Source organism: Pongo pygmaeus, chromosome 1 (assembly GCF_028885625.2).
Source record: "Pongo pygmaeus isolate AG05252 chromosome 1, NHGRI_mPonPyg2-v2.0_pri, whole genome shotgun sequence".
Classification (NCBI taxonomy): Eukaryota; Metazoa; Chordata; class Mammalia; order Primates; family Hominidae; genus Pongo; species Pongo pygmaeus.
The window spans coordinates 152,815,705-153,059,497 of NC_072373.2; the positions used below are offsets into that span (position 1 = coordinate 152,815,705).

General features: G+C 36.8%; 2 protein-coding genes across 3 annotated transcripts in view; one reads left to right on the plus strand and one right to left on the minus strand.

The window, feature by feature from the left end:
* Positions 1-50,809, minus strand: part of AK5 (adenylate kinase 5) — a 280,448-nt gene extending 229,639 nt beyond the window's left edge. Inside the window, exons 1-5 of one of the 2 annotated variants that reach the window (XM_054480193.2) lie at positions 50,323-50,809; positions 45,574-45,760; positions 38,746-38,913; positions 34,975-35,144; positions 34,757-34,870 (exon numbers count right to left, since the gene is read on the minus strand). In XM_054480193.2, coding sequence (XP_054336168.1) covers positions 34,757-34,870; positions 34,975-35,144; positions 38,746-38,913; positions 45,574-45,760; positions 50,323-50,382 — 699 coding nt within the window. In that variant the 5' untranslated portion in view covers positions 50,383-50,809. The remainder of the gene's footprint in view (positions 1-34,756; positions 34,871-34,974; positions 35,145-38,745; positions 38,914-45,573; positions 45,761-50,322) is intronic. The other variant, XM_054480202.2, reaches the window with a different exon arrangement.
* Positions 50,810-112,168: 61,359 nt separating this feature from the next.
* Positions 112,169-239,559, plus strand: PIGK (phosphatidylinositol glycan anchor biosynthesis class K). Its single transcript, XM_054480412.2, has 11 exons — positions 112,169-112,318; positions 121,146-121,199; positions 124,897-124,988; positions 160,488-160,623; positions 163,058-163,169; positions 165,945-166,041; positions 168,174-168,291; positions 168,481-168,591; positions 175,284-175,456; positions 206,512-206,596; positions 236,068-239,559. Exons 1-11 carry the CDS (start codon positions 112,226-112,228, stop codon positions 236,182-236,184), a joined length of 1,188 nt encoding a protein of 395 aa, XP_054336387.1. The 5' UTR covers positions 112,169-112,225; the 3' UTR covers positions 236,185-239,559.
* Positions 239,560-243,793: the final 4,234 nt, after the last annotated feature.

Sequence of the window (243,793 nt, forward strand, 5' to 3'; positions counted from 1 at the left end):
AAATCATATAATCATCAATGGCTATAGCAGAAATAAGCTCTGCATAAATAACAAAAATAAATAAATACATAAATAAATAATAAAAATATAACTAGAAAATCCCCATGTATAGAAATTAAATGATACACTAATAATATATTTCCTGGGTTGAAAAATCACAATGGCAAAAAATAATATTTTATATTAAATTATAACAAAACTGTGACATTCTAAAACATTTGCAAGGTTGAAATCAGTGATCTATCCATGTCAAAACGGTAAAAAAAAGAAAAATTTACACCTTTTAAGGTCTACTAAAAAGTAGAAAGAAGAAAAGATAAAGTGTAGAAATTAATAAAACGTAAAATAAACATATTACAGCTAAGGGGTTGGTTCTTTGAAAAGACTAATAAAATTGATAATCCCTGGTAAAACTGATGAAGAAAAAGAGAAAAGGCACAAATAATATTGCAAATAAAAATAAATGAATTTCTAAGTAGTCTATAAAGTTTAAGATGCTAAAAGAGGATATTAAGAATAACTTTATGAAAACAATTTGGAAATTTTATACAAAATGAACAGATTTCAGTGGGACATGGTAGTGCATGTCTGTAGTCCTACCTACTCAAGAGGCTAAGGTGGGAGGATCCCCTGAGCCTGGGGAAGTCAAGGCTGCAGTGAGCCATGATGGTGCCACTGCACTCCAGCCTGGGTGACAGAATGAGACCCTGCCTCAAAAAGAAAGAACAGATTTCTAGAAAAACTCAACTTCTCCATACTGACAAAAGAATAAACAGAAAGTCTAAATAGTCCTATATTTATGAAAGATATTAAATCCATAATTCAAAACTCTCACAAAAACAAAACCACAGACCTAGGTGGCTTCGCTGGTGAAATGTACTAGAAACCAATCTAACAAAAGCCTTCTGTAAAATACCAAAAAAAGGGAATATTTTCCAATTCATTTTATGAGGCCACCATAATCCAAAGCCTGAGAACAACATTAGAAGAAAAAAAATTTTAGGCCAATCTCATTCATGAACATAGACACAAAAATTCTAATAATATAGCAAATGAATCTATCAATATATAAAAAGGATTATACATATCATGACCAATTTGGATTTAACCCGTGGATGAAAAATTGATTTACCTTTCAAAAACCAAGCATTGTAGTTTATGAAATGAATAGAATAAAGGGGAAAATCATTTGATAATCTTAATAAATTAATAAATATGGAAAAAGCTTTGGTAATATTTAACATTCATTCATGATACTCTTATCAAACTAGGAATTCAAGAGGTCTTCTTTCATGTGATAAAGAACAAATACACAAAATGAATAGCAAGCATCATACTTAATTGGGAAATGTTGAAACCTTTCCCTTTGAGATCGGGACTGAAACAAAGATGCTCATTATCATCACTTCTAGTTAACATTGTAACAGAGATTTTAGACAGTTCAATAAGACACAAAAAAGAAATCAAACACAAGGTTGGAAAGAAAGAAACACAATTGCTATTATTTGCATACGATATGATTGTATATATAAAAAATGAAAAATTTAAAACTATTAGAATATGCAAATTTAGCATGGTCTGCATATAAGGCTAATATACAAAAATCAACTTTGTTTCTATGTACTAGCAACAAATAACTTAAAATTGAAATAAAAATATTAAATTTTAAAAAGTCATTTCATTACCTAGGGGGAAAATCTAATGAAGGATGGTACAAAAACACTGTACTAATCTTGGCAGACATTAAAGAAGACTTAAAATGAGGCACGTGCCATATTCACGGATGGAACACTTAATATCATAAAATATGTCATTTTTTCCCAAATTGATCTGTAGATTCAATGTAATCCCTAAATTCCAACAGGTTTTCTGGGGAGGGATACAGAAATCGAAAAGCTGATTCAAATTTATTTGGAAATGCAGAAGATCAAGAATAACCAAGGTGATCTTCAAGCCAATCTTGAGAAAAAAGAATAAAGCAATAGATAGTGTGGTATTGCTGTAAGGAAAACTAGTAGAACACTGGAACAGAAGACAGAACCTAGAGACAGATTCACTGCCCAAATATATGGGCATTTGATTTACGGCAAAGGTGGCTCTGCAATGCAGTAGGGAAAGGACAGTCTTTTCAACAAATGGTACTGGGTAAAGTGGATGTCCATATGGAAAACAATGACTCTGGACTCCCTACATTATATGACAGGCAAACAATTCATTCTAGATGGATTTTCAGATCTAAATGTGAAAGACAAAATGATAAATAGTGTAGAAGATAATATATAAGAAAATAGTTTCTATATCTTAGGTTTGGTAAGGATTTGTCAAACAGAATCTAGAAAACTCTAACCATAAAAGAAAAGTTTGATAAAATAAATTGCTTTAAAATAGAGAAAAACACTCTAATTATTAAAATACTCCATTAAGAGTAAGAAAATGTCAGCTACACAGGAGATGTTTGCCACACGTATAACCAACCTCATTCCCTCTCTTCATTTTTGAGGAGAAAATAGTTGTCTACAGTTGGTCAGAACGACTTTTCACTGTGCTACAATACTGAGCAGAGGTATGGTTTGCCTCTCTTTTATCTCCAAGAGGCTGGAGAATATCCATCCTTCTTTCTGTCTGCTGCTCATCTTTATTTTTGAACTTGCTTTTTCTATGCAGCTAGTGAGGTCTGCCTGACTTAATTCTCAGAAGACCTCTGTTGGGCAGCTAAGCACTGACACAGTTTATGGTTCTCTGGCCCCAGTTCCTGGCTTCTTCTCCACTGGCATTGTCTGAATCAACATTTTATGACAATAGCAGGGCAACCTGAGACTGGGGGTGAAATTAGGATTGGAGGAGGCTTTGGTCAGCTTTGGTCCCAGGCTCCAGGCTATCCCCAGCCCAGATAAAAGGAATTCTCCATGTGGTTCAGATAGCATTTTGGGACTCCCCTTGGATTTGATAACAAAGTTTCACAGCAAAGGAACGGTTTTGTTTCTGAAAAGGTAGTCCTTGCACTAGTTGCCCTTGTTCAGGCATCCTCTAGAAGCCTGTTAGAAATGCAAATTCATATGGCCAGGCACAGTGGCACACCTGTAATTCCAGCTACTCAGGAGGATGAGGTGGAATGATCAGTTCAGCTCAGGAGTTTGAGACCAGCCTGGGTAACATAGAAACACCCCATTTAAAAAATGCAAATTTATGGGCTCCATTCTGCTCTATTGAACCAGAATCTCTGGAAATGGGACCATGAAAGTGTGTTTTAACCCCTTCTTTATATTATAAGAAACTTTCTACACAGAAATGAGTGGTCAAGATGGGACCTTAGTGAAGTTGTAGGGTATTTAAAAGTAAAATAATAACAACAATAAAAATCCAAAGTGTATCAGTATGATTAACCATGAAAACGAAAAAAAAAAGCTTTTTTTTTTTTTCCCCACTGAGGGAGACAACTAGTATATGAAACTTTATTTTGGTAGTTTAGCCATTTTCTGTTGAAAAGCTGCATTCCATCTGTTATTGTTTGAGTATGTCCACCAAAAGTTCACATGTTGGCAATTTAGTTGCCATTGTATTGGTATTAAGAGGTGAGGCCTTTGGGAGGCAATTGGGTTAATACCATTACAGTGGGAGTTCAGCCCCCTTTGCTGTCTTGTGTTCTCTCATCCACCCTTCGGCCATGGGATGACCCTTGCCAGATGCTGGCAACAGCCTTTTAGGCTTCCCAGCCTCCAGAACCATGAGCCAAATTCACTTCCGTTATTTATAAATTACCCAGGCTGTGGTATTGTTATAACAGCATAAAAGGAACTAAGACACTATCCATTTCCATGATCCTGTGGTAATCTTTTACAGCCCCAAATGCATATTGTTTCTACTACTTTAGTAAACAAGTTAGTTACTAAGTTACTCTGTCCTTTCAGAAGCCTAATTAATCATATCTGTTGAACAGAGTATATCATTAATGGTTTCAAAAATATATAATTAAAATTAGTTTATGAAACACACATTTCTGTGGCTTCATTTTTATGGCTCAAATCTTCATTTCAGTAAGATTGATTGGGGTACATTAGGCTCTCAAGATATAGGAATTTAATAAAGAAGAAAAAGTTGAAGTTTTTTTTTTTCTTTTATTTTGAGATGGAGTCCCACACTGTCACCTGAGAGTGCAATGGTGCAATCTCGGCTCACTGCAACCTCCGCCTCCTGGGTTCAAGCAATTCTCCTGCCTTAGCCTCCTGAGTAGCTGGGATTACAGGCTCCTGCCACCATGCCCGGCTAATTTTTTGTATTTTTAGTAGAAACAGTGTTTCACTATGTTGGTCAGGCTGGTCTTGAACTCCTGACCTCGTGATCTGCCCACCTCAGCATCCCAAAGTGCTGCAATTACAGGCGTGAGCCACTGCACCTGGCCTGAAGTTTTAATGAATAGTATATACCAAGTTGACAACAAGGAAATGAATATAAAGTTACAAAGCTATTTTTTTCCCCAAGATGTCTTTTCCTCACTGCTAATTTGATTATTCAGGCATCTATTTCATTTATTTATACATTTATTCAGCTAGTATTTACTAGGATACTATTATGAGCTAGAAGTGAAGTTCTGGAAAGGTAGACTGAGACTAGATGGGCTGGCATTGTCTTCCATGCTAAGCAGCTGGGGTTTTGTTTCATATACATGGGAGTAATATATTTTATTTTGTGCTTTAGAGTGCCAATGGCAGTGCAGGCAGCAGACTGGATGGGGAGAAACTAGAGGCAAACAGATCATCTGGAAGAGCTAATGAGCCTGAACTGTCTACAATTATGTGCCCTTTATGAATAGAGGGCAAATAACATATAATGTAAAACATGATCTTTATGACCATAAGTGCTAACACTAGGCAAACAGCACTGCAATAAGACAAAATAACTTTCTGAAATTGGAGGGGAGGGAGAAATGAAGGCAAATGAGTAAAGTTAAAAAATACATCAGCTGTTTCTACACCTGTGGGGTGAGCTATGCCTGCCTGGTTCATGGTGATCAGTTTATGGACTCCTCATTACTAGTGCATGTAATGCATGATTGAGTAAACTGCAAACAGTGTCTATTAAGAAGCAGTCAAATGATTGGATGACAATGTTGGCTGATGTTGCCAGACTCAGCCAAGAAAAATCACTGCAGAGATTTTCTTCAGCATGTTGTTAATGTCACCATTTAACAAACTTCTTTGTGTTTTTTTTTTTTTTGAGACAGGATCTTGCTCTGTTGCCCAGGCTGGAATGCAGTGGCACAATCATAGCTCACTGCAGTCTCAAACTCTTTGGCTCAAGTGATTCTCCCACCTCAGCCCTTGAATAGCTGGGACTACTGGTGCATGCCACCATGCCCAGCTTATTTATTTACTTATGTATTTGTAGAGATAGGGTCTTGCTGTTTTGCCCAGGCTGGTCTTGAACTCCTGGCCTCAAGCAATCCTGCCACCTTGCCCTTTCAAAGTACTGGGATTACAGACATGAGGCACTGCACCCTGCCCCATTTAGCAAACTTCTAAGCCAGCTCTCTCTACCTGCCTCCTTACAAACATTTAACATTTAAATTCATGATATTGACTATAGGAATGATTGCCCATGAGATTCTGTTATTGGTATGTGAACACAATCCTGACTTACACTGACTACTATGTTCATGAATTCATGGAAGCAAAGATTGAGAAGAATCCTTAAAGACCATGTGGTCCAAATTCCTATTTAATCTGCATAGCAATTAATTTTCAAAAAAATTTTGGAGCTAACTAAAAATATATATCTTTAATTTCATTGTATTCATTTAAAAAAGAAATAACAGTGTTATTTCTCCTTGATCTACCTACTTTGGACAACTGGATTTTATACTTTGAGACATATTGCATCCATTCAAAGGAAGTATTAGAAAAGTGGTTTAGACATTCTTAAAGGAAGAAGCACATTTTCAAATCTTTTAAAAGCATTTCTTGGAGGAAAATAAAACTCCAGAGTATATTAAATATGAACTGATACTGAGAGAATACAAAAGAGTGAGAAATTATGTGACAGCACCATTAATACTTCATGCACAAACCTATTGAATGGAAAATAGACTAAAAACTTGACACGAAATGTCATTATTAAAGATTTCCATTTGAAACTTACATGAGAGTACTTAAAAAAAAAAAAAAAACTTGGTGTTATTCCAAAGGCAAACTGGTATCTTTTTTTAGGAATAAGTCACTTTGATTTATGTAGCTGAAAGAAGCCAACACTTCAAAAGAAGATTCATGCTTAATATAGTTCTATTTCACACTTATCCACATTTATTTCTTAGCACTCAAACACAAAGACTGTCTCGAAAGAAATTCATAAGGCTATTAAGTTATTAATGGATGGAGGAGTGATGGTGTTGCACTCTATTCATTAGGTCTTACCAGATCTCTCTGCTTATCTCAGAGTTATCTCAGAATAACTCTTCTCTTTCATATTGGTAATGAAAAAATAATTTAAATATATCATCAGCCAATATTTGAGGCATTAAGTAACACCCAAAGTCCAGCCATAATTTGATAATATATCTTTAGTGCATCTTATTCTCAAATTTTTCTTGCACATCCTACATACAAGAAACATTAAGGAAGAATCATTCATTTTTCCACTCCAATCCATAAACATTTATTGTTTAATATGTACCTTTAACAGGTTAAACTAGCTCACTATTCTTCATTCATTTCTTTTTCTTTTTGAACATTTTCTGTCAAGTATGGTTCTAAAACCACCTGGAAATGCACTGATAGGTGTCCACTTCAGTTCAACAAACATTTACTAAGCATTTACTGTGAGCCAACTACCACACTAGATGAAAGAGATGCAAAATGGGCAAGATATAGTCCCTCCCCACAAGGTTCTCCCAATCCATTGTAGAAGCAGACACATAAAATGTTATTTCAATACAGCAGAACTGTATGGAAGTTTCACTATATTGGAATATAGTTCCAAAATGGAGACCAGCACAGGGTATAACAGAGGTAGAGAAGAGGGCCTTGCAGTCTGGAAACTTGTGGTCGACGTGAGTATCACATGACCATATGGCATGTTGTCTTTCCTCAGCAACTTTTTAGGACTCTGCTTTTCCCATAAAAGTGTGTAGGGAGAGGAAGAAAATAAGGAGTTACATCCAAATCTGTGTCCTGGCAGGCAAAAATGGGTCTGTGAGAAACCCTGATGATATAATCAAATTACCTTTCTATCACTCATTAGTGAGATTTTATTCTACTACTACCAGAAATATGATAGTTGCATTTTGTATTTAAAAAGCAGTGGTCAGGTGCAGTGGCTTACGCCTGTAATCTCAACACTTTGGGAGGCCGAAGTGGGCAGACCACGAGGTCAGGAGCTTGAGACCAGCCTGACCAACATGATGAAACCCTGTCAAAAAATACAAAATACAAAAAAAAAATCTACAAAAAAAACCTACAAAAATTAGCCGGGCGTGGTGGCATGTGCCTGTAATCCCAGCTACTCAGGAGGTGGAGGCAGGAGAATTGCTTGAAGCCAGAAAGCAGAGGTTGCAGTGTAGTGAGCCAAGATTGCACCACTGCATTCCAGCCTGGATGACAGAACAAGCCTCCGTCTCAAAAAAAAAAAAAAAAGTAGCTCATAATCTGGCATCCAGCTCTAAATTGCTCTGATGTAATAGAGAATGATGAATTCAAGCTTCATGTTAGAGGCTGATGGACTGGTAGCCACCATCACATCCAGAAGAGGAAGCTAAGCCGAGAGACTACCCAGTGAAATGATCTGCAGAATACATGAAATCAAGTCTCCTTCAGATGATCAGGAACAGTCTCTGTTCAACAATGTCCCCATCTCGCCCCATGCCCCTTTAACTACAACCCTACTTCCAGGAGGAGAGTAGAGGTTTTGTTTTCTCCCTATAAAGATCTAATAAATGTCTTGGTAGATTCAGAGTTTCTAGAACATCTGAGATGAGAATTCAAATTGTTTAACTCTGCAGTCTACATCCTGGGGGGTGTGGCCCCATTCAGGTGGGTTTATCTCTGGGATGAGCAGAGAATCATCATTACTAATTATCACCGCACTTTAGATATGGCTTCAGAATCCTTCTCAGCATATTGGGTTAAGGAGTCATTGCAATTTGAATCTGGTACACAAGATGAAATCTTTTTGCCACCATTGGTTTATACACATAAATGAGGTGGCTCTATAGGCATACATGAAAATTAGTTTTAGTCTTATTCTATAGCCATGAGTAAAACACACACACACACACACACACGCAAATGGTGGTAAACATTTTTTTAATATGTTCCACACTTAATTAATTGAATTTTTAAAGCAGTGGTGGACAGAAGAGGCATTTTTCGTTAAAATCAGAGAAGTTATTTCCTAACATTGTTAATGCCATTTTTTAATGTTCGGCGTTTTCAGCAGGCTAATCTTCACCCTACTTTCTCATTAGTAAATGGGTAGATTGCCAAGGCTCTACAAGGCAATAGCTATTATAAGAACGGGTCTTTTCAAATTGTGCTCGTGCCTTGAGTTGAACCCAGACTTTTGAGTCTCTGTTGGCTGCAGCAGCAGCAGCAGCTGCTTTCACCCTGGTCTTCTGCTCCAGCAGGGAGCCAGAGCACTGAAATATAATCATTCTCACAGGATATTTTTAGATTATTGATTTGGTGCTTTATTGTTTCCTTATTTTTGGAAATGTATGAGTGATTTGGACAGAAACTAATCTGAGCTGGAAACCCTTTCCAAATATTTCTCTCCTCTATTTCTTTCTCTGTGTGTGTATTATATCTATCTACACACACGTGTATGTATGCACACACATACACATACATAAACACACACTGACTAAAGAATGATATTTATTAGAATATTTGGTAGGTCAAGTGGAATATATTTGAGTTAATTTCCAAAAGGCTTATTATTAAATTATAATAGAAAGCAAAGAAGCTCAGATATGGAAAGGCCTGCTAGGGATTTTAAACCATTATTCATTCTAATTATTCATTTGCTCATTCATTTCAATCATTCATTCAGTAAATATTGAGTGTTTATGTGTATAAAAATAATATTAAAGAATTCCTAAAAATTTTCAGACAAAAGAATCAATGATTGGCTCTAATAATTTGCTCTAATGTTTATGGTACTTTTAAGGAGATTTTTCTCCTATATAAATTCAAAATTGTTTTCTTAAATGCAAATTTATTTACTCAGCAGAAAAGAAACAGACAATATGCTATTTAAAAACTCTTATACATGCATGGGAAACAGTTATAAGGAGATGACTATAAAGAAAAACAGTCCGGGTGCGTTGGTTCACACCTATAATCCCAGCACTTTGGGAGGCCGAGGCAGGCAGATCCCCTGAAGTCAGGCATTTGAGACCAGTCTGGCCAATATGGCAAAACTCTGTCTCTACTAAAAATACAAAAAAAACTAGCCGGGCGTGGTGGCGCATGCCTGTAGTAGCAGCTACTTGAGGAGGCTGAGGCAGGAGAACTGCTTGAACCCGGGAGGTGGAGGTGGCAATGAGCCAAGATTGCGCCACTGCACTCCAGCCTGGGTGACAGAGCGAAACTCTGTCTCAAAAGAAAAAAAAAGAAAAGAAAACAAAGATTTTGAAATAAACAGCGCAGAACTTGTGAAACTAAATGCACTCTCTCTTACAAAATAGGGCATTTGGAAAATTAAAAATTCACTTTAATATGTTGTCCACTGCTCAGAGCATTTTGGGATCTAACTCCAGACAGGATCTTTTGAATCTAAACCCCAGTCCTTTGAGACTAGACCGAGCTTTTTTATTGCTCAGGGAAATAGTATAGTTGGGTGGAGAGAGCACTGGAGAAAAGACAGTAAGGCGCGTAATTTAGCTCTCACGTTAACTAGATTTGTGAATTCCAGGCAGTCATTTAATCTCTCTGAGACTCAATTTCCTCATTTACAAAATGAGATGAGTAGCTACCAATCTTTTTTAGTTCAAAGACCGTTTTTAAAGTTTTTTGTTTTTGTTTTTGCTTTTTTTTAAAATCCCAAGAATCTCCACATGGTAAAGCTGTACTTTTGGTATCAGTTGATTGAGAAAATGCTTCTGTTTGCCTAGCTTTGCTTTCCTCTGCAGTGACTCAGCAACCCCCAGAGGGAGGGACCACTAGTCACCTGATGCGGGATAAAGTATCCTGTAAAATTTATGCTTGAGTTACTCTTCTATGAATCGATGTACTCATGGAAACCATTAGTTAAAGCATGAAGGGAAAGAATTTCTTTAGGCCATGACTCACAGAAAAAAAAAGAAAAAAAAAAAGAACCAAGGACTACAAACAGATTAAATCCTATAATCAAGGGCTACTCACCACATTAGTAAATTAGTCACTACTCATTCTTCTGATGCAAACATAAGCATATCACCCTCTATCCCATCCACATATTTGGACAAATACCCAGGACTATGTATTCAGACAATGCTATTTTAAAAATAAAGATATTATTCTTCTCAGTCAATATTTTAGGAAATAATCATCATGGAAAGTTAAACAATAAGCTAGACACGGCTCATCCTGTTTTTATAGTACATAAAAATTTGCTGCTAATATATAGAAATACAATTGATTAGTATATTGACCTTGTATTCCATGACCTTGCTAAATTTAACTAATAGTTTTGGTACACATTTTGTAGATTCCTTAGGATTTTCTTTGTAAACAATCATGTATTTCAACAATATAGACAATATTAGTCCTTCCTTTCCTATATTATGCCTTTTGTTTCTTTTTCTTGTCTCAGAGCACTATTTATAACTTCTCAGACCACTACTTAGAACTTTTACTACTTCTATTTAATAACATTAAATAGAAATGGTAAAAGCCAACATCCTCACAATTCCCCATATTAGGGGGCAACACTCAACATTTTACCATTAAGTATGACGTTAGCTATATAGGTTTTTGTAGATGCTCCCTATTAGACGAGAATTCCCTTCCAATCCCAACTTGCTGGGTTTTTAATGAACTTATGTTCAATGTTGTCAAATGCTTTTTCTGCTACTATGATCAAAAAGAACATCAAGCTTTTAAAATGTATTGAGACTTTTTCTTTTTTTTGAGACGGAGTCTCGCTCTATCGCCCATGCTGCAGTACAGTGGTGAGACCTCAGCTCACTGCAACCTACGCCTCTCGGGTTCAAGCAATTCTCCTGCCTTAGCTTCCCAAGTAGCTGGGACTACAGGCCGCGCCACCGCACCTGGCTAATTGTTTTGTATTTTTAGTAGAGATGGGGTTTCACCATGTTGGCCAGGCTGCTCTCAAACTCCTGACCTCAGGTGATCCGCCCGCCTCGGCCTCCCAAAACGCTGGGATTATAGGCGTGAGCCACCGCGCCCGGCCGAGACTTGTATTAATGGCTTAGTAAATGGTTTATCTTGGTGAATGTACCATACGCACTCAAAATCACTGTGCATTATTCAGTTGTTTGATACAGTGTTCTAGACATGTCTATTGTTCTTTAGATTTTCTGTGTCTGTACTGGTATTTTGCCTAGTTGTTAATATTAAATACTGAGAGAAGATTGTTAACATTTCCAATTATGAGTTTGCATTTGTCTATTTCTTCCTTTATTTCTATCAATTTTTGAGTCATGGATATTGAAACTTTTTATTAAGTATATACACATTTATAAATTGTATGTCTTTCTGATGAATTGATGTATTCACCACTATGAAGTATTCCTCTGTCTCTGGTGATACTCTGTCTGAAGTCTACTTTAATGTCAGTAACATCACTCCAGCTTTCTATGTGTAGTGTTTTCGTGGTATACCTTTTTTTTAGACAGAGTCTTGCTTGTCGACACCCAGGCTGGAGTGCAATGGCGTGATCTCAGCTCACTGCAACCTCTGCTTCCCAGATTCAAGCAATTCTCCTGCCTCAGCTTCCTGAGTAGCTGGTATTACAGGCATGCACCACCATACCTGGCTAATTTTTGTATTTTTAGTAGAGATGGGGTTTCACCATATTGACCAGGCTGGTCCCAAACTCCTGACCTCAGGTGATCCACCTGCCTCGGCCTCCCAAAGTGCTGAGATTACAGGCATGAGCTACCGTACCTGGCTTGGTTATACCTTTTTAATCCTTTACTTTCTATCTTCGTTTTAATTGTTTAAAAAGTGTCTCTTGTAAAAATGAAGTATGCTTATTTCTACCCACATAATGAAAATCCCATTTTAATCTTTCCGTTATGGTAGAAATCCTTCCAATATGGTTTGGCTGAGTCCCCACCCGAATCTCATCTTGAATTGTAGTTCCCAAAATCTCCATGTGTCAAGGTAGGGACCAGATGCGAGGTAACTGAATCATGGGGGCGTTTACCCCCATGCTGTTCTCATGATACTGAGTTCTCATGAGACCTGATGGTTTTCTAAGGGGCTTTCCCCACTTTGCTCAGCACTTCTTCCTGCCGCCCTGTGAAAAAAGTGCCTTTCTTCCCCTTTGTCTTCTGCCATGATTGTAAGTTTCCTGAGGCTTTCCCAGCCATGCAAAACTATGAGTCAATTAAACCTCTTTTCTTTGTAAATTATCAGTCTTGGGTATTTCTGCATAGTAGCATGAGAATGGACTAATACACCTTCTGTAGAATAAACAATTACCCTGTTTATTCATTTTAGAAATTCAGCATCTCTAACATTTCTCCCATAACATGGGGCACACTTGTACACATAATCATTCTTCACAGAATGCAGTGTGCTTACAGTCAGTGAGACTAAATCAGTAGGATCTGAGAATAGTATCTTGGACTTCCAACATATATGACAGCCAGTTTAATTTGAATTTATATTTTTGGCAATTACTTAAGATATCCAAATTATAACTGTCTCTGCATTTTCTCAAGAAACTGGTCTTTTCTATTAAAGAAATTAAGGAAATTGGGCCTGGAAATTAAGGAAATACAATAGTTTATGTTTGAATGAATTTCGGTGCAGAAAATGCAAAATGTTACCACTGGGAAGCCTTTTGTCACTCATCCTTATGAGGCATTCTGGAGGAATCAAACCGGTGTGTGCTGGCATAAAAGAATGAAGACACAGTCATTGAACAACTGCTGTGGGCAGTGCCTTGCAGAGCCATGAGAAATACAAAAAGAAGATAAAAGAGTTTCAGCCCTTAATAAATCTGATTGTGTTATCCATTTTCCCTTTGCCCCTCTAGCTCTACTCTACCATTCTCTCTCCAATTCTGCACCCTGATGACTCTTCTGAAATGTATAAATCAGTTCTCTTGATCTCTGGCTTGCAGCTGCTTTTGACCAATGGTAAGCATCAGTAGGAGATCAGAGGAAGGGAGAAAAGGAAAGTCTTGATATTTATTCCCTTGGCTCTCATCCTGTGGAATCATCATGAGCTGGCTACTCTCTCTACTAAAGGTCAAGGCCCCTATAAGGAACCTTTCTTCATACATCTGTCTTTTTCTGGGTTCAAGTAACTACTCCTCCTCCCTGAACCTGCAGGCCTTGGGATGGAAAGAGAACCCACTTCCAGCAGCCCTGTAGTATTGAACCATCTTTTGTTGTTTGTCCCACGCATACCTTTCCATTGTTTCCTCATGTCCTATGCACACCTTTATTAAACACTCTTCCGTTTAGCCTATTTGAGTATGCCATTGCTTTCCTGCTGGAACCTGACACAGCAAAATGATGAACCAATAATTAGCAATATAAAGCATTATACGATAAGGGCCATATAAATATTGTAAATTGTAACATAATTTGCTGAAGAAGTGGAGAGTAGACAGAAATCTCCAACACTTAGGGTCCTAAAGGAAGGTGTCCAAGAGAAGGGGAGACTGGACAAGCAGAAAAAAAAAAGACCCACTGAAGAGAGACAAGGAGTCAGGGAGCAAGAACAAAGTGTATTGAAGACACAGTGGTAAAACAAGCTGGGTCCTGCTCAAATCAGATTGTTCAAATCAGATTGTTTAGGGTAGTGATTTCATGGAGACTCATGCACCTAATGACATTAATACTGGGAACACATCTTACTTGAAATTCCTCATAGTCTAAGGAATTTCTCTTCCAGTCAGAAAGTGTGAAGACTAGTGAAGGTGACATTACTGATGTTATGATTTGAATCATGTTCCCGCCCAAATCTCATGTCAAATTTTAATCTCCACTGTTGGAGAAGGGGCCTGGTGAGAGGTGATTAGATCATGGGGGGCAAAGTTCTCATGAATGGTTTAGCAGCATCCCCCCTTGCTCCTGTATATTGAGTAAGTTTTCACAAGATCTAGTTGTTTACAAGTGTGTAGCATCTCCCCGTCTCTCTTCCTCCTGCTCCAGCCACGTGAAGTGCCATCTTCCCCTTTAAGATTCCACCATGATTGATGCCAAGCAGATGCTGCCATGCTTCCTGCACAGCCTGTGGAGCTGTGAGCCACTTAAACTTCTTTTCTTTATAAATTACCCAGTCCCAGGTATTTCTTTATAGCAGTGTGAGAATGAACTAATACAATTGGGATAATGGTGGATGCGCTCCAATTTCAGTGCTTTACTATTATTTGCAACAGACCACTTGTTTCATAACTATGACAACATGCTATGGCTGAGAATCTTTGCTGTGTGCCATTATGGACTAAAGTTTGCATGTTAATGTGTTTAAGAATAAACTTTACTAAAGGTTGCTGATTTGTAAACCTGCAGATTCTTGGGTTCCACTCACCAGAAATTCTAATTCAGTAATTCTCTCAAGGAGATTGGACAATATACATTTTTTAACAAGACATGTACTTGATTCTAAATCAAACCATAGAGGTAGAAACATATTTGTGGACAATAATTGTCATGAAAGGTTTTCAATCATAGGGGTGAACTAATGGCAGTGGTCTTTCAGAAAGATTAGTCTGGCCACAGGACACAAGATAGACTAGATGTGGAAAGAATGAGGACAGGGAAGGTAGTTAAGAGAAGACTCTAAAAGTTCAAATAGATGGGACTGAACACTTGGCATGAAAAGATGAGCAAGAAACAAAATGAAGGGAAGGGACACATAAGCAAAGTGAAAAATGGGCAGGTATTTATTATTTATTGAGCTTTATGGTGTGGGGGCTTAAAATACATCAACAAGTGTTTTTTTTACACTCCTCCTATTTTAAAAAAAGTGGATTCTAATTCCCTTCCCCTTGAATATAGGAAAGTCTCAGTGGCTCATTCTTAACAAATAGAAAGTGATAGAAGTGACACTGTATGACTCCTGAAGCTAGGTTACAAAAGGTGATAGGGCTTCCTTCTGGCTCTCTCAAGTTAATGCCTTTAGAGCCCTGAGCTGCTATGCAGTCCAGCCACCCTGAGACTTCCATGTGGAGAGATGAGAAGAGATGGCTGAGGAGCCTCAGCTGTTCCAGCACTCAACAGTTGGAGTCTTCCCAAAGCAAGCATGAGGTATACAGATTGAGAAGACTTTGAGATTACTGCAACCCCAATCACCATTTAAAATGCAACCTCAAAAGCAATGTTGAGTTGAAACCAATCAGCTGAGCAGTTCTTGATTTCCTGACCCATAGAAAGTGCATGAAATTATAAATATTGTTGTTTTAAGCCAGTAAGTTTTTGGGTTGATTTGTTATGCTGCAACCATGCCTTGATACACATGGCAAGATCAAAGATGACTCTATCTTTATACAAAGTTTGGATATTGACTCTCCACTTGGCATAGGGCAATTATAAAAATCTCATCAGCCTTTTAACTTTAATGGTCTTTTGTAGCATCACAGCACATTTCAATAAAAATAAATGAATAATCATCTTCTACTAACATATTATCAATTTCAAAACCTAATTATTAAATAATTATAAACAAGCTAAGTCATTAATTCCAGGGGAAAGCATCAACATTTTCTTTTGATATTTTTGTGAAAGTGCTAATGCTTAGAAAACATATTGCATAATTAAAATTAAATCACTCTCCCTTAGGAGGAAATCAAATTTGTCTGCCTTAGGAACAGCAAATCAAATTATGAGTTTGTCAAATCAATTCACTATGCAAGTAGGATGATAGCCCTCTGTGGGTTAATTTTCTTTTATCTCTAACGTTTTTTAAAAAACCATATTTATCTAGCTGAGAATTTTTCATATATCCACTCTCACTCACTCAAACTCAGAACTTACTCTATTTTAGACTCTTTAAATGGCAATGCTGAGGCTAAATTACAGATCCTAGAGGAAATCACAAATAGAAAAAGAAAAAAAAAATGAACAGATAGTCATTCTACATGCTTCAGCAGGCCTCACTCTCTTTCATCCCACAATGCATGCATGACAAATGGAGTTCACAAGGGCTGTGTTTGCTCCAGGGCCACAACCTTCCTAAGCACAATTCCTGGAGTCCTTTCTGTCTTACTCAAGAAGCCAGAAGGAATGCAACTGAGTAAAAGTGGCATTCAGGAGGTCGTGGGGGCTTTAAAGTCCCTTCCCATCATGACCACTCCACTATGATCGAAGTAGAAATGCTTTGTGTCTGCTAGCACCAAGCATCAGTACTTTTACAAACAGCATACTTCACACCTTAGTAAACAAAAGCACCACCATGAACTGCTGCTTTCAACAGGAGTTTCAATTTGTGTTAAAGAAACCATTCCTTCAGCCATTCCCCACAAGATCGCAGAGAGTTTAGTATCAGACTTGTTCAATTCCCTAGCCCGGGATTCCTTTAGTAGGGTGCACGCATCCAGGAGAATAGCTCGAGATGATAAATTGGGGTGCAAAAAGAAATATTAGATCTTCTGTTCAAATTGACTTTTTAAGTTTAACAAGCAGAATAAATTCAGCTTCACCAACCTTTGGCATATAGACTGACATTGTGGCACCCACTGTATCAGTCACCTGTCGCCTACATAGGATCTACGTATTTTGTGAGGCATTTTTTTGTGACAAAACAACAAATAAAATCAAGTATCACTATCCAATCAGTTTAGTTTTAATCAAACCTTTGAATCCTGTTGCATAAAGTTTTTAATCAAATCTTTGAATCCTATTTCATAAAGTTTTTAACCAAGTTTCTTCAAAGTAGTTTCATTTTAAATCACATTGTGCTTAAAATGTTAGTGAGATAGAATTGTTTTTATACTAAAATAAAATATAAATTGCTAAAATTATTGCTTATTTCTCCTTCATCTCTCCTTCTTAAATATTCTCTGTGTATGTTTTATAATTCACTTTCTAATGTATACTAAGGGCTCAAATAACTTACTGGTAGTATGCATGATCAAAAAAGTATGGAGAATAATATCCAAATGTATTAAGTGAAAAAAACAAAAATGTGAGAGCAAGAGTCTATACACTTCCTTGTATAAAATATCTCTGGAAGGATAAGGTGTCTGCTTTCTGGGAAGGTACCTGGGGACAAGAATAAGAGAGAGTTTCCAGTGTATGTAATTTTATATCCTTAAAATATTCAGCTACCTAAATGTGTTATCTATTTGAAATTAAAGTTTAAAAAAATGAGAGACCATATGCTAATCATTGTATGTATTTATACTCTATTATGCATGATTATATGTACATGTATTTTACCACAAGGGTACATTATTCATTCATCTTTGTGTTTCCAGGACAAAGTACAATAGCCTAGAACATGATAGCATCTCAATAAATATCTGTTGTTAAATGAAACTTCTTGGAAGGATTATGTGAAAAGCTCTCATCTTCTCCTGAGATACCTGTGTCATTTCATAATCTGGAATACTATGGACCTTACAGGTGTTCTCCACTCTCCCATTCACTTTATTCTCCTGCTAGAATTAAACAGTACCTTTACAAAATTATAGGTAGATTGAATAAATAAGTTCTAGTGTTCTATGCCACTGTAGGATGACTATACTTAACAATAAATATATAGTTTCAAATAGCTAAAAGGAGGATGGAGGATATTGAATGTTCCCAACATAAAGAAATGATAAATGTTTGAGATGATGGATATGCTAATCACCCTGATCTTATCACTATACACTATATGTATTAAAACATCATTCTGTACTCCATAAATATATATGATTATTGTGTATCAATTAAAAAAATTAAGTTACATTAAAAAGTACAAAAAATAATATCTTTAAATGTATTGTGTTTATATCATCTGTATTTCTTGGTGCATTCTCCTGGTCTTTTTTTTATTTTTATTTTCTTGGTTGTCATTTGTTTGATTCATTTAGTATGAGTTGATTTTAGGTTATAAAAGCCCAACAATTGTAGCTAGAGAATATTCTGGCATATTAATCTATGTTTCTAAAAAAGTAGGTGGTACTTAAGACTGAAGCCTCAGGACCTGCTTAGCCTGGTTCAAATACCACCTCTGCCTCTTGATACATGTGACTTGGAGCAGATTCCCCAGCCTCCTTGAAAACGTAGCCTCCATCTCCTCACATATAAAATTAGAACAACTCTTCTATTTATATCATAAGATTGTTTTGAGGATTAACATCAATATATTAACATATATGGGTTCAGAACAATGGCACATAGTAAATTCTCAATATATGTTCAACATTGTCATTACAATGACATGTAATGACAACAAAAAATATTTTGTTATTTCTCCCCCTCTTCCCCTTTGTCCATCAAGCAAATAGCTAGCTCTGTACTTCATTGCTTCACGGAAGATATGTGGCAGGCAGAGGCAAAGACTTCTGCTTTCTTACAGGCTGTGTCTTTAGGGAGAATCTTGATGGACTGGACATACCCCGCAGGGAGCAGCGTAAGGGAGAGGATCTGACTGCCATAGGAATCTTTGTCTGAGGGCGTAGGCTGTACTGAAAAAGAAGTAAAAGAAGTGACAGGATCCTAAGAATCACGGCAGCACCTGCCACGGTACCACAGGGTACGGAAAGCAAACCCACAAACTCAGTTCTGCCAGCAGAGGGCCATAGCTGAGACAGGGGAGGACAGGGTGTGCTGTAGAGTATGGACTCCATTGCCTTATAAGGACCAGGTTGGTGATGGAAAGGAGAGAGAGGGCCGGGCTAGGGAGGGAGGGAAGCTGCTGTGAACTGGGGAGCACCTACCTTGCCTAACAACAGACACTACACACATGTAGGAATGTAGACTCATAGCTGCCAAATCTCCAAAATTTTCAAGAAAAGCAAAAGTCTGCTTTTGAATTGGTAACCTCACAATTTTAAAATTTGGTGCACACCTAAAAAATTGTCTACAGCCCACATTCAGCCTCAGGGCTGCCTGTTTATGACCTCAAGGTTAGAGAAAGCTAGTGGTCTAGAGTCTGTATGCCCTCCAAGATTGGAAGCCTAGCTCTGTTCATGCCTGCTGGTGGCTTTAAGCAAGTTATCATCTGAGCCTTGGTTTCCTTACCTGTAAAGTGGAATAATGACAGCTAATGTTGGGGAGTAAACTGATAACATGATAAAAATCAGGAATAAAATGTATACATTCAAATATAAATACTATTGTAGAAACAATATACTTTGCTTGTACCAAACACAGAATAAAAAATACAGAAATGGTGGAAAAACCAGGTCAGTTTAACATCAATCAGTGTCTATAAATACAATAGAAAGAAGAAGTCTGGATCTTTGCCACATTTGGGGTCACAGAAATAATTTTTTTGGTACACACTTGAAAGAGAACTAGCCAGCATCATTATGAAGGAAGGTCTGCATAGGTTCTTAAAAGGCAGCTGGGGACACCAAACCACTCCTCACATGAAAATCACATGGAAGTGAATATACAAGCCTAATTAGGACAGGGAAGAAGGCAGCACTGTGGGATCAACCCCTCAGAGGGAAAAACTGGAAGAAAAACTGGATGAAAAAAAAGACAGTACGTGTAGTGGAGGGACTTTGGGTTACATTAAATGTGTAAAACCAAGATGCATATTTAAGAACACCTCAGCTCTGTGGTTGTCTGTGCTGATTGCATCTGTGGTGATGTGAATGAACCAGATTGCTTAAGGGACTTTTTTTTTTTTTTTTTTTTTTTTTTTTAGACAGACTCGCTCTGTCACCCAGGCTGGAGTGCAGTGATGCAATCTTGCCTCACTGCAACCTCCGCCTCCTGGCTTCAAGTGATTCTCCTGCCTCAGCCTCTCAAGTAGCTGGGATTACAGGCATGTGCCACCACGCCTGGCTGATTTTTGTATTTTTAGTAGAGACAGGGTTTTGCCATGTTGGCCAGCCTGGTCTTGAACTCCTGACCTCAAGTCATCCACCTGCCTCGGCCTCCCAAAGTGCTAGGATAACAGGCACGAGCCACCACGTCCAGCCTTAGATTGCTTTAGGAACCAATTCTTAGAAGGCAGAGTTGATAGAAGATTATGGTGAAGGGCACAGCGACTATACAACTCAACCCATATCCATGTACCTAGAAGAAGTGAGACCACCCAATGCTGATTTAGAGAGGGGATTGTCAACAACTTCCTCATAGAATTGACGTGAATTATAATCGTGTATTTAAACCACAGCTAGGTGCCTGGCACTTGGCATGTACTTCCTAAATATTACTTCTGCTACCATGGACTTATTTTGGAACTCTGGATTATCATCCCTTCTGCCTGCAAATAATGAATTATTATTTCTTTTTTGCTTCAGGAGCTGTAGGGGAGGAAGGGATGAGGGAAACGGGGTGTGCTCATTAGTGGGTTTCTAAATGCTTCTTGCCCAGCAGTGTGAATGTCCCAGGACTCCAGCTGACAGATCACTAGAGTGGTTTCCAGCCATTCTTAGCAGTTGAAAACCTTCTTCAAAGTCTTACATGGAACCTCAGAACAGAACAAAATCAGAACTGTTCTGGGCAGCCTTTAACACCTCAAGGTGGCCTCTAAGGGTTTCATCAACCATTTTGAAAAACAGTCCCTAGAAGGAACCTGGTTCTTCTGCCTTCAAAGCCTCTGACAATGAGTAATGGATTCAATATCGGGGGAAAAATCTCTGACAAAAGAAAGGGAAGAGTTGGCTCTTCTTATAAATCTATGGAGTGTTTATCTTTAATATGGTCTAATGACAATAACGACTTCCTTTTGTTGAGTGTTTACTATGAGCCACAAACTGTACTAGAACTATAGATATTTTATATCATTTAATCTTCACAATAATCCTGTGAGACATTATTATTCTCATTCTTGAAAGGAAAACGCCGAGGCTTCAAGAGGTTCCATAAATTAGCCAGTAGTACGCACTGAATGAGAGTCAAACTACTATACTTCGCTGATGCTATAATTAACTCTATTGATTTATATGAGGATCTGAGAAATAAGAATCTCAGAAATTGAACTCAAGATCACTTTTTATGCAGCCACTTGAATCTTTCCTTTTTCTGAATACCCATGACACAAATATTTATTTGCCACTTCAAATAAACATACATTTAATAGAACTCCGTGTAGTAAAGGAATGTGCTAAGTTGGCAGGCAGGTGTGAGGGTCCTAAAGGTGGCAGTGGTAAGAAGGGAAGAAGAAAAGAAGGAAGTTTACAACATGAATGAGTCAGCTGTGCCGTAAAGAGAACAGAAGAGAAGCCTGTCTAGGGAGACAAACAGATATACCCACAAACACAAACAATAATTCTATAAAGATGGAGTGTTAAGAATTGGTTAGAAAAAAGTAGCTCATTCATAATAGTAGCAAACCTATAAATGATTATATTTAGGAACAAAACTAACAAAACCATATAAGATATTTATATGAAAAACTATAAAACCTTATTTAATGAAGAACATAAAGCTAGACTTGAATAAACAGAGTGACTTGACAATGTTCATGGACGGGAATATGTGAGTTCTCTTAAAATTAATCTATATACATAATATAATCTATATTGAAATTCAAATCAAAATCTCAGCACTTTCTTACGAATCTGACAAACTGATACTAAAATTTATAAAGAAGAATAAATGTATAGGCATACCTAACTTAAAAAAGAACAGGGCCGGGAGCAGTGGCTCACGCCTGTAATCCCAGCACTTTAGGAGGCCGAGGCAGGTGGATCACGAGGTCAGGAGACTGAGATCATCCTGGCTAACATGGTGAAACCCCGTCTCTACTAAAAATACAAAAAAAATCAGCCGGGTGTGGTTGTGGGCGACTGTAGTCCCAACTACTCGGGAGGCTGAGGCAGGAGAATGGCGTGAAACCGGGAGGCGGAGCTTGCAGTGAGCTGAGACTGCGTCACTGCACTCCAGCCTGGGTGACTGAGCAAGACTCTGTCTCAAAAGAAAAAAAAAAAAAAGCAGAAGGGGTGGGATTGTTCTTTGGATATCAGGATATAATTTAGATTTCTTCAGCTAGAACCATGATATTGGTGCAGAAATATATAAACAGACAAAAGAACTGAATAGAGAAACCATAAACAGACCAGTGTCTATACAGGAGTAAGTCATTTCAATGAAGGAAAAGATGCACAAGTCAAATGTTCTTTGGACCACTGAATACATTTTTCATTTCCATTCAAAACATGCAACAAAATTATATTGCTACCTCACACTATGCAAAAGAACTAGTGCACATAGAATAAATACCTGGACCTTTAAAACAAAACTAAAAATAATTAGAAAACTATAGAAGATTTTTATCACGCTATGGGGAACACTTTCTTAAGATCCAAATGCAAAAGCCAAAGGGAAAATAATGAAAAATACACCAATTCCAATTTAAAATTTCTGTAGGACAAAATATATCTTGAACATGACTGAGAAAAAATATAAATGGAAGAAAATATTATAAGATATGTAGCAAAGGATTAGTATCTAGAACATCCAAATCGATTTTAAAAACTCAAACAATCTAACAAGAAAAGAGTGGGGGCAGGGTTATGTTTTAGCAATTCTCAAAAAATGAAATACAAGTGGCCAAAAAACACATTTCTAAATGTTTCAGTTCACTAGTAATTTGAAGAATGCAAATTAAAATAGCGACACAGAAACATTTCTAATCCATCAGATAACCTAAAATAAAAAGGTAAGTACTGATGATAAAACAAATTTTAAAGCAACATGAAAGTTCACTAATAAAATACAATGTATTTAGAGTGTAACATGAAATCGTTAAAAGGATGGGCTAGGTCTATATGTATCATCACAGATAAGCTCAAAAACAGAATGCACAGTGAAAAAAGCAAGTTATAGAATTATATAAATAGCACTGAGGAAAGAGCAGAAGCAGATCACTGTGAAAAATAGGAAGTGGTACAGCATGTCGAATGTGTAGATAGGTATATAAAACCGGAAAATTAGTTGGGACCAGATAGTTGAATATATTGTTAATCACGATCAATTTGAATGTTTGTGTGTGTTCATAGATTTGCTATAGACTTCCCTCCTTCATTTTCTTTCTTTTTTTCAATTTTTATTTTTATTTTAAGTTCCAGGACACATGTGCAGGATGTGCAGGTTTGTTGCATAGGTACATAGGTAAACGTGTGCCATAGTATTTTGCACACCTGTCAACCCATCACCTAGGTATTAAACCCCACATGCATTAGCTATTTTTCCTAATAGTTCTCCCTCCCCCGACCCTACCACCCTGCAGGCCCCAGTGTATGCTGGTCCTCTTCCTGTGTCTATGTGTTCTCATTGTTCTGCTCCCACTTATAAGTGAGAACATGTGGTGCTCGGTTGTCTTACTTTTTTTTTTTTTAAGACAGTGTCTCACTCTGTCACCTAGGCTGGAGTGCAGTGGCACCATGTCAGCTCACTGCAGCCTCAGCCTTCCAGGCTCAAGCAATTTTCCCACCTCAGCCATCCGAGTAGCTGGGACTACAGGCACACACCATCACACCCAGCTAATTTTTGTATTTTTCGTAGAGATGGAGTTTTGCCATGTTGCCCAGGCTGGCCTTGAACTCCGTTTTCAATAATAACGTCATGGAGCTCTTATTAGTTTCAGCTTTACTATTTGGTTAATAAAACCTCCCTATGGAAATCCACCTTTTCGCCCCACTCCCATTCCATGAAATATGAAATTCTATAACCTTTTAAAAACACATCGCTTAGGTTTTCACTGTGGACTCTGGGCTATCTAGTGAAATCTTGGCTAGCAGCATGTTTAGTTGGCAGTGAAAATATCTCAGACTTCCCATGCTTGCCCATCTTGATTCCTTTCCCCTCACTAACCTTTAAACAATCAGGCCAAAAGGTGAGAAAAATATTTTTTTTTTTTTTTTTTTGAGACGGAGTCTCGCTGTCGCCCAGGCTGGAGTGCAGTGGTGTTATCTTGGCTCACTGCAAGCTCCGCCTCCCGGAGAAACTACTATACAAAGCCAAGAAGTAGGGCCAGGTGGCTACTATGGTAGATAAGTACAGTCTTATCTCCTCCTCTTCTTTTAAAATGACAGGCCTGGGGACTGGGAGAGTTCAGCTCTCGGGCTGAGAAGTAAGGAAAAATGGCGCTATGCACAGCAAGCAGCTTGTGGTAGACTCCTAGTTGTCTATCGAAACCTGTTTTCCTTTCTTCCATGATAACAGCTCTGTAGAGACCCATGACTGACCACTTGATCACATTTCCCACCTCCTGTATAGTCGAGATAAAGCCATGTGACTTAAGTTCTCATCAATGGAGCATGAGAAATGGTGTGTCTGGGACTTAAGAAATTGAGCATCACCTGAGGCGGAGCAAGATGTCAGAATAGACAGCTCCACCACCTTCCCTCTTGTAAAGACACAAAGTTGATGACTATGTATATAGAAACAACACCTTCATGAGAACCAAAAACCAGGTGAGCACTAACAGTACCTGGTTTTAACTTCATATTGCTGAAAGAAGTACTGACAAGATAGAAAAAACAGTCCTGAATCGCAGATGCCACTCCTCCCTCATTCCTAGAAGTGGCGGTGTAGCTCTGAGAGCCTCTCTGGGTGCCAGGGGAGGGAGAACACAGAAGAAGCATTGGAGACTTCAACATCTCACTTTCAGCATTGGACAGATCTTCCAGACAGAAAATCAACAAAGAAACTTCATACTTAATCTGCACCTATGGACCAAATGTATCTAATAGATATTTACAGAGCATTTCATCTAAGAGCTGCAGAATACACATTCTTTTCCTCAGCACATGGATCATTCTCAAGGACAGACAATATTTTAGGTCACAAAATAAGTGTTAAAACATTAAAAAAATTGAAATAAGATCAAGCATCTTCTCTGACCAAAATGGAATAGAAGTAGAAATTAATAATAAGAGGAATTCTGGAAAAAATACAAATATATGTGATATATTATATAATTATACAAATATAATTTCTTGATTGACCAGTGGGTCAATCAAGAAATTAAGAAGGAAACTGAAAACAATTTTGAAACAAATGATAATGAAAACAAAACATACCAAAATCTATGGGATACAGCAAAAGCAGTATTAAGAAGGAAGTCTATTGCTATAAGTGCCTACATCAAAAAACAGGAAAGACTTCAAATAAATAATCTAAAGATGCATCCTGAAATTTAAAAAAGCAAAAGCAAATCAAACAAAAAAATTAGTAGAAGAAAAGAAATAAAGATCAGAGCAGAAATAAATGAAACAAATGGAAAAACAATAAAAGGTTAAGGAAACAAAAATTTGGTTTTTTGAAAAGTAAAATGAAATTGACAAAATATTTGCAGCTTTTAGCCAGGCTAGGAAAAAAAGGAGACAAGATCCAAATAAATAAAATTGGAAATGAAAATGAAGACATTAAAACTGATACTGCAGAAATTCAAGGATCATTAGTGGCTGATATGAGCAGCTATATGCCAATAAATAGGGAAATCTAGAGAACTGAACAAATTCCGAAATGCATGCCACTTATCAAGAAGAAATCCAAAACCTGAACAGACCAATAACAAGTAACAAGATCAAAACTGCAATAAAAAAATCTCCCGGTTAAGAAAAAGCCTGGGACTAAATGGCTTCACTGTTGAATTCTACCAAACATTTAAAGAAGAACTACTACCAATCATATTCAAACCATTCCAAAAAATAGAGGAGGAGGAAATAATTCCAAAGTCATTTTATGAAGCCAGTATTACCCTGATACCAAAACCAGAGAAAGACATATTAAAAAAAAGAAAACTAAGAGCCAATGTCTCTGATGAATACTGATGCAAAAATCCTCAAAAAAAAAAAAAAACTAGCAAATTGAATTCAACAATACATTAGAAAGATCATTCATCATAACCAAGTGAGATTTATCTCTGGGATACAAAGATGGTTCAACATACATAAATCAATCAACATGATACATCACATCAATAGAATGATGGGTAAAAATGACATGATCATTTCAATTGATGCTGAAAAGCATTTGATAAAATTAAACATCCCTTCATGACAAAAAACCTCAAAAAACTGGAGACAGAAGGAGGATACCTCAACATAACAAAAGCCATATAGGACAGACCCACAGCTAGTATCATACTGAATGGGGAAAAACTGAAGCCTTTCCTCTAAGATTGGAAACATGACAAGGATGCCTACTGTCACCCCGTTATTCAACATAGTACTAGAAGTCCTAGCTAGAGCAATCAAACATGAAAAATACACAAATGGCATCCAAATTGAATAGGAAGAAGTCAAATTACCCTTGTTTGCAGATGATATAATCCTGTATTTGAAAAAACCTAAAGACTCCAGAAGAAAACTATTAGAACTGATAAACAAATTCAGTAAAATTGCAGGATACAAAACCAACATATAAAAATCAGTAGCATTTATATATGCCGATGGTGAACAATGTGAAACACTGATGAAAGAAACTGAAGACACCAAAAAATGAACAAAAATTCCATTTTCATGGATTGGAAGAATCAGTATTGTCAAAATATCCATACTACCCAAAGCAATCTATAGATTCAATCTAATCCCTTTCAAAATACCAATGACATTCTTCACAGAAATAGAAAAAAACAACTCTAAAATGTATATAGAACCACAAAAGACCCAGAATAGCCAAAGCTATCCTGAGCGGAAAGAACAAAACTGGAAGAATCACATTACCTGACTTCAAATTATACTACAGAGCTGTAGTAACCAAAACAGCATAGTACTGGCATGAAAACAGACACATAGACCAATCAAACACAATAGATAACCCAGAAATAAATCCACACATCTACAATGAACTCATTTTCAACAAAGGTATCAAGAACATACATTGGGAAAAGACAGTCTCTTTCTGCCTTAATAAATGGTTCTGGGAAAACTGGATGTCCATATGCAGAAAAATAAAACTAGACCCTTATCTCTCACCATATACAAAAATAAAATAAAAATGGATTAAAGACTTAAATCCAAGACCTCAAACTATGAAACTACTAAAAGAAAACACTGGGGGAAATCTCCAGGACATTGGTCTGGGCAAAAATGTCTTGAGCAATACCCCATAAGCACAGGCAACCAGAGAAAAGATGGACAAATGGGATCACATCAAATTTAAAAGCTTTTGCACAGCAAAGGATACAATCAACAAAGCAAAAAGACAACGCACAGAATGGTGGGTTGCAAAAAAATTTGCAAACTACCCCTCTGACAAAGGATTAACAACCAGAATATACAGGGAGCTCAAACAACTCTATAGAAAAAAATCTAATCAAAAGACAGGCAAAAGATTTGAACAGACATTCTCAAAAGACAATATACAAATGGCAAACGGGCATGTGAAAAAGTGTTCAACATCACTGATTATCAGATAAATGCAAATCAAAACTACAATAAGATATCATCTCACCCCAGTTAAATGGTTTATATACAAAAGACAGGCAACAACAAATGCTGACGAGGATGTGGAGAAAAGGGAATCCTTGTACACTGTTTATGGGAATGTAAATTAGTTCAACCACTATGAAGAACCATTTGGAGGTTCCTCAAAAAACTAAAAATGGAGGTCCCATATGATTCTGCAATCCCACTGCTGGGTATATAGCCAAAAGAAAGGAAATCAGTATATCGAAGAGATATCTGCACTCCTGTTTGTTGCAGGACTGTTTACAATAGCTAAGATTTGCAAGCAAACTAAGTATTCATCCACAGATGAATGGATAAAGAAAATGTGGTACATAAGGCCGGGCATGGTGGCTTACGCCTGTAATCCCAGCACTTTGGGAGGCAGAGGTGGGTGGATCACCTGAGGTCTGGAGTTCGAGACCAGCCTGACCAACATGGAGAAACCCCATCTCTACTAAAAATACAAAATTAGCTGGGTGTGGTGGCACGTGCCTGTAAACTCGGCTATTCAGGAGGCTGAGGCAGGAGAATCGCTTGAACCCAGGAGGCAGAGGCTGCGGTGAGCCGAGATTGTGCCATTGCATCCCAGTCTGGGCAACAAGAACGAAACTCCGTCTCAAATAAAAAGAAAGAAAATATGGTACATATATACAACGGAGTACCATTTGGCCATAAAAAAGAATGAGATCCTGTCATTTGCAACAACATGGATGGAGGTGATTATGTTAAGTAAAATAAGACAGGCATAGAAAGACAAACATCACACGTTCTCACTTATTTGTGGGATCTAAAAATCAAAACAATTGAAATCACAGAGATAGAGAGTAAAAGGATGGTTATCAGAGGCCGGGAAGGGTCGGTAATAACGGGTTGCAGATGTGTCGGGGGGTGGAGGCAGAGATGGTTAATGGGTACAAAAAATGTTAGAAAGAATGAATAATACCTACTATTTGATAGCAAAACAGGGAGACTATAGTCAATAATAACTGTACATTTTAAAATAACTTAAAGAGTGTAATTGGATTGTTTGCAACTCAGTGGATAAATGCTTGAGGGGATGGATATCCCATTTTGATGTGCTTATTTCACACTGCACGCCTGTATCCAAATATCTCATGTGCCCCTTAAATACATATACCTACTATGTACCCACAAAAGTTAAAATAAAAAAAGTTTAAAAAAGAATTTGAGCATAGATCCTCTGCACTCTCTTCCCCTTCCTATCAGCTGGAACCTGGCCATGGCAGTGACGTAGCTTTCAACATGCAGATGTCTACAATGTCCCAGGGCAGTTGTTCTGAAATTGTGCTCTCAGACCTCTGAGGATCGTCAAGACCCCTTCCAGAAGGTCATAGGTCAAAACTATTTTCCTACTAATACTATGACATTATATGCCTTTTTTACTCTCACTTTCTCACAAAGGTACAGTGGAGTTTTGCAGTGATGACAGGAAGTGCGATGTCACAGCAGTTTGAATACAAAAGCAGATATGAGAATACAACTCTCTTCTATTAGCTAGAAGTTAAAGAGATTTGCAAATATATAAAGCAATATCTCTCTCATCACTTTTTAAGTTTTGGAAAATATGATTACTTTTCTAAAAATATGTTATTCAGGTTAACTTGCATGGATTTACTGTTATTTTGAAGGACTTAACAAACACTTATTTTAAAATTTGTTTTAATTTCTCATATGGTGAATATCAATAGATATAGCACATATAAATGAAAGCTTTTTGAGGTCCTTAATAATTTTTAAAAAGTGTAAAGAGGTCCTGTGACCAAAAATTTTAGAGCTGTTGCTCTGGAGTTGGAAAGACAATGAGCTGGAAAAAACCCTGCATCTCTGCATGAATGTGAGGACTGAAACTGCCCTCCCCTTATTCACAGTGAGGCCATCCATTATATAACGGGAAATAAGTTTCTGTATTATGCTACTGTGTCATTGTGTCTTTCTATTATAGCACCTGGGATTTACTCTAAATAATACAGCCAATAGTCACATAAGTGGGGGGATGCTACTGTATCAAAAAAACTAAAATATGTGACATTGATTTGCTTGGGTAGTAAGGGCACAGACATTTTAGGGTGGAAAGTTGATAACCCCTGTTATGTCACTGCATAACATCATTATTACTGTGATAACTTGGGAAGCAGGTCATGTTCCAATGGAGCCCATAGCTAAAGAAATGGCTGGAAAGAGCTAGAGTGTCTGTGTATGCTGACTGCTCTTTGCTGTGTTTAGCAACATATTACAAGAAATAGATTAACTCAAGAAAGAATTGACTACTTTGTGAGCAGATACAAGAAAAAAGAAAGTATCCAGTAATTTAAGACTACACAAGGTTAAAAAAGCCAACTACCTGTATACCTCCAAACAGCAGGAGATTAGGCTGTTGCAAAAAGAATTCCCATTTACCCACCACTACCACCAAAAAAAAGGGCACCTAGCCCTGAAGCAAAACCTAGACTAAGGATGCTGCCTTTCTACCCAAGCCTGCTGTTTTAGATGGCCTCAAGCTAATTGTCATTACAATGAGAAAGCAAAGAAATCACCACTATGCAATATATCTGTGTAATGAAACTGCACTTGTACCCTCAATCTATAAAAATGAAAAGAAAAAAGAAAAACAGGAAGATAAAAAAGAAAGCAGTTTAATAACTATCTCTGGAAAAGAACTTATGATATAGGTACTAGCACGGACTGGAAGCTTTTTGTTTTTTCCTCTTTTTGAGAGGAAATCTACCAAATTTGGAAGGAAACAGTTTTTACCAAAATAAACATAATTCTAGCCAAAAAAAAGGCATTTTTTTAAACTTAAAATAGGTCTCAGCCAGTTGCGGTGGCTCACACCTGTAATCCTAGCACTTAGGAGGCTGAGAGACGATGATCACTTGAGGCCAGGAGTTTGAAACCAGCCTGGCTAACACAGGGAGCCCCTGTCTCTACAAAAAGTTTTTAAAAAACTAGCTGAGTGTGGTCCAGGAGTTCGAGGCTGCAGTGAGCTACAGTGGTGCCCCTGCACTCCACCCTGGCTGACAGAGAAGGATCTTGCCACTTAGGAAAAAAAAAAAAAGGAGAGGAGAGCATATTAGTCTCCAATATACTACTTCAATGTGTCATGCAGATAATGGACAAGGAAGAACTTCTCAGAGGCACTGCCAGGGCAAGGACCCTTTGCAATCCCCGCCTAACAGGATTCACTATGGTTCAGTGACTATGTGTATATTCTCAGACTTCCCTTTTTTGAATAGGAGCCTTTATTTCATTGTCCTGGGCTTGCTCCTCCACTCTTTATTAGTGGTAGACAAGGAAGATAACGTGAAGTTCAGTTTCCAGGTGGCTGAGTATGAGAAGTCAAAGCTAGACCTGATGAAGAAAACTATATATAGAGTAGAGATTCTCCACTTTTGAACTAAATGATGGGACTCTGGTTGTTTTACTTGGGGAGTGAGTGAGTACATTATATGTGTGGGAAGAAGGGAGCAGGCGAGCATTTGCATGGCCAGAGAGGCAAACTGTGGGAGAAGCTGCTAGTTAGTTCTCCCAGACTTCCATAGTAATAGCACTGCTGCCAGGCACCTGGCTGCCCAGCTGTACTCTACTTTCTGGCCTTCCTCTCAATTCTGACAGGACTAAATTCTCAGCAATGCCATGTGAGCAGAAGCGATGGATGTAACTTCCAGATCTAAGACTTCAGACCTTCACATTCTCTTCCCCTTCCATTCCAGCTGGAACCCATATGTGATGACAACACTGTTTCAACCATATGGCCAGTGACAGTGTCTTAGGAGATGGCAGAAAAACCTGGGAGGAACCATGGTCCCTAAATGACCTCAAGGAAAAAACCTGCCCAGTCAAGCTGGACTGTTCACATAGAGACTATTCCAAAAGAAGAAAAATACACTTCTTCATCCTAAAAGCCATTTAAGTGTTAGGCCCTTTTGTTACAGTGGTCTGACCATCACCCACATATGGCTGATATCAGAAATTCACCTCTTCTCACACCCCAGATCTGTGAGGAAATCTTGGGAAAAATGTTGGCATGTGTGTATGTGCCTACATTTGAACAAACAAACAAACAAACAAAAACTAAGTTAAAGCAAAACCTTGAGGAGATGCAGCATAATAAAAATATATATATATAGTTGTATCCTTTATGATAAACCACTAAATGTGTTTTTCTGGGTTCTGAGTCACTGCAGTCAATTATACAACCTGTGGAGAGTGTTATGGAAACCTTGAATTTATGGACTGTCAATGAGAAGTACAGGTGGTTGCTGGGACTTGCAACTGATGTCTGAAGCAGAAACAGACTTGTGGAACTAAGCTCTTAACCTGTGGGGTCTGAACTAACTCTGGATAGTGTCCAAGTTGAACTGAATTCTTAGGCACCCAGTTGGTGTTGGAGAATTGGAGAATTGGTGTGGAAGACCCCACACATTTGGTCTCAGAAGTGGCAGCAGAAAAAAAGACACCCCAGAAGCTTAAGCCTACATAGGGTGTAGAACAATCAGGGCTGACCCTGACACTGCTTTACATAAACATTTCAGCTTTGCCTCCACACCCGCTTAACTCCCGCAGGATAAGCAAAGGTGACATCGACCTCAGACACCTCTGTACTGCCCACAGTGGCAAAGAACCTCTAGGCTTCTAGAATGTCAACCTAAGAACATGTTAAATTGGAACTTTTCAGCCTCAGAAGTGTGGTTGAAAACAATAAATGTAAGTTACTGCACATTCTACCTAGAGATAACAGACCATCCTATAGAATTTGCTAACAGACCCCAAATCAGTACTGTTACCCGTGACTAGGCTATATAAGAGAAGATGTAGATTGATCAGGTATCCAGAGAGAGTTACCAGAGGGTTATGCTTTTTGGAGGGAATCCTCTCTTCCCTCCCTCTCCCACCTACTGCAAGTCACATGAGTAGGAATTTCAGGATTCTGATACACCACCTTAGCTTTCTGAGTTGGAATCTGGTCCAAGCTGGGGACAGCAGATATATGTTAAAGTGAATAAGAAATTAAAGTTTTGATTTAGATTGGACTGGACTTTTTAAGAGCTGAAAATGAGATCTTTTGTTAATGTTTTTTAAGTCACCAGAAAAGCCAGGGACTCTTCCTGAGTTATGATTCAACAAAAAAGAAAGATATTCAACATAGCATGTTTAAAAGCAATAGACAAAAAAAAATCAAGTAGCTTCATCTGCTTGTACCTACCAAGTTTAGCACATTCAATATGTGGGTGGGAGAACCAGGTTTGGGTGGCAATGCCTGCCTCCCTGCCTATCACACTTCTACCAATAATCAAGAATCACATGGAATGGCTGCCATAGCACCCGCTTTCAACAGCAATATAATGTGGTAGCAACTGCAATAACAAAATTTCATCAGATATTTTCCAGTTTTTCTCTCTTCAAAGCCAGAACAATTAGAACCAAGCCTTTAAGCTGACTGAGCACCAGAGGTTCTGGACTTATGGTGGGAGAGGAAACCTAAGAAGGGGAGGCAGACATTCTAGCACAATAGGTGATACAAAACCGTTAATGAGAACACTCAAAAAAATGTTTTGTAAAGCTACCCCTGGCTGTGAACTGCCCAACTCCAGGCTTCTTTCATGTGATACATAAACTGACATCATATTTTACTTAATACTGTATAATACGATATCTGTAATATGTTAAATGCTCCTTGAAATAAATAAGAAAAAGATTAAAAAGTCTGTAGAAAAATGGGCAAAGGAGAACAGGCAATTCACATAAGGAAGAAATACAAACGGCCAATGAGTGTATGAAAATATACTCAACCTTAATAGTAACCCAGGAACTGCAAATTTAAAACACAAAATGCCATTTATTTACCAGGTTTGCAAAAATTTTAAACATGAATCGTATCTGGTTGGAAAGGGTCTGTAGAAAAAGATACTCTCATTCAACATTGATATAACTTGGAAAAGTCATTATAAAAATTTAGAACACATTTGTATATAAGCATGTGCACATGTGTCCATACATGTATGTATGCATGTAAGTATAGAAAAAGGTCTGGAAGAATATATAACAAACCTAACAGTACTCCTATTTCTCAGGAAAGGAGGAGCAGCAGAATGGGAGGGTGTTGATGGACTTTCACGTTTTACAGATAGACTTAAAATTTGTATGAGCATATATTACTTCTGTAATTAAAAGAAAATTTTCCTGAAGCAGGGTCTTGCTGTGTCACCCAGGCTGAAGTGCAGTGGTGCCATCTTGGCTCACAGCAGCCTTGATGTCCTGGGCTCAGGTGATTCTCATGCCTCTCAGTCTCTCTTAGCCTCCTGAGTAGCTGGGCCTACAGGTGTGCGCCACTATACCTGGTTAATTTTTTGTGTTTTTCTTTTTTTTGTAGAGATGGGGTTTCGTCATATTGCCCAGGCTGCTCTAGAACTCCTGGGCACAAGCCATCCACCTGCCTCAGCCTCCCAAAGTGTTGGGATTACAGGCGTGAGCCACTGAGTCCCAGCCTTAATTTTTTTTAATGAAAAATCGATTAACATAAGCTTTTCAAAGCTTAAATAGATATATAAAATATTTTAATTGATTTATCTTCCTTTAAAACAGATGTGTTGGGGGTTGAGCAGGCATAGCCTCAAATTTTGGCAACTGAACCCTATCTTAATCTACATAGGTGGTTCAGTATTTCACAACCCGAAGAAACTTTCCTTAGTTGGCATGAATATAAGTACAGGGTAATGTTTTGCATCCCTGGACAGTACTGAATAAGGCTTATTCTTAGTAATTCAAGATAAAAAACAATTGTATGAAAAGTATTTTGAAATAAATTTTAGAGAGATTTGCATTTTTCAATAAAATGAATTCTATTATTAGTTATCTTTCCTTTTGGCAGAGACTGTCTTTAATTTTTAAGTGTTTGCCAAAGAAATGACCTTCTGCCAACCCATACTGATGTATTTGCCTGTTTTCAGACCAGAATTCATTCAAAAGCACCACAAGTCTTCCAAGAAGTCTTTTTGTTTTTATTCCCAAAATTTTAAGCAAAAAGTAGTTCATTTAAAATATAAAGAGACATTCTTACTTGATCCTCAAAAGATAGAGCCTGGGCAACATCTCTTGGAAATCCATCAATAACAATACCCTCTTCATCAGGTATTTGCATCAATTTTTGTTTTATCTCTGTAATTGTTGTTTCCTTTTATAAACAGAAAGGATGAAAAAAAAAACCACAGTTAAATTTAGTATACTCAATCGGTATGAAAACATTTTGCAGAATAAAAGAAAATTATACAGCAGTACCTGTGGGGCCAATTCTCCAGTTGTAATTATTTTGGCAATAAGACTCCACTTCCTATTGCTGCTGGTACTGTGGATCTTCTTTCTTAATAATTCTCCCACAGAAATGTATTGGAATCCATATCGTTCTGCAATTTTCAAACTCTGAGTACCCTTTCCACTTCCTGGACCACCTAGTATTTAAAACAGGCAAAACTGTGATCTTCTGATACAATAAGGACCTCCCTTTTATACAACTACTACTTCATCTGGGATGCAAACTCTGTGTCACCAAGGCAGGGTGGTTAACAGTTCCATTTGTGGCATTCTCAGTGCTGCCTTTGAATGTAAAGCAAGTAGAGACTTCGTCAAGGAAATAATTGTCTTGACCAACTGTATTAAATGAGAGATACAGGTTTTTCCTCTACCTGTTTGAGCAAATAGCTAATTAAAAAAATTTTTGAACAGTGTAGTTGAAAGAAATCTTGACTATTTTTCTATGTAAAATCTAACATTTTTTCCTCTGTAATCAAAGAAAAATCTGTGGAATATAAAAAACAATGATCAAAATAACAATAATGGATTCCATGCCAACAGAGTTAATGTATAATTTGGTGAAATGTAACCATTATTTTTAGACAAAGGCCCACCAGTATTTACACAGCTTATTTAAATCTTTTTTGAAATGTTTGCTCATGCCTGTCCTTGCCTTATATCCTTTGAATTCTAGAGTTTTATGCAATGTAAAAATAGACATATAGACCAATGGAACAGAATAGAGAACTTAGAAACAAATCCACACACCTACAGTGGACTCATTTTCCACAAAGATGCCAAGAACACACACTGTGTAAAAAGCAGTCTCTTCAATAAATGATGCTGGAAAAACTACATATCCACATACAGAGGAAAGAAACTAGATCCCTATCTCTTGTTATATGCAAAATAAAATTAAAATGGATTAAAGACTTCTATGAGATTATTTTTCAAATCAAAAGTAAGTTTTGGTTTTAAATAGCTGCTTTTAACCTACTAATATATGGGCAAATCATGAATTGGCTTGAAATAAAAAAATTATCTGACCAATTCCATTGACAAATTCAAACTGATTCATTCCTTGAAAAATCACGTATCTTTCAGAAACTATATTTCCACACTTAATCGTAACCACCAAACGAAGAGATTATACACTCCATTAATTTAAAAAATTCAGACACACTGAGAATGTTATTGTACTTTCAAGAAAAAAAAATTTTGTCAACGAATGGAGGCAATAGTAGACAACAAAAAATATGATTGGCACAATTGACAGAGATATTCTCTGTCATTAATTTGTTGGATGAGCTTAATTACTGAATGTTTCTATCAAATTAATTTTACTTCTCTCTAAAGCCAGAATGGGCTTAATTTTGTTCTGTTCACTTATCTCTAAAACTTATAAATATTAGGGTCCATCTCACTGATATTTTATGATTACGTTAACATAAGAGAGATTCATATCTGTTCCAAGAGAGTCAGCTTTACAAAAATTCTGCAGTGCTGGAAGAGAAACCATGTGGGCATCTATACCTCCCTCTCACATTTTTAGGTTGGAACTAATACAAATTTGTAAGGTTCAGGTACAATTATTTTATAATTCCATAAAAGTCATAAAATTGTCCCAATTCTCTCAGACAACCTAAGATCCACCCTCTCCTTTCTTCCCTTGTTTCAATCCTCTTGAAATTATTTACACTTATTGGTTCTTCATCATTCTTATAATATATAAAATGTTACAACACAGCATGTAAGTCTATAACAAGAATCGCAACCTTGGGAAACAAGTTGATTTCACTGAATAGAAAGAAATGTGAAGTGGGAGAGATTTGAGTATTTACATATTCTCCAAAGATCTTAGTTTGTTGAAATATTTTAATCATTTTCATATAAAATTCATAGTACACACAAAAAATATTTGTGCTCTTTTATACAAGATCAATTTGCTATCAAACCATTTTCATGAACAATTGAGCTTCCATTTGTTCATCCTGTTAATAATGACCAATACTTTATTACTAGCAGCAAGAACAACAAAATAGAAAGAATGTGTTCTGTCCACATACAAATCTCATCATAAAATGATGAGATAATTCCCGATTATTTTTCATCTGTAGTTCTATCATTTATTAAAGTGTTTCCTTGTCTTCTATGTAAGGACTTGAAAGTTTTAAGCATAAAAAATGCATTCCACTTGCAAGAATAGAGATTTATGGCATAACAGTGGCTACCATAAAGCCATAAAAATATTTTAACTTTTCAAAAACTGACTTTAAATTCTCTTTCTGTAATTTTAACAATTCAAGGCTAGATATATTTACAATTTCATTTTCATTTCACTTTAAAATGTACAAATGACATTCCTTCTAGTCTCGTGAGCTTAAATTCTTGTTATAGCTTGGTGTGTTTATTTGCGTGCTTTTGTCCTAGTTGCCAACATTGCTATGTCCTCTGGAGCACTACTTCCTTGCATGGGGTCTCCATAAATTTGGCACTCTGTTAATGCAACCGGCTAGAACAGCTTTGAATATTTCATGCCAGAGTTTTGCTTTTGGTCATCTCTGTGAAAGGTGATTCTAACTGGAATGTGAAAACAATGACTACATGTTGCATGTTCACAGGTCTCTTCATGATTTTTATAGATTTTGAGAAAGAATTTGCAAAAATAGCCACAATTTTTTTTTCTTTTTTTGAGATGAGGTCTCTCTGTCACCCAGACTGGAGTGCAGTGGAGTTCACTGCAACCTTGAACTCCTGGCTCAAGCTATCTTCCCACCTCAGCCTCCCAAATAGTTGGGACTACAGGTGTGTGCCACCATGCTCAGCTAATTTTTAAAATTTTTTGTAGAGACAGGGTCTTACTATGTTGACCAGGCTGGTCTGAAATTCCTGGGCTCAAGTGATCCTCCCTCCTTGACCAAAAAGGAATTTTTCAAAAATATTTAAAACATTTTCATTTTCTATTCCTTGTGAAATGTCACGGGGCTGATAATTCCATATTTAACATAAGATTCATAGTGGCAACTTTTAAAATGAACTATTATCATTGTTATTTTGGTTAATACTCAGATGTTATGTGCTATGTAAAACACTATTCTATTAGATTTGTTTGTCTTTTAACAGTGAAACTTTGGATTTATTATAGGTGCCAATTTGCCATAAAGAAGATTCATTTATATGAATCTTTGCCAATATATTATTATTTATTTTTCCCTCTAAAGTTAATAGTGAATAAAAATTTAATTTGTTGATTTAAAGGGGGAAAAATCACATCATGTTTAGAAAACTTTCTTTTTTTCCTTCTAGAAACAGAGTCTCACTAGGTTGCCCAGGCTGGACTCCTGGGCTCAAGGGATCCTCCTGGCTCAGCCTCCCTACTAGCTGGGACTACCACCACATTCAGCTCTTAGAAAACTTCAATTGGCTCAGTTATCTGTGATCAAGATTAAATAAATAAAACTACAGGACAATAAATCTTGAAGGTATTACTTTCAATTCATTATAGAGAATTTCTATGACATTTTATTGGGAATCTATGAAAATGCAATAGGCACTGATTATATAATTATAACAATTTCTATTTTATTGAAACTTATACTAAGAATATTTCCATTTATTGTCCCTTGAGCTTTTGTTTCTATTGCTTGTCATTATCCAACTAAGTATTTGCACATATAACACACAATTTACTTTTTTGAAATGTAAATATATAAACAAAGGTAGCAACAGTATGAGAATTTTTGCTTTCTGTCCTCATACCTATAACAAGAATGATTTTTGGTCGAGGTCTGGTAGGATCAAAAACCTCATACTCCTCAATCAACTCTGCAGTCTCAGAGAGATCCGTGTCACTTTCTATGGAGAATTGATGGATTGGAGGGAGTCGGTCATACCGCCGATATGGAAAGTTTGAGTTTTCAGGCATTACTGCAAAAGAGTAAGATAACTTTGAAAAGGAAAAAACACCATAATAAAACACTCTTCACACTTAAACAATTAGTAAAAGCAATTTTAAAATTAAATGGGTTTGTTTTTTTCTTAACTGGAAGAAGTCTCCCTAAGTGGTCAGCAGGCTTTATCGTAAAGGGTCAGATAGTCAATATTTTGGGCTTTGAGAGCCATGCAGTTTCTATTCAACTTGGCCATGGTAGCATGAAAGCAGTCATAAACAATATAATAAACAAATGAGTGTGCCTGCATTCCAGTAAAACTTCATTTATAAAAACAGGCAGTGAGATGAACTTGGCTCATGAAACTTTGCCGCCCTCTGCCCTAAGAGGAACCTTCTCAGATACTGCCTAGTCTTGTTTGGTAGGTTGTATACATCGTGGCCTCTGCAAATGGTGCTCTCTGGAGTTATGTAGTACATAACCTTCACAAGCATTTGCAGCTGCCTGTCCAAGCTAATGCTTACATATTATGTATTTCATTCATTCAACAAATATAGATAAGCTGCTTACTATGACCCAGAAATGCTACTGTGGTCCAACGGAATGGCTTGGTGGCATAACGAATAAAAAATTAAGGTACTGTCACGGTCAGTAGGAGGGTGCAAATAATTTCTACAATTGGAATATCTTGTGACATCATCTAATTTTGCTTTATCAATTTACTTATTATTTTTAATCTACTTGATTTAAAGATGTAAAAGTTTAAGTTTGTATCTACAATGGCAATAAATATTTGCTATTTATTGCCATTTATAACATGCCAGATATGTTAGTGTGTTAAGAGTAATTTGGTGTAAGAATAAGATGTAGTCCTGTCCCTTCAGTGCTTATAAATTAGAGCTTATATGTTTATATCTTATAGCTGCATGAACACCAGCCATGATAAGTGTTAGAATGAGTATCTCTCTGATAAACACCACAGTAATTTAATGAATTACATTTGGGCTGCAGTGGTAAGAAAGGACTTGCAAAGGAGGCAGGATCTGAACTCTGAAAGACAAGCACAGGTGATGAAATGCAGGAAATATAACCCAGTTGGTGGGAACAGTACAAAGACTCTGAGTCAGAAATTCAAATGATATACTCAAAAGGACTGGAGGACAGGGCTGGCAAGTCCAAACCAGGGAGATGGTCTCAACCAGTTGTTGATACATAGTTTATGGCTCCCTCTTCTTTACCTTAGGTGTCAGTATTCCAGGAGGCACAGAGAAACACTACCCAAAAGGCACTTGCACAAAGCAAACAGGAGGCCACCTGGCCTTCCATGAGGAATTATGTTAAGATGACTACTGTATCTTAGCATGGCATAAGGCTCACATCTCCTCCCAGGGATGTTGATCCGTTAGAACTTTGCATTCTCTGTTGATACAATAAATAAGGCCATTGACCACGGACCCACTAGATTCATTTTAGCTTCATGAAAAGCACTGGGTAGTCTGCAGATGACAGTAGATCTCTTTTAGAAAGAGTTGGGAAGGGCTACATCAGGAAAAGCACCAATAACAGTATCCAACTCTGCCTTGAAATTTAATCAGTTCATCCAACATTAGCCAAAATTCGAAACATTATCCTTGATTACTTTCTTCCCTCTCTCTGCACATCTACTCCCAAGACTTTATTTGCAAAACATATAACAAATGCATATGCTTCTCTCTATCTCTACTATCACAACTCTTCCCAAGCCATCATCATATTTTACCTGGAATATCATAATAGACTATTTACTGATCTACCTGCTTCCATGCTTGCCACCACAATCAACTGCCTGAAATGTTCTTCCCCTGTTGCTCCCATGGCTGACTGCTTCTTGTCACTGACACTTTACCTTAAAGGTCACCTCCTGCAAGAGGACTTTACTGACTTTCTAATCTAGTGCAGCCTCCTAGTGAGTCTCAGGGACACCACTCTAATGCTCTGCACAGCATCTACTTCATTATCTGAGAGTTTTTTCATTTATCCATTCATTCATTGTTTGTCTTCTCCTATTGGATTATAAATTTCATGAGAGCAGGGGCCTTACCTATGGTCTGGAGCTCTGTATCCCTGGGATCTAGAACTGTGCTTGGCAGATAGTCAGTGTCCAATAAATATTTGTTGAATTAATAATAAAAAGAACGTCTTACTGAAATAGTTTCCCATAGACAAAACTCAGAAGATAAAATGGGTGGGCAGAGCATGGTTCAATGTGGAGGTCCCTGAATCCTTTACCATGGTAAAGGGTTTAGCTTTAATCTAGTAGAAAGCCAGTGGAGGATTTGCAGGGGAGGGTTGGTAAGAGAAAGGAAACAATGAAATGAAATATGTGTTTTAGGAAGGTTAATCTGCTAGTTAGAATGAACTGGAGCAGGGAAAGACTAAGAACAGAAAAAGTAGCAGCTAGGTGGCTGTTAAAGTAATCAACAGATGAGAAATGAAGGCTTTGGCTAGAGTGGTAGCAGGGGAAATGGAAATGGATGGCCAGATCTGAAGGATATGATTATGGTTGGAATATGAGAAATGAAAGGAGGTGACAGTTCAAAAACAATTTCCAGGTTTCAAGTCTAAAAGGATAAGGACCATACTGCATTTCATATAGTATCTTTCTGCTCTCTCTTTTCTGCGCCAGCAATATTGGACTTCTCTCATTCCTGACCAAATTACAGCCTCTTTGTCTGCCTCAGGAAATTCTCTTTTCTGTTCCCTGGTACAATCTTCATCCTTCTCTAGCTAACACACACTTAGCTTTCTGCTCCAAGTATAAGCAAATCACCTCTTCCAGGAAGCCGACCCTGAACCCCAGCCTAGGTTAGATTCAGCCCTTTGTTAACATGGTTAATTCCTTAACCTATGATTTTCCTAAAGTGCCATTGTGCTCCTGCTTATATTTCTACTGCTTGACTTCACTGCTAGACTGTAAGGTCCCCAAAGGAAGATGCCATGTCTGTTCTTTCCTGGTGGTTATATTTTCAGTCCTACAAGAATGTCTGACACATAGTAGTACTCAATAAATGGTTAATTTATTGCCCAACTGACTTATTGGCTGACTTCATGGAAACAGGAAAAGCAGTAAGTGCTGGTTTTGAAGTAAATATAGTGTGTTTGGTTTTGGACATGTTGAATATAAGATAATGAGATATTCTGGAAGACAGGCTCTATGAATGTTTGGGGTTATGGGATTAGAACTCTTATTCACAGATAATTATTCAATTGTATGCATGTGGCAGAAAGAAAGGGATGCTTCCCTCATATTTAATGCTTTAAAGACAGTCAGCCAATAATTTAATCCTTGCTTTATCATATTTTAACTTAGGAAAGTAACTTGATTAGATGATGAAAATGTTTCATTTCACAGAATAATTTTTCATAGTAATAACACATTAACAGAGCTATGGCAATATTTTTTCAAAAATGCATGAATCACTCATTTCTAGAAATAATCAGTATGCTTTAAGATACTGGGCAGTTAGCAATATTGTTGAATGTAATAAACTATTCCACACATTACAGCTAAAACCTTCAAAGCACAAATGAAGAAAGCATTTCATGAAACAGAATTGTATTATTACAGGACCAACCAGTTTAGAAATCATTTTCCGTTTTTTAGCATACCTTTCAGATACAAGACCGTGCGATGCAACATTCTTACCACCATAGGTATATGAAAAGTTTGTATTTGATGATTAACTAAAAGATCCCTGTGTGGGAACTTTGGTAAAGTATCAGTAGGTATGGAGAACCTAAAATTAACGTGCAATCTTGTTTTAATGAAAATTAAGCCTACCTTTTCCATTCTTGTTTTAGCTTATCCTGCTAGATCAGGAATTCCAAACTCACAATTTGTGTACCCAATATAGCCCCACAGACGTGTTTTGTTCAGCTGGACATTTTTACAAAATATGTACTTGACTTTTTTTTTTTTTTTTTTTTGAGACGGAGTCTCTCTCTGTCGCCCAGGCTGGAGTGCAGTGGCGCAATCTCAGCTCACTGCAAGCTCCGCCTCCTGGGTTCACGCCATTCTCCTGCCTCAGCCTCCCGAGTAGCTGGGACTACAGGTGTACTTGACTGTTTTTAAACAATGACTGTTCTCTCTAGTTCTGCTCTCTAGTTTGGCCACAGTCCTTATCATTCTCTATTGACACATGTCTAGCTTCTGTGTAAAATCATAGTATCAAATAGAAGCATCAGGATTTCATTTTGTTGCAGTCACTTTTACACCCAGTCAGAGCAGCTTTCCGACTAAGTAGGAGTCATAACTTCTTAGATTTAATTTTTAAAATGTATACCTGAGGTTTATTAGTACTTTAAGGTTTAGAAAGCAGATCCCCATATTTACCCCCCTTGATGTAACAAAAGTACGGGGTATGTATTTAACAGGAAGCCAGACATTAAGTATGATGACACCCTGGGAAGTAAGCTTCCCGTATGTTGGGGATGTGTATGAACTGTTCAAGCCCACAAAAATATCATTTATTCACTAAAGCAGTAATGTATTAAGTGGTGTGCTGCAGCAGCAACTGGCTAAAGATACAACCATGAGTACCTGCTGCCCACAAAGAGGGCACATCTAAGCTGTGTCTGCACAGTTTGGAGTCCTAAACTCCAATTCGGCTCATTTGCTACTCTGTGTACCACGCTGTTCTCAGTGAACCAGAAATCCTGCTGATTTACAAAGCGTGAACTTTATACCTGGGACTCTGCTTGGTTATCAAACCAGAAAGTGGGTCTTTGAATAGATTGTATGGTAAGAGAAAAATCTCTTTGGTATTGTAAGGGTTCTAAGGGTCAAATCAAAATATTTGGTGCAAATTTGATTTAGTAAGTATATAAAGACACAACCTTACCTTAGGACTTCTCATAGAATGTAACCACACGGCTTATTTTGTACTGAGTGTTATTTTACCTCCTGCCTATGTAAGATGGACAGTGGTGAGAGACCATGTACAGTAATGGGATTAATTGTTCTCTAAGACTCAGAATGCTAATCTTATTACCTTATAGTCACACCAAAAATTTTCTATTTCTCTATTTTTTGGTCTGTTATAACATTTGAAAGTTTCTAAAATTAGTTTTAAGTAGCAAGTTCAGACATCTCATTACTTCTCAGCAGCACTGGGAAATTTGGTCAGGGTCATATCATTGACTTCTGCATGAATGGTGAAGGACTCTTTAGAGATGTTCCTGAGGAAAAGCTATTTCTGTTTGCCTTCTTTTGCTTGTGTTCCTTGAAAATTAGCACTCTATGACTTTTTCCCACACTGCATTCAAATAAAATCTATGTAGGTCATGACTAATAAGGTTAAGCAACTAAGATTGCTTCCTGCTTATATTCATTGCAGATAGAACTGTCTCCATTTCAGATTCTGTCTGTAGAGCATAAACCTTTTGTTGTACAATTTTTGAGAATGGTTTCAGTTTTGAAAATATAATGATTTTGGCCACTAGAACAGAATTTAGTTCCCACTGATTTGAACTGATTCCAATTTGCACATACTATTATACGTCTCAACTTCACCTAGAGCCTGAAAGGCTGGTTGGCTTATGTTGAATCCCTAATTTTGATAAGCACATATTTCAGAAAGAGATCAAAACACCATGAATCTTCTCTAATGAACTGCGGTTTTTAGTTCTAAACAACTCCTAAAATTTAAACAAGTTTATTTCTCCAACTTCTTTTATAGCACCCAAATGCCTAGATTAGATTAATGTATTAGATTAATACATTGCATTCAGTAGATGCTAACACATTTTTATTGAATTAACTAGTGTTAAAGTGAACTAAATATGGCCTGAGAAGGACTCTGTACTTCTATATTTGAGTCCTTGTGGACAAACTGCAACCTAGCTTAATAGGTAGACAAGATTGAAAACCTAACTTAGGAGTATGCGCCTGTAACAACAGCTGAGTCTTCACCGATCCCAGCGGCCATACTTCAACCATTCATACACTGCTGAGTGTTCAAACTGTGTTCAATAAGGCAAATGCTGAGCTATAACCAATCCAGCCATTCTGTACCTCACTTCCGATTTCTGTACGTCATTTCCCTTTTTTTGTCTATAAATCTTCTTCCACCACGTGGCTGCGCTGGCTTCTCTGTGAATCTGCTGTGTTTCTGGGGGTTGCCCAATTCGTGAATTGTTCATTGCTCAATTAAACTCCTTTAGATTTAATTTGGCTGAAGTTTTTCTTTTATCACTAGTATAAACTTTACATGCATTTATGCAGATGCATTAACATGAACTCTGAACTTGGAAACATTAGTAAGCCAAATCTCTTTCTAGCTAATAAAAAATGCTGAACTGCTATGTAATAACTACCAATTATACCTGTATTCTATTCATTCACTGGGAGAAATCTTATTTGCAATTTTAAGGAAAATGTATGTATGGTTTGCTAATGTAATTTATTTTGCAAAATAATGAAGTCAGTAATAAAAAATTTCATTAAGCCTCTAGTGAATTGTTGGACAATGGTATGTAATTTTGTTTGTCCTTTTATGGAAGTGATTAGATTTAGTAGCAGAGAAAAATTAATCATGATCCAATGACTTCAGGCATTTGTAAACTCAAAAAATGAAATCACTGTGTATAGTCTATATGGCATGTTTTAAAGAGAATTGCTATAACTATAACACTGTCTATTACTCTCCATATACATTACCATTTCTTAGAAAGGATCTCCGTGACTGTCCTCCATTTAGTGGAGGTAAGGTCTTCTTTTCCTGGCTTACAAATGTATCCCATTTCACCTTGTCACAGCCACCCAGTTCCTTTACTTTCTGTAAACAACTTTCCAAGTATTCTACTGGATCTTCGGGCTTAGAACACATCAGTCCATTCAAAAGGCTCTGAAATATAACAAAATATGTACAAATAAAATATCTTTTAAACCCACCTTTGTTTTTTCTTTAATTTAATTTAATTAATTAATTTTTTTGAGATACAGTCTCACTCTGCTGCCCAGGCTGGAGTGCAGTGGCACAATCTTGGCTCACTGCAACTTCCACCTCCTTGGTTCAAGTGATTATCCTGCCTCAGCCTCCCGAGTAGCTGGGATTACAGGTGCACACCATTATGCCCAGCTACTTTTTGTATTTTTAGTAGATACAGGGTTTCACCATGTTGGCCAGGTTGGTTTCGAACTCCTGACCTCAAGTGATCCACCCACCTCGGCCTTCCAAAGTGTTGGGATTACAGGCATGAGCCACTGCACGTGGCCCCACCCACCTTTGTTAAAATAGTATTATGGCTCATCTTTGAATTCTGGTTGTTTTTGTCCTTTGCATTTGTCTTTTAATAAACAATTAGAGTTGAAATTACGATCTGATGGAGTCATTAAGATAATCCCTTAAATTCTTGCCTAATTAGTTTTCAGTTCAGCATTCTCTGCCTCTTAGGCAATTCAGGCAACTAGATAGTTTAAAATGGAAGAGCCATTCACTTCATCACAGTGAGATAAAATGCAGCATGTGAAAATGCCCCTGGTCATTATTTATCTCACTCCTACCCACCCTTTATGTCTCTAAGCCTCAGTTTCTTCTTTTATAAAATGGGGGTAATAATAAATACCTCATAGAGTTTTTTAAGAATTAAATAATTTCATATTTGTACAGTGCATATTAAGTGCTTGGCACATAGTAACTGCCCAATAAACTTTGTTGGTTTTAGTTATTATTACTATCAGGAAGTCTTCTCTGAATCCCTAGGTTTGTCTATGAACCCCTTCTTCTGTGTTCCCATGGTATCCAGCATAAAACATCATACTTGTCCTTTATACTGAAACCATTGGGTTATGCAATGGTCTTTCTTCTAAACCATAAGCTATTCAACAACACAGAGTGAGTCTAATTCATTTTTCAATCCCCAGATACTGATGCTTTCCCTGGCATTTGGTAGGTGCATATTTAACTGTTTTCCAATTGGAAAAAAAAATCCCTCAAAGCTCAAGTCTAACTGAGACTCAAAAAAATTTAGGTCTGAGACTAAAAAAAAAAATTACTATTTGACATAGAGTAAGTCACTACAATATCCACTGAGATTCCAGAGGGGAAAAGAAAAAAAGCATCATCCTGCTATTACTTTTTTGGTTCATGGTGTCTGATGTGTCACTGGTACTAGATTCTAAAAACGCTACCAGTTTGGAAATGCTGATTCCTGGAAGCTGGACTGATGTGCAAAATATTTTCCTTTAGAGTATTTCATGGAAAAAGCATAAAGGATTATTCTTACCAATATACTTTGTTAGTATACAAAACACCCTTTGAAGAGCTGACATCTGTTTAAATACAGTATTTTATTTTCAATTATTTCCTCTGTAATTTGCTCAGAATGGTAGGCAATTCTCACTAGGTACATTTGTTTTCTGAAATCCTAAATAGAGTAAGCTAGAGTGTGCACCTCCATCAGCCAAGTTCAATTGCAGAGGGAGCAGAAAAAACTACCTGGGCATCCAATTCAGTTTGTTTGTCAAAATCTGTCCTATATACACACACATTGCAGTTGAGCTTCTCACATTCGTCCCATATGCCAAGCCAGTATTAGCCTTATTAATAAATAAAAGCCTCTGTGTCATATATTTATTTGCATACTCAGTGCATTCTCAGCCCTGTGTGACTTTATTATTCCCATTTTATAGATTAGGAAATCATGGCTCAGAGATGTTAGTCATGGCTCAAGGTTACTCAACTAGAAACTCCTAGGCCCAGGATTTCAATTCAGTGTTTCCAATTCCAAAACCCATATGTTCTTCTCTGTACTTGTTGCAGAAACGTGATATGAGATAAAAGAAAACATGAGATTCTCTGTGCCCTCTGCAAAATGCCCTCTTTTTATCCTTACTATTGCCTGAAATGGGTGAACACACTCAATGACTCTTTTCTGAAAATATACATTTCCAGCGTCCTTAAACAAAACTGGTTCTCCAAAGGGCATTGATTTTAAAATGGGACAATGAGCTCCATTCCTTCACGGATAATTCAGATCTTTTCTTCTAATAGCCAGCCACTATCAGGGATTGAAGACAACCAGCACATATTATTGCTCAGTCTCTGAGTGAACCCTTTGAGACCTTGAATAATCTAATTTGACTTTCCACAGTATTCAAATTGATTGCCAAATCTCTGCTGTAAGCTATAAGATCAATATACACACCATAAGGTTAGCCAGAATTAAGAACTCATGACAAAATAATAAGAAAGTGGGTTTAAAAAAGTCTAAAACCGGAAACACATTTCAAACATGAACCTACCAGAGATATCCCATATTCCATTTAGCTTACATGATGTCTCAAATTAGGAAAAAATCTGAAAAGGTCAGTTAGATATATTTCCTTGTCTGACAATACGTCAATACAATAATCAGTCAGTCTATAATAGCGTCTAAAATCCACAGCTGGGGCCAATGTCTTGTGTTTAGTAGACAGCTAATTGTTAAACTTTGTACACCTAGAATATTGTGGTGGGCAAAATCCATTTTAAAAACCTAAAGTATTTAGTTTTACAGTCTACACTCATCACATGGAGAACTGCCAGATTTTCCTTCCCTCTTGAGCTGCGCATAGCACAGATTCGTCTTACTGAAGGATGTAGCCTTGGAGGTCACCAGCAGTCTACTTCCATCTTCTCATTGTCCAGAAGTGAATCTAAGTCCATTACTGTATTTCACCCAAGCACGTTGACTTCCTTTTCTGGGTGTGCATTATTTATCCCATTCATATGCAGAAAAGTAAATAAAAAACATAAAACCTTAACAAAAAGGCCTGCCATAACTTATTTGCATACACAGGGTAGATTTTAATAAACTATCAAAATTCTCTGTGGTTACCTTCCACCAAGGAGGAAAAACAGTACCCACATTTACAAAGAAAAAAAGATGTACTATGTAGGAATTTTTGCAATCACGTGGTCTTCCAACAGATGTTTTTAATGATTCTTTTAGAAGCGTAGAAATGAAATATATCTCAGTAGTTATCTTTGTGAGAAAAACCTTCGCCTCTTAATTTCCATATTTACTTTTTGAAAATAAAAACAAAAAAAGAACAACTCTTAAGATTCCCACATATTCTCAAGACCTGTCCTTATGCAACACCACCTAACTATTTTCACGCAGGAGTAACACATTTGCTAGATTTGGGCTTCACATACCACGCTTGAGCTCAGTGAGTGGTTTACCTGGAAATCTTGACTTCAGATGACCTGAAAACGGTGGCTTATAGAGGTGAGAGAAAAGAAGATCTGTAATTATGGCAACCCATTTTAAAGATAGTTTAGGGAAACTGAGGCAAAATTATTTTCTCAAATGGTGCTTTAAAATTCCTTTTAACAGAACAAATCCCCCAAACCGGGGGGAAAAAAACCCTCATGACCTTTAGTTTACGATATCAGTCTACCAGTTTTCAGAAATGGGCAACGAGGTTTGCAGTGAATGGATTTCCCCTCTCAGAGCTCGCTTAGGAAGCTTGGCTTGCTTCTGTTCTTTTCTCCTCCTCCCCCCTACTTCAAGCAAAAGCACTTGAGATTCAGGAATGTTTTTAAATTCACATACGAAGAGAAGGAAAGGAAGCCAAACGACCTGAGACAGGGGCTGTGGCTTAGAACCGACCAAGGTTCATTCCTCAAGCCTCCTCTCTATCAGTCTCCAAGTGTCCCCCCATTCCCGGGTCCCGGTGCAGATGATGCTGTGCTGCGGTCTGAAGACTGAGCAACAGGAGTCCGCCCGCCTCGCAGCTCCCTCCCCGACCCGCTATCTCCAGGTGGGTTGTCGAGCACTGGCGAAACCTGCGGCCCAACCCTTCCTAGGCAACGGAAAAAACGTGCTCAGGAGTTCATTCAGCGAAAGCGCAGAGCAAAGCTGGGGGCCTGTCACCGGGGAGGTGGCACCTGATAGGTTGGGTTTTGCTTTTTGCATCTTCATCCCTCTCTTCCAAGCTGTCTCCGGGGAGGGCTGCCTTCGTCCACATTTCCTCTTTCCCCCAGGGGTTCCGACCCTCGACAAGTAGAGTGACTAGGGCTCCGGCTCCCTCAGTTTCGAGCCTTTACTCGCTGCTGGGCGACAGTGCAGCCACCTGACCTGGCCCTCGCCCCCAGAGAGCGCGGCCCGGCCGCGGTCTGCAGCCCACCCTGGGTATCCACATCCGAGGGGCGCGATGGGGGCAGGCTGCTTTCAGAACCCTGCTGGAAGACTGAAACTTGATCTGTGACATGCAGGCTTCTAAGCCCAGCCATCTGACAAGGACCCTGGCAACCCGCGGGAAAGGCGACTACCCTCCGGCAAGCGGGCGAGTGCGCTTCTGCAAGCCCCTTCAATTACATGCCCCGTGTGGGGAAGGTGGGACGGGGCGCGGCTGCCTCACCCCGAACCCCCGAGATGCAGTCCCCGGATGCTACCGCCCGTCGACCAGCCCTAGCCCTACCTCAAAAAGCTGAGGGATTTCCCTCCGGGCCAGATACTCCTTGGCATCGTTGGTGTTCATGGCTGTGCCACGCGTGCCTTGGGGCGCAAGCGGGGAGGCTCCCGGGCTGCGGCGACCTGAGCCGGGGCTGGCGCTGGGGCTGGCAGAGTCCGCGCCGAGCAACGGTGCAGCCCTCTTTCTCACGCGCACTCAGCTCAGCCTCTCCACCCAGGCCAGGGACCCCCTCCGCCTCTCCCCGGGGGCTGTGGTCTCCGCGCTCCCGCCGCCCCCGCTTCGGTTCCAGCCCCCGAGCCGGAGCTGCAGGCGCCGAGCAGCTGTGCCGCGGCTTCCCGGGCTGCCAGGCAGCGCGGCCGCCAGGGGTGGGGCGCAGGGAGCGGAGGAGGGAGGACAGCGTGGCGGACGCAAGGCAGCAGCCCGCCCGCCTCTCTGGTTCAGCGCGCCGCGCTCCGCGCCTCCCCGAGCCGGGTCTGCGGCGGCTGCCGGTCACGCTGCGCGGGCGGGCGCGAGGTGCGGGGGTGGGGGCGGGCGCGCGCAGGGGGTCGCAGTCATACCCCTCGGTGCCGCACCGGCGCCAGAGCGCGACGCTTCCCTGCGTGCGCCGCCCAGGGATGCAGCTACCCGGGGCCAGGTGGCCAAGGGAACAGGGTCGGGGTCTGTAGGAACCTGCCACCATTTCGCTTCTCCGGACCTTGTACACACACAGACACACACGCACGCACATACAGGGTTACCTCCGGGTCCCTGAGGAACTCCCAGGAAAAACCTAATAGTCACAGGATTTATCATTTATTCCTAAGGTTACGGATCTTTCACTATAGGGAGCTGTGGGGAAGGGGGAAAAGGGGATTCATGGTGTGGAATCCAACCCTTAAGATAATTTTTAGATCTTGAGTATCTCTATCCTTCAGGAAAGTTTTGCTAGCTGGTTTCGAATTTTTTCCCTGTCGGTGTCACAGATCTTTATAGACTTTAGGATAAGGCCTTAGTGTGAGCCTGAAATCCTAATCAGCTGAAGGACTAATAAGTAGTCAACTAGTTAAGTATCTCCATGGAGAAGAAGGGACAGTGGAGGAGAAAGGTGGGTGGTAGTGGAGAGCTAGAGATGCTTAAATTGCAAATGTGTTTAGTAGGTGGGGAGGGTGGGCATCATTAATTAGACCTGAAGAGTGTGCAGTCCGTGGACAGTGTCGCATCAGAGCACCCCTGGGGGAATATGAGTGAGTATGGGTGGGTGCGCTAAGGCGTAATGGTTAATGGATCTTCCTGCTGCAGACCATTGTCAAGGTGTAACCCATCTTCCTCCTAGCTCCCAGGATGACTCAATTCCCTGCTAAGATGTCTTCTCATTGCCTGTTTGGGAGATAGTTCTTGCCCCCGGAGAATATGATCTCTAACTTCCCACAAAGCCTAACACTGTAGGAGGGTGTGTGAGAAAGGACGCTTTGGTAGGTACTGGTATCTGGGGTCTGGCTGGAGAAAGAAGCAACGCTGCCACTGCTTTAAAAAACTATAGAGTCTGAATGTCCATTTCAAGTGCATCTTTGCAGATCTTTTCTTGGTTCTATTTCTTGTTCCGGAAACAACTGCAGCTCAAGCCTTAACTACAGCTGCAGCTTTGTTTTACCTGAGGGAGTAAATGAAGTTTTAACACTTGTGAACCCGTGTGTCATATGGTTGCCTTAAACGAGGCAGGTATTTCAGTTCCATGGAAATTGGTTTTTGCCCTTAGAATATGCCACTTCACTTACAGTCCCAACTTCTAGTATTTCTTTACCTTATTTAAGATTGGCTATGGCAGTAGTGAAAGCAGTGTCTCTTCCCTATGCAATGATGCTTGAAAAGTACAATGGTCCGTGGCATTAAGGCTTACTTTGTGAGCAGGCACAGTGGAGGTGAAGCACACAGGAATGAAAAGGCCACTTTCTCCAGGACTTTTCAAGGTCATCCTTTGCAGACAAGAATCTGGCAGAGCACGGCTCACCTGTCTTCCGTTGAAGAAATGCATAATTCCAAGTGTACTTCAGTGTTACCGGACAAGTGATGGCAACTTGCTTGTAAAAAGAGAATGGATAAGAAAGACTGCACTGCACTAAAAATTGTAGATAGCCTGAAAAATGTAGTAAATGGTGATACAGGAAGTTTTCAAGTAGCCTTATGCAGAGACAATTAGTGTATTTTGGTGTGTGCCAGGGTGGAGAGAGATGCGTGAAAGAGGAAGATGTTCATAATTACTTTTGCAAAGGAAGTTGTGGCTTTGTAGGGAGGGGCTACATGAGAGAGGTATAATGCTTAAAAGCCAAGCTAATGGTTCAAAAGAGAGGAAAGACAAAGGACAAGGAACACTAAATACATCCTTGCTGTGGGAAAGCTGGCCTCTCATTCCCTGTGATGAAATTCTATGTGTGGGTATATAGAAGGCTCATGGCCCTTGGCCCTTTGTTTATTTGGGAATGCTTTTCTGCAAGCTCTAATGAATCAAAATGATTACTGCATGTCGGATGTCTTCAGATAGACTCTCTTCTCATCATGCCTTGAGAGAGGGTGCTAGGCTCTGAGATATAGCAGTGAATAACAGACATGATCCTTGCTGTCAAGGAACTTAAATTCTATGAAGAGTGTGTGTAAGAAGTGCAGATGAACAATAAGCAAATAAAAATGCATGGACAACATCACATAGTGATTAAAAAATACAAAAATGGACATAAACAAGAACATATCAGTCAGTAATAACTGATGATGAAAATCAGAGTTGTTGATTTGAAACAAGGGGGCAGAGGCTCCAGGTCTGTTCTGTGGAAGCAGCTGAGGAAATGGGAGTAAGAATAACCATTAGGGGCCGGGCACGGTGGCTCACGCCTGTAATCTCAGCACTTTGGGAAGCCGAGGAGGGAGGATCACGAGGTCAGGAGATCGAGACCATTCTGGCTAACACGGTGAAAACCTGTCTCTACTAAAAATACAAAAAATTAGCCGGGCGTGGTGGCGGGCGCCTGTAGTCCCAGCTACTTGGGAGGCTGAGGCAGGAGAAAGGCGTGAACCCGGGAGGCAGAGCTTGCAGTGAGCCGAGATCGTGCCACTGCACTCCAGCCTGTGCAACAGAGCAAGACTCTGTCTCAAAAAAATAAATAAATAAAGGAATATCCATTGGGATGATGACTAGGACTTCCAAAGGGCTGGGCATCCTTCAGCCTCTTGGTGGGAATGTTTCCCTGAGTCATCATAGGTACAGGTGAATGGAGGAATAAAATATCTATAGCTGTATCTATAGAATGCTTAGGACTCAGCCAAAGAAATTTAGAAAGGTACCCTAGCAGGAAAAAGTAAACTTTCTATTTTAAAAAACAAATATGTTGAAGTCTTTAAAAATTACACCATGATGGCTTGAAAGAGTAAATGCCATATATAGGGATCCCTGATTTACCATGTAGGAGTATGTTTAGGTGCTGAGAAAATCTAGCTCAAGCAATGTCTTCGTAATGTCTAGAAATATAATGGTGTATAAATACATGATTTACGAGTCACAATGAAAATAGTGTTTTATGATAATTCATTCAGTCAACAGATATTTCTTGTGCATCTCCTGTGTGGCAGGCATCGCTGGCACTGCTGTGCTGTCAGGCGCGTAGGTAAATAAAACACGTCCATGGAGCATTTATCTAGGAGCAGGAGATAATTTGCAGCAGTATAATAAACAATTATATGAAATTGTTGTTAGATGGTGATAAATACCACGGGAAAAGAAAAAGTAGAGGAGGGTGAAGAGAACTAGAAGGCTGGCTTCAGTTTTATACAGAGCGGTCAGGGAAGGCCTCATTGAGAAGGTGAAATTCCAGCAAAGGTTTGAGAAAGTGAGACAGCAACCACTTCAAATGTTCTAGCAAGGACAGATTCCTGGCACTTTCTGGCAACAGCGAGGAGGCTAGTGTAGCAGGAAAAGGGTGAGGGAGGAGAAGAACAGAGAGGAATGGGGCCAAAGCACTTGGGACCTTGTAAACCATTGTCAGTTCTTCTCTAATGGGAAGTTAGAGAAACGTTTCAAGCCAAGACTAATATGATCTGACTTACATTTTAAAAGGCTTCTCTGTCTGCTGGTTTAGGTATAGGTAAGAGAGAAAAGGTAGGAGTGGGGAGAACACTTGGAAGGCTATTATGACTCAGGTGCGAGGTGACGAAGGCATGGACTCAAATATTGGCAGCAGAGACAATAGGAACTGGTTAAATTCTAGATATATTTTGAAGATAGAACAAATAGGGTTTCTTGACAGCTTGGATGTAGTATATGATAGAAAAGGAAATTCTCAAGTATGACGTCATGGTTTTTGGCCTGAGGATAGTGTGGAGACAATTAATTGGCCTCAAGAGGCTTACTAACTTACAAAATTATTTAATAGATAGATGGTAAAGGACTCTATGCAACCCAGAGAAGCAGCAGGACAACTGGCTCTGAAGGGAGTCTGGCAGATGGTAGGTTCTCCCTACTGCTTACTGACCATATTTCTTCATTTTCATCTGCAACTCTTGGCTTATAGCAGCCATTTGAGCTCTAAAGGTAACCTACATATTAGGTTGACTCACACATTGTACAACCTCCTGTGCAAGTAGAAGAGGGGAATTTACACTTGCTTCAGGATATGCTTGCAACTTAAATGTTTTAGAACTTCAATGTCCATTCTGCACGAATATTTCACCTGCCCATGTGAAATCTGTAATTCCATCAAATCTAGTCTTCATCCATCCACCAGTAATCCTAACTTGGCTATGATAGATATAAATAAGGGAGCAACTTGAACTCCAAAGACCCTCTAAGTTTCAAAGCTGCAGGTAAAATACGGAGAGAAACATTATTGTTTTGACTTAAAGAAATATTCTAACATATGGTTAGAAGTAAAAGCTTTTGGAGGTCTTAGAGAAAAACGAACAGATCAGTTTATTTTTTGAAATTCGTTTTCACAGAATGCAAATAACATATTTAAGTTTTTATTATATTATTCTTTTTATCATTATTGACAAGCAGCAATTCTGTTGAGCCTAGAGGCCCAAAATTTCTAAGTCATACAGATGTATCAGGACCAGTATGCCCTTCTGAGTTGTTTACATTGCTTATTTTTGTCTTTACTATATGTCTCATGAACAATGTATTAGTGATGCATACACTAATCAGCCTAGGATGAGTAAGATAAAATCTTTCTATCCAAGGAATAAAATGTGTTTTTTCTCAGTAGTCACAAGGCATTCATGTTGGTGTGCTGGAAAATTTTAAAACTTACCAGAATTTACCATCTGTTCCTGTTTTTAGCTAGTCTGTTTAACCACGTTTCTTCTATTAATTGTCCTTCTGCAATACAATTAACATTTACACTGTTTTTCTAATCAGATGAAATCATAAAATTAAAGATCTAGTGGAGATATATGAGTAGTGATTAAGTTAAAGAGGTCCCTTCCCCAAATAAATCAACATTTTGATTGTGTAGAGGAAAACTAATACTAAAACATTTCTCCAAGAATGTCCCTCTCTTGTGCAAAAATGTTGAGTGGCCACCATTTTCTTCACTATCCATTATGGTACTCACTAGGCTCACATGACTATTTACACTTAAATATTAGATTGGTACAAAAGTAATTGCAGTTTTTGCCATTTGTAATTATTTTTATTGGCAAAAACTGCAATTACTTTTGCACCAACCTGATAAATACAATTAGTTTCCTGTTTTGTACTTGGTCAAATATTTCCATACCTCCAAGGCTCCATTTAAAGACAACCTTCTGCCTAAAAGCCATCTTTATTTAGCCCTAATGGATTTAAGTGGTTTCTTCCTTTATCCTCTTTAGAATGTTACTTGTACCTCTATCCTGCCTTCTTCCTTATTTATGTACCTTTGTTTTTCTCATCTGCCTTGACCCAAAAATACGTCTTCATGGTTTACTCTTATGCAGTTTATCATGTACATAATAAATACTCTAAAATTATGATTTGAGTAATTTATAATACATTTAAATATTACTTCTGTTTTGTGAGCATATACAGCCCCATTGCTTGATGTGCTTTGAATTTGTAAATGTATTTGCTCCATTATTTTCTAGGGTTATTATTTTCAAATTCTATCAACATTAACTAATCTCAAGATGTGGGGGAAAAGAAGACTAATTGCAACAAGTTATAGACCCAAGTTTCTCTATTCATGACTAGGATTTGTGCTCGAGTATTTGAATTGCCTTCACGATTATCTCTCATGCCTGTAGCTAACAAACAGGATGCAATTTAAATCAAACAAATAGAGTGTCTACTAATCCCTGATAATTGGTACTAGGTGTCCTTCCCATCCAGCTGTCCCTGGTCACCAGTTTTACAGAATCGCAATCATTAGGACAGAAAAAGATTGTTATGACCTTGTTCGTGCCGTTTCTAAAAACTAGCCTGTTGTTACACTTCCATTATTTGGATCAAAACAAAGCTTCTCATCAGTTAATCTATTTTAAAATTACAAGCTCCAAATAGATTCTCAGAGGTCATTAATCATCTCACCTCCATAAAATATAACACAAGCCCATGGCATATTCCTTTTAAGGAAATGTTGTATTGTGTTCCTCTTGTCTTCCACAATATTCTTGTTTGTAATTTTCAGAAATTGGAAGGTGCTATTTGTGAAGATTATTTCATGCTAATGAAATGTTGGAAGTCTCAATGTTGGAACTACTTTTGATGCAGACATTTTTGCTCCTTAGTTCAGCTAAAATGAGGTTCTTGTCACGCAACCAGGAAAGATTAGGCATGCAGACACATTGAAAGGTGAGGAGACCAGAATTTATTAAAAGAAAGCACTCAGCAAAAAAAGAAGAGGTCCTGCTAATAGGCTCCCACCTCACAGATTGAACAGAACACCAGGCCACCACCCATGAGCTGAAGAGGCCAGGCTCCTCCCTGCTGCACGAGGAACGGATTCCCGTGGCTCCACTCCATCCCCCCAGTGCTCATGTGGGCATTATTCAGAAAGAATTAGTTGAGAAAAGGTGGGTAAACAGGGGCAGTTCTCCCTCTGGGTCCGGGTTTCATCTGGGAACCAGCAGTCTGGTCTATCAGCCTTCAGGCTGTTTTAGGCTTGAAGGTGGGATTTCGCCAGGGATCCTTGGTTATCTCCCGTCTCTGTCACTTTTATGAAAGCAGAAGAGAAGTTTTTGTATATCTCTGTTATCCTGAGCACCCACTTTCAAAAGAAGGTGTTTCCTAACATGGCCCTGGTGGCTTCATGGGGACAATCACCCTGGCATTTCACATCTACAACTTGATAAGAGTAAAAGGAAAAAGTATTCTTATGCTCAGCCTGAAGTATTCATTAAATACTTTTTAAATGTATTATAAACACCTTTCAACTTATCTATCTTACAGTTACACCAATGGCCTCTCAGAAGGCGTCTTTTTTTTTACCTGTTTATCTTCAGCCTTGGCTTTTCTGTGCTCCAGTTCTGCCATGACAATGGGTTGCTAGATATCCATACTTTCATTTAGCTAACATTTATTGATCACGTACTATATGCCAAGCACTGTGCTAGGTTTTTAGGAAACAAAGTCATAGCCAATGTGGCAAAATGCTCATGATCTCCCCAAAGGAAAAGGCTACTAAACCAAAGAGACTATAAAAACAGAGTAGAAAGAGCATAGGCTGTGGAGTCATAATTTCTAGCCTTGTCTCGTTCTTACTCAGCTATCTCATGTCCACAATTTATTAACCAGTCCAAGCCTCAGTTTTCTCCTTTATGAAAACGAGCATATTAATCCCCAGCTCACTGAATTGTTGTGAGGGTTAATTGAGCTGGTAAGTGCAGAGTTGAAACTAAACCTAATTCTCAGCCTCCAAATTCCAATTCATTGCCTACTGAATTTCTTAATCTATCATTGAAGACCCTGATCCTTATTAACCATTACTCCCTCTCCCTCGTTGTAAATGCACGTTGAATTGATTGGGTGCACTTGTCTGATGCTCTGAGTAGTCTGTCTGCCTGGAATACCTCCCCAGTTCTGCGTGGCTAAATTCTTCCTGCTTCAGGGATCTTGTTGAAATATCATCTTCTTCATAAAGCTTTCTTGGCTTCTGCATCATGAAATAACTGCTTCCCATAAAATCCTGTAGCATTTTTTTAAAATATGCTTTTATGAGGCAAGGTACTTGGAGTACTAGAATAAGAATGGTAATTAATATCAATGCATCAAAAACATTATAACTGTAGCAATAGTTTGTCATTTGAGCTTGAGAAAGATGTGGTGATGCAATCTTAACTTTGAAATGAAAAGAACCTAAGGGAGTGTGGAAAAGGGATGATCAGTTTTCTCCATGACCAGCCCTCAGTCAGCCCCTGCTACTTCTACTTCCCCACATTTACCTTCTCATTCTCTTCAGGAAGCTGATTCTAAAGCAAATTAGAAATGGTGATAATGAAACAGATATAAAAACCAGCTGATATAAGTCCTTATGTGCAACTTCAAAGTGGGTGTTTTTAAGCTGTATTTGTTACCCTGGTTCTTAGTAAACATGGGTTTGTTGGCTTATTTTTGTTTGAACCATCTCTCTAAAGTCTTGAATGCTTGAAAATATGTTAGCCTCTAGAGCTTAGGAATGTTTTAATTATTGAATAAAGAGTGGATTTCACTGTAATCTAATTTGCTTCATATGCCATTAGGCCACTCATCCAATAAATATGTTGACTTTTCATAAAAAATATATTTATAGAAGCAATTTGGTACTCATCGTTGTTAGAAAGTTTGATTTCAAGGACTTTGAGAATACATAATAATTTAAATTATTTATTACCAGAATAACTTCACTTTCTGTGTTTGTGCAAATATTAGTAAATGTCATTGATCTCTACTAAATGCCTAGGCTCTCTGAGGAGTAGATATGATTTTATGGTGAACTATCGCCACTTTCATGGCAGTTATCAACAACTAGGCAAGGAGCACAGGTACTGGAACCAAACCAGTCGACAGTTCCAGATAGTTTAACATGTCCACCGATACTGCTAATCATACCTCCTTTCACAGGAGAAACTATCATCTCTACTCTGAATTATGTATAGTATGAGTTTACATATGAATACATACAAATGATTCCAATGAACTCTGTGAACAACTCTACCTTATTAATCCCAATTCACAGATATACTTTCATACTCTATGCACTGAAGCAAAAGAGGTCTTTTTGTTTGCTTTCTTGTATTGTTTCTGCATTGGTCATTAGCAGGAGTTTTAAAACACTGTTGATTTAGCACCTCTAGACATTCAATTTCAAGATCTTGGTCATTTTATCTCTCTCTACCAGCCAAAACACACTATATAGCATAAATACCCCCTTTTTGTTGTTGTTAATACTGCCAAAGAACTTATTTTTTACTTTCCATGTTCTCTAGAATTGTATTTCTGTTATTAACAAAAGATTTTTTATTGAATATCTCTGCTGCATATTTCCCACATTCTCTAAGATTTGATATGTATTTTTTCTTTATTTATCTGTTATCTTCATTTAACCAGCATTCTTAGTTATTTTACTCTATACAGAAGGCTTATATTACCCAAATGACCCTTGGAAAACAGTCTGCTGATTGCCATTGCCCACTGCTAAATTTCTATATGAGACATTTCACATTGAAATACTTGACCCATGTTAGCATGAGGGAACTGGTGATATAAACTTGTTTCCTGTTTTAACCATTTCTACATCTAGCAGCTGCACCTTCACCTTTACCTCAGTCATAGGGTGGAGTGCCCAACCTGGGCATCCTCCTGGAGAGAGAAGGTAAATCTAATAGATGGGCATAACTTATGCCCCCGGGGAAGTGTTCACCATTCTTTTTTAGTGGCACATACCACTTTCTCATTAGTTGTTAGGAAAATAGGATCTGGTAATAATTTGTTGAGTGGCTAATATGAGCTGAGAGCACTGCCTTCTTCACAGCCCCATGAATGGAAGTTTGAATGTGAACACAGAAAAGAGGGAACCTCATCTCTCTCCTTTGGTGCCCTCATTGATGGAAAAAATATTGAACCTGACTATTACATAGCCTCTCTAATGTTATAGCACCACATAGCAACATCAAAAGGCTCCTGAGGAGACTGGGAAATCAATTCTACACGTGATTATGAACCACATATGGAAAAAATTCCCCCAGTGTCTTCATTGAACTAGGCAGGCTAGTGCCTTAAATTATTCTGGAACCAATAAGTTCACAGCTGACTTATAATCATTTCCCTTCATGTGATTTGAACTGTGAGTCATCTGTTCCACTGAAATTGTGGACACATTGGTGTATTTTTAACTTACTATGAGCCACTCTTCTAGAATAAAACGGAACAGAAATGCAATATGCAATTGTCTAAGAGGAAATAGTATGTGAGGTCTTGAATGGAGATCTATGTGCTGGATCTTGCAGGAGGTGATGAAGGTCTTCAGGGCTGCAGCTCTCTGCACATATTCCCTAGAGCTGCCTTCCCAATGCAGGACTAGAAGAAACACAATTTCCCAGAATGAATCATTCCCCTAGGCTCCTGTGCCCTTGGTTTCTGTGTCTGCCTCTCTTCTGGACCCTGTCTTATTCATCTTTACATCTCCCAAACCAAACACTTCTGTCTACATAATAGTAGTATCTGCACACATATCTGTTGAATATATCCACTCATTCATTCATTCCTTTATTTTACAGATATTTATATTCAAGAGCCTGTGATAGGCACTGGGGATTCAGCAGAGAACAAAACAGATAATTCCTCCCTGGAAAGAGCTTAAGTGTGTGTGTGTATGTGTGTTTGGGGGTGGAGTAAGTCAGACTATACATTCATAATTACACAAATAATTCCAGCTACAAGATTTATATGTGTTCTGAAGGACTAGGGAGTCCTGACCAAACTCTGCTAATTAACTAGCAATATGGCACTGGCCAAATTACTTAACCCTCTGAGTCTTAGTTTTCTCATTTGTAAAAGAAGAAATTTGGTTCAGCTGATGTGTAACATCTCTTTTACACCTGAGTTTTATGATTGTGTGCTTGCTTTGTGAAAAACTGTTTTGTACAAAGGGCATCTGATTAAAATTATTCCTTAAAAAAAATACCAGTAACAATGATCAGAAGGCAGTTATTTTATAAATTTTCAAACTTTCAGTGACCATAATAGAAACCACCACATGAAGGGAAATGAAAGAAATCTGTTAAACAAACAAAAAAACACAAACAAAAACACAGTTATATTAAGAATTGAAGAAAAATGAATAAAATGTCTTGAATCTTAAATGACTTGACATAATTTTGGATGACTAACAGGACAGTGTGAAGTATTACGGGAGACCTTTTCCAGCTCCAGGTGACAAATAGTGTGGAGTTATAAGAGATAACACCTGATTGAGAATAAAATTACTGAACTTTGTAGTGCTGAGTTTTACAGAGGCCCTGTTCTTGGTAAGAGACTTCTGGTTTATTCCCAGGTGAAAGAGGCCAAACTGAACTGATGATCTTTACCAGTGAGAAAGATAAGAAGCCCCAAGGGGACTGGGAGAGTAGAGTGTTTTAGGGATTATCTCCTATTCTTTCATGGAGGAAAGAAGGAAACACTCAAATGCTTCCCTTTCTTGAAGCTGAAGGAAGGGAGGCCAAGAGATGCCCTCCTAAAGTTTGTGGAGGGGCTGGCAGAAGAAAAGTCTGACATCTCGGCCAGGTGCGGTGGCTCACGCCTGTAATCCCAGCACTTTGGGAGGCCGAGGCGGGCGGATCACGAGGTCAATAGACTGAGACCATCCTGGCTAACACGGTGAAACCCTGTCTCTACTAAAAATACAAAAAATTAGCCGAGCGTGGTGGCGGGCGCCTGTAGTCCCAGCTACTCGGGAGGGTGAGGCAGGAGAACGGCGTGAACCCAGGAGGTGGAGCTTGCAGTGAGCCGAGATAGGCCACTGCAGTCCGGCCTGGGTGAAAGAGCAAGACTCTATCTCAAAAAAAAAAAAAAAGAAAAGTCTGACATCTCAAATTCTGGTGGTTGTCTGCTGACCCAGGGCTTGCTGTTCTGCCCTAGGGCTATTGGAGTGAGGGAGAGATCACTGCAGTAAGCCCGGTGGTCTGAGAGAATAACTTTCCCTGCAAGCTCACTACTCCCAAGAGATACAGCAGAGAGTCCATTCCATGAGATGGGAGGGAGCACAGGCTTGCCGGGGATTGCTGCAGCATAAAAGGAAGGGGCCCTGCATAAAAAGGCTGTAGCTTCATGCTAAATAGGTATTCTCCAACTGAGCAGGCCCAGTCTCACAAAGTACCGCCAGTGACCATGGAGAGTTTTAGGGATCTGAGTCTGTTGGGTCCCCATTCATCCCATACTGAGACAGTAGGTCAGAAGCTGGATCAATGGTGAAAATCACAGAAAGGGGACAACAACTCTGCCACCACCCCGGTGGAAGTAGTCATAAAAGAGAATAGTGGTTACATCCAGGAAAGACTGCATCAATCCAGTAACCCTGGGTAGTCTAGGAAGAATACATTCATCCCTTTCCCTTCCCTGAGATGAGGCAGAGTTAGGTGGGGAGACTGACCCCTGACTAAGCCAGTAGATTCCAGATCATGAATTGTATGAGCTTCAGATCTTGGGTTCTAGTAGCTCTAGGTCAAGCAACAGCTAAAGAAAGGACATTATCCAGCAGACCAAAGGAGGCAGAGGATCTGATGTCTGAGAAGTCTTTTCTGTCACGTCCTCACCAGGCCACATCCTGCCCTCATTACATGATGATGATTTCAGGAAGGGAGGCAAAGGAAGGCTGCCTAAGAGCTGATATATGTTTATCTAAGACTGAGTACTACCCAAACGGGTATTTAAATGATTATATGACACAAAGCTTTAAGACAATGAATGAGGGGTTCAGGGGAAGTCTAGAACGGTCATAAACAAAATAAAGTATGTATATTGATGTTGTATAGCTGGGTTTTCAAGTCTGGATTTCTGACTCCCTACACATTATTATTGAGTAAAGAAAAAATTGGATCACAAAAAGTCTGAATAATTACATTCTTTTAAGAAGCAATGTATTGTAAAAGTAGTGTGATGCAGAAAAACGATCTATGATAGAGCCTATTTTGAAATGAAGTAGAGCAGCTTCATTTCTCAATTCTGTCACCTATTAGGTATGTGGTCTTGGGCACATTGCTTAATCTATCTGCCTCAATTTCTTTATCTTTAGAAAAGATAAAATAATAGCTACCCTGTTGAATTGTATAAGGATTAGAAATAACGTGCATAGAGTTCAAATACAGTTCCTGACACACAAACAATGGCAATTACTATTAGTATGATTACTATATGCTGTGGCTGTGTTACTTTTCTTTTTCCTTTTTCCTCCACCTTTCCCACAAGTCTTACTTTTTCTACAACAGGGAAGTCAGAATCTCTGGTCCCTGCTTACTATTTGCTTTGTATAAATAAGGTTTAATGAATCTCTTAGCCAATTTTCCTACTATATATTATAGACAGACTGCATTGCCAAGAACCACACTGAAGTTAAAGTCTGTTGTTATTTGTATTACTTTGTAGAATCTTTAAGCTAAAATATACTTCCTTAATGAATCATAGAAAAATAAATAAAAATAAAATGTGAAAATAAACTTTAGACATTAATGAAATCCTTGAGACTTGTTTTTTAGACAGTGAAAATGGAGAGATGAGAATTTTTTATTTAATACTCAAAAGGTTGCCAATTAGATTATTTTTAGCTCCCAGTTCTCCTCCAAACTAGTAGGAGTATTTTGTCCTGAAACATCAAAAAATTACTTTAATTCCTTTTAAAGAGCTGAATAGGTACATATCTAGATGGAAAAAGTATGGAGAAAACAGACTATTTGTGAAAAGAATAACAAATAACAAGAATGTATTCCTAAAATAGTATAATTTACCAATTCTATAATCACATAAATAACAAAGGATACTGAGATTTTGTTTCTGGTAATTTATTTTTCCTATTTATCCATAGCATTTCTCCACACCAAAAAAGATGTTTACTAACATCCATTAAATAAAAAACAGCAAAAACATCATTCAAGCTTCCTAATTCAGGATGACATAATGTATGCAAACCCACACCATTGATATGAAAATAGAGAAGCTGTAAAGCATCCAGATATTTCCTATACCTAGGTATCTATCGTTTATTATTTAAATAAAAATATTTCTGTCTGAATTTTCTTAGGTCAGATCTGATCTCCTAACCATGTATACTCACAATTTCAATACTGCCCCGATGTTTCTGCTGCCTGTGATTACAATGACTCTCTCTCTTCCATGTTACAACTACAGCAATCATACTCCCAGGTGTTCTGAGATACCTGCAAATTCAAATATTCTGTCGTCAGTCCCTCTTCCCCACTCATCTATGAGCACTAAGTGCTTTCTAGCTATAGGCTCTGCCTCACTTTGTCTTTGTGTCATATTTGCTTTTTTAAAAGCAGATGAAAAAAATCAGATGGAGTTCAGAATCAGTTGTTGATTTACATTATCAATATATGAATCATGTAGAAGTCTAATACTCAAATTAGCAATAAACTCAAGAGTCAACAGAATAATACATCCCACATTTTCCTCTACCTCGCTGATGGTTCCTTTTTTGTTATTTCATTGCTTCCTCTTCATCTCCTTGACTGCTAATTGTGAAGGGCACCAGCACTCAGCCCTTGGACACCTTGTTTTTCTCTGTATGGATCCACTCCCTTTGTGATCTCATCCAGCCTCATGGCTTTATATGCCATCTATATGCCCTTAGTCTTTCCAAATTTATGTCCTCAGTCTAGACATTTACTCAAACTACAGAAACTCTTGTATACAATGCCTAATTGATAATTCCACTCTAAAGTCTAATTGGCACCTCCAATTTAATATTCCAAAATCAACTTCCTGATTATCCCCTCTTCTCCTAGTCCTTATGAAGTTTTTTCTACCTCTGTTAATGGCAACTGAATCCTGCCAGTTGCCTAGGCCAGAAGTTTGGGTTTATTCTTGAATCTTTCTTTCATCACTCACATCCTGTTGACTGTAGCTTCAAAACATATCCAGAATCTAACTTCTCTTCACCCTTGTCATTACCACCACCTTGATCCAAATACTATCATTTCTCACCTGCATTTTTGCAGTAGCCTCCTGCTGGTCTCCCTGCTTTCACTTTCTGCTGCCTGCCTCTATTCTCAACTCAGCAACTAGAGTGGTGCTGTCAAAAATTAAGTCCAATCCTGTCATTCTTTGCTCAAAACCCATCACACATCAGAGAAAAACCCAAAATTATTTTACAATGGTCAAAAGTGCCCTATGTAACCCACCCTTAAACACACACACACACACACACACACACACACCATACTTCTCCACTCCTTTGTTCTGACCTCATGACCTATCTCCTACTATTCCCATCCGTCTCTGCCTTCTTCATTCTGCTTCCCTGTGATTCTCAATTCCCTCCGGGTATGTTCTTTTCTCAGGGCCTCTCACTTGCTGTTTCTTCTGCCTGGACTGCTCTTCCCTCAAATTATCATGTGGTCTATTCCCTAACCTCCTCATGCCTTTGCTCTAATGTCCTCTTCTCGGTGGTTCCTTCCCTTCCTTGACAACCTTATTTTAAACTGTAAACCTCCTTTCCCTGACTGCCCCAGAACTTCCTATTCCTCTCTCCTGTCTTATTTTTCTATATATTGCTGATCACTACCTAACAAACTATACAGTTTGACAGTTTGTTGTTTATAGTTTCTATTGGATGGCCTTCTCCCAGTAAGAAAGTAAGTTCCAGGCCAGACACGGTGGCTCATGCCTGTAATCCCAGCACTCTGGAAGGCTGAGGCAGGAGAATTGTTTGAGGCCAGGAGTTAGAAACCAGCCTGGTTAACATAGCAAGATCCTGTTTCTACATCCCACTCATCACCCTTTCTTCTCCATAGATCATTCAGCTTCATGTACAGCCCCTGTTGCCCCAGGTTGTTGTCTCTCCTCTGGGCTGGGTATGGGTGGTATTGCCCATCTTTCTTTGCCCTAGAGCCATGATTCTGCCAGACCAGACCCTTCTCTCTGTGCCAATTTTGCAAAGCAGGTTCACCGAGGCAACTGTCCTGCAACCCTGTGCAGGATTTGGAGATCTTTTTTTTATCACAAATTTATTTGTAATATATATGTCATTGTATTTTAACCAATGTGGAATAGAAACTAGCTGGCCAAAATTTTACTTTGAAAACCTGCAATGAATTAAAATCCACTTCATTATTTTTTATTCTTAGAAAAATCTCTTTGTAATTTTTGGATAAGAAGAAGCAGTGTACACTAGTTAAGAAGGCAGACTCTAGAGTCTGATGGATGGGATCTAAATCCTGCCTCTGCCCTTTATAGCAAGTCACGTATGCTCTTTGGCAAGTGACTCAAGCTCTCAATACCTTAATTTTCTCATCTGAACAATGTGGATAAAATTAGTACTACCATAGAGAGTTGTTGTGAGTATTCAATGGGTTAATACATGCAAAGCTTGAATTGGTGTTCATTAAATGTTAGCTGTTATTATTATTGTGAAGTGGCTTCAGTGAGACCAGTGGACAAGGCAACACAGAAACAAAGTACATCTGCAGAATTTCTATAAAGATTAATTCAGGATTTTTCTTAATTTAAGCTATTTTCAAAATATACAAATAGTACAACTTTCTTTCCAAATTGGAGAGAACTCTAGGCAGGGGCTTTAGCAGGAGAAGAGGAGTTGAGATAGCAAGGACATGCAGGCTGAGAAGCAGAAGTGACCACTAAGTGTGGCTGGGAGGGATGATATTGAGCTCCTCTGAACACCTGCTGTGAGGATTTAATGGGAAAAGGCACCATTGAATGAGAAGTTGACCTTCCTCCCTGTGTGTTATTCTAGGGGCAAAGAAAAGTGTAAATCCAGCTGATATAGTATGCCCTGTGTGCTGAGAATCTGCAGGAGGTGAAAACTCCCAGTAAAGCTGAAGGGGACACAATAGCGGGGTTTGGTTGCAGGAGAACCATGAGTCCCCCTGCCTCCTTGGAGCAGCAGGTGGCTCCTTACTCTATTAGGTCAAAAGAAGAATCCAGCATGTGGTCTAGCACAGGCTAGATGCTAGCCTGACATTCCATGTCACTGTGAAGGGTGAATGAAGAAATTCAAGCTACTACCCCACATCAGTGGCAGCAGGTAAAGATTCACTAACATCTATTGGCTTCTGGAACTTCTGCTAAACTGAATTTAGAATCTTGTTCTTCGTATCCTGGGATTTCTTCCTCTCCTCTCATACATTCCAGTATCCATGCACACGAAGTGATTTTTACTGTTGAAACTATATTTTCTGCTGAATGACAGTTATCTTTTGGTCTAGCCAAGTAGGCACCTTGCCCACATTATATGCTTGATAAATATTTGTTGAATAAAAAATTAACAAATCAAGAATATAGCCTCAAGGATTTAAAATTTCAAAAGATATGGAAGTGAAAAAGAAAATTCTACTTTTTCACCTTCTATGCCAACATTTTATCCCATTGCCAAAGGGTACCTACTATTAGTAGGGTCTTATTTTTCTTTACAGAAAGTATCTATAAATATAAAAGCATATATGTTTTTATTTTATGTAAATAAAATGATGTTTCTATCTATTTGTCTCTGTTACCATATCATACAAAAATACCTGGGCGATATTCCATCACACTTGAGAGGAATTCATTTAAGATGGTTTGGTTTAAAATACAGACTATGTAACAGAGATGAAATTCATTTTGGAGAAGCCAATGGGTCATTCCAAAAGAGTAGGCAGTTATCCTCTAAAGCAACTGACACTGACGTGCAGGAAGTTTGTTTTGTACTGCCAACTGGAAGAAGTTCCACACAGATTAAAAGATCAAGGACAGAGAAACCAGACTAGAATTTCAGATGTGGATCCCAATGGGAAATTCATAGGGGTAGGCCCTTCAAATTGCAGTTGCTAATTTCTGATGAAGATCTTTCTCAGGTGAGATTTTTTTGCAGTACTCTTTAGGAGGAGTAGCAACAGGGATTTATTTATGTGATGTTGGTTCCTAAATTTCTCCAACCACTCTGGGCAGGTTTGCCAATTCTACATAGATCCTCTCCTCCCCAACATATCTTATTTTGCAGTATACACAGCAAATATATGCATGTCTACTCTGAGCCAGGCACCATGTTAAGTGATAGGGCTATAAAAATAAACATTTGAATCTTGACCTCACAGAGTTCAAGTCGAATTAAAAAAAAATATTCCACTAATGGTCTGGAGGGTATATCAGATGTCAATTTTGAGCCTGTCAGATGAATTTTGAGTCTGCAGTTCTTAGCCTTGAAGGGAGGAGAGCACAGAGAAGGCATCCCCAGATGCTATGGATGAGTTTTTGAATGGTCCCTTATGCATACATGTTCATTCATTCAACAAATACTTATTTACTGCAAATATTTGTTTGATATGCCCTTGTAGGTCACTCTGAAGACTTTAGCTTTTACTCTGGGCGAGATGGAAGTGATTGGAGTGTTTTGAGCAGAGGAATGACATGATCTGACTTACAGATTGACTATGGCTACTGTTTGGAGCACAGAGTCTAGGGAGCAAGGGCAGAGAAACCAGGAGGCTATTGCAATGATCAGAGAGAGATGATGGTGGCTTAGACCAGGGTGTTGATGGTGGAGGTGATAAAAACCAGGCTGTTGATGGTGGAGGTGATAAAAATCAGTTGTATTTAGGTTATATTCTGAAGACATGTTTGATAATGGATTCGATATGGGATGTGACCATGTTATCAATCGAGAGTTGGATTTAACAAGGTTTAGGCTTTAGCCAAGCTTGTAAGCTGCATGCTGAAGCATGATGAAGTAAGCATGAATACAAGAGAACTGATTATAATAATTGAACACAGACGTTAAGTTACGGAAAGAGGGCTGTGAGGACCTTGATGAGGTGAGGGAAAGTGAAAAAGTGGCAGAATCAGTAGATTGTTGGCTTTGACATGGTCAGAAATCTTATCTTTGGAGACAGGGTTCTAAGAAAAATAGCGGCAGTGTGGTGGCTCATGCCTATAATCCCAGCACTTTGGGAGGCCAAGGCAGGCAGATTACTTGAGCCCAGGAGTTAGAGACCAGCCTGGGCAACAAAGTGAGATCCTGTCTCTACAAAAAATACAACAGTTAGCCTTGTGTAGTGGCACACACCTGTAGTCCCAGCTACTTGGGAGGCTGGATGGGAGGGTCACTTGAGCCTAAAAGGAGGAGGTTGCAGTGAGCAGAGATTGTGCCACTGCACTCCAGCCTGGATGCAGAGTGAGATTGTCAGCAAAGGGGAGAGGAGGGGAGGGAAGGTAAATAGATGGTGGTGGGAAGATGGATGGTGGAAATTTAGGTTAAGGAAGAGTTGCAATTTTTGGTAATTTTAAAGTCTAAGATATACCATAAGAATGAGCAATGGTGGTGATAAACAGGATCCTGGAGAAGGGGAGGTAGAGGAAGTTAGAGGCTAGAGTATTGGAAGGATCATCTATGTGGATTTTGAAATCACTAAGAATTAAGACAGTAATAATGTTGAAGAGGGTGACCATGAGCTGTAAATGAAATCTGGTGGATGCCTGCAACAAGAAGAGGCAATGGTATTGTCTAGTCAGGTGATATGAGATTCAAAGTTAGAGAGTTTTAGGGAGGATGAAAAGAGAATTATTTGGAGTGAAAAAAGGAGGACGCCTACTTCTGTGTTACCTGCAGGTGCAATATTTTCAGAAATATGAAAGAAAAACAGCTACCACATGAGAGGGCTCTGGGGAGAGCCAAGTTTACAGTAAAGCAAGAAGGTGAGAGAAATGTTGACAGAAGAGATTGAGAAAATAAGAGTTTGCTGATGATAGACTGTGAGTTCAAGAGGACATAAGTCTCCCCGCCTCCACTCCTTACTCTTGACATTGGATAAGTAGAGGCTGAGAGCATGGTGGTCTTATTCTGAGAGCCCCCTGGCAGGCATGAGTTTCTAGGCTTTGATAAATCATGAATCATGGCATGTGCCAGAGAATGGATTTTGGGTTTCTGCAGTGGAAATGCCTTTTGTATTTTAGGGTTAGTACATTTTGTCTACTATAGGAAGCACCTAGAAGTAGAACTAATCCACATACCCATTATGGGTTTTTTGTAATGGACACCTGAAAGGACTAATCAGAAATTTAGACAGGATCTATCTAGATTGATAATGGCATGCTAAGACTAGAACTCTTGAGCAAATGGTGGGGAACAAAGACTTCCTGAACCTCTCAGTAAGTCCCCTGTCTGATAAAGGAATTAACACTACAATAGAAGAGAGTTGAGGTTCCTGAGAAATTTTGCAGTGCAAAACTGATTAATTTCAGTAATTCTGCTGGGTAAAAGTTCAGCACCAAAGACTACATTCATTACCTAGTTTTGCTATACTCACCCCCTTGCCTCTCTGCTATCTGGTTGGGGTGCTTGGGAAAGCCAGGTTTGTATACATCTGAAATTGATTAAATCCAACACTGCTTGACACTGAAGTAGCACACTGCTCCTTTTATCTTAATAAGTATTCTATGACATTAATTCAGAGTAGTAAATGGAGTTAGATTTTCTTTATAAAGCTTTTTTCATTAGTCTAAATTACACTACACTTTAATTACATCCCTCAGATGAAATAATGAATAAATTTTTAAAAGCACCTTCTTCCACGATATGATATTTTGAGGTAAAAATTGATCTTTTGTTCAAGTAGCTTCAAAAACATTCTATTGACTTGTTTCTTGGAGATTCCATTTACATATTCGTAGAATAGAAATTGAATGGTATTTGATATACTTAAGCTGTACAAATGATATTTGCTACCCTTTATAGCCATCGCTGGAAGAGCAGTAATAAAAACTGAGTGAATGTATCAATTATATACAACAGAATACAAAATTTATTTTTCACCAACACCCGTAACCTTATATATAATGCTGCAGCACTGTTACATACTGCTTAAGCACAATTTTGTCCTTAATTTTTTTTAGCATTTTTGTGCCTTTTTTTGTCTGTATCAAAAATAGAATATTGTGATTTTTCATGGATCAAAATAGTTGTTAGGCTTGTATGTGTAGCAGATACAACTTTCACAGACACAAATACTTGTGTGCAAAAATGGCAACTCACTTTATTTTCCCATAACTAAATTTAATTTCTACTTCTAGCTCCTGTTTCCTCCTGATGGCAGAAAGCTTTATCTTGTTACTTGAGGTAAACTCAGGAGAATACAGTAATTTCCCAATTATTTAGGTTTAAATGTAGTCCAGTTCAGAGCACTTTCTTTTCTTCCCTTCTCCCAGGATGGCATCTCCTTTAGCAAGGGGGCAGGGACTGGGGGCATCGCATATGGCGTTATGGCATTGGATAAGCAGAGAATTCTGCTCTGGAATTTACTGAGGTGCCTGGTAATTGTGCATGCTCACGTACACTGGGTCTGCATCTGGTTTCCTATTTGCACAGTCCACATTGGTATCTTCAGATGTGGTCTTCATTGACTATAAGATATCTGGGCCTCTGGCTGTTTCCTTTGTATAATTTATTCTCTGGAGTGAAGGGAAGGTTTGGTCAGCCTCATCCCTCTTTGGGGCTATGAACAACCCAGAGCTGCCATCAGGCTATCTGTGCCACTACTTCTTCTCATTGTGTTCAAAGCACTTCTTTGAGGTCATCTGTGTTTCATTTTCAGAGTTGCAGATATGAAGCAGACACAAATTCCTTTATGGAAATCCCCCGAAGTTTTATGGTGGGCCTGGTATCCACCACACTTCCCAAAAACCAGTTCTTGGAGTGGGCCGGAAAAAGACCTTCCATATGGACCTGTCAGGGACTAAGCTTTCTCCTTCTGCTCTTGAAACTTCTGAGAGGATGGCAAGTGCGTATTACTCTGGCTCTTTATAAGAAGAAATCCCAGACCTCAGTTCTACAGCTCAGTCTCTTAAAACTCAAAAACCTATTAACTTCAAGAGCCTACTTTGAAATTCAAAATATGAGTGTTGACCATTTCTTTCTGCCACCCCCTGGAGGCAATGATGTCTTGACCAAGTAGTGGGAGCTACTTATGTGAGGAAGTGCTGGGGAATGGGCAGAGGATGAGGATGTAGAAGGGACTGGAAGACACATTGGTAAGTACCTGAAGCTATTATCCCACGGCATCTACTCTGACCTAGTGAACACTGCCACTTGTATATTCCTCTCCAGGTTCTACGACATTCATCTATTTTAATTTTCTTCCTACCTTTTTTATCAGTCTGCTTTAAGTTTTTTCTTACCTCTTCAGTCACTTCTTTTTTCTCTGTTTCTACATTTTTTCCTCTGTTTTGTCCCAAATAGTGAGATTCTGATTTTGGCTCTTGATTGTTCTCCCTTCTTACCCTCTGCCTTTTTGAAACTTCAAGCATTTCTATATGATCCTGTGGTATATCTATACAAACTAATGCCTGGTTACCATCCTGACCTCCAATCTCACATTTCAATGACCATGAAGACATTTCTACTAGGACCTAGCATCACCTCAAAGTAACATGTCCAAAACATACTCTTCATCTTCTCCCCACCTTTCAAAACTAACTCTCACTTTCCTCCCCCTTTCTGTTAATGGCATTACCATTTTTCTGGTCACTGTGTTGACAATTATTCTCGCTTTTGGCTTCTAACAGTCATCAAATCTCATGCATTATTATTTTGAAATATCTCTTATATTTGCAACATCTGCATTCTGACTCTCCCCAAGGGCCTGTGGCAGCCTATTAGCCCAGTAGTTGCACTCTGACTTAGGAATTTCCTACTGTTGCCTCCTTCTGCCCTGTCCATCCTGGCTGGATCTCTCAGTTACTTTTACCCTGTTTTGGCTGTACACCTTGGTTCCCACATTTCAACTTGCTTTTTAGATGGGTAAATAGATTTTGGATGTTCTAGCCTGGCTCTGGGTCTAAGTGTCTTAAAGAGTATTTGTTTTTCAGTCTCTTGTCCCAACTCTGGATGTGACTTGATTGATGAAACTTCCACTTGATAGAGACTAGTTCTCACCTGACCTCTCTCTAACTGTTTAAAAGGCTTCAGACGAACTTGCCTTGCTGCCCGCAATCTACTGCACACCATCCTCACATTAATGGTAGTTTGGTTCTTTGTCTTCCTTACTTCCTAGTCTGTGAAGTAAGGATCCCTCATGTTTGTATATACAACATGTATATATACAGTATACAATATGTTTGTATATTACAGGAGAATAAACAAACATGTTCAGTCTTACATGTAAGCTCTTCTGTGTTCTGTCACTAATGAGCTTTCTAGCTTTACTGCCAACAACATTCATAAAAGAACCTTCAGCCAGTCCACTAAATTGGTCTAATTACCATCTCTCCACTACTTTTTGCTTTTGGACATCTGTCTTTTCAGATATCTGAAGTACCTCCACCATACCCCCTCCCCCATTTCCTCTTGGAAAACATACACTTACATCCAATTTGATTTTATTATTTGTTTATTTATCTTATTGATATGTAATAATTGTATATAGTTAGGGAGTATATACAATATTTTGATACAAGCATACAACGCATGATGATTAAATCAGGATAATTAAGATAATCATCACCCCCAACATTTATCATTTCTTTGTGTCAGGAACATTCCAAATCTTCTGTTCTAGCTAGTTAGAAATAAGCAATAAATTATTAACTTTTGTCACTCTGCTGTGCTATCAAACACTGTAACTTATTCCTTCTATATAACTGTATGTTTGCACCCATTAACCAACCTCTCTTCATATCCCCTTTGCCCCTACCCTTCCCAGCCTCTGGTAACCATCATTCTACTCTCTATCTTCATGATGTCTACATTTTAGCTTCCACATGTGAATGAGAACATGCAATATTTGTCTTATTAAATCTGGCTTATTTCTTCATGATATCAACATTTTAGCTTCCACATATGAATGAGAACATGCAATATTTATTTTACTGAGTCTGGCTTATTTCACTTAGCAAAATGTCCTCCACTTCCATTCATGTTGCTGCACATAACAGGATTTCATTCTTTTTTATGGCTGAATAATATTTCATTGTGTATATATACCACTTTTTCTTTATCCATTTATCCATTGACGGACACTTAGGTTGCTGCTATATCTTCGCTATTGTGAATAATGCTGCAATAAACATGGAAGTGCAGATACCTCTGTAAATTTAAAAAAAATTTCATAGAGACAGGGTCTCACTCTGTTGCTGAGGCTGGATTGCAGTGGTGCAGTCATAGATCACTGCAACCTCTAACTTCTGGACTCATGTGATCTTCCTCCCTCAGCCTCCCAAGTAGCTAGTACTGCGGGTGCTTACCACGATACCTGGTTAATTTTTTATTTTTATTTTTAGAGGCAAAGTCTTGCTATGTTGCTCAGGCTGGTCTTGAACTCCTGATCTCAAGTGATCTTCTCACCCTGGCCTCCAAAAGTGCTCGGATTATAGGAACGAGCCACTGCACCAGGCCTTTGTTTTTTTAAATGGATTTTTAATTATTGTGGGTATATAATATGTATATACATTTATGGGGTACATGTGATGTTTTGATATAGGCACACAACATGTAATAATCACATCAGGGTAATTGGAGTATCCATCACCTCAAACATTCATCATTTCTTTATATTAGTGCCATTCCAATTCTACTATTTTAGTTATTTTTAAATATACAATAAATTATTGTGGACTAAAGTCACCCAGTTGTGCATCATTCATCATTAGAGAAAGGCAAATCAAAATCACAATGAGATATCATCTCACGTCAGTCAGAATGGCTATTATTAAAAAGTCAAAAAATAATAGATGCTGGCAAGGTTGTGGAGAAAAAGGAATGCTTTTCACTGTTGGTGGGAGTGTAAATTAGTTCAACCATTGTGGAAGATAGTGTGATGATCCCTCAAAGACCTAGAGACAGAAATACTGTTTGATCCAGCACTCCCATTACTGGGTATATACCCAATGGAATAGAAATCATTCTTTTATAAAGACACATGCATGTGTGTGTTCATTGCAGCACTATTCACAATAGCAAAGACATGGAATCAACCTAAATGCCCATCAACGATAGACTGGATAAAAAAGATGTGGTACATATACACCATGGAATATTATGCAGCCATAAAAGGGAATGAGATCATGTCCTTTGCAGGAACATGGATGGAGTTGGAGGCCATCATCCTTAGCAAACTAATGTAGGAACAGAAAACCAAATACCATGTGTCCTCACTTAGAAGTGGGAGCTAAATGATGAGAACAGATGGGCACATACAGGGGAACAATGCATACTGGGGCCTCTCGGAGGGTGGGAAGAGGGAGAGGATCAGGAAAACTAACTAATGAATACTAGGCTTAATACCTGGCTGATGAAATAATCTGTACTACAAACCCCCTTGATACACATTTACCTATGTAACAAACCTGCACATCCTGCACATGTACCCCTGAACTTAAAAAAAATAAAGTCACCCAGTTGTGGTATTAAATACTAGGTCTTATTCATTCTAACTATATTTTTATACCCATTAACTATCCCCCCTCTTTCTTCTACTCCCTGCTACATTTCCCAGCCTCTGGTAAGCATCATTCTACTTTCTAGTTCCATGAGTTCCATTGTTTTAATTTTTAGCTCCCAAATATGAGTGAGAAAATGCAAAATTTGTCTTTCTGTGCCTGATGCAATGTCCTCCAGTTCCGTTCATGTTGTTGCAAATGACAGGCTAAATAATATTCCATTTGGGGGTGTCCAACATTTTAGCTTCCATGGGCCACATTGGAAGAAGAATTGTCTTGGGCCACACTTAAAATACAATAACACTAATGATAGCTGATGAGCTAAAAAAAAAAAAAATCACACCGAAAAAATCTCATAATGTTTTAAGAAAGTGTACGAATTTGTGTTGGACTGCATTCAAAACCATCTTGGGCCACGTGTGGCCCATGGGCCATGGGTTGGACCAGCTTGGTGTATATGTACCACATTTTCTCTATCCATTCACCTGTTGATGGATACTTAGGTTGATTCCAAATCTTGGCTATTGTGAATAGTGCTGCAGGAAACATTGGGGTGAAGATATCTCTTGAATGTACCAATTTCCTATCTTTTCTGACTCAGCATTGAGATTGCTGGATCACATGGCACTACTGCCATTTTATTTATTTTCTGGTTGATTTTTGGTTTTCCTTCCCTCCTGGTTTCTTTGTGTAAAAGTGATTTTTCTCTGGTAGTATGCTTTAATTTCTTGCTGTTTATTTTTTGTGTATCTGTTGTAGGTTTTTTTTTAATGTGAGGTTACCATGAGGCTTGTAAATGATATCTTATAATTAATTATTTTAAACTCATGACAGCTTAACTCTGATTACAGAAAAACAACAAAAACAAAAAAGCAAAGAGAAAACTAATAAAAGTTCTACACTTTAACTCCATCTCCCTGACTTTTTAAACTTTTTGTTGTTTCTTATCTTTTTATACACTCTGCCTCTTAAAACTTTGTTGTAGTTATTGTATTTGACAGTTTTGTCTTTTAGTATTCCTACTCAGTAAATGAGTGGTTTACACACCACAATTATAGTGTTACAGTATTCTGTATTTATCTGTGTACTTACTCTTACCAGTGTTTTGTAACTTTGGATAATTTTTTATTGCTCATTAACAACCCTTTCTTTCAGATCAAAGGAGTCCCTTTAGCATTTTTGTAGACAGGTCTGGTGTTGACAAAATCAGTCAGCTTTTATTTGTCTGGGAAAGTCTTTATTTCTTCTTCATGTTTTAAGGAATTTTCACTGGATATACTATTCTAGGATAAAAGTTTTATTTTCTTCAGCACTTTAAATATGTCATGCCACTGTCTGGACTATAAGGTTTCCACTGAGAAGTCTGCCAGACACATTGGAGCTCTTTATATGTTATTTGCTTCTTTTCTTTTGTTGCCTTTAGAATCCTTTATCCTTGACCTTTGAGGTTTTATTAAATATCTTGAGATAGTCTTATTTGGGTTAAATCTTCCTGGTGTTCTATGACTTTCTTATACTTGAATATTGGTGTCTTTCTCTAGGTTTGGAAAGTTCTGTTATTTATTTGAATAAGCTTTCTAGCTCAATATCTCTACCTCTTCTTTAAGGCCAATAACTCTTAAGGTTTGCCCTTTTGATGCTGTTTTCTATATCTTGTAGGCATGCTTCATTCTTTTTTATTCATTTCACTTTTTTCTCCTCTGACTGTATATTTTCATTTACCCTGTCTTGAAGCTCACTAATTTTTTCTTCTGCTTAATCAATTCTGCTGTTTAGAGTCTCTGATGCATTTTTCAGTTTGTCAGTTGAATTTTTCCACTCTAGAATTTCTTCTTAATTTTTAAAAAAATTTCAATCTCTTTGTTAAAAATTTTTGACAGAATTCTGGATTCCTTGTCTGTATTATCTTGAAGTTTGTTGAGCTTCCTTAAAGTAACTATTTTGAATTCCCCATGTGAAAGTTCACACATCTCTGTCACTGCAGGATTGGTCACTGGTGCCTTATTTAGTTTGTTTGGTGAGGTCATGTTTTCCTGGGTAGTCTTGATGCCTATGGATGTTTATTGATGCCTGGACATTGAAGAATTAGGTATTTATTCTAATCTTCACAGTCTGGGCTTGTTTGTACCAATCTTTCTTGAGAAGACTTTTGAGATATTCAAAGAGAATTGAATGTTGTTATCTAAGTCTCTGGTCGCTGCAGCTGTATCTGGACTAGAGAGCACCCCGAGCCCAGTAACACTGTGACACTTGCAGGCTCAAAGAGGGCTTGGGTAAGATCCAAAAGAATCCCCTGGATTACCAAGCAGGACCTCTCATTTTCTTCCCTCACTTACCCCAAACAGGAGCCTCTCTTTCCATGCTAGGTTGCCTGGAGTTGGGGGAGTTGTGATGCAAGCACTTCCCTGGCCACCACAGCTGGGACTGTGCTGGGTCACACCTGAAGTCAGCATAGTGCTATATCTTGCTCAAGGCCCGTGGTTACTACTGCCTGGCTATCACTGATGTTCATTCAAAGACCAACAGCTCTTTAGTCATCAGGTGGTTAATCCTGCCAGGACTTGGTCTTTGCCTTCTGGGTATTGGGTTGCCTTCTGGCACAGGATGGGTCTAGAAATGCTTGTCCAGAAACTAGGGCCTGGAATCAGGGGCTTCAGGAATCTGCCTGATGCTTTAGTTCATTGTGGCTGAGCTGGTACCCAAGTTGCAAGGCAAAATCCTCTGTAATCTTCCCTCTCTTTTCTGCAAGTGGAAGGAGTCTACCTGAGCTGTACTGCTTGGAGTTGTTGGAGGGGTGATGGAAGCATTCCCTTAGCTGTAGCAGCTGATGTTTCACTGGGTTGCTGCACCCCAAGTCCACTGACTTCGAGCCCAGTGCAGCACCAGGACTTGCTTAGAGACTGCAGTCCTTGTAGCCTGCCTGCCTTTCAGATATATTCAGGACTCCAGGTCACTTTAGTGAGTCCATGGTGGAGCTAGCTGGAACTTCTTTGGGACAGAGGATTCTACTCTGGCTGAGGCTATTCTATATTCTCCCTCCATGGGCAATGGCAGAATTCTTCCCTGTGCTGGGTTCCTCTGTGATAGAGCAGCACTGAGTTCCAATGCAAAGTCCCACAACCACTTCACTCTCCCTCCCCCAAGCACATAGATTTTCTTTCCATGCATTTCCTGGGATGGGGGATGGGTAGTGTAGCCAATGCAACATGGTCTTTCCTATCCTTTTCAGTTCCTCTTTCCTTGATACCATATTAAAACCAGGCACTGTGAAGGCTCAACAGATTATTGTTTCTTATGAAGGTGTTTTCTTGCAAAGATATTTGTTCAATTTGGTATTCCTGCAGTGGGGACAATCACTGGAGGGTTCTATTTGGCCATCTTGCTTTGCTTCTTCCTCCAGTATCTCTTTGGTGTACTGATTTATTTTCTTTTTTGGATATATACTCAGCAGATCATATTGTGGATTTATTTTAAGTTTTTGAAGAAACTTCCATACTGTTTTCCATAGAGGCAGCCTAATTTACTATCCCACCAACAGTATATGACCATTCCCCTTTCGCCACATCCTTGCCAGCATTTGTCTTTTTGATAATAGCCATTCTAACTGGGGTGAGATGATATCCCACTGTAGTTTTGATTTGTATTTCCCTGATGATGAGCAGTACTGAACACTTGTCTCATATTCCTCTTTGCCATTTGTATGTCTGCTTTGGCAAAATGTCTATTTAGATCATTTGCCCATTTTAAAAATTGAATTATTTGTTTTTTTCTTATTGAGTTGTTTGAGTTCCTTATATATTCTGTTTAGTAATCACTTTTCAGATAGATGCTTTGCAAATATTTTCTTCCATTCTGTAGGTTGTCTCTTAACTTTATAGATTGTTTTCTTTTCTATGTAAAACATTTTTAGCTTGATGTAATCCAACTTGTCTATATTTGGGTTTTATTGTGTGTGCTTTTGAAGTCTTACCCCAAACATCTTTGCCCAGACCAATGTCCTCAAGTGATTCCTCGCTGTTTTCTTTTGGTAATTTCATAGTTTCAGGTGTTATTTTTAAATCTTTTATCCTTTATATTTGGTATTGGAATATTGTGAAGGATAGAAATCTAGTTTTATTTTTCTGCATATGGATATCTAGTTTTCCCATGTATTGAAGAGATTGTTCTTTCCCCAAAGTATGTTCTTGGCACCTTTGTCAAAAATGAGTTGGTTATAAACGTGTGGATTTATTTCTGTGTTCTATTCTGTTCCATTGGGCCTAAGTGTCTGTTTTTATGCCAGTACACTGTTTATATTACTATAGCCTTGCAGTATATTCTGAAATCAGGTAGTGTAATACCTCCAGCTTTGTTCTTTTTCTCAGGTTTGCTTTGGTTATTTGGGGTCTTTAGTGGTTCCATACAAATTTTAAAATTGTTTTTTTCTTCTTCTGTGAATAATATCATTGGTATTTTGATAGGGATTGCATTGACTTTGTAGATTGTTTTGGGTAATATGGACACTTTAGCAATATTAATTATTCCAATCCATGAACATGGGATATCATTCCATTTATTGTGAGTCTTCTTTAACTTCTTTCATCAGTGTTTTATAGTTTTCCTTGTAGAGAGCTTTCATTTCTTCAGTTAAATTTATTTTTAGCTATTTCAATTTTTTGTCACTATTATAAATGGGATTACTTTATTGATTGTTTTCAGATTGTTTCCACTGGCATGTAGAAGTGCTACTAATTTTTATATGTTGATTTTGTATCCTGAAACTTTACCAAATTTGTTTATCAGTTATTATAGTTTCTTCATGGAATCACAAAGTTTTCAAAACATAGAATCATGTCATCTGTGAACAAAGATAACTTGAATTCTTCCTTTCCAATTTAGATGTCCTTTATTTTCTTTCTCTTGCCTAGTTTTTCGGCCGGAACTTCCAGTACTCTATTGAAAAAGTGGTGAGAATGGGATCCTTGCTGTGTTCCAGATCTTAGAGGAAAGGCTTTCAATTTTTCCTTATTCAGTATGTTAGCTGTGGGTTTTTCACATATTCATCTTCAGTTTTTTAAAGTATGTTCCCTCTATACCCAATTAGTTGAGAGTTTTAATCATGGAAAAAATGTTAAAATTTATCAAGTACTTTTTAAGCATTTATTGAAATGATCACACAATTTTTATTCTTGATTCTGTCAGTGTGGTGTATCAAGTTTACTGATTTGCATATGTTGAACCATTATTGCATCTCTTGGATAAATCTCACTTGACTATGATGGAATGATCTTTTAAAATATGTTGTGGAATTCAATTTGCTGATATTTGTTAAGAATTTTTGCATCTATGTTTATCAGTGAAATTGGTTTGTGGTTTTCTTTTTTAACTGTGTATTTGTCTAGTTTTGGTATCTTGGTAATGCTGGCCTTATAGAATGAGTTTGGAACTATTCTTTCTTCTTTAAGATTTTTGAATAGTTTGTGTAGAATTGGTATTAATTCTTCTTTAAATGTTTGGTAGAATTCAACAGTGAATCCCTCAGATCTTGGGCTTTTCTTTGATGGGAGACTTTTTATTACTGTTTTAATCTCATCACTTGTTATTGGTCTGTTCAGGTTTTCTATTTCTTACTGGTTTCATCTTGGTAGGTTGTAAGAGCCCAGGAGTTAATCTTTTTTTTTCCTAGTTTTTCCAATTTATTGGCGTATAGTTATTCATAATAATCTCTAATGATTCTCTATTTCTGTGGTATCCATTGTAATATCTCCTTTTTTGTTTCTGATTTTATTTATTTGAGTCCTCTCTCTTTTGTTTGGTCTAGCTAAAGTTTTGTTAATTTCATTTATTATTTCAAAAATGCAATTTTTGCTACGTCAATCTTTTGTATTGTTCAGATAGATGCTTTATCTGAATTATGAGTGTTGTTTGTTTTTGCTTGTCTAGTTCCTTGAGGTGATCCTTAGGTTGTTTATTTGAAGTCTTTCTACTTTTTTGATGTAGGCATTTATTGCTACAGAACTGCTGTTAGAATTGCTTTGATATATTACATAGGCTTTAGTATGTCATGTTTCCATTTTCATTTGTCTGAAGGTAATTTTAAATTTCCTTTTTAATTTCTTCATTGACCCATTCAGTGTTCAGGAGTATGTTGTCTCATTTCCATGAGTTTGTACAATTTCCAGTGTTCCTTTTTTTAAAATTAGTTTCTAGTTTTATTCCAGAATGGTAGAATAATTGGAATAATTGTGGTAAGAAATGCACTTGACATGATTTGGATTTTTAAAGTATGTGTCAAGACTTGTTTTGGGACCTAACATATGATCTATCCTGGATAATCTTCTATGTGCTGTTGAGAAAAATGTCTATTCTGTAGCTGTTGGATGGAATGTTCTGTAATATCTGTAACATAAAATAAAATAAAATATAACATAATATAAAATATCTGTTATGTTCCCTTGTTCTAGAGTTCATTTTAACTCCAATGTTTCTTTGTTACTTTTCTGTCTGAGTGATCTGGTCATCACTGAAAATGGGGTGTTGAAATCTCCTAGTACTATTTATTGTAGTCAATCTCTCCCTTTAAGTCGTTAACTTTTTTACATATTTGTGTGTTCCAGTATTGGGTGCATATATATTTACAATTGTTATGTATTCTTGCTGTACTGTCCTCTATATCATTATATAATGGCTTTCTTTTTTGTCATTTTAAAAATGATTCTTGGCTTTAAGTCTAGTTTATCTGATATTAGCAAACCTATCCCTGTTCCTTTTTGGTTTCTATTTGCATGAAATATCTTTTTTCATTCCTTCACTTTTAGTCTGTGAATGTCTTCATAGATTAGGTGAAGTACCTGTAGATAGCATACAGTTGGATCTTGTTTTTTAAATCCATTCAGCCACTCTATGTCTTTTGGTTGGACAATTTGATCCATTTACATTCAAAGTTATTATTCATAGTAAGGGTTTACTACTGCCATTTTGTTACTTGACTTCTTGTTGTTTTGTGAATTCTTCCCTTTTCCTCTCTCACTCTCTTCTTTTGTGGTTAAGTGATTTCCTCTGGTAGTACATTTTTATTTCATGCTATTTATTTTTATATATCTATTGTAGGTTTTTGCTTTATGGTTAACATGAGGCTTACAAAAACCCTCTTATATTTATAATAAGTTATTTTAAACTGATAGTGACATATTTTATTGCAAAGAAAAGATAAGAAACAAAAAAGTCTACACTTTAATACCATCCTTTCACCACATTTTGACTTTTTCATGTTTCAATTTACTTTTTTTATATTGTGCATCTCTTAATAAATTGTAGTTATTGTTTTTACTGGTTTTGTCTTTTAATCTTCATATTTAAGATATAGGTCATTTACTTATCCTAATTTCACTATTGGTGTATTCTGAATTGGTCTGTTTTCTTTCTTTTACCAATGAGTTTCATACCTGCAGATTGTTTCTTGTTACATGTTAGCATCCATTTCTTTCAGATTGAAGAACTCTCTTTAGCATGTCTTCTAACACAGGTCTGATGCTGACAAATTCCCTCAGTTTTTGTTTGTCTGAGAAAGTCTTTATCTCTCTTCTTGTTTTAATAGCTTTGCTGGGCACATTATTTTTGGTTGACAGTTTTTTTTTTTTTTTTTTCTTTCAGCACTTTCAAGCTTCCCATTCTCACCTGGCCTGTAGGATTTCTGCTGTGAAATCCAGTGAAAGCTGTACAGGTGCTTTGTTTAATGTAATATTTTTCTTTTCTTTTGCTGCACTGAGTATTTCTGTTGTCTCTGATTTTTGCTAATTTGATTATGATATGCCTTAGGGATTTCCTCTTTGGGTTTAATTTGATTGATTACCTCCAAGATTCCTGTATCTGACTGGTGTCCTTTTTCTCCATCTGTGGGAAATTTTCACCATTGTTTTGTTAAATATGCCTTCTAGGCCTTTTTCTCTCTTGCCTCCTTTGGGAATTCCTACTATGCAGAGGTTAGTTTGCTTGATCATGTGCCATAATTCTTAAAAAGTTCTTTTTTACACTTTTAAATTCTTTTTTCTTTTTTTCTCCTCTCATTAGGTAATTTCATATGTGCTGTCTTCAAACTTGCTAATTTTTTCTCTAATCAAGTCTGCTGTTGAAGCTTCTAATGAGTTTTTCAGTTTAGTTATTGCGTCAGTTTAGTTATGGTTTCTTTATTTCTAGAAACCCTAGAAATAATGGATTTGTTTGTTTTTATTTCTTATTTCTTTGTCAAATATCTCATTTTGTTCCTGGGTTACTTTCCAAATTTTATTTTTTTTCTATCCATATTTTCTTGTGATTCTCTGAATTTGTTTAAGAGGATTATTTTGAATTGTCTGTTTAACATTTCCTAGGTCTTCACACATTCTAGCTCCATTGTTGGAGCTTTGTTGATTTCTTTTGGTAAGGTCATATTTCCCTGAGTTTTTACAATTCTTGTGGCTTTGCCTTAATACCTGCAAATTTTAGGAGATAGCTACCTCTTCCAGTTCTTAAAGGTGTTTTTGGTGGTGTTTGACCTTTACTACTTAGTATCAGAATTTAACTGCTGATATTCTTTTTTTTTTTTTTTTTTTTGCGGGGGGAGAATTTATAGTAAGTACCAGAACTAAATCACTGCACTGGAACTAACTTTTGCCCTGCCACTGTTTCCCAGTCTGAGGAAGACTTATAGTGAACACTAAGTTAACAATGCCCTGGAGCTATATGGCTGCCCTGCCACTGTCTCCCAGTTTGTGGAAGACTTAAGCAGTCATTGGAACTCAATCCCAACATTTCTAGTTGTTTCTGGTCCAGTGGAGACTCAATGGGAACACCTAGTCTTTGTTGAAATCTGGCCAGGGATTCAGGCCTTCTCACAGAGTGTGTCCCCTATAGCACTATGGTGCCAGCCAATCTCTTCAATGTGGTGTCCATACTGATTGGAGTGAAGAGTAACTGCCAAGATCCACATGCCAGTCACTATGATCAGTGTCCCACACTTTGTCTCAGTTCATCCCAAGTTGTTCAGCCCTTCTGACACTCCCAGTTGTTCCCATGGGATGGGGCAGAAGTGGGCTTCCTGAGAAGATTCCCAGACTGGTGGGGAGATCGTGTGTCCACTTCCAACTCCCTCTTCTTACCTTAGAAACCATGAGTCTAGGAAAATTCTCTATGAGCGGCATTATGCCAGCTTGATGGAGCGGGCTGCAATGTCTGAAACAGCCATTTTTCTTATCTGTCACAGCTTCTCTCAATTCTGAGGGCCCCGGAGGTTTCTTCAATTCTCCCTTGAATTGTGGTGAACTCAGGGTTGTGTTCTTGTCTTTACGTAGTTTCTAGTTGTATTTTTATGGAGGGAGTGATAGTAGGGGATCTTCCATTTCATCATCTTGCTGATGTTACTCCCTCATTTCAATTTAGCTTAAATTTCTTCCTGAAGCTTTTCAACCACTTAATTGAATCTCTTCTATTGGAAACACAAAATAATAACAAGAAGTTAAACAAGGAATTGTTATAATCATAAAACAGAAACATAAAATATAAAAACAATATCTATCTATACCAGTTGCATGTAAGTAATTTTATCGGTTGTTGCAGAAATTAAACTGATGAAGCTCTGCATCAGTTTCTGTGGAAAATGTTGAATGATTTTTAATTGCAAAGATATAATGACATCGGAATCCCCAAATCTAGCCCTGATTCCCAGGCCTCTCCTTTTCTGATATTTGTTGCATGTACTCTCTTTACTCCTTCTCTCCTTGCAATTTTTTTCTTACTCGGTTTTCTTCAGCACACCTCCCACCTCCCTTTTGGTCCTTCTGCCTCACTGAGTGCTTCTCTCAGGTTGGCTTTTTTTTTTTTTTTTGAGACTGAGTTTCACTCTATCACCCAGGCTGGAGTGTGGAGTGCAGTGGTGCCATCTCAGCTCACTGCAACCTCTGCCTCCCAGGTTCGAGCAATTCTTCTGGCTCAGCCTCCTGAGTAGCTGGGATTACAGGCGTCCACCACCACGCCTGGCTAATTTTTGTATTTTTAGTAGAGGCAGGGTTTCACCATGTTGGCCAGTCTGGTCTCAAACTCCCGACCTAGGCTCTCTGCCCACCTCAGCCTCACAAAGTGCTGGAATTACAGGCATGAGCCACCATGCCTGGCCTCACATTGGCTTTTGATGTTTCTCTGCCTAAGCCCTGATCTGCAGGTGCTCCCTTTATGGAATCATCACTTATGGATCACCTTATGACTTACAAATATTGATGCTTGCCCTTGACTCTTTTACTAGTAAGTCAGTGTAGACCAATGTTTTTAGCTTGGAGGTTAAGTAAGTAATTCAAACTCTAAATGTTCGAGACTGAATTCACTATTAGCCCTCACAACCCAATTTGTATTCACCATCTATGATAAAAACAGCATCATCTTCTTAGTCACTCATTCTGAAATAATACTCAACTGCTCCTCAGCAATTCCCCTCTTCTCAACACCAATTCACTCTCTGTCTTGAAACACTAAGAAGCATCTCATTACACTCAAAGTAATATAAATATTTAAGAAAAAGAAAAAATTACCCTATATGCCTAATAATAGGCAAATATATTCCAAAACTCTTTCTTGGAGAAAACCCACATCTTTTCTCAGTCCCCTGGAGATGTAAACCTTACTATGTCTGCACAATGTAAACATCTGAGGAGTTAACTAAAACAATTTCTATGCCCAGCCCAGCTGGAACTAAAAAAACAACGGAAAAAAGTGGTTTAAAAACCAAACAACTCCGAACCATGAGGAACACTTCCTTGCCTCCAATCTAGTTCATAGCCTCCATGAGATTACCTATCAAGAGCAAATAAAAAATCTTAAAAGTCTCTCCACAAATATTTTTAAAAAGTCATCTGTATCTGAGCAGGTGAACTTAACTTTTTCCATCTGCCTGAAACACAGTTTAGCACCAACTTTTCTTTTATAAACTAGTGATAAACTAGTGAGTTCTGTGTTATTATACCTGCTTCACGGCTAAAATTTTAGAATGAAAGCTATAATATCTCTGTTTGCATCTGGGCCGTGCGTTTATGTATGAGTGTGATTGTTGATATATATAATATTTTTTCTACCCCTGGATGGTATTGCCGAAAGTAACTTGTAAAAGGGCTCTATTTAATTGTCTTAAAGAAAAAAACATAAATGCTTATATATAGAGAAATATAGAGACTAACTCACATGTTTTCCAAGCTCATATGAGGTGGGATAATTTTTGGCAAATAAAGCTAGCTCAAGTTTGTTGGTTTAATAAAAACAGGCATGTCTTCATATTGTCAAATATAATTCAAATATACAATTTTTTTCTACCTGGGATTACTAGTCAAACAAGCCATGTTATCTCTGTTTGACATTTGAGTTTTTAAGATTATAAATTCAACTTAAAAATAAAACATACAATAAAAGTAAATTTCTTAATGTATGTCTAGAATGATGGTAAAGGGGAGAAAAGCTATATGTTTAAATTTTCTGGTGATTTGCTTCAATGATGTTTGATGGTTGCCTAATAGGTTATAAAAATTGCCAATAAGAAAAAGAGCTTAAAATGAAGACTAGCTTTGTCTAATATCTCATGGAATTTTCATGAGTAATCGAAACATAATTTTAAAGAATAAGTCAATTAAATATATGTAAATAGGATAAAAGTTCACAAATAAACTTTATAATAATGATTATGTTTTATAAAAATATATCTGCTTAAAAGTAGTTTTCAAAATCTTTTTGGAAATTTGAAATCTTAAAGTTATACTCAGTTGAGTTAAATGATAAATATTAATTGAATATTTAGATCATTTACAAATAAGATGAAATACCAAAACATTAATTACTGAATATAAGTTCATCTACTTGAGCTTCTTAATTGATACAAAGACAAAAGATATTTGGACCTGTTAATAATGTGTTCTTGTTACATTAAAAAAATTATGCTACGAAAGAGGCCTATGCCTCCAGAAATTATGAAATGGTTTGTTCACAACTTGCCGAATCTATGACAGAATGTTAGTACACAACACAAAGTTCACAATTGCTTATTTCTGTTGTTACTGGGAATTAGCGTTATTAAGGTTAAAATTCGAACAAAAATATGTCATAAAACTACTGGAAATAACAAGAAACAAAACTCTGTATGCAAAGAACGTAATGAAAGTAGGATGTGTTTTTGGCAAGATAAGTTGTGAGGTATAAAAAGATGAATTTTGTTGACGGAAAAGGAGAATAATTTTGTCCTAGTTTAGAGGTTATTTAAAGATTGTTTTGTAATTTTAAAAAGAGAAGAATAAAAGACAAAAATTAAGTGAATATAGAAAGGTGGGAAAAGAGAGAGGCAGAGAGAGAGCCAAGAGCAAGCAAGCAAGTGAGCAAACTAGAATTTGGTGTTTTCTCTGTTAAAAGAACAAAGTTTTCTTGATTTTTGTACAAGAGTTTCCATTACCTGTCAAATAATCAAATTATCAAAATAATATTTTTGTGCTCTTTGTTGTCCTTATCAGGTCTTTGATCACTTAAGAAAACAAAATATAAAAGATATTGAAAGAAGGCCGGGCATGGTGAATCATACCTGTAATCCCGATGCTTTAGGAGGCTGAGGTGGGAGGAATGCCTGATGCCAGATGTTTGAGACTAGCTTGGACAACATAGCAAGACCTGGTCTCTACCAAAAAATGAAAAATTAGCTGGGCATGATAGTGCACACCTGTAGTCTCAGCTACTCAGGAGGCTAAGATGTGAGAATTAATTGAGCCCAGGAGTTCAGAGTTAGAGTGCGCTATGATTGCACTATTTCACTCCAGCCTGTGCAACAGTGAGACATTGTCTCAACAACAACACAAAAGACATTACAAGAGCAAAGTTTTTGTTTTATTTTTACAAGTATGCAACTTTGTGTATTTGTCTTTGAAATCTTTGTCACTATGGTTAAATAGATGACGTGGTTTGGAAATCTGTCCCATCCAAATCTCATGTTGAAATGTGACCCACTTCAGCCTGGCCAACATGGTGAAACCCCATCTCTACCAAAAAAAAAAAAAAAAATTGCTGAACATGGTGGCATGTGCCTGTGGTTCCGGCTACTTGAGAGACTGAGGTGGGAGAGTTGCTTGAACCTGGGAGACAAAGGTTGCAGTGAGTTGAGATGGTGTCACTGCACTTCAGCTTGGGCAACAGAGTTTGACCCTGTCTCAGAAAAAAGAAAGAAGGAAGGAAGGAAAGAAAGAAAGAAAGAAAGAGAAGAGAAGAGAAAAGAAAAGAAAAAGAGAGGAAGAAAGAAAGAGAAAGAGAAAGAAAGAAAGAAAGAAAGAAAGGTGACCCCTGATGTTGGAGGTGGAGTCTAGCCGGAGGTGTTGGGTCATGGGGGCAGATCCCTCATAAATGGCTTGGTTCCCTCCCTGTGGTAATGAGTGGTAATGAGTTCATGCAAGAGCTAGTTCTTTAAAAAGCCTGCCCCCCTCCTCACCAACTCTCTTGCTCCCTCTCTTATGATGTAATATGTTGGTTCCCCTTTCACTTTCTGCCATGATTGCAACTTCCTGAGGCCCTCACCAGAAGGAGATGCCAGCACTATGCTTCCTGCACAGGCTGAAGAACCACAAGCTAAAATAAACCTCTTTTCTTTATAAATAACCCAGTCTCAGGTATTCCTTTGTAGCAACACAGACAGACTAATACAATAGATAACTGAGTATTGTTTCAAAGTGATCTGTGATCCTATTTTATCAAGAGTTTTAAACCTTTCGACATTTTTGACAACATTTGAACTCCCAGGATCAAATTCTAAAGTGCTTTTGACCTCAGAGTAACTTTGGGATTTTCCAGAGGGCCCCTGGAAAATCTCAAAAGATTTGTTTTTCATCTTTCTGAAAGAGAGATATTAAAATAATTAGGGTTATGTGTTATTTGTAGGAATATATATTATTAATGTAAGTATTAAAGAAATTATACAAAATTTCTAGAAATCTGATATGTCCTGGTATAATGTCATCAGTCATAATCCTAGTTATTATCTTAAAATGTTGCATGCCACAGAAATAACCAAATTTTCTTATCAATTGCATTGTAATGGTCTCTCATGAGATTTTTGACCATGGCCATTTAAAAGCATTTGTCATTCACAGATAGTTGTTTTACTCTGATGTTTTCCTGAAATCAACTACAGACAAAACTGCTTTATCGTTAAAGAAATTCACGGAAAAGACTCTGACAAGTGCAGGCTTCTGATAACTTTAAGATCATACCACTGAGCTTGATAAGAATTTCTAAAAATCAAATGGATAAACTGATTGATTCATAAAACTTCTAACCCAGGATTAAGCAGAACAAGAAGTAATTAGTGGGAGTAAATAAACTGATGTGGATGATTATTATTTTTATGACTTTATTAAACGATTATATTAATGCTTTAATATTTTGTTTTCCAGATTTAAAGAACACTTTTTCTGTTTTTATTTAAGCTAGTTATAGCTTGCAGCAATCTAGTAAAGTATACTTTGGAAACAGATTTGAAGCATTTATCTATTCCCTACCTGATCCCTCCAAAATTCAGAAACTCTTATTGAGTATTATTTTCATGGCAATATAGTTGTTTATATAAGATCAATAAGAATATATTTTCTTTGTAACATGATATAATTGGAAACATTGGTTATATTACCAAGGCTTTGACTAGAATGTCATATTTGAGAATTATATGCATAGGATCAGATATAACCAGACAGTTTTAATGAACTAAGGTTGATTTTATGAACCCAATAAAGCCACTTAGAAAAAAAAAAAAAAGACTAGTACCTGGCTTCAAAGGATTCCAACCTTACAGGTGAGTAAGGAACGTCACTTCCTGGTAGGCCCAGGAGGCTCATAATATTTTGAGAGCCTTGAGAAATGAGGAATTCACCCAAATCTATAGGTAGGTGAAGTCTAATGCAAAGTCCCTAGCTTAGCTTTATAGCTTGAAGAGGCTTTTATTTTTATTTTATTTTATTTATTTATTTTTAGATGAAATTTCACTCCTCTTGCCCAGGCTGGAGTGCAAAGGCGTGATCTCAGCTCACTGCAACCTCCACCTCCCAGGTTCAAGTGATTCTCCTGCCTCAGCCTCCCGAGTAGCTGGGATTACAGGCATGCGCCACCACACCCAGCTAATTTTGTATTTTTAGTAGAGATGGGGTTTCTCCATGTTGCTCAGGCTGGTCTTGAACTCCTCACCTCAGGTGATCCACCCGCCTCGGCCTCCCAAGGTGCTGGGATTACAGGCGTGAGCCACTGTGCCCAGCCTTTATTTTATTTTTTAATTCTATGTTTAACTATTTATGTATATATATTTATTGTATTTTTTTTAGAGATGAGGTCTTGCTATGTTTCCCAGGCTAGTCTTGAACTCCTGGGCTCAAACAATCCTCCTGCATCAGCCTCCTGAGTAACTGGGACTATAGGCGTGCACCACTGAGTCTGGAATGGAGAGGATTTTAAAAGTCTAATCAGAGATTCCTTATTTTCCAGCAAAGCAGATTTAAAAAGTGTCTATATGACCAGTCACTATTCTTGCTTTGCTTATTTAAATAATCAGGCCAAACTTAATGAGACTAGACTTATTTTACAAACAAATTAGTCTTACTGTGATTATGTTTGGTAAACATGAGGGTGACTATAGACAGAAAAATTATGTGCACTATAGAAAACTATAGTAATTCAATTCTAGCCTTGTTCATTGTCTTTGAGGTTTTGTTATCTTTCTGTAAACTGGACTATATCCTGAATTCTTCTAGTTTCCTCCAATATCTGCCTATGACTCTTCAAACTAACATTTCTAATTTTCTCCCAGCTTTGTGACTTGAAATCACAAAAAAATAAAACTGCCCCTTTCCCAAAGCCTTGCAAGCCGAAGCTGGATGACTTGATGTAAACTTCATAGAAATCACCACAGAAACTCATATATAAACAAGCTTCATGCCTGTTGCTGTGTGGACTACTCAGAAAGTTCACCCATATCACCTGGTGACATCACCAGAGACTTTCAGACCGCAAAAGAAGATGGTTCGAGCCCAATATCTAGAAATCTTCTTGACTGGCTGCCCTCTGGACTCATAAACAGATTTTTTTGTTTGTTTGTTTGTTTCCATAGAAATGCCTGATTGCTGGGACCATATGGAGGCCTAACTTTGGTAGGAACCCACCTGCAACATTGTCTCCTAAAATGAAACACAACTGTTTGTTTAATGGAACTGACCTGTTCTCCAGGAGTAAGAGATTTTCAGTAAGATAAGGTTGCAATCTATCAACTCAGCTTCTGAACTATGAAACTTCTTGGGGAAGGTTCAAAGGGGGGAAATGAAGGATGGCAGAACATGCCATCTGCAAATATATCACTTTGGCATAAGGATTATTTTGATATAAAGGCACTTTAGAAAAAGAACAACAGTGGCTGCAAGAAAGGCGCTCTAATCCTCCCCTTTTTCTTCCTGAAAGTTGAAGATAAAACCCCCAAATGGAAAAATCCTCCTATACCAGAAAGAAAGTTCTATTCTTATTTTCAGTAACAGTAAGTTGAGGGGGGAGAATTCTCTACAAACAAACCTGGTTAAACTAACCCTTATCTTCCTAGTCACTTCTCTACCCAGTTAACTACCCTAGCCCAAGCCCCTTTGCCTCATCAGTCTCATAATTTACTACTCTTTGTCCAATTCAGTATGTAAGTGTTCGATTCTAACTGGGTCTTCGGGTCTTTATTTTCTTATGAAGCCTCCTGTGCCACACAAAACTTGTATTAAATAAATTTATATGCTTTTCTCCTACTTGTTTCTTTTATGTCAATTTAATTCTCAGCCCTAGCCAAAAAGCCCTAAGGGGAGAGAGTTAAAATTTTACCTTTCCTCCCTTCAATGTGCCTCTGCCCCACATATTGTCTGCTCCTTCACTGGCAAACAGACTTTATAGGAACAGGCCTTTTCATTGCTTTTTGATGGTTTTTTCATTGTTGTATTGTTGTAGCTGCTTTTTTAAAATTGTTTTTTCATTGTTGTGGCTGCAATATTGTTGCCAGGTGATAGGAACCCAATAAGTCTTTATGGCATTAAAAAACAAGCTAGTCAATTCTGTTGAATACAACTTCCCTTTCTGATTTTTACTTTTTTTCTTTAGCCTATTTTTTTAAGTAGCTTAAAAATTTTGTTTTAGGGTCAGGGTCTTGCTCTGTTGCTCAGGCTGGATGCAGTGGCTCCATCATAGCTCCCTGCAGCCTCAAACCTTTAGGCTCAAGCAATCCTCCTGGCTAACCCTCCTGACCAGCTGGTATACAGGTGCAGGCCACCCTGCCAGCACTCTAGCCTGACGCTTACTTGAGAAGCAGTGAAGGATATTCATTAAGTGTGCAAATTCAAGAGTAAGACTACTTGAGTTTGAATCCTAGCTTCAACACCTACTAGGCATGGAACCTGAGGCAAATTACATAAAAACTGTATACCCTAGTTGTACATATGTAAAATGACAAAATAATAACATCTGCTTTATAAAGCTGTTACAAGAATAGATGCACATAAATATATGGTAAACAATTAACATAGGCACATAATGAGCATTAAGTATTAGTCATTACTTTTCTCACATAAACTATTATTATCGTCTATTTCTAGTCTCTTTATTGCTGTCTTCCTAAAATACACATTTGATCATGTTACCCTGCTGCTTAATTTTTTTTTTGAGACAGCGTCTCACTGTGTTGCCCAGGCTGGTCTCAAACTCTGGGCTCAAGAGATTCTTCCCCACTCAGCCTGCTGAGCATCTGGAATTACAGGCTCATGCCACCATTTCAGGCTGCTTGAATTGATAGCTGTGCACTATTCACAAGAGGAAGTTTGGCACTCTGGCAGAGAGTACATGGTTCTTCACAGACGAGCACCATTTCCTATTATTCAAGCCCATGCTCTCTGATTCAGTTACTTGGGTTGCTCATCCTTCCTCAAAAGCTCACAACATGCCTTTTTCTGATTCTGTACATCTGCCTGAAATGCCCCTTGCCTCTTCCAAACAGGCCTCTTACTCCTTCTTATTCTTTAATTTCCTGATAAGTTCTAATGTTGCCTCCCCAGCAAAGTCTTCCCTGACTCCTAATAATAATTATAGCAATACTAAAAAAAAATGACATAGTTTTCCTTGAGAATTTACCATAGGCCAGACACTGTAATGAACACTTCACATTTATTATTTCATTTAACCTTTTTAACAATCCTATGTGATAGGGCTAATGTTAGTCTCCATTATAGAAATAAAGAAAAAAGTTAGCTACGTTAACTAGAATGAACAATTTATTTGAATTCCAGTAGGACTTCAGATATAGCTTTATTATGGCTCTAAAACCTTGTTGAACAATTATGTATTCAAGAGGCTGCTCTCTGCCTCTCTTCCTGCAGAATGAGCCTTTGCAACTAAGAACTGCAGTTCTGTTTCTTATTCTTGGGGCTCACTGTGATGCCTGGCACATAGTAGTTAGCCAGAAAGTGCTTTATCTTGCCTGACTTGGGTTTTTACTAAGATGCCCAAAGTCAGTTTTAGATAACTTTTAAAAATTATGTCCTTGAATTATTAAGCCTGGCTTAAAATTGCCTCATTACCTTCTTTTGAATAAATAATTGTAAATCCCTTTATAGAAGAGGAGAAAATAAAAGAGTACCACATGGAGATATTAAAAATTATTTTACTTATTTAAAAAATTGACTTTGATCTCAAATGATAAAAAACTCCAACTGTAAAGAGAACAAAAAATGTAAACAAAGCATTCATATTCATTTTGTAGTACTGACACAAAACAAAAGGAGTAAAAATGCATTAAATTTGTTTTGAGACCTCTGTACTTAATGATGCCTTTAAGAACTAAAGTAATTTTTGTATTTTTTTAAACAATAAGACTGCAGCTATAGAAATTAACTGACATTATAGCCCTACATATCTTTCACTGATGGGTACTTCTCTATTCAAAACAATCTGTTTCTTATTAGAAAGGAAGCTTTTGAAATCACATGTGAAAAGATTAGGCTTTTTCATCAGAACTGACAGATAAAATTATAAAGTCTATAAAAGATCTAGTTTTTATGAAAATTTTAGGGTTTTTTTGGCCAGAATATGCTAATACAAAGAGAGATGTCTGGCCATGTGAATTATAACTTAACTCTATTTATTTTCCTACTTCCATTGATATAAATATTAGAAATACTAATATGAATTTTATAAAGATTTCCTCAATGTTTTGGGAAAAACAAGAACACTGAAAAGAAATGATTTTATTAATCATCAAACTGAAACTCAGGAAGGCAGTGGAAGTAAATTTTGCAATGCAGATACAAGTCAGACTACCAGAATAATTTTTGCCCCCAGAGACTTGCAATGTGGTGTTCTAGTAGGGCAGGGAGAGAACAAGATAGCAAACTTGCTAGAGACAGTGAAGAGAGCTGGAAATGGGGGACAGAAGAGGAAAATAATAACTGATATGGTTGGCTCTGTCACCACCCAAATCTGTCTCTAAGTGTAATCCCCAAGTGTCAAGGGAGGGACCTGGTAGAAGGTGATTGGATCATGGGGGTGGTTTTCTCCATGCTGCTTCATGATAGTGAGGGAGTTCTCATGAGATCTGGTGGTTTAAAAGTGACAGTTTCCCCCGATCTCTGTCTCTCTCCTGCTGCCATGTAAGACATGCCTTGCTTCCCTTTTGCCTTCTGCCATGATTGTAAGTTTCCTGAGGCCTCCCCAGCCATGCAGAACTATGAGTCAACTGAAACTCTTTTGTTTATAAATTAGCCAGTTAACTTTATAGCAGTGTGAGAATGGACTAATACAATAACTAGTATTAACTGAGTGCTCAGTATGTACTGGACACTGAGCTAAGGTCTTTAGCTTGTATATATGCATTATCTCAGATAACTCTATGAAGTAGGCTGTCTTAGTCCATTTTGTGCTGCTATAACAGAATGCCACAGACTGGGTAATTTATAATGAACAGCATTATAAATGCTCATGGTTCTGGAAGCTGGGAAGTTCAAAACTGAGAGGCTGACATCTGGTGAAAGCCTTCTGATTGCATTATTCATGGCAGAAGAGCAAAGAAAGGGTGCAAGAAAAAGAAAGTGAGAGGTGGCTGAACTCATCCTTTTATAAGGAGAACACTCTTGCAATAATGTACCCACTCCTGCAATAATGGCATTAATCCACTCATAAAGGTGATGCTCCCATGACCAAAACGCCTACCATTAGGACTGAACTCTCAACATTGCTGCATTGGGAATCAAGTTTCCAACTCATGAACTTTGAGGGACACATTCAAATCATAACATAGGCATTTTTATTACTACCATTTCATATATGAGGAAGCCAAAGCTCAGAAAGACTATATAACCTGCCCAAAGAGATACAGCTAGTAATGTCCAGCTTAGACCAAAACCCAAGCAGTCCTTACTCCAGTCGCTGCCCTTTAATCACTATGCTACAACAGACTCAAGAGACCTATGAGGAGCTCTAGTGATTCTGTATTCAGCACTGGCCTCCATAAATAGTAATTTATGGTGATTATATGTAAGATTGTTAGGTTCAAGTTTAGAAATTCAACAAATAGAAAATTGAGAAAAACACTGCTAGTTAAGACTCTTGTCTTGGGGTCCTTAGAAGGGGCCCCACACTTTAGGTATGCTCCTTAAACAATAAGAACGCCAAATGCACAAATAGAAAGATTAAGACATACACATAGAATAATACAATTTTAGATGACAGCTGAAGAGGCCAAAACCATTAGGGTAGCTCACAACCTCATTAAAAATCATTATGGTCATGAATTTCTTTTTGATGTCTAACCTAAATCTATCGAACTAAAATTTAAACCCCTTACTTCCTTAAGCATGAAGGATGACCATTTGCTCATTCATATATGTTCAAGGAAACTATATAAAATGGTGAATGTAACTCTGCAAGTAAATAGTAACATTTGGGTAAATTCAGGTTCCTTATTGGGCAGAAGTTTTAGGCTGATGAAAAATTTTGTGAGTCTCAATTTCTCAGTAGTTGATGAATCTGTCAAGTGTTGTTATATAGCCAACACCAAAGGTCTAGGTAATGATTATGCACACGGATGGTCCATGCCCTTCTACTCTTCTCCTTCTCACTGACTGACTGCCCCATATAATTGCTTGGTTTATTTGCAACTAAAATCTATCCATCTTGTTATTTGTTAGCAGACATGGTTAAAAATATTTGTTAGGAGTTACAATAACACTTAGTCAAAATAAAATTATATATCCTACAGTTATCTTTTTAAATATCCCCACTTTTCTGATAGACTCATATTGCTTTTTTCTCATATACCATGTCATTTTTTAAAAAAGATTCATTCTCTTAATTTAGTCCTTGCCAATTGTCTATTTTTAGTGACAATCACGTGATCTGTACTTTTTATTGATGTCTTTCATTTTTAAATAGAATTTTTTTAGCAGTTTAGTGTTCACAGCAAAATTGAGCAAAAAGTACAGAATTAACATATTCTCCCTGCTGCCTCACACACACAACCATTTCCACTATCAACACCCCTCACCACAGCCGTAGATTTATTATAATAAATGAACTTACACTAACACATCATTTTAACCGAAAGTCCATAGTCTACATTAGGGTTCACTCTTGGTGTTGTACATTCTCTGGGTTTTGAAACATGTATAATAAAATATATCCACCATTGTAGTATCACACAGAACTTTTTCCTTGCCTCAAAAATCCTCTGACTTCTGCCTATTCATCCCTGTCTCCCACCCAACTCCTGGAAACCACTGACCTGTTTACTGTCTCCATAGTTTTGACTTTCCCGGAATGCGATATAGTTGGAACCATACAATGTGTACCCTTTTTAGATTGGCTTCTTTCACTTAGTAATTATGCATTAAATTTCCTCTATGTCTTTTCATGGCTTAACAGTTCATTTATTTTTAGTATTGAATAATATTCCATTGTCTGAATGTACTACAGATTATTTAGCCATTCAACCCTTGAAGGACATCTTGGTTGCTTCCAACTTTTGGCAATTATGAATAAAGCTGCTGTGAATATCTATGTACAGGTTTCATGTGTACATAAGTTTTCAGTTCATTGGGTAAATACCAAGAAGTGTAATTGCTAGATTATATGGTAAGATTATGTTTAATTTTGTAACAAACAGCCAAATCTTCTTCCAAAGTGGCTGTAGCATTTTGCATTCCTATAAGCAATGAATGAGAGTTCCTGTTGTTCCACATTCTTGCTGGCATTTGATGTTTTCAGTGTTTAGGATTTCAGTGTTTAGGTCATTTTGCTAGGTATGTGTGGTATCTCATTGTTCTTTTAATTTGCATTTCCCTAATAACATATGATGTTGAACATCTTTTCATATACTTATTTGCCATCTGTAGACTTTCTTTGGTGAAGTGTCTGTTCAGGTCTTTTGCTTATTTATCAGGTTGTTTTCTTGTTGCTTAGTTTTATAAGTTCCTTGTATATTTTAGATAAGTCTTTCAACAGATGTGTCTTTGGAAATATTTTCTATTTCATTGTTTCAATCTAAAATTATTCTGTGATTCCTAGAGTTATTCCTTTCTTCAATTAGTATTCTTTATTCATTGAATTTCTTTGAAAATTCATTTGTGTGTATATTTATTTAACAAACATTTATTAAGCACCTTTTGGCATTGTCCTAGATCGTGGGAATACAGGATTACAAAATGAATAAGACCTTTGATGTCTTTGGCTGGAAATAATTCAATCTGTCTACCATGTGAGATAATATAATAGATGCCATAATAGAAATACATGTAGGGTGTTATGGGAGCAAGAGAGAGTTGCAATCCTTCTGGAATTGGTAGGGTCAAATGAATAACAACCATAACAATTAATAATATTTGAGATTTATTCATTGAGTTCTTACTTTGTACTTAAGACTATGGCCAAGAGGTTTAGGTACATCTTCATATTTAAAGTTAACAATAACTCCATGAGGTATGCATACTTTAATTTTATTAAATTAAGGATTTCTGTTCAATGAAGGGTAACATAGAAAAAGTTGAGGGCTGGGCGCCATGGCTCACACCTGTAATCCCAGCACTTTGGGAGGCTGAAGTGGGTGGATCACCTGAGGTTGGGAGTTCAAGACCAGCCTGACCAACATGGAGAAACCCTGTCTTTGCTAAAAATACAACAATTAGCCGGGTGTGGTGGCACATGCCTATAATCCCAGCTACTCAGGAGGCTGAGGCAGGAGAATCGCTTGAACCCGGGAGGCGGAGGTTGCAGTGAGCCGAGATTGTGCCATTCCACTCCAGCCTGGGCAACAAAAGTGAAACTCTGTCTCAAAAAGAAACCAAAAAAAAAAAAAAAAAAAAACCGAAAAGAAAAAGTTGAAAGACCAGGACAGAATGGGGAGAACTTATCTGAAATATATAAAGCCAACAAAAGATTAAATATCTGGACTATGTGAGGAATCACTGCAAATAGACCAAAAAAGGGATAGAAAACACAACTTAAAAATGGGTAAACAGTAGGTAATTAACAAAAGAGGAAATCTGAAAGGTTAACAAGCATATGAAAACATGCTCAAAAGTATTAGTAATCAGATAAATGCATATCTGAACTATCACTTTTCCCCTATTAGAATGGGAAAAAAACAAAAAAAAGAGAAATGCCCAGTGTGGGGATATAGGAATCCTCATGCTCTTCTGGTGGGAGTTTAGATGGAGATTTACTTTTAGAGAGCAATCTGGCTCCACCTATTCAAATTAAATATGCATATCTTTTAACCTGACAATTCTTTCTTCCTTGCTCAAAGAACCCTAACTCCTTTTCTGAAGCAACATTACCAGCCCTCTTGGACAAACAGTGATTGATCTTGACTAATTCCAGCAATCCTGTACTCTTTGTCAGTGATTGGTCTGGAAATGGGCATGTGACCAAACCCTGGACAATCAAATATTAGAAGCTGTCTTCTAGGAGGCTACTAAGAATGTGTTCCTTGATAAAAGACAAGTATATAATATTTGGAGCTTCAGCAGACATTCTGCTACCATGAGGAACAAATCAGAATCCCAAAGCCAATATACTGAGGTGGCAGAGCAGGAGGGCTATTGAAGAAGTCATTGCGTTTGCACACCTACTTTGAAACAAGATTTCAGTGGACTGCTAGTCTTGTCAGTTTATTAAATAACCTTATATCTTAAGTCACTTTTAGTAGGGGTTCTGTTACTCATGGGCAAAATCATCCTAACTGATTCAGTGCTCAAATTTTTGTTGAACAAATACGACTGTTACAAACATCACAAAACAAATTGTTCTCTTTGTCCATCTCTCTTTCTACCATAAAAGAGGTTAAAGAGGAAGAATGAGTGCAGATAACATAATTCTAAAAAATATTTGTTGATTATGAAAATGGCTATCTATATTAAATCCTGTATTAGTTTCCTAGTGTTACAATATAAATTATTGCAAACTAGATTGCTTAAAACAACAGAAATTAATTGTCCCACAGTTCTGGAGGCTACAAGTTTGAAATCAAGGTGTTTTCAGGTCTATGGTCTCTCTGAAGACTCTAGGGAAGATATCCTTATTTGCTTCTTTCCTGCTTCTGGTAGCTTCTGGCAATCCTTGGCATTCTGGTTGTAGTTGCATCACTGTAATATTTTCCTCCATCTTTACGTGGCCTTTTTTTTTTTTTTCCTGTTTATGTCTGTGTCCTTTCCTCCTCTTATTAAGGACACCAGATATTGGATTTAGGGCCCACCATAATTCAGTATGATCTTATATTAATCCTTACCTTGATTATATTTGCAGAGACTCTATTATTAAATTTGCTCACATTCTGAGGCTCTGGGAGTACATGAATTTGGGGGGAACACTATTCAACCAATTAAAAATTATAAATATTTTATTGCATTTGTAGAAAGAATATCTGAACTTCAAACATTTCATTTTCATGACATTCTCAATGATATGTTTATGGTATCTTCTATTTGCAATTTACCTGGTAATCTCTGTCATAAACAGTACATAACTTCTCATTGTATCATTGTTATTATACGTCAATTCTACATTATGATACATTTTTTGTTAAACATAGTCATATTTATTCTGATTTTCATTAAAGGACATTACTGCTCTAAGTGTTACAGGCACATAAGTATACTGGAAAGCAAGCAAACAACAAACAAAAAGGATCAATTAAATAAAATTTTTAACACATTATTCACGTAGTGATTTTTGGTGGCATGACATTTATTAATAGGCTCTCTATTTTTATTTTGTTTTTTTTTCCAGAGATGTTAATCATTAACTATGAAATCATTAGTGCCTATTCATTACAGAGATGTTATTCTCCCTGCTCTTGTGCTGAAAGTAATCCCAAACCATCATCTGGAAAATTATTACTCATCTGGAAATTATAAGAGAAGATTCTAAAGTTGAGAAATTTGAAATTCTTACTTTTTAGTACCCAGTGATACAGATTTCATCTATGAAATTCTTTTGAGAAAAATTCGATTAGTGATACATTTTGTGTCAATTTCAAAATAATTCTTGTTCTTTGCTTCTTCATTTGCGTTTCTTAGTTTTGGTTGGATAAAACAGAACTTCAACTGGCAAAGACACTGGGTCTTATTTCTGTCAAGGTCAATCAATATTAAGGGCCTATCACAAGCTTTTTTTGATAGATTGACAACCAAAAGGTATTAGGTCTAATAGTTTAATAATGTGAGCTCTGGATAAGGAAGATATTTAACAATTATTATTTTACTTTTTTGTCTAGTGGCCTCAATTTATTCACTTAAATATTTCATTTGCCTGAAGTGCTTGAACAAGAGAAAAAAAAGTCTGATCATTAAACTGAATTTGGCTAAATCAAGCAGAAAGAGCAGACCATTTCCAGCAATGAGCAGCTGCTGTTACCAGATATAAAAGGACTGAGAAATGTTAGTTATTTCTTTTTTAAAAAAACATTTAAAATGTTCATTTTTCTCCTGATAAAAAGGTGGTATGTCCTCTTTGTAAAAAATTTTATTTCCTGTCTCTGACTGGAAAATTCTCGTTTAATTCCAAGCTGAAATTCCTTAGGAAAGCATTCCCTGATTACGTTATGTTGCCTTAGTGCATGATGATTTCAGCCTGTATTTTGCCTATATTGAACTTATTACAATACAATTAATTAATAATTTGTCTGATCATCTGTTTAATCTGCCTTGTTCCATGAGGGGAGAAATTGTGTCTCTCTTATTCCCCACTGCATTCTCAGTTCCTAGCACATTCTTTAACACAGAGTAGATGCTTAATGAATAACTTGAGTGACTCAGAGGATAAATGAAAATAGAACATGCACACTCTTAATACTCAGGAAAAACAACTGGATAACATTTTAGTAAGTTTCCTTCTTATTTTTTTCTATTTTTTCATGGTTGAAAAATTACCCTTTATACAATTTTCTACACTATCTTTTCACTTAATATTAGCTACTTTTGCTCTTAATTATTTTTATTTAAGAAGCAATATAGATCCATAATAAAACCAACATAAATCCATGATAAAAGTTCAAATAACATGAAGAATGGAGAATAAAAGTCCTCTTCAACTCTGATCTTCATTTCCAAACCTCTAGGGGGTAACCACGGCTAACAGCTGAGGTACCTGTATTAGTTTCCTATTGCTACCATAATAAGTAACCACAAATTTAGTGGCTTAAAATAAAGCAAATGTATTATCTGGCACCTCTGAAGGTCTGAAGTCCAAAATGGGTTGGTAGAGTTCCTTTGGTAGACTCTAGGGAAAAATTAGTTTCTTTGTCTTTTCCAGCCCCTAGAAGCAACAGACATGACTTTGCTGGTGGCCCTTCATCACTGTGACCACTGGTTTGATCTTCACATCTCTTTCTCTTCTCTGACCCCCCTGCCCTCCTCTTAAAAGAACCCCTGTGATTACATTGGGCCTATCCAGATAATTCATTATTATCTCCTTATCCCAATATCCTTACTTTAACACATTTGCAAAGTCCCTTTTGCCATATAAGGTAACATATTCACAAGTTCCAGGGATTAGGACATAGACATCTTCAGGGAGCCATTATTTTGCCTACCATGGTACATTTCTAGCAATTTTCTATAAAACACACATTCCTCCCTACCCTTTCCATTATTCTAATATCTTCCTAAGAGAGATCTTTCAGGATGTCCCATACTTTACAATATGTGGTATGATTAAAATATCTACTAAATGTCCCTGGGATTTCAGAGTGTCACAAGATGCTTAATGAATAAAATCAATGTACAACTGAATAAAAATCAACTGAATAAAATTAATTGCACTTGTAGAAAATTCTCAGCCTCATGGAGAACTAAACTCTCTATTGATTGGCTTTATGCCAACAGAGCTGGTGGTTTCTTGTTTAACAATGGAGGACTATACTCTTAATGAGACAGCAAGTTTTACATTGCTAAAGCATTTGACATGACTTTATGTTCAGGTCATTATGGCATTTTATAATAGCACAGGATTTCAAAAAAATGAGACTTTGAAGGGCAGTTGCTCTATTCTTGTATTGAAGCAATGTTATTATGGCTTAGTCTGAAGCTAATGAGAAGGTCATGAGATGGAAATGGATTATACCAGAATAACAAACTATTGTTAAATGGCTCACTGGAAGGAGGGAAGAAAAGTCTTTCAGGCCAAACTGAAAAGGAATTTAAGGTGGTGCAATATCAAGATCATGATAGGAAATACATATAAATACAAGGAAAGGAAATGGTATAAATACACTAGAATGAAAGCCCTTTGGCTTTAATTACTTTTTTCTACTTGTATTTTATTACATATATAATTTCCTTTTACTGAATTTTACCTTGCTCTGAAAACCATTTTTTTTTTTTTTTTTTTTTTTTTTTGAGATGGCGTTTTGCTCTGTCACCCAGGCTGGATTGCGGTGGCACGATTTCAGCTCACTGCAGCTTCTGCCTCCCAGGTTCAAGCGATTCTTGTGCCTCAGCCTACCGAGTAGCTGGGATTACAGGCACCCACCACCACGCCTGGCTAAGTTTTGTATTTTTAGTAGAGATGGGGTTTCATCATGTTGGCCGGGCTGGTCTTGAACTCCTGACCTCAAGTGATCCACCCGCTTTGTCCTTCCAAAGTGCTGGGATTATAGGTGTGTACCACCATGCCCGGCCCCCAAAAACATTTTGACTGTTAGATATGAAATGCTTCCATAAAATAGTTTTGGCACAGATTTTTGTAGCAAACAGACTTGCCTATGGCAATTGAACTACATAGTATAAAATATATTGTAAAATCTCTCTCAGGGTCTATATTCTTATCCTGACTAAATGTATCTTTTCCACTTATTTTATTTTGTAACAACATTTATTTAGTAGTCACAAAAGTATTTATAATAGGTTTATGTAAGTTTTCCTTTCAAATAGCTCTGGATAAATATTTAAACCAGACTTCACTTGTATATAAATCCTAAACCTGCTCCACTTCCTGTGGTTCCTATGCTTTAGAAAACGGCACTGCCATGCATTCAGTTGTACAAGCCAGATATCTAAAAGTCGTCCTTGAAATTGTCCTGTCTCTTACTTCCCAAATATAATCCATCATCATGTTCTTTGAGTTGTAATTTTAAAATCCCTATTGGTTCCCTCCACTTTTCATCTCCACTCATAACACTCTGGTCTAAGCTACCATTGCCTGGACTGTGGCAGTGGCCTTTTAAATGCTGTACCTAAAGCATTTCCCAGTTCTCCTCGTTGGAAGCAACATAATCTTTCCCACTGTGATGCTTTCTTTTGCCCTTAGGATATAGACCAAAATCTAACCTGACCCACAAGTCCGTGGGGAGAGGTGGCACTTGCTTAGCAATTCAGCCTCTCCCCTTAGCAATTTAGCACTCTCCCTTTTGTTCTCTGAACTGCAAGACCAGTGTAATTCTATAAGTTCCTCTAATAAGCCAAGCTCTGTTCTGCCACACGTCTTTGGAAGGGCTATTTCCTCCGCCTTGAAAGCTCTTACCTCTTCTCCATATCTGCCTCATTAACTCATTAATTTCAGCTCAGTCCATTTCCTCAGAGAAACTTACTCTGATTTTTCTTAAGTGGTCTCCTATTAGACTTTTACATTTGTATAAATGCTTCTATTATTAATGTCTGGCTCCCCTGGACTGTGTGTGAGCTCTGTAAGGCCGGGAACTTGTTCAATTTTTGCTCTCTCCTGTATTGCTGGTGCCTAGCACAATACCTGGTACATAGTTAGTGCTTAATAAATATTCATTGAGTGAATGAGTAACACAATTGTGTTCTTGGTGCATAAGGAAGCAGAGGGAAAAAGAGAATTAAAAAGAAGATATGGAAGGGATATAGGTAAGAGGAGGGGGCAAGAATAAAGAATGATCTAATTGTGAAGAACAACAGTAAAAACAGCATGGATAGGCTTTGTGGCATGACTTACTGTGAGGGTCAGTTATAAAAACTTTTATTAGAGAAGCCAGAAATATATATGCGTGTGTGTGTGTGTGTGTGTGTGTGTGTGTGTGTAATTTTGATCAATCAAATACTCATATTTGGTTTTAGTTGCCAAATTGTCTTAACTCACTTAATGAATATCTCAATAATAAATTAATGAATAACTAAATTTGAGTTCTAGTTTAAACACAGACTATGGTTAACAATTCTAACCATACAAATTATAAACAATGCTATCTCATATATTCACAGATAAAATGAATTATTATTTCCAATATTGAATCGTGTTTACAACTGCTCATGTCCTTCATTTAGGTAGGAAGCTGCCTCTATCCTATACTTGAAAATCAGCAGTTTAATGAAACAAACAAACAAACAAAGAGGAATACAAATCTACTTCTTAGCATGATAATGAGTATTCTAATCCAATAACTAATGATAAACTTAATGAAAAGGTGCTAAAACCTTAATTTTAAAACAAAAACAAAATAAGAAAAGCTACTCGCTATCAACTTTACAAATATTGAGCCATAACAAGCTGTGAAAAAGAAATCAAGAAAGAATACTATAAAGGGACAAAAAGATAATTGACAGATATTGTAGAACTAGAAAAGTCCGGTCTGTCGAACAAAAGTTTTTAAATAATTTTCATTATTAAAATAATTTTCATTATTAAAATAATTCTTATTAAAATAATGAAAGAACAGTTGGACATGAAATATGATCTGTATATTGGCAATAACTGATTTGAATATATAATGAATATTATAGATATTACACACATATAATAATTTTTATATATTTCCTACCAAATAAAAAAATACATTAAGTGTTTTAACAAATGTTAAAAATACTTAGGAAATAGTTTAATCATAGGTATCTGTGGCTTAAAGTTTTATTGAAAATAATTTTTTTTTTGAGATGGAGTCTCATTCTGTCACCAGGCTGGAGTGCAGTGGCACAATCTTGGCTCACTGCAACCTCCGCCTCCCAGATTCAAGCGATTCTCCTGCCTCAGCATCCTGAGTAGCTGGGACTACAGATGCACACCACCACGCCCAGGTAATTTTTTGTATTTTTAGTAGAGATGGGGTTTCACTCTGTTGGCCAGTCTGGTCTCGAACTCCCGACTTCAGGCAATCTGCCCACCTCAGCCTCTCAAAGTGCTGGGATTACAGGCGTGAGCCACTGTGCCTGGCCAAAAATAATTTTTTAAAATCTCTCAAATAAATAGATCTCCATGTTCTCAGATGAGAAGAGTAAATATAAAGATGTCAGTTTCTATTAAACTTATTAATAGATTTTGTATAATCCCACTAAAAATCCAAGTAGCATTTCTTTTAACTTGAACAAATTTGTGTAAAATTTGGTTAGAAAATTTTCAGGTGAAATCAATAATTTTGTAAAAAATGAAATACAGTGAAATGGTTAGCCCTAATGGCTAAATATTAGGACATATTAAAAGCAACAATAATTAACATGGCACTGGCCTCAAAATAGTTGTGTAGAAGGAACAGAATACCTAGAATACTGCTTTTTTTTTTTTTTTTTTTTTTTTTTTTTGAGACAGTTTCACTCTGTTGCCCAGGTTGGAGTGCAGTCGTGCGATCTTGGCTCACTGCAACCTCTGTCTCCCAGGTTCAAACAATTCTCGTGCCTCGGCCTCCCAAGTAGCTGGTATTTTAGGCACGTACCACCATGCCCAGCTAATTTTTGTATTTTTAGTAGAGATGGGGTTCGCCATGTTGGCCAGGCTGATCTCAGAACTCCTGGTCTCATATGGTCCACCTGCTTCAGCCTCCCAAAGTGCTGGGATTACAGGCTGCACCCAGCCGAAATATTCTATTTCTTCTAATAATTTAATAAAGGAGTATCACAAGGAAATGGGAATGGTAAGGACTATGTACAAAATTTTTTGAATAACAACACTGATACAGAATCTGTGTCCCCACCCAAATCTCATGTGGGGTTGTGATCCCCAGTGTTGGAGGTGGGGCCTTGTGGGAGGTGATTGGATCATGGGGGTGGATGAGTGGATTACTCATGAATGGTTTAGCACCATCTCCCTTGGTACTGTCCTCAGGATAGTGAGTTCTCCTGACATCTGGCCATTTAAAAAGTGTGTATCACCTCCCCCCTCTTTCACTGCTCTGGCCATGTGACGTACTGGCTCCCACTTTGCCCTCCACCATGATTGTAAGTTTCCTGAGGCTTCCCCAGAAGCTGAGAAGATGCTAGCATCATGCTTCCTGTACAGCCTATGGAATCATGAGCTAATTAAACCTCTTTTCTTTATAAATTAGCCAGTCTCAGGTATTTCTTTACAGCAATGGGAGAACAGCCTAATACAAATACCAGTTTTGGTAAAAAATAGTGGTAGATCATTATAGCAATGGCCTCCCGGGAATCCTGTTTCCTGGTATCCTTGGGATCTGGAAGCTTGGAAACCTTGCATCCTTGGGCTTGGACACATCACAAAGTTTTGGGTGGTTTGTTATGTAGCAATAGACAATTCACATATTATCTTATAGAATATACAGTAGCCCTCCCTATTTGTGGTTTTGCTTTCCATGATTTCAGTTAGCCATGGGCAACTGTGGTCTGGCAATAGGTAAGTATGGCAGATTCTGAGAGAGAGAGAGATCACATTCACGTAAGATTCATACAGTATATTGTTATAACTGTTCAATTTTATTATTATTTTTGTAAATACCTTACTATGCCTAATTTATAAATTAAACTTTATCATAGATACATATATGTAGGAAAAAACATAGTACATATAGGGTTCAGCGCTATCTGTGATTTCAGGTATCTACTGGGGGGCTTGATACATATCCCCCTTGGATAAGGGGGACTCCTGTACCACAATATATTCCAGATAGTTAAAGAGTTAAACATAAAATTAACACAAAATAAAACTAGTAAAAAATAAATATTAGAAATGTGCCGCCCTCAGATGTTTGCATCGCTAGTTCTTTCTTGTCATTCAGGTCTCAGATTTCACAAGACCTTTGCAGAGGTTTTCACTGACCACCCCACTGAAGTAGTGTCTCCCTCTCCCTTCAGTTTCTGTCATCTTACCTTATTTGTATCACCATGAGAATTTATTGTATTCATTTTTCTTTTTTCTTATTGTCTGTTTTCCTTACTGGAATGTAAGGTTCGTGAGAGCAATAACCTCCTACGTATTTCCAGCTACAATATCCTGATACGTTATGTCAACTAAAGAAAAAAAACAGGCTTCTAAATAATTAAAGTTAATTTTATTCAGAAGTCTTACTGAGTACTGCAACCTGGGAGAATCTTTCAGAGAGTTTGTTATATTGCTCCAAAGCATTGATTCACCCCATAGCTTAAACATAGGTGGTGGTTGCTCTGCATGTGTTAAGAAGTTACATCAAATGTGCTCAGAAATTACATTAATGATATGTTTTGGCTGCGTCCCCACTCAAATCTCATCTTGAATTGTAGCTCCCATAATCCCCATGTGTCAATGGTAGGACCCGGTGGGAGGTAATTTAATCATGGGGGCAGGTTTTTCCCCTGCTGGTCTCATGATAGTGAATAAATCTCATGAAATCTGATGGTTTCATAAAGGGCAGTTCCTCCGCACATGCTCTCTTGCCTTGCCGCCAGGTAAGATGTGCCTTTGCTCCTCCTTTGCCTTCTGTCACGATTGTGAGGCCTCCCCAGCTACGTGGAACTGTGAGTCCATTAAACCTCTTTTTCTTTATAAATTACCTAGTCTTGGGTATTTCTTCACAGCAGTATGAAAATGGACTAACACAGTAAATTGGTACTGAGGTAGTGGGGCTCTGCTATAAGGTTAACGGAAAATGTTGAAGCAACTTTGGAACCGGGTAACAGGCAGAGGTTGGAACAGTTTGGAGGGCTCAGAAGAAGACAGGAAAATGTGGGAAACTCTGGAACTTCCTAGATACTTGGAGGGCTCAGAAGACAGAAAGATGTAAGAAAGTTTGGAACTTCCTAGAGACTTGTTGAATGGCTTTGACCAGAATGCTAATAGTGATACGGACAAAGAAGTCCAGGCTGAGGTGGTCTCAGACGGAGATGAGGAACTTGTTGGGAAATGGAGTAAAGGTCACTCTCGTTATGCTTTAGCAAACAGACTGGTGGCATTTTGCCCCTGCCCTAGATATCTGTGGAACTTTGAACTTTAGAGAGATGATTTAGGGTACCTGAGGGAAGAAATTTCTAAGTGGCAAAGCGTCCAAGAGGAAGCAGAGTATAAAAGGAAAACTTGCAGCCTGATGACGTGACAGAAAAGAAAAACCCATTTTCTGAGGAGAAATTCAAGCCTGCTGCAGAAATTTGCATAAGTAACAAGAAGCCACATGTTAATTACCACGACAATTGGAAAAATGTCTCCAGGGCATGTAAGAGGACTTCCTGGAAGTCCCTCTCATCACAAGTCAGAAGGCCAAGGAGAAAAAATGGGTTTTATGGGCTGGGCCCAGGGCCTTGCTGCTTTGTGCAGTCTCAGGCTGCTCACATGTGATATTGGGCACAGAAGTCAAGAATTGAGGTTTGGGAACCCTGCCTAGATTTCAGAAGATGTATGGAAACACCCGGATGTTCAGGCAGAGGTGTGCCGCAGGGGCAGGGCCCTCATGCAGGACCTCTGCTAAGGCAATGCAGGAGGGAAATGTGGGGTGGAATCCCCCACACAGAGTCCCCACTTGCGCAGTGCCTAGCGGAGCTGTGAGAAGAGGGCCACCATCCTCCAGACCCCAGGATGGTAGCGTGTGCCTGGGACACCAACAGCTTGCAGCGTGTGCCTAGAGACACTCAATGCCAGCCTGTTAAAGCAGCTGGGAAGGAGGCTGTATCTTGCAAAGCCACAGGGGCAGAACTGCCCAAGACCATGGCAACCTACTTCTTGTATCAATGTGAACTGGATGTGAGACACGGAGTCAAAGGAGATCATTTTGGAGCTTTAAGATTTGACTGCCCTGCTGGATTTTGGACTTGCATGCTCCTCCTGCATCTTCTACCATGATTGTGAGGCTTTCCCAGCCATGTGGAACTGTGAGTCCATCATTAAGCCTTTTTCTTTATAAATTACGCAGTCTTGGGTGTTTCTTCATAGCAGTATGAAAATGGGTTAATACAAGTAAAGTCTTATCAAAGTGTGAGTATGAAGTTACATCTGGTCATGAATTTGAGGCATAATCATTAATCTTGTCCGACAGTATCTTAAGTACAGGAAGAGACAAAGGCTAGGATCACTGAACTTATCTTTTGTAAAAATTCAGTGATTCAGGCAAGAGATGTGCACACCTGTTCCCTATCCTGCTTATGGTCTTCAAGGCATTCTTCCACAAGGCTGCTCACAGTCAAGGAGTCAGGGGCTTTGTGAAATATTGCTGGCAAAGGAGCAGAATGAGCAAATGGCTTCTTATCTTTGCTACTTTGTTTCATAATCATCAGCATCCAATAGATATCTGTTGAATTAATGAATAAATGGAAGATATTCTGGCAGTGTATTCACTTTCTAGGATTCACATAATGGAAAACCTAAATTTGACTACATAGCATGAAACCTCTCACAAAGTGCAATAGCAAAAGAAACAAATAAAAGGAAAAGAGAGACAAGATGGGAAAAGCAATAGCATAAAATATGGCAAAGGCTAATGTTACTTATTTATAAATATATTATTCAAATTCATATGCAAAACATAAATATATAAACAAAGAATTTACATCAGAGGACACAGAGATAGTTTAGAAACACAAGAAAGACATCAGATCTTGATAGTAACCAAAGAATTATAAGTATAGTTACCAAGGGTAACATTTCATACCAAAGAATTTAAAGGAAAAAAAAATGGTATGGTTTGGTATTGTGTATTCTGATAGCGCTGTAAGCTTGTTCATTTTGGAAAGCAACATCATTTATAGTTATTAAAATGTTTTAGAATATCTTGACTCCAAATTCCTAGTTCAGGAAAATTATACAAACAAAATAATTCAACAGATTTAAAAAGCCAAACCCACAAAAGATACTCTTTACAATATTATTTTCATAGTAAAACTTAAAAACTTTGCATTGTGCAGTAGAGGGACAATTACTTTGGCTGAGGCATCAATAATGGATGGAATTTTATCTCACCATTAAATGTTAAAATTGTGAGGAAGCAGAGTGGAAACGTTTGTCATACTAGATGAAATGCATAAATTAAAACTGAACGCACATAATAAAGAGAATGGTGGACCATACATATACACGAGCTGTGTCTCTTCCAGATAGGCTTTAGTTCCATAATTACAGAAGATACTCAAGAAACAAAAACTTAACTAGCTTCCCATGTTAAACCTTTCACCATGTAGTAGACCCCAAGCCTCTAAATTGCAGCGCCCACCCACGTTTTCCATTTACAGTTCATCCAATTAATCATCTTTTTGTGCCAAAACGCTTGTTCTTCCCACCACATCCAGCTTCATATTTTCAAAGAATTGGCAGCACTCTGCAAAAAATAAATAAATAAATAAATAAAATAAATAAAGAAATAAGGGATCACAGAAATAACTTTTTAAAGTTTAAGGAGTCACGGGTTTTTCCTCCGCTCACCTTTCAAAATTTTTTTCTTAAATGTTATACCTATTTTACAACCTCCAAACTGAAAATGCAGTTAAAAATAAAAAGGTCGATATCTTGGGTCTACCTTGTCCCAGCTACCCCGGACTCTCGAGCTCCACAAAAGCGCGGAGTTCTAAAGCCGGACCAGAGGGCCACCTCGAAGAGGCGCGGATGGCGTCGCAAAAACCCACGGCGCTACTTTACGGCACTGCCTCCGCCCCTTCAGGTGCTGGAAGTCTGAAGCCGGCAAACATGGCCGTCACCGACAGCCTCAGCCGGGCTGCGAGTACCTTGGCAGCTGTATTGCTCTTGTCCTTCGGCAGCGTGGCCGCTAGTCATATCGAGGTAGGAGTCAGGCTCATTTGGCCACAGAGCCCCGGGAGGCCGGCTGTGTCGTGCCTGTGAGCCCTCCAGCAGATGTCCGATACACAGCAGCTGAGGGAAGCCTCCTGGAGTCAATCAGCCGCTGACCCAGGCTGGGTTTGAGGAGGGTGTCACTGGGCACGGGTTAGGACAGTGTTGGTCTGTTTCATCCTTTTAAAACGATGAATTAAAATAATGAAACCCTCGGAGACAGAGGAGGACCTGATCCTTTGCTCCTACATGTGTGCAGTTCTTAGCAGGTGAAATACGAGCAAGAGGCTGGTGAAATGTCTGTGCAGCAACTGCTTTCCTACTACTCAGCTGCAGCCCTCTTTTGATAGGAGTCAGACGGAACTGGAGAGGTGAGAGCAATTTTAAGACTCCAGATCGTAGAATTTAGTGATAATTAGAACGTGGGATAAATATAAGTGTTTATTAAGACTCTCAAGTTTCTGGCTTAGGGCAACACGTCTGGGTTAAGAAATGGAGGAGAAAAGGGGTGCTTAGTTTTATCCTGGGCTCCTCCAGCTTCCCATTTTTAAACGTGGACACAGGATGTTCTGGTGCTCTATAATGCTTTTACTATCCACCATACTCTGTTGATTCCTCAGTCCCGGTCTGCAATCTAGATGTCTGGTATCTTTTTCAGGCCTGCATATCCAGCTGACTAAGAAGCCGGGATAGTCAGGAGACATTTGAAAATCTGTGTCCAAAGTTTTATCTTCTGCTTATCCTACCGCCTCTTAAAAAGGCACTGAAAAACTAAGCACCCCTTTTCTCCTCCATTTCTCAACCAGATGTGCTGCTCCTAAGCTAGAAACCTGAGAGTCTTAATCTCTTTATCCCATATTCTAATTATCACTAAATTCTGTGATCTGAATTCTTAAAATTGCCCTCACCTCTCCAGTTCCACTGACTTAATTCAGGCTGTGATCACTTCTTGTCTAGACTCTTGCGATTACTTTATCTTGTTTTCCATAGGCCTCCATACTCCTTCACTTTGGTGCTAGATTTGTCTCCACGAAATGTAAGCCTGATCAGGTTATTCTTCTGATGAAATATTTTAAATATTTCTCTATTGCATACAGAATAAAGCCTAAACGTTATGACCTGGTTCTTGCCTACTTTTCCAGTGTTCCATATTGGAACCTCTTCTCCCCACCACCTGGTCACCTTGAGCTTAGACCAGTGGTCTCCAAACTTTTTGAATACACACTCTATCAGTTAAAAAAAGATACTGAGCATGAACTTCATATATATTTATGAATTACTGTTAATTTATATATTCGGTGTTTATATAGCATAATTTTTAGAGAACATAAATATGAGTAAATAGAAGTTCTGTTTGCCTCCTTTATTCTAATTTTGACTACTTCATCTTGGATACTATTACTATTTTTTGTAGTTACATAATTGCTGTGCTTTTTCACATTACAGTATTTTATACATCGTGTTTCCTCTGTTCATGTGCTAGGATACAGTAAAGGCATAACCTCTGTAGAACCTTTCCCTATCTCTTACCTTTGCCTTTACTCTTGTAATTCGTACACTTGATACAGCACTCATTTACTATAACCCGTGTATACTTTGTACTGTTATTCCATCATATCTCACTTAGAGATAGGAGCAACAGTTTCCTAAATGTTTTGCCTTGAGTCATTGTTTTTTCCTTTCAATCTGTTCTCCAAATTGAAGCCAGAGTAACTTTTAAAAATGCAGTTCCAATCATGTCACCCAGGGACCTTAATGTTGCTCAAAATATCACCTTAATGTTGCTCTAAACTCTTCACCATGACCCACAAACAAAAACCCTGCATATTTTTTGGGCCCTGACTACACTTCAAATTTTTTCTTTCTCTTTCAAACTTCTAGTTAGGCTAACTTGCTTTCAGTTTCTCAAAACCTTTAAGCTTTTTCTCACATTAGAGCTGTCTCCTCTCTGTCTGGAATTGTATTTCCTCTTTTCTTCATCTTTTGGATTTTAACTTTCCTGACCAGGTCAGGTTCCTTTGTTATACTCTTATTATATTGTGTGTCTTTCCTTATCCGTTAAATGTATATCTATCCAATTAGATAGTACCCTATTTGAAGGCAGTACTATGGCTATTTTTGCCCAGCATTGTATTTGGAGCACTCAGGACAGTGACTGGCATGTTGCCCAATGAGTGTGATGAATTAATGAATGTAATAATTGTAGTGTAATGTGTTTGCATGCTCCTCTTTATTGAACTCTGGATTCTTGAGAGAAAGCAGCATGCTTTTTAGTGATTTCTGTGTCACTATATATTAATGGTATCTGGCACATAATAGGTGCTCCACTTACTGTATGTAGAATGAATAACTTTATAATGACTGTATTGTCTAGACAACCACAAAAAAGTTTTGCCATCTAAATTTTTTCAGTAAGGTCTGAAAGAAGTAAGAACTTTGGAGGTGGAAGGCACATTAGAGACATGAGAATAGTCAAGTCTTTAGACTTGACTAAATGACTTGGCTAACTGACTTACCCCAATTTCACAGCCAGTTGCGAGATAGGACCTGCATTTTAGCTTAGGTCTTTGAATTCCCAAATCAAGGCTTAACCACTGTAGCGCATTGCTTTCTTTAACATCCAGGTAGCTGTTGAGTTTGGAGAGGGAAAAATACACACACACACCCCCCCACACACATGCCACACACACACTTTTTGTTCAGATTATTATTCTATATTTATCATGTCAATAATTTATCAGAAACAATGCTTAACAATAGACAACCCATTATAGTTTCATTTAATGTGAAATAGTATGTTATTGCCTTGCTAAATTAAGTGTATTTTATCCTAGTCATAGTAATTTCAGAGATCACAGTTTTTTTCCATCTCTATTGGTAGTTAACATATGATTTAACTTGTATTACTACAGCAAATGATATTCTAATGAAAATTGATATTCTTGAGGGTTACATGTACACTCTAAAATCTGTTAATGATATTTCACAAATCTCCAGAAATAGATACTTTACTTTCTGACCAATGTTGTATTCTCTTTAAGCGATGCCTCTCTTTTTGTAATATATATATTTTAATTGGCACAATAATTGTACATATTTATGTGGTATATAGTGTGATATTTTGAGACATTCAATATGAAATGATCAAATCAGAGTAATTAGCATATCTGTCACCTCAAAACTTTATCATTTCTTTGCGTTGATAATATTCAACACAAAGAGTTAACACTTAGAAAAGAGTTCTAGGTAGTTGAGAAAATATAATAAATTATTGTTTACTATAGTTACTCTAAAGTGCTATAGAAGGCTAGAACTTATTCCTGCTATCTGTAATTTTGTATCTGTTAACGAATGTCTCTCTGTACTCCCCCTGTCACCTTCCTATTCTTCCCAGCCTCTATTCTACTCTATTTCCATGAGATCAAGTTTTTAAAAATGTCCATATTTGGGTGATATTGAAATTAAAAAATTTAAATTTCTGTGCCTGACTTATTTCACTTAATGTAATTTCCTCCAGGCTCATCCATGTACCTGTTTATGATAGGATTTTATTCTTTTTATGGATGAATAATACTCCATTTTATATATACACATGTGCGCGCGCACACACACACACATTTGCTTTATCCATTCATCTACTGATAGACACTCAGGTTGATGCTATATCTTGGCTATTGTGAATAGTGCTGCAATAAATATGGAGTGTAGATATCTCTTTGGCCTACTGGTTTCCTTTCCTTTGAATATATGCCCAGTAGTGGAATGGCTGGATCATATGGTAGTTCTATTTTGAGTGTTTTGAGGAGCTTCCATACTGTTCACTATAGTGGCTATACTAATTTACATTCCCACCAGCAGTGTATAAGAGTTCCCAATTCCCTTTTGTCTACATCTTAACTAGCATTTGTTATTTTTTGTCTTTTTGATAATAGGCACTAAGATGATATGTCATTGTGGTTTTGGTTTGCATTTCCTTGGTGATTAGTGATATTGAGCATTTTTTCATATACTTGTGGGCCATTTGTATGTCTTTTGAGAAATATCTATTCAGATCCTTTGCTCATTTTTAATTGGATTTTTTTTTTTTTTTTTTTTTGCCGTTAACATAAGTTTGAGTTCCTTGTATATTTTGGATGTTAATCCCTTATTGGATGAATAGTTTGCAAATATTTCAGGATTGCTTTTCTATTTCTGTGAAGAATATCATTGGTATTTTGATAGAGATTCCATTGAACTGTAGATCACTTTAGGTGATGTGGTCATTTTAACAATACAGTATTAATTCTTCCAATTCAATGCATGGAAGCATTTTCATCTTTTTGTGTTCTCTTCATTTTCTCATCAATATTTTGTAGTTTTCATTGTAGAGATTTTTCACTTCTTGGTTAAATTTATTCCTAGGTGTTTAATTTTTCTGTAGTTATTTTAAATGGGATTACATTCCTGATTTTTCTTCAACTAGTTCATTATTGGTATATAGAAATGCCATTGATTTTTTTCTGTTGATTTTTGAATCTTGCAACTTTACTGAATTAGTCTTATCAGTTCTAAGAGTTTTTTTGTGGAGTGTTTAGGTTTTTCTAAATATAAGATCATGTTATTTGTGAACAAGGACAGTTTGACTCCCTCCTTTTCAATTGGGATGCCTTTTATTTCTTTCTCTTGCTTAATTGCTCTGGCTAGAACTTCCAGCGGTATGTTGAAGAAGAGTGGTGAGAGTGGGTATCCTTGTCTTGTTCTAGTTCTTAAAGGGAAAAATTTCAACTTTTCCCTGTTCAATATGGTGTGGATGTGGGTTTTCATAGATGGCCTCTTTGTGTTTAGGTGTGTTCCTTCTATACCCAATTTGTTGAGAGTTTTTATCGTGAGGGGATGTTGAATTTTATCAAATGCTCTTTCTGTGTCTACTGAGACAGTCATATGTTTTTTGTCCTTCATTTTGTTGATGTGATACATCATGTTTATTGATTTGCAATTAACACTACTTGATCGTGGTGTATTATCTTTTTGTTGTGCTGTTGGATTCAGTTTGCTAGTATTTTGTTGAAGATTTTTGCATCTATGTTCATCACGGGTATTGGCCTGTAGTTTCCTTTTTTTTGTTGTATGCTTGTTTTCTGGTTTTGTTATCACGGTAATGCTGGCTTCATGAAACAAATTGGGAAGAATTCCTTCTTCTTCAATTTTTTTGGGACAGTTTCAGAAGAACTGGTGTTAGTTCTTTAAAAGTTTGGTAGAATTCAGCAGTGAAGCCATCCCGTTCTGGGCTTTTCTTCATTGAGGGACTTTTATTACTGCTTCAAGCGCGTTACTCAGCCTCAGTCCATTCAGGTTTCTCTTTCTTCCTGGTTCAGTCATGGTAGCTTGTATGTGTTCAGGAATTTATCCATTTCTTCTAGGTTTTCCAGTGTATTTGTGTGTAGTTGTTTATAATAGTCTCTAGTGATTCTTTGTACTTCAGTGGTATCCATTTGTAATATCTCCTTTTTTGTTTCTGAATATATTTATTTGGGTCTTTTTCTTAGTTTGGCTAAAGGTTTGTTGATATTGTTTATTTTTTTAAAAAGCCACCTTTTTGCTTCGTTGACTTTTTTTGTATTTTTTAACTCTCTTTTGTTTATTTCTGCTCTGATCTGTATTATTTCTTTTCTTATTTTATGTTTGGTCTGTTCTTGTTTAGTACCTTGAGATGTGTTATTAGGTTAAATCCTTGTACTTTTTGATGTACGCGATTATTGTGATAAACCTACCTTTTAGTACTGTTTTGCTGTATCTCATAGGTTTTGTTATGTTGTGTTTCTATTTTCATGTATTAAAGGAAATTTTTAATTTTCTTATTAATTTCTTCCTTGACCCATTGGTTGTTCAGGAGCATGTTGTTTAATTTCCATATATTTGAACATTTTCCAAAATTTGTCATGTTAATTGATTGCTAGTTCTTTTCCATTGTAGTCAGAAGAGATTTTTGACATAATTTTGATTTTTAAAAATTCACTGAGGCTTGTTTTGCGCCTACCACTTGGTCAGTCTGTCCTGGAGAATGTTCCACGTGCTGACGAGAAGAATGTGTTATCTGCCATTGTTGGAAGAAATGTTCTGTAAATGTCTGTTAGTTCTGTTTGCCTGTAATCCCAGCACTTTGGGAGGCTGAGGTGGGCGGATCACTTGAGGTCAGGAGTTCGAGACCAGCCTGGCCAACATGGTGAAACCCCGTCTCTACCAAAAATACAAAAATTAGCTGGGTGTGGTGATGCACACCTGTAGTCCCAGCTCCTCGGGAGGCTGAGGCAGGAGAATTGCTTGAATCTAGGACGCGGAGGTTGCAGTGAGGCAAGATCGTGCTACTGCACTCCAGCCTGGGTGACAGAATGAGACTCCATCTCAAAAATAAAATAAATTCAATGTTTCCTTGTTGATTTTCTGTCCAGATGATCTGTCCAATGGAGAGTGGAGTGTTGAAGTCCCCACCTAGTATTTTATTGTGATCTCTTCTCTCCCTTTAGATCTAATAACATTTGATTTATACATCTGGGTGCTCCAGTGTTGGGTGCATACATAGTTATAATTGTATGCTCTCTTGCTGAATTGATTCCTTTATCATTGTATAGTGACTTTTGTCTCTTTTTTATAGTTTTTGATTTAAAGTCTTTGATCTAAGTACAGCTACTCCTGCTCCCTTTTGTTTTCCATTTGTGTGGAATGTCCTTTTTCATTCATTCACTTTGTCTATGCGTATTTATAGGTGAAGTGAGTTTCTTGTAGGCAGCATATATAATAATTGGGTCTTTACACTTGTGTGTGCGCTTGTGCACACAGGTACAGATGTGTGTACAAGTGGAAGTTTAAATTTATTCTCCCTGAAATTTTCTTTTTAGCTCAAAATTAAAGCTGTTAATGTTTTTCAGTCTATTAGTATGTTCCAGTCACTATTCCTACATTCTCTGAGTCAGATAATATTATTACTGTTTTATAGATGGAGATTAGGAGGCACAGAAAAGTTAAGGAACTTTCCTGTTTATACACCTAGTAAGTAATAGAGCCCAGATTTGAACCTAGACGTTCTGACAGGTCTAGTAATTAATGTTTGGGAGCTGATCTGAGGTCAGTATGGCTTATATCCACTATTATTTTAATATATAATCAAAATCATGTTCATTAGGTGTCAGGATGGTGTTAGAAAATTTTAGTGTCTTGAGATGGCAAATATAATTTAGACTTACTTTAATAGATGGGTGAAATGGTCCCTGGCAGAATGCTAGAGGATGTGCTCAATCAGCTATATTGGTGAGTTCAAATAAAGTACCTAGAACATAGTAAGAATGGATACTGAATGAAATTTTAAACAGGAAGCATGTTAACTTATGTGTAGAATGAAGACATGAAATAAGTCATTCACAATTACAGGACTGAATGGAAAATTAGAAGCATATGAAAAGACCTGTCTGTGTTTGAGATAAAATGTTTAAAAGCAATCAAGCCCCTCCTCTTTCAATTATATCTTCCAGAAAAAAAAAAAAAGAAAGAAAGAAACCTCAGCAATCTTTATGGGTGTTGTATCACATTTGTCTGATCTTTAATTTTTAATATTGTGACCAATATTAAAGAATTGGTTAACATAATTGCAGAGATTTTAGAGAATCAACTGAGATGACTATTAAATGATTAAAGGATTAAAAAGATGTCTATGAGAAGTTCAAAGAGTGATAATTTTGTTTTTGTTGAGGATGTAGGGAGATTATATCTCACAAGCAATTCATGAGGATAAAAATTATCTGTATGGCTTTACTAAAAGTGAAATATTAATCTTTGGTTAAATTCCTGGCATATGCATTTTTACCTTGCCTTCTCACTGTAGAGAGTGATCACTTTAATAGAGGAATTATCAGAGTACAACCCTAAAAGGAGATTTTGAAAGTTACAACTTTATAGTACAACCTTTATGTAATACCTTCTTACCATATTCTGAACCTATCAACCATGCGGTTTCAGTTTTCCATAGGAGACTCTTGATTTGTTCACCGACAGTAAAGGCATTTGGATCATGGACTCATTAATTCAAAAAATATTTATTAAAAACCCACTATATGCCAAACTTACTTGGAATACATCATTGAATATAACTGATGAAAGCCCCTGCCCTACTGAAGCTTACATTGTTTTGGGAAAGACAGGCAATTAATACATATAATAAATAAGTTAATTATATATATAATGTAACAAGATGATGAACACAGTAGAAAAAATAAATCATAGTAAGAAAAATGGTGGGACGAGGTTGCAGTTTTAAATAATAGCCTTGTTAAATGTTGAACAAGCAGATTGTATGTTCTTAATTGAACATACATTCTACTTTCTTAATAATTCTCAGGGTATGGGAAATAGAAAGATATGAGTTATATAGTATGCTTTCATTTGAGTAATGTAAATATATTTTAAAGTAGAAGCTCTTGCACATATATCTTACAGTTCTCTAAAAGAGCACTGTGATTGGCGTTGAAAAGAGCAAAGGGTTGGCATTGCTTTCATTTTGCACATGAGGAAACTGAGTCTCCAGGGAGGTTAAGTATCTTAATCAAGGTTACTCTGTTTAATTGGTGTCTAAGCCAAGAATGAAACCCAGTTCTCCAGATTTCCAGTTCAGGACTTTTGTCCTTATAGTATCTTAAGCAATAAGTTCTTTTGATTCTTTGAATCTTCATAAACTTAAGTAAGATGATTGTTATTACAACTGTAAAAACTACATGAGTCTTAACTGTCCATTATCAGTCTTTATTCTGAGAAATTGTGCCTTTTTCTTCTATTTGTTTTGCTTATTTAGGATCAAGCAGAACAATTCTTTAGAAGTGGCCATACAAACAACTGGGCTGTTCTGGTAAGTATACTGCAAAAGTATACCTTGCTGTTCACATTAGATATGTATCTGAGAAATTTGTGTGAATCAAATTTTTGAAAATACAATTTATTTTTTTACATTTTATATCAGAAATTCTTTATTTTGATTTGGCTATATTTTAAATTGACCACATCAACTATAATACTCTAGTAATATTCTTTGTCCTCAGAATATCTGTCAAGTGGTGATCTGAAAATAAATGTAAGAATAAATTAGGAATGCTATTGTTAAAGGAAGCATTTTATAAAAGGTGGAAATATTTTAATGCCGGAAACTACTAATTGCATCTCTTATTTATAGTATTAGTTTATAGATACTTTCTACTTACACTTTTAAAAAATTTTTCGGTTGTTTTTTCTGCTTATAAAAATAATAAATGACCACTGTAGAAGTTTAAGTTATACAGAAAAGTTTAAAGAAGGCAGACTAATTTTGTTTTGCGAATTTCACCTCAATTAAAGAAGACAGGGAAAATGGCCTCAAGTCCCACATCCCAGAGTTAATATTTTGGTGAGCATTGTTCAAGCCCTTTCCCTCTTCATATATAAGCATAAAGATATATAGATATATGATTTTATATAATTGGGATCATATTATACCTGCTATTTTGCAACCCTTTAGTATTATCTTAGGGATCTTTCCCTGCCAGTAGGTATGGAGATATATAATCTTTTCCAAAAGCTGTATTTTCTTCCGTTTTATGAATGTACTGTAACCTCCAGTTTATGGGCATTTAGAATCTAAATTTTTCGTTATTGTAAACAGGGCTGTGTTGGACATTCTTATACACATAACTCTGTGACCTGACTAATTTTCTGTTTAGGATAAATTCCTAAGTGTAAGAATGTGAAGTCATGGAGCATGATTGCCTCCAGAAAGACTGTGGCTCCTTTTCTAAATCCAAGTCAGCTATGTATTCTTAATTTTTATCTTAACTTTTTGACTGCTGGTCAACACATTAAATTTTGTTTTAATTTGCATTGTTTTGATTTTTAGTAAGGCCTGCTTATTGGCCTTTTTTTTTCTTCTGCCTTTTGCCCAACCTTAGTGTGAATTATCATCTTTAATTTTTCTGGATTCAGAAATTTGTAGTTTTAATTCCTCAAACAGAATTCACATAATCAAATTTGTTTTTCCTATGCTTGGAAAATATTTGGATAATAGTTTCATTACTGGAGTTTCATTTAATGGCATTTATATGATTAGAAAATATAATGTTTGACTTAGTGAAAAAACATGTACAAGGGTTGGACTGGAAGAAACAATGGGGAAATAGAGAATAGGTTCAAAGAGGCAGGAAAGGAAGCTGATTTTGTGAAAAAGGGAGCAGAGAATGTACAGCATCTCAAAGCCACTAATGCATGTTGGAAAAGGAAGAAAACTGGGGATTATAAATGGTAAGAATATAGTGGGAATGTAAAGGAGATGGATAGAGGAATTCAACTTAAAGTGCAGAATAAACATGCAAGACTATAATTAACTTACCGACGCCAAATGAATGAGGCTTTGTAAATTTATTGAGAATCATTTGACAAACACATTTGATAAAAATATAGATAATGAATTATCTATAGGTTCCTATAAGTAAATAGGGTAATTACAGGTTCTATACTTGTTTGTTTTAAATATAATAGCATTGTGATTAAATAGGACAGTGTAACATGGGTTCATGGCTCATTTTCTTGTTCTTCAAGAAAAAAACCTGTTATATATGCTACCCTTCAGAAGAAATTTTTCTGAAGTTGCTGAGAAAAGACTGCTAAAGATAAGGAGAGAGGATTTCAATGCCTACTTAAAAGTAAGGAGAACTATTGGGAGTCAGGCCATCATCTACCAATTTGACAGGATAGACTTTTTCTACAGGAAACTAGGAGCCCCTCCATGTTCAAGAGGCAATAACTGCCTATGTGCAGACCATCAATTGCCAAAGGGCTTATCTTTTGGAACTAAAATACTGTTAGCTTATACTGACACACACAGGAAAGCCTTCCTTGCTCTGGGAAACCTCTAACCAAACCTCTCTTCAATTTCAGTAACCTGGTAAAAAATAAAAGATGAAAAAGAAACATTACTGAGCATTGTATTACAACTGCAGTTTTCTTTTTTTTGTCCAATATTTTACATATTAGTATAGTGAAACTTTAATAAATTGTACTTTATTTTTTAAAATTAAAAAGGTAGTTTTTGGAGATAAGGTCTTGCACTGTCTCCCAGGCTGGAGTGCAGTGGTGTGATCATAGCTCACTGTAGCCCTGAACTCCTGGGCTCAAGTGATCCTCCCACATCAGCTTCCCAAGTAGCTAGAACTACAACCACAAACCACCACTCTTTGCTAAATTTTACATTTTTTTTTGTAGAGATGGGGGTCTCGTTGTGTTGCCTAGGCCGTTCCTTAACTCCTAACCTCAAGTGATCCTTCCACCTTGGCCTCCCAAACTGCTAGGATTATAGATGTAAGCTACTGTGTCCAGCCAGAATTTTATGATATTTTTGATATATGGAATTTTACATTTTTATATAGTCAAAAGTTTAGTCTTTTCCTGATTGGATTCTGGGTTGAAAACTTAATTTAAAAAAACCATGTAGTTCCTTTCTGTTTGTCAGGGGCAAGAACACTTACGCTGTTCTCAAAATTGTCGTTATACCTACTAAAGGCACAGGCATGTGATAGAAGCCAGGATTGTGCTTGGTAGATATATTACCAAGTGACCCCAATCTATATTTGCTTACCTTAGAATGGGTTCTCAACAACACTAACTTTTGAGGCATGGAATTAGATTTTCCTAGCACCTTTAATATAATTCTTAGGAATTTTTTTAAACTATAAAACTTGGTTGGATTGTTTCTAATTTTCTCTTGAGTTCAGTAGCTTCTTTATAATGCACTCTCTTATGTACATTTACAGTTGTTTTATATGTTATGTTTTATCCTGTGTCCTACATTTCTCACAATAAAGGAAGCAATGTGGAATGAAACAAATATTGTATAACCCTATGTAGCTAATTTTCTTCTCTATTCTGTGAGGAAATTATGGGCATTGTCTTTGATTCTAAAGAATTTAATTTTTTAGAAATAGGAATGTTATTGAGTCACAAAAATTGTGATAACTAAGTTGGTTCAGTATTTGATTAAATTTCTCAAAGATATGCTTTCTCTTAAGCTGAATGGTCTTTTAAAATCTAATAGTAGTTATGAAAGACTTCTCTTTGGAGAGATTAGTTTTACCGACAATTCTTTTTCTGAGACAGAGTCTTGCTCTGTTGCCAAGGCTGGAGTGCAGTGGTGCCATCTCCACTCACTGCAACCTCCACCTCCCAGGTTTAAGCAATTCTCATGCCTCAGCCTCCCAAGTAGCTGGAACTACAGGTGCATGCCACCACACCTGGGTAATTTTTGTATTTTTAGTAGAGGTGGGGTTTTGCCATGTTGGCCAGGCTGGTCTCGAACTCCTGGACCCAAGTGATCCTCCCACCTTGGCTTCCCAAAGTGTTGGTATTACAGGCATGAGCCACTGTGCCTGGCCTTTACTGACAATTTTTTGTATTTGCTGTTTTAAAGCCTGAATTATGGCATACTGTTTCTTAGAGATCTCTGTATCCTGCTTAAAGAAAAATACTCTGCAGCTCCATGGTTAGCCTTGATGCATAAAAATTGTGTTTTTGTTTTAATACTTTAGGTGTGTACATCCCGATTCTGGTTTAATTATCGACATGTTGCAAATACGCTTTCCGTTTATAGAAGTGTCAAGAGGCTAGGTATTCCTGACAGGTAAGAAGCCTTAATAAAGCTTAACTTTGAACTTCAGTGAAAATAACCCTTAGATAATTGTTATTATATTTGTATTTTGTGTTACTTTTGAAAAAGGTAAAAAAAAAATCTGATTTGAAGATTTTTTATTGTTGTCATTAGAGCATACTACCATGTATAAATTAGATGTTACTTAAGACCATAATGACAAATTATATAAAAGAACAAATGCTAAGGTAAAAAGATTGGATAAAATATAATTATTGAGTGTAATGTATTTAATTAGTAAATGGCTCAGTCAGGGTTTTTAATTGCAGATAATGGAGTGCAATTCTTATTGATTCAAGTGGAAAAGGAATTTATTGAAAGCATATTGATTACCTTGCCAAATTAGTGAGAAGGTTGTATCCTTTAATAGCCAGGAACAAGGAAGCCTAGATATTAGAAGAGACATAGCAAAAAAATGACCTAAAACAGTCTGGTGACAATAATGGAGATGCAAATTGCTGAAGCCTAGACTCAGCCACTGCATAGCTGCTACTGTTTGTTTCCTTTTGAAACTTAATGTTGCTATTGCCTCCTGCTGCCAAAATTCGAACTTTGCTGTCCCAACTTCTTACTGTCTCTCTTATAGAGGTCTTGGTGGGAATGTTATATTGGTAAAGTCTAGGTTCAGCGCCCATGTCTGTGCTGCAGGGTGACTGGAAGAGCTAGTATATGGCATTGTTAGCCTCTGTGTAGGAAGATGGGCTTTGCTTTATATGAAGACTCATAAAGTGGGAGTTTTCCTGCTTGTAGGGAGTGAGTTCAGGTAATAGACAGTATCCCCACACCTTCACTCAGAGCATGTCTTCTACTTTGTTTTGTCCATGATAGATTTGTTTTTCCTACTACCAAAGCAGCTATAGCAAGAAACTGTAGTCAATTCAGTTATTTAGGGTTGATTTATTTAGTACCAGTGAGTCAGTGTGGAAAGAGCCTTGTAGTTAGATATGACTTTGAAATCTGGCTTTAATTATGATTTTTCTTTAAGTCACTTTACTATACTAAGCTTGTTTCTCATTTGTTACATGATAATAATAGTACCTTCTTTCAGGATTCAAGTACTTCCAGTAAAAACAAATAAGAGATATGCATAAAGTGCTGCAGGAACAGAAAGGAAACAGTGAATGACTCAGGAAACAAAGTTATATTACAGTCTTTGTGAATAGATCATTTCAGTCTGAGTAACTGACAAAACTATAATTTCCATATTTCATCTGGAAATCATGGCAACTAGATAATATTACTATTTTAAAATTACATTAAGTCTGAGAAGGAGGTTGATTTGTTATAGCAAGTGTATAGATATAATTCTTGTCATTTGTCAATTGGTTTTTCTCAAATAGGCCTATGTAGTTATCTTTTGGTCTTTAATGGCTCTTGAGTCTATACTGGACATACTCTTCTAGAGAATCACTATGCATGGCTTGGCAATAGTTTTTCTTTGGTAAATTAATCTTTGTTGTATGAGTCAATCATTAAGATATATTTAAATGATTTAAGTTAGATTTGGAAGGAGCTTTTAGGAATAGACAATAGCAATAGGATATATTTTGTATATTATGTTTAGTAGGTTTGTCCTTAGGTTTCTGAAGAATGTTATTTAAAAGCTTATTTCTGTTTCAAATGATTGCTTATCTATAACTGTGTTTATGAAGTCTTTGTTGTGGGGTAATTAAGGATTTAAACAGTTGGTGATTTAAGCCATTTGTTATTTAATAAATAGAAATCAATAGAAAAGATTCTGCTCAGCTAGTATTGGGTAAATAAATGTATGATTTGGAAATATTTTATCAGTTGTGCAAAGCAAACACAGTTTGTATTTTAAAAGTAAAAATATTTGTATCCGCTAAATTGTGTTAGTCTAGTGTTAGAATATCAGGGGAACCAGCCCCCGATATTTCAACATAGCTTCTTTTCTATTTTTCCTAAGTGTTGGCCAGTCTGAGAAATAAAGGGAAAGAGTACAAAAGAGAGAAATTTTAAAGCTGGATGTCTAGGGGAGACATCACATGTCAGCAGGTTCTGTGATGCCCCCTGAGCCACAAAACCAGCAAGTTTTTATTATGGATTTCAAAAGGGGAAGGGTGTACGAATAGGGTGTGGGTCACAGAGATCACATGCTTCAAGGGCAATAAAATATCACATGGCAAATGGGGGCAGAGCGAGATCACAGGACCAGGGCGAAATTAGAATTGCTGATGAAGTTTCATGTCCCACTGGGCATGCATTATCATTGATAACATCTTATCAGGAGACAGGGTTTGAGAGCAGACAACCAGTCTGCCTAAATTTACTAAGCAGGAATTTCCTAATCCTAATAGGCCTGGGATCGCTACAGGAGACTGGGGCTTATTTCATCCCTTATCTACAACCGTGTAAGACAGACATTCCCAGAGCGGCCATTTTAGAGACCTCCCCCTAGGAATACATTCTGTTTCTCAGGGCTGTTCCTTGCTGAGAAAAAGAATTCAGTGATATTTCTCCTATTCGCTTTTGTAAGAAGAGAAATATGACTCTGTTCTGTCCGGCCCTTCAGGCAGTTGGGCCCTAGTCAGGAGATAACAAGGTTATCTCCCTTGTTCCCTGAAAATTGCAGCCATTGTATTCCTTTTGGATGCCAAGATTTCATATTGTTCAAACACACATGCTCTACAAACAATTTGTGCAGATAACACAATCATCACAGGATCCTGAGGCGACATACATCCTCAGTTTACAAAGATGACGGGATTAAGAGATTAAAGTAAAGACGGGCATAGGAAATTATAAGAGTAATGATTGGGGAAGTGATACATGTCCATGAAATCTTCACAATTTATGTTCAGAGATTGCAGTAAAGACAGGCATAAGAAATTATAAAAGTATTAATTTGGGGAACGAATAAATGTCCATGAAATCTTCACAATTTATGTCCTTCTGCCATGGCTTCAGCTGGTCCCTCCGTTCGGGGTCCCTGACTTCCCCCAACGTTAGAAAATGTTAGTATGATATTAAAGACATTTTAATAAATAGATTGCTAGAATTTTATAATATTTGAAAATATTGACTCAGGGAAAAGGGTTATTAATGGTTCTGGGAGAAAATGCAAAGATACACTCATAAGACCCTCATAAGTGCTCTCTAGCTCGAGTATGACCAGTTTCTTATCTAAGTTCCATGCAGGTGAGGTTTTTGTACTTTGTGCCCACACAAATCTCTAACCTTATGGAGATTCTGTTTTTATTTGCCTGGTTTTAGCTTCCTAAAATGTTTCATTATTTTTGGGAATTTTCTGCCCTCAAATAATTGTTTTGGACTAAATCCCTGTTTAGCTACCTTCAGTATGTTTAGTATGATTAAGATGAAGAAAAGGCATTAAGTAGGGTTAGGTTCTAAGGTTAGTATGTGAAGCAAACATTGAGCCACAGTCACTCCTGAAAGTTTCCCAAACAGCACATAAATTACAGTTTAGTATTGTCTTTCATTAAGTCTACCACAGCTAGTTTTTCCTCCAGTGCTATTACTATTTTCTTCGTTTGCACACTGGATAAAGTGGTTTGCTTATGATTAGAGCCACGTTTATGAAAAATATACGTATCTTTAACACTAGAATTGTGTTCCGCATGCTGTGCGAAGCACATGGGAATTGAGGCTGACTGAGGGAATGTAGAATCATAGCTCCCATCTCCTGTTTACTCTAGAGAATAAATGCATTTACTATTAGATTGAGAGACATGATCTGTCTCTGTCACTCTCTTTTGGCTGAGTGCAAAAGATTTAGTTCACAGAGTAAAATGTCTATATAATGTTTTTAAAAATACAATTTAGCTCCACTACAGGTTGGGTGGATGTGAGTTTATGTAGTGATCCCTGTCTGATGCATTGTTTCTATAAAATCCAGTAGCTTTTCTGAGTCCATCTAACACTATTTTTTTTCTTATTCTGTATTTCAGTCTTATGTGAGATTAATCTTCCTAATTTAAAGCTTTTATTCTTTATTTCCCCTTACTCAAAGCTTTTTAGAGTATTTAGAATAAAGTTCAAATCCCTTATCCTGGTACTGAAGACTTTTTGCAGTCTGATTCCAAATCTGACATTCTGATCTTTCAGTTTCAATCTCTTATGCTCCAGCCATTTTCTTCCTAGTCACTGTATTGTCCTTCATTACCTTGCACTGGTCGCTCACCTGCAGTTCTTTCCTTTCTCCTTCCCCTCTAGTTTTCTGATGTCCAGATTCAATCCATGAATTCCCTAAAGCTTTCTTGGTTTTTCTTGCATAAATACTGTATTTGTGCCTCTCTTTTGGCACTTTGTTACATGTGTTGATCTTATATCTTCAAAGCTGGATGTTATACTATGTATTTCTCACAGTGCGTTCTTTGGTATGTTGTTGCAGAGTGAATGAATGAATGAATAGTGTGCTAAAGACCCATAGCTAAGTAGAACCTCATTAGTCTAGACGAGAAAGGAAACTGTTATGAATACCATTTACTTATATTCTCTTAATCTTGTTTGTCAACCCGCACTGAGCTAACAGTGCTGTATAGTCTGGTTGTTTTTAGTCAGGTATTGTTTTTTTTTTGAGTGTCTTACTCCATTGCCCTAGGTGGGGTACAGTGACGCAAACACGGTTCACTGCAGCCTCAACCTCCTGGGCTCAAGTGATCTTCCCTCCTCAGCCTCCCAGGTAGCTGGAACTACAGGTGCGCACCACCATGCCTGGCTAATTTTTAAATTTTTTTGTAGAGTTGATATCTCACAATGTTGCCCAGGCTGTTCTCGAACTCCCGAGCTCAAGTGATCCTCCCACCTTGGCCTCCCAAAGTGCTGGGATTACAGGCACTGAGCCACTGTGCTGAGCTATAGCAGATTTTTTTTTCTTGTTTTTTATCTTTGAGACAGAGCCTTGCTCTGTAGCCCAGGCTGGAGTGCAGTGGAGCAACCTTGGCTCACTGCAACCTCTGCCTCCCAGGTTCAAAGGATTCTTGTGCCTCAGCCTCCTGAGTAGCTGGGATTTCAGGTGTGTTTTTTTATTTTTAATAGAGACAGGGTTTCGCCACGTTGGCCAGGCTGGTCTCACACTCCTGGCCTCAAGTGATCCACCCACCTTGGCCTCTCAAACTACTGGGATTACAGGCGTGAGCCATTGTGCCCAGCTATAGTTGATTTTTATGAACTATCTTCTAACTTATTCTTGAGGGATCTATGGCTGGGGCAATCTTACCAGGGCACTTCAATTGATTTTTTTCTATCAGAAATCCATAAGAATCTTGCCCAAAACAAGTCACCCTTCACCTTATGTATTACCATTTAAGTTCCTTCAGGATGCATTTGTTTCCTTTTTGTCTTTTGTCCCTTTTAACTTCTTTCCCAGTTAATAAATATTAGAATTAGAAGTAGGAGCTATTTGGTCAGTTATGTAAATTCTGGTAATGTTTCTGTAAGTAGAAAAAGTCACTAATTGTTGTTATTGTTGTTTTTTAAATCATGTTGATCATACAGCTTTTGCCTATTGCTCTTTATGTTGCTGTGGATTTGGCAGCATAGCTGCTGTGGATGCTGCTGTGGATTATTACTTACGTATAAGTAAGAGGACATTGAAGTGGAGCATTAATAAGCTGTTCAGCAATCTTACTGTATGGTAATTCCTTAAAATGCTTCTTTAAAAATACTTGTGGCTTTCTGTTCAATAACAGCTGCCAATATGGATTCCTCTCCCTCTCCTGTAACACACATTCACTATCCACCATAATTCAGAGACTGTGTTAGGAATTTTATAATGAATTATTTTATTTATTCCTTGAGACCTTTATGAGAGATTGTTTGTATGTCCCATTTTACATACTAAAAATGGTTGCTCAGAGTGGTTAAATGACTTGCTTAAGGTCAATTAAATATTAATAAAAATAGGACCACAATTTGAATTCAGGTCTTCTGACTTTATGGCCAGAGCATTACTGTTTTAGCACAGCTGTCTTCTCCCCAAGAAATTAAAACAATTAATATTTATGTAACATTTATAACAAATGAGTTCTTTTAATATACATTGTCTGATTTTATTTTTATGACAGTCTATAGATATTAGTACAATTATGCACACTCATTAAATACCTTATTCTAAAATGTATATAATATACATTGTCTCATTTTATTCTTATGACAATCTATAGATATTAGTATAATTATGCATACTCATCATTAAATACCTTATTAAATTCTAAAATGTATATATGTTGAATGTGGTGACTAGGAGGTGTACGAAAATAGTTAATATTAAATAAATATAAGGAATGCCTCTGATTTTATCATTTTCTTACTTTTTTCTATTTTTATTTTTACTTTTGTCTAAGACTTTATTATTTCATGCTTCATGTACTTCATGCTTCTTCAGTATTCATGTACTTCAATATACATTGTAGCTATGGTACATGCTTCTGTACTTCAACCCCTTTGTAGCTGTTTATTCCCTGCTTCTAGTCCCTTTCCCCCTCCAACTCATCCTACATATAACTGTTAGAATTATTTCTCAGACACTGCTTTCATCTTTTCACTTCCACAATTAAGAACCTACAGTAACTCTGTTGGCTTTCTAACAAATCCAACATTTTCATCCAGCCTTCAGGCCTTAACTACTACTTTATTAATTCCAACTCAGTATTTTCATTTGTTGATTCGTTGTGACAACTACTACATGGTTACTTTCATTTCTATTTTTGGTGATTTAGCACACCTAGAATTTAATAAGATATTTCAGTGATGAGTGCACATAATTATACCAATCTGTATAGTGTCATAAGAATAAAATGAGATAATGTATATTAAAATAATTCTCTAATTGTAAATGTTATATGAATATTAACTGTTGTAATTCTTGGGGAGAAGATAGCTGTGATATAAGTAAATGCTGTGGAACCTAGAAAACCTAGAATATCTTGTGTTCTTTTTTATCTAAATATCTTTTGTTCCTTTGTTTCCCTGTGTGTAGAACTTCATAGATTGCTCTGACTAGGGAGGTCGCTGATTTTATTTTTATGCAATTACAATTAATTTATTAAAATTTCTAAATATATTTTACATTTATTATATTATTATTTTATGTTATTTTAATATATTGATAATCATATTTGGTGATTTTTGTCTCATTTTTTATGAACAAAATGATTTTTCAGTCCTGCAATAAGTTTTGTGAATAATTTGCAATGTACAATCATAGTTATTGTGAAGATAATTTTAACTCATGCCTTTGAATGTTGTTCTCTTGTCTCCTGTCACTTCTCAACAGTTTTTTCTAAAATACTTCCTAAAAATATAAATAATAGTGTTTGAATAAGGATACTTATGTATTCTGAACAATCTGTCATTTTATTCACATATTGGCAGCTGATCTGCCACTCTACATGATGTTCCTTGTGAAGAAGTGTATAATATCTAGAATAGAGAAACATTTAGAATAGTTAGGAAGTTGAAATGTGTTCTGAGGAGAACAGTGACAAGGTAAAAGGAGAAGTTTGGCCACCACCTTGATGCTCTTATGTTTAGATCATACGTAGGACCAATTTGCAAGTCTAACAAGACCATGAATGGGGTTTATGAAGCGTAGGGGAAATTTCTTTATTGATTTGTAAATAGGAAGATTTTGATACTGAAGAGAAAGATGCTTATTCCTTCACCAATACCACAATGTCTTTACTACTGTCACTATCTTTATATCTGTTAACTTGATTTCCTTGGCTTTATTCTTTTTTAGAATGGTCTTGCCTATTCTTAGGTCTTGTTCTTCCATATTAATTTTGGAACTGGTTTGTCAAGTTCTTAATCCCTGTTAGGATTCTCATTGAATTTATAGATTAATTTAGAGAGAAGGGGCTTCTTTTTGGTATTAAGTCTTTCGATTTATGAATAAGGTTTATCTATTTAATTATGGGTTTAATAGCATTCAAGTTTTATAATTTTCTAATTTTTCTCCATAAACATCTTTGGTAGCTTTTTAAAGTTATCTTTTTTGTTATTATTGTAAATGGTACCTTTCCAAAAATACATTTTCTAACTTCTGTTGCTGTGTATGCAGTTGATTTTTATGTATTGTTCTAGCAACTTGCTAAACTCCTATTAATTCTAATAATTGACTATAAATTTTTGTCTTTGATAGCCATAAAATCTTCAAACAATGAGTTTTCTTCCTTTCAAATCTTTGTACCTTTAAAACATTTTTTAATCTTCAAAAGCTTTTCATATTTAAAAAATTTGGAATAAAAGTAATCTTTAAAGACCTCAAAACTAATAGTGCAGATAAATTCTTTATTTTATACATAAGAAAAATGTATTATTGAGAGGTAACGTGATATTTACAGTTAACAACTGCATAGTGGCAGACCTAATACTATAATTGGGTATTGAGATTATATTATACTATGTTGCCAAATTCATCAGTGTAAATAAATGTAATAATAAAGAAAAAGGATAAATGAAAGCAATTCATTGAAAATAAAGATAAATGCCAATATGCTTTATGAAGTTGATGTCTGCATGATAATTTTTATTTGATTTACTAATAAATAATGTAATAACTTTACCAAAATTACAGTAGCCTATCTTCAGGGCTTTTTCCTGTAGTAAGCTTTCTTTAGAGCTATTTATTTCAATTTGAGGATAACTCAGCAAACTATTTTTATTTTCACTTTCGTATTCCTAATAAGGTGAACCTATTGATGTCTTATGTCTAATATTTATGTCATAATGTACAATAACTTGGTTTCCTGTAATGGCTTTGTTAAAAACTTTGTTTAATGGTTGCTTTAAAATAAATTATAAACTAGTTTAAAATGCAGGTGCTTTCAAGGATTGTGTAAACATAAGAATATGACAACTTAGATGGGAGACAGTTAATAGTGTTTCAGAATGTAAGCCCCAGAATCAGACTACTTTAGTTTAAATCGTGGTTCTGTTAGTGACTTAGGCCAGACCACAAAGTTTAGCCTTGCTTCAGAGATGGGCAAAAAGGATGACTTTACTTAAGTTGCTTTTGCTGAGATTACTATCAAATCAACAAAGAAGTAATACAAAGCATATGTGTGATGAGAACATGAGTGGCTGCATTGCCTCTCTACTTCCCTTGTTTCTCACCGTGGTGATTGTGAAGTTTAGCAGTTGGCACAGCCTGCAGAGAGTAAGAAAATCAGACAGGGCAGAGGAATTCAGAATAGTCTGTAGAACAACTGCTTTGTCACCTAAAGTTCTACCTATTATTACGTAAGACAATTCTTCGCTGTGCCTGAGGTTCATGTTTACATGTTTTACTTCTTCCTGTATCACCAGGCCTTCAGTAAACCTGGAAATAGCCTGAGAATGTCACTATTCATTTTTGGATCTTGGAAAAATTAATCTCTTTTGGCCTTAGTTTTTTCATCTGTAACAATACTTAGAGGGGAAACAATACTTAAAAGGGGTGAATATTTTTGGTTGGCTGGCCCAGCTGTAATTCCCAGCTTTGTTCTCCTTTGCTTCATTATATAATCTCCTGAATCAGCCTATCGTGTTTTCTAATTACGTTGATTGCATTGGTTTAGCATTAACTGACGTGGCATTAATTTAATGATGCCAAATACTAGTTTTATTATTACTGTGAGAGTGTTAATTATCATTAGAAAGATCATAAAAGGCATATACAAAAATTAACTCAAGATGAATTACAGATTTAAATGTAAGATCTCCAACTAAAAATCCTGGAAGAAAACTTAGGAAATACCATTCTGTATGCTGGCCTTGGCAAATAATTCATGGCTAAGTCCTCAAAAGCAGTTACAACAAAAATAAAAGTTGACAGGGGGTACCTAATTAAAATAAAGAGCTTTTGCACAGGAAAAGAAACTATCAGCAGAGTAAACGGACAACCTACAGAGTGGGAGAAAATATTTACAAACTGTGCATCTGATAAAGGTCTAATATCTAGAATCTATAAGGAACATAACTCAAGCAAAAACCAAATAACCCCATTAAAAACTGGGCAAAGGATATAAACAGACACTTCTCAAAAGAAGACATACAAATGGCCAAAAAACATGAAAAGGTGCTCAACATCACTAATTACTAGAGAAATGCAAATCAAAACCACAGTGAGATACCATCTCATACCAGTCAGAATGACTTAAAAAGTTGAAAAATAACAGATGTTGGCAAGGCTGCAGAGAAAAGGGAACACCTTTACACTGTTGGTAGGAATGTAAATTAGTTCAGTTACTGTGGAAAGCAGTTTGGAGATTTGTCAAAGAACTTAAACTACCATTTGACCCAGCAATCCCATTACTGGGCACCTACCCGAAGGAATATAAATTGTTCTACCATAAAGACACATGCACTCATATTTTCATTGCAGCACTGTTTACAATAGCAAAGACATGGAATAAACCTACATGCCCATCAACAGTGGATTGGATAAAGAAAATGTGGTACATATACACCATGGAATACTACGCAGCCATAAAAAGAACAAAGATCATGTCCTTTGCAGCTACATGCATACAGCTGGAGACCATTTTACTAATTGAATTAATGCAGGAACAGAAAACCAGATACTACATGTTCTTACTTATAAGTGTGAGAGCTAAACATTGAGTACACATGCACATAAAGATGGGAATAATAAACACTGAGGACCTCTAGAGTTGGAGGGAATGGCAAAGGCTGAAAAACTACCTATTGAATACTATGCTTAGTACCTGGGTAGCAGGATCATTAGTACCCCAAACCTCAGCATTACACAGTATACCCATGTAGCAAACCTGTATATGTACCCCCTGAATGCAAAATAAAGTCAAAAAATATATATATATAATTTAAATATATAGATATATAAAATCTAGATTCTATATATTCTGTATGTATATGAAAGGTCATAAAAAAGTAGATGTTTGTAAGTTGAGCCATTTTTAGTGATGACTTGTGTACAGACGTCACAGGAATAATAAGCCTATTAGCAGGGAAGCAAGAAGCAGATGTTTGCAGAATAACTAGTCACATTAGCACATTAGTGGCAAAATACTGGAGCCCGTGAAGTTCCACCAGTTGTTAATGTTGATATATCTAGAACTACTTTTGAGTTCTAATCTCTGTAAGGCCTTATTCTTGAATTTCCATAAAACTGTGTGCCATTTGAATAGTCATTCTTTTTTTTTGTCTGAGTCAAACTATTTTATTGACCAAAAGATTCCTGTGGAAACAGGAAGTGAGCGCCCTAAGCTCTCACTCCTTAGCACTCTGTGTGCTGATGTAGTCCTGGAGAAGCACCTGTGCCTCCGCCCGCTGGCTCAGCTTGGTGGCCTTACCCTGAAAACAGCCTTTCTTCCTTGCTCCTTTGCCTTCCAGGACCTCAGCCACCCTGGGCCCCAGGGTCTCCACAGCTGCAGGTCGCCCTGCCAGTAAGAAGAGTCCAGCACCTTTCTCATTGCCCACGGTTAAGAACAGGAGGGTCTCCTCTGACCCAATCTCATTGGCAATGATATTCATGAACTCTGAATCACCCTCCTTCCTGTGTAATATGACCACACCTCACCAGTCTGGGTTGTTCCTGCTATGGGCAATATGCACAGCCAGGTCTCTGAGCAGATTCAGGTTATTCTTCTGCAGGAGCTTGGTGGAGTTCTGGAGCTTTTTCACTGCTTCCACGTGATCCTCTGCTCCACACTTAAGCAGAGTAGTCAGTGCTTTTTCAGTTTCATGAGTTCTCTCCATCCACTTCACCACCTGGTTCCCAGTCAGAAATATCAGGTTGGTTTTGTTCTTTTTCCCTTTCTCAGTGCCCAGAATCTTGATGACCTGAAGGTCACCGAGTCTTTTTGTTTTAGGTTCAGGAGGTACATATGCAGATTTGTTACATGGGTAAATTGTGTATCACAGGGTTTGGTGTACAAATTGTTTTGTCACACAGATAATAAACATAGTACCTAATAGGTAGTTATTTGATCACCACCTTCCCCCCACCCTCCACCCACAAATAGGTTCTGGTGTCTATTGTTTCCCTCTTTGTGTCCATGTGTACCCAATGTTTAGCTCCTACTTATAAGTGAGAACATGTGGCATTTGGTTTTCTGTTCCTGTGTTAATTCACTTAGGATAATAGCCTCTAGTTTCATCCATGTTGCTGCAGAGGGCATAATTGTGTGTTTTTTTTATGGCTGTGTAGTATTTCATGGTGTTATGTACTACATTTTTCTTTATCCAATCCACTATTTATGGGCACCTAGGTTGATATTATATATCTCTTATATAACAGCAAAGTAGAATGACTTATATTCCTTTGAATATGTACCCAGTGGGATTGCTAGGTTGAATAATAGTTTAAGTTCTTTGAGAAATCTCCAAACTACTTTCCACAGTGGCTGAATTAATTTACATTCCCACCAGCAGTTTATAAACATTCCCTTTTCTCCACAACTTTGCCAGCATGTTACTTTTTGACTTTCATAATAGTCATTCTGACTGGCATGAGATGGTATCTTACTGTGGTTTTGAGTTGCATTTCTGTAATGATTAGTGATGTTGAGCATTTTTTCCTATGTTTGTTGGCTGTTTGTCTTCTTTTGAGAAGTGTCTGTTCATGTCCTTTGCCCAGTTTTTAATAAGGTTGTTTATTTTTTACTCGTTAATTTTTTTAAGCTCCTTATAGATTCTGGATATTAGACCTTTGTCAGATGCATAGTTTGTAGACATTTTTTCCCAGTCTGTAGATTGTTTACTCTGCTGATGGTTTCTTTTCCTGTGCAGAAGCTCTTTATTTTAATTAGGTCCCATTTATCAATTTTTGTTTTTGTTGCAATTGCTGTTGGTATCTGTGTCATGAAATCTTTGCCAGGGCTTGTGTCCAGAATAGTATTTCCTTCTTTCTTGATCTAGCTTTAGTGATTCCTTGCAATTAAAAATAATAACTAGAATAAATATTAAAATATAGAAAAGGGTTAACAAAGCCCTTTCCTTCTGTGTAAGAATTTGACTTGTGTTTGCTTTCTAACTTTGTTCCCTTGGAAATACGATAAAGGCAGGCAATGTTGCTTATGGTAAAAATGTTCCCTTATTTATTAGATGACTACAACTGGACTGGGATGAATAAATGATGATTGCCTGAGGAGAAAGACATATCTTCGGGCTTTCCTGAGTGCAATGATTCTTGTAATTGAGTCTGTTCCTGTTAGACACCCTGAAAACTATATATATGGAGTTGCTACATAAGGCACAAACTCCAGTGTGGCATGAGACTTCTATGCAAAGGTGGATATTCTGCTCAGCCATTGTAATTCTCATTTCCTCCTACCTGAGTTGTCACCAGAAAGAACAAAGCTTAGGGAGAAACACACACACACACACACACACACACACACTCTCATGCCACACTGTCAGCTAACAGTCTGATGGAAACTGTCCTTACTCTGTTATGTTATATCTCTTTAAAAGCAATTAAAAGGATAAATTAACATTTGTGAAAAGAATTTGCTTTCTTTGGAGGAAAGATATTTCACAGAGTTTTATAGTAATGGTTTCTAAGAATTTGGCCAAAGCATGAGTGGGAGGTTACTCAATTCAGTAAAAGGTGCTCTGATGTTAAATCCTTACATCTGTCTGTTAACTTATATATTTAAAGTGGTATCCATCTCTAAGCCTTCAAATCATGAAATTCAGATATGTTTTTAGAAAGTAAAACCTATATTAATCAGAACCTGTCAACTTTTCACCATACAGGATATCTAAAGAAAAGAAGCAAAGGACAATCAAGAAAGATCTTATTAAGAGAGCTTGTTTTTAGGACTAACGTATTTTAGTCCTAAATGTATTTTAAGACTTATTCTGTATTTATTTCCACCATCCTGTACTCTATACCCATTAACTCTAGCATATTGTGACTAAATTTTAATCACTACTTCTATGTTAGAAGTGGAAGAAATTTTAAAAGTTTCTTATCCAGAACTCTGCCTTCTCTTTTATTTTTAATATGGTTATCTACTAAAAATATGTGTTCACAGGTCATCTCTACCATATTATTCAATATGGTAGAAAACTGGTTTAAACCAATTTTTTCTTCTACTCCCTGAAAATGAAGGTTGGTGGCTAATTCTGTAATCTTGTTTCCATTATTCCATAAAGTTTAATTTTATTTTTCCATAATCTTATTGCAATGTGGAATCTAAAATATTGATAAAGTAAGTGCCTGAACAATTTAATGTGTAATAGTTAAATCAAATTCATGAGAATGAACACCATTATATTGCTTTTAAAATATATGTATTGTTGAATTACACTTAATTGAGATTTGTTAATATCTTCTAATTAATTTGATTTCATCTGTGACAGTCCTCATTCTATATTTTTTCCCTTTAATTTTTGTCTTAGTTGGCTTTTATGATCAAACCGAAGAGCAGAGCAGTGGCAAAGTACTCTTCACGACTAGTGTTGTGTGCCTATGTTTAGTCCTTGCCAAAAGATTTTCTTTTTTTTGAGACAGGGTCCTGCTCTGTATCTCAGGCTAGAATGCAGTGGCGCAGTCTCGGCTCACTGCAGCCTGGACCTCCTGGGCTCAAGCAGTCCTCCCGCCTCAACCTCCTGAGTAGTTGGGACAAGTGAAATTAACATTTGTGAATAGAATTTGATTTCTTTGGAGGAAAGATATTCCACAGAGTTTTATATTAATGGTTTCTAAGAATTTGGTCTGAGCATGAGTGGGAGGTTACTCAGGTATCACCATGCCTGCCTAATTTTTGTATTTTTTATAGAGACAGGATTTTGCCATGTTGCCTGGGCTGGTCTCAAACTCCTGGGCTCAGGTGATCCACCCACCTTGGCCTCCCAAAGTAATGGGATTACAGGCATGAGCCACTGTGCCTGGCCATTGCCAAAAGATTTTTAAGAAAATGATAAAAGTGATGCCTCAGAAGAAAAATAGACATGAGTTCTTTAATGAAAAGAATATCTTTGTTATCTTGCTTTCCGCCTAGAGAAAACTAAGAAGATCTTTTGATTTTGTTGCCATTTGACACTAGAAATGTATCATAAGAGGCATATTAGTGATGTTTGCATACATTTTTTAGGCAAAATGTATAATTCAAGATGTGGTCAAGTTCTAGGCAATTGCTTGCAGCACTCTAAAGAGGTTAGATGTAGACTGTTAAAATCTTTTGGTGCTAAGCAAAGTTCCAAAATACTTTTATTATAGTAGCTTAGTTAGGGAGACTGACTAAGTCAGTAGAGATCATTATTGGAAAAATAACAAAAGTAAAATTTCTGTTGAACATGAGAATATGTGAAAGATTGCACATAGTTTCAGTTATGATAGACTGTATGCAATGTATCAAGATTTTAAAAAATTTTGTCCTATACATGTTAGCAAAAAAAGTTACACTAGATCAGTGACATTCATGACTACAACACTTTTGATTTTGACTATTTCTGTGAGCCATCCAAAATGGTCAGAAATATAGTAACTTGTAATTTTGGTAATGTAATGCACAGATTTGAATTATAAGCCTGAGGTTCGTGTGCTTTAGTAAGTTAGTAAACTAGTTAGTGGGGAGTTAAGCAATGGGAAACAGAAAGAAAGAGATGGAGAACTTGTCAACGCTGTACTGATTTTAATCCTGAGAGGAATGGGGAAGGGAACGGTGAGGTGGCTGTGCCGTTTGCCACCTCTCCTGCTGTTGGAAGACTGATTAACGTTGGGGAATATTTGGAGGTAGAGGTGAAGCCGTGAAGATTTAAGGTGTAGGCTACTAGTACACATGGTTGAGAGTGAAAGTGGCAGGCCTGGTGGCTGAAAAGAACTGATGGCTAAGAACCAGCAGCGGGATGCAGCCCCAATACCTTTCTGTAGAAATGAGTCAGGGGCTTTGGGGAATTAATTGGAGACTGTCTAGAATATTAGCCTCTTTATCTCTTTGAAGTTCTGTTATCTTAGTTTTACAATTGAGGCACTGAGATTTTTGTTTGTATCTTACTACATTTACAGGTGAAATTATATGCTCTAGTGCTGTTCTTTGAGAATTTTTACTAAGGTTTCTGGATGGTTCGATTTAGAATTTCAAGAGCCTGTTTTATTTTAATTATGTGCCATAAATATTAAACAGCAATGATGAGGTCATGTATCTAACCTAATCATCAGAGTCCATTATCAACTTAAGACAAAAACATATTATTAAATCCTTTTTTCTTTCTCTTTTTCTCTTTTTTGAGACAAGGTCTTGCTCTGTTGCACAGGCTAAAGTGCAATGGCATGATCGTAGTTCACTGTAACTTCGATCTCCTGGGTTTAGGCAGTCCTCCCGCCTCGGCCTCCTGAGTAGCTAGGACTACAGCCATGCGATATCACAATCAGCTAATTTTTTTTTTTTTTTTTTTTTTTTTTTGGTAGAGATGGAGTCTCACCAAGTGACCCAGGCTGGTCTTGAACTCCTGGCCTCAAACGATCCTCCCGTCTCAGCTTCCCAAACTGTCAAGATTACAGGCATGAGCCACTATGCCTGGCTATTAAATGGTTTCAAATGGCAGTTCCCTTAGTTTCAGCATAATGCAAAGTTATTAAAAGCAGACGTTCATGTCAGACAAATCTGGGTTTGAATTCAAACTCCACTACTTGCTAGCTATCTGACCTGGGGCATGTGTGTGCTTCCATCACATAACCTGTAAAATGGAGATGATAGTAACATATAGATGATAGTAACAATAGTGTATGAGATAATGCTTGTAATGTCCTTATTTTATGACTGCAATACTTGAGACATACCGAGTTGTATTAGGGTTCTCTAGAGAGACAGAACTAATTGGATATACATATACGTATATACATATATGTATATCTGTATATCTATATGTGTGTGTCTGTGTGTGTGTGTATATATATATATGAGTTTATTAAGTGTTAACTCGCACAATCACAAGGTCCCACGATAGGCTGTCTGCAAGCTGAGGAGCAAGGAGAACCAGTCCAAGTCCCAAAACTGAAACTTGGAGTCCAATGTTTTAGTGCAGGAAGTATCCAACATGGGAGAAAGATGTCAGCTGGGAGCCTAGGCCAGACTAGTCTTTCATGTTTTTCTGCCTGCTTTATATTCTAGCCACCCTGGCAGCTGATTAGATGGTACTAACCCGGGTTAAGGGTGGATCTGTCTTTCCCAGCCCACTGACTCAAATGTTAATCTCTTTTGGCAACACCCTCACAGACACACCCAGGACCAATACTTTGCATCTTTCAATGCAATGAAGTTGACACTCAGTAACCATCACAAGTCTACCGCTTGTCAACTTTAACCCATACACATCTGAGATTGTATGTAATCTTCAAATAAAGACAATAATAAGGTCATAATTTTGCCTAACATAATACAACTATCCTTCGTACAACTGGAAACACATCAATCCCAAACCCAAACGTACTATTGTATAAAGTTAAGAATACTTAAGTGCTGATATGAAGTCAATAAATCTTATGTCATATGATAAAGGAAAAAGGAAATAAACTGAAGATATTTTCTAAGTACAAATGTATACATGCACAAACATGTTTTTAACAAAAGAGGGAGGAAATACTCATGACACTTACAGTTCCCATTTCTGCAGCTGGTCACATGATCATAGCTGGTATAGATGACTACTTTCTTTTACTATACATCCTGTATTCCTTTTGCCTTCAGCAAGCACCTTAGCAGGTCTTGGTTTTTTTCCTAGTTGGGTGACTATCGGGGAACCTGCCCTGATAATCACGTAGGTTCTTTTCTATTTTTCCTAAGCGTCAGCCAGCTTGAGAAATAAAGGGACAGAGTACAAAAGAGAGAAATTTTAAAGCTGGGCATCCGGGGAAGACGTCACATGTTGGTAGGATCTGTGATGCCCCACAAGCCACAAAAACCAGCAAGTTTTTATTAGGGATTTTCAAAAGGAGAGGGAGTGTGCGAATAGGTGTGGGTGACAGACATCAAGTACTTAACAGGGTAATAGAATATCACAAGGCAAGTGGAGGCAGGGCGAGATCACAGGACCACAGGACTGAGGTGAAATTAAAATGCTAATGAAGTTTCAGGCACCATTGTCATTGATAACATCTTATCAGGAGACAGGGTTTTGAGATCAACTGGTCTGACCAAATTTATTAGGTGGGAATTTCCTCTTCCTAATAAGCCTGGGAGTGCTATGGGAGACTGGAATATATTTCATCTCTGCAGTTTCGACTATAAGAGACAGGCACACCTCGGGGGGCTGCTTATAAGCCTATACCTCCAGGCGCATATTCTCTTTCTCAGGGATGTTTCATGCTGAGAAAAAGAATTCAGCGATATTTCTCCCATTTGCTTTTGAAAGAAGAGAAATATGGCTCTGTTCTGTCCAGCTCACCAGCGGTCAGAGTTTAAGGTTATCTCTCTTATTCCCTGAACATTTGCTGTTATCCTGTTCTTTTTTCAAGGTGCCCACATTTCATATTGCTCAAACACACATGCTGTACAATTGTGCAGTTAATGCAATTATTACAGGGTCCTGAGGTGACATACATCCTCCTCGGCTGACAGGATTAAGAGATTAAAGTAAAGACACGCATAGGAAATCACAAGGGTATTCATTGGGGAAGTGATAAGTGTCCATGAAATCTTTACAATTTATGTTTAGAGACTGCAGTAAAGACAGGCATGAGAAATTATAAAAGTATTAATTTGGGGAACTAATAAATGTTCATAAAATCTTCACAATCCACGTTCTTCTGCCATGGCTTCAGCCAGTCCCTCTGTTTGGGGTCCCTGACTTCCCGCAACCGGTGACCCACACCTTCATTCCTGAAGCGTCTGGGCCATTTGTACTCCTGCCTGGATTGGGCTGTTGTAGTTTCCCACTGACCTTAATCACAGGGCGTGATAATACTAAGAAATGCCCTAATGGATCTTCTGTATTCCATGCATACTCTTTCTTACCTCCATTGTGGAGTAGTGGACTGATTTCATCTTGATAGTCTGGGTCAGTCACACCAGCCAACACTGTAACTCCCTTATTAGCCTGTTGACTTAAAGGTAGGAGGAGCCCAAAGTGTCCAGGTGGCAATCTTAACTTCTAGTTTAATGGAATGGTTGTTGTGTCTGTTGGTGGCAGCATTCCTCCTTCTGGAGGTAAGACCTCTAGGCCAGAAGAGCATAATGTTGCAGGAACAGGCAGCAAAAATTTTGCTAGTGGATCACTAGGGGTGATGGTGAGTGGTGCCACTTCCACATCTACCCCTTGATTCCTGGACCTGTGAATCCTGGCTATGGGAGAAACAGTACCATATATTGGATGCTGATTCAGAGCATACATGGCCTTTGGGAGAACTCTGCCACCTAGTTGGTGTTTTAATTGTGACTTCAAAAGGCCATTCCACTGTTCTATCAATCCACCTGCTTGAGGATGATGGGGAACATGGTAAGAACAGTGAATTCCATGAGCACGAGCCCACTGCCGCACTTCTTTAGCTGTAAAGTGAGTGCATTGTTCAGAGGCAACGATGTGTGAAATACCATGACGGTGGATAAGGCATTCATGAGTCCACAGATGGTAGTCTTGGCAGAAGCATTGCATGCAGGATAGGCAAACCCATATCCAGAGTAAGTGTCTATTCCAGTGGGGACAAACCACTGCCCTTTTCATGATGGAAGAGGTTCAATATAATCAACCTGCCACCAGGTAGTTGCCTAATCACGCCAAGGAATGGTGCCATATTGAGGGCTTAGTGTTGGTCTCTCCTGCTGGCAAATTGGGCACTCAGCAGTGGCCATAACCAGGTCAGCCTTGGGTCATCATATCTACTTGATTGTTAAAATCCTCTGCTGAGGTCACCCATTGCTGAGCTGTCACATGGGATACAAATACCTTCACATTTTTGACCCCTCAGGTCCATCCACATACCTCTTCCCCAAATTTCTTTGTCACCAATTTTCCAGTCATGCTTCTTCCAAGTCCCTGACCATCCAGCCAGATCATTGGCTACAGCCCATGAATCAGTATATAATCACACATCGGACCATTTCTCCTTCCATGCAAAGTGCACAACCAGGTGCACTGCTCGAAGTTCTGCCCACTGGGAAGATTTCCCTTCACCGCTGTCCTTCAGGGATGTCCTAGATGGGCAGTAGTGCTGCAGCTGTCCACTTTCAGGTGGTGCCTGCATATTGTGCAGAACCATCTGTGAATCAGGCCCTCGTCTTCTCTTCCTCCATCAGCTGATCATAGGGAACTCCCCATGAGGCCATCCATGGAGGCTTGGGGAGAGAAGGCAGGGTGGCAAGAGTGGAGACCGTGGGCATTTGAGCCACTTCTTCATGTAACTAACTTGTGCCTTCAGGACCTGGTCGAGCCTGATCACATATATACCACTTCCATTTGATGATGGAATGCTGCTGTGCACGACCCACTTTATGGCTGGGTGGGTCAGAAAGCACCCAGTTCATGATAGGCGGTTCAGGTCACATGGTGACTTGATGACGCATAGTCAAATGTTCAGTTTCCACCAAAGCCCAGTAACAGGCCAAGAGCTATCTCTCAAAAAGAGAGCAGTTATCTGCAGAAGATGGCAGGGCCTTGCTCCAAAATCCTAGAGGTCTCCGCTGTGGTTCACGTATGAGGGCCTGCCAAAGGCTCCAAACAGCATCCCTACTTGCCACTGATACCTCAAGTACCATTGGATCTGCTGGGTCATATGGCCCAAGTGGCACAGCAGCTTGCCCAGCAGCCTGGATCTGTTGCAGAGCCTTCTCCTGTTCTGGACCCCACTCAAAACTGGCAGCCTTTCAGGTCACTCGATAAATGGGGCAGAGTTACACACCCCAGTGAGGAATGTGTTGCCTCCGAAATCCAAATAGGCCCACTAGGCATTGTGCCTCTTTCTTGGTGGTAGGAGGGGCCAAATGCAGCAACTTATCCTTCACCTTAGAAATAATATTTTGACAGGCCCCACACCACTGGATCCCTAGAAATTTTAATGAGGTAGAAGTTCCCTGAATTTTAGTTGGATTTATTTCCCATCCTCTGGCATGCAAATGTCTCACCAATAAGTCTAGTGTGTTTGCCAGTTCTTGCTCACTGGATCCAATCAGCATAATGTCATCAATGTAATGTACCAGGGTGATATATTATGGAAGCAAAAAGCGATCAAGGTCTCTCTGAATAAGATTATGACACAAAACTAGAGAGTTGATATACCCCTGAGGCAGGACAGTAAATGTATATTGCTGGCCTTGCCAGCTGAAGGCAAGTTGCTTCTGGTGGGCCTTATAGACAGGCATGGAAAAAAAGGTATTTGCTGAATCAATGGCTACATACCAGGTACCAGGAGATGTGTTAATTTGCTCAAGCAATGAAACCACATCTGGAACAGCAGCTGCAATTGGAGTCGCTACTTGGTTAAGTTTATGATAATCCACTGTCATTCTCCAAGATCCATCTGTCTTCTGCCCAGGCCAAATGGGAGAGTTGAACAGGGATGTGGTAGGACTCACCACCCCTGCATCTTTCAAGTCCTTGATGGTGGCACTGATCTCCACAGTCCCTCCAGGATGTGATACTGTTTTTGCTTTACTATTTTTATAGGTAGAGGCAGCTCTAATGGCTTCCATTTGGTCTTTCCCACCGTAATAGTGCTCAGCCTACCAGTCAAGGAGCCAATGTGGGGGCTCTGCCAGCTGTTAAGAATGTCTGTGCCAATTATGCATTCTGGCACTGGGGAAATGACCACAAGATGAGTGTGGGGATCCACTGGACACAATTTAAGTTGGACCTGAGCTAAAACCCCATTAATTACCTGTCCTCCATGAGCCCCTACTTTTAACTGGAGGATCACAATGATGTTTTGAGTCCCTTGGAATCAATGTCAGCTCAGAGCCAGTGTCCAGTAGTTCCTGAAATGTCTGATCATTTCCCTTTCCGCAATGCACAGTTACCCGGGTAAAGGGCTGGAGGTTTCCTTGGGGGAAGGATGGGAGAAAGATTCACTGCATAAGCTGTTGGTTATGTAGTGAGGTCCTTCCTCAAGGGGACCTGGCCTCCCCTTCATCCCAGGGATTGTGGATCTGTAAACTGGCTCAAGTCTGCAAATTGATTGAGGGGCTATGATTCTCTGTTTTTGTAATTCAAATTAGTCTTTTGTCCATTTGACCTTGAAGTTTTCTGCTTGTATAAATTAAGTAGGAATGCAGTAGGCTTCCTGTCAGTTTCACTTCTAGGAACACTGTGATTAATTAGCCAGTGCCAGAGCTCTACACAAGTTAGAATATTCTGATTTCCGCTTTGCCTTTGCTGTCCATTAGAGTAGCTATGCCTACCTTGCCTTTGACAGTTGAGTGATGCCACTTGGCCCGTGCCACCTTGGGATCCAATTATTTCCACTGTATTTAAATTTTGTAGTTGAGCAACTGCGGTTCCCACTGTTAGATCTGACATACAGAGAAGAGCAATAACAGGGCTCTTCAAAAATGCAGTTGCTGCCCTCACAAATCTATTTCGCAAGGCATTGGTCAAGGATATATCTTCTGGATCCTCCCTGCTGGGATGAGTAGGTCTAAAGTGACTAATCCACCCCACTATCCCAATCTCCCTAATCCTTTGGGTCCCTTCCTCTACATTAAACCAAGGGAGATCAGGCATTTCCACCTCTCACAGTGGGCCATCTTTTAATCCATATTTCAGCTAATCAAGCAAATAAACGATTAGAACTCCCCCCCACCCCGAGCTGCAACATTAAATGGAGAGTCCCTACTTAGTGGGCCCAAATCAATAAATTCAGCCTGATCTATGTTCCTTCAACCATTATCCTACACCCTTAATATCCATTCCCATGCCTGTTCTCCAGATTTCTGTTTATAAAAATTAGAAAACTCAAGCAATTCAAGTGTAGTGCACCTCCTCATGGGTCACACTCTCAACCTCACCTGTAGGGGCCTGCCAGGACTTTTGTTATAGATCTGAAAGCAAACAGGGGTGTTGGAGGTGGCTCCTGAGGAGAGTCAACATTATTTTGCCTGACAGCTGCCTCAGGGGAGGCCATTACTGTTGCCTCAGGCAGTACAGGATTTATCTCCTCAGACAAAGGTGGAAAGGCTTATGGCAGCATGGGTCGGAGAGGGGATGTTGCCACTGCTGGGGATGGGGAAGCTGTTTCTTCTGGCAAAAAAGGTTCATCAGAGTTTACAAACTCAGTGTCCCCAGCTTCATCTGGGTCCTCCATATGTTCCCATTCCAAGTTGCAGAGTCTCATTCTTTTCCAATCAATGCCCTCACTTTAACAATAGACACCTGGCGAGGCTGTGCATGCATTTTTCATTACAGGTCAGCCACTTGCCTGATAAGAACTTGTGTCTGTTTTCCACAATTTCAGCTCTTTCTCTACAGGAGATAAGACTCTCAGTTAGGGCAATCTTAGCAGATGGGAGGCTCAGTATCTGAAGCCGGGAGACAGAATCCGTGAGTTCATCATTTTTTCATCACTTTGTCCACCAAGCTTAGGAGCAACCAACCAGCTTCATTATGTTCCTTGGTTCTCCAGATATGGTCAAAGGTATTATGTATAGAGTTACTAAACTCCTTGCCTCTCATGAGCAGGGAATCAGGTGTGTCAAATGAATTTATTTTGCATAACTGTCACAATAGTTTATGCCAAGGACTATCAGTGTTCTCCATACTGTTAGAAGTAGAGTCCTTAGCATTTTGGGGACTAATCATATTAAGCAGCCAACTCCAGAAACCCCAAAACCAATGAAAGAACTCCATCCTTAATATTCTGTTCCTCTAGGATCACTCCTCGTACCAAAATCTATAGTAGTCAAGGTTCTCTAGAGGGATAGAACTAATAGTATGCAAATATATATAACACTTAATAAACTCACATATATATGTGTGTGTGTGTGTGTGTGTATAGATAGATAGATAGATAGATAGATAGATAGATAGATTGATCCTGAGTGTGTCTGTGAGGGTGTTTCCAGAGATTAACCCTTTGGTTTAACTTTTGAGTTAACATTTGAGGCTGGGAAAGGCAGACCCACCCTTAGTTTGGGTGGGCACCATCTAAGCAGCTGCCAGTATGGCTAGAATATAAAGAAGGCAGAATAATGTGAAAAGACTAGCCTGGCCTAGCCTCCAATACTGCATCTTTCTCCCCTGCTGGATGCTTCCTGCCCTTTCACAGTCCAATCAAGTTGACACTCAGTTGTAACCATCACAGGAGTGCTCAATAAATGTTAGCTATTATCTTCGTTATACTCAACCACATGTAACTTTAAATATATGAGCCTATAGCTAGCTAGCTCTACCCTCATGTAATTTGTCTCTATGATAACATGTCTGCTTACTGATGAGTCTTACTGTCAGTAATTGTCTGCAGTGCAGTTTTTTCAGTTTTTATTTCTGATAATATGAGTACAAAATACCTGGAATCATGTATCAAAGAATGCTAATTGTTCAACATTTGGCAAATTGAAAGTAATTCAGAAAATCTTGATGGTCAAGCATCTGTGGTTAGTAGATTTATTACGATGAATTTCACAGTGCATTGGTAGTAGAGTTATTAACTTGAAGATTCCTCAAGATATGGGAAGGGAGGAGGAAGAAAAACCAAAAGGTAATTTACCCTGGCATTAAGCTACTAATTAGCTTGACTTGTTGAATTTGCTTGGCCTAATACATTGCTGTAGAACCAATAATCTACAGAGTATCCTTAATAATTTATGTCAGGAGGAAAAGCAACACCTATGAGGCAGAAACCCAGAAATTTAAGAGGGCATCAAAGATTCCTGTGACCCTCATATTTCCTGCTGTGTGAATTTCAGTTACTATTCTAGCTTGGGATGATGCTTTTCTGGAAGATAAGCCTGGAGATCTTAGCTCTAGTAGCTAAACAATGCTCTAAGGTAGTATGTGATTAGGCATGGCCGTGGAAAACATTATATATTATTATATTATTATATATAACATTTTTAAGAGAACAGTTTAAAAACATTTTATCCAATACAATTTATTGAAATTTCATTCCGTGAAAATTTTTTATTAAGGTAATACCAGTTTATTACAAATGAAAAGTTGTGTTGTTTGAAATTTCACACTCTAATGGTCCAGGACTGTGAAAGACTGTTCATCGATTTGAAATGTGTATTTTTTTTTTACCTACTGGTCACTAGTTCATGATTGGGCTGCAGTGGAATTTCAGGGAGGCAGGTAAAGAATGGCCTAGCAGCCCTGATAAAGGGCTTACCTGGTTTTTCAGTGTTTGGGCAACATAATAATGGGAAATTATTTATTATTTTAGGCTATTTTCCCCTTCATATATGTTTATCAGATTGGGCTTCCTGACTACCTTTTTTGAGAAGTTTTAAAATTTCACTTTTATATTGATGATGATCTTAAAAATATCATGTAGGCATGATCCAGATATTCTATTTAGATGAAATAACCAAAAAGTGGTAAGGGAAGAAAATATTAGCAGTTTTCTTTGTTTTTATCTAGGAAAGAAGAAAGAAATGATGCTTCTGTGAAAGGAAAATAAATCTTGGGGCCCCAAAATCACTTAAGCTAAAGGGAAAAGTCAAGCTGGGAACTGCTTAGGGCAAACCTGCCTCCCATTCTATTCAAAGTCACCCCTCTGCTCACTGAGATAAATCTGTATCTGATTGCCACCTTTGGAAAGGCTAATCAGAAACTCAAAAGAATGCAACCATTTGTGTCTTATCTACCTGTGACCTGGAAGCCCCCTCACCCCCACCCACTTCTAGTTGTCCTGCCTTTCCCGACCCACCAAACCAATGCTGATCTTACATATGTTGATTGATGTCTTATGTTTCCCTAAAATATATAAAAACCAACTTGTGCTCTAACCACCTTAGGTACATGTTGTTAGGACCTCCTGAGGCTGTGTCCTGGGCACGCGTCCTTAACTTTGGCAAAATAAACTTCCTAAACTGACTGAGACCTGTCTCATATTTTGGAGGTTCACACTTCACTAGTATTTATTGTATATACTTAAAGTAGTAAATATGTATGACTTATAAATAAATAGATGTATATGTATGTGCCCTCCCATTTTTTTAACTAATTAATAGGAATGCATGATTTTGAAAATGTGGAATCTATTTACATAAATAACTACTGTGTAACTATACTTGCTATACAATTCCAGTGCCCACTTTTTCTTTTGGTTTTGTGTTGAGAGAAGGTCATATTACATATGCTGCGTTTTTTGAAATAGGTTTTGCAGGGGCTTGAAAAGAATAAAGTGTGAGTTGAATCATCACACATGGTAGAATAGGCTTGCCAAACTACAAAAACAACATATTCTTGTATCTATTGGGGATATTTTGGGAATTTTGTCATTTTAATAAGATTTTTTGTTACTGTTATTTATAGGAATGCAGTAGTATGTCTTCAGAGTAGCTTTTTTTTTGAGTCTTGATTTCAGCAGTGATTGACTTGATACTTATTCAGTGCAGATTTAAATAACTGCTGTGATGCTGACCTGGTATTCAAGTGAAAAAAGACACTTTGAGTTATCAAATGAGACCTTATGATAAATGGCATTCAAAGAATGTTTATTGGCAAAAGCTTATGTAAATATAATATCTGATTGTCCTGAACAGTAAATAGAACCTGGAAATTATGAATTACATAGTGTACAACATACCTTTATGAACAGACATTATCTATATCATCAAATTACGTTTATAGTGTATTAAAAGAAAAACTTCAGCCAAATTAAATTTAAAGGAGTTTAATTGAGCAATGAGCGATTCATGAATCAGGCAGCCCCCAGAATCACAGTAGATTCTGAGAGACTCCAGTGCAGCCATGTGGTGGAAGAATATTTATAGACCAAAAAAAGGGAAAGGAAGTACAGAAATTGGAAATGGGAACAGGAACAACTGGATTAGTTACAGCTCCGCGTTTGCCTTATTTGAACACAGTTTGAGCACTCAGCAGTGTAAGAGTGAAGTATGGCCCCTGGGATTGGTCAAGACTCAGCTATTGTTATAGGAGCATACTCCTAAATTAGGTTTTCAGTGTTGTCTACCTATTAAGTTAGGTTGCAGTTTGTCCACAAGGACTCAAATATAGCAGAGTCCTTCTCAGACCACATTTAGTTCACTTTACCAATTCCCCCCTTTTGGTTATTTTCTCAATTTTGAGAGATTGACCAAAACTGTAATCATTAATGTCACTGTCACTATCGTAAATGTACTTATTTGGTCTTGAAACCCACTGGGAAACAGTAGAACAGTGAGTTTTGCAAAGGTAGGAACAAGGAGTGAGTAGAAGGTACCTCCTGATGTTGGAATGTCTTGTTAACAGGAGGAAAACAAAACCTGGTCTGTTCTAGGATTTGTGTGTTTCCTTAAAGTCTTAGTTTTATTGTCCCATTTAGCACAAGCAGCTCCATTTTTTTGGTCTGTTGGGGCCTAGCGCGTGAGCTCAGTCCAAAACAATGGCCACCCATAAATTTGTTTAAAAAAATTTCCTCTTTTTAGTCAGGTTCTCACTTAGGTGAGAGTGTGACCAAAACTTACAGCATTAGTGCCACTCTCAGTTACCATCATTTTGGCTTTCTGGTCTCAGCATGTCAGTCATAGGTTATGGTGTCCTCATGGTCACACATTTCTTTCAGCTCTTGTCATTCCAGTTGAAGAGAGACCATTTGACATTTTAGAGATGGCTGACTTGTAAACATTTAAAACCTTTGAGACAATATAGCGCACCAGGGAGACTATTATTATGACTATCAGGAGGACAATATGAAGAGTTTGGAGTATGCTCCTTACCCAGGGTCCCCATAAATCAAATCACCTAAAATCAAATAGATTAAAGAATGAGCTAAAGAGTCTCCTCACTTAACTAAGCAGTCTCTCCGTTAATCCCCTAAAACTGAATCTCTATAATCTACGTTTGATGTATTTCTCCTAGACCACAAATGCCAGCAGCTGCAGAGATACTTTTCTGTGTAGCCAATTGTGTTATTTAGCATAACTTTCATAAGAGAATTTAAAGTCTGTTGTGTAACTATACACATTACAGTAGAATTTGCTATAGAGCCTATCATTAAGGATACACTTCTAATCATTGCCGTTTTTACTCCAAACCATGGAAAAAGGACCTAACAAATGATGCCCTTCTAGAAGTATGAAGGCCTCCTGGCAATGTTCTTTTTAACCTGTGATGTGGGTTAAGAGGAATGAACCAATGTTCTGTTTCTGACTGATTATGAGGCAACGTATATACCATTAAAGTTTATCATGTACATTGGGCCTTCATTTTTTATCTGTCAAGGCATAAGGTTATCTATATATAAGACTGGCTGCAAAATCCTTCTTAAATAAAAGTATACCCAAAGTGCACACAAGAGACCCCCTTTTTATTTCTATTGTTCATAGAGGCATAAACAAGGAAAAAACATTCAAAGATAAGAGTGTCGTGATAGTAGAGAAGTCTTGATTTGTGATCTTGGGAAAAGCTGTCATCTTGGGAAAAGATGCCATCTTCTTCTAGGGAGAAACTTCCCTGGTTAGCTTTACCTTAAGGGTCCAAATGGGTGTACAGTTCCAAGAGTGTGGAGGAATCTTTCCCAGTTGTGAGATTATGAACCCAAGGTTCAAGGTTCCAAAGTTTTGTTGCAGTGTGCATGGTATGGGCAGTGTTTCTCTGATGTTTTCAGAATATCCAGTCTTTGGGTTCTAGACAGAAGGGTGCCAAGACCAGCTCAGTCAGGGAGACCCTAACTCAGGGGCACTAGAGGAATTAAAGACACACACACAGAAATATAGAGGTGTGGAGTGGGAAATCAGGGGTCTCACAGCCTTCAGAGCTGAGAGCCTCGAACAGAGATTTACCCACGTACTTATTGAGAGCAAGGAGTGATAAGCATTGTTTCTATAGATTATAGATTAACTAAAAGTATTCCTTACGGGAAACAAAGGGATGGGCCGAAGTAAAGGGATGGGCCCTGGCTAGTTATCTGCAGCAGGAGCATGTCCTTAAGGCACAGATTGCTCATGCTATTGTTTGTGGTTTAAGAATGCCTTTAAGCGGTTTTCCACCCTGGGTGTGCCTGGTGTTCCTTGCCCTCATTCCAGTAAACCCACAACCTTCCAGTGTGGGCATCATGGCCGTCTCAAGACATGTCACAGTGCTGCAGAGATTTTGTTTATGGGCAGTTTTGGGGCCCGTTTATGGCAGATTTGGGGGCCTATTCCCAACAGAAGGGGTTGACTGTCCTCAGTGAACCATAAAAAGCTTTCTTTACCTGGTGAAAATACACTGTAGCATAATAATCTACATTATAACGTCAGCCCACTTGGATGGGAGAGCTTTTTTACAACCAGAAAGCATGCATTGAAAATGACAATTGAATGAAATCCCTTTATAAAATGTTTAAGTGGCCCAACCATCTGGTTACCATCAGGTAACCAAATGTAGCTGAAGCTTTGATTATTTTCCCATGAATATGGGTTTGACAAACCAAACATTGGTTATAAACTATTTTAGCAAGTTATAAGTTACCACAGCAATATTTAATTTGAATTATTTTCTCTTTTCTGTGATGTTTTGGAATGCATAACTTTTAATAACAAAAACTTTAAGGACTCAGGAAGGACAAGGTGGCTATTCTGGTTCTCCAAGAGTCCGTGCTTGACATTGGACTTATGTCATCTTGAATACCAGTTGTTTTTTCCAATTTAGGTGTATAGCACTGATAACTAACTGATGGGTTATCATAGGTAATTTGACTTATGTTAACAGGAACCTGTATTCAAGAGTGCTTTTCAGGGTTCTTCCCATCCTTTCATGAACCTCCTAAAGGACACCATATTCTAGGATTTTGTGTGCTTGTGAAGTTTTCAAAAACTGCAGCAGCATTAAGCAATTAACTGGAAGTGACTTTAAATAGTCATGGTTAAAAACACAGCTGACAAGGACAATTTCTGTGGTCTATAATAACATAATAACCATAATTATGATTGATAGCATTACTTAGACATATTAGAGTTTTAGAAATCCCATGCAATACTGGAACATATTGATGACATACACTAAAATATAACCTAAAGAAGGTTAAGCATTATTTTTTATTTTTACAATGCTTCCCAAATAACATGTCAGATAATCCTGTTTACCTGTCTTTTGGATTCTTCAGGGGCCCTCTGTAGCATCACAAAGTTAGAGGTCAGAAAAGATAATTTTGAAGCAGAAATTTGATTTTAGGAAGCCTATCAAATATGTTAGAGGTTTAAACACTTGATATTATGAAATAGAATTACTGGTCACCATAGTCATTCATTTAGCCAAAATGATAAAGAATTTTTAAAAAGGCAAAAGCCTTTTACTCATTGATAGAGGGGAGACTTAGCTTTCCAAACTGTCTGTCTTTTGTCTTTCCCTTCTTTTTTCCCTAGTTTATTCAAAAGGGAAACAAAAATTTTTTGTTATGCTTTAATATTACATGAAAATCTTGTTCAGGGAGAGCCAAATTTCACCCTTTCATAAGTCTGCTATTAATGTCAACCCCAATTTTTAATAAAACTTTATAGACAAATTTATCAATCTTAATCAGTTTGGCCATAAGGTGAGATTCTTACAAACCTTTTATAACCCTTTATTTAGAATTTTTGTTAAAGAGCAGATCAGTGCTCTAAGAAAAACCTATTGTGCTTTTTTTTTAATGTTCACTTTACATAAAAACTGAATAATACCCCTTTAACTGTAGCCAATATGTTTACACACAGAATCTCTTTTACAATTAATTTTTACAAACCTTCCACAACTTGCTCAACCTTTAGCTCTGTCTTATCTAATTTAAAACAATCCGTTAACCCTCTACACTAGGCAAAAATTTACATTCTCATGCTTTCTTATAATTTTTTTTTACCAAAAACAAATTTTACTTTCCTTATACACCTTGCATGTAAAACTGTTATTTCAGTAGTCTCAATTACATGTTATAATAGTAACTCTTAGCAACTTTTACCTTTGGTGCATAAATTTCCTTTCATGACTTACACAGACCACCTACGTCATACTTGGACTTTCTGACTTGTCCTAAGCGTCCCTGTTTTTAACCAACCAGTTATTTTAGTTTAGGACAAGAATTTACCGTACAGGATCCTTTCTTATATAAAATCTCTTTTCTTTATAAACTTCTTTGCATAGCTAGAGGGCGTGGCTAATTCCACATTTCCCCAGGCCTTATCTAGAATCTGTCATTTCCAAGGTAGGTAAATTGAACAATTTTCAAAAGTCAAAGCAGTTTATGACCTTAAAGCATTTAGCAAACCTAATATCTGACCTGCCTGATTAAGAACAAATGTCTTTATTTTACCAATAATCTTTAACATTTTTTATTTCCCAAAGATTACTAAAGTTATGTGAACTAAAAAGCTTTACAGTTTCTTCTTTCAAATATTTGATTTAAGCTCTTATTTTTCTTCAAGCCAATTAATTAGAGCTGTTTTATAGAAACATCACACACAGAACACATACATAACCATACAGATAGACAGACAGAAGAAGATTCAGTAGTTGTAAGATTTTTTATTTGCCAATTTTTAAGGGTTTTAATCGGATTACTGGCTTTAGGGTGGAGTCCTTGGAGGAACAGGGCCAGGAACATGCAGTTTCTACAGACTAATATAATAAGCAGGTACAGCTGGAAGTCAAAATAGATCTCCAGAAATTAAGGGTCTCATTCTCATTTTTATATCAGATCCTGGATCCCATAAAGGGGGAATCAGCCCAGCTCCCATGGGTGTCTTCTCTCTTAGTGGTGTGTGGGGACATTTCCATAACTTCTAGGTGGCCAAGAGCATGCTTCTCTGATCCAAATGTGCAGAGCTGAGTATCTCCCCATAACTGCCATTAGCTATCCCTAAAAGTATATTTCCTACTTGGTTATTACACACCAAAGCTGTCTTGTAATGCAAAGTCATTTCTGATACTCCCCAAAGTCAAAAACATCAGATAAGGCAATACAAAACAGAACAGAGCCTTAGATTTTGAGAGGGATCTATCCACTTTTAATTCCTGAGGTTTCTTGAGGAAAACAGAGGTTTTTCTCAAAACATGGTGTGTGGTGCCTCCTCTGCTTTTCCCAAGGAGTCCCAGGCTGTTAGAGCTTGAATATCCACTTTTAATTAAGCTGACTTTTAACTATAGCCCTCTTTATAAAAGTCCTTTTAAATTTCTTATTACCCCACTTTAGCCAGGCTGAACAGCCAATATTTCTTGCTCAGAGAAAGAAAAATGTAATACAGTTTATGGAGGGGAAGAGAATCAACAAATGGTAAGTGTCATACAGATATCAAACCAGAAGGGACTCATTCTTTAAGCCAGGAATTGAACTCAGGCCACCATTGTAAAAAGACAAGGCCTTAGCTACTGAGCTATATTGGATAGCTTCCATTGTTCTTCCCAGAAGTCTAGAGCAGTCGATTTTGAGTTTGCAAAGCCTTTTAACTGCTCAAGATAATTTTCGGATCTAGCTATGACATGAACCCCAAAATTCCTTTTCCCTGGAAGGCGGAGACTAAGAGAAGGTACCACCACATGGTTACAAGGTTAAGCTCCCAAGGACAAAACAAGATGGAGACCTCAGGCAGTTTTTTTGTTTGTTTCAGGGAACTGCAGCAAAGTTTGTTATTGACCAGCTTGCTGGGCCGTCTTGAATAGTGAGCTTGTGGGGTCCTAAGCCTATGTTCTATTCCTAAAGTACTCTTTATAACAGAACCATACAGAAAGACAAGGACACCAAATTTGCTACAGCTTAAGAATAGCCTCAGAATCCTTTTTTTGTATTAATTAAAACTTTACAGAGGAGATAAACAGTGATTTTTACCATTCATTTAACCAGTTTGCACAGAGAGAGGCGAGAAATCTGGTAAGAAATTCTTGCTCTTTTGCTGGCTTGTCAGGTTTCTGGGTTCCCCTTCCCTGAGTAGCCCCAGTGACCCTGCTTACCACACCATAGTTCCAGGGGCCAAACTGCATCACAAAGGAAAATAATGGAACCACAGGCAAAATTATCTGAATTTTGCAAGTTGCTGCCCAACCAGTTTTATGGGGGACCTGAATTCTAGTATTTTCCATTGTGGCCAGAGTAAAATATGTGTGCTTTAAATAAAAATATTGAAATCTTTTTAGAAGTTTCTGCATATCGATAGGCATCCATAGATGAGACTAATTTGGGAGCCTCATTGTTTTAAATGCATTTCACTGCGTTGTTCATTTGGAATGTTCTATTGTAAGTTATATTTAGTAAGATCTCACCATTACTGTAAGACTTCACTGCTTCTGGGGCCTAACACTTATTTATGCATGTATAAGCCAGAAAGAACTCAGTTCTTCAGAAATTAAGGATCTCGTTTTTACTAAAAATATTGGCTTTGCTCTTGGGTTCCCTTGATTAACTTAGCCAATGATTTTTTTTTCCTACCTAAGTGCACGAGAAAAATGAAACAAAGGGGGGTAGAACACAAAAATCCCTGCAAATTTTTTTTTTTTTTTTTTTTTTTTTTTTTCTGAGGTGGAGTCTCGCTCTGTCGCCCAGGCTGGAGCGCAGTGGCATGATCTCAGCTCACTGCAAGCTCCGCCTCCTGGGTTCACGCTATTCTCCTGCCTCAGCCTCCTGAGTAGCTGGGACTACAGGCGCCCGCCACCACGCCCGGCTAATTTTTTTGTATTTTTAGTAGAGACGGGTTTTCACTGTGTTGGCCAGGATGGTCTCGATCTCCTGACATCGTGATCCGCCTGCCTTGCCTCCCAAAGTGCTGGGATTACAGGCATGAGCCACCGTGCCTGGCCAGAAATATTCATTTTTATATTGACATTTGGAGGTCAATTCAGTCTTGCTTAACAAAGGAATATATGATTGATATTTATTTAATGTAAATTAGTGATCTTAAGTTTTAAAGAAGAGAAGATGTATTTTCTGTTTTAAGAGGAATGACTCACTATTCTGTGAAAATGAATCTGTAACAGATGAAGATCTGATCTTTGAACGTGACAGGGTTGGAACACTTTCAAAGTAGAAATCTAGCCAATTTTCAAGAAAAATCATAATGTTTCAGTTTTGAACTTTAATGTATTTGGAACATATGTAGCAGAACATTTTCTTCTTGCTGTCTCCTGCCAAAGTAATTACGTATGCCACATTAATTTTTTCTTATGCTTGGGAAACTCAAGATATGGTAGAATGGAGAATTTCCTGATTGTTACTCACCAGTTTTAATGGTAGAGTGAAGATGAGAAGTATCAAAGAGAGATTTTATTTCCTTCTAAAGAAATTATATGCAAAAATTAAAACATTTCATTCACTTAAAATTATTTACTGAGTACATACTATATGCCAGGCCCGAGTATGTAGTGTGAGTGATACAGTGGTGAACAGGACAGATATAGCCCCTGCCCTCAGAGAGCTTATATTCTAATGGGGGTGGTGGTGATAGGAGATGATGGGGATTTCAGATTCATAGATGTCCTGAAGAAAATAAAACACACAATAAGATAGAGTACCATAGCTGAGGCTGGAATTATATGAAGATCTGGGAGGAGTGAAGTCTAAATTTGGTCAGTAGCCACTTAAGTGGGAAAGGCTTGGCATATTCTAAGAACAGAAAGGCCAGTGTGGAGGTAGCATAGAGAATGTGGGTGGTAGAGGCTGAAGTTGGAGAGACAGAGACCAGACTATATGAGCCTTTTAGATGATGTAAGGAGTTGCAGTTTCTCTCTAAATGTAATGGGGATACATGGAACCGCAGGTGAACAACAAAAAAAAAAATTAAAAAAAGATATAATGGGGAGTCCTTGGAAACTTTTAAGTGGGAACATTTAATAATTTGACTTATTTAAGGAAGATCACTCTGGGGCTATTAGGAGAATGAACTGAAAGAGGGTGAGAGTAGAAGCAGGATGCCAGGTAGGGAGCTATTCCAGCATCTAGCCAGAAGATGGTGGTTGCTGGTGTTAGGGAAATGGAGTGGATTTGTGGATCTTGTGAGGAGTTATTGGCTTGGAGGTGTGCTGTTGTGCTAAACTGATTGTACTTGCTGATCAGTTGCATGTTTTTATACTCAAGCATTTGGGATTCTGAAAGTTAAATTCTTTGGGGCATCATAGTTTAATGTGAACTCTGTAAGTCTTGAGAATGTAAAATTTTACTAAAAAATATTTTTGATGCTTGAGGAAGACAGTTTCTTTAGCTTCCCTTTGCTATGTGGCATAAAGTATACATTGTTTGGAAAAACATTATAACTTGAAATTCTGTTCATAAGTTTATGCCAGATTGCACTAATTTCTCTACTTTAAAATATATAGTACACAAGGATATGAAAAAAATAATTAAAGTGGCTTCAACTATGTAGTTGAAAATTGTTTTTTCTAAGGAGGAGAAAAATGAACACAATAGCTACATGATACAAATAAATTTGTGTTTAACTTTTTCCTTTTATCTAAATTATACATTTACTGGATTTTTTTTTTTCCTAGTCACATTGTCCTAATGCTTGCAGATGATATGGCCTGCAATCCTAGAAATCCCAAACCAGCTACAGTGTTTAGTCACAAGAATATGGAACTAAATGTGTATGGAGATGATGTGGAAGTGGATTATAGAAGTTATGAGGTAAATTCTTTAGCCACATTTTTGAAATGGCATTGTTACTTTTAAGCTCTAAAACAATGGCAGAATAAAATTGTCTTATTATTTTTCTTTAAACTTAATTGTCACTGAAGCCTTGATGTAACTTTCTCTGAAGTTCATATTAAGGCAATGATATATAAGTAAAATATTAAAACATGAACATTTTATGTTTTTATCTAGGACAGAAAAACTTTATATTGGCTTCAATGTTAGAGTATTATAGTGAGGTTTCATGTGTCAACTTTCTTTTACAGTAAATATATTTTATAGTAAACGTATATTTTTCATATTTGACCTAAAATTCTAAGTTTATTAGTTTTAGTAATTGTATTAATTGTGGAAAAACTATAGTGACTATAGTTTCAATATGCTTCCAGTGTTTTTTATGAATATGTGATAAGAAATAAAAATGTAAGTGTAAAAAATGGTATTATACTGTATTTTCTCCCTTTGAAACTTCATTTTAAATATAAAAGATTGTGAATATGCTTAATATTTGAAGTCTTCTTTTATGAAGTCTTCTTAGATAATCCTTCCCCTTTTACCAAGCCTACCAAAAGTAAGACACAATTTCCTGTATGTTCCTAGACCACTTTTGAAGCAATTTTAAAAGCATATCTATCTTCTCCTAGACTGTAAGCTAAGAGGGCCTATATCTTATGTATCATATAGCTGGCAAGTACCTAGAGCCTGGTGTTAGGCACTCAAAAATGTTGGCTCATTGAATTAAATACGTATGTTTGACCTTTTACTTGTTTATTTAGTCATATTTTAAGAAAATATAGGCCAAACATTTGCCTTCCTTGTTGGCCAACAAGAATTCCTGTTGAAACAATTAGCATTTTGCTGTCTTGCAGGAAAAATGTAAATCAAACAGTTTACACACACACAAATGTGTATACATACAATTTATACACTCATGTTCTAGGGAATAGTTGAACAAGAAAACTGGATAGATTTTCTACTTTTTAAATGTAGATATGCATAATATATGACTCAGCTGTTGGCTTTAAATCAGTGTTTTACTCCCTACAACTTTAAATATGCCTTCAAAGAATCCCAGCGGGATAGAAATTCTAGTTTGGGAAATCTCGTTTAAAGTGTTATGAATTTTTTACATGTTAAAGATACCACTAACAAAATCTGAGAAACAAAGTGCATTTGAAAATTAAAGATATGCAATTTTTGGGGAAATATGTATGGAACTTTTTTTTTTTCTTTTTCAACCTTTATTTTAAATTTAGGGGATATATGTGCAGGTTTGTTACAAAGGTATATTGTGTGATGCTGAGGTTTGGGGTATGATTGAGCCTGTCACCCAGGTAGTGAACATGGAACTATTTTATTTCGTGGTTAATCTATAATTGACTAAGTAGTTGTATAGATTAGCTGCAATAATGTGGTTGAATTTATTTAAAAATTCTTATATTTCGTATCTTCCCACAGAATTGCCTATGCAGAAGGATTAATAATTTTTATTTTTTATTTTTCTAGAGCTGGAGTCTTGCTCTGTCACCCAGGTAGGAGTATAGTGGCCATATCATAGCTCACTGCAGCCTTGAACTCCTGGGCTCAAGTGATCCTCCTGCCTTAGCCTCCTGAGTAGCAGGGACTACAGGTGTGCACCACCTTGCCTGGCTAATATATTTTTCCAGAGATGGGGTCTTACTATGTTGTCCAGGCTGTTTTTGAACACTTGTCCTCAAGTGGTCTTCCTGCCTCAGCCTCCTGAGTAGTTGGAATTACAGGTGTGAGCCATCATGCCCAGCCAGATTAATAATTTTGCAGCTTTGTAGTAGTTTTTAAAGGCAGCACTTCACATAGCATTTAAAGTTTTAAATTCAGAACTTATTTTTCTCCAAGGTAGTTTTACTTTGCTTATTTTTGTTTTTGTTTTTGTTTTTTTCTAAGAGACATAGTCTTGCTCTCTTGCCCAGGCTGGAGTGCGGTGGTGAACTCCTGGGCTCAAATGAGCCTTCTGAGTAGCTAGAACTCAGCCTTCTGAGTAGCTAGAACTACAGGAGCATGTTACCATACCTGGCTATTTTAAATATTTTTTGTGTGTGTGCATAGAAATGGGGTCTCACTATGTTGCTTAGGCTGATCTTGAACTCCTGCCCACAAGCAGTCCTCTTGCCCTGCCTCCCAAAGTGCTGAGTTTATAGGCATGAGCCACCATGGCCTGCCTTCTTTGTTAGTTTTTAGTACTTTTAAAAATAGTAACAAAGTTATTTGGAGGTATATGTTTAAATGAATATATTTTAATTGAGTTATATAATTTTTGGGTGTTTTATTTTCAGTTGATGCTGAGTAATATATGGAGAAAGAAGAACAAACATTTTTGAAAGTAAAAAATAATTTGTCAAGATTTCCCAGGTTTTATTTCATCTGATTTTTCTGGTTTTTTCACCCTTAGGTAACTGTGGAGAATTTTTTACGGGTATTAACTGGGAGGATCCCACCTAGTACTCCTCGGTCAAAACGTCTTCTTTCTGATGATAGAAGCAATATTCTAATTTATATGACAGGTAATTTCATAATTTAGAGTTTTTATAGTAGAATATATTGAAACTCTTTGAAAAGAAAGGCAAATGGAAAGAAATTTAAACACGTGAAATGATTTTTGGTTAAAATGGTTTCTGAAGTAGTTATATTTTCCATGTTGTAGAACTATTTGAGATGATATCTGAAAACAGTATGACATTTTGTGCTGTTCCTGATTTTCTTATCTCTATATTTTTTTACTATTGACTTGGTAAACTTTAGCACCTTTTGCTTGGTGTCCTGCTATAGCATCCTTCAGTTTTGTTCTCCTGCTAATCATCCTGTGAAAGTGTCTAATAGAAATTGCAAATCTATCCCTCTTCTGCTTAAAACTTTATAATGGTTTTCCATCTCAAATTTTGCTGTACATGAAGATTACCAACTGTAGATACTTAGGCCTTATTTTAGAATTCTTATTTAGTTTTCGTCTGGGCTGGGATTCATGAAATTGCATTGTGGATATACTCCTCAGATATGAGATACAACAGTCTTTTGATTATACTTTGAGGAATATTGGAGATAAAGTGTACCATAATATAGTTATCATATGTATTACACATAATAATATATGTAATGATTTAGCTATATTATTTAGTTTGTCTTAGTTCTTAATACTTTTTCTAATTCTTTTCCAAGCTTGAATGTTCTGTCCTTCAAACGTTTGTTTAAACTCTTGCATTTGCTTATGACGTCTTTTCAGTCCACTTTGCCTGCTTGATTATTCCATATAGTTTTAGTTTTAGCTCAGGAGTCACTTCCTTCCATGACTTCCTAAGTCTAGGGTGACTGATGTTTCCAATTACCTGGGACAGTTGTAGTTTACACCTGTTGTCCCAGTGTTATTATTAATAGTTTTTGCTTTCTCCTTCAGAATAGGTATGAATATTTTTCTTATATTTTTCTTATCCAAAGATAATTTCTCTTCTCCTTGGCTGGTCTGGACTTTCCTCTATGCATGCCCATGTTAATTTTTAGTTTCTTTCATAGCATTTAACTTACTATTACTTTATTGTTTGGGTATCTGTTGCCTTCACTGTATTTTGAATTCCAAGATGTCATTGATTATATATTTCTTGCTTTTTTTTTTTTTTATCACCAGTTGCCTGTCTTGTAGTAGTATGCGGTAAAGATGAATGTTAATCAAAAGATGTTCTATAAATTTTTTGGAGGGCATTCCATTCAACTGATGATAAAACAGGTGCAGAATGATTCTTAGATATCACATGTCAAGATAGTTAATGACCCCTACTTAGTCGCTTTTCTCTATCATGTTGCATTTATTTATAACTTCCAAGACTCAATTTATAAACTTTATAAATTAACTCAATAGAGTTAATGAAGCCAGGAAAAATTTTATTTTACTGTATCTGAAAATTACAAGGAATTTTCAAGCTTTTATGGCAAACAAGATGAAGTGCAGTTTTTTGTAGCTTAGCTTTATTTGATGTACTAAACTAAAGGATTTATTATTATTATTTTTTGTTTGTTTCCTGATTCTGTTGGAACTCTTTCAGGATAACTGCAGGCTTGGAACAAATTCCAGTAGTTGAAGATAGGATTTGATAAACTATGGCCTATGAACTGGCTGCCTGTTTTGGAAGTTTTATTGAAACACAGTTGTATCCATTTGGTTTACACAGTTTCTATGACTGCTTCCATACTATGACAGCAGAGTTCAGTAGTTGTGCTAGAGACAATATGGCTCACAAGCCAAAAATATTTACTACCTGATCTTTTGTAGGAGGTTGCCAGGGTCTGTAAGAGAATAAAAGGGTTGATAATTATGATAATATGATAATAATATTTCTGGAGGCATAGTATACGTCAGGCAGGCAGTATTCTAAATCATTGTGGCTATTAACTCATTTCATTCTCACAGCAGTGCATTGACTTAGGTGCTAATATTCATGGTTGGTGTATGTGGTTTTGTGGGTTGTATAGTGCACCCAAGAATCTGGCCAGAGGGTTAAGTGGGAACTGAAATCTAGTATGTGCTTACACTTACTAAGCAATCTGCCCTACCACAGGGTTGTATTCTAATGGGAGGGAGGGATACTTTTTTCTCCCACAAAGGCATAGTCAACTAACCACTTGTAAGCTCGCAGGGCTGCATGTATCCAGGAGGAAGGTGGGGAGACTAGTTTTTTTTTTTCTACTTTCATGCCCAGTGGAATGTACCTTTTAAAAACCTGTGCAAAGCAACTGTATAAGTAAGCTAATGATAGTGTTGCAGATACATTTCTCACTTTATGGCTGAGGAAACTGAAGCATAGAAATATTAAATTATTTTCCTAAACTAACATGGCATAGCTACCATTTGAATCCAGACAGCCTGCCTCTAGATTGCATACAAATAGCACAATCTTCTGGTCCACCTCTTGTAGTAAAAATGTGGGACTGGCTAGTGTCTTCAGCTTCTTTCTCACCAAAAATGTTTGCCTGGTATTTGAAGCATTTTTGTGAATGGAAACTCATTTCTGATATAATAATGGAGCCAGCGAAAGAGCATAAATATAGGTTTCTGTAATTGAATATTAGAAACCCTATTAAAGATATTATATCTGCTATTTTATGTAGTCTATCATTCTCTTTTTAATTGGCATAGTAGAAAATTCAGTTTGTTTGTTTTCATAGTATACATTTTAGAGTATAAAATAATAAGTGATGCCAAAATTTAATGAATTAAGTAAATGTATATATCTAGATATATGCAGTTTGCATTAAAAATATCTGTTGATCTTTCTTACTCTTTATACAAGGACATGGTGGAAATGGTTTCTTGAAATTTCAAGATTCTGAAGAAATTACCAACATAGAACTTGCGGATGCTTTTGAACAAATGTGGCAGAAAAGACGGTAATTAGCAAATTACTTCTTTTCATAAGCTATATTCATACCTAATTTTCACAGGGTTAGTAGGTTTGTAATTCTTACTTTTTAAGATTTTTAACTTATTTTGACAATTTCTTTGACTCTTTTACATTTACATTTGTTATTTCCTCTGAACTGGGTTGTTTTTAAAGAAAAACAGTTATTCTGTAACATGAAATAGTTAACCTTTTAAGATTCCATCTCTTGTTATTTAGCATCTTTTTTTAGAGGAAATAAGTGTCCCTCCAACCAAGTTACTTATTATTATGGAGATTATGAACATCTGTTTATTTTTCAACTTGTACCTGTTCTTTCTAGCTCATTCTTTGGCGCCTAATGGGATAGACATATTTCTTCTACGGAAAAAAATCACTGAAATTATGATTAGCATAAAATTTGTAACTTAACTCACATTAAGGATGATTGTTAGTAACCCTTGCTAAGCATCTCTTTAGTTGGAAGCTGTCATACATATGACTGTAAGTGAAAGAACTTTTAACTTGATTACTTTCAATAAACACTTATAGGCTATCTTCCGTTCCTGTGGCAGAAAGTGGAATATGATGCTTATTCTGCCTTCAGAGTGTTTACAATCTAATGGAAAAGAGAAATATGTACACAATGATGCTACAAAATAAATACTGTAATGTTAAAATAAAAGCATAAGCAATGTGTGGAAGTGTTGAAGAGGAAGCTTTTACTAGGCACTGATTATGTCTTATTCATAGCTTACAGTTATAGAATGTGTACTGGGGGCTGCGTACTGTATTTTACATCTGTTGCCTCATTTAATTTTACAACTCTATGGGGTAGATACTATTATCATTCCCTTTTTACAAGTGAGTGAACTGAGGCTCAGAAAGATTAAATAACTTGCCGAACTTTACACAGCTAATAGTAACTTGCCAAACTTGACACAGCTAGGATTCATGCCCAAATGGTTCAGTCCTAGAGCTTGCTCTCTTGTTTACTCCACAACCTCTCCTAACTTTGGGTGTTTCTAATGCATAGGAGCCTCCACATATTTTGCCACAGAACAAATGTGTCATATTAATTGTGCCTCCTGTCACTTTCTTGGATGATATTGTGGTTCAAGATTCAATGCTTTGTTTTCTAGGTTCCATGTTAGCTGTTTACCTAGACCCAGTGTCTGAGAAAAAACTTCCCAGAAAACATGTCTTCTCTCTGCTTTGACTTTTGCCAGTTAGCCAGCTTATTGTGCAGTAGATACCTGATTATATTATTCTTTCATTAAAACAACAACAAAAACAAAAACCTTTCATGGTTTCTCCAAACTTATAGGATAAGATCCAGACTTCATATGGTATCCTTTACAAATTGAACCTATTCTACCTTTTTGAAACCAATTTCCCTCCATTCTCCCAAATTTACTTTAAATCCTAGCTACATAGATCTGTTCCCAAGCACTTATACTTTTTTACATTATGTGCTTTTCTCTCTGCTGGAATGTTATCTTCTTTTCTCTGTAATACAAAATAACATCCTTCATTGTCCATATTGGGCATCACCTTTCTCTGATCTGCTTTTCTTTGCAGTTCTCCTTAGCCCTTTCTCAGTGTTCATTCAACACTGATTTTGTTAGACCCTAGGCTATATGGGGGCAGGCACTATTGTATCTCCAGCATAATATCAGGCACATCGTAGGCACTCAATATATATTTATAGTACTCATCACATTCCAATTTAGTTGTATGTTTGTCTGTCTTCCACTTAGAGTTTATGCTCTTTGAGTATAGTTACTAAGTCATACTTCTTGTTCTGAACCTAGCTCAATTTCTAGGACAGCATGGGTGCCAAATAAGTGCTTGTTGAATGGAATATTCATTTAGATTCTGAATTATATGGCATAGACAAGGGAGAGGGAAAAGAGCTGGGGCAGCCACCTTGGGCACAAGCAATCTTCACTGTGGTTTCCTTGGACAAATTTATACCTTTAACTTTTCTAAGGTCAAATTTCTGTTGGGAATTCTGCTGAAAACTTTTAGCTAATGAAATGACTAAGATATGATTTAAACATCTTATGAAAGTATTGTAGAAATATTAGTGTATGATTTACAGCATGATCCTGGTCAAAGATGTTATCATTTTTCTTTCAGCTACAATGAGCTACTGTTTATTATTGATACTTGCCAAGGAGCATCCATGTATGAGCGATTTTATTCTCCTAACATAATGGCTCTAGCTAGTAGTCAAGTGGGAGAAGATTCACTCTCGGTATGTGCATTTTCCCCATTTGTGAACTGTGTCTTTGGACTGTGCAGCTATTTCTGAAACCAATTAAATGCTTTACGAATATGTCTGTTCTTTCTTAGACTAATACATTAGAAGGAAATTTTGGTTACATTTAAAACATTTTGTTATAATGATACTGTTAGAAATACTTTTTTTTTCCCCTTTTCATAGCATCAACCTGATCCTGCAATTGGAGTCCATCTTATGGATAGATACACATTTTATGTCTTGGAATTTTTGGAAGAAATTAACCCAGCTAGCCAAACTAATATGAATGACCTTGTAAGTATTCACTTGATTTGATTATAGCACATAGGTATGCTAACCTTAATGTGAAAAGAAGTGTATTATTCCCTGTACTCCTAGAGGATCTTGTTTTATGTGTTGAATTATAGCTTTTAAAACTGTTTGATATCTACCTTTTACCTGTATATTAGTATTTCTCTGTCTCTCTACTACAAAAGGCCTGATGTTTTCCTTTATTTACTCATTTTCTTTTCCTTACCAGAAATGTACTTTTTTTAGATTCAACTTTTGAAATTCTACATATTCTTCAGGGGCCACCTCAGATTGTATCTCCTTCAGGAAGTCTCCCTGAATTCTTCCCTGTGGGAATTTCTTGTTTTTCTTCAGAGCCTCCATAGACCTTCATTTCTCGTTAGTAACATTTACCACAGTCTTTTATTGACCTTACTAATTGAATGTAAGTCTTTCTCACTGAATGGGAAACTCCTGGAAAAGAGAGACCTTTTCTTACATATTTTTGTGGGCCCTACAATTTATAGTATAGTCATTTGACAAGGCTTGTTGAATTTAATTTAGATATTTTTTCCTGAATTTTTTTGTGCTGATTCTTTTAATTAAATCTACTTTGAAGTTGCTGTTTAAAGTAGGCATAACAAAAAGCTTGAAACAACAATCCTAGACTGGATAATTTACTATGTGTCAATGATTTTCATTCTTTTCTCCATTAATTTATAGTCTGTTTGTTCTTTCACAAATGTTTCTTGAGTGTTTGCTAAGTGCCAAGCACAGGCTGGTCCTAATGAAAGAGGCAGATGCTGTTCCTGCTTTCATGGGACTTAGAATGAAGGCGAGACTGAGTAGACAGGGCTCTGTCCTCTAGCACTTCAGCCAAGCAGCTTTGCATTGATCTCTTTAATCATATATAAATCTTTTAGGTAAATTCTCATTTATTAAGGGGGTTTTACTCTAAGATTCTGAAGCCCACTACTATAGGCTGTGAAATTTGATAGAACTACTGTATTAGTTCATTTTCATACTGCTATGAAGAAATACCTGGGCCTGGGTAATTTATAAAGAAAAAGAAGGTTAATGGACTCACAGTTCCACATGGCTGAGGAGGCTTCATAATCATGGCAGAAGGTGAAGGAGGAGCAAAGGCACATCTTACATGGCGGCAGGCAAGAGAGCGTGTGCAGGGGAATTGCACTTTATACAACCATCAGATCTCATGAGAACTCACTCACTGTCATGAGAATAGCATGAGGTTAACTGCCCCGCATGATTAAGTTACCTCCCACCGAGTCCCTCCCATGACGTGGGAATTATGGGAGCTACAATTCAAGATGAGATTTGAGTGAGGACACAGCCAAATTATATCATTCTGCCTTTGGCCCCTCCCAAAGCTCATATTCTCACATTTCAAAACCAATCATGCCTTTCCAACAGTCCCCCAAAGTCTTAACTCATTTCATCATTAACTCAAAGTCCACTGTCCAAAGTCTCATCTGAGACAAGTCCCTTCTGCCTATAAGCCTGCAAAATCAAAAGCAAGTTAGTTACTTCCTAGATACAATGGGGGTACAGGCGTTGGGTAAATACACCTGTTCCACTTGGGAGAAATTGGCCAAAATGAAGGCGCTGCAGGCCCCATGTAGAAATCCAATAGGGCAGTCATTAAACCTTAAAGTTCCAAAATGATCTCCTTTGACTCCATGTCTCACATCCAGGTCACATATGCAAGAGGTGGGCTCCCATGGCCTTGGGCAGCTTTGCTCTTGTGGCTTTGCAGGGTACAGCCCCACTCCTGTTTGCTTTTATGGGCTGGCGTTGAGAGTCTGTGGCTTTTCTAGGTACACAGTGGAAGCTGTCAGTGGATCTACCATTCTGGGATCTGGAGGACGGTGGCCCTCTTCTCACAGCTCCACTAGGCAGTACCCCACTGGGGACTCTGTGTGGGGGCTCCAACCCCACATTTTCCTTCTGCACTGCCCTAGCAGAGGTTCTCCATGAGGGCCTGCCCCTGCAGCAAACTTCTTCCTGGACATCTAGGCATTTCCATACATCCTCTGAAATCTAGGTGGAGGTTCTTAAACCTCAGTTCTTGACTTCTGTGCACCTTCAGGCTTAACACCACGTGTAAGCTGCCAAGGCTTGGAGCTTACACCCTCTGAAGCTATGCGCCAAGATGTACTTTGGCCCATTTTAGCCACAGTTGGAGTGGCTGGGACACAGGACATTAAGTCCCTAGACTGCACAGTGCAGGGGGTCCTGGACCCAGCCCACAAAATCATTTTATCCTTCTAGGCCTGTGATGGGAGGGGCTGCTGTGAAGGTCTCTGACATGCCCTGGAGACATTTTCCCCATTGTCTTGGCAATTAACATTTGACTCCTCATTACTTACACAAATTTCTGCAGCAGGCTTGAATTTCTCCTCAGCAAATGGGTTTTTATTTTTTATTGCATTGTCAGGATGCAAATTTTCTGAACTTTTATGCTCTGCTTCCCTTTTAAATATAAGGTCCAATTCCAAACCATATTTTCGTGAATACATAAACTGGAATGATTTTAACAGCACCCAAGTCTCCTCTTGAACGCTTTGCTGCTTAGAAATTTCTTCCACCAGATACCCTAAATCATCTCCCTCAATTTCGAAGTTCCACAGATCTCTAGGGCATGGGCAAAATACTGCCAGTCTCTTTGCTAAAGCATAGCAAGAATCACCTTTGCTCCAATTCCCAGTAGTTCCTCATCTCCATCTGAGACCACCTCAGCCTGGACTTTTTGGTTAAAACCATTCAACAAGTCTCTAAGAAGCTCCAAACTTTTTCACATCTTCCTGTTTTCTTCTGAGCCCTCCATACTGTTCCAACATCTGCCTGTTACCCAGTACCAAAGTTACTTCTACATTTTCAGGTATCTTAATAGCAGTAACCCACTCTGCTGGTACCAATACTGTATTTGTCCATTTTCATACTGCTATGAAGAAGTACCCGAGACTGGGTAATTTATTTAAAAAAAAAAAAAAAAAGAGAGAGAGAGATTTAGGCTGGGCTCAGTGGCTCATGCCTGTAATCTCAGCACTTTGGGAGGTCGAGGTGGGCGGATTACTTGAGGTTAGGAGTTCTAGACCAGCCTGGCCAACATGGTGAAACCCCGTCTCTACTAAAAATACAAAAATTAGCTGGGCATGGTGGTACATGCCTGTAATCCCAGCTACTTGGGAGGCTGAGGCAGAAGCATCACTTGAACCTGGGAGGCAGAGGTTGCAGTGAGCTGAAATTGTGCCACTGCACTCCAGCCTGGGTGACAGAGTGAGACTCTGTCTCAATACAAACAAACAAACAAACAAACAAAAATAACAAAAAAGAGGTTTAATGAGCTTATAGTTCCACATGGCTGGAGAGGCCTCACAATCATTGTGGAAGGCAAAGGAGGTATAAGGGCACGTCTTACATGGTGGCAGGCAAGAGAGCATGTGCAGGGGAACTGTCCGCTATAAAACGGTCAGATCTTGTGAGATTTATTCAGTCACGACAACAGCATGGGAAAGATTTGCCCCCATGATTCAGTTACCTCCTACCAAGTCCCTCCCATAACATGTGGGAATTATGGGAGCTGTAATTCAAGATGAGATTTGGGTGGGGACATAGCCAAACCATATCAACTACTTTCTAACTTCATTTTGAAGATTATATATGTTGATGTTTATTAAATCTTGATATGAATTTGAATATTAAAACTTGTGATAATGCTACTTTAACTGTAAAAAAAATTATAGTCACGTAAGTTCCAATTACTTCAATTTGAAAGTTCTCATTTTTGGATTGTACATTTTATAATTTATGTAAGGCATGACATGCTATCTCAAAAGTTTAAATATATTTACCTTGCACATTGAATATCTAAAGATTGTTTAAAAAATACTACTATTGATTATACAGGAAAGATTAAGGAAACTAATTTTTTTATTGCTCATAATTGCTATTTAGTTTTTAATAAACATTCCTCACTAATATCTCATCTTACCCTACCACCTTTATTTTTAAGATTTAATGATGACTATTGTAATCTTATTCAATAAGAATGATTCATTTTCTGACAGTTTACAGGGGCAGTGACTTAACCTATCTCTAGTTCAATTGTATAATAATACCTATTTTCCATTAGAGTATATATGTATAGTAAAGTTTGTTCAGTATCAGCTGTATTCACAGTACTATGTTAGTTGCTTTAGGAGTGGCAAAATTTGAAGACCTGGTGTTAGCCCCTTAAAAATTTATAGTGTCATTGGTAACAGTTGAAGAGCACATTTATAAAGCGTTACTTGTTATGTGAAATGTCTGGATCCTCCAGGTAATTCTTTTTCCTTTGTGAACATATAACTCTTGCCATGTACCTTTATTATACTTTTAGTATTGCACTGTAGTTGTTTATATTTGTGATGTTTCCTCAAGGCTTTGAGCTTCTTGAATATGAGGTGTAAGGACCATGCTATATTCATCTTACATTCCACAGAACTTAATTACAGTACCTGGTTTATTTGTAGATGCTCATTGAATATCTACTAAATGAATGAAAGGACATGACAACAATGCACATTTTTATGGTTCCTTTAAATATAGAGATTAGTAATAACTTTTTCTTGGAAAAGTAAGTACAGGTTTGAAGGAAGAGAAGAAGTATATCATACTCTAGGGAAATAAAATACCCGCAGACACATGGAAGTTGGAATAATAGATGATCCTTTTCTTTGATAATGGCTTGAAGGAAGGATGGTTTGAAGGAGGAGAGGTATAGCATGCACTAAGGAAATAGAATATGTGCAGATACACAGAAGTTGGAATAATAGATGATTCTTATCTTTGATAATGGCCTGGCTAGAGTGTGGACATTCGTAATTGAAGGAGATTATTGAAAATTAAACTGAGTAATGTGGGACCTGTGGGTCATTGTGTTATGTGAGCTAAGGAAATCAGATTGATATGATAAAAATTCTTAAAGAAAGGAGTGACTTCATAATAAGGGGAAGTATGTTTATTTTGGCAGCAAAGAATAAGATAATATTATTCAGTGTTTCCCAGGCCCATTTGACTATACTCTTAAACGTTTTCTTCTGCTGGTACCTAGGACAGCCCATCAAGTTGTTCATACAGGAATACCCAAGAGATCTTCAGTATTCTTGGGACTTCAACTTTATCTCTGCTTATTTTATTTTATCTGTCATTTTTTTCTCCAGTCTTCTATCTGTTACTCCTGTTTGGCATTTTACTTTTTTTTCCTTTTGTATCCTGAGTTCTTCTTTGTGTTTCCTTGTACTGCTTTCCTGAATACGGACAACAAGGATTGCTGGCAGTGTGGTATTAGGTAAATTACTTAATCTCTTTGAGCCTTAGTTTGAAGTGGAGATATAACTTTTGTATACCTCAGAGTTATTGGTAGGCTTAAATGAGAATATTTGCAAACTGCTTAGCACAGTGCTTGGAACACTGTGTTTTATAAATTGTAGCTGCTCTACCCTTCTCCACCTTTCTGCTTTCATATTGGTGATTGCCAATGCAGACAGTCTTATCTCTACAGGTGGATAGGTGCTGTGTGCCTGGACCCTTCCTGGCAGGCCTATAATATTTTTCCTCATATATCTTGTGCTTCAGCCAAACTAAATCATTTGCTTTGCACATCTCTGTAGCTGCTCTTTTATTAGGAATGCTCTTATTTCCCACCAGTAAGTCCTCGTTTTCCTTCAAGAAAAAAAAATAGCTTGAATTTCACTCTCTGTTTTTTTCCCATCCTCAAACTATAAGAAGTTTATCCTTTTCTGAAGTGGCACTTATCATTTTTTTTTCTACCTTGTTATGTTTATTCATCTGTAACTAGACTTAAATCCTTGAGGACAGCATCATGTCTTATCAATCTTTGTATCCTCAGTGGAAAGTAACAGTCTGAATTATATGTAATAGACACTTTTTATGCTTTGCTGAGTGAGTGAATGTATGTCTGTCCTTGGTATTTCACTGACATAGAGTATCAGAGATAAGATTAACAGAAAAATTACTGTCATGTCTGTTTTGCAGTGAAGTTGTGGTTTTTCAGACTGTATTCTTTGGAGCACTGGAGTATTTGTGGAGGTAGCTTGGGCTTATTTTCATATATAAACTAAGAAAGTGCTTTGATATATAAAATGCTACAAAGGAGTACAACAGAGAGCAAGAGGATATGCAGTAGAGAGGCTGTGCTTCAGTTTTCTAAAATTCAGAGCAACTCCACTTAAATGTTTTTTACATATTGGGGCTCCATGTACTACTTCATTTGAATTTAAAGTTTGAATCAAGAGGTATGATTACAAAACGTTTGAAAACTACTCTAGTAGAGCACTGCACTGTGATGGATGCAGACAAAGAAAAAGAGCAATTCTCTTTTCATCGTGTTGAGTATGAGTTCTTAGAGTTAAGAGTTCACAATACACTTTGAAGCATATAATGCAAAAAAGTGAGTATGCCTTTTCCCACAGTGGCCAGCTACCTTTTTATTACTGTCCTAATGTCTGTATAGTTTTCTTTAAATTCCAAGCATTATGATAGGAATGAAACTTTAAGCTCTTTAGAGCACATAGCTTCTTTAGGTTGGGAGAGTTTTAAAAATACACTATAGTTTAGTGTATTATGTCATTGGATTTAATAAATGTGGTATGTGTGTGGATGCATGCATATATTATTATATATTTTTTCAGTTTCAGGTGTGTCCCAAAAGTCTGTGTGTGTCTACTCCTGGACATCGCACTGATCTTTTTCAGAGGGATCCTAAAAATGTACTGATAACTGATTTCTTTGGAAGTGTACGGAAAGTGGAAATTACAACAGAGACTATTAAATTGCAACAGGATTCAGAAATCATGGAAAGCAGGTATTCATCGTAAACCATTATTTGAATAGAATACTAGTCTCACAATTTGTACATGTTTTGAAACATTGTATTAAGAGGAAAAAGTTGGTGTTTATAAGTAAAATTACACATTCATACCCAGTCTTCGCTTTATGTAGGCTGTATGCTTTTCAGATTTATAGGCAAAAACTATCAATATTAGTGGAAACTAAGATCATCATTAGGATTATGTTGGAGCTCCAAAAGAGAATCTTGCTAGTGGTTCAGTTTCATACTTGCCACAAAGGCCTGAAACTTTCCCCATAGCTGGCTATCCCAGCACCATAATTTTCTGTTAGGCCTCCTGGTAACATTAGGGAAAGGAATGAGAAGTGTAAACGAGGTACTGCCTTGGGGAGTGAATTGTATGTGAGTGAGCAGTGAGTGAGTACAGACATTTGTAAGAGAGAGGAAGTTGAGAGACATTGGTTCACTTTGGGTATGTGAATTTTAGAAATACTTATAATTTGTTTTATTTTCTCTCTAATCATTTTTAAAGGTAAAATACTTTATTAGAAATAAATAGTGGGTCAGTCAATAGCTACTTTCTTGAAATATATAATGGCATATGTTGTTAGCCATGAAACTTTGTTATTTGTGATTATCTGTTGCTATCTATTAGAAACTCACACTATAGGGAACTTTTTTGGATTGAAAAATGGCAATATATACAATTACAACAATTTTCAAAATTTCAAAGATTTGTAATTGAGCTTATGAATGTTGTAGGAATAAATTCAAACACTGGCACAAGATGCTTTTCTTTGATTCTAGTTACAACAGTTTCTTTTTTTATTGATATATAATATTTGTACATATTTTTGGGGTACACGTGATATTTTGATACCTGTGTACAGTGTTTAATGATTAAATCAGGGTAACTGGGCTATCCATCACCTCAGACATTTGTCTTTTCTTTGTGTTGGGTACATTACTATTTTTTTCTAGATATTTTGAAATATGCAATAAATTGTTAACAGTAATTTCCCTACTATACTATCAAATACTGGAACTTATATCTTCTATCTAACTGTATTTTTATACTCCTTAACCAACTTCTCTTCATTCTCCTTCCGAACACTTTCTCTACCCAGCCTCTGGTCTACCCTCTACCTCCTTGACATCCACTCGTTTTGCTCCCACATGAGAATGAGAATATGTGATGTTTGTCTTTCTGTGCCTGGCATATTTCACTTAACAATAACTTCCAGTTCCATCCATGTTGTTACAAATAACAAGATTTCATTCTTTTTTATAGCTGAATAACATTTTATTGTGTATATATACATTTTCCTTTTCCATTAATCTGTTGATGGACACATCTTGATTCCATACCTTGGCTATTGTGAATACTGCTGCAATAGACATGGGAGTGCAGATAACTCTTCAGTATACTGATTTCCTTTTTTCTGGATATGTAGCTAGATGTGGGATTGCTGGATCATATGGTAGTTTTATTTTTAATTTTTTGAGCAACTTCTGTACTGTTTTCTATAATGACTGTACTATTTTGCATTCCTACCAATAGTGTATGAGTGTTCCCTTTCTCCACATCCTTGCCAGCATTTGTTATTTTTTGGTCTTTTTTATGAGCTAACTGAGGTGAGATGATATCTTGTAGTTTTGATTTGCATTTCTTTGATGATTAGTGATTTTGAGCGTTTTTTCGTATACCTGTTGTCTTCTTTTGTGAAATGTCTATTCAGATGATTTGCCCATTTTATAATTAGATTTTGTTTGTTTGTTTGTTTGTTTTTCTATTGAGTTGTTTCAAATTCCTTATATTTTCTGATTATTAATTGCTTGTCAGATGGATGAATTGCAAATATTTTCCTTCATTCTGTATGTTGTCTCTTCACCTTAAACATTGTTTCCTTTGCTATGCAGAAGCTTTTTAGCTTGATGTAATTTCATTTATCTATTTTTGCTTTTGTTGCCTAGGACTTTTGAGGTTTTACCTAAAAAATTTCTGCCCAGAATAATGTCCTGGAACGTTTCCCCACTGTTTCCTTTTAGTGGTTTCACAGTTTCAAGTCTTAGATTTAAGTCTTTAATCCATTTTGGTTTGATTTTGGGATATGGTGAAAGAGGGGGATCTAGTTTCATTCTTCTGCATATGGATATCCAGTTTTCCCAGCAGGATTATTAAACAGAGTGTCCTTTCCCAATGTATATTCTTGGCACCTTTGTTGGAAATGAGTTGGCTGTAAGTGCTTGGATTTATTTCTGAGTTTTCTATTTGTTCCATTGGTCTATGTGTCTGTTGTTATCCCTATACCATGCTGTTTTGATTACTGTAGCTGTGTAGTATAATTTGAAATCAAATAGTATGATGCTTCCAGCTTTGCTCTTCTTGCTCAGGGTTGCTTTAGCTATTCTGGGTCTTTTGTGGTTCCATAGAAATTTTAGGGCTGATTTTTCTATTTATATGAAAAGTGCCATTGGAATTTTGATAGAGATTGCATATGTATAGATCAATAAATATACTTCTTTGGGTAGTATGGACATTTTAGCAATGTTATTTCGTGCAATCCATGAGCGTAGGATGTCTTTCCATTTTTTGTGTCTTCTTCAATTTATTTCATCAGCTTTGTGTAGTTTTTCCTGTAGAGATCTTTGTAAAATTTATTCCTAGATTATTTTTTCCTTTGGTAGGTATTGCAAGTGAGATTCCTTTCTTGATTCCTTTTTCAGATTGATAACTGTTGGATAAAAATGCTAGTGATTTCTGTATGTTGATTTTATATCCTAAAACTTTACTGAATTTATCAGTTCTAAGAATTTTTTGGTGGACTCTTTAGGTTTTTTTAAGTGTAAGATCATGTTGTCTGCACACAAAGATAATTTGACTTATTCCTTTCCAATTTGGACACGCTTTATTTCTTTCTCTTGCCTAATTGCTCTGGCTTGGAATTCCAGTACTATGTTGGATAGAAGTGATGAGAGTGAACATTCTTATCTTGTTCCAGATCTCAGTGGAAAGTCTTTCAGTTGTTCCTCATTAAGTATGATATTAGCTGTGGGTTTGTTATGTATGGCCTTTATCATGTTGATGTATGTTCCTTCTAATCCAGTTTGTTGAGAGTTTTTATCATGAAGGGATGCCGAATTTTATTGAATGCTTTTTCAGCATCTGTTGAAATTATCATATGGATTTTGTCCTTGATTCTGTTGATCATGTATCATGTTTATTGATTTGCATGTATTGAACCATTATTGCATATCTGGGATGAATCCCACTTGATCATGATGGAATGGTCTTTTTTTAATGTGCTGTGGAATTCAGTTTGCTAGTATTTTGTGGAGGATTTCTGCATTTATGTTCATCAGAGATATTGGCCTTTAGATTTTTTATGTGTGTGTGTGGTGGCCTTGTCTGGTTTTGTTATCAGGGTAATGCTAGCCTCATAGATGAATTTGGAAGTATTCCCTCCTTCAGTGTTTTGAAATAGTTTGAGTAGACTTGGTATTAGTTCTTTAAGTGTTTGGCAGAATTCAGTAGTGAATCTGTCAGGTCCTGAGCTTTTCTTTGATGGGAGATTTTTTACTACTGTTTTGATCTTGTTACTCATTATTGGTCTGTTTAGATTTTCTATTTCTTTCTGGTTCAATGATGGTAGGTTGTATGTGTCCAGGATTTTATATGTTTCTTCTAGATTTTCCAATTTTTTCGGCATGTACTTGTTCACGATATTGTCTAATGAGCTTTTGTATTTCTGTGGTATCAGTTGAAATGTTTTCTTTTTTATCCCTGATTTTATTTATTTGGGCTCTTAATCTTTTTTCTTAGTCTAACTACAGGTTTGTCAATTTTATATTTTCAAAAAACTAACAGTTTGCTATGTTGATCTTTTATATATTTTTTAGTCTCAATTTCTTTTTCTTTCTTTCTTTTTTTTTTTTTTTTTGAGATTGGGTCTTGCTCTGTTGCTCAGGCTAGTCTGGAACTCCTGGGCTCAAGCGATCCTTTTGCCTCAGCCTCCCACATAACTGGGACTACAGACATGTACCACCACACCAGGCTAATTTGTTTTTATTTTTTGTAGAGATGGGGGTCTGCGTATGTTGCCTAGGCTGGTCTCGAACTCCTGGGCTCAAACTATCCTCCCACCTTGGCCTCCCAAAGTTCTGGGGTTACAAGTGTAAGCCACTGCACCCAGTCTGATCCTTATTTCTTTTCTTCTACTAATTTTGGGTTTGTTTTGCTCTTGATTTTTGAGTTCTTTAAGTTGCATAGTTAGGCTGTTTATTTGAAATCTTTCTTTTTGATGTAGGCGTTTATTGCTATAAACTTTCCTTTTAATACTACTTTTGCTGTATCCCATATTCTGATATGTTGTGTTTGTGTTTTCATTTGTTTCAAGACATTTTTAAATTTTCTTCTTAATTTCTCCATTGACCCATTTGTTATTCAGGAGAATGTTATTTCCATGTATTTGCATAGTTTTCCAAAGGTCCTCTTGTTATTGACTCTTAGGTTTTTTTTATAGTCAGAAAAAGATACTTGAAATAATTTCAGCTTTTTTGAATTTGTTGAGACTCGTTTTGTGACCTAACGTATGGTCTATCCTGGATAATGTTTTATGTGCTGATGAGGAAAATGTATAATCTGCAGCAGCTGACTGAAACGTTCTATAAATGTCTATTAGGTCCATTTGGTCTGGAGTATAGACTCCAATACTTCTTTGTAGATTTTCTGCTTGGATGATCTGTCTGTTGTTGAAAGTGGGGTGTTGAAGTGCTATACTATTATTGTATTACAGTTTGCCTCTTCCTTTAGATCTAATCATATTTGCTTTATATTTGGGTAATACTGCAATGGGTATATACATATTTACTATTATTATATTCTCTTGCTAAATTGACTCCTTTATCATTATATGATGACCTTCTTAGTTTCTTTTTATGGTTTTTGACTTAAAGTCTGTTTTATCTGATATAAGCATTGCTACTCATGCTCTTTTTTGGTTTTCATTTACATAAAATATCTTTTTCCATTCGTTCATTTTTTATCTGTATTTTTATAGGTGAAGTGAATTTCTTGTAGACAACATATAGGTGGGTCTTGTTTTTTAATCCAGCTAGTCATGTCTTTTAATTATGATGTCTTTTAATTGGAGAATTAGTCAATTTATATTCAGTATTATTATTGATAGGTAAGGGCTTACTGTAGCCATTTTGTTATTTGTTTTCCAGCTATTTTATAACTCTTCTCTTCCTTTTTTTCTATTTTCCTTTGCAATTAAATGATTTTCCCTGGTAGTATGTTTTAATTCATTGCTTTTTGCTTTTAGTGTATCTATTATAGGTTTTTGCTTTGTGGTTACCATTAGGTTCATTAAAAATCATATAGTTCTAATAAGTTATTTAAAACTGATATGTCCGGGCGTGGTGGCTCACGCCTGTAATCCCAGCACTTTGGGAGGCCAAGGTGGGCGGATCACTAGGTCAGGAGATCAACACCATTCTGGCCAACATGGTGAAACCCCGTCTCTACTAAAAATACAAAAAAATTAGCCGAGCGTGGCAGTGCGCACCTGTAGTCCCAGCTACTCAAGAGGGTGAGGCAGGATAATTGCTTGAACCCAGGAGGCGGGGGCTGCAGTAAGCCGAGATCGCGCCACTGCACTCCAGCCTGGCAACAGAGCGAGACTCTGTCTCAAAAAAAAAAAAAAAAAAAAAAAAAAAAACCAAAAACTGATACTAACGTAACTTCAATCACCAAAAAAGAGAAAAGCAGCAAACAAACAAACCAAAACCTGTACACATTAACTCCCTCTCCCACAACATTTTGAATTTTTCATGTCACAATTTGCATTTTTTTATATTGCCTATCTTGACAAATTGTTTTGTTATATGTTCTGGAAGAATGGAATTTTGGCTCTTAAATTATTTGTATGTATTAGCACAGTAGCAAAAATTGTCATTGCTGAAGATTGTTGTTTTTAATCAAGGAGAAAATTACTTTAAATATCACAGCCAGATACCAAGCACTGTTGAATTAGAGCACCCTCTAGTGTTTATAAATAAATTTTATTTACAATGTTGCTATTTACCAGATGGCTTCATAATTATAGGTGTACTTTATTCAGTTAATTTATGAGAATCAGGCTCCCAATGGTTCAGGAATTTTTACATAGATGCTACAAAGATTATCTCATTGTATGTAGGTGCTATTTGCATGTAAATATGAATGGCAATCCAAAGTTTATTTAGAGTTAAGTATATAATGAGAGATCAGATATCATAAAAAACTATTTTATTAAGGAATTTATAGGCTGGAGTATATATGCATTTTAAAAAATCTTAGGTTAAATTATCAATACACTTATTAAAATTGACAGAAATACTTTCTACACATATTAGGGAAACAATGGAGTCTATTGGTTCGGTTATTCATATTTTATGTTTTGTGTAGTACACTAGAGTAAAATCAGATATGATGGAGAACTTTACTACATAAAACTGATTGGGAGTACCTATATGAAATAAGAATTGTTTTTATGTGTCTTCTGAAACTTAGATATGTTAAGTAAGATAAAGTTATATAGTAACAACCCTTTGTTTCTGCGTATGTCTTACTAATTGTGTTGTAATTTATTTGCAAGAGCAGATGAGGTAAAATAAGGACTGATTGTAATAAGCTTTGCTTAGGTAACTTGATTTTAAACAGCTTCATCGTAGTATACATAGGCTGGCTTTGGATAAGTATGCAGACAGATAAACTGTCTTCCTCTTCAAAGAGTTGGGTTTTTTAGAATCTGGTGGTAATTCTGTGTCAGCAAACCTTTTACTGAGGTTACCAGTTTTGTATCTTTTCTGTATTAGGAAGATATCCTCCAGGTTGTGACTGTAAAAATTTTGCACATTTTAGTGTTACCAAATTTGTAGAAGTCTAAATTCTATAGAATTACCTAAGGAAAAACAGAATCTAAGACATTATGAACTCTAAGCACTCACCTTTTATCTTAGTGGGTTAGAAGAAACTTACCTAGTCTGAATTTTTCTCCCCTCCCCTCACCTCCCCTCCTGTTCCCTCCTTTCTCCTCCTGATATGGTTTGGCTCTGTGTCCCCACCCAAATCTCATCTTGAATTTTACTTCCCTAATTCCCATGTGTTGTGGGACGGACCCGGTGGGAGATAATTGAGTCACGGGGGTGGTTTCCCCCATACTGTTCTCATGATAGTGAATAAGTCTCACGAGATCTGATGGCTTTATAAGGGGCTTCTGCTTTCGCTCCCCTCTCATTCTCTCTTACTGCCACCAAGTAAGAAGCGCCTTTTGCCTTCTGCCATGATTGTGAGGCCTCCCCAGCTATGAGAAACTGTGAGTCCATTAAACCTATTTTTCTTCCCAGTCTCGAGTGTGTCTTTGTCAGCAGTGTGAAAACAGACTAATACACCTCCCCTCCCTTCCTCCCTGTCTCTCCCTTCTTTCCCTCACCTTCCCTCACAGGATCTTTCTCTCTTGCCTATGCAGTCATAGCTCACTGTACCCTTGAACTTTCAGGCTTAGGTGATCATCCCACCTCAGCCTCCCAAGTAGCTGGGACTACAAGCTCAAGCTGCCATGCCTGGCTAATTTTTCTTTTACTTTTTTTTTTTTTTTAGACGGAGTCTCGCTGTGTTGCCCAGGCTGGAGTGCAGTGGCGCAATCTTGGCTCACTGCAACCTCCACCTCCTGGGTGCTAGCAATTCTCCTGCCTTAGCCTCCTGAGTAGCTGGGACTACAGGTGCATGCTGCCATGCCTGGCTAATTTTTTTGTATTTTAGTAGAGACGGGGTTTCACCGTGTTGCCCAGGCTGGCCTCGAACTCCTAAGCTCAGGCAATCCACCTGCCTCTGCCTCCCAAAGCGCTGGGATTACATGTGTGAGGCCTCTTGCCAGGCCTCTTTTACATTTTTTTGTAGAGACAGGGTCTTGCTATGTTATCCAGGCTGATCTAAAACTCCTGGCCTCAGGCGATCCTCCTGCTTGGGTCTCCCAAAGCACTGGGATTACAGGCATGAGCTATGGTGCCAAGCCTCATTTTCTTAGTGATGTCTTTTGAAGGGTAGAAATTTAAATGTTGGTGAAATCCACTTATTTGTTCTTTACGCTTAGTACCTATTATGCAAGCAGTCTTTGCTTAACCAGGGTCATTAGGATTTTCTTGTTTTCTTCTAGAAGTTGTATAGTTTTAGCTTTTATGTGTAGGTCTGTGATCCATTTTGAATTAATATTTGAGTATTGTGTGAGGTAGGGTTTAAGGTTCATTTTTTTTTCCATATGAACATCCAAATATTTCAGTAACATTGGTTGAAAAAATTGCAGATGGTCTCCAACTTACTTACAATGGTTTGACTTATCATTTTTGACTTCATAGTGGGTTTATCATGGTATTAAATTCATTTTCAATTTACAGTATTTTTTATTTACAGTGAGTTTATTGGGACATAACTCCATCATAAATTGAGCAGCATCTGTATTTATTCCTCATTGAATTATGTTGATCCCTTTGTCAAAAAATCATGTTTTTGGGGTCTATTTCTGGACTTTATTTTGTTGCATTGTAATATTTCTATCTTTATACCAATATTACATTCTTGATTATTGTAGTTTTATAGAACCTCCTGAAATTATAAGTCCTCCAAATTTTTTTTTTCATTTTCAAGGTTGTTTTCAGTGTTCTAGGTTCTTTGCATTTTCATATAAGTTTATGAATCAGCTTGTAGGTTTCTTAAAGTAAAAAAAGAAAAAGAATAAAAGCCTACTGGGATTTTGATTGGGATTGAATTAACTTTATATTGGGCTGTATCACAGCTTAACAGTATTGAGTCCTCACAATCCGTGAGTATATCTCTACAGTTACTTAGATCTCGTGTAATTTCTCTATATTGTTTTATTGTAGATATTTCCTACACATTTTATTAAATTTATTCCTAAGCATTTTGTATGTTATTTTTAAAACATTACGTTTGTTTGTTGCTCAAATGCAGAAGTATTACAATTGATTTTATATTGACTGTTTTTCTGAGATCTTATTGATTTGGGGTAAACCCAATTCCAATAAAAACCCCAGCAGGCTTTTTATTTTTTTATTTTTTGGTAGAGATTGACAAGCTGATTCCAAAATTTATATGGAAATGTAAAGGACCTTCTATAGTATATATTATATTATTGAACATATGGATTCTAGTCTATTTATAATATTTACTAGGAAATTAAATCAAAAGTTAAATTTACATATTCAATAGTAACATCTCTTTGAGATTCGGGTAAAATTGATTGTGAAGAATATGAAACTATGATCACATGATTCGCTTAAAATTGCTCATAGTAAATTGATACAATTATAAAACTTTATGAACCAAAAATTCACCAAAATGGTTCAAGTAACAGTTGACAGGATTTCTCCTTTACTTTTCTACATGTTACTATATTTTTCAAAGTGATTAATTTACTCATCAGTATAATTCCACATTATCTTAGCATTTTATTTTGTCATTTATTTTATATTGTTATTTACAGCTGTTTGTCACTTCAGTTATTCAAAAGCTCATTAAAATGAAATTTCAGAAATTAGATGTGATTCATTTGATTTATAAAGGCACCAAAACATAATTAAATTACTCATTTTGTCATTTTGCATATGTATAAAGTTCTTATTGTTATAGTTTCAAAATGGATTGGTCATATCATGGGTAGTTTTTTGTTTTTGTTTTTTTAGCAGTTTATTTCACTGCCCTATCTGTAATTAACAAAAACATTAATTGAGTTGCTTTATGACTTTTAAGAAATCAGTATATATAAATAGTATAGCACAACATAGTACTGTATCCCTTTGTGTTAATAAAACATCTCTAAATATAAATTGGCAAATATGTTTACTAGGAGTAGTAGTTTCCAACTAATGTTTATTAATATTTTTAAATATGTCAAAGCAAAGTTAATTTTAATTTAAACACTAAATGTATAGCACCTAAACTTTTTGATTGTATAAAATCTACAAATCATATGATATTTATAAAACAATTAGAGGCAAATCCATTTGGATTTTTAGAGGATAAGTTCTGTATCATATGGAAAAATAAATTATGTGACCTTTCTTTTAGTTCTTTGATTTATGTCTTTTTGATTTATGTGACTCTTCTGATCTTCGCACTAATTGTAATATTATTGTTCCACTCCACTAAATTAAATCTTACCATTCTAAATGAGTTAACAGACTTACTTATTGTCTACTATCTGACATTATAGGGGATATTACAATATAATGATAAAAGCAAAGTCATTGGAATCAATAAGCTCCTAAATTCAGATCCTCTGCCATTTACTAGCTATGTAACCTTGAGCAAACTACTGGACCTCTTCTGTTCTCAGTTTCTGCATCTGTAAAATGAGAATAATAACTCTACCTCAGATAGTTATTAAAGTAATTTTTATTTTGCTTAGAAAGCACTTAATTCTATGCCTCAAATATAGTGAAGTACTCAGTAAGTGTGAAGTATTATTGAAAGAACTTATCTCACACACTGATAAAAATTAATTATTGCTAGAATTCTATTTGAACTGCATTTTAGCCATTTAGCTGATTATCAATTCTGCTTTCAGTAATATAAACTAGTTATTTCATATTTGGAGGATTCTCATTTATAGAAATACTATACAGAATTGGGAAATTGTGTTGTACCAGAAGATGGCAGTAGTATCATATATTTGTACATAGGGAACTGTAATTTTTTTAAATGCTGGAGATCAAGGTAGGTTATACTTTCAAATAAATTATGATTGTTGTTTTTTCAGGCAACTGGTAGAGAAAAATAATTTTGATATTGAATTGTCAGTTTATAAAGGTTGGTAAAAATTTCTCTCTATATGTAAATTTTTTTTATATGGCTTTTATTATGGGGGAAAAATGGACCTGGTAAATGATACAGACCTGCGGTCTTTGCTTATGATATCCTTTATGTTGGATACCAATTTTGGGTCACAAAAATTTTTTATAAAGGATGGTAAAAATTTCTCTCTGTATGTAAGTGTGGGCTTTAAAAACCTAACAATATGGAATTTTATCTATGAAATAGGTGAATCTATCAGATACTTATGGCATATTTTTAAATATTAGTTTCCATGTTATTAAATACTTGACCAAGAAATTGAAGGGTCAAAAAAAGTTAAGGGGTGTTTGTGTGTGAGGATTATTTATTACTAATTAGTAATAAGGCAATCTTTATTTCTAGCTTATCATTGGAGAAAGTGTATTCCATTTTAAAAATTGATTTATGTAATAACCCTTTAGGATTGTAGCTGTTAGGTAAAACAAGAAGGAAAATACATTTACCTTAATATATAAATCTGTAATCCCATTTCAGAAATGTCCATTTTTGTTGGCATATGGTGTGCCTTGCTACCGGGTTTTCAAATATTCTACAAGTGAAGTATGGCCAAATTGCTCACTCCTAGTGCTAGAAGAAACTTTTAAGGCAACATGATCTAGTAGAAAGAGCATGGAGATGAATGGACTTGCATTCAAATTTTGCTTTTTATGGGTACCCAATATGGTTTGACTCTGTGTCCCCACCCAAATCTCATCTGGAATTGTAATCCCCGTGTGTTGAGAGAAGGAGGAAGGTGATTGGGTCATGGGTGTGATTTCCCCCATGCCGTCCGTTCTTGTGCTAGTGAGTAGGTTCTTATAAGATCTGACAGTTTTATAAGTGTCTGGCCTTTCCCCTGCTTGCACTTCTCTCTCCTGCCACCATATGAAGAAGGTCCTTGCTTCCCCTTTGCCTTCTGCCATGATTGTAAGTTTCCTCAGGTGTCCCCTGCCATGTGGAAGTGTGAGTCAATTAAAACTCTTTCCTTTATAAATTACCCAGCTTGGGTATTTCTTTATAGTGGTGTGAAAATGGACTAATACAGTACCTTATTTAATCTCTCTAAGACTCACATACTTTATCTGTCATAGGGTGATCTACTCTCTACCTTCTGAGTTACTCTGAAGATTGAGGGTAGTGTATATAAAATGAACATACTTTGTCAATGCCTTTTTAAAAGTGTGCCATCTAAAACTCATCACAGTCATATTGATGTCTTCCTCCAGTGCAAGAGATACAATGAGCAATACAGTGCCATTTTTATTTGGTGTATTATAGTTCTGTTTCTATAGCTTGATTTGTGTTTTTATCAGCCATGCCATCTATAGCTCATTCTGACAGGAATTATTATTAGCCTGGCTTTCCCATACTTACCAGTGTAGCTGACTTAAAAAAACAAAACAAAACAAAACAAAAAACAACTCAATTTCAGGATTTATGCCTATTTCTTTATGTTTTTATCTTACTAGTGTTAATTCAGTATTATAGCCTATTAGTCTTTTTAAATACTCATTCTGACATTGCAATATTAGTATTGAACTATTTATGGCTTTTATTGTGGGGGAATAATGGACCTGGTAAATGATACGGACCTGTGGTCTTTGCTCATGATATCCTTTATGTTGAATACCAATTTTGGGTCACAGCTGTTAACTTTTATTTATTAGAAAACTGATTTCTCAGGGCTTAATCAAAAGAATCAAAATTTAATGATAAAACTTTTTTGAATAACACCAGAGTGGACCTAAAAAGTCAAAGTAAGGTTATTTGTGTGAGCTTTTATTAAATTGATATAGTAAATATTGTTTAAAGTATGTTTTTCTACAGATGTTATAGATAAATTACTATCAAGTAATTAAAGATTTTCATTTTGAAATTATTTTTCTCATAAAAATAAAGGAAAATCAGGGGACTTACCAACATTGACGAGCTGTATTATGCTCCATCTTTCTCTGCTTTAAATGCATTCATTATACACAAAGTTCTTGTTATACTCAAAGATATTCCAGACTTGGTACTTTCTTTAATTTCATGAAATTGTGACTTACTATTCTGAAAGTACTTTCACTAAGGTAAGCGTGCAGCTTATATTGTATGGAATGCCTTTTTCAATTCCTTCATTTTAACTTCAATATTAAGAGCCATTCTCTGTTCCTTATCAGATGGCATCAGCTTCTAATATTAATATATTCTAGTATGATTTCCCGAGAAGTAAAGAGCAGACAAAATAATGAAATATAAGAATTCTTAGTATGTGATTTTAAAATACCTATGTCACATGATAACTAAGTGTGCTGGCTGAGAATTATATTGTACTACACTGCAAGTAGTAATGGACTTAGTTTGCTTGGCCTGAACTATATTGCCAGCCAGAGATTCAGAGATACTTGGTAAGCAGTTTAAACTGGGTTTTATTAAAATTAATATATCTAATTTTTATAATGTTTATTTCTTTATGCGAAGATGTGTATATTTAGAGCATGTATATTGAGAGATGGAGCAAGAAAATAGTATTTTATATTTCTCTTAGGTGATTTAAAGATTGCATGCTTTATAGTAATCTTTGGTACTTTTCCTTTAAGGTACTGAAACAGGTGATAAGAACTATACGGTGTGACATAAAGTTGTGACTACTGTAATTGGTATGCATAAGCAAGATATTTTAAAAGCTTATATCTAACTAAAGGGAAAGCTCTAACTTATGCTTTAAAAAATAAGTGATGTTCACAATGATTTCTCTTTTGCATGTAAAAACACTGATACATATCTTCTGAATCATAGAAAATGATTAAAATTAATCTTGTATGGTTTTAGTGTCAAATGTAGTTTTTTTTTTCTGCTATTTCTTTGAAAATTAGACATAGTAAAAACTTGAATATCCAGAAATTAGGTAACTTCTGGTAATAAAAGAGTACATGATGTTCCCATGAGTTAACACTAAATATGAAAAAACCCACTTTTACCTTAGATGTTGTATTAGGTCGTTCTTGCACTGCTATAAAGAAATACCTGAGACTGGGTAATTGGCTTATTGTTCTGCAGTCTGTACAGGAAGCATAGGGGTATCTACTTTTGGGGAGGCGTCAGGAAGCTTCCAATTATGGTAGAAGGCAAATGGGGAACAGGCACATCATATGGTGAGAATAGGAATGAGAACAGGAGCAAGTGTAAGTGAGCAGGGCAGGAGGGTTAGGGGAGAGTGAGAGAGTGAGAGCAAGAGAGAGAGGGAGGGAGGAAGGGGAGGGCTTGGGAGAGAGTGCAAGAGAGAAAGAGAGAGAGTGAGTGTGAGCACGCACTGGGGAGGTGCCACACACTTTTAAACGACCATATTTTGTGGGAACTCACTCACTATGGTGAAGACAGCACTGAGCCATGAGGCATCTGCCCCCATGACCCAAACACCTTCCATCCGGCCCCACCTCCAGCATTGGGGATTACAGTTCAACCTGATATTTGAGCAGGGACAAATGTCTAAACTATATCAGATATAAAAATACAGCTTGAATTTAGTAGCCTTTGGCATTCATAGTTTCACATTTCATTAGAAGGAAACATTTCTCAATAAAAGAACACCCTGTAATATTAGAATGAGATACAACATTTCACTTTCTCAGAACAAGAAATTAATGTAAATGAGTTTAGAGGGATGGTTTGAAGTTAATAATAAAGAATAATCAATTGACTTCACTTTTGTAATGTTGTTGACAGGATTTTTCTGAAAATTATTCTGTTACAAGATACCTAGATGCTCTGTAAATTGTATTTTAAAAAGATCTTTTTAAATACTTAGCTGAGCTGCCAAGAAAGTAAGTGTGTAGAGACAAACAACATTTGATGAATAGCATTGCTGGCTTCTTCCAGATTGAAGCAGAGCTGGTGGCACCCCCTCATTCAGTGGTAAGGACTACATGGGTTCTAATTCCTACAGTGTTTCTAGATAGTAACAGCTGGTATTCTAAACATGCAGCTTCCCTGAGCAGTTGGCAGCAAGCTCAGACTGTCTCCTTTTGCAAGGACAGTATAGATTTACTTTAAAAAGAGGGAGTGTCAATGGGAGCCCTTTCTTGCTTTAGGGCTCTCACGTGATTTAGGGTTGTAATTTCCTTCTTGATCCAACCCATGGTGTTTCCAGCTGCACCTTCATCTAAAGAAACCTTTACAGGGGACCGTGTGCCTTATCCTGCTATTGGCCTTTTAATCTAGTAGCAGAAAGTATTCGCAGGAGCCTATTGCTGAACAGTGGCTTGCAACAGAGGAAGCTCCACTTTGCTCAACAGTAGGGAAATCTCTTGGGAAAAAACACATAGATGCTAAAACTCAAGTTGCGAATGAATGTGGAAGGCACGACTGCCTAATATGTACTAATATAGAAACCTAGAGTTTTGAGTTAGAATGGCTTTGTGTGAGGGTTAAGAGAAAAGACTGTGGATCCATTTGTTGACAGTTGAGCTTAAGACCTCTGCATAAAACCATTAACTTCTAAGGCTTTACCCTCAATCAGAGAGTGGGCTGGAATAAAATCTAACAGCCTGAGGGGAAGAAAATGAGGACATTTCTCTTGCCTTGGCTAGAGATGTGGGGGTAAAAGAGGCTTCCCTGGGAATATGTAATCAGTCCTACTCTCATGTGATTTAACATGGTTAACCTTCTTGGCCCAAGAAATTTAAAGTTGAGCAATTCAGTTGAAGTGATACTAGATTGATAGCAACCCAAAGCAAGACAGAAGCAAACTCAAATTCGATTTAGGAATCATTCTCAATTGAGGTTCCTCAGGATCCTCACGGATTAAGGTGTTCATGTTCTTAAATTACAGACAATTTGAGAAAGCAAGCTAATCCCATGAGAGCATTAGTTTTCTATTGCTGTATAACAAGCTACCACAAACTCAGCAGTGCAAGACAACATCCATGTATTATCTCACAGTGTCTGTAGGTTGGAAGTGTGGGTACAGGTTAACTGGGTCCTTTACCTAAAGTCTCACAGGCCGAAAAAGACCACCTGATACTGTGGTCTCATCTGAGGCTTGGCGTCCTCTTCCAAGCTCACTCATTGTTGACAAAATTCAGTTCCTTGCACATGTAGGGCTGAAATCCCATTTTCTTATGAGTATTAACCAAACACTATCCATAGCTCCTATAAGCTGTCTTAGGTCCTTGCCTCATGGCCCCTCCAAAGGCAGTTCACAGTATGGCTGTTTGTGTCTTCAAAGCCTGCAGTAGAGTCTCTCCTATTTTGAATCTGTCTAACTTTAGGAAGGGCATGGTCTCTTTTAATGGTTTGCCTGGTTAGATCAAGCCCATTCAGGACAGTCCTTCTGATTAACTAAATGTGAACTGATTTCAGACCTTAATTATATTTGCAAAATTCCCTCACTTTTGTCATATAACATAACCTTATCATAGGAGTGAAGTTTATCTTATTCACAGTCCTGCCTGTGCTCCAGGAAAGTGGACAATACAGGGCATATGAACACCAAGGGATAAGAATCTTGAGGGTCATCTTAGAATTTTGCTTACCACAATACAGAATAATCAGGAGAATTAGACCTACAAGAACATTAGATATATGAATTATCAATTACAAAATACAAAATAACCATTTAAATTATTTTTTGAAATAAAAGGGGTCAGGCATGGTGCCTCACTCCTGTAATCCCAGCACTTTGGGAGGCCAGGTGGACAAATCACTTGAGGTTAGTAGTTCGCGACCAGCCTGGCCAACATGGTGAAACCCTGTCTCTACTAAAAATACAAAAATTAGCCAGGTGTGGTGGTATGCACCTGTAATCCCAGCTACTCAGGAGGCTGAGGCAGGAGGATTGCTGGAATCCAGGAGGCAGAGGTTGCAGTGAGCCAAGCCAAGATTGTGCCATTGCACTGCAGCCTGGGTGACAAGAGTAAGACTCCGTCTCAAAATAAAATAAAATAAAATAAAATACAAATAAAAGAGGAAAATAAGATAAAAATAAAAGAAAGAAATGAAGGATTACACAAGGATTACATGATAAAGAATGATGAGGCACATTTGGAAAAGGCCAAATAGACTTTCATATTTGTAAACCACAATTATTCAAATTAAAAATGTAATAAACAGATTAAATAGTAGACATATTATTGAGGTATTGACACATCACAAACCATTCCAAAACTTAATGTCTTTAAATAACAACCACATATTTAGCTTTTGATTCTGAGGGTTGACAATTTAGGATGGGCTCAACCTTCATGGTTCTTCTAGTTTATATTGTGCTTTCTCAGAATTTGTCATCTTTGGGTTGCGTGAGTGACTTCTGATTTTGGCTATACTATCTCACATTTCTGGGGCTTTTAATGTTGATTCAGCCCCCATGTGGTCCTTTATCCTCCAGGAGGTTATCCACGGGTCCCAAAAGCATGCAAGACGTTTTGTGGCCTAGATTTGAAACTGGAACCCTGTTATTCTTGTTGCATCCTGTTGTGCAGAAGGAACCACAAATCCAAGTAAAATTCAAGGGCTGGAAAAACAGACTATATCTTTTCTTAGAAGGAGCTACAAAGTTGTATCTCAAAAAGGTATGAATAGATACAGGAAAGAGTAAAAGATTTTAATGATTTTTGTAAGATTACTCATACTTGAAAGGAGAATTAGTAAAATAAGATAGATCTAAAGAAATAACTCAGTATGAAATATAGACAGAGAGATGGAAAGTGTTAAGACAGGTTATGAGACATGAAGATAATATTGGAAACTGTTAGCTATGTCTAATTAGAGTCCCAGGGAGAAGAAAATATAGAATGAGCAAAAGGCACTATAAGAGATAATGGCTTATACTTTTGCATTTTGAAGGTAGTTCAACAAATCCAAAGCACAATATAGAGAGTATATACTTCATGTGAACATTTTAGAACTCCTTAAGTACATAAGAGATTTAAAAATCAGTCAAAGAGAAAAATGGTATCTACAATGGGTAACAACTAAGTTGACAGCAAACATCTTAATAGCAACAGTGGAAACCAAAAGATACTACAATAATACCAATAAAGTACTGAGAGAAAATTACTATTAGCTTAGAATTTAAGCTAGCTAAACTACCATTAAAGACTGAATGAAAAATAAGGACATTTTCAAACATGCAAAAGCTGAGAGTGTTTGGTATCAAAACACTTTAATACCTAAAGGGATGCACTTTGTGAAAAAGGAAAATGAACCAGAAAAGAGGTCTGAGTGTAAATAGGAACACTGTAATAAATTGGTAAAATGTGAGTAAATTTAAGCAAAAACTGAATATATTTTGTAATTATGATGATAATGACAATGACAATAATTATTTGGGGGAGTAAGATAAACCAAAGTATTAATGTATTTAATAACAACATTGTGTAAGAGAAGAGGAAGTGATTGGTTAAAGTATTCTGGAGTTTCAGCTTTTTTTTTTCCTTTGGGAAAAGGGTTGTAAATTTTAATAGCTTTAGACAGTGAGGAAAGTATGCAGTTTACATTTTTAGAGTGACTAATAAATGAATAGAAATAGAGGAAATAAGATCAGAAACATTGCAGGAGAAAAAATGAAATTAAAAAATCAATGAGAAGGCAGTAAAGGAGTGAAGAGAAATAATGATAATTTTTAAATCACAATTTAAATAAGTGAATAATAATAGTTTATAACAATACTGTATTAGGATAAAAAGAGGCATAACTACAGACAGAAAATATAATGATATTAAATAGTTGAAAATGAAAGGATTACAGGCAACTGCTCACCAAAAGAAAGCTTAAATACTTATAGTGTAAAATATATACATAGTACATATACATATATGTGTATACACATAGTACATAGTGCATAGAGTATATAGCATATAACATTATTAATCATAAGCAAGGTAACTAAGTAAAGGTTTATCTCATCAGGAAGAGAAAAGCATGTTAAACTCTTAATTAGTAATATAACCACAAAATATTTAAAACAAAAATTTACATATTTAAAAAACAGGTTGATAAGTTTATCATTGTAATGGAATATTTCAGTATTACATTATCAGAAACCAATAAAAGATCCATCCAAAAGTTTTAAAATTGAAAATGTAAGCAACATAATCAATAAACTTGAGCCAAGAGATTGAACAATTAGGGAATAAGCATTCTCTTTAAGACTAACTGTAATGTTTACAAATATTAACCAATACTAGGCCAAAAGAGTAAGTCTTAATAACGTAAAGTGTTGGAATCTTAAGGAGCATTTTTTTTCGGATCACAGTTTAATAGTTACAATCATGAGTAAAAAAGAATTGTTTAAAACATATGTTTGGGAATTTGAAAACGTTCTTTGAATAATTCTTAGAATAATATTTAAAAACCTATGAAAATTAAAAAAATACTTGGGACTAAGTGATAATGAAAATATCAAAAGTAGTAGTGTACAATTTCTACTTCTGAACAGGATGAAATAATTTGCAGTAGGCTTATGAGCTTACCAAGAACAATTAGGAAAGGCAGAATAAATCGTATTTTTAAAAATATCAGATGTAGAAGCAATGAGGACTGAGAATCTAAAAATCTAGATTTGGGGAAGCTTCTCAGAGATGAGCTGAGAATCTGTAGCCAATTTTTCTCTGTAATCATTTGCCAGTTCTGGGAGTAGACCAAAGGTTGAGAATCGGCTTGGCAGTGGGCCACTGCTAGAGTATAGAGAAATTTCACCAGCAACATTTTCGGTGACTGTGTTAGGCTAGAGTGACAAAATTGTCATTCACTCAAAATAACTTTCCTTTTCAAGATATTTGCCTCAATCATATTACCAATTTTCCTTTCAAAATACTTGCCAAATTCTAAAACTAAAGGGAAGCTAAGTTACTAAGCAAAAAACATCTGATAACCAGAGCTATGAATTTACTAGTCTTGTATTACTGAGGAGATAAACATCTTCAGGATGAGAGCCCCTTAAGAACGTACCAGGTAAGAGTTGACAGCTGTGGAGATTGTGGTGAACTAATGCTGACAGTTTCTAGCCACTTTTTTCTCTTGGGTACACTTGCTTTTTCCAGGTGCAGCAAAAGCAGAAGTCAGCAGACTATGGCCCATGGGCCAAATCTTCTTGTTGCCTATTTTTTAAAATAAAGTTTTATTGGAAAACAGCCGTATTCATCGATTTACATATCGTCATGGCTGCTTTCATATTATAATGATTGAGGTGATTAGTTGCATAGAAAAGTCACATACCTCTGCGCTATAGATGAGAATTTGGGCTTGGCCTCTGTTAAAGGGTTACTAACGGGGACAGAGTGATCAGTACAGCTTTTGGCAGTTCAGTGAGGCTGGCATGCCAAATTCTTAAGCTGTGCAGGACAATAGTCCAAAAATGTAAGTCAGAAACCTTTGAAAAGTATAGTGGAATCTCTGTAGTCTTACTCTCTCTGTGTTGAGACAAAGACCTGTCAGGCTTTCAATTGAAAACCTTGAAGGGCCTCACCATTAGAATAGGGCCATATTAAGGTGTAATGAATTAGTTTTATCAAAATTTTCAGGTGGTCTAAATTCAGCTCAGTCCCTGAATGAGTAAAAGTGACCAGAGTATCACTCTTAACTGCCCAGCAGAGGAACACATGGACCTTCTTAAGTGGAAAATAACACTGTATATAACCTTTCTTAAGTATGCAGTTTCCTACACCCATCAATTAAAAATTGCTAGTACACCGTAATCATATACCAAGAGAAAAACAAAAAACAGAATATAGAAGCAAACTCAGAAGTGATCCAGAACTTGGAGGTAGTAGATAAAAACTTTAAAATAACTATGTTTAAGATGTTCAAGAAAATAGGAAAAATATTCTTGAAAATAGATGAAAAGGTGGGGAGTTTCACCAGAGCATATGAGTATAACTAAAATAATGAACATTCTAGTATTGAAAAATATAGTATCTGAAGTTAAGAACTCAATTGATGGCTTAACAGCAAACTGGATACAGAAGATGATAGAATTAGTGAACTTGAAGACAATACAATAGAAAATATTGAAACTGAAGCACAGAAAAAACAAACAGAAAAGAGTATGAGACATGTTAGACACAGAAAAATGGTCCAACATGTGTGTAAATAACGTCCCAAACTAGATGACAGATTGAAAATAAGGAAGAACAGACAATATTTGAAGTGATAATAAACATTTTCCTAAACTAATGAAATATATCGGACCACATATTCAGTTAATTCATTGTAAGCAAAATGAATGCAAAGAAAACCACAGTTTGGCACATCATAGTCAAAATACTGAAAAAACATAGAGAACAAATTTAAAAGCCTGACAGAAGGAAAGCCTGACATTATCTTTAATACTGACATATTACAATGAGAGCCATAAAACAATAGAATGACATGTTTAAAGTGGTGAAAGGAAGAAAACTTTTAACCTATCATTCTCTACACAGCAAAAATGTCTTACATAAATGAAGATGAAATCAAAATGTTTTTCAGACAGAGAATTTGTTGCCAATGCACTTGAAATAAAATAAAACTAAATGAAATTCTTCAGCCAGAAATAAAATGATTATAAAGAGAAACAACAAAATTCAGTAAAGAATGAAGAGAGCCAGAATCAGTAAATATGTCAATTAAAATAATTGACTGTTAATCAGACAAAAAACCCCACAATCTTGTTGAGTTTAAAGTATTCGTAGAATTAAAATATATGACAATAATAAGGTCAAAGGCAGGAGGACAAATGGAGTCAAAGTGTTGTAAGGTACTACTATTATTGAAGAAATGGTAATGTTGAACAGTTTGATTAGACTACCAGGTCCAAGTTGGGTGTTCTAATGTCCAAGGTAATTGTTAAGATAATGGTAAAAATGCACCTATCAAGTTGATAGCAGAAAAAAAGATGTAATAAAATATTTGGCTGATTCAAAAGAAGAAAAAGGAAATTCAAACAGATGGGAGATAGAAAATAGTAGTTGTAAATCCAGCTATATCACTTATTACATTAAATATAATTGGACCAAGTACCCTATTTCAAAGAAAAAAGTGGTCATACTAAATTAAAAACATATCCTAAAAATGTGCTATTTACATGAGACATTTTTAGTATAAGGATATAAAAATCACTTTGGAGGTGGCTAACGTAATATTTAGATTTAGAAAGAAAGTAAGTAAAAGAAATAAATTAAGCCTTCAACTGAAAGACACTGCTCCTTTTTTAATTGTATAAAACACGTACCCTTTCCCAACAAACTGCAAACAAGACAGCAGGCTTAGATGGTTTTTACATTTGACATTTATTAACCACTTGAGGTGCTGACATAATATGAACAGAATAAAAAAGCTTCCTACCTCATTCGGTGGAACAAATATAATTCTGAAACCAAAACTAGACAAAGAGAGAATGAAAAAAATAGAGAGCCAGCCTCCCTTGTGATCACAGATGTACAAATCTTAAATAAAATTCAAATTCAGTAATGTATAAATAAAAACATTTCATGACCAAATAGAAATTATCTTAAAATTACAGGAATGATTCAGGATTAGAAAATATGCTAGTGTATTTCATCATATCAATACATTAAATGAGAAATATTTTGTAATTATTTCAGTAGATACAGAAAAAACATTTGAATAAAATCATTAATCATAAATGATAATGTTTTTTAAAAAGGCATTGTGGCTTAGACACTGCAGATAAATGGGAGATAATAAAGGGAATGTGTCTAAAGCTAGCAGCAAACTTTATATGGTGTGAAATTATAGAAGCATTTCGATGAAAACCAGGGACGAGATAGGAATACATGCTATAATCCCATCTATTTGTTACTGCACAAAAAGTCTCAACTAATTGAGTAAGGAAAAGAAATAGGAGGTGTGAGGATCAGGAACTCTCCCTTCCTTTTTTTCACAGATGCTATATCATAGAAAAATCTAAGTGAATCTACCAATATTAAATTTAATGAGAGAGTTTAGTAAGATTGCCAGATAAAAGAGCCTTACATGGAAATCAATAGTATATATTCCTATATTATTTATATATAATAGATATATATATGCATGTATCTATAGATATATTAATACAAAATAAGCAACAAAAGCTATAAGCCACCCGATTATACATCTTAAAAGATGTATATCTTCTTTATGGAGACAAAATAAAATTAATTATAGATCATAAAGGAACACCTATAAATGGAGAGGTGGAACATGTTTAGGGATGAGAAGAATAAATTACCATATAATGTTATCTAAATTATCTGTAAATAAATACATTTCAATTTCTCTTAAACTTCCAGTATTTAATAAATACCCAACACTATTCTAAGCACTTTGAATTTATTAACTTGTTTAATCCTCAAAACAGCTGTGGAGTATGTAGGCATTTTATATGTGACTACAGATGTGGAGAGGTTTGTATCTGGTCACATAACTCATAAGTGGAAGTGCTAGCTGTCTGACTCCAGGTATGCTCTCTTAACTATTACTACATTCTGCCTTTCTAGGATTCTTCATGGAACTTAATAAGCTGGCTATCATATTCATGTGGACTAGTAAAGGAACAAAAAGCCAAAGCCATTTGGATGACTAAGGAGAATGAACAGTATTGGTGGGAGGGGCATTTAGTCTATTTGAAACCAGGATTTTCTATTTTAAAGTTGTGATGATTCAGATAATGTGATATTGGTTCAGATTAGGTAAATAAATATACAACATATTATAAAGCCCCCAAAGAGACTCATGCATAACAATATATGTATGATAGATATGGTTTTACTTGGAGGAAAGGATAGGTAAGTCAAAAAATTCTATGTTGAAGCAATTGGTTTGCCATGGAGAAACAAATAAAATTAGATTTCCCCTTTACACTGTACGTAAAAACAAAATACAAATGGATTAAAGATAAAAATGCAAAAAGAAAACATCAGAATTATTGCAGAATATCTTTTTTTTTTTTTTTTTTTTGCTTAGGAGTAGGGAAAAGTGTCACACTACTCAAATTACAGCTAATAAAAAAAGATTGTCAAAGGTTAACGAAATAGAATATCATATATAGCAAAAAAAAGAGTGCAAAGTTAAAAGAGAAGAAAAAGTGTGGTGACGTTATTTGTAACATCTATTTCAAAGAATTTCTGTCTAGATTATCGAAATAACTCTACATATTAATTTTTTAAAAGACAAACCAAATAGAAGAAAAAAGAAATACAGTTTAAGAAGAGGAAAAGACTCATGTTAGTGATCACCTAAAGGTGATTTTAGAAGGGAAATGGACATTAAAACAATGAGATACTATTTCTTGTAAAAATTTAAGTGGTGATGATGAAAGGAAATGGGAACTTAACGCATTTCTGGTGGCAGTATAAATTGATACAGCCATTTTGGATAGCAATTTACTTGTTTCTGGCAAAATTAAAAATGTACATAACTTATGACCCAGCAAGTCCACTTCTAAATAATTATTCTAATGTATAGGTTGGGCAACTTTTTCTGTAAAGGGCCAGATAGTAAATATTTAAAGCGTTTGTAGGTCATAGGCCATATGGTCTCAGTTGTAAATATGCAACTCTGCTGTTATAGTGCAACACTGAAATTCAAATTTTGTGTAATTTTCACTAGTCATGAAATGTTATTCTTCTTTAGACTTATTTTTTCTAACCATTCAAAAACATAAAAGCCATTCTTAGCTCACAGGACATACAGAAACAGGTGACAGGTCACATTTGACCTCACATTTGAATGAAAAAAGCTAGTGGCTGAATTATACTGTATAATTTATTAATGAAATGATTTGTAGATATTCTATGTATATTTCATGTGTATATAAATATGTATGTAAAAGCAAAATAAAATGACTGGAACAATATACATTAACTCCTGATAGATTTAGTAGAGTTCAGAGTAAGTGCTCAATAATTTTGACAAAGTTTTTTCTCTGACATCCCCCAGAACTCTACACTACTATTTTAGAATTGCCTTTGACTCTACACAGATAGTTCCTTGTGCATTCAGGTTAGCTGGTTGTGTGAACTTCTGGAAAGCCTGCCCATAATTTTTACCATACAAGAAGTTACTTGTAAAGTCTCTCAAATGAGAACAAGAGTTTATTTTTCTGGATTTTATTATATCAGCTTTACTGAGTTGCTTGGCAGGTCTTCTTATTTAACTGGTGTGTGCATTTTTATACTGCATTGGAAACTGACAGTAAATAAGATGTGTTTCAACAGTTGGGCCATAAATTAGTGTAACCTTAGTTGTCTTTGGACTTAACTTGCTATTCTCTGCCTCATATCATGTCTTTTTTCCCTGGCTTACCATCTTTCTTGTGCTCTTTAAAGTAGCTTTTAACTGAAGTTCTATTTTCATATCTTCTCTCACAAGTTTTTAGTTTGATAATTAGAAAAATAGTGATGCAGGGAGTTTGGAGGGGATCTCATTTTGAGAGAAATAATGTATTAGATTGTTTTCTCATTGCTATATAACCTGTTGTCACAAAAATAATCTTTAGTGACTCTTGGGACCTTTCTGAATTCGTAATAGCATTTTGTGTTTGTCTCCATTGACCAGTAAACTTCAGTTTTCTTCACTTGGAGTGTCTTTAAATTTTCAGGTTTGTCAATTATATCTTGTACAATATGTGTTATCTATTATGTGACTATTTGAACATTTAAAAATGCAGTTTAGGAGTGTGAATTTTTCTATCCTTTTTTCCAAAGATTGTAAAAAGAAATTAATTTGATTTCTTTATTATTTCCTTTTAGTTTCAAGTGCTTCTTTGAGCTGTCATTTTCAAAACAGGTTATACTAACTATTGGGCTTCCTTCCTATTTTTGGTATGTGTGGAGAATTTCTTCCTAATGATTTTAGATTACTCTAGATGATGTGTCTTTAATTATTTATTGATATTCTTAATTTTTAGTTTGTATCTAGCATAGCACAGTGTCTCTGCTTTCTTTTTCATTTTGTTGGCTTTATTTCCACTGTTTGGAAAGATGCTTTGGCCTTCTACCTGAAATAAACTATGTAATTTTATGTTTATTTATTTGTGATGGGGTCTCACTATGTACCCCAGGCTGGTTTCTAACTCCTAGGCTCAAATGATCCTTCCTCCTCAATCTCACATGTAGCTGGGACTATAGGAACATGCCATCATACCTGGCTGTATGTTATTTTATACGTGAATTGTCTGATCTTAGTGTGGCACTATAGAATATAAACTTTACTCTTTCTGAGTTAGAGAGAACCTTCTGTATGGACACAGTAAATAATTTTACAGTGTTATTTTAGGAGTACTTCGATAGCACAGAAGAGAAAGATTTTTCAGGCACTGGATAAACATGAAAGAGAACAAGGATACAGAAAGCACAGGGGGATTGTAAAGACTAACTTCATAGGCTTCATAATTTGCCAGGAGTATTTTATTTATGCAGAGGATTTGGACAGTATTTTAATTGCCTTTTCATTTGAGATGGTAGTATGACTCTATTGGAGTCAAAATCCTTTTATAAAGTAAGCAAATATCATGTGTTGTCTTCTACAAAAACTCTATTTAAAAAAATAGTAAAGCAAAATAAGGAATGCACAGCTTTTTCCATGTAGAAATTGTTCCCTTATTAAGTTATTTAAGTAGATTTTCTTAGTGAAGGACCTTGGAAAGAGATCATAGAAAAAGAACATTCTTTTAGGGGGGCTTCTGAAATGATTCAAAATGTTAAGTAAAAGGAACACTTGGATGACTTTAAGAAAAGAGAACTTTACCATTTTACAGGAGAAAAGTTTCAGGTTCCTTTAGGATGGCTGCTACGTGTAAATTGAAATTAATATTTGTAGTTTTCTCGTTCTGAATTACATATGGTCTGTCAGAGACCTGACTAATAATGATTTGCAAGATGGGGCTTAGAATGTATGGATGACCTTAAGGTGACAATCTTGGGAAAGCATGAATTCTGGGATAATGGAAGACACCTTGTGGACAGAGTGGGGCTGTGGTGTCCCTTGGAGTTGTGGTGGTAAAAGGAAAGAAGAAAGCAGCTGAAGATAAGGGCACTATGGGAACAAGATAATTTTTTTTAAGACAAATCTTGTCCCTCCCACCACAAAAAGTGCCACTTATTAAAGCAACTACACTTCAGTGAAGCCACAGAAGAGGGTGCTGTTGAACTGAGAAACCTAGTAAGTCAGCTTACCTCTGTTCACCCTCCATTGCAAGATAACTTGTTACTGCTGATTCTAAAAAAGCCAATACAAATAATCCTCAACAGAAAAAGAAGCCAGCACCTTTACAAAGTTACAATAAGTATAAAACAAAATTAAAATCAAACTTTCTTAGTAAATTACACACACACAGAATGAAAGCACAAATACAAAGGAAGGGAAGAAATCAAAGAAAAATTACGAAACAGGAAAACTGAAATGAAACATCTGAACACGAATAACATATTAAACAAGCAATTGCATTATGAAAGGACACCATGAATCAGACATTCAAAAACTCACAGTTAAAATGGACAAACAGGAAGATATGTGAAACAGCAGCTGACTGAACTCGGGAAAGTAAATGGTGAAAAGAGACAAAAATCATCTCAGAAATGAAACGTAAATTACAAGGTAGACAAGGGAAGATAGATATTCCAAAAGTTCAGTAAAAGATGTAAAGAATAGAAAAAGCCAAGGAAATAAACTGAAATAAGAGAAATAAAAAGGATCAGAAAGAGAGAATTTTCCATATATTTAGTTCAACACCTTGAACTAGGAAACAAGTGGAAAATTAACAGATATGGTATTTAAAGTTATAGTAAAACTTTTTTTGAAATAAAATGAGATCTGAATTTCCATACTGAAAGGACTCCTGTTTCCTGTGTACCTGGGAAACTTGATCTATAACAATCAACTTTTAAGATATAGTATTAGACCTTAAAACAAAAGGGAAAATAAAGGCCGCCTGAGCTTCTAAGTCAATAAATTAGTAATTTAAAAATTAAAAGTAATTAAAAATGAAAATAATTAACATAGAACCAATTTAGCATCACACTTCTTGATATCAAAATAAAGCAAGAAAGCAATGGACATGTGTTTTTAAGAAATTATAAAAATGAGTAATCATTTTAATTGATTATGAAACATTGGATAAGTAAAATACTCGTATATCCACAGTGATACTCAAGATTACTTGTGAATTGCATTTGGAAAAAGTGCTGCAGTTATTAAGAAACATTTCAGACGTATCCTTGGTTGATAAACATTTTGCTGAAATACTCAGATGTGAACTGTCACGATATCTGCAGCTCACTTTTAAATGATCCCGCGAAAATAATATAAAAAATATAGAAACACGTTTGCAATTTTTCATAACAGCTACATGGCATTTTAAAAAGTTATTCAAAACAAATTGCCAGATTTCAAATATTTTTATATACCTAAAGAATATCTTTTATATTGAGTAAGAGACATTTTGTGATAAAAAAATGTATTTCATCTTAGACATTGTTTTAGATTTTTGGAATAGCCAATGAAGAGTGACTTTGTCATATTTATTTTATACTCTTAGAATTAATGTCAGTGATTTTATTTTTTCAGAAGATATTTGTTAAAACTGCTGGTGCCTTAACAGGAATCAAGGCACTGGAATCAAACTGCACAAGTGGTCACTGTATTCTTCCCACCATTGACCACAGTAGAAAAGAAACAAACAAAAATACATCATTTGCGCTTAAGAATGTCCTTGATAAGGAAGGAAAAATATTGAGTTGTTCGCTTTTTTATTCTTGAGTTGTATTTATGCATTCTTAATACAAGTCCCTTTTTGGTTATATGATTTGCAAAAAGTTTCTCCCATTCTGTAGACTGTTTTTTCATTCTTGATTGTGTCCTTTGAAACAAAAGAGTCTTAAAATTTGATGATGTCTATACAGTTTGTCTGTTTTTTCTTTTGTTGCTGTGTGTGTGTGTGTGTGTGTGTTTTTGAGACTCTTGCTCTGTCTCCTAGGCTGGAGTGCAGTGGCGCAGTCTTGGCTCACTGCAACCTCCATCTCCTGGGTTCAAGCAGTTCTCCTGCCTCAGCCTCCAAAGCAGCTGGGACTACAGGTGTGCACCACCACACCTGGCTAATTTTTGTATTTTTAGTAGAGACGAGGTTTCCCCCTGTTAGCCAGGCTGGTCTTGAACTCCTGACCTCAAGAGATCCACCCGCCTCAGCCTCCCGAAGTGCTGGGATTACAGGTGTGAGCCACTGTGCCCTGCCTGTATGTGTTTTTTATACATAATGTAAATAAACTTTTAAAAGATACACTGTGAAATGCTTTAAAGCAAGTTGTGTTTTTTTTTGGTCAGTGAGTATTTACTTTAGTTTATTTTTTAATTGAGGTAAAAATATCTAATGCTAATAGATGTTAGTTTGATAGGGTTGCCATAACAAAATACCAGAGACTGGATGGCTTAAACAACATAAATGTAATTCCTCACATAAATGTATTTCCTAGTCTGGAGGCTAGATGATGTCAGCAGGATTGATTTCTCCTAAGGTCTCTCTCCTTGACGTGTAGACGGCCATTTTCCTCTAGTGTCTTCATGTGATCTTTACTGTCTCGGTGTCCTGCGCTCCTCCTCTTTTAAGGATACCAGTCATATTTGAGTAGGATCAACCCTAATGACCTCATGTAAGCTAATTACTACTTTAAAGACCCTGTCTACAAATACAGTCACGTTCTAAGGTACTGGTGGTTAGGCTTCAAAATGTGAATTTTGGGGTTTGTTGAAGGGCACAATTCAGCCCATAACAAACACGTAACATAAAACGTATCATTCTAATCATTTTTAAGTATACACTTTAGTGGCATTAAATACATTTATATTATTGTATAACTATCATCCTCCCATCCATCTCCAGAACTTTTTTCATCTTGCGAACTGAACCTCTACCTGTTAAACAATTACTCCCCAGTGTCCCCTCCTCCCAGCTCCTGGCAGCCACCATTCTACTTTCTGTCTCTGTGAAACATGTTTTGAAGCAGTTTTTTTTTTTTCATCATTAGTGAGAATCTTCAAAGTTCTCTCAAATTAAGCTAGTTATTTTTATGCAAATTCTGCAAGATATCCACAAACTTTTACCTAGATAAGAGGTTCTTGAAGCTCTTAAATCATGTGAAAAATTTTGTCTTTTTTTGTATATCTGCCTTTTTCATGGGAGAGATTCTAGAGTTCTCATTAGATTCCTTAACTGAAGCCCTAGAGACTTAGCCAATCTTGTTTCATTTATTTTTCAAGATAATTAAAGTTTAGTAATTTTTAAGTTGATAAGCTGATGTGTAATTCACAGAAAAGGCAAAAGGAAGTTTAAATGTTTTTAGGTTTTATTGTCTTGAAATCAAATGTTTACTTGCTATTTCTGAAAGGGTCAATAATTTTAAAAATCATTATACTACATTTTCTTCATTTGAAAAGTTTTTAAATTTACTGTTTCATATTGTCCTAGCTATGGATTATATCAGATTTGTATCTCATTGTACATGTAGATATTAGAAATATTGTCTATATAAAATAACCTCTCAGAATTATTTTTATTTCATTTTATTCATATATTTATTATTCAGTCAACAAACATTTGAGTCTTTTTGATAAATATTCGATATACAAAGAAGAAGAAGACATGGGCTTCATCTTCAAGGAAGTGAAAATAATATACCTAGATGGCTATAAACAAATTAATATATTAAAAAGAAGAATAAATAAAGAATTGGTGGTTGATCCAAACAGATATAACAGCATGGGGAAACTGAGAGACTCCTGGAGGTGCAAGGCCCAATGGGGTTTGGCCAGTAGTTAAATATAACTAAAACAGTAGACTGTTAAGTAGAGAAAGGGTTGCTGGAGATGAGGCTTGAGTTTGGTTGGAGCCAGGTTTTGAAGACCTTTAAGTGCTATGAAAGAAATACCCTCTTTTGGACAGAGAATTCTGAAACATTTTTGTCTCAGAGAAAGACAGGATCTGAGAACATTAAGTGATGCTAGCTCATTTTAATGCATAGTTACTTAATGTAGTCTGAATACTTTTATAGTCATTTAAAATTTTTCAATGGTAGTGTTTCAAAGATTACTGATAAATACTGATTATTTCAAAAACTTAAATATATGCATTTTACTATATTTCATATTTGACATATTTAAATATTTGCTATATTTCAAAATAGTATTTGCCTTAGCTTTGTGTTTTTAAATTCTCTTTTTCCAGCTATAAGGAAGACCAGATGGATGAAGAACTAATGGAACCTCTGAAATATGCTGAACAACTTCCTGTAGCTCAGATAATACACCAGGTTTGCATTTCATTTTATTCTTTTGAAGGAAACAAGATTTTTAATCGCTGAGAAGTAATTGCTTTTGTTAGGTTTTTCAGAATCAATGTGCTATAGCTGAAAGGCATTCTGGGCTGTCTATCCCTATTTAGACTACCCCTATTACAGTTGAAAGTCCCATTCAAAGCACAATATTAAAAGGCTACTTGCTGTTTAACACTAGAATTCTTACTTACATAAAATATGGGATAAAATAAGGATTATCTTTTTTGCATTATTTAATTATAAAATTTAATTTCAGAAAACTTTCATTTTGACCCATCGTGTATAGTACTTAGTGACAAGGAAAAAGAGCTGCAAAAATATCATTGAGTGTAATTTTCTGAAGTCACTAAAAAGAGAAAACAATCTTGCCCTGCACCCTTTACCCCGCCCAATCACCAACCCTTGTAAAGTATAATTCTGCATGTTATGTGGGCAATTTGTTCATTTCCAATTATAATGATTTTATCATCCTTTCTACATAACTGTAATCGTTGAGAAGGCAGTGTTGTAAGCATGTAAGCTTAGACTTTGTACTACAATTTGACAGCATATGACCTCTGCCCTGCTGGGCCAGAATCTAATAATTTTAAATGTTCTGTTGACTAGAGTTATAGCCTTTAGACCTAGAAGAGATTTCAGAAACTTACATATTATAATAAATATTAAAAGCCCTTAAATGGCAGAGTTTCTCAGAATTGTTATGAATGTTGATTGTTATTGTTCGTTTTTCCATATGCCTTTTTCCATCAAAATAATTTTTATTTAGCTGATAGGTATTGATTAGAAGTGCCAGTTATAACTTTATTAAAAGAAACAGGCTTTTACTTTAAAATGTTGGCTATATATATTTTTCACTGACATTAGAATTTAGTATTGCAATTCTGTGAGAAATTACAAAAAATGATCAGAAATTTGCACCTTTGGGAAGCTCGTCTGTGCTTGGTAATCAGGTCCAGTTTATATGTCAGGAATTCCCTAGTGTTGTCAGAGCTTAAATGACCTAACAGTCTGCAAATGTCACATTTAAAATTCTGTCTTCATGCCTGACTCTCAGCATAAATGAATTAAACAGCAGAGCAGGCAGCAAGTCAATATGTTCTTAACAGTAAGAGTGAGCAATGAAACAGTTTGTGGTTTGCTCAGAATGGGTAAATAGAATCTGCCCAGAACAGTTCACCTAGAATAAAATCTGAAAAAGGAAACAAGAATTAACCTTTAAGATGGTTGACCAGATGAAATGTCAGTAATATTTTTATAGCATGGATGAACCAATAAACTACCTGGTTTATGTAACAGCTGCATTTGGCTGTTATACACTGTGTGAATTCCAAGGTAAAAAATTTTTGACCCTGGTGAAAATTTTAGATTGTGATTTTTTTGGCAGTACAAGAGACTTTGTTAATTTTAACACTGAATTACAAACATTATATTAAAATTCAGTAGCACTTGATTTTACTAAATACCTATCTTTAAGAAATTTTACACAATAGGAATTTATGTATTTTATTTTTATTGAATAAAATGAATTCTGTTCTCAGTTAAAGAGTAGTCAGGATACGTCATTGTTAATAGCAGACTCTTCATTTATTCCTTTTGTTATTTCCCTTTTTTGACAGTACTACAACTTAAGGACTGTTACCATTAGCTGGTCCAACTGGTCTTTTAGAAACATAAGAGTTATGTTGCCAGAAATTAACTGCTAAGTCCGTTATTTAAAAGCAAATTTTGGCCGGGCACGTGGTACCCCATGCCTATAATCCCAGCCCTTTGGGAGGCCGAGGTGGGTGGATCACTTGAGCCCAGGAGTTCAGGACCAGCCTGGGCAACATAACAAAACCCTATGTCTACAAGAAATACAGAAAATTAGCTGGGCTTAGTGGTACGTGCCTGTAGTCTTGCCTACTCGGGAGGCTGAGGTGGGAATATCTCCTGGGCCTGGGATCCAGATTGAGGCTACAGTGAGCTGAGATTGTGGCACTGCACTCCAGTCTGGGTGACAGAGTGAGACCCTGTCTTGATAAATGAATGAATGCATGCAACTTTTTTCCTAAGAGAACAGTAATACATGTGATAATTAGGTTCATCTAGTTTTACAAAAGCTTTTTGATCTATATCTAAATTATAGCATTATTGTAGTGTATAATCTCCCCCTGTAACTATTTTCATGAGAAATAATCTTATACTTTACCTACACCTGTTTAGGAGCTCATGTCATTTCTATTTAAGATAGAGTTACTTATTTTTATGTCTTATATATCCTATTTTATCATCTTTCTGGACAGTCTCAGTTTCTTGATATTTCTTTTAGCATCTTGCTTTGTACTGTGTATCCATATCTCTAAATGGATCGATAATGTATTTTTAATGGTATGTTGAAAGCCAGGACCACCTCTTTTCCCTACTACCCAGGCACCAGAAGCCAAGGACTCTCACTAGTAGCACAGCTTAGAAGCTGCAGGAGAGATGGAGGCTTTCAAAGCAGGGACAGAGGCTGAAACAGAAGGAGAAACTTGAGAAATAGAAGAGAGAGGAATGAGCATCAGTCATTTCAGTAATTCATGTCTTGTGTGTGATATTTAAACTGCTTTTTACAATCAGGAGATAGGATTCTCACTACTACCATTTTATGCTGTCAGATTATTTACCATTTTTCTAGCCGTCCTAGAAAATATGACTGTATACCTAGGAAACCCAGGAGACTCAGGCTATGAGCAATAAAATTAATAAGACAATGTGATGAGATAGCCAAATAAAATTGGCTTCTTAAATAAAATTGATAGCTTCTCTGTATTTGCAGTAAACACACAGAAATGAAAATGGGAAAATTTTTCTGTCACAGCAGTGAAGAGAACTATAAAATAATTACAATTAGATTTAACAAGTAAACCATAGACCTGTATAATAAGAATTATGGAAAGTACTGTGTTTCAGAAACAGAAAGACATACCAAGTAAACAACATGATGAAAGTATAAGTGTAAATTCTCCCAATTTAGCAATTCTAATTAGAGTAGAAACAAGTTTTTCTTTTTTAATGTTAGGAAAAAATGACCACATGATTTATGTGGAAGAACAAATGTCCAAGAATAACCAAAGAAAGTATGTAAGAGAGGCACTTGTTTTACCGGATATCAGAATATTAGCCTAATGCAGCTGTAATCAGATGAATATTATATGGACAAAGGAATAGACAAAAGGATCAGTGGAACACATGGAGGAGTGAATTTCAAACTTTATGGATTCCAATTCATGATAAGAAATATTTATATGCATAATGACTTTTGATGTGTAGGGTGGTTCTGTCTCTCACAGTCCACTGACTCAAATGTTAATCTCCTTTAGCAACACCCCCACAGACACACCCAGGAACAATACTTTGCATCCTTCAGTCCAATCAAGTGGACACTCAGTACTAACCATCACAAACCTAGATACCCTAATACGTATATGGTTTATATAAATGATAAAGGTGACATCACAGATCAATGGGAAATTAAAAGATAATTCAATAAATTATGCTGAGACAATTGATTAACTACTGGAGTGGGATGCTATGTTCTTGCATCATAATACATGGAAAAGTACATTCTAATAGGATTAAAACTTAATGCAAAAAATGCGAAATGGCAAAACAATTAGAAAAGTATGTTGGCAAAATTTTTGGATGAGAACTTTCTAAGCATGAAAATTGTGGGAAAAACTGCAAAGGAAAATTGATATATTTGACTTTGTAAAAATGTAAAATTTCTATACATCGAAATGAAAAGGCAAACCAGCCTGGGCAGCAGAGTGAAACCCCATCTCTACAAAAAAACCATAAATTAACCGGGCATGGTGATGGGCACTTGTAATCGTAGCTACTCAGGAGGATGAGGCAGGAGGATACCCTGAGCCCAGGAGTTTTTGAGGTTACAGTGAGCTGTGATCACGCCACTATATGCCAGCCTGGGCAACAGAATGAGATCCTGTATCAAAAAGAAAGAAAGAAAAGAAAAGGCAGATATCAAAGTGGAAAAATATTTTCCTCATGGAATTAACATCTTCATATATAAAGAGCTCTGATAGAATGACAAGAAAAAAACTGAACAGCCTAATGAACTTACATAGACTCACACAGACATGCTCAAAAGTTGAAATAGCAGAGCATAATAAACTGATAAAAAACATGTTGATGTTCATTAATGATGTTAGAATTGTTTATTTTTATCAGAAAATTTCATTTTTTTTTAACTTCAAGCAAATATATGAAAAGTAGTAATACTCAGTGATGCCTGAGGCAGTGATACTACTGGAGGAGAGTATAAATTGGCATAAATTGAGGACACTGTGGTAATTGGTACCAACATTTGCAAGTATGTTTATAAACTAGTTAAGCATGACAGGTTGAAGACATATTTTTATGCTTTATCCTCCTGAAGAACACTACTGAAATGAAAACAAAGACATAAAAATAGATAAACGCCAAAAGACAAAGAAAATGGAAAAGAGAGTGACAGATGAGAGTGGTAACACAATTTGGAAGGAGAAAAGTAGTTGGATAAATGATAACCAATTTAGCAGAGTGGAAAAGCTGAGCCCTAACTTCTATCACGCGGGAGCCCTGTAAGAACCAGCCAGTTTATACTGCAGAACTCTGGGAAGGTAGGTACCAGGCACCTCAGAGGTTGGGTCCAAAGAGAAACACCCTCTTGTCTTCCTCCAAAGTGTCTTCCTCCTGTTTAGCTTTCAGAACACTGGAATTTAGGCTTATATTTTATTAGCAGAAGATTGAGGAATTCCTCCCCGAAGATACCAGTCAAACCAGAAAGCAATGGAGTGATGTCTTCAAAATTATGTGAGAAAATCATTTCCAACTTAAGGTTCTATTCATTTCCAAATTATGGTTTAAGTATCATTCCACGTCTCAATAGATAATTTTTCTTATTCATCCTTTGTCAAGAATCTACTTGAGATATGATTCATTAAATGAAAGAGCAAACCAAAAATCCAGAGGGGAAATTATCCAAGGCACAAGAGATTGTGCCATCATGGTGAGATGCTAGTGAAATTCCCAAGTTTATGGTGAAGTGCATCCTGAGGTGACAATTGTGTAGAAGTTTAAAGAGTAAAGAGTACAAATTGGAGCAAGACAATGAAGGACTCCAAGATGGGTGTCTGCAATCAGTGGAATGGTGGCAAATTATCTAATGTGTCTGACCGTGTTAAAAGAAGTTTTAAAGTTGAGTAGATTTAGTTAGAGCAACAGAAAGTTAAGTGAACAGGGTAATGAAGCAACTATTAGTTTCATTAGTAAAAGTTATGTTAATACAAGAAAAGATATATTATCAATATTTTATGTCTCAAACAATAGTTACATAGTTATAATTATGAAACAATTATTTAACAAAAATGTGTGATGGTAAGTATGATGACTCGACTGTTAATATGATTACTCGACTGTACTATGCTATGAAAGGCATCAGCAGTATGGTGTGAACTCAGTAAACTAAGTACTGAACTTAAACCTCCCAGGAGTCTCTCTGTTCTTGGTCCTGATGACTGTTATTTCTATTGTGACACTAAATTTATCTTTACTATCTCAGCTTCTTATATTAAGCAAGCATACACACACACACACACACACACACACACACACAGAGACACATTTAAACAGCTTGTTTAGAAACCTTTTGGTAGATGCTTGCCTGCTGGGGTTTAAGATGTGTGAGAAATTCGGCCAGGCACAGTGGCTCACGCCTGTAATCCCAGCACTTTGGGAGGCCGAGGTGGGCGGATCACGATGTCAGGAGATCGAGAACATCCTGGCTAACACGGTGAAACCCCGTCTCTACTAAAAACACAAAAAAATTAGCCGGGTGTGGTGGCGGGCACCTGTAGTCCCAGCTACTTGGGAGGCTGAGGCAGGAGAATGGTGTGAACCGGAGAGGTGGAGCTTGCAGTGAGCCGAGATCATGCCACTGCACTCCAGCCTGGGTGACAGAGCGAGACTCCGTCTCAAAAAAAAAAAAAAAAAAAAAAAAAAAAAAAGGATGTGTGAGAGATTCAATTCTGGGAGTCACCATTATGAGTCAATTTTATCTTCATGTATTTAGGTCCCTCCACTAAGGCAGAGGCTCCGTGTAAACAAAGCCATAAACCCATGTATGCTTTAAAAAACTTTAACTTACTCAAATGTTATATATCAGTGAATACCTTGTCTTGGTGGAGAAATATCTATTGTTTTCCCCACTGTGTTCTTAACCATCTTCTAGGCTTTCTCTGTTTCCCCCTATTTCAGATACAAGACCTCCTACAAATCCTTTAATATTTTGATAAGATTAGTAGATTGCAAGATTTCCATTTTTAATGCCCCTCTGCACACTGTACATGATGGTGGTACAGTATCACCTTACTATTCTCTTTTTTTAAGATAAGCTGCGCAAAAGATTAGAGCTGTGTATCCATTACAGATTTAGTTTCTTGGAGAGAAGTACTGGGGTCTCCTGCAAGACTCTTGCTTAAAACATAGAAGATTATCTTGCAAAGTCTTGTTTCATCTGTTCTTTGTTACTCCTTTTTAATCCTAGAGATAATTTTTTCCAGTGTAACCAGTTCATACAGTATCCTGGTGTGTCCGTTGTTGCTCTTTGAGAGTATTCTAGGTATTTGGATGGGACAGTTCTTTCATTGTGCAGGACTGATCTGTGCATCGCAGGATGTTTGGCATCCCTTCTCCTTCCAAATACTGGTTGCCAGTAGCACTGCTTAGTCATTGTGATGCTAAAAAAAAAAAAAATGCCCTCACCTTTTCTGAACTCCTCCCTGCCTGTGGAACACAGTACCACCTCAGGTTGAGGACCAGTACAGGTAATTTGAATTATTTGCAGTCTCTGCCCATACACAAACATTTTATTTGTATAATAAGCCTCTTACTCTTATAATTGGGATATTTCAAAATATGTATAGTTGAGAATCTCTTCTCACTCTTCTGCATTCTGAAATGTTGTCCTGGGCTCTGTAATTCTAGCTCCTTACATTATATGACATGGATTGTGGTAATTTTTCAATTCTTCTGTTTTTGTTTATCATTACTCTTCATGTTGTTCCACTGTTGCAATTTTGGCATTTTAGTGTTTTTCCATTACAGTAATACCTACCCCATTACAGCTGACTTTACTAAAGGTTGACTGAAGTGTCTATCAAGTAGAAATCTCTGCCACCTTCTTTTAAAAAATGTGCATATTGAATTATCAATATCTGGAAACTCATCAAAAGGATGCTGAATCCCTAGCACTCTGTCTGCCTCAGGACTGACTTATATTGCTTTAAAATCTTGTAGAGCTTTCCCTAACCATAGCAACTTTAAAACTGATGTCTAGTGAAAAATAATACATTTTTCATTTATTTTTATTCAAGTGATAAGGCAAGTAATGAAAACTAAACTTTTTGAAGGTCATGGGCTAGTCTCTTAATATCAGATATGTTTTTAAATTAATATAAATTAACCTCAGCTTTCATATTATAACTTATTACAGCCCCTTCCAAAAATGTCACTTATCAAGGAATAAATGCAAGGGTAAAGCTGTTTGAGAATGACAATCAACATTTTAATAATTATCAACTTTTAAGTTTGAAAATTTTTGGTCCACCTACAAATTTGTCATTACATCCCTTTTCTGATATGTGAAATTTCTATAATAGAAATGGAAATTGTGTCACTAGTCATAAGTATTCCCAAGCAGAAACAGATACCTGTTTTCACCAAATTTATGAAGATTTTTAAACTAGGAATACTTGAGGAAGCATCTGTTTCTTTTCGTTTTTGTTGTACAACTGTAAATAGGTGCAAAACATATTTTACAGTTGATAATGATAATGATCACCCAAAAATAACTAGTACCGTTGATGAAATTGTTCCCATTTTATACATGAATTAACTGAGGTTCAGAATAGTTTAAATAATTTGCCTAAGATCATCCATCTTATGAGTGGGATAGCCAGTATTTGATTCTAGGTCTGTTTGACTCCAAAATTTATCTTCTTAACTACTGTGGTATACTTCCTCCTTATGAACATTTTTTCACAAAGGCTTTGTCTCCAGAAAATTTTGATGAAGGAGGTGTCAACAGGTGTAATTCATGTTCTGATTAATTGAAAACGTATTTTGGAAGAATAAATATCGGCAGATTTAGTTCAAAATTCTTCAGCAAATGAGTATCCATTTATTTAGATAATGGGCTAAAGAGAGTCACCTTCTCAGTGCTGTTTGCAATTGCTTTCTTCACCCCAGCTGCACTTGACTTCCCAAAGAGGGTTTAAGACATGTAGAGATATGAAGAGATGTGGGTTCAAAAAATGATAGGGGAGAGTGCTAAAGATTAGCTTTGCTTATTTAAAATTTTGCCTATGGATGGCTCACTTGAAAAGAGAAAGTTTTTGCTATGTGGTCACCTATTCTGAGGTGCATTATAGTTTAAATGGTGCAATGGCCTTAAGAATTTAATAGGCATTTGTGAACTATCTGGATAATCTAGCCACCATTCATAACACGATTTTCAATAAAATCATTTTTAATTTACATAAAACTGATGATAAGGAGAATGTTTAGAATATAACTCATTCACTGGTTGAAGATTGCCTGTACTATTTTTTTTTAATCTCTTCCCCACTACTGTGGGGAGCTCATAGTGGAATGTCCAAAGTTGTGAGAAAAATGAGTGTCAAAGAGCCTTGATAAGCATTAACTTATGAGTGGACCTTGAATACTTGAGAATTAGCTACATACAACTAAAACAATTAGTAATTAAAAACAACTAGACAGATACACATCTTCACAAGTCATAGTAATTTAGAGTTCATCACATTTAGAACGCAAACATCCCTAAGAATATTAGACATTTGACCCTTCGTATTGCTTTGAATATTAAGATACTTGGTAGTAATTAACTTTTCTCCCTTTCTATTATATCTTCATCAACTTAGTTACTAAGAAAGAGGCTTTCAGAAAAGTTTTTGGTGCTTCTTCACAAATAATATGTAATAAATTTTTCTTTTAAAAATTTTTAATGAATATTAAAGACATTAAATATGCTTTATAATAGATTTTGATTTTAATAAGACATGATAGAATCATAATGACTCTTCTAAACTGAGTTTTGATCCTTTAAAATTCATTGTAATTTTATAAATATGCCAGATATGAAGAATGTTTTCTTTTTCTGTTGTCCCTTATGCCAAAATGTATCACGTAGCATCTGATATATGATTAGGTTTTTTTAACTGTATTTGTTTTAAGGGCAAAGTGTAAACCATAGTATTAGGGGCATATGTATGCTTTGCTGGAGGATTGTTGGTTTTTAATAAATGTTGACTTTCTGGAAGTTGAGGTAAGCAGTACTGAAAGTGAGAAAATGGGCCCTTTTCAGCTCCAGGGAATGGAAAAGTGGTGCTTCTTGGTTCTCTAGCTGTATATTTGTACCTGCTTTTAAGGTAGAGAAACTGTACAGGGAAAAAAAGGTGCATTATACAGTGAAGAAAATAGAATGAAATTATTCATGCCCAACGCATCCTGTTTTTCTAGTGGGATGGTTTTGACTTACAACGTAATAAGGTAAGTTAACATCTTAGTTAAAGGAAGGAAAAAGATAGGCATATAATAACAAATTGATAAAAGAAAAAAGTGAGGAAAATACATTGTTACTTTTATCAATTTGTTATTATATGCCTGTCTTAACATCACTGAAATCCAGGGATCCACCAAAAACATTACCAGAAGTATCACTGGTAACGGGGGATCTCTTCTCATGTAGATACAGAAACTGACTGGATAGAGACAAATTAAAACACAGTTCCCTTCAGTCTCATGCTATATTCTCGGCAGTAGTTTAGATACTGACTTGCAGCTGATGGAAATAATGTAACTAGGAGTTATTTAATCTGCCATCTAAGTTGACCTGAAATCACCTTAATGTGCTTCCTGATAAGAGTTAAGATTATCATTCTCTTTAAAACTGGTATATGCATGTCAGAAAAGTCACATTTTATATTAAAGGAATCAATATCTTTAGTTACAGATTTTTAACATTCACGGTTAACTTTCATTTTATCGTACCAGTGATGTTTGGTGGGTAACTTGTGTATTACTGTGTCAGTTATCTCAGATTATAATTTCTGATCATTCTTAGATAAACACAGATTTACCTTTAAAAGACTATTTTACTTTAATCTACATTCATATATATTTAGCAGTGCCTAATCAGTGTATTTAATTATTTGATTTTGTGTATCTTTTTTATTTACCAATTCTATATCCAAGGCTATTAATACTTTGCGAAGACAGAATAGTATCCATGTTACCTAGTTTTGATTAACTAAGGTGTTTCTAGTTTAAAATATGCCAATAGATATCTTAGTCTTGTGAAATAATTAATGTTTACTTTTTTTTAATTTCTTCATAATTTTATTTTATTTTATCTTATTTTTTATTATTATACTTTAAGTTCTAGGGTACATGTGTACAATGTGCAGGTTTGTTACATATGTATACATATACCATGTTGGTGTGCTGCACCCATTAACTCACCATTTAGCATTAGGTATATCTCCTATTGCTAACCTTCCCTACTCCTTCCACCCCACAACAGGCCCCGGTGTATGATGTTCCCCTTCCTGTGTCCAAGTGTTCTCATTGTTCAATTCCCACCTATGAGTGAGAATATGCGGTGTTTGGTTTTTTGTCCTTGCGATAGTTTGCTGAGAATGATGGTTTCCATCTTCATGCATGTCCCTACAAAGGACAGGAATTCATCATTTTTTATGGGTGCATAGTATTCCATGGTGTATATGTGCCACGTTTTCTTAATCCAGTCTATGACTGATGGACATTTGGGTTGCTTCCAAGTCTTTGCTATTGTGAATAGTGCCACAATAAACATACGTGTGCATGTGTATTTATAGCAGCATGATTTATAATCCTTTGGGTATATACCCGGTAATGGGACGGCTGGGTCAAATGGTATTTCTAGTTCTAGATCCCTGATGAATTGCCACACTGTCTTCCACAATGGTTGAACTAGCTTACAGTCCCACCAACAGTGTAAAAGTGTTCGTATTTCTCCACATCCTCTCCAGCACCTGTTGTTTCCTGACTTTGTAATGATCGCCATTCTAACTGGTGTGAGATGGTATCTCATTGTGGTTTTGATTTGCATTTCTCTGATGGCCAGTGATGATGAGCATTTTTTCATGTGTCTTTTGGCTGCATAAATGTCTTCTTTTGAGAAGTGTCTGTTAATATCCTTCGCCCACTTGTTGATGGGGTTGTTTTTTTCTTGTAAATTTGTTTGAGTTCTTTGTAGATTCTGGATATTAGCCCTTTGTCAGATGAGTAGATTGCAAAAATTTTCTCCCACTCTGTAGGTTGCCTGTTCACTCTGATAGTAGTTTGCAGAAACTCTTTAGTTTAATTAGATCCCATTTGTCAATTTTGGCTTTTGTTGCCATTGCTTTTGGGGTTTTAGTCATGAAGTCCTTGCCCATGCCTATGTCCTGAATGGTATTGCCTAGGTTTTCTTCTAGGGTTTTTATGGTTTTAGGTCTAACATTTAAGTCTTTAATCCATCTTGAATTAATTTTTGTATAAGGTGTAAGGAAGGGATCCAGTTTCAGCTTTCTCCATATGGCTAGCCAGTTTTCCCAGCACCATTTATTAAATAGGGAATCCTTTCCCCTTTTCTTGTTTTTGTCAGGTTTGTCAAAGATCATATAGTTGTAGATGTGTGGTATTATTTCTGAGGGCTCTGTTCTGTTCCATTGGTCTATGTATCTGTTTTGGTACCAGTACCATGCTGTTTTGGTTACTGTAGCCTTGTAGTATAGTTTGAAGTCAGGTAGCATGATGCCTCCAGCTTTGTTCTTTTTGCTTAGGATTGACTTGGCAATGTGGGCTCTTTTTTGGCTCCATATGAACTTTAAAGTAGTTTTTTCCAATTCTGTGAAGAAAGTCATTGGCACTTGATGGGGATGGCATTGAATCTATAAATTACCTTGGGCAGTATGACCATTGTCACAATATTGATTCTTCCTATCCATGAGCATGGAATGTTCTTCCATTTGTTTGTGTCCTCTTTTATTTCGTTGAGCAGTGGTTTGTAGTTCTCCTTGAAAAGGTCCTTCCCATCCCTTGTAAGTTGGATTTCTAGGTATTTTATTCTCTTTGAAGCAATTGTGAATGGGAGTTCACTCATTATTTGGCTCTCTGTTTGTCTGTTATTGATGTATAAGAATGCTTGTGATTTTTGCCCATTGATTTTGTATCCTGAGACTTTGCTGAAGTTGCTTATCAGCTAAGGAGATTTTGGGATGAGACAATGGGGTTTTCTAAATATACAATCATGTCATCTGCAAAGAGGGACAATTTGACTTCCTCTTTTCCTAATTGAATACCCTTTATTTCTTTCTCCTGCCTGATTGCCCTGGCCAGAACTTCCAACACTATGTTGAATAGGAGTGGTGAGAGAGGGCATCCCTGTCTTGTGCCAGTTTTCAAAGGGAATGCTTCCAGTTTTTGCCCATTCAGTATGATATTGGCTGTGGGTTTGTCATAAATAGCTCTTATTATTTTGAGATATGTCCCATCAATACCTAATTTACTGAGAGTTTTTAGCATGAAGTGTTGTTGAATTTTGTCAAAGGCCTTTTCTGCATCTATTGAGGTAATCATGTGGCTTTCGTCTTTGATTCTGTTTATATGCTGGATTCCATTTATTGATTTGCGAATGTTGAACCAGCCTTGCATCCCAGGGATGAAGCCCACTTGATCATGTTGGATAAGGTTTTTGATGTGCTGCTGGATTTGGTTTTCCAGTATTTTCTTGAGGATTTTTGCATTGATGTTAATAGGGGATATTGGTCTAAAATTCTCTTTTGTTGTGCCTCTGCCAGGCTTTGGTATCAGGATGATGCTGGCCTCATAAAATAAGTTAGGGAGGATTCCCTCTTTTTCTATTGATTAGAATAGTTTCAGAAGGAATGGTACCAGCTCCTCCTTGTACCTCTGGTAGAATTCGACTCTGAATCCGTCTGGTCCTGGATTTTTTTTGGTTGGTAAGCTATTAGTTATTGCCTCAATTTCAGAGCCTGTTATTGGTCTATTCAGAGATTCAACTTCTTCCTGGTTTAGTCTTGGGAGGGTGTATGTGTCGAGGAATTTATCCATTTCTTCTAGATAAAAAGGTTAGATGAATGGCTAACTAGAATAACCAATGTAGAGAAGTCCTTAAATGACCTGATGGAGCTGAAAACCGTGGCACAAGAATTATGTGACAAATGCACAAGCTTCAGTAGCCGATTCAATCAACTTGAAGAAAGGGTATCAGTGATTGAAGATCAAATGAATGAAATGAAGTGAGAAGAGACGTTTAGAGAAAAAAGAATAGAAAGAAATGAACAAAGCCTCCAAGAAATATGGGACTATGTGAAAAGACCAAACCTACATTTGATTGGTGTACCTGAAAGTGACAGGGAGAACGGAACCAACTTGGAAAACACTCTGCAGGATATTATCCAGGAGAACTTCCCCAACCTAGCAAGGCAGGCCGACATCCAAATTCAGGAAATACAGAGAACGCCACAAAGATACTCCTTGAGAAGAGCAACTCCAAGACACATAATTGTCAGATTCACCAAAGTTGAAATGAAGGAAAAAATGTTAAGGGCAGCCAGAGAGAAAGGTCGGGTTACCCACAAAGGGAAGCCCATCAGACTAACAGCGGGTCTCTTGGCAGAAACTCTACAAGCCAGAAGAGAGTGGGGGCCAATATTCAACATTCTTAAAAAAAAGAATTTTCAACCCAGAATTTCATATCCAGCCAAACTAAACTTCATAAGTGAAGGAGAAATAAAATCCTTTACAGACAAGCAAATGCTGAGAGATTTTGTCACCACCAGGCCTGCCTCTCAAGAGCTCCTGAAGGAAGCACTAAACATGGAGAGGAACAACCAGTACCAGCCACTTCAAAAACATGCCAAATTATAAAGACCATTGATGCTAGGAAGAAACTGCATCAACTAACGAGTGAAATAACCAGCTAACATCATAATGACAGGATCAAATTCACACATAACAATATTAACCTTAAATGTAAATGGGCTAAATGCTTCAATTAAAAGACACAGACTGGCAAATTGGATAAAGAGTCAAGACCCATCAGTGTGCTGTATTCAGGAAACCCATCTCATGTGCAGAGACACACATAGGCTCAAAATAAAGGGATGGAGGAAGATCTTCCAAGCAAATGGAAAACAAAAAAAGGCAGGAGTTGCAATCCTAGTCTCTGATAAAACAGACTTTAAACCAACAAAGGTCGAAAGAGACAAAGAAGGCCATTACATAATGAAAAAGGGATCAATTCAAGAAGAAGAGCTAACTATTGTAAATATATATGCACCCAATGCAGGAGCACCCAGATTCATAAAGCAAGTCCTTAGAGACCTACAAAGAGACTTAGACTCCCACACAATAATAATGGGAGACTTTAACACCCCACTGTCAACATTAGACAGATCAATGAGACAAAGTTAACAAGGTTATCCAGGAATTGAACTCAGCTCTGCACCAAGCAGACCTAATAGACAGCTACAGAACTCTCCACCCCAAATCAACAAAATACACATTCTTCTCAGCACCACATCTCACTTATTCCAAAATTGACCACATAGTTGGAAGTAAAGCACTCCTCAGCAAATGTAAAAGAACAGAAATTATAACAAACTGTCTCTCAGACCACAGTGCAATCAAACTAGAACTCAGGATTAAGAAACTCACTCAAAACTGCTCAACTACGTGGAAACTGAACAACCTGCTCCTGAATGACTACTGGGTACATAACGAAATGAAGGCAGAAATAAAGATGTTCTTCGAAACCAACGAGAACAAAGTCACAACATACCAGAATCTCTGGGACACATTTAAAGCAGTGTGTAGAGGGAAATGTACAGCATTAAATGCCCACAAGAGAAAGCAGGAAAGATCTAAAATTGACACCCTAACATCACAATTAAAAGTACTAGAGAAGCAAGAGCAAACACATTCAAAAGCTAGCAGAAGGCAAGAAATAACTAAGATCAGAGCAGAAATGAAGGAGATAGAGGCACAAAAAAACCCTTCAAAAAATCAATGAATCCAGGAGCTGTTTTTTTGAAAAGATCAACAAAATTGATAGACTGCTAGCAAGACTAATAAAGAAGAGAGAAGACTCAAATAGACGCAATAAAAAATGATAAAGGGGATATCACCACTGATCCCACAGAAATACAAACTACCATCAGAGAATACTATAAACATCTCTATGCAAATAAATTAATGTTTACTTTTAAAGGGTAGTGTTATTTTATCTGTAACATTGCTAGAGAGAGATGTATAAATTATATATTGATATGTAGATGCTAAACATTTTCCTTGTGCTAAATAGCTGCATCTAGTATAACTAAAATTATCAAGTAATGATTATAATAGACAATAAACATTAGTGTGCTGTCTTCAACTAGTATATAGAAGCAGAAAAGGACTGTTTCAGAGTATTGTCATTGAGTAAACCACATAGAGGGCCTTTATCCACGGGAAAGATCATTATAAGTAGAGTATGGGAAAAGTAATTATAAGATTCATTTTTGTTGTACAAATATGTTAAACATTTGTATGATTACCATGACTAAAAGTGACTACTTTTGTTAAAAATACTTTTTCAAACTTTAGATAATTTATTTTAAAAGGAATGTTGTTTATGATCGTTTTTAATACAAGTAAATAGTGTTCCAAAAAGTTAATTTGACTGTAATTAACTATTTTCTCCCAAGAGTGATTTCATTTAAGCACAGTGGAAGGCTTAATGATTTGTTCTTCAGCCTATGTATCTCAGAAGGAGGATGCCAGTCCTCCTTTTACACTTGAAAGCATGTGATGATTCTCTTGAGAGATCCATATTAAAGAAGTTAAAGAAGTTCTGCCTAAAAACAAGGAGTTGGAATTTACTTTTTAAGTAGCAAAGTAACAAAATCCTGTTACAGTAAATTTAAAACTTGTCCCATTAACTGTTTGCCCATTTAGGAATATTTGCATAACTGGAAACAAGCATTATTCATTTTTGGTGTGTTGATGGTTTTCTTTTGATATCATGTAAAATATAGTTTTAATGTACTTTTTGGATTCTTAACTTGGTGCATTTTCCGTATAATTCAAGATTAAGATTTTTAGTTTTTCTTTCAGCACTTTAAAGATGTCTTTCCATTGTTTTATGCCCTCCATGGCTTCTGACAGCCCAGCTTCAGTCATTCTTATTTTTGTTTCTCCGTAGCAAGGAACTACAAACTTTTCCTTAAAGGGCCAAATAGTAAATATTTTAGGCTTGTGGGCCACATGGTGTTTTTTACAACTACTCAATTTTTGGTATAGTGTGAAAGCCCCAATAGATAATGTGTAAATGAAAGAGCATGGCTATGTTCCAACGAAACTTTAGTTATAAAAACAGATGTCCAGCATGTGTATTGTAGTTTAGTGAACACTGCTGTGTAAAAACAAATCCCTTTTTCTCTGACTGTTTTAAAGATATTCTCTGTCATTGTCAGTGTTTTGATTATGCTGTCTCTTTGTGTAGTTTTCTCTGTGTTTCTTCTGCTTGGTGTTGAGCTTTAGGGATCTGGTAGTTTCTAGTTTTCATGAAATTTGGAAAAATTTCAGCTATTATTGATAGAGGCAGGAGACAGAGAAATTCTAGGCAGATAGGGGTGGGTCCCCAGTGAAACCCCACCTTCAAGCCAAAAAAGCAAACAGCCTGAAAGCCATGGCCCAAAATTTGCCCGCTCTCTCCCAATTGGTTCTTTCTGAATAATGCCTTTTACTAATCGAATGTTGCCTTTTCCAAAACTACCTATGGCCTGCCCCACCCCCCATCCTGTGCTTATAAAGACCCCAGACTCAGTTGTTAGGGAGGGAGATGGCTGGACTTCGAGGGAGACGGCTGAACTTAAGAAGAGATAACCTGACTTCAGGGAAGATGACGTGCCCTTTCTGTCCCCTCTCCAGCTCCCTTCTCCGCTGAGAGCTGTTTTCATTGCTCAATAACATTCTCTACCTTCACCGTCCTTCAATTGTCTACACGACCTTACTCTTCTTGGACACCAGACAAGAGCTCAGGACCCACCAAGCATGGGTACCTAGAAAGGCTCTCACACCAGCCTTTTACCCTCGCTAGTAGAGAGCAATCGCCCCGTTGCTCCATGCACTGAGGCAAGGGGCCAGCTTAGCTGCTAACACACTGCTGTCTACAGATGGCAGAACTAATAGAACACTGTAACACCCACTCTGGGGCTTCAGAGTCGTGGGCACCCTCACCTGGGTGCTGCTGTTGGCCTTGCATGGAGCTTTCTCCTGCCAGTGCCTGGAACGGCCAGTCAGATCCCACACTCGCTTGCTCACATGTTCCCTCCCACAAGGGGTTGAGCATGGTGGGCCGAGTAAACACGGTGCCTCTGTTGCGAGTTTGGTGAAGGCGTGAGAAAATCCTGTGTCGTTATTGGTTTTAGATATTTTTCTCCCTTCCTACTTGGGACTCCAATTAGGCAAATGTTATCCTGCTTGATATTTGCCATAGCTTATTTAGGCTCTGTTTATTTTTTTCTGTGCCCTTTTTCTTCTGTGCTTCATTATGAATAATTTCTATTGCTATTTTATTTGTTCTCTGATGTTTCTTTTCCAGTGTATTATCTGCTGTTAATTCCATCCAATGTATTTTTTATTTCATATGAAATGAAATTTCATATTTTTTATCTCAAGATCTTATATGGGTCTTATTTAAATATTCTAGTTCTCTCCTCATATGTTCATGTTTTTCTTTACATTTGATTTAAAATATCTGCTTTCAGATCCCTGTCCATTGAAATCATCATCTTTTTCATAAGTCTTTTTCTAGTAATTGTTTTTCCTCCTGGCTGTATGTCATATATCTCTTTTTTGCATGCCTGGATTTTTAAATTGGATGCTAGATGTTTTTAGTTTTTTTGTTGCTGTTAGCTGCTGGACTTTAGATTTTTGTTTTATTTATATAGTGAGTGATGCATTTTGTTTGAGGGTAAGTTTGATCACTTTAAGAATTACTCTTAAGTTGTTACCAACAGATCCAGAGCAGTCTTTTTTTTTTTTTTTTTTTTTTTTTAAGATAGCACCACTATCCTGATTTAGCCTCACTATAAGCTGTGACCTGATGCTTTTGTATCTTACAAGGTCTGTCCATTTCTCCAAGTGTGTACATGAACGATTCCCAACCCTGAAGAAGCTTTGGGAATTGTTTGGCCTTTTGATATTTTTTCCCCTCCTACCAGCTATAGATAGTTTCTTGTCATGCATGCATAGATTAGAACTCTGCCAAAAATGCAAGTAGATTCCTCTGCAGATCTCTGGAGCTCCTTCATGTATTTCTTTCTGTGCAGCTCCCTCCTCTTCTATCCTGCAAATTCTAACCACCTAAACCTCCCTGAATTCTAATTTGTGTCTCTTCCACTCAGGAAGACTGCCAGGCTGTGTTTGGGTCTCTTTCCTTGTGTTGTAGTTTGGAAACTGCCTACAGCCAATGAGCTTGGGGCAATTAAAGGACTCATTTGTTTCGTTTTTCTCAGGGATCAGAAAACTGGTGCAAATTGTCCAATGTCTGAAAACCATTGTTTATTACCTTTTGTCTGACTTTCTAATTGTTCAAGATGGGCAGATAATTCCTTAGCATTTAATCTGTCATAGGTGGAAGCATAACTCTGATTACCCCTAAACAGACACTGATAGACACTGTTGATAAATGAAGTTTTATTATTTATTTGAGGGGACTGTGGGTTATTTTTCTCAGTTAAGAACTAAAAAATATATTCATTTACTTTGAACTTCAAATTCTTTTACATTTTTTGAGTAGAAAAGAAAATCATTATTGTCCCATAAATTACTTACCAATTACAAAGAGTAAAAATAGTAATTTTATTGTATTATAACTTGAAGGATGCCACCATAGCCAACATCACCAATAATGGAACAAACTGATATTGTACGCCTCATAATGTGATACAATTAGGACTCAGTATTACTTACAAAGTATTTCTAATAAACAAACAATATGCATAACCTGAATCTAATCATGAGAAAACATCAGAAAGATCCAAACTGAAGGGCATTTACACAAACAACTGGACTTTGGTTTCTTGCTTCCTTCCCTCTTTCTTTCACCCTCAATGTTGAATCCTAGGATGAGTTATTTTCTTCAAAGTAAATTAAAGATAGAATGCCATTGCCATCTGACTCATTTTATATACTAAAGAAGACTAGGATGGTATAAAACAAACAAAAAAAGCTTCTTTGAGAAAGAGCTCTTGGAAATTTAAATATAAAAACTGAAATGTAAACATATAATAAACATCTGGACTATCTGCATCAAAAGCTTCTGCTGTTGTATGAGTTTTCTATCATTGCTGTAACAAATTACCAAAATTTGGTGGTTTAAAACAACCCAGATGTATTATTTTACAGTTCTGAAGGTCAGCTGTCCAACAGGGGTCTCACTGGGCTACAATCAAGATGTCAGTCATTTCTGGAGGGTGTGGGGGAAGAATCAGTTTCCTTGCCTTATCAAGCTTCTAGAGACCACCCACATCCTATGGCTCATGACCCGTTTCCTCCACCTTCAAAGTCAGCCAGAGTCCCTTCTCAGGTTGTCATTACTCTTGTTCTCCCTATTCTGCCTCCTTCTACCACACTGAAGAACACTTGTGATACTATTGGGCTCACCTAAATAATCCAGTATAATCTCACTATTTTAAGGTCAATGGATTAGCAAATTTAATTTCATCCATAATCTTCAATTTTAAAGCATACCACTCACAATTTTGGAGGGTGTTGCCTCTAGAAATATAATAAAATCCAAATAATTAGGAGTGGTTACCAGGAAACTAAGCCTGGATGCCTCTTCAGTGGATGCCTCTCCTGTGGAGATTCTTGGATTTCATTAATTGCACGATGAAGTAATACATTGAAATGAGATCCACTGAATGGAATACCACAACAGGTCTTGCTGCCACCTTTGAATGTTTTCACCAACTGTAGTTACTTTGCCCATTTGGAAAGTCTTTTAACCTCCTCCATTGGAATCTATCTTTTACATGATTTTAGAAGAATTTTTTTTGTGTGTGTGAGATGGATTCTCACTCTGTTGCCAGGCTGGAGTGCAGTGGCACCATCTCAGCTCACTGCAGCCTCCGCCTCCTGGGTTCAAGTGATTCTCCTGCCTCACCCTCCTGAGTAGCTAGGACTACAGGCATGCACCACCATGCCCAGCTAATTTTTGTATTTTTAGTAGAGATGAGGTTTCACCATGTTGGCCAGGATGGTCTCGATCTCTTGACCTTGTGATTTGCCCGCCTTGGTGTCCCAAAGTGCTGGGATTACAGGTGTGAGCCACCGCACCTGGCCAAAAGAATATTTTTTAACTTATGACTTCTCACTGTGGAATCCTAAATTAGATTATACAGTTGATCACTATAATTCTTAATTTTTCCTTAAATCCTAAAACCAAGAACATTAATGAATTGGCATTTAATAGATGATGTTTATATTTGAGTATTTTATATTTCTTGTCTTCAAGAGGAAAATAATACATAACTAAGACAAATTGGCCTGTTGTATCCAGAGCTTGTGAGGACCTGATCAGGTTCAAAAATAGGTATCATAAACAGATCAAAATGTAGTAGAATCACACCCATATATTAACTGTAGTGTGAGATAATAAACCAAATATCACCAGTGCCCTGAAAAGAAGAAATTAATTCTTACTGGGGTATGAGAATAGACTTAACCTGGAGGTGAAATTTGAGGTAGGTCTTAGAGAATAATAAATAGGTATGGAAGACTAGGAAGAATTCAGTTATTTTTCTTTACTTCTATTTTTTTAAAACATAAAGTTAATGTCATAACTTCAAGTGTTATTCCACCCAAGGAACTCTGCCAACAATGCAAGTAGATTCCTTGCATATTTTTTAGTATCAGATGTAATAAATAGTTTCATGTATTGTTTATTCATCCAGGTTTGGCAGATTTGTTTGTGAATTAGTTTTATTGCTGTATAACAAACTTAGTGATTTAAAACCATTATTATCTCGCACTTTCCATGAGTCAGGAGTCCAGGCATAGCTTAAGTTAGTTCCTCTGTTCAGGGTCTCACAAAGGTTTAATCAAGATGTCCACCAGGACTGTAATCTTATTTGAGGCTCAGGTTTCTCTTCCAAGCCTACTAATTAAAAGAATTCTGTTCTTTGTGTTTGTAGGACTGAGGGTGTCAGTCAGTTGTAAAGGCTGTCTGCCATTCTGTGTCTGGTGCACTGTACAACACGGCCGCTTGATTCTCGGAGGCCAACAGGAGAGCATCTTGGCTACTTCGAATATATCTATCTTTCCAACTTCAATCTCTGATATCTAGACCTCCTTTTAAAGGGCTCATCTGATTAGATGAGTGCCTTATTTCCCACCTCTGTCCCTATGCCCTGGATAATCTCCTTTTTTATTAACTGAGAATCAACTGATTAGGTGCCTTAATTATATCCTCAGAATCCCTCATATGCCATATAATTCAGCCTAATCATAGGAGTGATAGTCCATCATATTCACAGGTCTTGTCCAGACTCAAGGGATAGGTATTATATAGGGCATTTATCCCAGGTTGAGGGAATCTTAGAAGCTGTCTTACATTCTGCCTACCACAGTTTGACTTATACTATTAATATAATTAGAGGAATACAAATTGTATTTTATATAAAGGATATAGATAGACTGGAAATACTAATAAACCACCACTAATTAAATAGTTGAACACAGCTATTTTCTGAAATAATTATAACTATAACCTTAGTAGATTGTTTTATGCTTTCTTTCTGTCCTTAAAATACAATTTAACTGAACTCATATGCTCATTATACTTTTAAGAATCTCATTGAAACCTTGGAAATTTTCCATTTGCTTCCCAATAAATGTGTGCAGTTTTCAAATCCTAAGTTTTTTCTTTTTACATAATTTTAATACTTAGATCTGTGCTCTGTTAACTATTTTGAAAGTTATATGGTAATGTTCTCCTAGCAACATGGAGGGGGAAACTGAATACTATTCGAAATTGGAAGTACAGTGTTGCTTAGCTACCTCTCTTTTAAATTTGAAATATTAGGCATTTCAATAAGAGGGTAGCCCTTAAGCTTTTAAGTGTTTGCTTATAACATATTGCTGTGTTTTATGTACGCTTTTCACCTTTGTATTGTAACTTATTGTGAAAGTTTAAAAAAAGAGGAGTGCATTTAATGTCAGTCACTAGAGTACCTTAACTACATAAAGTCAGTCATTTTTTTAAGAAGCTCTAATGGACACAAATGAAATTACAAGATATACTTTAATATGAACTTACCTCAAATGCAGCTATACTGCCAAATGCAATAATTATACCAATTTTGTCACTTGATTGTAAGTAAAATCATTGTAAAATGTCTAAAAGGTTACATATAGTTGTTTTAAAAATAGCAGTGTTGTCATATATCAGCAATATCGTTAAACACATACTGAAAAAGGACTTTATTACATTATGTTGCTGTTATGCTATCTGGGTTACTTTTTCTTAAAGTTGGATGTCAGTAATAAACAGTGTTGCTGCAGTGTTTCTCCTATTTGGAAAGGAATATATGAAGATTCTTCTAGGTGGATTCTTTCAACACAAATTTTTGCTGCATAATCAAATTTCTCCCCAAAATAACTAAAGTAAGACATACTCATTATAGAAAACATTTTCAAAAGCTTAGGTAAGTATAGAGAAGAGATTTAAAACCAACTGTATCCCTGCTTCCCCCAGAAAAACACTAAGACTTTAGTATATTTCCCTTCTTTGAATATTGTTATAGAAAAATATCATATTTCAGATTCAATTTGCATCTTGTTTCCATTTTATTATTTTAGTATAAGCATCTCCAAATCATTAAAATTATTTGAAAATATTTTTATTGATTAATATGTTGATGTACAATGTTTCCTGTATTATGTAACTATAGATTCCTTCCTGTTTTTTATTATGTAGCCACTGAGAAGAAAACCTTTGTGAGCATTTCTCAATTCCTTAATATAGATCCTAGAAGTGTTACAAATCCTAGGAATTAGAATAAATGAATATTTTAAAGACCTCTAAATATGTTAATGGGTTATTTTCCAGGAAAGTTGACTGTCCTTATTAACATTTACTGGTTTAATTGTAAGAAGAGAAAGAAATACTTAATATATTGTGTTTATGATGAAGAAAAATGATTTTTTTCAAGTGTTAGCCATTTGTAATTATTCTTTTGTGAAAATATTTCCCTGTTCCATTTATTGATATACCCTCGTGTCTTACTGATTTGGGGGAGACCCTCATGTATTGAATTTATCCCCTTTTCTGTCATAAATTCCATTTATGTGCCTTTTAATTTGATTTCTATACATTTTGAAATACAGATCTTTCCAAAAACTTTTGTAAAAATCCCTTTACAGCCAGGCATGGTAGTTCACCCTGGTAATCCTAACACTTTAGGAGGCCAAGGAGGGTGGAGGATTGCTTGAGCTCAGGAGTTTGAGACCAGCCAGGTCAACATGGTGAAACCCTGTCTCTGCCAAAATACAAAAATTAGCCAGGCATAGTGGCACACACCTGTAGTCCCAGCTACTTGAGGGGGTTGCTGAGGCAGGAGGATCACTTGAACCTGGGAGATTGAGGAGTCTGCAGTGAGCTGAGATCATGCCACTGCACACCAGCCTGTGTGACGAAGACCCTGTCTCAAAAAAAAAAAAAAAAGTTTCCTCTACCTTCTCTTTATTTTCACACTGCTTTTAGGCTTATTAATACCCTTATCATACAGATTCTCCTACATTTTATCTCTTTTTCTTCTTCTTCTATTTTTACATTTAATTCTGAACCATGTAAAGTGTGTTTTTGTTTACAGTGTTGGGTTAGGAACAAAATTGATTTTGTTTCCAAATGCTAATCCATTGTTACAGCACCAGTAGGACTACTATTCCCTTTCCCACTGATTTGTGATAGCCCTTTTATAATATACTAAATCCTGGGATACTGGACTGATTGCCTAGTTTCTGTTCTGTTTTATTCGTCTTTCTACACTTGCATCAGAATCACATTATTGTTTAGCGTTATATATATTTTTTAATATTTCTGACTGTTTACCCCTCTCTGTAGAGTAATGTAGATTGTTTACCTTACATCTCATGTTATGGGTATTCATAGTTTTTTTTATTGTTATTGTGAATGAAATTTTTTTCTATTTTCTGACTCATATTTGCTGACATACTTGAAAGATAATGATTTTTAAAAATATTTGTATGAAATCCGAGCCCTTTGTTCTCAATAATTGTAAGAATTGATTTTATGGAGCTTTTTGATATCTAATAATAATATCTATGAGTAATGAAAATTTACTTTCCCTTCCTACATGTTATGTCTGGATTGGCTACAAATTCCGGAGTAATGTTAACTAATAATGTTAACAATGGGTGTTCTTATCACAGGAAAGTTAAAATCACGATTAAGGAAAAACTGTGGTCATCTTTCAGTTAAAACCCAAATCATAGTTGAAAACAAATCATCCTTAATTTTCTAGATTACATTAACTGCCTTGCACATTTATCATGGAAAAAGGTACATAAAGATCTTGGGTAGTGTGCATTTCTCCAGCACGGGTGCAACATGTGATTACCTCTAATTGGTAACTTTAAAGGGAAGAGGAACCAAACTTCAGATCTAGACTTCAGTTGGAAGAAGGCAAAAGGGAAGCTAGATGAGTTAGTTTCTAGATTCCCCTGCGTCACCGTCATTTCCTTGAAAGCAATTCCTGGCATGGTGCAATTGGAGTTTCTTTCCAGAAGACTATAAAGGAGAGCTAGAGGAGAGCAGCACTGCATCTCCACTAAACTGAGGGCTTGATTTGCTGCCCTCATGCTGTTCTTATGCCATTGTTAGGAAAACCTGAAGCTACAAGTATGGAGATGGGAACTTTTTGTTTTTTTATGGTGATAAAGGATCAGGGTTTTTCTTTTCTTCATGTTAATTGTCACCGCTGTGGATATATTTCATAACTTTTGATGTATCATGAACCACTCCAAACCTAGTAATTTAAAACATCAGTCATTTATTTAGCTCACAATTCTGCAGGTTGGCAATTTATGATGAGTTTAGCTGAGCAGTTCTGTTCTCAGTTAGGCTCCGTCATGAGTTTGTGGTGTGGTCAACTCGATTAGTTAGATGGTTTTGCCCTTATAGTTGGCTGGTTATTAGCTGGAGGGAAGCTCAGCTCTTCTGTAGCTGGAAGTGTAGGCTTTTTCTCCTGGTGGTGGAAGAGGTCTGAGAGACAGCAGAAGCAAGCCAAGCCTCTTGAGGCTAACTTACAGCTGGGACATTGTTACTTGTGTTGCATTTTGTTGGCCAAAAGAAGTCATAAGACCTGCTGATTCAAAGGATAGGGATATAGATTCTACCTCTTGATGACAGCTTCTATAAAGTCACGTTGCAGAGGGTATGGACACAGCCAAGAATGGGTAATTAGGGCCATGTTTGCCCATCAATCTAACATACAATTGGATGAATGAAGGACTCGAAGATGTGCTTAGAACACTATGTTCCTTGTAAATGTGGATTTTAATTTTGCTGTTACAAAGTTATGTCATCCAGCTCCCTTTTTATTTCAGCCTGTTATCTTTGTATCATGTATTCTTTTTCTCTTTATATTGTTCTTTCATTTTTGGTTGGTTGTGAATCTTTATTCAAATCCATGCCAGATAAAAATTGTCTAAAATTAATTTTTGGTTCCTTATTAAATTTTTTTCAGAGAGATCTTCTCTGCATCTTCAGGTTATAATTTATTTCTCATGTTTGGGAGTATTTTTCCTCATAGAGCCCACCTCAGTTTTTCCTTTTTATTTGGACACTGTTGGTATTTGCCAACAGAGTGTGTGGATGGTTTTCACTATCCACTTAGGTTTAAATGCCTTCTCAAATCTGTATCTGAGGAATAGGTTGTTATATGGTTCCAAGTGACTGGTTCTTAGACCACTCTAAATGTGGCTTAAACTAGGATCATCTGCTACCATGCCTCTTATGCCTGTTTTTTGGGGCACTTAAAAAAAGGTGAAGTATATGGAAAAAAAACCATATTTTTAAAACATGTACTACTAACAGTATTTTCCCTGCATTTTCTGGTCTCTGCAGAGCTTTTCCTGTGATACTAAGCCTTCCAGGAAGCAGTGAACCATTGTCAGTGCCCCTCTACCCTTTTGTCATATTGTTTGCTGGGAATTATATTTAAATGGACATATAAAGAGGTGTGCCACTGGGAACTGGGAATGAGTTACACAACTCTGGCTGCCTCATAAATCCATCTTTCTACTGCATAAGCACTGTGTCTGTTAAACAGCAGGTGGAAAAAAGGAGTGAGCTAAAGTCCCTTACTCAGCTGCAGAAGTATTGTGTTTCACAGAGCAAAGCAAGCCTTTGCATGGTGTATACCAAACAGAAAACTAAGCCTACCATTAATTTGTTTCTAATCCTTGTTTCTGGGACTTTCAGATAGTGAAACTGTCAGAGATTTCTCATCAGAGGTTAACTGAATTTTGGTAGGGTGTGCTGTTGTCTTTTTCTGTGCCTTTGTATGGATTATTGTGAGAAGGTGGGAGAGACTGCACTAGGGGATTCTATTCAGATACTTTCTTAAGCTGAGTCCAAAGTGCATTTAGTTCATAATGCATTTTCCATTTTTTATTAATCAAGAAAATGTATTGAATGAACATTAAAAAACATAGCAACTGCAAAGAGTAGTTTTGAAAGGCCAGGATTTGCTGCTTTTGGTAGCTTATGCAGTGTTATCATGTGAATAAGTTTACTGTTCCATTATAATTTTGCAGAAATTACATATATTTCTTAGTCCTCCATTGTTACTTTTAAAGTTTGCTGTTGGAGAAATAGCACTTTGACTTTCTCTTTGTTCCTACCCTGGCCATCAGTGGTCTAGATGTGAAACACATACCTGTCAAGGAGGTTGAAAGACCAGAATGAAGTGCCTCCAGAATTCTCCATGCCAGCCTGTAGAATAATGGGTCGAAATAGCTGCCAGGACTAGTTGTTGAATCTTTGGAAAAATGATAGTTACTTTCAAAGATGCTATTTTTTCCATAGTTGTCTTATCTCTGGCAACTGTTTCTGGCTGCTAATTTTAAGATCTAACAGTAAAATTACAACCTCAGGGAGTCCATCTCATTGGAAAGTAACTGGAGTTATTACAGCTGCAGAGTTAAGATTTGCTATTAACTACTTGATTATTGTTTCTATAATCTCTAATGAATGTAGAGCTTAAATGATGTTCACCATTTTTTGAAAAACATGACTTGGTTTAAATGCCTTCTTAACTCTTTTAGCTGTGAAGTTCATTAATTGGATTTATGGAACAATTGTCTATAGCCTGTTCTCCTTAGTTAAGAGTTTACATTGGTGCCAGATTTTGACAATATGTATTTAACTTTTCTACAGTAGTAACCTAAGTGTGAGTGTTTTTAAATGCCATATAAATCAGGGACTCCTAGTTGTTAGGGAAAATCAGTATCTGATCTCTCAAACTAGGTCAGTGCTTTTAAACTGGGCTTTCAGGGAATATCTATAGGTTGTATAAAAGTGTGCTTCCACTAATAATGAATAATGGTAATCTTTTCCTGATATGTGGAAAAGTAGTTTTAGATCTTAAACGTTTTCAACCCTTTTGTGTGAATTACAAATTGTTTGACTAGTAGAAAATAAACAGGACAAAAACTGAGCAGTAGTCTTGTTTAGTTTACTCACTTATTTTTTCATTGACATATGCTTGTGATGTTTATATTACTTATCTTTAATATAGCTTTGCTTTTTATTAATTATTCTAGATTTTCTACTGGAATTGAATTAAGATTTGTCACAGTATTGCACAGAAAGCACTGTAACTTCCAAGAGCTTTGCCATTAGAAATGGTTTGAGAACCACCGAACTTACCATCTTGTAGGATATTAGAGGGCAAGGACTTTTGCCATTATCATCACACATTGTTGAGTGGAAGCCACTGCAGACTCTTAAGTGGAAAATAACATGAGGAAAATTGGATTTAATATTTTGGGATAAATTTTGAGGGAGTTTTCTGGACGGACCGGTAGAGGTTGAGGGTAAGCATAGGAATGAAGATGGAATGTAACCACTTTAAACATTGGTAGGTCAGTTTATATTAAGCATTTGATTAAAAGCTCTGAAAACTCTAGCATTATGATTCAAGTTAAAATATTGAGGTAGCTTTTTTTCCTTTTAGTTTGAAAAGTTAATTTTGAATTGATGGACATTATACATGATGACTCAAGCAAATTTTAGCTTACTATTTCTCTCCCCTATAGTCTAAAATATGATTCTAATATCATAACTGTCATTACATTCTTGGCCAGTAATTCAGTAAGTAGAAAAGAGATCGTCACAAACTTCCAATTACAAGGCTGTAATATAGCTGTTGAAATGACAACTAAATGGAGAAGACTGGTCTTGCTGGACAAAAAAGCATACATGACACTTGTGGGGTGGGGAATAGAGAAGGGGGATAAAAAATTGACTTAGATGGACTTTGATCCCAGGGAGTATGCAGGGAGATAAATGATAAAGATAAATATAATAGTGAATAGGAGTAACAATAGAAGGAGTTATAGTTCAGGTACTATGGGAACTCAAAGAAAATAACATATCAGGTGGGAGAGTCTGGAGGAGGCATTTGAGTTAGTGAGTTTTGAATAGGCACAATTAATAGGTTAAGGAGCATTCTACCTCAAGGGAAAAACATGACCCAAGGCACTGGCCCTCAAACAAGTGTGTGTTGAATAGCTGAATGGAATTGGGTAGCGTTTGTTCTTCCACTGATTTACTCAGTATCACATATGAATGCCTCCTGAATGGCAAGCATTATGGCAGGTTGATGCTGGGAATATAATAAGATGACCCTCATGGAACTACAGTCTAATAGAGATAGATAAAACTGACAAATTAATGAATATATAAATCCAAAGTGAGAAAGACTGTTAGGCTACTGAGTAACTTGAGTGAGGATAGATGGTATGATTAGGTAGTCAGGGAAGGACTCTTTGAGGAAACAAAATATAAGCTGAAACTGATCTTTGTTAGGAAACAGTTTACCCTGTGGGATATTTACCCTGTCTGAAGTCTTTACCATTGTTGCTATCCCAATGTGTTTAATTTGACTAACTAGTCCCCATTCAAGCACAACCAGTGAAATTTATCTTTTTCATCAATGTTTGCTTTATTGATTGCTGAATTATTTACCTGTTATAAAATTTATTATGTTATTCTTGTTTTGCAGAAACCGAAGCTGAAAGACTGGCATCCTCCTGGGGGCTTTATTCTGGGATTATGGGCACTTATTATCATGGTTTTCTTCAAAACTTATGGAATTAAGCATATGAAGTTCATTTTTTAGACTTGATGATGAATGAAGAATGCATGGAAGACTGCAAACTTGGATAATAATTTATGTCATTATATATTTTTAAAAATGTGTTTCTCTTGTGTGAATTGGAAATAAGGAAACTAAATTTGAATCAACAATTAATTTTATAACTTGAAGAAAAATAACTGTTAATGCAATTGCTTAATGGCACTAAATATATTCCAGTTTTGTATATTGTGTATTATAAAAGCAAATGAGACAAAGAGATCAGAATACATTGATTGTTTTTGAAAATAGTAATTTCCGCTTATCCCCTTTTCATTTGGAAAAGAAAAAATTGTGAAGACATTAAATTCTCACTAACAGAAGTAACTTCGGTTAATTATTTTTTGTATATCCTCCCAATCTTTTGACTTATGCACATATTTTTTCCCAATATGGAGATCATATGGAATATACTATTTTGTAATGTCTTTTTTTATTTTACAATGTATTATCAACCTTTTCCCTCTCAAAAATACATTGTGAATGACTGCATAGTATTCATTATATGAATATTTAATTCATTTCACAGTCTTCTATTGTTGGACCACTTACATTGTACCAAACGTTTTCCTTTGGTTTATTCTTTAATGTATTAATATTTTACTGCTGGTCACTCATGGAATCCTGCAGCTTTAATTAAAAGCAAAGATGAAAAATTGGTTTTTTAATCTATGGCACTGACAATCTCCAGGACCTTGTATGTTGCCAGTTTATTTGGGAAATTTTAGACCTTTGATAATTTCACAAATTGACTGCTCAAGAGAAACATACGCCATTGTTTTTCATTTGTAAGCGTTCTGTGATCTTCTAGAATTGGTCATGTCCTCTTCATTTTCCACCTTGAAGGAGAGAACCAACAAGGACTTTATTTCATTCTGTTTTAGGTAAACCTCCTTGCCCACTGGCTGTATCTATACTTTCCCTGAGAAAAATCCCATAAAGTGGATGGACCTGTGAAGAAAATGTACGCTTATGGCCTAGCCTTCATGTCTGGCTGATGTATCCTATAAGGCAGTAAGCCCCTTTTCTGGTCTCTGGTAAGATGCAAGAGCTCATATCCCCATCACTGACATTTTAGTTTGGAAATAATATTGAGACTGTGCTATGACCAACCCCTGATGTTGTTTTTTCTTTTCAAACTTTTGCATATGAGTAGAGGAAAAGCCTAAAAGTTCAGTATTTATGTCTGGGGGGATACCTTCAAGTGTCTTATCTGTTTTATGCAAGAATTTATGTGTTCATCTTTATTCAGTGTGAAGATTTTTTTTATAATTTTGTTTATAATTGTAGGTAACATTAAGACAACTCTTCCTCCATAAGAAAACCTCCTAAAATTAATATTCCTTAAGATTTGTTTTTCCTTTTGCACTTATAATATTACCTTTTAATTGCATGCAAGATTGTCATACTTTTCACAGGCGAAGGATTGACCGTGTTATCTCCCTAGTTAGAACAAATGATATTGAGGCTTTTTGCCAGCTCTGAATCTTTATTTTAATTGATCTTTTTATTGATGTCTTATATAAATGAGGAAGAAAAATTTTGTCTGATTATGTGAAGGATCTTTCTGTACATGAAAAGAAGGGAAAATAAACTTGCAATTGAATAGACTGATTATAGTAGCACTGAGACACAAAAAGATTGACCTTGTTGCTCTCCAGACACTCATACAAGGTCGTGGACACCACGGTGAGGTGGAGCTATTTAGGGTGGTAAAGAAATTATGATTGTTCTTGAGCCAAAGTAATTTAGTTTGAATATCATGAAACATACCCTGATGGGTAAAGACTGCTAGAAAGTAAAAGGATTTGTCTTCAGAGGTTGTAGAAGGTGCCCTTTTTAGTTAAAACCAAACTGGGAAAAGTAATACTGGATAAAATATTCAGGATAAATTTTACTTCGGCAGAATTTCAAAGGGCAGTTATTCCTCTGTTTCATTATTGAATCTTCAGAATATAGTTAAAGCCAAAAGCTTAAAATATGTTAAATGTTTCACTTATAACCATAATCTTTTTACATAGAGCATACTCTGCCTTCATAATAACTAAATCCTCTGCATGTGGTAGATGAGTATGTTTAGGAAATATTGTCAGTGCAATTAAATGGCCTACACTTTAAACAATAACATAAAAACAAATCCTTAAATATATTCTACTTGAGTCACAAAAGCTGAACAACAGAAAGGTGTTTTGTTTTTGCCTTTCTCACAGTGTTGTGGTGAGAATCAGATGAGATAATATTTTGACTAAACACTTTGGAAATTGTAAATATATGGTGGCATTATTGTTCTTATGTTGGCTTAGGGGGATACCAAAGGGGAAGTTAATGGTCACAGTGCACTTACGTAGCTTTCTAAGCTACTCAATGTGATTCTTGTTCTCTTTGCTGTTCTTTTTCTCCTCCCCCATGGTGTCCTTCAGAGAGAAAAGGAATGTAGATAAATGAATCCCAGCAGATGTGTCCTGACATTTCAGGGAGGGACAGGGTATAATGATGTCATCCTGCAAAGGCAGCCTGTGTGAGAAAAAGAAATCAAATGATGTGGATTTTAAAATTACAAAAGACATTCATTTGCAGTTTATGAAAGGAGAATGTAGTTTGGATACAAAGCTGATTAAATTGGATCAAGAAAAATTAGAATTAAATGCAAAAAATAATCCATGCATTTATGGTTTTGATTCTTATATATTCCCAGCTAGTTGAAAATGATGATTCCCACAAGAAGCATAACTCAGCTTGTTTCTGCTTACTGAGTATTTTCTACTATGGTATATGTTGATAACATTTCTTCCATTATGTATGTTGTATACCAGAGTTACAGTTACTGTGGGAATCATAATTTGAAATTTTGACTCCTGTGTTTCTGGAATCTTTACAACAAATGTTGCATTAACATATAACTTTTTTCAGTTGACTTTACCAAAATTAAGCCCATCTTTCGTAGATACTGTTTTAACATGTGAAAGAAATATGTTATAAACATACTACAAGGTATGGCTATAAAATAACGAGATCAGTATCCATTTTTGCTTTATAGAATTGGCCTTATTGCTTCATTGTCACATCTCATACTCAAGGGCATTTACTACAAAGAAAGCGTTCTCCAATATTGCTGTTCTGTTGCTGCCTGCCCTATTTACACATGTACCTGCTACTTAAATAGGAAAGCCTTTCAATTCATGGACAATACACCTTGGTGGTAACCAGGCTTTTATTTTTTTTTCTTAGTGTAAAAAATGTACTGTTTTGGAAATGTGCTGTGAAATATTAGGTTTAACTGTGTAGATCCTAGAATAAGGGGATTTATATAGATGAAGTTGTAACCAAGAAACTGGTTATTAAAAATTTATTTACTCCAAACATGGAAAGTTGGCAGTGTCATTCTTGTGTCACTTGCACAGCTTGCAGTGTCAGAGACTTCAGAGGACTCTGAGATTTGCCTGCTGAGGTATACCCAGTCATAGGGTCTGCCAGGTGGGAATCACATGATATGACTCATGTTCAATTTTCTGTCTTTTGACTATGGTAGTGCCAGCTTTGACTGTGCTAGAGTTTCAGGGATGGACATGAGCGAAACTTTCTTAGGGCAGTCATTTAATAAGGTCGTAAATGTAAAGCAAATTGGCTGGGCGCGGTGGCTCACGCCTGTAATCCCAGCACTTTGGGAGGCCGAGGCAGGTGGATCATGAGGTCAGGAGATCGAGACCATCCTGGCTAACATGGTGAAACCCCGTCTCTACTAAAAATACAAAAAATTAGCTGGGCGAGGTGGCGGGCGCCTGTAGTCCCAGCTACTCGGGAGGCTGAGGCAGGAGAATGGCATGAACCCCCGGGGGCGGAGCCTGCAGTGAGCCGAGATTGCACCACTGCACTCCAGCCTGGGCGACAGAGTAAGACTCCGTCTCAAAAAAAAAAAAATAAAATAAATGTAAAGCAAATCACACAGTGTCCGACATATAGGAAAAGTCAATGTTTTGTTCTTTGCTGGGCAGGACTATCTTGCTTTTAACTTCCATTCAGGCCCAGGGTCTGGTCACTCTTTAGAGAACATTAGCTTTGCTATTCTTAGACTGTCCTTTTCCCATCTGTTTTCAGCAGGCCTAAGTTTTGGGTAACAGTTTCTTTTGATACTATCCAACAATTTTAATCCATAGGCTCTCTTGCCTCCCTTTTCTAGATTTTTCTCCTATTTTAGGTAGATTGAGGTTTTCTCATCTTCCCTCAGCCTTAGTGTTCCACTGTCTTCTTTTTTCATATTCAGTCCACTCTGTTGGGAACATACCTTTAACATGATTTAAGGGACAGTCTTTCCTCACCCTCAGGTTGTAGACGTCTGGATAATAATCTAGTACTGCAAAACAGTGAGCATTACATTGCCAAGAGAACATATCCCCTACTTTCCCTACCCTTTGTTAGAGCTTTTTTAGTTTCAAATGATAACAACCCAAGTAGAACAAATTTAGGCCAAGAGGGGAATTTGCCAGAAGAATATTAGGATATTTTGTATAATCTTTCAGAAGTGGGGTCAGGTCTGAGCCTCATCAGGCACGGGAGTATCACCTGGACTCTTTCTCTCTCTGTGTTCCCTTTATTCCTCCTGGAAACTGGCTTTCTCACATGATGGATAGAGCCTCATATCCCATGCTTCTACCACAAGAGAGAGGTAAATTACTGTCTTCCTTTAATTCCAGTTCTACAAGTCTTATGGAAGAATAGATTAACCTTATTGGCATCACAGGTTCACAGGCCAGAGGGCTAAGGTCTTGTAAGCCCATAAGGACCTCTGGTGGCATACCCCATTAGTGCTCCTCCCAGAGAAGGATGGGATCACAGGAGTTAGGCAGTTACCCTTATTACTTTCTGCTAACTTGCTGTTCAATGGGTGGCTCATGGAGCTGCAGTATCCCCCCTGTAGCTTCCTAGAAATGCAGAATGTGATGCCCCACCTCAGACCTACTGAATTAGAATCTGCATTTTAACAAGATCCCCAGGAGTTTGTGTGCCCGTAAAGTAGGAGAAGCACTGACCTACTACAACTTTCTAGACAAAATAGCTCAATTTTGTCTCCTAAAAAGAGATTGTAAAAGAAGATCACAAACACTTGCGAAATAAGCAGCCATGGATAGCATCTTTTATGGGTTAATTGACTCTTTAGCATTATTCCTGACTTCTATTCAGACCTTGTAAGACTGTGCACCACTCTCATTCTCTTTCTTTCTGAGGCTTTTTCAAAATGTAATAAATGCTTAAAACAAGCAGCTAATTAGCATTTATATGTGTAGTATCTTCAAATCCCTTGACACTCCTCTCATCAAGATGTGGAGTCTAAACTCCCCGCCCCTTGAATATGGGCTGGCCTTAGTGACTTAATTCTAATAAATAGAGTGTTACCGAATACTACTGCATGACTTCAGAGATCATAAAAAGGATTATAACACCTGCCCAGCTCTTTTCTAGGACACTTGCTCTCAGAACCCAGCCACCATCCCCTGAGGAAGCCCAAGCCGCATGGAGAAGTCACATATGTGTATTGTGGAGGGCAGCCCCCCAGCTGAGGTCCCAGCCAGGAGCCAACATCACACTCCAGAGATGTGCAGGAAGGAGCCTCCAGATGTTCCCTGACTGCAACCACAGGAGAGACCCCCAAGTGAGAACCACTTAGTTATCCCCAGAACCATGAAAGAAATAATTACAAAAAATTGTTATTTTACTCCATTAGTATAGAGTGGTTTGTTGTATAACAATTAGTTATTGAAACACTGTGTTAATGAGTTACACACTCTAGTAGATGCTTATGAAGGATACAAAAATCTAATTCATTAAAGAATTACAAGTGGATTCTAGAAAGGAAAAAAACTACATAGCAGAAAATGACGAGTACTGTATAAGAGCTATAGGACAGGCACTTAAAGAGAAACTTCTGTTTTTAATTGCTATATAGATATATTATTAATCTTTTATTTACTATCAGTTGAAGAGGCAGAGCACACATCAAGGAGGAAGTAAAATTTGAGTCATGATTTATAGATAACCAGATTAGATTTCTCTATCTCTTGCCCCTCTCTATTTTCCACTATTGTTCTTTTGAAAATTGTGCATTTTCTTCAGTCTTCCTGCTCTACCAACTTAGTTCTTTCATCAAAAGGCTTTGCTTTGTAATCTGAAAATTAAACTGGGAGAAGGTAACCAGCTCAACTTCCTGCTCCACCTCCTACAAATTTGCCTTTATTTTCTCCCATCACACCCCTACCCCACTTCTTTGGGCTCAGAGACTGAGGCAGAGATGCCTCTGCTTTGAGTTATTGATCCCATCCCTTTTGGGATCTTGTTTACTCATCTCTTCCTTCAATTTCTTTTTACATAGAAGAGCTTCCCCTTGAATTTTATAAGATGTGTAAGTTTTCCTCATTTTAAAAATTCCTCTCAAAATCCTGTGTCCTCTTCTAAGTGCTTTACAGAGCTCTCCTCTACTTAATTTCATAGCTTTTCTTTTGAAAGAGTGGGCTGCATTCACTTACTGGCTTCCCTGCCTTGCCTTCTCTTCATTGTAAACCCCCCTTGTAATCTGGCTTCTGTTCCCACTACTCCCCTGAAATGATTTTCTTTACTGCTATCGGTGATGGAACTGCCAAATCCAATGGAAACTTTGAGCTTTGCTAATTTGGAGGTCTTTGCCCCCAAGAGGGAGAATGCTTTCATCAGGAGACACAACAATTTCACTGAATTTGAAGAGAACATTGCCACCTGGTCATTTGAGGCTGTTTATGTCACTAAACCAACAGGCCAAAAATAGGGAGTTGCTTCACTGGTTGGAGTGATTGATCTCAATTATCAAAGGGAAACTGAGTTGCTGCTACACACTGGGGAGAAGGAGGATTATGTGGAATCCAGGGGATTATCTGGGGTGCCCATTAGCAGTTCTTGTAACAACCAAAAAAAAATAAAAAGGCAGATGACTGGACTTTACCCTTCTGAAGGAGGGTTTAGGTCCCTCTACTGGATAAAGAATTGACCTGCTGAGCTTCTGGCCAAGGACAAAAGAAATATAAGCCAGAGGTATCAACTATGGCCTTGTGCCCAGCTACTGAAATGAGGACTGTAGTGGCTTTGTGTATTTTCTCTTTGGCTATTATATGTTTATGTGTGTAGACTGTTTCTCTTTTTTCCATTTTTGTTTTTACACAAACTATTGGTGCTTAACCGTACATAATAGTCTTTAGGCAAGAAAATAATCAATGAAACTATGATAGAATTTGAGGAGTGATGACTATAGCTGCCCATGGATACAGTGATGGTTAGGACTATGCATCTCTTTATTTTGTGAAGGATGAGAATTTCTTCACTTGTGAGAATAGCAATATCTTGTTAGGTGGAAACACAGAGTGCTTCATTGTACAGAACTCACATGAGTGAAGGGTAAATATGGAAAATGAGTAGCTAAAGGAATGTACTGTTCCCAGTTATCAACTCATTGTCTCAACCCCCAATCCACTTTTTACCATTCTATGATAATGGAGCTGAACCCTTTAAGAATTTCTTCTTTACAGTGAACATGTTGCTCAGCTTTGTCAATAGACAGTTCTGGAGGATCACA

Excerpts from the sequence above, each read along its gene's own strand:
- PIGK (XM_054480412.2), top strand. The coding sequence starts at position 112,226 with ATGGCCGTCACCGACAGCCTCAGCCGGGCTGCGAGTACCTTGGCAGCT. Across the intron at positions 163,170-165,944 it reads TATTCTAATTTATATGACAG|GACATGGTGGAAATGGTTTC; the intron begins GTAATTTCATAA and ends TCTTTATACAAG. Across the intron at positions 168,592-175,283 it reads AAACTAATATGAATGACCTT|TTTCAGGTGTGTCCCAAAAG; the intron begins GTAAGTATTCAC and ends ATATTTTTTCAG.